This window comes from Rhinolophus sinicus, chromosome 4 (genome assembly GCF_057876585.1).
Source record: "Rhinolophus sinicus isolate RSI-liver-muscle chromosome 4, RSI-T2T, whole genome shotgun sequence".
In the NCBI taxonomy this organism is placed as follows: domain Eukaryota; kingdom Metazoa; phylum Chordata; class Mammalia; order Chiroptera; family Rhinolophidae; genus Rhinolophus; species Rhinolophus sinicus.
In genome coordinates, this window is record NC_142504.1 from 20,446,089 (window position 1) to 20,690,822 (window position 244,734).

Here is a 244,734-nt window from a genome sequence, read left to right on the forward strand (position 1 = left end):
CATAACTGATCTTGCACTTGGGCATGCATATTCAGAGGTCCAAGGGCATTGAATGTTTCTTGAACAGATCAAAGAAATGACCAGTTATGACATTCTCAAAACAACCCTGAGAGGAAGATGGGTGGCAAAGGCAATTATCTAATTTGCAGGTAGAGCAGTTGTGACACAGCAGGTTAAGTGACTCACCTGAGGGCATACAGTGCCGTCTTTGTTACTGTTGAAAACAGTAGTAACATCTACCAGACCAATAGCATTGGCTGTGTTTCTTTGATATCCCACCTATGTGCTCCTTTTAGTTTCAGAATGAAAATCTTTATGAAATGGCACCCACCCTTGTGCATATAAGATTCTAATACAAGGGAGGAGACCAGAGTAATAACTTTAGAAATGTTGAAGATAAAGACGTGTGAGCCTTACTTCTCCAAAAAAATCACACAGCTTCTAAGTCAAATTAGTGAGTCTGAAATATGAAAGGAATATCCCTTGCACATAGAAAGTGGAAGTGTGATCTTTCAGTTCCATTCCTTGTAAGTAAGAGAGCATTGTGTTAATCTCAGCTGGGGAGAACAGATATGTTTAAAGAGAACTTTAATTCTTTAACTAAGCTACTAGCACATTTTACAACTTAAAAGCAATTCCCACTTATATCTTATCTATAACTATCTTTTTCTTTCCTGGAATTTTGTTTTGCTTTATTATCTCTAAACATAGTTATTAGTCTGAAGAGCCCTGAAGTCTAGATTATTTCTTCTTGGCATCACTATATGATTTACTATTTACTCAATGTTTGACAATTCTGACTATGATATCACTTAACATTTGTGTTTTTAATATCCTCTTAGGACATCATATCATAATTTACCTTGAATTTTAAAATTCATTGTAAAGTTTGGGCCGAGATCCCAACTCTGCTTTTGAATGGAAAGTAACTTCTGTATTTTATTCCAGTAAGAAAAGCTAATAGAAGGAATATATATATATTCATATATATATGTATATTCATCTATATATATATAAATTGCTGAATATACATATGATGATATATATAAATTGATTATATATATATATATACATCTATATATAGACACATATATATATAAATTGATGTGGTACATATACACAATGGAATACTACTCTGCCATAAGAAAAGATGAAATACTGCCATTTTCGACAACATAGATGGATTTTGAGATTATTATGCTAAGTGAAATAAGTCAGACAGAAAAAGTCGAGAACCATATGACTTCACTTATTTGTGGGATATAAAACTGAAAGCAACAAAAGAACAAGACAAACAAATAAAGGGATATGTACACATTTTTAATAGAGAATATGTCATAATAAATGAGTCTATAGTTTTTATGTGAGAACAATTATATGTTTGAAATGAAACAATTTATTCAATTAAATTTTTTTGTTTTGTTTTTCTTTCCTTTTTTATATTCAGTTTGAGTTTTTTAAGTGTAACCTATCTTTCATAGCAAGGGATTATTATAAAAAGCCAAAAAAAAGTTCTACAACAATATCATACATCCTGAAACTGTCATTAGTCCATCTTACTGGTAGTTATATATAAAAAGAAAAAATTTCTGGGTCCGCGTCTTCCTATTTTTCTAAGCTTAGAAATTCTGATATAAGATATATAATTTAGAATGTTGAGAAAATGCTGTTCCATATATAACATTGAGTTTACCATATCAGGGGTGGAAATCTCAAAGTGATATGCCCATTTTCTTTATCTGTACATACCATCTAGGTTCTCAGCTTAGTTTTGATCTGCTCCAGAAGAAATATGCATAAACAAACAGGAATAATGTTGAAAACAGTAAAAAACTTGATTATTTTACTTTGCTTGAGACTGAGAGTCTAGAATCTGTACTGCATTTTGCCATTGTTGGTCCTTCTCTTCCATGAAATTTCCATTGCTTTGTGCTCTGTCTACCAATGAGGCCACGTTTGAGAAAGACGGTGAAGGTTTAACAACATGAAACAATGAAAAATGCTTAAAAAGTTTAGCTGCTTTACTAGATAATCTAAGCATGGTTTTGCTCTTCTTTTTCTTATGTAATCAAACCCTTAATGTTGTCTTTTTCATTGGCATATGTATCTTTGTTTTGAGATTATGAGGTCTTCTTGCATTATTCTTTTTGCCTTAAATGAATGAAGTCCCTTTTCTGATGAGTAGTTGGATTAGTTTAGGGCATAAATGAAAAAAGAAGAACAAGTCCAGTCTAAGTTCCACTGCTTATTACCTGTGTTATTTTCCAATTAACTGAATTTATCTGGGCATCAGGTTCTCTAAAATTGGGGAGCGTGGTACATTGTGTCACAAACAATATCATTCTGTCATTGTATGATTTAATATCTCTGATAGTGCTTCAATCAAGTACAATTTTAAATTACCATTGTAAATTAACTTGTCAAGAAATTTTCTGTCAGATGCGAAATTTTAAACCTATAAGATCAATTAAAATGTTGTGTTTTCTAAAACTATAACTTAAAAATTGTGAGGTGAAGCTTTATTTAAAAATATAAAAATGCTTTCTGAACTTCCAATTATTATAATTAAAAAATAAAAACTTGAGATCTGCTAATACAAAAGCAGCGATAAATCAGTAACATATCATTGTGTTTAAAAGTCATTTGCTAATAATTTTACTTCGCTATTTTCTTGTTAAAAAAAAGTATTTATTATTAATCCCATAAAGTGAAGATTGACTCTAAAGTCATTCAAAAAATATCTTTACTAGTCAATATTAATCCTATTTAGCAGCTCATAGCTATGTTATATGCCTACGATAATGAGTATGTGTTTACCTAACAATTAACATGCTTATTATTGCTAATGAAAATGATAGATACAAAAATGCATATTGGCTACAAGACGTCTTTAAAATATTAGTTCACAATTCTTCATCAAAATTTCCTTTGTCACATATGACATCAAAGTGAGGGTTTAAAATTTGGGATTCATGCTCTGAAGTATTTCTGTTTCTTGTTTTGTTTTGTGGTCACTAACCACAGAGAAATTTGTCTTTTTTACATACGCTGGAAATAATTTACTGCTTTTAGAAATATTAAACCACACACACAAAAAAAACCCCCAATGTTAAAGAAACATTATGGGTCTTCTGAAGCACTCAAAAAGCCCGGAAATTGAGAGTTAATGCAGAAGCTCTGATCTGGCTCTATGTCCAAGGGACGTCAGGACCTCTGAAGAATGACAGGTAGTACTCAGTTCACATATATGTCAAAATTTAAAACAAAAAAGTTTTGGCAGGATGATGTGGTAGAAGACACACATGGTTAGTACAATTTATCTGAGACACTATGTTCACATTTACTTAATATAAAATTATATTATTCATAAACACCAATTCTTGTCTAACCTTAATACAGACACAAAAGTCACAAATTCAAAAGACTTCTAAAATGACAATGTAGATTTTGATCTGTGGTGTAGATATGTTTAATGGTATGAGCTTGACAAAAATTATATTCTCACATGAGTGTTTAGAAGTACTGTTCACTTGTATAATCTTTGCTTATGGTGTATGGGAGAAGCCATGCTTTCAAACCCATCTATTTTACTGATCTCCAGAGGCCAGCGATTCAGGTCTCAGGAAATAAAGTCTCCTTTATGTCCACAATTCAGAAGGCAAAAGTTCAATGATTGTGGAAAATATATTTTTAAGTGTTGTTTTTCAAACATTATTTTACAAATAATTACATAGAAACTGAAATTCATTAATCAATGAAGAGATCAGATTTATGTTGATGAAACATTTAATCTGGTTTGTTGTTATATTGCATTGAATTTATTCTTCAAAAAATTATACTTGCTTGTGTTTCCATTTTAATATTTATTATTTAGTGCACAAAACACATTTTGAATTTTAATAAGAACATCTATATTAAAAGTGGTTTTACTTTAAAAGAAATTATTAAATACATAATTATCACAATTAAGCTTGATTTATAGCAAAATATCTCATTGGATTATGTACAATGCTTTAAATTTTTAATATCTGAAAATATAGAATGACTGACAGTTCTTGAATTATAGATATACTTTTAATGGTATTCTTCAAAGTGCATTGTCACATAACAGTAACAGCATACTTTTAAAAGTATTTCTGTTGAGCTGGAGTTTTTTCAAAAGAATTAAACAATGATAATTAATTAATTAATTAATTAACACATTGCTTCATTTATAGCTATATTATTTGCTTTCTTTGTAAATGATCAAGAAAGGTGGTAAAAACCAAATGTATCAGTTATTTAGTGTAAGCACATTTGGAATCATAAAAATAAGATGAATTTACATGAATTAGAAAGTATAGATGGCTTCCAATTTTAATTAAGAAAAATAATTTTTGTTTTTTCACATAAACATTACCTGCTCAAATATAATTTTTCATTTTAGAGCTGTATCTGTTTTAAAAGCAAATTGACTATAAGAGTGAGACATAACGGATGATATAGTTAAGAAATACTCTTTCTCAATATACAACTCAATTTATTGAAAACTGATCATTTGCCAGCCTATACTAGAAATTTCAGAAAATACTGGTAAAATAACAAACATTTAATGAGAAATATTTCACAACCTATTAAGCTAGGAGTTAAATTATTTTTATACGTTGTAAAAGATTAATTGTTGCATTCTAAAAATACTCTCCACATTGATTGAATCTTTATGTATTAATTTAGATCTAAAATCTCATTTTCTATACTTGAATATAGAAATATTTAAAATACATTGCTGAATAAAGATTATAGAATGAAGTATTTCCAGATTTCAGAGTACAATTATAATTTTTCACATATTACAAATCATAGATTTGGTTGGGTTGCAGTTCGTGTGTAAATAAATAAATTATTCAGTCTGCTTTTGAACATAATTTACCCCATAAACACAGGAAACATGTTACCAGGGAGAAAAATACACGAACAAAAGTTGTCATAATGCACTTCCAAAAATTAAACTTTATAAGCTTAAAAATCAGAGCTTTACAAATAAAAGGCATTTTGCCTTTCTATTCTGGTCTTAAAGGAGGACATTTGACACATTTACATGGCAAACTTAGTCAATGTTTGGAAATGCTTTCTAGTGGCCAAAAGCTGTGTATTTCCTTCTGTTGACCTGATTTTTTTCTTCCAATAAAGTTAATTAATAGAAGATGCATCCAACAGGATCATTGCAGATGTGCACATACTGCAGTGCTAATTGCTCTTATTTTTTTACAATCCAGTCCCGCACATGCTTTAATTTATATTTGCCTGAGTTAGCTTTTTAGTGAATTAGCGGCAGTCTGCCACACACTGAATAGTAATGTGCTTGCATCACTCGATTATCTCAGATGCATTATTGTCTACAATCCATGCTCCTAATTTCCTTACCACCCACACCCATCTCTTTCCTCTGTTTGGAAGGCTGATTTGTGTTAAGAAGGGACCACCAAGCTATTAACTCTAGGACATAACTAGCATTGTTCCCAGAGAACGGGAATTATGATCATATCACATTTTAACTCTTCCACCAGCATTATCCTTGTTTCTCCAATGCTTTCAAGAGGCAATAACTCCAAATGCCTCGCATGGAAATGATAAACTGCCTGTTGTGCCTTTTCTTTGAAGGAGTTCTCCTGCAGAGTATCATATTTAAATAAATTGCCATTGAGTTTAGCAAGCAGTACAATCATGCCCATTGAGGTGGAGTCTTTTGATCATATTTTGTAATGCAATCAAGGATCATATGAGGATTCTGGAAGAGGCCAGCCTTTGCTGTGTGCTAAATAGGCGACAGGAGACAGAAAACATTAATTGCCCTGAATCCCACTGGCATAACAAAGCACACCTGTGTCCCAGATAGTACAGGCCCTAAGGCAGTGGTTACATGTACCATCAGAGTAACTCTTTGCCCTTGGTTGATCAGTAATTTCAATCAAACTACCAGATTAAAGAAATTGTTGATATATTCAAATTGTCAAAAAGGTCAAATGTGTGACACAAGCACAGCATTTATGTATTTTTGTGTAATGGAACTCACTAGATGGGAACAGGATACCTGGGTTCTAGGTCCAACTAGTTGATTTAGTTGACAGCTCTGCCACTAGTCACCTCGTCTCTCCTACCTCTCAGAAATCAGTAAGATTAGACCAATAATTGCCTACTTACTGAAACAGTTGTCTTGAGGGTTAAATGAGAGCACGGTTAAGAAGAACTTTAGAAATATAAAGCTTTTTGCAAATGTACTATTCTGATGACTATATGGATATGTGTGGCATGGACCGTATACGGATAGTGTACCATTCTCATTACCTCTTTGCAAATATCTTTACAATATTAATCTTTCTGGCAAAAAGGACTTGGGGGATCTTTCATCTACCAAAAATATAGGGTCACTCATAAGGAATTGCTAACCAACAGATTAACTGAGGAAACTTGGGAACACTGTTGAACTTCAGTTAATAGATTTAAAAAGAGGCAGCAGATGTGGAAGTGGGGGCTTGTAAGGAATTTCCTGCTCTGCTGGCCCAGCATTCCACTTTCTGTTACACTCTGAGAAATCAATAAGAAAGAACTAGCCGATACCATCCCAAATGATTTCCTGCTGACAGATATTGTTTGGTAACCTGTTAGCCTCTCTGCCCTTTTTTTTTTTTTTTTTTTTTTTTTTACAGTACAGGAGAGAGAAATGACAGAGAGGAATGAAAATTTGAGAAGTAATTAATAAACATACATTTTTTTCAATCTCCACTAACATAGTTTCGCAATTTAAATTTCTCTCTCTCCCCCAGGAATAGGATATGTTTTTTTTATATTTCATGCAGTGAGATATCAAAAATTCAACTGGAAATATCTTTTATTTTTTTCAAAATATTTCTTCACTTTCATAAAGAAAAAAATGTAGAGGTCTACTCCTAGTCTGATAACCTTATCTTTCTGTTAAAAGGGAAAAACAACCAAAGGGACTAGAGCAGGAAAGCACATCTTTGGTCCTAGAGGGTGAAGACTGAGGCTTTTCATAAATGTTAAACAATATTTGTTCTGCATCCTTATTAAGAGCTGTAGTCAAATAACCTGAAAAATAAATGACTGAGAAGCAAATGGGCTAAATGGCTTTCGTATTACTTTGGACCCTGTATTAGTTAGCTAGGGCTGCCATAACGAAGACTCACAGATTGGGCTTAAACAACAAAAATGTATTTTCTCACAATTCTGGAGGCTAGAAGTACAAGATCCAGGTGTGGCAGAATTGTTTTTTTCTGAGGACTCTCTCCTTGGCTTGTAGAAGGCTGTCTTCTCCCTATGGCTTCACATGGTCTCTCTTCTGTGTTTCTATGTCTTACCCTTCCTTCCTTCCTTCCTTCCTTCCTTCCTTCCTTCCTTCCTTCCTTCCTTCCTCCCTTCCTTCCTTCCTTCCCTTTGCTTTATTTCTTAATTGAGGTATGATTAACTTACAACATTATATTAGTTTCAGGTTTGCAACATAATGCTTCAATATTTGTATACATCGGAAAATGATCACCACATTAAGTCCAGTAATATCTGTCACCTTACATAGTTACAGACATTTTTTTCTTGTGATGAGAACTTTTAAGATTTACTCTCAACAACTCTCAAATATGCAATATGGTGCTATTAACTATAGTTACCATGCTGTACACCTCTCCATGATTTACTTATTTTAGAACTGGAAGTTTGTACCGTTTGACCCTCTTCACCTATTTCTCCTACTGCTCCACCCCTCACCTTTGGCAACCATCAATCTTTTCTGTATCTATGAAATTGTGTTTTTGTTTTGTTTTTGTTTTGCTTCATTTTTAAAATTAGGTTCCACATATAAGAGAGATCATATGGTATTTGTCTTCCTCTGTCTGACATATTTAATTTAGCATAATGCCTTCAAGGCCCATCCACGTTGTTTCAAGTGTCAAGATTTCCTTCTTTTTATGGCTGAATAGTATTCTATTATATATGTACACATCACATTTTCTTTATCCATTCATCCATGGATGGACACCTAGGTTATTTCTAATTTCCTCTTCTTATAAGGACACCGGTTATATTGGATTAAGTACCACCCGAATGACTTCATTTAATCTTACCTCTTTAATAACCTTATCTCCAGATAAAGTCACATTCTAAGGTACTGGGGGTTACAACTTCAACATATTGGAAGAACACAATTCAGCCTGTCACAGACTCCTTTTTCTGTCTGAAATACCTTGAGCAATCTAATCTCTTCCCTCAATTCCTACTTACATTGCCAAAAACTTTAAATGTATTCAATTTGCAATCCTGACAATTATAGGTGATATTCCTAGGAGATATATTGACAAGACTTTTGGATTAAAAAAAAATTAGTTGGAGTAATTAGGCAAAAAAACTGAATTAAAATCAGAAGTGGCCACCTAGGATATGATGAAAAAAATGTTTAAATCTAAAAAACTATATTTTTTCATTTATATAAGAGGAGAGCTACTTCAAATGTCTGTTCTTTCTTGTTTAATCCACACAAATAATCCACAGCCCCACCTATAACCTTGCCTGATATCTCCCCATAGCCTTTGTTTCTTACCCTAACCTCATAGCCCGGACCCTCTCATCCCCATCCTGTTGCATAAATGCAAATTGCATAGGAACAGAGCCTTGTCTGTTTTGTCACCTGTGTAATCCCAGTGTTAGCTGTACAATGAAACATAAGTAAATATTTCATGAATTAGTAGCAAGGTTGCTGTTAGACATTACGAACTAGGAATTTGGAGCTCTAAATTACTCTCTATTGCATCTTGTACCTTTTACATTACAGGAACAACAAAAAAGTCTGTGTCTTCTGTAAGTCCAAAGCATGTCTTTATAAAAGACTTCAAAAACTCTGGTTGCAATCCTGGTCATATCAAGGAATGTCTTGATTAGCAGACATACCTGTGAGCCAATCAGTTCATCAGATAAATAATCAGTTGTTTATAATATACATTAACATACATATTAGGCATATATACATTATCTCTAATGCTTGAAGGACCTCACAATGTAGGATTATATGCAGTGTAATATATATAGAATCCCCATTTTACAAATAAGGTAATAATGGATGGAATCAGCCATTAATGGATATAGCCAGGATTTCAATTTAAGTCTGTCAGGTTCAAAGCCCCATGACCTCACCCCTACCCAACTTTGTCTCTAGTCAAAACAGCCACTCTAATGGGCTGGGGACACATAGCTAATTACAACCTGATAATCTTTTTAAACATCCTGCTTTTTTTGAAAGGTAAAAAAACTGAAAATGCTACTTTCCTTTTCAGTAAAGGCAAACAAAATATTGGCTTGTTATTGTAAATACAGCATGTATAGTTAAAAGCTGGGGTGGTATTTTCTGAAAAGAAAGAAAAATCACCCATCTTTTCTCAACTGGTTTTTCTCATAACTTGACTTCAACTAACCTTATTAATCAGGACAATGAAGGGAAAAAAAATCACAAGGCCCATGAGTCAGCCTATTTCAGATTCTCAGTGTCAGCATATGGCCTCAAAGCCCAAATGCAGTATTTTCACACAATGCATCTTTGACTATTTATTACAGGGAGGTAGGAGAAGAGGAAAACAGTCTGTTTTGTTATCCATCCAGGAACGCTGCTAAGTGTCTTTATCCCCAAAGGCAACGTGGCAATTTTGGGCTTGATGCCCACATTGTTAAAGCTGCGTTTGTTCTCAAGTCTCTAGAAGGCTTTTTTTTTCTTTTTCTTTTTAACGTTTTAAATATTACTGTTTCTTCATGTCCCCTTCCCATCCTCTAGTGGAATTGTTTAAATCATATGATTGATCTAATTTTAGGCAGAAACTCTGCTCTGGCTCTTCAGCAGGGAGACTTGTTTTCTTTTAACTTTGAGGTACTTTATAGGACCCGTTCGTCATTTTTATATGATTTCTATCAATCTGCCATTCCAGAGTCTCATGTGTTTCCTTAAATGCTTTATAAACTAAATATTGTGTATATGACTGAAAGCCTTTCTTCCCAGTCAGAAGCATAAGTTCTAAAATTAAGCTAACCTTCTCTTCCCTCCATATTTAATTGTAGTTATTGGATTTTAATACAGGATAGAAAAATACATTTGGCATCCATGTATATACTCATTACATATAGGAGGCTTTCAGTAAATGGTTGGTGAATTGAACGAACATGTGGCCATATGTCTTGATCACTTGCCCCAGATAACCCTTTCAATTTCCCTATATTGGTGAAGCCCTTGGCCTCCAAAGTTTATTCCTTTGGTTCAGATCTTCCCTGAGCAATATGATGTTTTACAAAGCGCTCAATCTCTCTCCACTCAGTTTCCATGTTTGTTAAGTGGGCGTAAGGATACGTGTCTCAAGAGTGTGTGCAAGTAAAGTAGGATTTTCTATGTAAAAGGATTTAGACCGGTGTCTCTCACATCAATTGCTTAATAACTATTCAATCTTGCTATTGTGATTACCGTGACAGAAGACATGAAAACATCACTCTTAGCTTTGGAGCAAAGGAAAAAAAGCTATTTCTCTGAACTTTTCTCCTCACAGTACTCTGCTGGTCGGAAGTGGAGTGTCCTCCGCTTTCTAACACTGACATGGCGGCAGCACAGGTAACAGTACAGCCTTGCTGCCCCAAATCTGAATTTATCAGCCTTGCCCACACGTTAAATCCTTTCCCAGCCACACTCACAAATGCAAAAGTGTGTGGAAGAGTGTGGGTGTGTAGCAAGGGCAGGAGGCTGGACCACCACTTCTAAATAGCATTAGGTCATGGGGTTGAACGTTTTCCCCTCCTCCTCTTCCCTTGGTAAACGTGATTTACTTACAGTGACTCAGGAACAGTTGAGGTACGGATGGCTATTCCCCGGTAATGGGAAGGGTTGTAAAACTGTTTCTGACTAAAGAATAATGGGAAGGTTTCTTCTACTGGGTCAGAGGAGGAGCTAGGCTGGGTAACCTGCCTGACTTCTAGGACTAAGCATTATCCTACAAGTATTTTATGTAATTGAATATTTTCAAAGATAAAACAAAAACAAAGAAAAGAAAAGAAAAAAAAAACACCTTCCTGACTATGCCAAGTTTTAAGGCAACCATAATAAAAACCCCTCTTTTCTTGGTTACTGACCACACAGTCACTAACAAGTTAGTTTCTAGATTGATTTAAGAGGGAAACACATTGGCATGTTTTTGCAAAGAGTGCTGGAATTCTTGTGCGGGGTGCACACATAGGGCATTAGAAAAATAGAAGCATATGAACTATATCTTGCACATCACTCTTTGCAAACCATCCTACTTCTTTTGACAATACTCCTGCTGCTTATCCACATTCAAAGATGATCAGCAATAAGAAAAACCTAGGTAAGCATAGCAAACTTTTCAGGGTGAGGGCATTTAGCAACTCTTTGCATGTCTTGAGGGTAACATCCTGCTTGGTACTCCGAGAAGTGGCTGGAGGCTCACAGAGCACACGCGCCATGGAGATATTCCATGGAACAAGTTCAGTACTGTCAGTCTTGCGGCTCTGAGGCAGCCAGTGACTCTTAGATACCCCGAGTCAGTGTCTCTGCTTCACTTCTCTTCTACAATTAAACATCAGATTTGTAACTGTATCACCTTTTTTCTCTTCCCCACTGAGCACCCAAATCACCGTCCCTTCTCCACAGTACATTTTACTTTCGTTATTCTCCCACAGACATAAATCATATAAGGGGCCTAACAGGAGGTCACCAAGTGACACTAAATCAGCAGAAGCACAGCCCTTCTCACCCCCCACCAATGCTCCAGCCACAGGAAAGAGAACTAGTGCAAAGCATGTTTGGGGTGCTTTGTATCACTTTACATATGGCTACAAACTCCAGGCATTTGAACTTGCTATCTTGCTCATCAGTGTCACATGTAATCTGCTTCATCATTGAAATCAGAGGAAATAATATGTTCCGCATTTTTACAAAATGTCGGACTCCCCTGCAATTCCTAAGATCTGATTTTGGAACTGGAAATGAACCTTTCCAGAACTAAGTTAAAACTAATGTCGTCAAGCACAACATCATGGTTCAGAGGGAAAAAAGAAAAACATCCACCCGAGGTTCACCAAATAAAAGGTTTATCAGTCCCCTTAGTCATCAAATGTCTCCTTAGAAACCATGTTGATGAATTACATGTAAATGAATCATAAACGGTGGTATTATTAACACAAAGCTTCAAAGGGAAAAATATTTGGCCATATGTTCTTTTGAATTTTCTGAATATTATTCAATTCTACAACTGATATGTTGAAAAGTAGATGTTTTTTACAGTTCACATACCACACAGTTCACCCCCTTTAAAGTGGACAAGTCAATGATTTTTAGTATATTCACTAACATATATAAAGTCCACCACAGTCAGTTTTAGAACATTTTCATTACTTAAAAAAGAAAAAAATCATTTAACTATCACCGCCCTATATCCCTATACCACTAGCCATAAGCATCCATCAATCTACTTTCTGTTTCTATAGATTTTCCTATTCTGGAGATATCATTTAAATAGAATCATGTAACAAGCAGTCTTTTGTGACTGGCTACTTTCATTTAACATAATATTTTCAGGATTCATCACTGTTGTAGCATTTATTAGTATTTCACTCATTTTTACGGCCAAGTAATATCCCATTGTATGGATATGCCACATTGTGTTTACTCATTCATCAGCTGATGGAAATTTGGGTTCTTTCCACTTTTTAGCTATTATAAAAAATACTGCTATAAACATTCATGTACAAGTCTTCTTTGTTCTTGGAAATATATCTAGGTGTGGGGCTGTTGAGTCATCTAATAATTCTATGTTTAACCATTTGAAGAACTGCCAGTGTTTTCCAACGTGGCCTCACCATTTTATATTCCTAGCAGCAGTGCATGAGAGTTCCAATTTTTCCATATTTGCAATTGCTAACATTTTTTTGTTACCTGACTTTTTGATTCTAGCCATTCTTATGGGTATAAAGTGGTATCTCATTGTGCTTTTGATTTGCATTTCCCTGATGGCTAATGATGTCAAGCAACTTTTCATGTGCTTACTAGCCATTTATAGTATATCTTCTTTGGAGGGCTATGTATTCATATCCTTTGCCCATTTTTAAATGGCATTATATGTCTTTCTGTTATTGAGTTGCATGAGTTATTTCTATGTTGTGGATACAAGTCACTTGTATTGATTTACAGATAATTTCTCCCATTCTGGGAGTTAACTTTTTCTTTCTTGGTAGTGTCCTGAAGCATAAAAATTTTAAATTTTGCTGACTCCAATGTATCTATTTTTTCTTTTGCTGTTCATGCTTTCAATGTCATATCTTAGAATTCCACTGCCAAATCCCATGGTATGTAGATTTATCCCTGTTTTCTTCTAAGAGTTTTATAGTTTTAGCTCCTACATTTAGGTCTTTGATCCATTTTGAGTTAATTTTTGTAAGAGAACTAGTGCAAAAGCATGTTTTGGGTGCTTTGTATCACTGAGAGGTAAGGGCCTCACTTCATTTTGAAAGTGGCTATCAATTTGTCCCAGGACCATCTATGGAAACAAACATTATTTTCCCATTGAATGGTCTTGGAACACGTGTTGAAAATCCATTGACATGTGGGTTTATTTCTGGACTCTCAAATCTACTCATTTGACCTATATGTCTATCCTTATGCCAGCACCAGACTTTGTAATGTTACTTTATAATTGTTTTTAAATACAGAAATGTGAATCCTCCCACTTTGATCTTTTTTAAAAGATTGCTTTTCTATCCTTGAATTTCTATATAAATTTTAGAATCAGCTTGTCAGTTTCTACAAAGAAATTAGCTGGGATGCTAATATGAACACACTGAATCTATACATCAATTTGGGGAGTGTTCTTACCTTAACAATATTAAGTCTTCCAATCCATGAACATTTTTTTTTCACTTCTGTAGATATTTTAAATTTCTTTCAATAATGTTTAATAATGTTCTTTTGTTAAATTTAATCCTGAACATTTTATTACTTTTGATGCTACTGTAAATTTAATTTTTCTTAATTTTATTTTCAGATTGCTTATCGCTATGGAAATACCACTGATTTTTGTATATTGATCCTACAACCATGCTGAATTCATTTATTAGTTTTATTAGTTTGTTTGTTTGTTGTTTTATTAAAGTCCTTAGAATTTTCTATAGTCAAGATCTGGATGCTTTTATGTCTTTATAGAATCTAATTGCCCTGGATTCTCCAGTATAATTTTGAGTTAAAAGTAGTGAGACTGGAAATCCTTACCTTATTCCTAATTTTAGGGTGGAAAGCATTCTGTCTTTCACCATTAAACATTATGTTGGCTGTGAATTTTCCATAGATGCCCTTTATCAGGTTGAGAAGATTTCATTCAATTCCTAGTTTGCTGAGTGTGTTTATCATGAAAGGGTGTTGGATTTTGTCAAATGGTTTTTCTGAGTTTATTGAGATAATAGTTTGGTTTTTGTTTTTTTATCCATTCAATATGGTTAATTATATTAATTGATTTCCGGATACCAAACCAACCTTGCATTTCTGGGATAAATCCCTCTTTGTCATGGTGCACTCATATAATTCTTTTTATAAGTTACTAGATGGCTAGTATTTTGCTGAGGACTTGTATCTATACTCATATCTATACTTTTATGAGTATTGTATCTATACTCATAAAAGACATTGGTCTGTAGATTTCTTGTGATTGTCTGGTTTTGGTATCAGGATAATACTGGCCTCATAATGAATTGGGAAGTGTTCCCTCCTCTTCCATTGTTTGGAAGAGTTTGTGGGGGGAAAAATGATATTAATTCTTCTTTAGATGCTTGGTAGAATTCAACAGTAAAGCCACACATTTTAGCCTGGACATTTCACTGTGGACACGTTTTTGATTACCAATTCAGTCTCTTTACTTGTTATAATTCTATTCAGATTGTGTATTCAATTCTATTCAGATTGTGAGTCAATTTTGGTAGTTTGGATCTTTCTAGGAATTTGTCCATTTCATCTATGTTAGTTAATATATTAGCATACAATTGTTCATAATATTCCTTTCTAATTATTTTCTTTTTATCAGTAGTGATGTCCCCTCTTTCTCTTCTGATTCTATCAATTTGCATATTCAAATGTTTTCTTAGTCACTATAGCTAAAGATTTGTCAATTTTGTTAATCTTTTCAAAGAACGAGCTTTTGATTTCATTGATTTTTCCACTCAAATCTTATTATTCCCTTGCTTCTGCTTACTTTAGGTTTAGTTCATTCTTCTTTCTCCAGTGTCTTAAAGTGGAAGGTTAAATTGTTAATTTATCCTCCTTGTTTTTTAAATATAGGAATTTATAGGCATACATTTTCCTGTAGGCATTGATTTAGATGTTTCCAATAAGTTTTGGTACGTATTTCTTCAATTGTTTTTACCTTAAAGTGTTTTTTAACGTCCCTTTTGATTTCTTTTCTTTGACCTATTGGTTAATTAAGGGTGTGTTGTTTACTTTTCACCTATTTGTGAGTTTTCTAAATTTCTCTCCATAATTGACTTCGATTTTCTTTCCACTGTGATCAGAGACTATTCTTTATATTAATTCTAACCTTTCAAATTTATTGAGGTTTGTTCTGTGGCCTACCCTGAAGAATGTTCCATATAAACTTAAGAAGAATGAATATTCTGCTGTTGTTAGGTGGAGTGTTGTACAGATATTTGTTAGGTATAATTGGTTTCAAGTTTTGTTAAAGTCTTCTATTTCCTTGTTCTGCCTAGTTATTCTATCCATTATTGAAAGTGGGGTATTGAAGACTATTATTGTTGAATTTTCTATTTCTCCCTTCATTTCTGTTAGGTTTTACTCCATGTATTTTGGTACACTCTCATTAGGTGCATACATGTTTATAATTGTTTTATCTTACTGGTGGTTTCACCATCTTAGAATTATAAGATATCTCGCTTTATCTCTACTAACATTTTTTATTTAAGGTCTATTTTGCTTGATATTATTATAGCCACTCCAGCTTTCTTATGGTTACTGTTTACATGTTATATCTCTTCCCATCCTTTAACTTTCACTCTATTTGTATCTTTGCACGTAGTATGTGTTTCATGTATACAGTATGTAGCTGGGTTGGGAATTTTTAAAAATCCTATCTGACAATTTCTGTATTTTGGTTTGGTTGTTTAATTAATTCCTATTTAATGTCATTATTGATATTCTTGGATTTACATCTGCCAATTTACCTTTTGTTTCTATATGTCATGTATCTTTTGTTCTTCCATTGTTCCTTCACTGCTTTTTTTTCTAAAGTAGCAGAGTTATGAAGGCTGAGGCAACTGGAAATACAAACTACCAGAGAGGAGGTAGCTAAATAGAAAGGGAACATAGGAGTCTGCATAGGGGTGTCTGCATAGGGGTGACTGATTACTACACTTTGTGTGTATATGATGGAATTTCATGAAGTAAAGGGAAGATAAGGTAGCAGAAAACACCCAATCAGAAGAGCAAAAAGAAAAAAGAATACAAAGAAAATGAAGGTAGTTTAAGGGGCCTTAGGGACAATATCAAGCATACCAACATTTGCATCATAAAGGTACCAGAAGGAGAAAGAGGGAGCAAGGAATTGAAAACCTATTTACATTAAGAATGATGAAAACTTTCCTAACCTGGCAAAGGAAATAGACACACAAGCCGTGGAAGTGCATAGAGTCCCAAAGATGAACCCAATCAGGCTGACACTAAGACATCACAATTAAAATGCCAAGGGTTACAGACGAAGAGAGAATTTTAAAAGCAAGAAGAAAAAAGCAGTTAGTTACCTAGAAGGGAGCTCATTTCTCAACAGTAACTTGCAGGCATGAACGGATTGGTATGAAATATTCAAAGTGATGAAAAGTAAGGACCTACAACTAAGATTACTCTACTCAGGAAAGCTATCATTTAGAATGGAAGGACAGATAAAGAGGCTTCCCCGATAAGCAAATGCTAAAGGAGTTCATCACCACCAAACCAGTATTACAAGAAATGTTAAAGGGACTTTTTTCTTTTTCTTAAGAAATAGAAGAAGAAGAGAAAATCAAAGCTATTAATACTATAATGGTAAGAAACTCACTTTGTATTGAAAGACACACAGACTGAAAGTATAGGGATGGTCAAGGTATTTAATGAAAATGGAAAAAATTAGCTGGGCTAGCAATATTTATACCAGACAAAACAGACTTTAAAACAAAGACTAACAAGAGACAAAGGACCCACTAATCCCACTTCTGGGTATCCATCCAAAGAAACTCAAAACACTACTTTGAAGGGACATGTGCATCCATATGTTCATTTTCATTCTAGCATTATTTACAATAGCCCAAATATGGGGGCAGCCTGGTTGTGCATCAATGGATGAATGGATAAAAAAAGAGGTGGTCCATAGGTACAATGGAATAGTACTCAGCCATAAAAAGAATAAAATCTTGCCATCTACAACAACATGGATGGACCGAGAGGGTATTGTGCTGAGTGGAATATGTCAGACAGAGAGACAAATCCTGTATGATTTCACTTATATGTTGAATCTAATGTGCAAATAAATGAAAAAAACAAAACAGAAACAAACTCACAGATACAGGCAGCATTTTGATGGTTGTCAGAAGGGAGGGATTTGGGGGGATGGGTAAAAAAGGGAAGGGATTAAGAAGTACAAGTTGGTGGTTCCAAAATTGTCATGGGGATATAAAGTATAGCATAAGAAACATGGTCAATAACATTGTGATGGCTGTGTATGTGTAATACATTTATTAGGGTGATCACTTCAATAGTTACATGGATGTCTAATCACTGTGTTGTACACCCGAAACTAATAAAATGTTACATGTCAACTGTAATTGAAAAATAAAAACTCATTAAAAAATAACATACACGTACAGTGCCTTAATAGTAAAGCTAAACTAGATGTAGAGTAAAAGATACTTTAGATCTGCCATATTATAACCTAAACTAAGCTTTGAAATAATCAAGCTGATCTGAAAGTAACAAGTGCTAAAGAAAAGAAACTTCAACACTCTAAAGGAGCACAACAAAATTCACTCAACAACATAATATTTACAATGGGAGGAGGAAATAGAAGCATAAAGGTGTAAAGCTTTTACTTTTTACATCATGTGGTTTAATATTATTTGATGATAGGCTACAATATGTTAAAGGTGCATATTGTAAACTCTTGAGCAACCATTAAAAAAGAATAAAAAGAATAAAATGGCATCAAATTTAAGCAAAAAAATAAATAAAAGATGTATAACTATTGAGCTAAATATAGATTATTTTGAAAATTAGAAGTTATTCATAAAGTAATTCATAAATATTAGCTTCTCCCCCCCTTTTTTCTTTCTTTCTTTTTTCTCTCTCTTTTTTTTTTTTTTACAAAAATGCAGGGAGCTAATTTCATGAAGAGTTGCTGGAAATGTAAATTATTACATTCTTTTTGAGACCACTACCTATAAATCCCTTTGAAATGTGCATAAATTTGTCTAACAAACCCATCTCTGGGAATGCATACTGCACAATTAATTACGTGTATGTACAATTAATTCTCTCCAAGAATATATAATACATAATTACATTAGAAAACAAGGAAATAACACAAATACCCAAATTTCCAGTCATAAGAAAATGTTATGGTATAATCATACATTATTTCCTTTCCATGAGACTATATAACAACATGCAATAATGAACACTTTATATTAAGTGTAGAAGAAAGTCATATTGATGATTAATGAATAATCAACAAAAAGAATTCTATACATAAAAGCAATAAAAATATAAAATGCTAGAATAATCTATATAAGAAATTTTAGAATTCAAAGGGAGTTGTCTATGTAGAAAGAAGATAGAGCTATATCTAGATGAAAAGTTTTAGCTCTGTCACTTGCTAGCTATATGATCATCAACAATTCACTTAACTTTTTGGAGCCTCCGTTTTCCTAATATTAAAATAGGGATAAATACATGAGGATCCATGTTAATTTTACAGATTTTTGTGAATACATTAATTGACAGGATATTTAGATAATGAATAAATGGTGGTTATTATTATTCAAATTACTTTTAAGAGACTTAAGTGAATAGATTAACAAGTCACATTCTGGGATGACAAAACTAAGTGTTATAAAGATGCACAACCTTTTAAAAATTTAGAAAGTGTCAGCACCTAAGATGAGTCTCAGGGTAACAGGACATAGCCAGATGAAGATTAGGGCAACTGATAAAGAGAAGACAACAGGAGTAGGCATTAAAGCAAGGAACAATGTTCCATGGGGAAAACAATGAAGGCTGTTTTCACAAGATAGATTGTGAGAAGCAAGTGGGGCATTTAAGTTTAAACCATTCTCTCATTTTGAAAGACTTGAAATAGGCAACCTGGGGCAGGAATACCTATGAAGGGTAATTATAGTCATATTATCTAAATGCTAGAAACAGGGCAGAGATAGTTGAGGAGAGAAGTTTGTAGATTGGAGAAATATCTAGATGACCCAATCAATAGGTCTTATCATTAACTGCATGGAGCATGAGAAAGCCATCATCATAGCTTTTTAAGTTAGAATAATAACTGACTGAATAGCTAGTCACCCTAAACAAGATATAAGAAAACAGTGTTGGGGGACGGCGTGTTTGCTGCTTTGTTTTCTGGATGAAGGAGTGAAGTTCAGTATGGGGCATATTAAGGGTAAAATACATAGGGACCTCAAGTGCAGACAGCCAGCAAATAACTGGATGAAGTTAGTATTTAATGGAAGACTCTGAAGATGAAAATTTTGAAGTTATTACTACACATATAGTAATCTGAAAGGTGAAAATGAAGTAGATAATGAAGAAAGTAGCAAGTCAAGGATGAAATAGTGGTAACATCAACATTTTAAGGGGAAGAAAAAGAAAAAGAAAGCCCATGAAGATGACCGAGAAGGCATGCTTAGAAAGATATAAAAAGAAACAGTAACGGGTAGACCAGAAGCTAAGAGAATCGTATCTCCACAAGAAAGTGGACTAGAAGCTAAGAGACCAGAAGCTAGGAGACCAGAAGCTAAGAGAATCGTATCTCCACAAGAGAGTGATCAGCAGTGTCCAAAAGCAGAATGAATAGTTCAGTAAGATAAAAACCACTAAATGTCCAGGGGATTTGGCAACTAGATGGTATCTGTTGATCTTACTGAGAGCAGCATCAATAGAGCTGTGAGCATAGAATCAGATTGCAGTAGGTTTAGGAATGAGTGGGAAGAGATTTGTATGCTTGTCAGACTCTAGGGAAGGATCCCGTAAAGGAGAGCATAGGTGAGATAAGGTATGACTCATGGAGCAGTTGGTGAAAGATTCAAAGGTACAGAGGGGAGGAACTCTAATAATAACAGCAAGAGGGACAGCTCAGTTTTCAAAGGATAACATTTTTTTTTTTTTTTTTTTTTTTTTACCATTTCAAGGATAACGTTCTTTAAGGGAAGGGAACACACCATGTTCAATCATATCTCCCCAAAGCAAGCAAAATTCCTGGAACATACTCATAGTATGTACTCAAGATTCTGTGAGATGCATTAAATACATGAATGAATTCAGGAGTCTCCCTTTCTAATACACTAAACACATTCACAAAACAATGGACTATAAAATACTAAAAATAAGCATAAAAATAAACAATTTAATTTAAAAAGTGGGCCGAAAAAGAAATATTCTGTAGCAGCACATATGTCCACCCTTGAGGATTATTCCTTTAGAGATTCTTTCACAATCAATGAACTTAATGCACAAATGCATGGGATTTAGTGATGTCCCATGCTAATGTCTGTTCAATCTTTGCCATCCAAATATAAAGTATATTTACCAGGGTACTAAACAATTGAATATGAAACCAGTAATTGTTACCTACTGTAAAAGGCAGGTTTCATGTGTCTATCTCATCCTCTCATGCACTGCCGTGAGATCGTACCATCCTATCTAGGTTCTAACCCCCAACCACATCCTGGTCTAGACCTGACACAAAGGCAGCCAAGTTACTGTTTGGCAGACAATGTATACTTCGAACAGTGAGTGATATGAGCTAGACTCTTTCTCAGTTAACTTGAAAAGTTACAAATTGTTGCCATCCAATGGTGAGCACTGAACCTGAAAAAGAACATTCTGGGCTATATTCTGGGCTGGGGTGGCGATTATTTAAGGAGACATACAGGCCAATAAATAAACGTGAAAGCCAATTGAAAAAATATTTTTTAAGAAGTTTCACATAAATCCATTCATAACATTAATAGGATATGTGGTAAAATACTCTTAATATTCATTTGGAAAAATAAACATTAGAAAAGCCTAAGAAATTTTTGTAAAAAATAGGGCAAAAAGATGGGCATTAAAATATATTTTAAAGCTAGAATTATTAAAGCAATGTGGTTTTTGGTAAAGATCAGTGGAATGGGAAATTATAATGAAAACATTTTTATCTACTCATATTGGTCTAGATCTAGATATGGATACAATAATTTAACATACTATAAAGGTAAAATTAAAAACCTATAATGGATTATTCAAAAATATAATATCAGGAAAATGAATAGATATTTGAAAAAATTACTTTGTAACCTCATACTATAATCAAAAAACACATTTGAAATTAAGAAAGTAATTAAATGCTAAAAAAAGGGAATATGAATATCTATTGGATCTCTAAAGACTTTCATTGCTGAAATGAACAAAAGTGTTCACAAAAAAAATAGCAAACATAAGTACATAAAAGAGTCCATGTCTGAAATACAGAAATGTTAAGTGAAATCAGGAGAGAAAAACTGAGAAATATCTTCAAAAAATATGCCATAGGCTTGAGAGTCTTATAACATTTTCGTCTTTCTTAAAGATTAACCAGATTTAGTGACTTTATAAGAACAAATAATTTAATGAACAATTAATAAGATATAGCCATAGAAAGAAGGTGATTTAGGCAAGATGAAGGAAATCTAAACCTATTCTTGACTTGAATGGCAGAACTTCTAAGTAGAGAATCACATATATAGATTGTTATAAGATTTTTACTCTGTGTATATAATTACTTTTAAATGGATATAAATTGAGAAGAAAAGGAAATCAATGTCATAAGCAATGAGTTGTTGATAAAATGAACACAACTGGTACTGGATAAAATTCAATTACACTTGAAATCAAAGAAACGCAAATTTTGAAAAGTTCCAATAGGTGTGTTTCAAATTAGCAAAGCTCTTCTGATTGCAAAATAGTATTGAAGGACATATCAATGATGTTCACTCTTTCCCTTTTGGCCAATAATGATAGTTACTAGACTTTTTTTTTTTGAGGAAATGTATAAAAGAATTTATGTATAAAGATATTTGGAATAATGGAAAGAGAAATGACTCTGGGTGGTGAACACACAATGTGACATATAGATGATGTAATACAGAATTGTACATCTGAAACCTATGTACTTTCCTAACAATTGTCACCCCAATAAACTTTAATTTAGAAAAAGATATTTGGAATAGAATTAATTATAATATCAAGAATAGACTTATCATTAATATCCTATGTTAGAATAAATAAATTTTGGCACCTCTCATATGTTGGAATTTTAGAAATAATTTTTAGAAATAATTTTTAATTATATTGAAAGTAGTTATATAATAAGTGAAAAAAGCAACATGCAAAATTGGTAGTATATGTAATTTTTTTTAAATTGAGGTATAATTAACATATAATATTTTATTAGTTTCAGGTGCACAATATAATGATTCAATATTTGTATACAGAGTGAAATTATCACCACAATAATTCCAGTTACCATCCATCTTAGTATATGTAATCTTAAGTATGAATTTTAAAAGTATTCATAGAAAAAAATACTAAAATATGGGTATGGTTATGGGTATGATTTTTCACAATTTTTTGTTTTTCCAACTGTATTACATTGCATTCCAATACAAGTTATTTTTATAGCACTACAAATTATACTATATATAATATTCTTTTGCTATGACCACCAAATTTTGAGTTGTTATAGCATAAAAATATTTTAGATGATTTGTATAAATTGCTTTGTTTGAGATTTGTAAAAGGATGAATTTCATTAATATTAAATACCTAGTTAGATGAAGATTTCCAATAATTTTTCATGTTACTTTTTAAAAATTTGGTTTGTGCTTAATATTAAAACCCAAATTCCTGTTTGACTCTTCCTCCTACACTGAAGAACACTAACTCCTACAATGTGGAGGAGACCAACTATCTGGGATTATCATCTCAAGATGACAGAATTTACTGTTTAAAATGTTTTTTTAATAAAATATTTTATTGGGTGGATACTGTTTAAAAGTTAACACGTTGCCAACTGTCAATTTTTTACATTTTCTTCATTTCTTGTTTTTTTTTTGTTGTTTGTTTTATCATTGTGTAGTCCCTTTGGACAGCAGTTTCTGTTTAGCTTTTATGTTGTAACATGGATTTGAAGTATATTGGGAGAGTTCTCTAAAATGTCCTTAGCAGGAGTGATTTTAAAAACTATTAAATGTTCTCACTGATGAAAACATTCAGAGTAACTATTAAAAAGGACTTAAAACATTAAAATCTTATAACATCATCTTTAGATATTATTATAAAAGATAGGCAAAGAAAAATAATTTTAAAAAATGAATAGTAGGGAGTTTGAAAGATAGAATGTTAGTTCCAGATGGTGGGTCCTGTTTCCTTTGAGGCACTTCTGTGCCAGAAATCCATAAATGTTATTATCATTCATACATAAACACTTTCTTTGATTAATTATTAATTTCCAATCTTTTTCATATTCACTATGGACAGTAGATGTTTATGATATGCATGTCAATTCACATTCTAGTTAAGGACCCCTATTTATATTCCTCAATATTTTCCTCTATCTAGGTTTCTTCCCCATTCCTATGTTCAGTTGGATTTTAGTTCCACATTGCATGTATTTACCCAAACAGGAAATGTCCCTTATGAAAAATACTACCATAATCTTCTTCCTATGGAACAGGAAAGTTTCCAGTGAAAGAGTCAAAGATGCAAAACTAGAAATTGGAAGCAAGAAACAAGTAATAACTGGTATTTATTTAGCTTTTACCACTCACTTGTCACTGTTAACTGTTATATGTATCCATTTATTTAATCTTCAAATTAATTCCATGAAATAGAAAGTTGAGGAAACTGGTGATCACAATGGTTATGAAACTTCTTCAAGGTCATATGGCCAATAAATGGAGTATCTGGGCCTGGAACCCTACTCTGCCTGGCTTCAGAGCCCACACACTTAATCACTAAACTATGTTAAGAGACTGGGAAGTAAGCTGAAAGCCTAGAAACTATGCAGTGATTTGCTCTTCTTTTTGTCAGAGAGGTTGGACCTATCACAAAACAGAAGTATTAGTTCATTCATATCCTGACCCATAAATGGAATCCTTATAGTGAGGTCTTAGAACACACCCAGTTCCCATGCTGAAGAGGAAGTATTTATCATGTAGAAGACACCTGTAATTAGTGTGTTTCACTGGCTGTTGAATAGTGGAATTAAGTGTGTTGATCATAAATAACATGTGCAACAAAATCATGGTAAGGACATGTAAAGGTGTACAAGTTATATCAGTCAATGTGCTTGGTAGAATGAGATGGTAGAAAAATTATGGCCTGTGGAGTATAAATCACAGCTATTCTTTATGCACATTGTGACCCTCCAAAGTCCTTAGTTTTTCCTTGCAACATGGCTTCAAAGTGCCTATTGGGAGAGTTTTTATGAAGATTAGTGACACTAATTTGAAAGTACCCAGCTTAACATTTGATACATAATAAATTTTGCCTGGGCTTGGAGGTACCTGGGAGAGGCTAAGCTGTGAACTGATGCCAGCTGTATTATTATTGTTTATATTATGAATAATAGGTACTATTTAGAATGAAGAGTTCTATTTAGTTTGGAGTTCTAATATTAAGAAAAGAGGTTGTGCATTATATAAGGCAAAGAGGTACAAATGCAGATGCTGATCTAAGCATAAAAATTGAAGATACATAACTAAAAATTAAAAGTCAATGTTCATAGCATGGAGGGATGTGCTGATAATGTGTATGTGAAAAATCAGAGCATTAATTTTATCATTCATTAAACAGACAGTTATCCAGACCTGGGCTACTCTAGGTGGTGAAGATAGACTAAGCCTCTTTACAATAGGGTCTGCAGGTCAGAGTGATATTTGAAGAAAGTAATATGACACATACCCAAATAAAGCCATTTGTAATTAATTGACTTATTCCAATTGCAAATTGACAGGCAAGACTAGCTTGAGAAAAATAAAAGGCTTACTTTGGGCTTAAAAAAACAATAAAGTAAAATGTGATATTCATGAATATGTTTAAAATTTAAACTTAATTTATTAAACTCTGACTTAATTTTTTTGAAAATAAGATAATCATTAAAAGAATAAAGCCAATTGATTTGCAAAGTGGGTTATTTATGACTGAAGATTTTGACATGGAAACATACTGTATTATGCAATCCAATAGTTAAGGTTACACTAGTTGTTATAATAGATGATCTCCTAATTTCAGTGATTTAACACAGTAAAAATTTATATTTTGTATACAAAAGTCCAATATAAGTGCTTACGTGGGCTAATTAAGAGATGTAGTCTCTTTGCCTAACTACATTTTCAGCCACATAGCTTCCAAAGTCATTGCATAATGTATAAGACCATGGGAGGTTTATATCTGCAGCCCTGCAAGTAGTGGACCTCCTTTTCAACCACATTCCAGTGGTTAGAACTTACTACAGAGGGACTTTAGTGTAGGTCAGTAGGATTGAAATTGTCGTGCTTGTATTGGCTGCCTAACTTTAAATTATTTGTTACTGATATTTGATAAGATTTTGTTCTGTATGTATGATAAGGAATTTGTTCTGTATGTAATCAAATATGGCACTAAGTACATAAACAACTTTCTTGATGAAGGAAGCAGTTTGTTGATTTACTTTCTGGTACAAACTTTTAGTGGTAGACCAGCACATTGAGTAGTATTAGATTAGTTGTGTGCCCAGAAGAAAGAGGAAACAGATTTGGTGACCAATTAGACAGTTTCTACTACATCCAACTATATAGTTCAGATAGACATATATGTAGGAGTGATGACTGAGTCTGGGTTTTAAATATCTATTAAGGGTTTTTAAATATTACAATATGTTAAAAGAAAAGTAATTTGCAAGAAATTAGTCTCTATATGCATGGACTTACTTGCTGATGGACTCACTTGGTCTGAGCTTCAACACTGGCTAAGCAACTCAATAGCTGCCACGGATATCCAGGGAGGCACTGAATTGTCTACCTTCAGGGTGATGACTGGAGGTGCAGCTTCTCCCAGGCAGATGTGCTGGCAGAAGTCATTGTTCCTTTCTGAGCCCTCTCACCACCAGTGTGTGGACAGAGATAGGTGTCATATCTGAGTTTCCATCAAGACTTGGCCCCACCCTGGTGATTCCCTGTGACCCCACCCCACGCAACATTCAGGCCCTCCCAAGCCACTTCAGTGGCTTTTCCGTATAAATGGCCTGTCTTGGCTCAGGCTGCAGGCTTTGCTAAAAATTTCTCAAACCTTCAAAACCCCAAACAAGCAGCATCTAGCTATGGCAAGCCCTGTACCTTTTGCTAAATAGTGCAAAGCTGGCCTTAGTTCACAGTTTAGCTTCTCCCAGGCACCTCCAAGGCCACTACATCTGCAGAGCACTTTGTAGCTCATCCAAGTGTCCCCAGGAAGAGCACAGACAGCAGCTGATTTTGGCCTGCACCAGAGCCACTCCCAAGAGGCCCCAGAAGCAGCACACCCAGTGGCCAGCTTCAGGCCACATCAGAGTACATTCCAACCATCTCTACAAACAACACACCCAAATGGCAGATACAGCAGGCACTAGAGCCCCACTAAAGTGAATCCTGCTCTGTAGGGTCAGCCCCAGCATAACAGTTCCTCCACTGTAGTCCTGGCCCATCCTCACAACTAATTAACCTGAGGGTCAAGCTCTCTCACTGATGTGCAAACAGCAAACAAGTCTCAACTACAACAGGAGGGCACACAAAATCCACACAAGGGACAGAACTGGAGCACCCAGCTCAGGTGACCAACAAGAGTGTCACTGGGCCCCACAAGACACCTACTACATAAGCTACTCTACCAAGACCAGGAGACATAACATTTCTATATAATACATACAAACAAAAACATGGAGGCAGCCAAAATGAGAAGACAAAACAAACAAACAAACAAACAAAACCATGTCCCAAATGAAACAAAAGAACAAAGCTCCAGAAAAAGAACTACACAAAATGGGGACAAGCAATCTACCAGATGCAGAGTTCCAAACACTGGTTATACAGATGCTCAGTGACCTCAGTGAAAACTTCAACAAAGAGACAGTAAACTTAAAAAAAGTACCACTCAGAAACGAAGAATACAATAACCGAAAGGAAGAATATATTAGAGGGAATCAACAGTAGATTATGTGAAGCAGAGGATTGAATTAGTGATTTAAAAGATAAGGTAGCAAAAAACACTTCATCAGAACAGCAAAATGAAACAAGAATCCAAAAAATGAGTATAGTTTAAGGGGCTTCTGGGACAACATCAAGCACACCAACATTTGCATCATACGGGTACAAGAAGGAGAAGAGAGAGAGAGTAAGGGATTGGATATATACATAAAGAAATAATGACAGAAAGCCAAAGGTTATAGACAAAGAGAGAATCTTAAAAGCAGCAAGAGAAAAGAAGTTAGTTACCTACAAGGGAGCACCCATAAGGCTGTCAACTGATTTCTCAACAGAAACTTTGAAGGCCAGAGGGATTGGCATGAGATATTCAAATTTATGAAAAGTAAGGACCTACAACCAAGATTGCTCTACCCAGAAAAACTATCATTTAGAATAAAAAACTAGATAAAGATCTTCCCAGAGAAGAAAAAGCTAAAGGAGCTCATCACCACCAAACTAGGTTTATAAGGAATGTTAAAGGGACTTTTAGAAGAAGTAGAAGGAGAAGGAGAGGAAGAAGAAAAAGATAAAACATATGAATAATATAATGGCAATAAATACATATGTATAAACAATTAGTTTACATGTAAATGGATTAAGTGCTCCAATCAAAAAGGATAGATTGGCTGAATGAATAAGAAAAGAAGACCCTTATATATGCTGCCTACAAGAGGCCCACTTCAGATCAAAAGACACACAGACTGAAGGTAAAGAGATGGAAAAAGATATCTCCTGAAAATGAAAAGAAAAAAGAAGGAAAAAATCTAGGGTAGCAATACTTACACCAGACAAAACAGACTTTGAAACACAGGCTATTACAAGAGAGAAAGAAGGACTCAGCAATTCTGCTTCTGGGTATTTATCTGAAGAAATCCAAAACACTAACTTGAACAGACATATGCATCCATGTGTTCATTGCAGCATTATTTACAGTAGCCAAGATGTGGAAGCAACCTATATGTCCCTCAGTAGATGAATGGATAAAGAAGTAGTAAATACTGGGGGTGCCAAAAAAATGTATACAAGTGGACACTTTGGTCAGTGTTGCTCAAGTAGTATTTCACTGTAATCAGAAGTGTTTTCATGCTAATGGTAACCACTTTGAGCTCCTCCTTCTTGTAATTGCAAAAGTCAAAAGTGACTTGTAGTCATCTTCTGTTATCAGTATATATTGAGTATTAAAATTTTAATAGTTTTTTCCTTTCTTAAAATGTGTATACTTTTTTTTTTTGGCGCCCTCTGTATTGAGTATTACAATTTTAATACAGTTTTACTTTCTTAAAATGTGTATACACATTGTTGGCACCCTCTGTATATACAATGGAATATTACACAACCATAAAAAGAATGAAATCTTGCCATCTACAACAACATGAATGGGCGGAAAGGGTATTATGCTAACTGAAAGAAGTTAGACAAAGATAAATACCACATGATTTCACTTATATGTGGAATCTAAAAAACAACAGTAAATTAACAAACAAAGCAGAAACAAACTCATGGATACAGAAAACATTTTGATGGTTGCCAGCTGGGAGAGAGATTTGGGGCATCAGTATAAAAAGGGAAGCAATTAAGAAATACAAATTGGTAGTTACAAAATTGTCATGGGGTTGGAAAGAATACACAGGGAATTTATATATATATATATATATATATATATATATATATATATATATATATATATATATTATGTATGGTGTCAGATAGGTGCTAGATTTATCAGGGTGATCACTTTGTAAGTTATATAAATGTCTAACAACTATGTTGTACACCTGAAACTAATATAATATTGTATGTAAAGTGTAATTGAAAAAAAAATTAGAAAAAGAAATTAGTTTCTTTAATGCTCTTTGAAAATATAAAGCATTAGGAAATTAAGAATGATTTAAGATAAACAAGAATATAGATTAGCTGTAATCACTTGCAGTGTAAAATTTTAGAATAAAATCTTATTGCCACTTTAACATGTAGTTGTTATGTTATACACATTCATATAACTTATGTTAAGGGAATTAACTGAAGAAGCGACAATTTTGACACTCTTCTATTATACAAAAAGCATTACAGATTTGGAAAGAGGAGTTTTGCATTCTTGACTGAGTTGTGTCGTTAACCAACTGTGTGTTAGTGATCATCACTGAGAAAGTGTTATTGACTTGATCAGCACTGTCAAATAGGGTTTAATTCTTGTGTTAATCCAACACAGCTGTCCGGAAGTGCCGTGTTAAGAATTCTGAAGCACAATTTAGGCCCATTGGTCAAGAGTACTGTGATCAATAATAGATATCTACTAAAGGAAAAGGAAAAGAAATAGTTATCTTTGCATTAAATATTTGCTGTATCTCAACTACATAACGTAGCAAGTTCTTTATATTTCTAAAATAAGGGTACTTTTAAAGGTTTGAAACATAACATACACAAAAGGAGGATATGAGATAGGGTATGGATAAGCAAACAGCAAAAACAAGTAAAAGGGAGACATTTAGAGAGTGACTTCATTTGTTTGAAGAAAATTTTCAAAACATAATTATGTTCATGTTTAATGTTAGCACAAAGCACATTACAAATTTAAATGTCTTCTGGATTAGTCACCATTTTTAATTATCCACACCCTTTTCTTTCTTTTAATGTGGAAAACCAAGTGTTTTCTGGATTGCATATTGTACCAGTATTGTGACCTATTAACTGGAGTATGGAAAGGGACTAGCATAATAATATTTGAAAAATTGTACTGCCACATCAGAAACAAGGGTGCATGCAATACATTTAGGGGGGAAAAGTGACTTACACTATATAAGAAAAAGCAAAAGTTGCTGCAGATGGAATTAATGAAATAGGATTTAGGCTGTACATGCAGATGGTATTTAACATTCCTCTTTAAACCATCTCATATGAAAAAGCCAGTGTGTTTTGGTTAATCTAGCTTTGACACACCCAGTAAATGACACACCCACCCATAACTATGACAGAATTTTAACAACTGAAGAGGCAAATCTAGATTCCAGAACATTTACATTAGTCAAAGTTATTCAGGTGATCAAGGATGAAATGACTCTCTTGGTCTCCCTGGGGAAAAAAAAATTAAGGTGTTATTATTCTTTACATTCACAAAAACTGCAGATTCAAGAGTCAGAAAAACCAGATTCTAATGTTAGCTCTGCCACCATATGGGCATATCATTTTACCACTCAAGATTTTGGTTTCTTCATCTGTAAAATATGTGACTCAAACATGGTTTCTGATACTCATGCTGTTCCATGCTTTAATCATAGAACTCCAAGGACTTCCTGGTTTGTAATTTATAGGTAGAAACCACGAGAATCACATGAAGGCAGAACGCGAGAGCTCAATATTAATATTATAGTTTTTTGGGATGTCAATAAATTTATATGATATACTCAGATATTAAGCCAAATCCCAGAGCTACCCTTTTACTCCTTCAAATGGAATCTGTTTATTCCTCAACATCTTCTGAGCTCATTCCACCCTTAGATTCACCTTTATTGTCAGTGTCTATTGAAGCTTTACCTGGATTAATAGAAGACCTCTTATTTCCTTTGCTTTAGGCCTCACTCCTCTTTTCTACCCTCCACTATCAGTGCTTGTTCTTACTCTACTTTATCCAATTCTCTACTCTACTTTAGCCAATAAAATGGCTGCTTTGCTTTTCCCTTGAAACAACACTAAGCTAAAAGGTTCAAACTCAGCCACATCTGTCCCCTGAAATATTGGGGTTAGAAAATAACTATGACAGAATTTTAATAACTCAAGAGGCTACTATCTCATTAATGATCTGCACTGATTTACAGCCTTTATTGTTTTCTAAAATTCCCCAATGGAAAGTTAAACTCTCTGTATGGCCTTTCTAGTATAGCAAGAATCTCACACTCTAAGAAATTATTGAGCACCTCAAAGAGTTTTTTGATTATTTGGGTTATATGTATTTATTAGAAATGAAAACAGAACAAGTTTTCCTAAAGAATAAGTATATTTTCTAAGACTAAGAAATGTAGTGAAAAAAGTGACATGGTGTTATACTTTTGCAATTATCTTGAAATCTGGTTTTAAAAAAGACAGCTAGGATGGGCTTTCATCCCATCCTATGAAATGGTGGAGTAGGTAAACATTGTGTTCAAATCCTCCCAGAACACACAAGTGGTGGTTAAAAATTGGGATGGCTATTTTGGCTGTGGAGGCCCCCCTGAGGAGTGAGAAGGCACAACTTCATACCAGGCTCCCAGCAAGGGGTTCCAGGGATGCTAAGAGAAGTTCTCACAATTTCTGGCTGTAAAAACCAGCAGAGATTGTGGCTGAGTGAGACAAGGGTGGCTGGATCCCAGGCTCTCTTCCTAAAAGGTCCACACACAGACTTACTCACTGACAGAATCACTCTAAACTCCAGCTCTGGGGCAGAAGCTCAAAAGGTGCCAGGGATATACAAGGAGGAATTGAATTGTCTTGTTTTAGGGTGAGCCAGGGATATATGGGGAGGAACTGAATTGTCTGGCTGCAGGGTGAGGGCTGGAGGGGCAGCTTCATCCTTGACAAAAGTGCTTGCAGAAGCCCCTGTTCCTTTTTTGAGCCCTCCCCTGACCCAATCTGCAGATGCAGGCAGCCGCCATATCTGAGTCTCTGTCAACCTGGCTAACACTCTTGGACCCACCCTGGTGATTCCCTGAGGCCTTGCCCCACCCAACTTAGGGGCCTACCCTAGCTTCTTCCAGTGGCTTTTCTATACAAACTGGAGCTGTCTTGGCTCATGCTGAAGACTTTTCTAAAATCTATCAAAGTTTCATAAACTGCAAACAAGTAGCATGTAGCCTTGGCATGCCACATACCTCTTGCTAAGCAATGCAAAGCTCAGCACTAATGGCAGCCAGCCTCGGTTTGCAGCTTGGCATCTCCCAGGCACCTGCAAGCCCAACATAAGTGGCAAACATCTGCAGATCACACTGTAGCTCATAGCAAGTGGCACCGGGCTTGTACCAGAACCCTCCCAAGAGGGCCCTGAACCAGCACATGCAGTGCTGAGCTTCAGACCAAACCAGAGCACCACTGAACCACCTCCACAAATTACACCCCCAAATGTCAGATTTGGCATGCACCAGAGTCCTGCTGAAGTGAATGCTGCTCCATAGGGTCAGCCCCTTCACAACAGCTCTTCCACTGTAGTCATAGCCAATCCTCACAACCAGCAGTTTGAGGGTCAATCCCTCCCAGTGACATGCAAACAGCAACCAAATCTCAACTACAACAGGAGGGCACACACTACCCACATGAGGGACACACCTGGAACACCCAGCTCAGGTGACCAGAGAGACTGCACCACTGGGACCCACAGGACATCTACTACATAAAACCACTTTACTAAGACCAGGAGACAAAGCAGCCTTACTATACATAGAAACAAACACAGGGAAGGAGCCAAAATGGGTAGACAAAGAAACATGTCCCAAACAAACAAACAAACAAACAAAACAACCCTCTAGAAAAAGAACTAAACAAAAAGGAGACAAACAATGTACCAGATGCAGTTAAAAATACTGGTTATACAGATGCTCAATCATCTCAGTGAGAACTTCAACAAATAGACAGAAAACATAAAAATCGAGATTAAAAACATAAAAAGAGCCAGTCAGAAATGAAGAATACAGCAACTGAAATGACGAATACATCAGAGAGAATCAACAGTAGAGGACTGAGCAGAGGACTGAATCAATGATTTGGATCATAAGGTAACACCCAATCAGGACAGCAAAAAGAACAAAAAAAATGAGGATAGTTTAAGGGACCTCTGGGACAATATCAAGTGTACCAACATTTGCATCACAGGGGTACCAGGAGGAGAAGAGAGAGAGCAAGGAATTGAAAACTTATTTAAAGAAACAATAATGGAAAACTTCCTTAACCTGGCAAAGGAAATAGATATACAAGCCATGAAAGTGCAGAGTCCCAAACAAGATGAACCCAAAGAGGCCCACACCAAGACACATCATATTAAAATGACAAATGTTAAATGACAAATGACAGAGAGAATATTAAAAGCAGCAAGAGAAAAGCAGTTAGTTACCTACAAGGGAGCTCCCATAAGACTGTCAGTTCATTTCTCAACAGAAACTTTGCAGGCTAGAGGGATTGTCACAAAATATTCAAAGCGATGAAAAGTTAGGCTCTACAACCAAGATTACTCTACCCAGAAAAGCTATTATTTAGAATGGAAGGAAAGATAAAGAGCTTCTCATACAAGAAAAATCTAATGAAATCCATCACCACCAAACCAGTATTATAAGGAATGTTAGAGGGACTTCTTTAAGATGAAAAAAAACCCAAAAGATCAAAAATACAAATAATATAATTGCAATAATATAATTGCAATATGTCTATCAACAATTACTTTTAATGTAAATGGATTCAATGCTGCAATCAAAAGGAATAAGGTGGCTGAATGGATAAGAAAATAAGAGCTTTACATATGCTGCCTATCAGAGACTAACTTCAGATAAAAAAGCCACACACAGACTGAAAAAAGACTATAAAAAGAATGAAATCTTGCCATCTGCAACAACATGGATGGACTGAGAGGGTATTATGCTAAGTGAAAGAAGTCAGATAGAGAAAGACAAATACCATATGATTTCACTTATATGTGGAATCTAGAAAACATAATAAATCAACAAACAAAACAAACAAACTCATAGATACAGAGAACATTTTGATGGTTGCCAGCTGGGAGGGATTTAGGGGATAGATGAAAAAGGGGAAGAGAAATAGGTAGTTACAAAATAGTAATGGGAATGTAAAATACAGCATAAGAAAAAAGTCAATAATATTGTAATAATTATGTATGGCATCAAATGAGTACTAGATTTATCATGGTGATCACTTTATAAGTTGTATAAATGTCTATCCACTATGTTGCACAACTGAAACTAATACAGTATTGTATGTCAATTGTAATTGAAAAAATAAGTAATTATTTTAAAAAATTTAACAAAAGAAAGGACAACTAGAGTCTGCTTTTCTATTCAAGATTGCAATGTTGTTGTTGTTGTTGTTTAACAGGACTTTATTGGGAAATAGTGTGTACTTCCAGGACTTTTTTCCGAGTCAAGTTGTTGTCCTTTCAATCTTAGTTGTGGAGAGTACCATTCAGCTTCAAGTTGTTGTCCTTTCAGTCTTAGTTATGGAGGGCGCAACTCAGCTCCAGGTCCAGTAGCCATTGCTAGCTGCAGGGGGCACAGCCCAGCATCCCTTGCAGGAGAGGAACCAGCAACCTTGTGGTTGAGAGCCCTCGCTCCAACCAACTGAGCCATGGGGGAGCTCAGCAGCAGCTCAGCTCAAGGTGCCGTGTTCAATCTTAGTTGCAGGGGGCACTGCCCACCATCCCTTGTGGGACTCGAGGAATCGAACTGGCAACCTTGCGGTTGATAGCCCACTGGCCCATGTGTTAATTGAACCGGCAGCCTTCGGAGTTAGGAGCATAAAGTTCCAACCGCCTGAGCCATTGGGCCAGCCCTGCAATGTTGTTTTGATTGACACATATTGCAAGGATATATAGTTGGGCAATGAAGAAGTATTTCTTTTCATTTTAGATAACTGTCAACACCAAAATTCAACAATGGTAGTTTCTTAAAGATTAGTGTCAATGTGGAGTTTGAAACCACATCAATGCACTTTTCCTTCTCTGTTACATTAAAATACATTGGTATCTTGTACTTCAACTAGATGTTTTACCAATGTATGCTTTTGTAACAGTATGCATTGATAATTCACAAAATATTGGTTTATCAAGATATACACAACTTCCAAGTGCTGGCACATTTTTTAACACAATATAAAAAACCCACATTCATTAATACAGCATCATCAAGGTCATCTAAAAAGTCAACTTTAGGAAGCTGTCGAACTCACGATGGTTAATACAAGTTTTCCAAAGTTTGAAATTTTTGTTGAAAGATTAAATTTTATCATTAGCAACAAAGATTTTTAGTTGTTTTGAAGTGACAGGCTCATTTTGGTAATTTTGGAGAAAATGTTTGAGAAATACCAACGTATGAAGAACCAGTTTGGTCGTCATTCTTTCAAGTAAAAAATGACCCCAATTTGACTTTCTTATTTCCTCTCTTGCCCCATAAGCTCATCAGCAAGAAAGAGTGTTTTTGTTCTTACACCTATTTTCTTACACAAAGGTTGCCACAGAACACATGCTAAATATGTTTTTTTAATAAATATTGCACAGTTTTGTGATAGTATTGATATACCAGATAGTCAATTGTCCTTTTGCCTAATGCTAAAGTACCCAAGTTAGAAAGTCACCTACCCTCTATTTTAATTTATCTAAATGGATATAGGTGCTTCTGTTTCATACACACACACACACACACACACACACACACACACACACACATACACACACGGTATTGTTTTAGGCAACATTTATTTAAAGGAGTCAAATTGCTCAGATAAAAAATTGTTTTCCTATAAGAATCTATTTGCTTAAGTTCTAAATATTCCTCAACTTTGCTAAGAGACTGAAACTCAATTATCTCAACCATTAGAAAGAAAGCTTTCTTAGGTAATGTGATAGAGGTGCTAAATATTGCTACAATGGCAATAATATTGCAATAAATAAACATACAATTAACATGTTATACACCTTAAATTTACATAATGTTATGTGTCAAATATATTCAATTAGAAAAAATAAAGCTAGGAAAGACCTAGAGGGAACTAATTAGAAATTCCAGTGCTTTCTATATAAACGTTTGCTATCTTGGATAAAGAGATTTAACATTATAATATCACTCTAATGATGACTTATATTAAAAGCTTTCCATTTTATAAACAAACAGAAAAAAAAAACAATCCAAGAATGACTCTGAGATTTATATTCATATAATTACTAAAATTATTGGGATGATCACATTGTAAGGTATAAAAATGTCAAATCACTATATTGTATACCTGAAACTAATACAAGTAATATTATATTGTACAGTAACCATACTTAAATTAAAAAAAAAAATAATGTTCAGTATTACAGAAAACTCTGCTTTTTATTTTCATCCCACAACTCCAGAAAAACCTTGGGGTTTATTTTATATTTTTTAATTTAAAATATCAGAAGAAATGATCACTTGGATAATGAGAAACTAACTAAAGTAGTCCATTACTTATGAATTAGGATAATAAATATAATAATTGGAGTCAATTTATGTCATTTCTTCAGTTTTTTTTTTTTTACAGAAAATTATATTGACAATTTCAAAAATTTTGTAGACATTATACTAAGAATTATTATTATTGGCTTTATTCTAAATATGTCTGTACAGGTAGAACAAAATGTAGAACTAAGCACTTTACAGGGAAATTTGATCAACGCAGACAGGCAAACTGATTTTTCTTTTTCCTAAACAGAAGATTTGGAGGCTCAATTTGGAAAACCACCTCCACTTTTTTTTTTTTTAAACTTAATCCTGGAATATGGAAAAATCATGAATGTCTACTAATAGCTATTGCTTTGGGATAATGGAGTGTAGAATGATTTGTGTGTGTGTGTGCGTGTGTGTGTGCGTGCGTGCGTGCGTGCATGCGTGCGTGCGTGTGTGTGTGTGTGTGTGTGTATTCTCTGGAAGCCAACATAAAAATCTCCATTAGCCTGAAAGAACCTCAGGTATCATTTCTTGTGTCCACAAAGCTAGGCTGGGAGAAAGATTGCTGGCCTCAGTAAACCTAAAAATATGCTCTAGGTTAGGATTGTGCCTTCAGATCTTAGGTAAATAATATTTTTGACTCTACCCTATCTTTCTTAGAAAATACACTTGTAGTGGTGGTAGCAGTATAATTCTCAACCTAATTGTCATCTTCTTTTAATTTCACTTTCACCTATTAGAACTGAGTTGATTGTGGGAAAATGTGAACTGTTTCTACAAAGAAATGAATCATCAAATAGACTTGGTATCGATAACAGAAAGAGTATACTGTTTTCCCCTAAAATAAGACCTAGCTGGACAATCAGCTCTAATGCATCTTTTGAAGCAAAAATTAATATAAGACCCGGTGTTATGTTATGTTATGTTATGTTATGTTATGTTATGTTATGTTATGTTATGTTATGTTATGTTATGTTATGTTATGTTATGTTATGTTATGTTATGTTATGTTAAAGACCAGCTTTTATATTATAGTAAAATAAGTCCAGGTGTTATATTAATTTTTGCTCTAAAAGACGCATTAGAGCTGATTGTCCGGCTAGGTCTTGTTTTCGGGGAAACACGGTAGGAATAGCATTCAAGCTTGTTATTCCTCTTTATGCATCATGGGTGGATTAATGATAACACCATATTAACCCTCGTTAAAACCCAAAGAACTCCTAGTTACAAAGAAGAATCGAATAGATTAAGGTTTATAATTCACTTGGACTTTCATTTGTTATGTAATCTAAAGTAAGTTCCCTAAACTCTTTGAGCTTCAGGCTCTCCATTTTTAAAATGAGTCATAATATCTTGTGAACATCAAAGGAGATATCATATGTTTAAATACACAGGATAGTCCCTGACACAGCACAGCACAGAACTTAGATAATTTTTCCTTATATTTTCCTTATTTTTCCTTACATTTTCCGAGATAATCCAAGTAAAAATTGTCTTAATGAAACCAAATAGCCATTATTAATTGGAATTTCAGGATAGCAATGGGGCTAAGATACTAAGAAGTACCCCAGTATCACAGGAATTGAGAGTTGAGAAAAGTAAAACTATAACTTCTGAGTATGTAGGACATTTCCTGTTTTAATGGAAAAGCAACACCCTTCAATGGTTTGGTTACTTTCTGATGTAGCAGAATTACTCTCCTAATTAAGTGGCAGTTACTGCCATTATACATCATTATGTTTAAATGGAGTATCTGGAAGATGTCTCAATTAGACAGTCCTCCATTAAGTGTGTCCTATAGGTTAATAGAAATCACTTCCTCTACCTTGGATAGTGCTGTTTGGGAAAAATACCTAAAGCCCAATCATTAAAAGGTCAAAATTATGCTTCTCAGTTAACACTCCATAAAGTGGAACTGGGAGAATTTGCCATGACCGCTGTGGTTTTTTTTTTCAGTCTGGCTGCAATTCAATCAAGACGACTACATTCTGAGATACAGTATGATGTATACTTTGAGACAAAATAATGCAGAGAAATCAACAATACTCTTTAAAAGAGGTAAAATCTAGCAGTTGTTAGCATAATTCATCATATTATTTTTCAGGTTTCATACAATTCATAAATAATATGATTTTTAAAAAATTAAACAAGATGGAGCAAAAAGAGCAAATACTGAAGTCACGAATTCTGGAGGCCAGAAAGAACTCACAGGAGAGTGGTGAGTTCAAAAAGAATCCCATGATGTACAGTACAAAGCATTTTGCACTGTGGCATTAAAACTCAAGACACTGGAAAATATTTTTTTGGCCATGGAGCAGAAGATACTGAACACTACTTAACTGCTACTACTGCCACTAAAATCTGCAGATTCTGGCAACTCTTGTCACTGGAAACCTGGGATTTGGTATACAAAATTTATAGATTACAAATCTATAGACTAACAATTTTAGATGCTGACTTATACTGCACACTATTGATAGTCTGGGAAGAAGCCACAGAAGGTAAACATATCTTGCTGTTTTTGAGCTATACTGCATTTAGCCTTCCAGTTCTTTGGCTAAATGGATCAAAAAGTCTGAAAAACAAAGATTGATGAAAAAGGCTTTAGAAGATGAATTCTCCCTCCTGCCCCCTGCCCCAGAAATGACTGAGTTTCTTCATAACATATTTTCATAACAAGAAAATATAAGGGCAGAACATTTCCAAAGAACATTACCGATGAATTTTTTTGTTCAAACATTCTTGAAAATTATAAGATATTTGCATTTTTAAATATCAGCTTACAGCCAGGAATGGAAAATAGTGCGAAAGTTAAAAAAAAAAAAGTTACTTGTTCATTATGGACTCACAAACCATAGGTTTTATATTATTAAAAGGAATGTACTCACATTACATGGGACAATAGCATTCTTAACTATCCTCCTATTTACCTCTCAGGAGTTCAGTCTGCCCTTTGGTCTTGTTTATATGCATCCTTAATATGTTTATGATAAACCTTCATATATTATTTATAATTTTCTTCACTCAAAAAGCAGATGCAATTTTTCAGAGTTGGGAATGTGAGAAAAACATTTGTTTCTTCATTTCGCAAATTCAACCTTTTCCAATTCTCCAAATGATGGTGATTCTTTACTAGCATTTTCTTTTTTTTGTCAGAATATACACATATGCACACTTGATAAGGAGACCCTAAATCAAGAATAATACTGCAAGGCCTTTCCATAAGATAGGACCAGTATACTGAGAAATTGGGTATTCCAATTTCTAGATCAGGCTGAATCTTGGCAATCAAGGTAAAGCACTATAGTTTGGCTTAATAGGAAGCTTCAGAGATGTGAAAAATTGAACCAAAACCTATGTCCGCATCTTCTTGGCATGACATTCTAAAATGCATGCTCAGTGGTACCATCCATAGAGCCTAAGATGGTGTCAAGAATGAAGTTGGAACACTGTGGTGGACAAGGAAATGTGCCACCCAGACCTCATTTCATGGGGGGATGCATTACTCTGTCTGTCAGCAGGCAGCCTTCAGCTATCAGCCCTTTCAGGGTTTTCCTCATTTACAGAGGACTATATGGGCCACAGAAACACTTTTCCTGAAGTAGCCAACAGCTGATGACCCGTCAAGGTATGAATATAAAAGCTTGACCATTTCAGGTGGATGCTAGGTAACTCTGAAGGGCCATTCTAAATCCATATCTCCTTGTGGGTTTGGCTAAGCTTTCTGTAGAGTCTGCATCCTAATCTGACTTCCCCTCTGGCCTTTTCTGCTGCCTCCCTCTCCCTTCCACAGGTATTATTAATCCCCCTAGACATGATCTCAGCTGTTTCCAGAGGCTCTGTTTCCATAACCTATAACAAACACAATAGAAACCTGTTGTATTTCTGGGTTTCCATATCTCTATTTGCTCCTTTTCTTTGATTGTTTGTTTTGTGTTTAATGGCTTCTGTTAGATCTGACTTTCATTCTTAGGAACTGTTTTTTCTGAAGATATCTGTCCTTCTCTTTGAATTATGTAGCAAATGCTGTGTTCTAAGGCCAGACATTTCTTTGTTCCACAGTGTTATTATCAGAACTGCACTCAATAGGATCTGTGCATATTGGCACTTATGAAAAAATTATCCACAAAGTTACTTGACTCATTTTTTTAAAGAGATGGACTTACCTGCACTTTAAGGGCCAAATTTTTATGTATCAAAACTTGTAGAATTCCAGGAGAGATTCAAGATGGCAGAGTAGATAAACACTGTTGCTGTGTCCTTCCATGAACACATTAAAATGAAAACTAAATTACAGAATAAGCAACCTGGAGAACCATTTGAAGTCTTGCTCAACAGAAATCTGATAACTAAAAATTTAAGGAAGAAGCCCCATCTAGATTTGTAGGAAGGGCAGAGATGTGGAACAGGCTCCACACCTGCGTGTGGTGAATGAGAATCAGGAGGGATAGCTCAGCTGCATTGGTTCCCTCTGGAGGAGTGAGGGAACTCAGCCCCCCACACCAAGCTCCCCAGCCTGGAATACTGGCCCTGAGGAGACCCTACAACATCTGGTTGTGAAAAACAGTGCAGATTCTGACCATTCAGGTGGGACAGAAAGCTGCAGGAAATGCAGACGTCTTCTTAAACAGACTGCGCACAGTCTCACTCACTTGTAGGCACTTACCTTGGGCTCCAGCAGAGGGATGGTGACTTGGGGGGGGCCTTGAAGACATACGGGGGAGCAGACTGAGGTGTGTGGCTTCAGTGGAAGAACTGGAGGACAGTTGGCATTTTTTCTGTGAGGGATCCTCCTCCCATGCAGCTGATAGGTGGGCGCCATCTTGCTTGTGTTGAGCCCGCCCCCACATGGCCAAATCTGAATCTGATTGGCCTGGTGCCCCGCTGCTTTTCTTGCATGTCGTCAGAGGCACTTTCTCGCAAACAGCCAGCCCTACCAGCATTGCATTCTTTCTTGGAAAACTATCAGAGTCTGACAGGCCCCAGGTGGGCAACAACTTGCTTTGTGTGCTCTTAGACTTTTGCTGAGTTGCTCCAGGCTCCGCACTGACACCAAACCAGAATTTACATTAACCTGATGACCACAATTCTTTTCACTATAGTGAATCCCTGAGACCCAGCCTCACCCAACATGCATATGGCACGAGATGTTATCAGTGGCTGAATCTTAAGGTAGACAGCAGGTGGCAGCAGGCCTCTGGGTGTCCTGGCTTTTTGTGGAGTTACCCCAGGCCTGGTACGGATGGCAGATGTCCTCAGTTTGCAGTGTGTTCTCTCCCAAGTGCCTCCAGGTTCAGCACAGGCAGCAAACAGCTGATCACTCTGTAGCTTCAACCAGGTAGCCCCTGGCTGGTCACAGTCAGTGGCTGACCTGGGCCTGCACTGGAGCTCTTCCCAAGAGGCCCCAGACCCAACATACTTGGAAGTTGGCTTCAGACCATAGCAGAGCAGCACCCAATTAGCCCCACAAGCGGCACACACAAAGGGCAGTCTCAACAGGCACCAGAACCTGCTTGGGTAAACCCCACTCAGTGGCCTGCACTGGAGCTCTTCCCAAGAGGCCCCAGACCCAACATACTTGGAAGTTGGCTTCAGACCATAGCAGAGCAGCACCCAATTAGCCCCACAAGCGGCACACACAAAGGGCAGTCTCAACAGGCACCAGAACCTGCTTGGGTAAACCCCACTCAGTGGGGTAAGCCTCCTGTACAGCAGTCCATAAGCTGTGGCCAAACTCCACAGCCAGTCAGCCTAAGGGTCAATCCCACCCACTGACATGCCAAGAGCAATTGAGGGACACACAACCCACATAAGGGACACTCTTGGAGCACCTGGCTCAGGTGACTAGGGAGACTGTGCCACTGTGCCCCATAAAACACCTACTACATAAGGTCACCTGACCAAGACTGAGAGACATAGCAAATCTCCCTAATACACCGAAACAAATACAGAGAGGCAGCCAAAATGAGGAAACAAAGAAATGTGTTGCACATGAAAGAACGGGAGAAAAATCCAGAAAAACAACTAAATGAAATGGAGACAAGCAACCTACCAGAGAGAGTTCAAAACTCTCATTATAAGGATGCTCAAGGAACTTAGTGAGAAATTCAACAAAGAGACTGCAGGCATAAAAATGGACACAGAAGCCATAAAAAAGAACCAGTCAGAAGTGAAGTACACAATGACTGAAATGAAGAATGCACTAAAAGGAAACATCAGCAGACTAGATGAACCAGAGGATCGAATCAGTGATTTGGAAGACAAGGTAGCAGAAAACACCCAATCAGAAATAGCAAAAAGAAAAAAAAAATCCAAAAAATGAGGATAGTTTAGGAGACCTCTTTGACAACATCAAGCGTAACAACATTCACATCATAGGGGTACCAGAAGGAGAAGAGAGAAAGCAAAGGATTGAGAATCTGTTTGAAGTAATAATGACTGAAATTTTTTTTAACTTGGTGAAGGAAATAAATACACAAGTCCAGGCAGCACAGAGCGTCCCTAACAGGATGAACCCAAACAGGCCTACACCTAGACACATTACAATTAAAATAGGAAAGGTTAAAGACATGTCTTAAATTCTTTTTTGAACTGAAGGTCAATCAACTTAAAATTACTAAAATAGATGCTATTTTTTAAACACTGTTAGAGTAAGTGGGTGTTACCTCTAACTAAACATCATTTTATTCCAGTGTTAATCTATAGTTTTAAATCCTAGTTTTCACATATTTAGGATGAGCAAAAAGAATATTATTCAGAAAAAAATGCTGCTCAATACAAAGAGATATTGAATTCATATTTGACATACTTTCTTTACATGGTTTCTAGGACACTATAGTTCCTTAACTTTTGTCCACTTTGTTACTCTTTTTCAGTTTCCCCTTTTGATCCCCTCTGTTCTCTCCAACTGGAAAGTACTGGGTGAAATGCTCCACAACTCAGTGCTTGGTTCTCATCTATCTATACTCCCTGGTGTTTGCCTCCCAACGCATGGCTTTAAATAGCATCCATATTTTATTGATCCCAAATTGTGTATCCCTAAACCCGACCTCTCTCCCAAAGTCCAGGTTTATGTTTCAAGCGGTCTACTTGATATCTCTGCTTGTTAGTCTAATAGACATCTCAAATGCGAGCTGTTAAAACACTGAAATCTTGATCTTTGCCTTGGAACTTCCTCTACCCATGGCCTCCATCAAATTCCAAGGCAATCCCATCTTTTTAGGTCTCAGCTCCCAAATTTGGAGTCATCTTTGACTCTTCTCTTTCTCACCATACATCCAATCCACTAGTCAAGTCAGTTAGTTTTGCCTTCATAAGCTAGCAACACCACCTGTATTAATGGCTCAGCTGCCAAACTGGTCTCCCTGTTTCCAAATTTGTTCTCTTTAAATCTGAACAAAGCAGCCACAGTGATCCTTTGAAAATGTGCTCATTTCACTTCTACTCAGCATTCTGCAAAGGATTCCTCCACTCAAGGTGAAAATCAGTCTTTGCAACGGTCTACAAGACCCTACAGATTCTGATCCCTTCCCCTCATCACTTCTTTCCTGTTCTCCAACATACAGACCAACTTGCTGATACTCAAATCCTGCAGGAACTGCCTTACTCTAGCTGCTCCCTCGGAAGTCTATTTCCCAGATGTATGCTTGGCTAACACCTTCAATTTCTTTAAGTCTGTTCAAAATTTGTTCTATCGTCAGCTTTTACCTGTCCATGAAAGGCAATTATTAAATATTAAAGAATTTTGCAAGCCATTTCTCAAACCTTTGGTAGCTTGAAATTGAATGTAATGGGAGTATTTACACATACCCTGATCACCATATTTAAAATTGCAATTTTCATACTCTCCCTCCTTAACTCCTAATTCCCCTTAACCTGATCTACTTTTTCTTTTTCTCATAACATGTGCCACCTAATAGTTTACCGTTTAATTAATTAATTACCTTTATTATTTGTTGACTATTTCCGCAAACTAGAATATGAGGTTTATTAGAGCAAGGGTCTTGGATTAGTTTCAGATATATCCCAAGATACAACATCTCACACATAGTGGGACCTAAATTATGTTGATTGAATGAGTAAAAAAAAGGCAAGGAGCTTTATCTTACTGTAAGACAGGAATAAGTAAAAATTATAAGTAATTCAATGTTTTTACATCAATAACTTTAACTTGAATAAATGGCAACGTGAGGACAATGACTTTTTTAATTGCTCGAAAGCAGTTAGCGGTCCCAGCTTTGATCATTTCAAAATTGTATAGATCACTAGAGGTGAAAATCAGTAAATTATTCCTTATTTGTATATTTTTGCACTGCTGAGGTTTTTCATAAGCAAAGATTGGACTAAGTATTATGTTAACTGCAGACAATTTCACTTGGAGGCAACTGAATGGAAAACGTATGTGTGCACACACACATATCTGAAAACCTTATATTCCATGTTGACAAGACTTTCTCTGAAATTATGTATCTAGTTGCTTTCCTGTCTGAAGCATGCACTTTCAGTTTGCCTAAATATTTACACTTAATGAAGGATTTAATAATAGACTTCTGACTCTGGGTCTTCCAAGGCAATTTAGCTTTCAAACGACTCCAGCACGTTGACCTGATAAAGAATATTTGAAAATATAAATAGACGGCAAAAAAAAACACACCAAGTAAATAATGCACTTATGCAATTGTTTTTTGATCAGATATCCTGGAGATATCATATGCTAGTGGAAGGGATTTATCTTTGCAGTGCGCTTTTAAATGTTCCTTTATTTGTCTCTCATGTACTCTCTAGCCAAGGTATAGTTTAAAGTCATTTTCATACTGTAATTTGAGGGATGCCAGAACATTAAATTATACACATTTAAGTAATTACATGTCTCTAGCTACAAATGATAAAATAAACATATCAAGTTCACGCACTTTGCTTGTGTTGACACAAAGGTGTCTTCTCTAAGGTTTGAAAAACAAATACCATTTTGGAAACATTAAGCATTATATTCATATTTTTTATTTTTGGAAATAATAGTTTATATAATCTAGAAGTTTTATACAAAAGTATATGAAACCAAATGGGAAGAATCTCCTTTAAAAAGACAAATCTCTATAAATGTAACTTACCCTTATTTCCAGGCACTTTAAAATTCAATTAAATACCTAAAATGCCTTTCAAGAATCTTGAATATGTTTCTCAGAAATTGTTTTACTTTCGTAACTTTTCTAAACGTAGAGAAGCTCCCCCAACTTTTTTTTTTTTTTTGGCTTATTGGAATGTTTGTGGGGAAATATTAACAATGCCAATTAATAAAGTAAAACATGGAGTAGAAAGGGGTTCATGCAAATATGATTGCAGATCAGAAATGAAACTAAAAATGTTTTGTGTTGAAGATGCTAAAACTGTGAAGTCTCCCATAAATCTAACATTAACAACTTATAATCAGTAAGGGCCCTCTTTTCAATAAGTCTCATGCTTACAGAATTCTACCACCCTAAGTTCTTTTTCAGATTACTCAGAGTCATTTCTGCCAACATTACTATGGACTCTTTTCAAAATTCTAGGTATTTATTGTTCTAATGTGTATCATAAAATCTTAAATCAACCTGCTAGCCTAAAGTCTATGATATTTCATGACTTTAACAAATACCCCAGGGTTGCTGTAAGTCATTACCGCAGGCCCTCTTTCCTTTGAATGCCGAGGCCCTGGGTCTAGCTCTGGACTCTAGCTGGATGAGAAAGAGCTTGCTGGTACCCAGTGGTAGGAATATATTACTTGGATAGAATACACCCTAACATTTCATATTATTTGGGATTGTTTTTATTTCACAAAATTTCCACTGCTCATTGTCGTAAAGTATCAGTCACTCATACTCACTCAAGATAGAGATAATGTTTAAATTTTCTTCCTCAACGTCTTTCCTACCCCCAGCTTCTACACAGGCAAAGTATTTCCAACATTTCCTCTTTGGTTTTCTTTTGTGATTTTCTGAACTAAATATATTCTTTGGAGGCAAATTAAATCGTTTCCATTTTTAAATGAAAATATAGATCACTTGTTTCTGGTAACCTGCCCTGAGGCTGCCAATTTCGGGGAAGTATGGCTTTGTTGGTCCTGGGAATTAAGACGTATAGTGGCACCAAATAACCTATACATATTAGTGGCATTTTTAAAATAGAGATAAGGCAGTGGGGTTATGAGTATGTGTGATTTCCACTCTGGGGGGCTTTCTGTTTCAGGAAAATCCGGGCCAATTGACCTTTTGCCAGTTATGTAAGGAGTCCCATGTGGAATCTGTGTTAGCTGGCATCATATTAATATTTTTTCCAGCTATATTTTAATACCTTTTGCAGTTGGCTTCCAAGGCAGCTGCCCGGTTTGACTACCCCTTAGTATGATTCAGCTCACAACAATTGTAGTTATCAAATTAACATTCTGGACAGCACTTCCTTTTAATGGCAAGAAAACCCCACTGTGGCAACTGCCAAGGGCAGAAGCTCTTCATAGAGAAGTCCCCAGCCAATAAGCCATGGTGTTATATCTACCATGTATTGATCTGCTTCACAACTTCGAACCTTGGAAAGCAAGACTACTTCTTCTCAGTGTGGGCAGCTTCAAATGAAATCATTCAGTAGACCATAGATTTTCTCCCTATGTGAAGAGATGCTATAAGGAATTCTTTTTTCTACTAAAAATTCTTGACTCAGTGCAGATGAACGAGAAGGAAAGTGATTCCATTTTCTACTAGAAGAAAGATTATTAATCACAGCGAAGGGTAATATATAGCTCCTTTTTAAAAAGATTTTTCTTTGGTAATGGTATAAAACAGTTTATTCTTAGCTCTTTCTGCTTTCTTTTCTAAAGCATGTTCTGCTCTCCTGGTACTTTTCCTTCAAGCGTTTGTAGGTATTTCTATCTTCTAAGTTCTGCTTATACACACTACCCTGTGGACAGATGAGGTTAAATTTAACGCAGGGTTTTCTCTAAGGGTATGTGTATTGTTCCTTATACAGTTAATGGCTTTCCTCATGTTCCATATGTGTCTGCTATATGATTGGGAGGAAGATAATTTGGGGCTGAGGGCTGAATGGCATTAACGGTGTTTAGGAATTACTTTGACACAGAGTCCTATTCAGGGTGTATCAGCCTTCCCCAGTAGATTCTCACAGTAGCCTCCAATGTGGAAATTGGGTCCAGGGAAATACGGAGGCAAAACAAAATGGTGTAAAATATGGCGATATATTTGAGAATAGAAAACAAATCTTCTTGGTTCTTCCTACCAGATATGCCAATAGCTTGGATAAGGATTGTTGTGTGGGTCCCAGACTACTGATGGTGATGCTATCGGCTAGGAATGCCTGAGGCACTTCCTCAGCTCCTGTTACTTGTAGTAAGTCCCCATAGATACTTTCCCCACTGGGGCTAATGTTGCGGCTGGGTTGGCCCTTGTGGTTCTTATTATGATTGCAGGCTGCACTTCAGCAAAAACCATCAGAACGTTCAGGGAACTTTGAGGAACAAGTTTTATTACTCACATGTCCTGGAGGGCACATGGTGTACCCAAGCGCCATGCAGCAAGGTCATGGGTAGAGTGTGAAAACCTGAGGCTCTGTCTTGATTAGGGTCTGATGCAGGGGTGTCTAAGGTTTTGCAAATTCTCTCTTTATTGGCTAATTTAAATCATAAGAGCAGGAATTAGGGCACAGGAAGGGATAAGCAGCATCATTCAAATGATCTAGATTACCCAAGGCTTTCAGAACTAGAGATTTTCATGGCTGGGAATGGCCTAATTCCTTCTCTGGTTGTTCAGTTAATACTTGTGTCATACAGCTGGTGATGGGCTTATTCAAAATGCGTGTCTTTTGAAATGGATGCCTAAGCTATCAAAAGCTTAATGTAAGGCATTTACACTACAAGAATATTTATTTATCTTCACTGCATTATGTATAAACTTTGTAATGTTTGTATGTCTTTGAAATGTTTATAGACATTTTGTGTAAAATAATGGTGCAATAAACAATAATATTAAAAGTATTTCGTGAATATTGGAAATAAAATATTTGCTCTATTACCCTCATAAGTCTTAGTCCAGCATCTTATATTTGGATATTAAATTCACTTGGAAGAGTGAAGTCCAAAGTTGAATGAGAATTATATTAATGAGCTATTTGCTGCCAATGTTCTTTCCAATCTGCCCACCCACAGTTTCTCACTCACTTTAAGAGTTCTCCAAACCCAAACTTTTTCCAAAAGTTTCAGAAAAAATTTTGAATATTTTTTATTGTGGTAAAATATATGCAATATAAAATTTACCACGTTAACAATTTTTAAGTATTCAGTTCTGTGGCATGAAGTATATTCACATTGTTATGCAACCATCACCAACATCCATCTTCAGAATTTTTATCTTCTTCAACTGAAACTCTATACCTATTAAACACTAACTTCCCCTCCGTCCAGCCCATGGCAACTACCATTCTACTTTCCGTCTCTAAGAATTTGACTACTCTAGGAAATTCATATGGGATCATACACAACGTTTGTCTTTTTGTGACTGGCTTATTTTAGTTAGCATCTGAGCATGTCTTCAAAGTTCACCCATATTGTATCATGTGTCAAAATTTCATTTTTTTAAAAGGCTGAATTATAGTCCATTGTATGTCTGTACAACATTTTGCTATTTACATAGCATTTACATCATATTAGGTAGTATAAGTAATCTAGAGATGATTTAAAGTGTATGGGAGGATGTGCATAGGTTATATTCAAATACTACATCATTTCATATAATGGATTTTAACCATTCTTGGATTTTGCTATCTGGGGGGGCGGGGGTGGTGGTGGTGGAGGTGTGTGTCCTGGAACCAATTCCCCACAAATATCAAGGAACACTGCATATGCTAGTAATTCTGTTTTTTGTTTTTTTTTCCCCCCCGGAGAACCCTGAATAATGCAAGTATGATGTTGGCTGTGGGTTTTCATATATGGCCTTTAGTAGGTTGAAGTAATTTCCTTCTAGTCTTAGTTTATTAAAATTTTGTCAGGAAGTTTAGCAGTTGAGTTTTGCCAACTGCTTTTTGCTGTATTAATGGAGGTAATTATGTGTATTTTTCTCTTCATTCTGTTAATGTGGTGTGATACACTGATTAAGTATTTGTATGTTGAGCCATCCTTGTATTCTAGGAATAAATCCCATTTGGTCATGGTGTAAAATAATTTTAATGTTCTGTTGAACTCTGTTCGCTAATATTTTGTTGAAGATTTTTACATTAATATTCAGAGGAAATGTTTGTCTTTAGTTTTCTTTTAGTGTGTTTGTCTGGCTTTGATATTATGGGTAATGCTAGTAATGCTAGCCTCATAGAATGCATTAGGAAGGGCTCTCTCCCATTCATTTTTTAAAGAAGATCTAGAGAAGGATAGGTGTTCTTTAAATATTTGATAGGATTCATCAATGTAGCCATTTGTTCCTGGGTAGAAAACCTTTTTGTTAAAAAAGTTTTGATTTTTCACTCTCCTTACTAGTTACAGGTCTATTCAGATTTTCTATTTCTTCATGTTCAGTCTGAGTACATTGTGTGTTTTAGTACCTTGTCCACTATATCTAGGTTATCCAATTTGTTGGAGTATAATTGTTCACAATATTCTATTATAATTCTTTTTATTTCCATAAAATCTGCAGTAACATGCCCTCTTCCATTTTTTATTTTAGTGATAGGGGCCTTCTCTCTCTCGTTCTCTTTTCAGTCTATCTAGACATTTATCAATTTTGTTGATTTTTTTCCAACAACCAATTCTTGGTTATGTTGATTTTTCTTAATTGTTTTTACATTCTCTATTTTATTTATCTCTGCTCTTCATTATTTTCTTCCTTCTGCTAGCTTTGGATTTAGTTTGTTCTTCCTTTATTAGTTTGTTTTTTAAGGTGTAAGTTAGCTTGTTATTCGGGTATTGATGATATTTTGTTACAGCAGTCTAAGCAGATTGAGACAGGCCACTTCCTCTGACCTTGGTGCAGAAGGCTGTGCAAGGACACGGAGAAGTTGGTGCAAAGGTGAGTAAAAGCTGCAGGAAATTTCCTACCATTTTGAATGTGGCTTTTTCTTGAATGGACATTTGCTTGGTTGCTGTAGATCTTTAGCTGGTTTCCAGAGCTCCTATGGAGTTATTGTAATCAGTCTGTGGTTGTTTATTTGATAATTCTTTAGGGAAATGTGGGCCTGGAAGTTCATTGTCCACCATCTTGCTGACATCAACTTTCCTCCCCTTAATTTGTAATGTTTGAGAAGTAAGGGATAATGTACAATATATCCTAGTATGATACATTAGTAGTCAGTGTGAGTATATTTCTTTACCTAGAAGTTTTGAAAGTTGATCAGTCATATTTAGTTAATATATGTAATTAATATTTTAATATCATAAATTTATAAACATGCTTAATTTCTAGTAATACTTAGAATTTGATTTCATAGTTCACTATGTTCACTGTCACATATCCTGAAGAGTACATGATAAATAGCCAAGTTTCATGCCTAAGTATGTATGTGCATATAAAGAAGGTGCCAAGAAAATGTATACACATTTTAAGAAAGGAAAAAAAAAACTGTATTAAAATTGTAATACTCAATATATACCGATAATAACAAAAGATGGATACAAGTCATGTGTATACATTTTTTTTTTTTTGGAACCCCCGGTATATACATACAGAAACATTCCTGAGCAGTTATAAAATATGGTTTTGTAACAAGCACTGTGTTTTTTCATATATAGCAAATGCATTATTTCCTTGTGCCGAAAATGCAAATTTGCTAATTGCATCCAGGAACTCATCAAATCTGTTAGATGAATTATGTAATTCAATTTGGCAAAATTTTTGCTCACAGCACAAATAGTTTTCTTTGGTTTTCTTGGATTGTGTTCTAAGAAGGAGGTAGCTGGAAAAAAGTGAAAAATTACAGGATATGATTCATAAAAATCCCACATCTTTTTTTTTTCATGTGTGCTTGTACATTCTTTTTTGAGGAAAAATGTTTTTGTCCCACAGCAATGATTTCTCTTCCTTCTCAATAAGTACTTTTTAGTTGGAAAGATACCCATGCACAATATGTCCAAGGTATTCAAAAAAGGGTAGACAAAAATGAGAGGAAGATGTGTGTCATTTAGCATCTAGAACATGTAGCATATTTATTAAATCCGTTTTTCACCAGAAAGGAATGTGAAGCCTGAACTTTAACATGGCCACAGTATGTACTAGACAGCAAAGAAATGAAACCTCAACTATGTATGTTCCTGCCAAACATTAGTCCAATCTCTTTTGCTCTCTGACATGTGTCGGGTATCTATTTCCCTGTCATGTTTTGAGAGAGAGGAAAATGATGTCCATGTAACTCTTTCCTCACTTCTAAGGTTCAGACAAGTGACACTCACTACAATTCCTTCCTCTTTTCATTCGCCACCAACAGTGAGATTAAGCACACACATCCAAAGAAAGGACTACCAGAACTGCATGGTCAGAGGTAGTTTTCAGAGGGTACAAGAAACACCAAATAATTAGTAGTCAAATCTCTGAAGATGGCCAATGTGGTCCTAACTTTCTTTTCTCTCTCAAAGCAGCCTGCAAAACTCTTTCATCATTTGAGTTTGTGAAAAAAATTCTTATGGCAGTAGCTACCCATTACCCAGAGTGAGGAACTCTCTTAAGCAATGGAACAACCAGCAGTTTCAGAAACTAAAGTGTCAATTTCATAATATGAAGAATTCACACAATATCAAAGCTAAAGGGAATCATAGAGATTATCTGTCCAATGCTCTCTTTTCATAGAAAGAGCCTGAGACCATTTCCAATGCTGTCAATGTGAAGTGTTGCAGTTTAAATGCTATGAAGATCAAGAAATGCTGGATGAAATTTTCTTTTAAATGTATAAATTCACCAAAGCTTGGAAAGCCTCTTGGTACCAGGAAGGAGGGAGGCAGATGGCAGAACTGATGCTGCCATTGGCTTGGGATGGGGTTGTAGAGAGTTGCCAGTATAAGTAACCCAAGGGCTTTTGTTTTAATACCTATGCAGAGACAGGGATGAACACTTAGGACTTCTTGACGTAGAGAATTGGAACTGAGAAACCCACCCTGTGCACACATGTTCACAATTCATCTAGGACCCTTGAAAGGCTTCCCCCAATTGGTAGGGTAGACTTAAAGAAACCTATGTAACTTTACTAACAATTGTCACCCCAATAAACTTTAATTAAAAAATACACACACACACACACACACACACACACACACACACACACATAAAATCTCCGCTGACAAGAGAATGACAACAAGGAAGCTGGTAGTTTTTCTGTGGACACTGGGTGGGGAAAAAAGTTTCTCCTAAGAACTGGCAAGGTTGCAAACAGATTTGTGATTTAAATTCATATTAGACAAATGAGAAAAGAACCTATTAGCAGCAAAATGAGCATAAAAATCGTCTTATGTAGTAAAACACCTGGGATTCCTGCCAAAAGAAAATACAAAACTGCTCAAGAGGGATATGTCCTCAATCCAGACAACATGGAATTCCCACAGATAAAAGCCTACTGAAAATAAATTCACAAAAAAAGTTCGGAAGAGTAAATAAACTAATACAAGCAGTGCTTGAGTACTTGAGATCATACAGAACACTGATAGACACTATAATTTAAATACATAGAAAATGATTAAAATCTAAAACAAGAAGTTTAAGCAATAAGAAAATAAGACACCAGAATAATGGAATATTGGAAAAGAAATGAGTACATCTTTTAAAAATGAATAATATGGTCTTTGAAAGTTAAAATTCGTAGGCTAAAAATGAATAAAATCAGACCTAAAAGATTTGAGGAAATTATGCAGAGGGCAGCATAAAGAGACAGTGTGATAGAAAATGTAAAAAGCAAGTTTATGCACAAAATTATAGAGTGAGGTCTATCAACACATGTCTAGTAAGAGTTGTATCTTACTAGAAAAGAAGGGAAGAGAAGATTGGTGGGGCTATTATTAACCATAAATAAGTTAACAGAAGAAATAATTTTTCAGATTTAGGAAACACATCAAGTGGCTTGCAGGAGAAACATAAAGATCACAGCTGCTCACAAAGAAGATCATAAAAGATCTAAAGAGAAAAAAACAAACATTGCTTTCAAAGGAACATAATTAAGCAATTACAGATGTTTGGCAGTGAAAGTGGAGGTAAGATGAAATAAAATGATGTTATCATAGTGCTGAGAAAGAATAATTGACAACATAGAGTTCAATACCCAGCCAACGTATCACTTAGGGGTGAAGCCAAAAAACATCAATACATTTCAGACAGAGAAAGTGGGAGAAAGTTAATCACTCCTAGCCTGAAAGAAGAAAGAAATGGGGTACATGCATAATTATTGAGCAAAGAAATTGGCAAACAAGATGCATATTAATTATTGACTTATTATTACAAATGGGAAAACAATAATCACCAATACATAGCAATAACTGTTATAAATAAATGTTTTAAAAATATAGTGAAACTAAATACTAAATACAATTATGAGTTAAAAGATTAAATAGGGTATATAAGAATCAATGCAATTTAAGGCGCTTATATTCTGCAAGGGGAAAGTAGAGATGTGTGATTAAAGTAATTGACCTTAAGTGGACATTTTACTAATATAAGTTACCACAAAAGTAATAGAAATATGATGTATAATTTTCCTAAAATAACAGAAGTAGAATGTTTAACTTCCAAAGCATTAAAAAGAGAAAATAAAGAATTTAAGTCCATGAGAAGATAATGATTTTTAACCCAATGTCACAAGTTAGTTCATTGTAGAAATGGGACTGGAAACCAAAACAAGTCTGTATTTCCAATTCTACATTATGTTCCCTGGGAATACATTAACCAAACTCAAATCTTCTTAGAGTAAACACAATTCATATACGTGGATGCTTTTAAAACTGTTTCTTAAAGCTCTGAACACCTCACTTGGCTCGACCTCAACAGAAAGGACAATGATTTTAAAACAAAGATTGTAGTATGGGACTCCATATACTTTTCCATTCACTTTCCATTGAGCTTTAAAGGAGTAGTGACAAGAACAGACTATTTTATAGCATCTACCAATCCTTTTACATTCACTAATTGCAAAGCAGTGTTTTTGGCTATGTGGGCTTGCTAGGTTGAATGTAATAGTCTCGTGGGAGAGATGGACATATATGTAACTAAAAAAAAATTAGAATACATTTAGTTAAATATGGCATGAATTTTAAACTTGGGAAATTAAAACTTCAAAATGGAAGAATAGTTTTAATGGCATGGAGACCCCCTATCAATACATTCTGCCTGATGAGGATGTTATGGTTTATCAGGGTATAAAGTCTGATGAAAGAACTGACCATACTGTTTATCCAGATCAGTGCTTTGAAAGTAAAAAAGGATGGAAATTATGTTTCATTAAAGGGAAAATGAAATAAAGCAGAAGTGGTTGTCGAAGAACTTGATTATCTGGGACTTGATGCACAGGAAATTATAATTAACTGATTTAAAAAAAATGACAGAAATGTAAATGACAGCAATTTAGAAAGCAATTTCTAAGGGGATTTTTAGGATCTCTAGAAATTTTACCTCCTATCTTTATAATTCTCAACATTATACTTTTAATTGAATGCTGACATTAAGGAGGGTAGGTATTAGGGATGAAATGAACTTTAACACACACCCTAAATCATATCTACTCTCTTGATAGATCTTTGCACAAATCTTCCTGTGAATATAATTATATGTAACTTAGACAACAAATATTTCTTGAATGTATTCTATGTCTGTCTCTGTTATAATTCTATGGAGAAAGAAGACACACTTTTTAAAACCTAAATCTATTCTGTGGTAATATTTCTTTTGCAGCTATAATATTTAAGAGGGCGCTTTAATAAAATTTTCATTTCTTTTATATAGTTATATTGCCAAATTTCTTGCTTAGCTTCATGCTATTATGAGAACAATACTGAATACATGTGTCTTGTAGTAGGCATTCAGTGAGTGTTGATTATATTGAATAAAATAGTTTACATAGCAGTAAAGAAGATTTCTTTCCCCCCTGGCATTTAGGCTTCAATTTCCTCCCCTATTAAATCACTCCCCTCACAGGGGTGTTTTGATTTTTAAATGTGAGTAAAGGGTACGTGTTTAATAACTTAATATTTTTTTATTTTCAGAATACAACAAATAAAATAAAACAAACGTTTGGCAAAGGAGAAAAATAGTGCACTAAAAATATACATTTTGAAAAGAAACAACCTCATTTAACAGATATAAAGTCTTCACATCCAATTAAGAACAAATCTTCATAAATCTATAACTTGTTATGAAAAAAACTTTTATTACATCCATTTACTTTATCACATCTTAAGTTTTTAAGTCTTATTCTTTTGGAAAAAATATTTTGGATGCAAAAGCAAAACATATATATAGGACTACACAAGATTTTAAAGGTACTACATAAGCTTTCAATAAAAGTTAATGGTGCCTTTTGTAGATACAGTAAGACTTTAAAGTTGACTTGATCTAAGGTCAATGCAATCCTTCTTTTATTTTATTTATTATACCTCGAGATTTTTAAAGATTAAAAAAGGAATTTATTCACCCCTTTCCTTGAATCTTGTTTCTCTATTCTTAAGACATTTGAAAGACCAGCTATCAGATTTCGGAAGTACTTATTAGGATAGGTGGGGAATGATCCATTTATGGTAAACTGGGAAAAACATAAGAATTGATATTGATATTAAAAAATTAAGGCGTAGTTACAATATTTAGAAGTACTTTGAGTTAAATAATTCCAAAAGTGTTAAGTAGTGAAAAAAAAATTTCTTAGATTTCTATTTTTAACTGCAAACTACTTTTTAAAAATAACAGTAACACACCCATTCTTATTTTTTACTTATACTCCACTCTTTCAATTGCTTTCTTTTCACCACAGAAACTTAAAAGAAACAAAGAACCATGAAGTAACATTTGCCATTTGACAAATCTGATTAAACTAAGGGTGTTTACTATTGAAACCGACTCCACCCACCCACTCCATCTGAAGTTTACTTTCTGTTAGACAAAATATTACTATCTTTTCCCAGAAGAAACGCAAACCATTGTCCATTGGAAACAGTTATGTTTTAGAATGTTAAACATTGCAGGGGTTATAAAATATAAAAATAAGTATTGGTCTTGGAATAGGTTTCAAGAGTTGTGGAATATGTATTCCAAAGACATCTTAGGGTTCTTGGCTACGTTAAAGAAACATGTTGAAATGGGAAAAAAATAAGTTTTGTAACTTGTACTTACTGTACAAACCTAGCCACAATGACCAGACCCATTTAAAATGATAATTTACTAAAATTATAAGATTAGCAGAGATTGAGCATACAGTCTATACTGAAGGTTAGTCAGTTTTATAACTCAATGCCTTTAGTATACCATCTTTGACATATCATGTATGCCATTTGGAAAGAGGACAGACTTAAGAGCTAGATAGACACAGAGAAGGATTTAATTCTATTTCTTACTACCTGTAACAATGGGTAAGTAAACGAGTTCCTTTTCCATGCTCTCATCTGTAAATGGGGTAATAATATATGATGTAGGTTCATGTGATTAATAACCTAATTCTGGTACAGTGTTCAGTATTGTAACGGGCACCTGGTTGGTGTTTAATCAGTGTTAGCTATTACTATTCTTTATCCTGACCAGCAAATTGCATTCAAATAGCAACTTCATTTTAATTTACTACTTTTTCTTCTTTTGTGAATTATCTCATCATTATAAAGGGGATTTACCTGCAAGTAGCCCTTTAATATTTTGAAAGTGGAACAGCATATATCACAGTAATTTATTATTAGTAATATTTTATTTACTCAACAAGTATTTGTCAAATATCTACTATTCAGAGTCTAATGGTAAGAGCGAAAGAAGTACAAAAATCAGAACACTTTTATTTCAAATAGCTTTTATTCACACTAGGACTAGAGGAAAATCTAATTCAGTAGAAAACACAAGACAAAACATAAGACATCCCCTTTGAAGGAGAGTCATGATATTAACGACATCAACAATAATTGGCAACACACCATTGAATTTTCCATTCAATATTTTCAAATACAAAAAAGGAATCAGAAAGAAGGTGAACACTGCATGAGTATGTTCAACAATGGTATTGTTAGTGGGTATTAATCCTTTATTAGACAATTATTTCTCACATCTGGGAAAACATCACTGGCAGCACAATTTTCAGAAGAGAAGTTTGGCAACATGTATTTTTCTCAGCAGCACTGGATGACAGATTTTGGTGAATGCTAGCCAAAAAATTAAGGGCAAAACCACTGGTGCACAGAGGACAACAAACTGATCTTATTACAGAAACAAATATCAGACCACGATAGGAAAGATATTTAAATTTTACACTAAGCCAGAAACTCCAGATTACTGGCATACACATCAACAAGCCTGGTCAAGAGTGTTTAATCACAAGACTAATAAATATTGGATTTGTGCCTGCCCTGCCCACCTTATTTGAAAATATCAGGATATTGCTTTCAAATGACAGAAACTGCCTAGGCTGTGATCTACTAAATTATACTCATTTTTACCAGCATGGTTGCTATGCCCTTGCAACCACTGAAAGGGCAATTTCTTGTAATGCAGCTGCTGTGGGCATAGACAGTGACATTGCTTACCCAGAAAGAGTTTGAGAATCTTACAATTTAGAAAGAGCATATGGAGATTTTTCTCTAAAAATAATGTTTGCATACCCAAGGAATTGCCATTCCTCCTCAGATGTTAGAATTCTTAATTCCTAAATTTTTTCATCACTCCATTTCTACTCAATTTTAAGTTAATAAAAGCAATAGCTAGAAATTGCTGCAAAATTTCTATCAATTGTCATAAAATGCCAACCTCAAGAAAAGGCACCATGACGAAGCCTGAAGGACATGACCACAATGTCCCACAAAACATTTCACCCTCCTTATTTTATTTGATGTTGCAACGTTGGCCTCTAATGTGCCTAAGGCCCAAACAGAAAAATAAAAGGACTGCAATTTTCTTTGAATAGTCTGGAAATATGTTTCCAAATGATATTTATTTGAAATTTCTCTTGTGCCATTTTTTTCTTCAGTTTGGAGTTTATGCCCGTAGGTTTGACTCATAAAGACATAATCCAAAGGGCTGGTAAAGTATGTGTACAATCTTCTCTATGTGATAACTAGCACAACACACAATTGTGTAGTAGCAAGAATGCACAATTAGGTAGTAGCAAGAATGATGAAAAACTATGTTTGAGACAAAAAGAAAAAATTCTGTGTTAATAAAACAAAGTTCTGGGTCCAAAATTGTAAACCAGAACACAATAACTTGATCTATCAAGATAAGAATAGTAAAAAAAGTCAGTTTTTCTTAAAAAAAGAAGAGATAGAAAGGAAGATAAAAAGTATCTACTAAAGTGTTTCTATAAAATGACATGAAAGGAAGTATACCTAGTAGTGTCTCAGAAAATAAGTTTTCAAGGTGTTTCTCCTTAGGAAATATAGAGATTTAAGAAATTATTCTGATAGATTAGGTATTTGGTATTGGCAGTTTGGTACTGGCAGTTGGACAGGGGAAGGAGAGCAGGGTGGAAAGGAGATTATTGGTTAGCATGATCGGCACTATAAAGTCAATTCACCATAAATTTGCTGAATGTTTCAGGCTGTGAATTAAGATGGTTTGAGAAATTGTTACAACCCTGTTCCTTTATCATTGAGATCAAGTCCAAACAGCACCAGATCAATAGTCTAAGGTTCAGTCGTCTGACCCATCTATTTCCAGCATATTAATAACTGACAAAGTTGTTGCATAAACCGTAATATAAAACTAGCCAGGCATATCATAGAAAAAATGGACGACAGTTGATTTGGAGAAACCAAGCTCTAGAATCCTGTGTGAGTATACCACGTTCATCAACAAAAATTATACTCTGGCCCCTTGACAATCATGCTGTGCTTCATGAAACATTTGATGGAGGAGAAGAAAGCTGTTAGGAGGCAAGGGGATGGTTTTCAATGTAAATATGACCAGAAAAAGAAGCCCCACAAAGGCACTTCCATATTTTAGTAATGGTGTTGATGAAAGTGACGTAATAGTACTCATAATACCTCATTCAAAAGGCAGTAAATAGTACAAAATACTGCTGGAGCCCCAAATATAATTGTGTCCTTTGGGAACATAAGATATATCTGATGATGAACATGAACATGTTCATGGTCAGTTTTGAAGACAACAATAAAATGCCTTCACTTCTTAGCACAGATCATCTGGTTTTCATTTCTTTTGGAGGTGAAAATGCGCTCTTTATGGAATAGTTCAACAGGTATGTTTTTCCCTACTTTTTTTTTTCCTGATTTTCTCAGCAAGTCAAGTGATTTCATTTCTGAAGCAGGAAAAGAATGTTAAGATAGATGCTGTAGAAATGACAATGTCAAACTCTGACAGGGTGATTATTTCAAGCTCAGAATGAATCACTTTTAAGACAGAAACCTTTGGCTTGTTTGCTTAGTGGCTATTAGACATTTAATAGTTTCATTGAGACAAATTGAGAGTAAAGTTTCAAAAGATAAATAGTAAGAAATATTTAAATAAATTGTCCTAAATATAATGCTGGGATAGAAAATAAGTAGAAAAGTGCTGATTGAAGAGAAATTGTCTCCCAGGAGACTCTCCACATGGTCATTCTATTTTACTTCCATATGGAGTCTGTAAAGAAACCCAGTAAATCTACAAAGCTTTATGAATGACCTTCAGAAATAGAACAGTGCTGAATTGTTAGGAGAGACCAGCCCCATAGTTTCTGAAATCATTGTGTGAGATGTCCTGCTTTCAAATCCACTATGTTGTTAGAGAGAGGTGTGTGAGTTTTGCAAAGGGTTGTAGTCAAAACTGAAGGTAAGATTTCAGTTCCTAAGACTGGTAGTGGAAATGTGATTGTTAGTAGTTTTTCTTATCTCTGTTTTCTCTAAAAGCTGACTTCTGTCTCCACTATTGATGTTGTAAATTTGTTAAAATATTTTAAAATATTTTATCTCATAATGTTCTTTGCATTTACTAAGCAATGATTAAATAGCCTTTATTACCATTTGAGGTCACTTTTACTTATTATCTAATAAAACTTTTTCAATTTAATATACGACCCCAGCTTGTACTATATAATTGAGAAAATTAATTTTCTTACATTTTCGTTTTGTACCTATCATCAAATCTTATTCAGTTGAACTCCTAGCATTGTTTACTAGTTGATTTCTCAAAAACATTATATTTATTCATCATGTCTGAGTTATTATGAGATTGTGAGAAAGCCTTTGTGATTATCCTTCAACATATGGATCAGAAAGACATATTATTGAAAAAGCTTAGGAAATAATTCTTCTAATAGCCCCTTAATGGGAACTGTTGTGAGAAATAAAAATTAAAGGTGTAAGTCAAGAAAATTATACCAAGTGAAACCACCCTTTCAATAAGTGCTGGCTATTTGAAAAGAAGTGTTGATATTCTCCAAAAGCCTCCATTCTGTCCCTGAGGGCTATACAATAGGTTGTAAAGGTATAATCAAAAAGCACTGGCTTTCTGTTCTTACAACTACATTCAGCTGTGATTAATCCTCCCCATAGTTTATCTGCCTCTTCATGTATTCCAAGGACTCTAACTAAAACCAATTGGTACAGTATCACATGGAAGGATGTGCGATTACTCATTAATATGTCATGTTTGAAATCAGAATACCATGGAGGCAACCTAGTGATTTGGCTTTATCAGATTGATGCCTGTGCATAAGTATGTGGCAAAATTACTGTAGGAAACATCAGTAAATTAGTATGTTTGCACTATACTGTTTCATTTGCTTATTCAACATCTAAAAATATCTGGGAGGACTGAGCGTAATAATAGAGATTTGTAATTATCAAGTTGCTTTTAAATAATCACAATTATATTTCCAAACAAAATGATATAACTTTCCTTTTTAAAAAAGGGAGTCTTTTTTATTTTATTTTTTAAGCCTTTGGCTTCATTATTTGGTTTTCTATAAATAAATCTCAGGAATTACAGTAAAATAGCAAGAGCTACCAAATATGACTGAAATGAAGTTTTCTGAAAATATCATGATTTTTTCACCAAAAAAAATCATTACTATTGTGAATTGAGATTGACCTTACCCTTATGCAATGAAAGTAATTTTTTACCTTATACTGAGTTACATTCCATTTCAGATTTCCTATTTCAAAGGGCATCTCAAATTTCTAACATGTTAAACCAAGTATTGAGCCATTTTTGTATATGTAATAAAAGTCTTTAAAATTAAAATGGTAATCCTAAAAAAACTAAATGCATGAAAAATATGGTCTGACTGTATAACAAAAGAGAGTTATATAATTCTACTTGAGTGAAATCTTTCATCTTTGATTTACAGGTTAGAGTCCTCTTTAACTAAAACCATATTGTTCCATATCTTTCATATCATGGCCTTCCCTAAAACCTTGTTTTAATTAAGGTTTCTTTCAGATTTCTGAATAAAAGCATGACAATCTTCACTTATGGCTTTAATATATCCTTTGAGTTAGGAAAATATATAAAAAGAAACATCAACTCTTTTGAAAGCATTGTCAGATATTAAATACTGTGAGGTATTCTACATCAATGTCTTTATGTGTCCGAGTTGTACCTTAAAATAGAATTTGGGAAGGTAGGGGAATAACCTACTTATATTTACTAAGTTGCTTTTAATCTCAGAAATAAATAAGTGTCCATTACTTTTAGCCTTTGACACTAAGGCAACATGGGTAAAGGTTAAATTTGGGGTTTTTTTTTGGTGTTTTTTTTTACATGAAGGCACAACATTTCAAGGTTAACTCAACTCAAGGTGATATCAAATACGCAATGCCTTCATTAACACATTTCAAAGATCTAGAAAATTCAGTAACATTGCTTAAGCCACATTCACCTCAGTAATTCCATAGCTAAAAGAACACATTAGACCAAGCAACTGTGTTAACCTGGAAAGTAAAAAAAAAAAAATAAAGTAAATACTCAAAGGTCCTGAGTAATTGGGGAGATAATAGGTAATCTTTAGCTTTTCTATAGGAAGGAAGGATGAAACGTAAGAAGAAAGGAAATTACGGAGGGCAGAAAAAGAAAAGTGAGAGAGTACGTTCTTGATAGATTTGGAACAAATTAAGACCATCTTTGAAAAGTTTTCAAAGACACTGGAAATCCTCCATGGAACATATGGTCAGAGCTACTGTCACCAGAACAAGGGATGTGTGAGGGAGGAGGGAGACCTCATCCTCAAATACAACTGCAAATCTCCAGTGTGTGAGAACACAGAGGGTTGTTAGGCAAATAGGGTACGTTTTCTAAAAAAAAAGTGACATAAAATATTGCACCAGTATATACAGTGTTTGAGATTCCTTTGGCATTTGGACTTTGAGATACCGTGGTTTATTCCACTGAAAAAGCCTCAACCTAGTTCCTCCATCTTGAACTCTTAACTAGCAAGAGTTGAACCATGTGTTAAAACAAAGGCCAAAAAAACAAACAAAACAGAACAAAACAAATCCCTGCGAGCTGTCGGGAATTGCTATCCGTTCATAGCTGAAAGCAAATTCTGTAAACAATTTAAGACTGTTTGACAAAAAATTACCCAATAAAAAACTGATCAGAATGTCAGGAATGAGTCTTTCTTATGTTTTGCCCAAAATATCACTGGCTGTCAGAGCATTTGTAATTAACAGTATCTAATGCTGTATTGGATGTTTCTAGTTCATACTTTGGGCCTGGGAGTGGGTCACGAAGTATATTAAAAGCACGCTGGAAGTAGTTTCTTCCAATCGTGGTTTACTGTAACTTTAGAATCACAGCGGTTAGGTTTAAGGAATCTTTAATGCCCTTTCAAGTCCATCCAAAGAACAAGTGAAGCTGCTGTTCAGAATTTTGTGCCCAGTGTTTATATTCCATCGAATCTGTGCCACCCAGGCAGCAGACAAGACATGTCTGAGGGTGCTGGGGTGGGGGTGGGGGTATACACAATGATGTCACACACAGGAAATATGGGGGGAGGGGGACTTGGCACTTCACAAGGCTGGCTCCTCTTCCATAGGCTCACCAGCAGTTCTGTAAAAATAAACAGGCAATCAGAATACGGAATAAGAGTACACAATGACATTGTAGATTTTCATGCATAATCAAAGCTGATTTTTCAGCTCTCTCTGATGTTTATTTGTATTATTCAGTTATCCATAAATAGAGTTTCTTTCCTAGGAAGTATAAACAAATGTCAAGTGGAAAAACATTTTAGATCCAAGCAATCATTGGAAATGTTCCTGTTTATATTAAAACATGTCAGAATTTTTATAACTCTAGATTCCAAAATGTACATGTTTTGTGTCTAGCACAGTCCAATAATTTATTGCAAAAATTAACTACAATATTTTATTTTAGGAGCAATTGCAGTGATTTCCTATGGAATCAGTTTGTTAACTAGAGCAAAGGACCCAGTTAGCTTCTGGAGGAAACTCACCAGGGCTCTGGTTTTTGCTTCTGTTCTTTCATAACTGGATTGGCTGCCTGCCGGAGGCATTTCAAATCAAATTCTGAATTTGATTAGCAAATCGCTGCTAGAGACCCAACATTTTTACAAGAAATGCACTATGGTAGTGTGTAAATAGTTTTTATTCGCCATCATCTGTGGGGGTGTTCTGCTCAGGCAAACCCAAAACTAATTGCTTGAAAATTTATACTTGCGATTTAACCTTAATTTAGTAACACTCTGAGGGTATTTTAAGGCAAACTTTTAGAATGACTTTTTAATTTAGCTAAAAGGACAAATTGAAGCAGGAATCCACATACACAAGGTAGCTGGATCGTCAAGGGAACAGTACTGTAATTTTAGATGCTGGGAGAACTGCATTTCAGTCTGAGCTCTCTGATTTGCTAATGTTGCAAGTGTTAATGTTGTAACTACACTTCTGTGAAGCTGTGGTTTCAGGTTTAAGACCATGAGAAAAAAGATGTTCCTTATAGAACTAGTGCAGGTTAAAAATAATAAAGGAGGTAAAGTTGACTTGTAAACAACAAACACTATGAGACATCAATTATTTAATACTTTGGGTCTGTGGCTCCTTCATCTAACATACGCAAAAAAATTGCGTTGAATAGCATACAGATACAGTTACGACTAGGCTACCATTAAGAAACACCATAAATGGATGGTGGTTTTCTCTGGGTGGTGGAATAATAGGTAGATGGTTTTCATTTTCTTTTTCATATTGTTTATATACTTGCCAGTATTCAATAATGAATTAATTTCATATTAAAAAAATGCTGTTTCAAACACAACTGTTTATGAAGACAAATGAACTATTTTTCGATGTTATTTTACAGATTTAAAAGGAAAAAGCCAATATTTATATGTATTTATAAAGTAGCTGCTATTTTAACTTAGCACTTAAAAGATAAATTTAAAATATTGAAATAAAGATTTTTATCCATGGAATAGTAATAAAAAAGATTTTAATGCATCCTCTAAAGAAGGAAAAATATTAGATATGCATTATTCAACATTACAAAAAAGAGAGTTCCAAATGAGTCCATGTGAAACACTAAAAGAAAATCATTTCTTAGGAAGTTACGGTCTGTCCAAGACTATACTGCATAAGGAGGTTGTGAGAAAGTGTTTTATAAGATAAAAGCTATTTAAATGATTAACAGTCTATTAAAATCCTTCCAAACTGAAATTATCAGCATTACAAGAAAAATTTTAAACTAAGAAAAACATTTAAGTAACTAAACTAATTTATACATAAGCATACAAACTTATTTACATCTGAGAATATAATGTATAGCATTCTCAATTGAGGGACTCTAATGGAGACTGATTTTTCCTATTGCTTTTTGCCCCTAACTTGATTGAGACATGATTGACATATAACATTGTGGAAGTTTAAGCTGTACAATGTGATAAACTGATACACATATATACTGCAAAGTACCACAATAACACATCCTTCACTTCACCCAATTACCATTATTTTGTTGTTATGATGAGAACCATGTTGAAACTTCTTTTTTTTATGGCTCTACAATATCCCATTGCACATATATCCTGCATTTTCTTTATCCATTCATCAGGCAATGGGCACTTCGTTGTTTCCCTGTCTTAACTATTGTGAATAATGCTGCAATGAACATGAGCGTGCAGATATCTCTTTAAGATAGTGATTTTGTTTCCTTTAGATCAATATCCAGAAGTGGGATTACTGAATCACATGGTAGTTCTACATTTAATTTCTTGAGGACCCTCCATACTGCTTTCCACAGGGCCATACCAATATTTATGTTACCATTGACAGTGCACAGGAGTTCCCTTTTCTCCATTTATTCACTAATACTTGTTATCTTTTTTTTCATGACAGCCATTTTAACAGACGTAAAGAGAGATCTCGTTGTAATTTTGATTTGCATTTTTTGATGATTAGTTATATTGAGCACCTTTTAATGTAGCTATTGGCTATTTGTTTGTCTTCTACAGAAAAAATATTCAATCATTTGTCCATTTTTAAATTGGATTATTATTATTCTTATATAATTATTATTTGCTATTGAATTGTGTGAGTTCCATATATATTATGGATATTAGCCCCTTATCAGATATCTGGTTTGCAATTATTTTCTATTTCATATGTTGCCTTTTCCTTTTGTTGATTGAAGTTTTGTTTGATGTAGTCACATTTGTTTATTTTTATTGCTTTTTGTTGTTGTTGTTGTTGTTGTCATATCCAAAAAATCATTGCAAAGACCAATGTCAATGAGCTTTTTTCCCATGTTCTCTTCTAAGGGTTTCACCGTTTCAGATCTTACATTTAAGTCCTTCATCCATTTTGGGTTAAATGTTTTGTGACTGGTGTAAGATAGGGGTCCAATTTCATTCTTTTACATGTGAATATGCAGTTTTTCCAAAACCATTTATTGAAGAGGTTATTGTTTCCCTGTTGAGTATTCTGGGATCCCTTGTCAAATATTAGTTGACCACATATGTGAGGGTTTATTGCTGGGTTCTCAATTCCAATCCATTGGTATATATGTCTGCCTTTATGCCAGTAGCATACTGCTTTGATTACTTTAGCTTTGTAATATAGTTTGAACTCAGGATGTGTGATGCCTCTAGCTATGTTCTTTATCAAGATTGTATTGGTTGTTTAGGATCTTCTGTAGTTGAATATGAATTTTAGGGTGTTTTTTCTATTTCTACAAAAAATGTAATTGGAATTTTGAAAAGAATTGCATTGAATCTATAGATGACTTTGGGTAATATGGAGGTTTTAATATTAACTCTTCTAATCCATGAACATGGAATACCTTTCCATTTATTTGTGTCTAATTTATTTCATCAGAGTCTTTATTGTTTTTAGTGCATACATTTTATTTTGTATACTGAAACTTTATTGAATTTGTTTATTTTGGTGGAGTCTTTGGCATTTTTTATATCTAAGATCATGTTATCAGCAATGAAACACTCTTATTTCTCATCTTAAAGGAAAAGTTTTCAACCTTTTACTGTTGAAAATAATGTTAGTTGTGGGTCTGTCATATATGGCCTTTATTATGTTGAGGTACATTCCCTCTATACTCAATTTGCTGAGTTTTTATTATCAAAGATATTGATTTTTGTCAATTGCTTTTTCTGCACTTACTGAGAGGATCATATGATTTTTATCTTTCATTCTATTAATGTGGTGTATCATATTGTGTTGAGTTGCATATTTGAGCCATCCTCACATACAACTTAATCATGGTGTATAATCCTTTTAATGTCCTGTTGAAATTGATTTGTTAGTATTATTTTGAGGATTTTTGCATCTATGTTTGTCAGGGATATTGGCCTATAGATTTTTTGGAGTATCCTTATCTGGCTTTGGTATTAGGGTAATGTTGCCTGCATAAGTTGAGTTGGGAGTGTTTCCTCCTCTTTATTTTTTGGATAAGTTTGAGAAGGATCAGTGTTAATTCTTCCTGAAATTTTTGGAAGAATTCACCAGTGAAACTACCTGGGACTGGGCTTTTCTTTTTTGCAAGGTTTTTGATTACAGATTCAATTTCCTTACTTGTAATTGGCTTGTTCAGATTTTCTGTTTCTTCATAATTCAGTCTTGATAGGTTGTATGCTTCTACAAATTTATGATTTCTTGAAGATTGTCCAATTTGTTGGTATATAATTGTTCATAGTAGTCTCTTATGACACTTTGTATTTGTGCTATATCAGTTGTAATGTCGCCTCTTTCATTTATAATTTTATTTATTTGAGTTCTCTCTCTTTTCTTGGTAAGTCTACTTAAAGATTTAGCATTTTTTTAAATCTTAAAAAAACAACTGTTAGTTTCACTGATCTTTTCCTTTGTTTTTCTATTCTCTATTTCATTTATTTCTGCTCTGATTTTTGTTAACCTTTGTTCTGCTAATTTTAGGCTTAGTTTGTTCTTTTTCTAGTCCTTAAGGTGTAACGTTAGGTTGTTTATTTGGGATCTTTCTTCTTCTTCTCTTCCTCCTCCATTTCCTCCTCCTCTTCCTCCTCCTCTTCTTCTTCTTCTTTTTTAATGTAGGCATTAATTGCTGTAAATTTGCCCCTTAGCACTGCTTTTGTTGCATCCCTTAAGTTTTGTTATGTTGTGTTTTCATTTTCATTTGTTTCAAGAAAAATTTTTATTTTATTTTGATTTAGTCCTTGATCCATTAGTTGTTCAGGAGTATGTTGTTTAATTTCCACATATTTGTGAAATTTCTAGTTTTCCTACTGTTATGGATTTCTAGTTTCATACCATTGTGCTCAGAAAGGATACTTGCTACTACTTCAGTCTTTTAAAATTTGCTAAGGATTGTTTTGTGATCTAACACATGAACTATTCTGGAAAATGTTTCATGTGCACTGGAAAAGAATGTACACTTTCCTGTTGTTGGATGGAATGTTCTGGGTATGTCTGTGAGGTATATTTGGTCTAAAGTATAGACTATGTCCAATGTTTCCATATTGATTTTCTGTCTGGATAATCTATCAATTGTAGAAAGTGGGGTACTGAAGTCCCCTACTATTACTGTATTGCTATCTATTACTCCCTTTAGATCTGCTCGTATTTGTTCTGGTGTTGGGTGCATATATATTTAAAATTGTTGTATCCTCTTGCCAAATTGACTTCTTTATCACTATATAATGACCTTATTTGTGTCTTGTTAGTTTTAGACTTATAGACTATTTTTTTCTGATATCAGTGTAGCTACTCTATTTTGGTTTTTATTTGCTTGGAATATCTTTATCCCTTCACTTTGAGGCTATATGTGTCCTAGAAACTAAAGTGAATTTTTTGTAGGCAGTATATAGTTGGGTCTTTTTTATTTTTTATTTTAATCCATTCAGCCACTTCATGCCTTTTGATTGGCATGTATAATCCATTTACATTTAAAATAATTATTGATGATAGTTAAGGACTTATTATTGCCATCTCGTTAATTGTTTTCTGTTTTGAAACAATTTTGTTTTTGAAACAATTGTTTTCTGTTTTGAAAACTGATAATTTTCCATAGTGGTATATTTTGATTACCTTCTCTTTGTATTGTGTGTATCTACTATAGGTTTTTGTTTTGTGGTTACCCTGAGGTTTTCTTCAAGCAGCTTACAGATGTAAAAGACAATTTTAACCAGACAACAATGTAATTTTAATTGCACACAAAACTCTACCCTTTTACTCCACCCTACCTTTTATGTTTGTATTGTCACAGTTTACCTCTTTTTACATTGTTCATCCATTAACAACTTATTGTGGCTATTTCTATACTTTTGTCCTTTAATCTTTATACTAGAGTTAAGTAACACATCACCATATTACAATAGTAGAGTATTCTGAATCTGACTATACTTACCTTTACCAGTGTGTTATACATTTCCATATATTTTCATGAAATTATTATCCTTTCTTTTCAGCTTAAAGAACTTTCAGCATTTCTTGTAAGGCAGATCTTATGGTGCTGAACTACATCAGCTTTTGTTTGTTTGGGATTTTTTTTTTTTTTTTTAAACGCAATTACTTTTTTTTTTTTTTTTTTAAGATTTTATTGGGGAAGGGGAACAGAACTACATTGGGGAACAGTGTGTACTTCCAGGCCTTTTTTCCAAGTCAAGTTGTTGTCCTTTCAATCTTAGTGGTGGAGGGTGCCGTTCAGCTTCAAGTAGTTTTCCATTCAGTCTTAGTTGTGGAGGGCACAGCTTAGCTCCAGGTCCAGTTGCTGTTGCTAGTTGCAGGGGGAGCAGGCCACCATCCCTTGCGGAAGTCAAACCGACAACCTTGAGGTTGAGAGGACGCGCTCCAACCAACTGAGCCATTCGGGGGCTCAGTGGCAGCTCAGCTCAAGTTGCTGTGTTCAATCTTAGTTGAAGGGGGCGGAGCCCACCATCCCTTGCAGGACTTGAGGAAACTGAACTGGTAACCTTGTGGTTGAGAGCCCACTGGCCCATGTGGAAATCGAACTGGCAGTCTTCGGAGTTAGGAGCACAGAGCTCCAACAGCCTGAGCCACCTGGCTGGCCCCTTGGAAAGTTTTTATCTCACTTTCACTTCTGTAGGACAACTTTGCTAGATAAAGTATTGGGGTTGGCAGTTTTTCCTTCAGCACTTTTGCTATATCGTCCCACTCTCTCTTGGCCTGCAAGATTTCTGCTGAGAAATCCACTAATTACCTTATGTAGGCTCCCTTGTGTGAGATAATTTTTCTCGTGCTACTTTTAAAATCCTGTCTTTGTCTTGGATTGTAGACAGTTTTATTGTAAGGTATCTTGGAGAAGGATCATTTTGAATTGAAATTTTCGGCTGACCTATTAGCTTCATGAACTTGGATGTCTAAATCTCTCCTCAGGTTTGGGACGTTCTCAGCCATTACTACTTTAAATAAACTTTCTACCCCTTTCTTCTACTTTTCTCCTCATGGGACCAATAATTCATAAGTTATCTTAATGGTGTCCTTAAAGTCTAATAGGCTTTCTTCATTCCTTTTCATTCTTTTTCCTTTTAATCATTTGACTGGATAATTTCAAATGATTTGTCTTTGAGTTCACTGATTCTTTCTTCTGTTAGGTTCAATCTGATGTTGAGCTCTACAAAGAATTATTTAGTGCAGTTATTGTATTCTTCAGCTCCAAAATTTGTTTGGTTCTTTTCAATGTTTTCTATCTCTTTGTTGAACTTCTCATTATGTTCTTGTATTGTTTTCCTAATTTTTGTTCAAATGTTTATCTGTGTTCTCTTATAACTCTTTGAGCATCTTTAAAATGATTATTTCCTAATCTTTTACAGGCAATTCATGCATCTCTATTTCTCTGGAGTCAGTTACTGGAAGTTTATTGTGTTCTTTCGTGGTGTTAGGTTTCCCTGATTCTTCACAATCCCTGTTGCTCTGGGTCTGGGGCAGGACGACATGAGCAGGGTGTCTGCAGTACAACTCCACCACTTGCAAAAATGGAGCCTCTTCTGTTGAAACATGGGAACTTACAGGTAAAATATAAAGCTTTCCATCAGATGCTTCTCTTTCCTTTCTTCCCTTCAAAATCATTGTATATTAACCACTTTCTTAAATAGTCCATTTACTGCTCCCCACATTTTGCTAAATCAAATACGTATACACATAACCAGCCAATTCTTTCTGTGTCTTGAAACATTTAAGTAGTATTAGTAGTACAACATGTTGGAAAATATCCTGAATTTCAAGACAGATGTCCTATGTTTAAGTCTCAGCTCTGCCACTTACAAAAATTTAACTTTGAGCAAATCACCATCTCTAGGTTATTATTAAAATTTTTCTCTTTAAAATTAAAATGATAATCCCTGACCTGCCCTCAGGGTTGTGAGAATCGAATGAGTTAATTTAAGAGAACATGCTTTATATATTGTAAAGCATTAAACAATTACAGAAAAATTATATTATTTATTTCTGCCATTGTAATTATTTACAATATCTCCCTTCTCATATCCATAGCTGTCAGGGGAGGTGGTGCTAATTTTACTTAATCCTTGACCCTAAGTAATTATTCTATATGTGTAAAATTTTTTTAAAAGATGACATTTAAAAAAATCATCTTCATGAAACACTTAGAAAGTGAACTGGCTTAGGATGACCGTTTAATCATTGTTTTTGGTGAAAGGGTGAGAAGCAATGCTTTGGAAATGTGGGGGTACTCCATTCCAATCATCTATGGACATACCACATTTACCTTGATTAACAAAAACACAGTTGTGGAAAGGGATGGGGGAAGGGAAGAGACGAATCTTTATCTCACTGAATTTAATTCCATTTGCAATTAGGTGAGGTAGAGAGACACAGTAAGGTAAAAATAAAACCTCCAAAGATAAATTTTAGTACCATAGTTTAGCTAATTGAAAGATATAAACTTCTACTATAGCAAGCCAAATTCACAGTGAACATTGATAGTTATCTTCAGGGACAAACATTTCATATATTAAGGGAACGATTAGTGCAGTCCAGTAATCATAGGTTATAATAATTTACACACAAAGAAATCATTAGAGAAATGCAAATAAAAATCACAATGAGATACCATTCTGATAGTCAGAATGTCTATCATCAATAAATCAACAGACAACAAGTGTTTGCAAGGATGTGGAGAAAAGGGAACCCTTGTGCACCGTTGGTAGGATTGCAGATTGGTGCAGCCACTATAGAAAACAGTATGGACTTACTCAAAAAATTGAAATGGAACTACCTTCTGACCCAGGAATTCCACTCCTGGGTATCTATCCAAAGAAATCCAAAACACTAATTCAAAAAAATTGCAGCACTATTCACAATAGCTAAGATATGGAAACAATCGAAATGCCCATCAATAGATGACTGGATAAAGAAACTGTGGTACATTCATACAATGGAGCATTACTCGGCTATAAAAAAGAATGAAATCTTACCATTTGCAACAACATGGATGGACCTAGAGAATATTATGCCAAGTGAAACAAGTCAGACTGAGAAAGACAAATACCATATGATCTCACTTATATGTGGAAACTAAAGAACAGAATAAACAAGCAAACAAAACAGAAACAAACTTATACATATAGGGGAAAAAAACTGATGGTTGCTAGATGGGATGGGGTAGGGATAGGGGAGAAGGTCAAGGAATTAGAAAGTGCAAGTTAGTAGTCACGGGGATATGAAATACAGTATGGCAATACAATCAATAATGTAAAGATTATGTAGGGTGCCAGATGAGCACTTCATAGACTGTGTAAAGCCTGACCAATGGACTATACACCTGAAGCTGAAGTAGAATAACATTGAACGTCAGCTATAATTAAATACATATTAATTACATATAAAATTATATATAATTAAATATATACATAGTTAAATATATATACTTAGATATATACATATATGTTCATACGTACACACAAACACACACACATACACACAGAGGGTGCCAAAAATGTATACACATTTTAAGAAAGGAAATACTGTATTAAAATTATGCTGATGGTAACCACTTTGAGCACCTCTTGTAATTGCAGAAGTCAAACGTGATTTGTATTCATCTTTTGTTATCAGTATACTCATATATTGAGTATTACAATATTAATACAGTTTTCCTTTCTTAAAATGTGTACACATTTTTTTAGCACCCTCTGTATATATATATTCACGGGATGTGGAGTACAGCATAGGGAAGATAGTTAATGGTATCGTAACAGCTGTATACGACGTCAGAGGGGTAGTAGACCTGAGGAGGTTATCACTTTGTGAGGGATGTAAATGTCTATTATGTTGCTTTGTACACCTGAAACAAACAAAACAAAACAAAAGCAGAAAAGAAAGAATTTAACTTAAGATAGCATACAATTCTTGTATTTTCCCCTTAAACAGGTATTTGATATCCTATGATTTTTAAAACAGTATTTGTTAATGAATGTTAATAATGTTATTTATAAAACACATTTTCTCTTATTTTAGTAATTTAATTTAATCCCTCTATCTTACTTCCTCTTTTTTCTCCAAGGCAAGCAATCCAATGCTTGCTTTGTACATGATTTTGTTCATAGGGCATTCTTTAAAGCTATATATTTTTGTGGGCATATATTTTTATTTTACATAAACTTGATTTTTATATAGACAGGTATCATTGGTCTTGCTTAATTTTCTCACTCAGTACTGTACTTAGGAGATCTACCCACGTAGTTACGTTCATCTAGTCTGTAGCGTCTAAGTACTAAATAGCATCTCCATTGTGTACATTCACCACATTTTAACTATTCATTCTCCCAATAATTGACCTTGGTTTGACTCCTCCTGTCTATCCACCATGAATAAAGCTGCAGTGAACTTCCTTCCTCGTACATGTACTCTAATGACCCTAGATGAGAATGTCTTCAGCATACATTCTCAGGAGCAGTATTACTATGTCATATGTTTTGTGTATACTAAGAGGTATAAACTGCTTTCCAGCATGGCTTCCATACTTTACCTTCCCACAGCTGTGAGGCATGCAGAGTCCCACATCTTACCAATGCTGGTGCTTCCAGTTTACTGATTTTGATTGAAGAAATAATTCCTGAGCATGTGTTAGGCACTCTGGCTCTGTTGTGGGCACTAGAACTACATGGGAAATGTAAAAAATATAATGGGGACCTGCTCTGATTTTGGTATTATTGGTCGGTGAACATACTCCAAGAAGAGGAAGACATATTTGATCTGAGATCTAAAGGATAAGGGGAAGAGAATGAGGAAGCCAGCATAGGGGTCAGTGGGAGGATAAGAAAGACAAGTATTCCAAACAGAGGGAAGGGTATGTGCCAAGAAGGCCTGATGTGGACATGAATAGCGTTCTTTGGAGAATATTTGAGACCACAATGAGATACCATTACATATCCAACAGAAAGTCTAAATTATAAAGACTGATTATACAAAGTGTTGGTAAGGCTATGAAGCAGTTATAATTGTCACTCCTTGATGGTGGGAATGAAAAATGGCACAGCCATTTTGGAACACAGTTTGGAAGTTTCTTACAAAGTAAAATATATGGCTCCCTTACAACTCGGCAATTCCACTCCTAGGTATGTATCAGAGAAAACTGAGTGCTTGTGTTCACAAAATAAAAACTTGAACAAAATTTTTATAGAGACTTAGGTTCTTCAGAAAATTAAAAATATAACAACCACATGATCCAGCAATTCTACTTCTGGGTATGTATCCAAAAGAATTGAAAACAGAATCTTGAAGAGGTAATACACACTCATATTTATTAAAGAATTCAGCCATTAAAAAAAGATGGAAGTCTTGTCATATGCTGCACCATGGAAAACCTGAGGACATTATGCTAAATAAACCAAGTCACAGAAAGGCACATACTGCATGATTCCACTTGCATGAGGTATCAAAAGGAGTCAAACTCTTAGAAATAGAAAGTAGAATGGTGGTTGCCAGGATCTGGTAAAAGGGGGAAAAGGATGCTATTATTTGAGTACAAATAGCATTATGGTGAGAAGCTGAAAGTAATATAATGTTACATGTCAATTATGTCTCAACTGAAAGAATCAGAAAAAAAAATTAATAGCCCCAAATGGGAAACTAGTCAAATGTCCATCCACAGTGGCATGGATAAAGAAATCAGGGTGTGTTAGTATACTGGAATAATGTGCAGTAATAAAAATAAAGAAATATTTCCTGATTGGATGGATCTCAAGAACATTATGCTTAGTGGAATAAAAGCCAGTACATACTACATGATTCCCTTTAGATTAAATTCAAGAACTGGCAAAACTAATCCACATAGTTAAAACTAAAGAAAATGTTTACTTCTGGAGGGAGTGACATTGACAAAGAAGAGGGACAAGTAATCTTCCTGGGTGATGACACTGTTTTGGATCCTATTATGGGTTGTATGCATATATAAGTAAGGAATAGGTAAAATACTTTGATTTGTGCGTATTATTATATATAAGGTATACATCAGTTTTTTTTTTTTGTTTGTTTGTTTGTTTTTAAAGAAACAAGGTTTTGTTGGAACACAGATCACAAAACAAAGAGGAAAGCTGTCAGAGATAAGGCACAAAATGAAGGTGAGTGTCTGATCATGTAGACCTTACAGGTCCTCTTAAGGATGATGGTCTTCATGCTAATGGAAATGGAAAGGCACTGAAGGGTTTCAAGCAGAGTCATTGCAGGATTTGCTCTCCAGTTGTTTTTCATTTTGTTTCGAAGAGCTTCCTGATTGGTGTGTAGAAAACAGATCAGAAAGGAGTCAAGAGTAGTTTTGGGAACTAATGAGGAATGTACTGTAAGAGTTGGGATGAAAGATGAAAGTACTGTGGACTGAGTGTTGGCAGTAGAAGTTAAAAAAAAGAGATGGTTTGCTCAAGTTATTGTCTCTATCTTGAATGCCTTTCTTCTTATCTACTAGGTAAAAATCCTATGTATTCTTCCTGGCTCAGTTGTCCCAGCTTTGTAATTTGTTCCCCAGTTCATGGCCTATGGTGGGTTTTCTTTTATTCTGCAGCTCAATCTAGCAAATGACTTGTCACTTATTGTACTTGGTTGTTCATGTCTAATCTTGTGGTAGGAAGAATATGGCCCCACAGATATCTACGAGTACATCCTAATTGCTGGAAGATGTGAATATGTTGCCTTGCATGGCAAAACTGACTTTGTAGATGTGATTAATATTAAGGACTTTGAGATGGAGAAATTATCCTGGTGGGTCTAATCTAATCATATGTATCTTTAAACATAGAGGATCTTTCTGGGCATTTAAGCCATCTTTCCCAGCTTTTTTCTTAAATCAGGGAGAGATAGGATGACTGAAGAAAAGTTAGAGAGTTGGAAAGTTGTTGGCTTTGAAGATACAGGAAGGGAGTCATGAGCCAAGAAATGTAGGCAGCCTCTAGAATCTAGAAAAGTCAAGGAAACAGATTCTCTCCTAGAGCTTTAAGAAGGGAACCAGGCCCTGCCAACCTCTTGATTTTAGCCCAAGAGATCTGTGTCAGCTTTCTGACCTTTTTGTCATTTAAAGCCACTAAGTTTGTAGTAATTTTTTAAAGATAGCAATTGAAAACCAATACAATCCTCAAGTATGGGAATGTTTTGAGGACTGCAGGGCGGCTTTGTGACCCTGGCTCCCATATTTGTCTGACACATAGAAAATAATCAGAATGTGTTTTAAAAAAAATGCATGAACCGGATGTTCTCCCTCCTCGTCCTGCAGGTTGGAGGATAATCCTGTGATCTGTCAGCATCGCTCCCGTATTTTTCTCCCCCCATAAAAACAATTCCTTTCCCTATTTAAACAGACGCCATCTCTCCCTCCCTCCTTTATTTTGTTTCCTCAGTCAGTCCATCTTTGTGATATGGGTTCTATGGATTCTGGTTAGTCAACATCTCTGAAAATGGACATTGTCAATTAGTACTATGAAAGAAAATAAATGTAAAATTCACATTTTGAAAACTCTTATAAAATATAAAAACACTAATTCCCTCAGAAATCATAATAAATAGAGACAAGAGGAGCTCAGGTATCATTACAAAATGTTATGTTGCCCTTTTAACAATGTTTTGTCTCCTGTCTTTAGATTCATTCATTCATTTGATAAGTATTTACTTATTACCTACAATGTATTGGGCATTCTGAAAGTTCTTAAGTCAGCCAACCACAGATTAGTTAATTTATTGCTTAATGATTATTTGTCAAACTCTTGTTTTTAATGACTATACTATTTATTTAACATATGACAAGTTAAATATATAGATGCCCAGGTACAGCTTCTGTATCCTAATATTACAGATCACTGGGTGATGATCAATGTACCAATGGAGGGGAAAACAGAGAAAATTGAGGAAGAAGAAAATTATAGAAAATAATATTAAAAACCAATCTTTACTGAGTGCTTACTATGTGTCAGTTGTTAAGTTCTTAAGATATATTTATGTGATTTCATCCTCGAAACTCTATGAAAATTTCTCTTCATTTTAAAGACAAGGAAAATAAAGTGCAGAGAGATAGGTAACTTGTCCCTGATCACACAATTATTAAGAGGGAGATGGGACTTGGACTTGGCCAGCTGATTCTGGAGACACACTCTCCTCTTCCTCTGTAGTGGTAAGAACATAGGAGAGAAGGATTGGAGACTAAGATGAGCTGGTAGGACACTCCAGGTATCATGCATCTCGTTATACTTATGGTTCTATTTAAGAACACATTTCTCTTTCCAAATTAAACACTTCTTTATAAAGAATTCTGAACGGACCTCTGAAATACATACTTGGGCACTGGAGAGCACTATCCCTATATACTAAGTCAGACTTCACATATGTCCCAAGGTCACATGTTTGGCACTGAAAAGAGATAAAAGAGATAAAAAGATGGTCCCTGGAAAAGGAGGAAAAAGAAGACAAGGGACAGACTGTTCTCTTCACCAGGAGTTTCCAAATTTCAGCCTACTTTACAACTAAGGTTTTGTTGACACTGGATGGAAATTAAGAATAAAATTGGAATGTTTGCCTGGTTAGACAAACAAGTGCTCAAAATAATTGTATCACAGAGAAAAATCAGAAGTCTGCATAATTTGTGCAATATTTTAGATTCTAGAAGTCTTGGAGACACAATCTTAAAGCATGGCAAACAGTTGATTTTCTAAGTACATTAGACATGACTAGATATTTAATAGTCTGTATTTCTATACAAGTCTTCACATACAGGAAATGGGGTTGTCAATATTGTTGGTACTACAGATAGGTCATTCAAAGCCAAAGTAGATGATACTTGGGATTTTCCATCTTCTTGTTACACATTTTTTTCATATTCATGAATACGATAGCTATCCAAAACCCAAAATAGTCAGAATCATATATCTTCTAATGCTTCTATATTATATAATGACTTGAAATCATTTCATTCATGAGAAAAGTTGCCTAAAGTTGAAGATGAAATGATTAAATAAACAACCATATCAGATTGTATTAAAAAAAATAACATGATTCACACTATAATCAATAGATCAAATTCACATTTGAAACCTAACTTTCAGTTTTTGTTTTGATTAAAAAAAAGAGAAACAGGAATTCTAGAGTGTAAATGTGTTCTCAATAATTTAACTCTATCATCCTGCAGTCTTGACAGAGAGACCTTTTTCTTGATTTTCAGCAGATCCTGAACTAGTTTCCAAGAATAAACCTGAATACTGCATTGACCTTTTCAAAGTAGAAGCATTTGAAACACATATCTGACCAATGCAAATTATAATCTTTTAAAGTACAGTCACCTGGCAAAATAGACAAAGCCTAAGATCACAATTCTCTCTTAAAAACAATATGTTATATGTCACCAGGCCTATCTGCTTAACTTAGCCCCACTTAGTTTTTTAAACTTTTTTGCTGACCCACCAATCATTTTTTTTCCTTGTTCAAGTCCTTTGCCACCTGAAAATTATGATTTGAAAAACTGTATTTCAGTTAATCATCCCCAAAATGAATCCCCACATATCAGCTTTATTCTAATAATTTATTTTTCATGGTCTATCAATGAATTATAAAAATGAAATGACTGCACTGTGTTGTCATCTCTCCCTCTCCCCCCACATCCCCCCAAAAATGAACAAAAAATACTTACAATGGTTCTTAGCCAGGAGCATTTTATCCCTTATTCACTAGTGGTAAATGAGTCAGATATGAGTTGGCCAGGAAAAGAGCTGCTTTACCCAAAATCTTAGTACAAAATGAGTCATCTCACTCCAAACACCAATATATCCTCCAAAATAACTGGCAAGAATTTCCTATAAAAAGAATCTTGCCTTCACCCTTTTCCATCCATTTAGCTCTCTGATTTTTCTAATTTTTCAATTTCCTGTGCACTTATAATACTGCATTCATAACAAAGGCCCAAGAACATTTCCACCTTTTCATCTCATTCTGAAAGTCCTCTTGCCTGTATTGAGTAGGGGGACAATTCTGATAGTATTCCCCTGAAAAGAATAAATGCTCTGTGGCTTTCAAGGTTTCTCTCTGTCTAATTCTCTCAGATGAAATTCATGCATGGTTCAATAGAAATGCAAAAGCCAGTTCTAGAATAGTTTTTCTTTTCCTCTGCTGAAAAAGTGAGTTCAAAGCCATAGAAAATATTTCAAGCAAAACCATTTTTCTTCCCACAAGAAAAATCAATCAAAATAGATACAATCTGTTTAAAACTGATAAACAAACATGAATTGAAGCCACAAGCTTCAACTGTTTCCCTCTATGTCAAAACATTCCCATTCCCCTACTCTCTCTGCCATCAGATGAAGCTTAAAAATCACTTGAACTGAAGCCAAGATTAGATCCCTGCAGAGCAGCAGGAGGGAAGCACACTATCTACCTGAGGACAAACAAGCACACTCGCTCTTGCCAAAGGGCTGAGATTTTTATATTATTTGGGGCTCATCACAGGATTTATTCTTCTTAATTTATTCTAAGCTCTGCGATTTAATGGGCAAAATTACTTATAATTCATTTCACTCAGGTTGGAATTTCGCTTACTGCTTCCTTTCTCTATATTAAACGAATTCTCAAGAATAGCTATTCTCCTTTTATATCCAACACTAACAGATGCTAGTTTCCTCAGTTTTATAGCCCTCAAATGACGGACAACTAACTGTATTTGGCCTTTGCAATAATTGCAACGTCTTTGGATGATGAACTTGGTTCAGTTCTTAGCTGGGAACAACAGGGGGTTAGCTCATGCTATCAGAGACATAAAATAAGTTTTCCCTTATGTTCCAGACCCCCATATGAAGATGCCTTCTAATACAATATCGTACAACTTTTTTTTTCCTACTGGTAATTTGTTATTTAAGTGGTTATGGTAAGAAAAAATAATTTCATATAAGTGAAATTTCCTATTCAACTTATCTCCTGCTCTTGACCAAAACAAGATGTTAAATCCATTAAATTTTGAATACTCAGTAAAAGCGAGAAAGCAAAAACTCTTCAAATTTATGCATTCTTGGGAAAATTGCCAATCTATGCACTAGTAGCAGGGTCTGTGTAATTAATGGTGATATTATTGACAGAGGGAATCCGATTTCATTCTCAGAAGCAATTTTAAAATGCAAGCTGGCAGAGTTTTAGCAAAGCCTCACCTGATTTGTGTTTAAATTGAGGAAATGTGACTTTGAAGTCAGCTGAAGAAAGCACCGATGTTAATGTACGAGTATGTACATTCTGGTGGCTTTGGTCACAGTAGACTTAAAAGACATTCTGCATGTAGCATTGTCTGCAGGATAGGACGATGAACACCGAAATGCATAAACCGACAGATATTTTTTAAAAGAATAAGGAAACCCAATCTTAGGTTAATCTTAGTATTTTTTTTTTCCTGAAAGCTATATTCATATGAAGACTAATTGAAATCAACCCCTTCAGATCAAAATGTAAAAATAAAAATCAGACTCAAGTCTACACATTCCATAATATACATTCCTGTCTTCTTTGGGGGCAACTTCCATCTTTATCTAGTCATTGTACCTCTAGGACAGTCATCGAAGGAGCTTGTATGTATTTAGGCTATTCAACTGACTTAGCAGTACATCCAGCTTCTGCTCTCCTTTTTTTCCCTTTGTTATACCAGTAATTTCAAAGTGATGAGAGAAAGAAAAAGAACAGGTGGAAAAATATAAATAAAAATAGAAGAAGAAGCCCACAGCAGCTGTTTCCATAATAATTTGCACTGAATTAGCCAACAAGGAGTGATTTTTCTCATCATCTATCTCATCCCCTCCATTTCTGTGTGAACTGCAACCACATGCTCCAGCTCTGTGTTTCCCATGAAGACTGAAACCAATGAATGAATTCTTGATAGTTGACAGCATGTGCTGTGACATCTGTGGCTCTGGAGAAGACAGGTGGCACAGGTGGACAAGACAGATGAAGGGAAGGCTGGAGAGAGGTTCATGAGCATTGACGATGAGTCTAGATGTCACTGACCTTAATGATTCCCCCATGTTGGGTTCCTACCTGCTGTCTTCTCGAGTGAAGGGCTGTTCCACATCCACCGTCAGCGACGCCAGGGCAGAAACAGTCTCTGTCTCCTCTTGCAACTGAGCCCCAGCCAGAGCACAGCCCCTTGGCACGGCCACTCTCCTTACTGACTTCCAATACTTGCCTAGAAAAAAAATGCATCATACTTTATAGGGATTTTAGTCAGAGCAGTATTAATCGGAATATTCATATGGGTCCAACTCAGAGGAGTTGTTAAGTTGAAATTCTCCATGTTATACATAGTTATAATTTGTTTTTTTAACTGTTATGAATAGTTTTTTCAATCTAAGAATGCCAAGTTGGGAACTACTCATATTCCCAACTCGCAGTCTCTCCCTTCTCAGAAGGTAATGAAGTGAAGAGTAATCTATGGTCTAATGAACTCACTATCAGATTGACAGCTGTCTGTGCAACTAAGTTAAGCAAACTCTGGGCATCATACCCACCCTGGGCAATCCTCAAGAGACTGGGAGGTAGATGTCTCATGGAGAAATTGAATGAAATAGTAATGTTAAAAATTGCTACTTGAGCCATTAATTTTTTTTTTTTTTTTTTTTTTTTTTTTTTTTTTTTTGAATGAGGTTGGAATATTAAAGAAAAAGAAAAAGCCCAGAAATGCCAGCATGACCTGAGTGGCAACTTTGCCAGAACAATCAGGTTTGTTAGTCCTGGATGTTCTTTCTTTCTTAACCCCAGGGTGTGTACTAGAACAATAATTGATTTAAAACTTTAATATATGCACTGGCTGATGTTGGAACTCTTCCATATGTCATAGGGATGTTTCTTTATTTGAGACAGGGAAAGAGAATGAGAGGAAAATAGGAGGTCATGTCATGAGAACTTGCCAGTGGGATAAATACGAAAGAGCAGAGCTAAAGACCTTCTTGCAGCCCCCCAGCTATTTTTTGTGTGCAGTGTTCTGTAGCCCCAAACAAAGCAGGAGAACCTCCCTCTGTGCTGACAGGACCACCAGGTTAGAACTATCTCTGCAGCCTGACCAATTAGGTGGGAAATGGCATGCATTGTTTGCTTACTTCCAAAAACAACAAACAAACAAAAACCAAACAACAACAAAAAGCAGTAGATTGTAAAGGCAAATGGATGAGTACTGAATGGGGAAGGAGGATAACTGGGTTGCAAACCCAGCCTTGCCACTGACCGACCGCCTCATGGTCGCAAGACTCTCCTCCAGCACTTATTACTGCTTCTCAAAACAGAGGGCTGATCTCAAATCCCTTCCAGCTCTAACTAACATTTCATGACTGGCCTTTCCTTATCTTACTGCTTCACAAAGGAATGAATGTCTCAGAGGAGGAGACCCAGTCTCCCCACCCACTCCCATGCCAACAGAACCTTCTGACATAGTTGTCTCCTACTATTTTACTTTCTGTGATCACCTATTCTGACCAATGTCCTGAGAATCATAAAGCTTTAGTTTGGACCAAATAATAGCAATTTTAACTGTGAATGAACCCACAAACTAACATTTTTTCGAAAGCTAAGGCTGTGCCAGATAGTGAAGACAAAGAAATTCATGGCCTGGTTGAGACAGCCCTTTCAGTTAACAAACAATGACAATTCTGTGTAGAAAAGGTCCCTGTGTTCCTGAGAGGAAATAAGTAGCACATCTACTTATGATGATGGGAAAGTGAGAGAAGATTTGCCAGAAAAAAGTAACTCTTGATCGAGTATTTGAAAGACCACCAGAAGTTAGTCAAGCTGAAATAGAGGGAGGTGGTAATAAGGAGGTATCTCTGGAAAAGGAAAGAGTGTATATAAATGTGCAGAAACTCAAGTTTCTATACTTTACTGGGGTACAAAGTCCACTGCTAAGCATAGCTGGTACATAGGAAAAGTATGGATGCGATGAAAGACTGCTGTCACACGCATGGGCTAATTAACCCATAATCTTAAATAACCTGAATGGTCTTGGACTTCAACTTGCGGGGGATGAAGGCCATTTTATGCAGAAGAGAGAGAATCAGGTTTAAGTTTTTCAAGGATCCCTCTGGAGAGATCGTGGACCATGGATTGGAAGGTGATGAGAGTGGTAGCAGAAAAACCAATTGCACATCTTCGCAAAAGTCCAGGGAGAAATGATGATGTCTACACTAAAAGGAAATGACAGAATAGAAATGAGGAGATGGACTAAGGAGAGGTTTAGGAGGTAGGCAATGGAAACGTATCTTGGCTTATTCTTTAGTGTCCCCTACCTCTCTCTCAACTTTGAAAGATGACCCTGAATTGACAGCTCCATACAAGACCCTAAGTTTTCTAGATCACAGTGTCATTATAATCTTACCCAAGTTGGAAATGCTGTGTTTCATCTTTAAGAGCATTCAGTTGTAATGAGTTTCACGGGATATTATTAAATATTATTTTAGTTCATGATACTCACAAGCTGGTGATGCTGGATGACATGCTATCCTTTTTCTCTAGAGTGACTAATATGGGGCCTTTCACAAATAAACGATAGGTAGCTCGTGGTTTATGGGATAAAATATGTTATAAACACTATAGGAGCTCATTATTGAGCTCTGAATATGTGCCAAGGACTGTGTTAGGTGTGTTCACATTGAGAATTTATAATTTCATTTAATCCTCATGACTATGTAGGCAATATTAGGCAATTGTTTTGAAGGTTACATGGCTGGTAGGCAGAGAGAAAAGCTGAAATCTTCACCTAGGAATGCCTGACTCCAAAATGTAGCCTTTTCTGTATTCTGTAATCCTCCTCTACCCTCCTCCTAATACACATAAAAATACAAAAATAGACTCAATATATGAAAATCCCAATTAAAAAAAATATGCACATTGCAACAGATTTATATATATTATTCACAAAGGAATCATCTTTGGTAATAACAAGTTACCCTTATTCCTTAGATGCACTACGCTATTCATCCGCCTTTTATTGGCTTAATGGCATGGGTTTATTGCACCAAGTGAGACAACCACATTGAGACTAAATTTTTCTACTCTTCATTTCTCACTGCCTTATACTATTGCAAGCACCTGGTTACCAGGTATACGTCACTGACAAAGCTGTCATAAAATTGGAGACAAGTGCTCACTGAAGAGTACGAATAGAAGTCCTCAAAAATGGAGCACTGAACTAAAAGTCAAGATTTCCAGATTGGAGATTCCACACTAGACATAGATAAATTATTTGGATCACTCTGGGGCATAATTTCCACATTTATAAAATGATAGTTGTGGGCTTGATGATAAACGAAAAGTCTCTTCCTGCTCTAATTCTCAATGATTGTGATTCTTTTGATCTCACATTACATATCACTCTTGGATATTAGAGTAAATTTATTATGACAGAAAATGTTACTTTTCTGTGAGCCTATGAACCCTTGAAGAGGTCAGCAAACACTTACTTTTAGATAATATGGCACATCTAGAATAACCAGGGGCTTTAATTTTGAAGCACTGTACTTTTTCTTCAAGAAGAGAGCTCTTGGTCATAGACAAAATAAACATCTTGACTCCTAAGACACAATCAGTACAGAATGTATGAATCATTAATAACTCTTTAAGCAGAATGACTGACAATGATCCTTCAAAGTTTAGTCTTTATGTATGTGAGTAGTAAGAAAGATTTTAAATAGCTGAGACCTTTTTGAATAAAATTTAATGCGTATAAAATATCCTGCTAAGAAAAAATGTTAGAAGTTTGGCTTTTATCCAGATGCATGAGGTTCCTGACTCAAAAATAACCCAAAACATTAAATTCAATATGGCCTCTGGCAAAGCCTATAAAAACAAGGGAAATATTCTACATGAATAATGCATTTATAGACCACTATCTCTATTTGTAAAGGAGAATAATTAAAGTGGGTACAGACTGTGAAATATGCAGCCAATTCAAATCCCACAATTTATGGGTTATATTTTCACATGATGGGTAGAGTTTTTTCCTTTCATAAACATGTGCAAGAAAATCATATCTGTTGGTATGGGAATAATACCCCCAATTAGCACATAAGAGAAATGAACCAAGGTTTATTACTAGTTTTCAGGAGCTGTTATTCATAAAGTAAAATATTAGTAACCAGCCACTACTGGGTTGCTCTCCTAAGGAAAAAAACTAGCAAAAGAGTTTTCTATTAAAACTGGATACACACACCTCCCTTTTTGATCATATCCTCTATCCTTATTCATTTTTCTCATTTTTCAGCACTTTTTTATTGGACTATTTAGCCTTTATTATTCTGCATTTTTGTTTTGTCTGGTAAAGATAAAGCAAAGAAGGAATTTTAAAATAAAGGTGAAAACTAGATAATGGAATGCAGACAGTCAAGAGTTAGAGGTGGGTACCATAGATGGAATGTCACTGGGTCAGATAGGAGCCAGGAAAGGGCATCTTGCAGGTACTGTGTAATCAGACTTCAGTATAAACCAGATTGTTTTGGTAATGAGTAATTTGGAAAAAGGAGTTGTTGACATATGAAGGTTTATGTTAGAAATAATCCTCCTACCAAAGTTTTCCCAACCAAAGCCCTTTGACACTTTGAAAACCTCCTGACACTTTGAAAATCTCCCCCTTTCATCATCATTTTGGGATCTGTGGAGTCATTTCTCAGATGTGTTCTTCTCATTTGAATGATATCACCTGTTGGCATTGCACACATGTTCTCATATGAAAAGAAGCTGGTACTGACCTAAGCCTGTTACTAGTCCCTTCAAACTTAGAGATTATTAATATCTGGGACTTACAAAGGGCCTGAGTTCATGAATTTTCCAGCGCTTAGAGTTTCTTAATACTTTTTAAAGATACATTTTTATAGATATATGGAGAACTTAGTATCCAAAGCATTACATATATGCAAAAATAAAGATGTATTGAAAATAGGTGTATAAATAGAGTGACCAGGTCATTTTTCATCCAAGTTGGGACAATTTTGATGTTAAAATGGGGCTAAAAATAAAAATTGGATGCTATGGAAATCTTCATTTATTGGTCAACGAGTTATTTTTATCAATGGATCTAAAAAGTAGTGCTGTTCAAAAATTATTTTTACAACTAAAATTCATTCTAAAAGATAAAAATAGCATAATTCATGTAAAAGCACAATAACCAACTTCTTTATATTGATTATCTTAACATTAGAAAAAGGACACAAGCAGCATTATGATTGTTGGTCAATATTCACATATGTTAATCAGTTTTGTGACCATCTCACTGATAGAATATTATTGGTATTTTTTTATGAAGAATGTATTTTTTTACTTCAAAGTAGTCTAAATATTTTAGACTTTTTTATAAAATTGCCTGAAGTGTTCTTCACAGTGGAATTTAATGGTAAATAAATTTGAAATTGTGGCATCTTTAATTTACTTTTCTGAAGAGACTATATTATTTTTGGTTGGCAAATACTGTCTCTAAAATACAGTACTATCTGGTAAGCTCAGAACAATTTCTGCTAAGTGTGAAATATTTTCACTTAGCTGTTAAAATATTGAAATGAGTAACTATTTCATACAAAATATTTTCATAACTACTGTCTTTTTCCTCCTTGAGTACCTTTCTTTAGCAAACAGTTTATATAAGCCAAATTTATCAAAAAAGTTTTCTCCATTTATGAATCTTTAAAATTTTATTTAATGAATTTAGATGCTGCAAAGTTATATGACTTCTCAATTTCATTCCATTCCAGAACAGAATATAAATTTATCTAGTTAAGAATAGTTTTATCGATGATTCCATCAACAAATAGACATCTTTGAAAGTCCAACTACATAATTGTCAAAATCAAATCTTGTGCACAGTTTGAGTGTTTATTCTTCTATTCATTTATTCTCTTGCTTTCATGGGGATCAATTTAAATGTTTTCCCTTTTGAAAACACTATTTACTGTAATTGTAATTCTTGAAAAGCTTTAAAATCTGGTAGTTTTGCTCATTTCATGATTATTTCTTATGGCTTCATTGAGGTATAGTTAAGCGTCAATAAAATTTACCAATTTTATAATTTGGGCAACGTACAGAGGGATAGTGGATGGGGGGAGGGGGGTTCACACAGGGTGAGGGATATAAATGATAAACATCTAAGTTTTACTTTGTCTTGTGCACCTGAAACTAATAAACTAATTAAAAAAAAAATTACCAATTTTAAGGGCAGGTCAAGATGCATGTTGAACAAATGTGTGCAGCCATGTCACCACTACAGCAGTCAAAATATAGACTATTTTCTTCTCATAAAAAGTTCCTTTTGTCCTTGTGGAGTCAGTATCTTAGGCTTCTTCTTGGCCCCTGAGAATCATTGAAATTCTGCCACTGCACTTTTGTTTTTTCTAGAATTTCACAGAAATGGCACCACATACTATAAACTTAATATCTGGCTTCTTTCACTTAACATAATACTTTGAGATTCAATATATTTGTTATCTTTTTCTTATCATCTTTATCTTTGTTTCTTTGTGTTAATATGGTTACTCCCCCACCCCCCGGCTTATTTTAAGATTTCATTATGATGTTCTTCACTGTGATTTTATTCATGTATATTCTGCTTGAGATTGATTGAGTTTCTTGGATCTGTAGATTTGTAGTTTTCCATCAAATTTATAAAACCCTTTTCCCATTACTTTTGATATTTCCCCAACTGCCACCTATTCTGGGACTCCAATTACAGGTATGTTATACTGGTTGATGTTGTCCGGTATATCACTGACATACTATTTTTTCAGGCCTTTTCTCTCTGTTCTTCACTTTGTATAGTTTCTAGTATTTCTTCAACTTCACTATTTAAAAATTTTTTGCATTATGTGTATAATCTGCCATTAATACTTCCAGGGTGCAAACTTTCATTTCAAATATTGTATTTTTTATCTCTAAAATTCCCATTTCCACGGTTTTTGTGTTTATCTTTTCTCTTCGCATTATGTTGGCATTTTTCCTCTTCACAATAGAAGTAACTACTGGACATTCTTGCCTGCAAATTCCATCATACCTTGCATTTCTGAGTCAGCCGCTGCTAATTGTCTTAATATTCTAGGTCGTATTTTCCTATTCCATTGCATGCCTGGTAATTTTCATCTAGATTCTTGACATTGTTAATTTGAACATTTTTGGTTGTTTTATCTTGCTGTGTTCTTTGCAAGTGTTGGACTTTGTTTTGTCATGTGGTTACATTACTTGCAATCACTTGCAATTGCTTGCTTGCTTATTTGTATTCTTCGTTAGAGTGGCTCCAGAGCAGGCTTGTGCTATCAGGCTAATTTAGCCCTACAACTAAGATGAAACTATTTTGATGTCTCTGCTTGATATTTTGTGTATCATAAAGTCTTTCTACTTTGGCTAGTGGGAATATAGACTATTTCCTGTGTGAGCTCCTTGAGTTGCTTAACCTTCTGTTTTCCATTGGCTTGTTTGCCAGCCTTGTGGCATTTCATTCCATGCATGTAAAGATAAGTAAGACAAAGGTTTAAGGAAACTGCTGTAGAGACACATGGAGCTCTTTCACCGTATAGCAACTTCATCTCAAATACTCTGCCTCACAATTTCTAGTCATTTCCGTCTCCCCAAAATCTGATCACTTCTGTATCTTCAACTCAGAAAAACCACTGGACTCTATTTGGATTCTCCCTCCCTATGCTGCAGCCTGGAAATTGCCTCTCATTAGTAAGTTTGGGCAAGTGTAGGACTCATTTTGTTTATTTTTCTTTCCTTGTTTGTTTTCCACTGTGATCACAGCCCTTCACTGACTATTGTCCAATGTCCAAAAACAATGTTCCATATATGTGTTTCTCTGCTTCTCTTTTGTTTCTGATCAAAGAGTAGTTCCTATAGTATGTAGTTACTCCACATGTTGGGTCAGAAGTCCATTACTGAAAATTCTGATTAATGATTTTAACTGATTAGAAAAAATGTAATTGAAATTCAGAAAAGTCATTTATAAAATAGCTTGATATTACTTTAGGTGGTAATGGGCAGCAAAAAGAGAAATTTTGTACTGCCATTCTGAAGTGTTTTATTTTCTTTGCCAGCAATAGCAGCTGTATTTCAAAAACATTGCATTTAATTTAACTCTATTTTACCCTAACTGTGTTTACATCAAGGTATTTACAGTTCTGAGAACAACAGCTTAAATTTTCATTTGTAGAGGATCAAGCCTATTGCTTTTTTAAGGGATTTAAAAATAAAATTTAATTACGTTAACTACTTTTTATTAAGTTTTAAAATTTATAAAATTTTAAGAATTTTGTATGCTCTATAACTAATGCCGAACACTTTCCTATTCTTTCAGCTTAAGCTATGCTCCACCAAAGTTTAAATTTGCATATTAATAGAAAAACAAATGATCTTGTCAGTGTTAGATTTTCACTGTAATTTATAACAGTAGCCACAATAATGCCCTATGTTTCATTTTTGGCAGATTTATTTCCAAAAGCTTTACTTTGATGCTATTAATTGAATGAAAAATATGAAAACCATTATTAGAATTAAGGTATTTTTCTGTTTGAAGTATCTGAGGACACTGGATTCTTCTGGTGGAGTCAACAAATAACAACTATCACCTCACTTTGGAGCTTGAAAAATAACACTTGAAAGTGAAAGTTAATTTAAAAAAATTAGAAGCATAGTCATTTTACCTAAATAAAAAGTCATGCTTCACAGAGTGATACCTAAATGCACTTCCTGCAACTGCACTTGTTAAATGATCCCCTTTGGCCTTAATTTCTATTTTTGTTTTGTTTTAAATAATTACTAAATTTTAAAGTAGATACTGACACTGATTCAGCAGCACGTATCTTCAGGGTTCACGTCACTCATGACATTACTACGTCCCCATAATGAATGATAAGTTGACAAACACTTTGTGCAAGTTATACGTTAATTACCAACTTACTTGAGAAATAACAATTGAGCACTAAATTTTTTAACATGCACATTTGTTTCTGAGCACATTTCAGCCAATAGTGTTGATGGCAAATTTAAAATAGGTAATTAACCATAAAATAAATAGTTGTGTAGTTGTAATGTACAATAATTGACAAAACTTCTGTAGGAAAAAATTCAGAGTATAAACGCTGCATGCAGGATTGCTCCCCCTAGTTCTTGAACATATTTAACCCAGACCTAACCTCTGATTCTCCACGTTCCCCACACCACCACCTTCTGGCAGCTTGGTGGCATCATGCACGTCACAGCTGTGTCTACAGCACACCTGTCCGGTGCACCAGGTGGCAGCAATGTTGAATACTTCTTCCTCCACTTCTCAGGCCAGAAATTTAGGTGTCCTTTACAATCGGTATCTTGGGTGATGTCTGTTATTTCAACATTCCATCCAGATACACTTGTTTCAGATTTTTCATTTTTCAGAAACCAAATTGGTCCCACACTCTATCTTCGTAAATAAAGTTTTATTGAAACACAACAATGCTCATGATACATTGGCTAGGGCTGCTTCCTTGCTACAACAGAAAGTTAAGCACTTGAAACACAACACTATATGTAGTTACTATCTAACATTGTATATAAAACTTTGTTGACCTCTGTTTTAAAGCAAGAAGGTATACAGACTAATATGCCTTATCTAGCAATAGATCAGTCTGGTAGCACTTTAGAGAATAAATTGAAGAAAGCAAGAATGGATGTGGGAGATACTCTGTACTGAAACGGTCCAGGAGAAAGATGATGGAAGCCTGACTTGAGACAGTGATCATGAGGACAGAAATAAGTGGATGGATGAATGAAATGTTTCAAGAGTACAAAAACCAGGGCAGGATAATGGGTTGGATGTAGGCAGCAATGAAAGAGTAACATGAAGAATAATTCCTACATTCTTGTCTAGCAAAACTGGAAGGATGGGGTTCCGTCTACTAGGATCAAGAAACTCTGAAGAGGCTGAGGTTTGGGGCAAAAAAAAATAACAATGTCTTTGGACATGTGACTAGATGTGCCTTTGTGATAACAAACGAAAGAGGCTGAGCTAGAGTTTAATAAACATCTGGGACTCAGATCTGAGGTTGGAGTGAAAGATATAAGTTTTGGGAGTTATTCTTGTAATATGGTCATGGAGATACGCTCTGGGACAAAAACAACAACAAGTAAAATGATGAGAAATAGTTATTGAGTGCCTATGCTATGCCTGTGACCATGTGTTTAACAGGTAATTTCATAAAATTTCAGACCTACCTTGTGAGATAGATTCTTTCATTTTCCTTATTTTATAGATGAGAAAATTGAAGAAAAGAAGGTTGAAATAACTTATCCATATTGTACACTGAGAAAAAGAATCTGTAGTGTGAAAAGGATTTAGGCAAGAGGATGAAGGGCTCACTACACAGAGACTCTGCATTTAGTGTCGCAGCTAGAAGAGATGGGTGGGTGGGGAGGAGGCTCTAATAGTTCATTTGTTGGCTAGCTAAAATATGGATCAAAACATGGCCTGCAGTGAGTGAGTTAGAAATCTCAGACCTGTTGTGATTTAGTGAAGATGAAGGGATTCAATGATTTAGGAATACTGGCATGTTAGAGTGGATTTGTCATTTAAGACTTACCCACCCTGGGAGCATCCAGAAAACACACACTTCACCATGACTGAGAAATAACTCTGTGAAGGGACCCCTGGAATTCTTGAAGAGCTCTGTGATCGCTCATTTCTGTAGACTATAACTTACAGTGGGATCTGTGGCTACTGAATTGGGGAACCGAAATGCAAGGAGAGTCATTGGATCCCAGGGTGGCAGGGCCCAAGTGGCAGCATTCAACTGCCAAAGGCAAGGTGAGTGTGGTCTACAGCAGAACTGAAGCAGCTGGTCTGACAGAACGGTGGAATGGCCTTTAGCAGACTCCGTTTCAGTGAAAGCTGGGTGGCAATATCATGCAGGACTGGGGAAGGACCTCCAGGAGGATGCATATGCTCTAGGTCAGCATCCAGCACAGGGCGCTGTTTCTCCCATATCCAGGAGTCCTGTGTCCAGGAGTGAAAGAGGGCAAATGGGAATGGCACCTCTTACACCTTGTGATCCACTGGCAACCTTTCTGCTTACTGTTCCTGTGACCTTATGCTTTGTTAGCCTAAAGGTATTAGTTCCAAAGGGAGGAAAGCATCCACCAGGAGACACAACGATTGCACTGACCTGGAAGTTAAGCCTGTCGCCACTTCACACTCTTCATGCCTCTGACTCAAAAGGCAAAGAAAGGAGTTAATGTGCTGACTGGGGTGATGATTCTGACCACCAAGGGGAAGCTGGATTGCTTCTCCACAAGGGAGGTAAGGAAGAGGGAAGAGTGTGCATGGAACACAGGTGATTCCTGAGGATACTTCCTAGTACTACCATGCCCTGTGATTAAGGTCAATGGAAAACTACAACAACCCACTCTAGGCAGCATTACTACTAATATGGCCCACACCCTTCAGGAATGAAGGGTTGAGTCATTCTACCAGGTGAAAAAGCCATGACCAGCTGAGGTGCTTGCTGAAGGCAAAGGGGATACAGAATGGATAGTGGGAAGAAGCTAGTTATAAACACCAAGGGTGATGCATGACTAATTACCGTATAACAAGGGCTGCAATGGTGCTGAGTATTTCCTCCTTTTTGTTATGCATGTTATTGGTATGCAAATATATTTGTTTTCCTCCATCCCTTACTCCCTTATCATGTAATGTAAGACACTGGCTTTACATCATAGTATTTAAGTATTGTTAATTTAATGTCATAGTATTCAAGTCATGTTAATTTTGTATCATAGTATTTAAGTTATGGGATATTGAGAATAAATGTCATTCAAAGCTTTACTTCCTCTCTTGGGGAAGGGCTTCGTGGTTTTTAGTTGTCCTCACAATAGTTGTAACATGTTAGGCAGAGCTCTCACCTTATTAGTGTCTTCAATTGGAAATTAAGTATGGTTTAAGGAAACGTGTATGGTGTTAAGTAGATAAAAGGTGGACTTGTGATAGTTAATTTTATGTGTCAACTTCACTGGGCCACAGAGTGCCCGGATATTTGGTTAAACATTATTCTGAGTGTGTCTGTGAGGGTGTTTCTGGATGAGATTAACACTTGAATCAGTAGACTGAATAAAGCAGACGGCCTTCCCTAAGTAGTGGGTCTCATCCAATCAGTTGAAGGCCTGGAAAGAATAAAAGGCTGAATAAGGTAGAATTCTCTATCTCTGGCTGACCAAGAGAGCTGGACCTATGGTCTCAGACTGAAAATTATACCACTGGTTCTCCTGGTTCTCAGGTCTTTGGACTTGAACTACCAATATACCATCTACTTTTCTGAGTCTCCAGCTTGCTTACCGAACATCTTGGAACTCTCAGTCTCCATAAGTGCACAAGCTATTGCCTTATAGTGTGTGTGTGTGTGTGTGGTTTCTCTGGAGAATCCAGAGTAATACAGGCAGGGAAAAATCAAGGTGAACTTGAAACATCTTGTGGTACCAGAAAGTAAGAAAGTGCTCACAAAAAGACATAGGAGTCAGCCTTAAAGAGACTGAATGTCCAGCGCTGGAACAATTTGGGCAACAAAATAAATGACAATACTGGATTATAACCCACTGATAGAAATATATAATGATTACATTAATGAATGGAAGAGAAAGGACATCTCGTTATTACAGATCATTTCCAAGTAATAAATATAGAAGAGTAAGGAAAATACAGAATCTGCATTGGAACACCAGAGTAATGCTTTTTGCAGGCAAGATCCCCCAATGGCTGTTAAAATTAGTGAGTAAAAGTTTGAGGAGAAACAGGATATTTGCATAATCTCAAAGTATCTTCCCAACATATTTATTAGTTCCAAAGGGAAATAGTGTAACATTATACTAGAGAATTCCTTAATTGGGTGATCAAGGTTAGCGTCACCAAAAACAAGAAAGACATGCTGACATTGCATACCACAGCTCTGACGCACTAAGAAGGGTACTGCATCACTGCTGTAGTAATTTTGTAAAAGATGTATATCCTCAATCCAATCATTAAAATCAGAAAACCCAAGCTGAGAAACATTCTTCAAAATAACTAAGCAGTGCTTTTCAAAAGTGTCAAGGTCATAAAAGGCACAGAAAGACAGTGAGAAACTGTCATAGATGGGAGAAGACAGAGACATGACAACTAAATGCAAAGTGTCAGTTATGTACTGAATTCTGGAACAGCATTAGAAAATTAGTGAATATGCAGGTGGAATCTAAAGTCTACAACTTCGTTAACAGTACTGTATGACTGTTAATTTCTTAGTTTCTATCCTTGTTCTATGGTTATACAAGATGTCAATATTAGGGGCAGTGGGGTGAAGGTTATAGCAGAACTCTATTATAAACATTATTATACAGAGGGTGACAAAAAAAAATGTATACACATTTTAAGAAAGGAAAAAACTGTATTAAAATTGTAATACTCAGGGGCCGGCCTGGTGGCTCAGGTGGTTGGAGCTCTGTGCTCCTAATTCCGAAGGCTGTCGGTTCCATTCCCACATGGGCCAGTGGGCTCTCAATCACAAGGTTGCCAGTTGGATTCCTCGAGTCCCACAATGAATGGTGGGCAGCGCCCCCTGCAACTAAAATTGAGCACGGCACCTTGAACTGAGCTGCCACTGAGCTCCCTGGTGGCTCAGTTGGTTGGTGCATGTCCTCTCAACCACAAGGTTGCTGGTTTGACTCCCACAAGGGATGGTGGGCTGTGCCCCTGCAACTAGCAACGGCAACTGGACCGGGAGCTGGGCTGCGCCCTCCATAACTAAGACTGAAAGGACAACAACTTGACTTGGAAAAAAGTCCTGGAAGTACACACTGTTCCCCAATAAACTCCTGTTCCCCTTCCCCAATAAAATCTTTAAAAAAAATACAACAGGAGAAATCAGCCCACATTAAAAAAAAAATTGTAACACTCAATATATACTGATAACAAAAAATGAGTACAAGTCGTGTATACATTTTTTTTGGCAACCTTAGTATTTGCAATTTTTCTCTAAATCCAAACTTATTTCAAAATAAAAGTTTAGTAAAATTGCTTTTTTGATCTGACAGTAGAATGACACTGGTAACCATAGCGAGATCACAACCAGGTGAGAGGGCTTCCGATGGGGTTTTGGAGGTGAGAAAATGGAGATAATAGATAGAAACATCTTTCAAGAATGTGTTCTTGAAGGGTTGAAGAGCAATAGGATGGCACACTGGAGAAGGAATGAAGTTGCTGGCGCTTGTTTTTGAGATGGGAGCTAGTTTGAGGGCATTTTACTGTTGATGGGACTTAACAGTTCAAGGAAAGCAGTTTGGTAGCTATACTTCAAGTAAGGTTTGTTGCTGGGGTTAAGTGGGGAGGTGAGCTGGATGGAGGTTTGAGGAGAGTGAAGTTTGAAAGAGAAGTTTGAGAGGCAGAGTAAATTTGACCTAAGAAACACAGTAGGATTATAATGGGCCCATTGAAGTTTGGTGATCATAAATTTATAGGAGGTCAAACTGCTACGATTCATGACAACTTTGAGCAGACCTGTTGATTTAGGTCCAGTGTTGGAGAAAGTTCTTTGTAGAATCTATTCAGGGTTGCGATTTTACTATATTGGTGAAGTAGATGGGCAAGACCTTTCAGGCAGATGGAAAGAAAGGTAGAGGATAAATGAATTTTGTGTTATTGTTTTTAAGCTGGACGTAGAAAAAAGTGAAGAAAGGAAAGGGATAATGAATTAGGAGAAATGATAATTAAGATAAATGAAGTAAAATAAAGAGTCTTAGATGTGTGGGTTAACAATTCTATGGCATATGGGTGTGATGTATCCCTCTCTGGCAGAGCTATGCCTGCCTGCCAGCACTGGCTTAGCATTTGTTTTTTTCAGGTCTGCTAAGACAGTAACAGATGGTCATCTGCTCTCCAGGTTCCTATTATTTCCTTTCTCATTCTTTACCCCTATGAGTGTATGTCTTAAAAACGAAACAAAACAAACCCTCTTTATTATGATTTTCTTAGAGTTTCATGGACGAGTGAAAGGAAATGGGTATTTTTAATCTATTATCATTACTTGAAAATAATGCCCTTCCTCCATTTTAACCCCACGAGTAAAGCTTATTATTTCCTCGTTTCTCCTTTCTGTTGACTTTCCCTAGTGGCTTATGTCCTTGTGCATTTGACCTTATTCGACTATTTAGGTATGTATGTATTTATTTATTTGAGCTCATATTTTGTGGAGCTTGATCTCTGTACATACTGAAGGTCTAAACTAGGGATACTTCCTCCCTAAAGGAATGGCATTTGTTTCCTTCAGAATCTGGGAGTGGACCAATTTATTCATCGTTAGTACCCATTAATATCCCCAACTTTGATGCAGACCTTGGGCTTTCTTGTGCACTTATAGCACTGATATCACTATTTGCCCCAGGGAAACTCTGATTTTTTTGTTACTTACTGCTTACTGCCCCATTAAATTTCGGCTATGTTTTTTTTTTTCTTCTTCTTCTTCCTCTTCCCTTACATTCTAGCAATCTCAGTAATGTATTAACATAGCTAGTTTTGATGTATGCAGAATTGATTATGTTTTAGGAGAAGTCTATTTTAGTATCTATCCTGGGATAGTTGGAAATAGGAAGCCTGGAGGAACGATGGTCCTATTTGTGAAATGAAGTAGAACAGGAAGGTCATATGCTTTAACAGAAAGAAACTGAGCTTTGACAACACAGCCAGACCAGGGTTCAAATCTTGGTTTTACTGCTTACTAGTTGAAAGACCTGCAACCAATGACCTAAACTTGTTAAGCCTCAATTTATTCATGAACAAGATGAGGAAACTAATTATGCATTGCAGAGTTGTCTGAAGATTCTGCAGTCCTCTTACAACTCTGCAATGCATAATTAGTTACGTACCCAGCAAATAATCTTGCCCCAAACTTGACCTTCTAGCATGCCCTATCTCAGTGAATGCTATCTTGTGGGGTGTGTGTGTATGTGTATGTGTATGTGTATGTGTGTGTGTGTGTCTGTGTGTGTGTGTCTGTGTGTCTGTGTGTCTGACTCATATGGGTGCTAAAAGCTTAGTATATAATCACAAAGGATTTCTTGAGTTTTCCGTCCTAGAAACACACACAGTTGTATTTATTCTCTTGGTTTGATTAGTTTTGCCTTAATAGAAATGTGAGTGAAAGAAAACTCGTAATTACAGATGCAGTTGCAACATATATATATATATATATATATATATATATATATATATAAAATAATCCAGACAAGTTAAGTCTCTTAGCAGATGGCAGATTTCCCTTTTTATTGTGGTACATTCGCGTATTAGGGCTCCACCAAACAATAATCAGAGTTTCAACATTTCAAGAGAATGGCTAATTAGAAGTTCAAAATCAACTTTCGAAAAGCCATGTGTACAAGTTTGACCTGGCTCTGATACAAGAAGGGTTGGCGGGGTTAATAGTGGGAAAATGTCTAACACTGCTTTTCTTCAATGAAGGCCCAGGGCTGCAACGTCAAGGCCTCTGTCTAAAGCCAAAGAATCTATGACAAATAGCAGCTCACACCTGACAACAGTCAGGGTTTTAAACTCAACAGGGCAGGGAGTTGAAATTCTGCCAATCCTTACATTTTTGTGTGATTAGATGTATTTTGCAAGTTTACAAGGGGCTCCAAAGTGGATTCATAGCTCCATGGCTCCTTGTAATTTGGCACTGCCCTTCTAGAAATGACTGCGGCTAAACCTCAATTAACCAGAACCTCCCAATCTCCAAATCTTCAGTTAAATTGATATTTTTAAATAAACCTTTGACTTTTGGAAGAAATGGGAAAAAGTGTATACAATAATTGCAAAGGGAATGGATTTATTTGTGAGATATTATAGCAGAGTGGCTAAGACCACAGACTCTGGAAGTACACTCCTTGATTTATGATCTTGCTTTTGTCCACCTATTAGCTGTGTGACGTTGGGGGAAGTTAATTAACCGAGATGTGCCTCGGCTTACTTGGCTGTAAAATAGGAATGAAAATAGTATCCACCTTACAGGGTTGCTGAGAAGATTAAATGAGTTAATTTTATAAATAAGAGTGCTTAGAACAGTGCCTAGCACATTGAAAGCATTCAGTAATTGTTATTTTATTATTTGCTAACAGCTTACAGGGTTTGCACAGTGTAAATAATTTCATCCAATGTCCCTCCATCACTTCATTGCAGTGAAAAACTGATGTTTCGGATGATGCCTCCTTCCCCCGCAACCTTCAAGCCTTTCAGTCAGGGAAGTTTCTTTTTCTTAAATCTAATATTCGCCACCTTCTCTTTCAAACCTTTTCTTCCTCCGCTGTTCTCTATCACAGCAGATGACACCACCATCTACTCAGTCCTCCAAGCCTGAAACCTAGACATCATTAATGATTTCCATGCTAATTAATTACCATACCATGCCAATTCTCCATCTGAATGAAACTGGCCGCATTGGACAATAAGCCCTACTCAATCTTCTGTCCTTACTGCAGGCATAGAGATCTTCTCAAATGCCTGTTTAATTAATCATGTTCTTCCCTGCTTGAAATAAAATCTCAAATCTCTATGAGTTGAAAGTCCCTTTCCTACATTGTGGGTTATCTCTTGCTCTTCTCCCCTGGATTTCAATAGAATGGAGATGGAGGAGAGAGGAAAAGAGAAAGTAGAGAAAAGAAAATCAAAATGCAATAGGAAGGGACAAAAAGAGAGGATAAACAGTGTGGTTTAGCATTTGGGTGTGGAGTCAAGAAGCCGGTAAAGCATGTGAGATGATTTATGTAGCACATGTTGCAATTTAGGGGAACAGCCCATTGAACTGTGTGCATAGCCCCATGAGGTCAAAATATTGGACAATTTCCCCACAAGAGATGTATGCAAATTCCTTTCATTTTAGAAACAATCTGGATTTTCTCCTGGATTGTCTGATATAAATGCCCCTTCTCCTTGGGAAGAGGGTAGGTAGAGAGTATTATGGTCATGGGAGGAGATGGCTGAGCATGGCATTTCACATACAAGAAGTCAATGGTTTTCACCTTTAGAGCAAGTCTTGTCTTACTTTAATAGCTTTTTTCCATTCATTACCATCCATATCTTCTCATCACCAAGAGAACTGCACAGTACCTACTCTGGTTATCCACTCTAATATAACATAAACAGTGTTTGTACTTTATTTTACCAACTAGTTATCTTTCATTGGAAATAGAGTAGAAATGAAATCAACAAAATGAACATTTCTTTGATCTTTCCTAGGATCAGTTGTTATGTCTAAGGATGGTTTCCAGAACAGTAAATATGATCATATTATAATAACAAGAGGCAGAAGAGAAGGAGGAGAAAAAAGAGGAGGAGGGAAGGAGAGGAAGAAGTGGAGAAAGAGGAAGACGAGGAGGAGGAGGAGGAAGTCATTTCTTTAATAACACACATGCAAAACATAAATGAAGCACAGTTCGGACAAAGAGTGGGTGTCAATTATCCTTGCCTTGATCTCCCAGAGAGAATCTGATCTCATTTTCATTTCTCTAGAATGTGTGAAGGGGTGTGCTCTGCACACTGTAGGTGCCTGAATCACGTGGATAACTGACTACCTAGTAGTCAATTACATAATCACGTGGTACATCCTACTACAATGAGAACATCCTATCGCTTTTCGTACTGACCTTAAAAGTTGGATAAATTTATAGCACCCTGAATTCACTTCTCGTTGCCCTAAATAATACTCTGTGTGTGTGTGCTTAAAAAAAAAAGGAGAGAATATTAGCATAATGATAAATTTCATATGCAGGAGACATCTATGTCATTTCTTTATTTATCTAGAATAAGTCTGACATGAATGTACATTGATATTGCAAATACTGTTCCTTTCCCATTCTGGCCCATGTCACCATTTTCTTATGGTTGGCATGATAAGGGATTCTAAGAAGACCCCAATCTACTAAACAGGGAAGAATTCCTAGAGTGAGAAAAAGATGAAAGTTTTCCCCACTTTCATGGGGAAAATTTCTACTTTTATTTTATAATTCTGTTTCTTATTTGCCATTTTGTTGCCACAGTAGCACCAACTGAGAAAAGTACTATGGTGATATGCCATGTTATTCCTCTGGAAAATCCTCAGAAAAGTTAAGTGGCTTGCTCATTATTACATGGTTGATGAGTGGAGGAGAGGATTATACTGGAATTCATGTAATTTTTAAGTGCTGTACACTAGTACTCTACACTATCAGCTGAAAACTACTGGAGGGGTGTAGCAAAATGTTAAAAGAAACCTCAAATCTTTGTGTATGTATGTATTTTCTTGATCCACAAAACAAAAGATACTATTATTATCACTATCATGCAGGAGGTCTCTAAAATTTGTTGACACTTAAAAGGAGCACTCTTCTTGCTAAAAAACTTAAAGAAAGGAAACCATGACTCTATACTTGTGGTTTTCATATTTTGGGGTTTCTCAGATCAATATCAGCATCATTCATTACATAATATGTTTTTAGGACTTAAAATTATAGTATTCAAACTGAATAAATTCAGTTTTATGAACAACTCCTTTCATGGTTCTCCCCATCCATAATCAGTGAAAATGTCATTTCTCATGGGCCAGCACTGGTGTGAAAAAATGGCTTTCGGGAACCCTGCTTCTCACTATGCCATGAAAAAGAAAGAGTTCAATGGACTCTCCAAATTGTTAGGATGGGTCTTAGGAAAGGAAACATATGTATGAGGGTCCTTTGTCCTTTGGGCTGACCCTTCGCTGGCATCACTTGTTAGTGATTATAGCCAGCCAAGCAACTGTTAGATTTAGCTCTGAGAACTGCCACCAGCAAGCTTAGCCATGGAAATACTAGCTCACAAATAATTCATGTTCTTCCTAACTTAGAAAGGATTCATCTTTGTGGGTTGTGATGGAAAGAGAAGAAATGGGCTCTCGTATATTTTGCCTGCCTTTCATTTCTTATTCTTCATGGGCTAGCCAAAGGGTATTACAATTATCTTAGGTTAAAAAAAAATCAGTTTGGGCTTTAAAACAACAACAACAACAACAAATGTGGCAAACATTGACAGACTGGCTGATTCGTTCACTCAACAAATATTTGCAGAGCACTTACTATGTGCCAGACACTAAACAAAGGATATGACAATTATAAACTAACAATCTCTGCCATGAAAACACACAGGAACTGCATCTAATCTAGACTAGAGATGAAGGGCGATTCAAAGGTGGCTTCCCAAAAGAGATAACCTCTGAGCTACATCTTGAAAACTCAATAGGGATGAGGCAGAGGACTTTGGCATCTCAGGGATGGTTGATCTTTGCATACACCCACCATCCTGAGACGAAACCAGACCCTGACCTGCCAGAAGAAATATTTGCCCCGCTGTTGCCTGGTAAGACCTTTTCTTCGCAGCTAAATGAGTAACACAAACAAGCACAAGACAACAGGGATGATCCTGCCTCAAAATACATGTGGCCCGGCAAAGGGCCAATGCTAATCGCAGCCTCCAGCACCTGCACACCCTCAGCTGGGGGGCTCAGGTCTCAAAGAGAAATTCACATTCGGCCTGTCAGCACCTTGCTGCCTGCCTTGGGACAAGGCTATCTAGGAACTTGCCTGAATGTTTCCCACATGCTCCAAGGCCTGCTTCTCAACATTTACATAAGTTTTCTGATACTGTAGTCCCAACCTGTAGCACAAAAGAATCCTTCAGAACCTGGGCTAGGAGCTGGGCTGAAATTCAAACACCTCCTAAAGTTAAAACGAGGCACCTGTGTGACGTTCTGAGACACATGTGAAGAGGAGGTCTCCTGTTCAACAAAGGCTACCTTCAGGCCGACTCTGTAAACAGGCAACCGGTACAGTCCCACAGGCTCCAAGCTCACATGGTCCCTCACTCTTGGATCAAGGCTTTGCTGTCACCTTTGTGAAATTATTAATATTTTTTTAATAAGGAAGTATTAACACATTTTCATTTGGCACTGGGATCCACAAGTTATTCAGCCAGTTCTGACTACTTTCCCCACCAAAGGGGAAATGGGGAGCCCAGTCGAGGCCCTGGAATCCTATAGAACTTGAAATGGAAGAGTGGGTTGTAAAACAGAGAAAAATAAGAGGAGGCGTGCAGTTTTACATTTGTAAAGAAATCTCACATTGTTTGCTAAGCCAGGAGCCCATAATTTTGATTTCCTGAGCCACTGTGAAGTTTGCAACTCTGAAATACCCACTTTCTTTTATTGCTCTATGGACCTTACACAGCCCTTTTTTTGTTTCTTTAGTCTGGACGCGCGGCCCCAAAGAGACACAGTTCAACAGAACCACATAAAAATGTACCCCACAGTGGTCAAAGCCACAGCCCCGAACCACTTTCTGTGTGCTGATTTTTACCCCATGTCCCAAATGGTGAGAGATCACTGTCATCTTGTGTTTGTCTTTCACTTTACAACCTCAACCTACCCTTCAGTTCCTCCTCAGCCACAGTTTAAGTTCTTGTGGTGGTGCTACTATCACTATTTCTCGGTAAATACTTTTTTTTTGCATCACCAGCACCTTGATTTCCATCAGAATTGGCTGCATTGTTCGTGGAGCCCAGTGCAAAATGAAAATGTGGGCCCCTTGTTCAAAACGTAGTAAGAATTATAAGGCAGCAACAGTAAGAGCAGTAAGCCATACACAGAACCCTTGTAAGTGTCGGGCTTACGCGACTGCACAGATTGGCCAGCCAATGATTCTCAGTGTGCTGAACTGGGGATGCACCCATTCCTAAACCAATCACTGCTAAGTGCTTAATCTGTTTGGTCACTGTTAACCACTGACTGGTTCAGCCTTAGACTAAGAACAGCTCCCCTGGAACTGGGCATAAGTTCATCTTCCCCTGAGGTGCATGGTATTTGGTGGTAAGGACTCCAGAGTAAAACCAGGCTTCTTTTGGGTTGAAGTGAGGAAGGCATGGTTGCTGAGCTGCCAACCTCAGCACCCACTATACCATGTATCTGGGACTCAGGAGGAGCAGCTCTTCTTCAGAAGCTCCTTTTGATGCCAGCTTTGGCTTCTGACAGCCTTGAAGAATGACTCAAATCCTCCTTACTCAAATCTGACTACTCTCAATTCCCAGGCTCTTCAAACCCCTTCCCTGCTGCCCACCCTTCCTGCAGTGCATGCAGGGGTGAGAAGGGATGCTCCTGTCCTCCTGAGGACCATCATCTAATTAAGCAACCACAACTAACAGACTGTAAAATACACAAAAACTTAAATAACTGAAACATTTTAAATAAAAATACCACTAATTAAAATCCACACGTCAGTGCTGAGACTTTATGGCAGTATTCAATGAACAAGCACTGGGTGGAACCCTCAATGGGAATGTAGGAGGAAATGGATTTTTCAGTGGAAGCGGTCAGTTGTGGGTGGTAGGAAATGCATTTTGGAGCAGAAGACAAAAATTCACAAGCCAGAGTGGCAGAATTCTCATACAGCAAGTTTTGATAGTAGAGTGAATTCTTTGCAAGGGTCAAACAGGTTTGTTTGGCCTGAGCAGATGGCACAAGTCACTCTAAAATGTCAGTGGCAAAAGGAAAAAAAAAATCATGCAGTAGAAAGTCATCACTAGGAAATCAAACCCAATACAAAAGGCAATAATACAGTTTCTAAAGATATCCACAAACTATGATTTTTTCACACCTATGAGAAAATAAAGTCCTTTGCTTCTGTTATTCCCTTCGAAACATTCACTCTTTCTTCATCTGGTCAACATCCTGGTCAGTCCTTAAGATCAAGCTCGCTGAGGCCCTATCACTGCCAGGAAGTCTTTCTTGCACCTTCCTCCCTCTCCAGTACCTCTCATCCCAGCTGAAAGAGGCTCACCAAAGAGACTGCTCCTTCTTCATGATCTCAGGGTACCTGGTGACCCCGTATTGGAACGATCCGTTGCAGTGTCTCTCACTGGGCTATAAATTCCTTGATGCCAGAAACTCTGCCTTATTCCTTTCCATAACCTCTGTGCCTTGATATTTGATCAAGCTGTTAGATATCAGCATGTAATAAGTACTCAGGAATGCTTACTGAAAGTGATCTTATCTGATTATACAGAGGAACAATAACTTTTCATAATCTGTGTGTATAACGGTAAAAGAATGCTCAGAATGAAAGAATAACATGTATAAAAACTAGGTATTTTTATACTATTTGATAGATGACCTGCAGGGGGCATTAGATTGGATGTGGATGAATATGAGAAGGTTGTCAAAGATCACTTCAAGATTCCTTTCCTTGAGATCTGCAATAACATACAATAGACTCTTAATCTACCCTCAGTGATAATGAGACAAATCAGTAGCGTGACAGGATTTTGTACTAAGCCCATGAAATCTTCTCCAGCCTTCCCTTCTTCATGTCTGTCAGTTCCTTTATTTTAGCCTTAACTCAAAGGCTTTCGGCTCCAGTACTTGAATGTTTCTTTTTTTTACTGAAAATCTTTGAAATTCATAGTTTATTCCAGTTATGATATATAGTCAATAAATATTCATTGGGTACCTATGGCCCTCAATCCATGAGTGAAATGCAAGTGGGAAATTACTTTCAGTTTCTATATGGCATGATTTGTAAACAGTCACAGTGGCTGATGAATGGATAATCTAGAACCCCAATGATACTCAGCTCTCCAAACTACTCCTGAGCAAGCAAAGACAAGGACTCCTCAGAAAGAGCTGGAAGCTGTCTTCTCAGTAGTGTTGACAAAATGCTTCTATAGGACAGCAGCAAAGCCAAGGGTTTTCGTGATCCTCCTTCACACTTCATTTTGCCATTTGGTTTTCCCCGTCATGCTAATTTTTGTGTTGATTTCTGTGTGTGTGTGTGTGTGTGTGTGTGTGTCATAATCTAAAAAGAGTAACTCTTGACAAGTAACAGTAATGTGAAGGGAATTGCATAGTAAAGAAGTTGCTGACTTTCCCTGCTTTATTTAGTTGGATTTGCTTATAGTCAGGATTTCTCACTAATTTTTCTTCTCCTGCCAGACTGAAAACCAGTAAATGATTGCTGAATTCCAACATCATTAGGAGAGAACTTACCTTAGTTAAGACTGGGCAATATAATCACAATTTCTACATTAATGTCAATGTTCCGAGTAAATGCTTAGTGGTAATAATGGGGAAAAAAATCCAAGTACTTGGAAAATATAAGAAAAGCAAGATTCTAAATCTACAGTCTGAGTTATCAGTGTAAGATTGCCATGTTATGAGCAAGGCAATAGCACATTTAGGTATGAATATATAATACGTTCAAGTTATAGCAAGTTTAAATATGTTTCTCGTATTTGAGGAACTCAAATATGTTGCTCATATGCTCAAATTCTCAATATAAATTTAATTGCCTATATCCGGTTAGAAGTGAAAAAAAAAAACTTTTAAAACATACTTTGAATTTCAATGATCTTCTGTAAAGAAATAACGGCATTCATATTCGGGCTTTGGTGGAGAATATCTTCTGCAAGTGGCTCCAGCTGCAAGAATAGCAGACAACAGGATGAGCAGAATATTATGACTTTACAATAAGACTGACAGCAGCAAAGCAAATTGAGACAACCTAAAAAACAAAACAAGCTTGCTCCTAGAACTAGTTAATATTCTGCTGCTATCGGTTCTAAAAGTGTAACCAGTTTTATTTTCTGTGTTGCACCATGTAATTGAATTCCAAAGGGCTTTTCAATTGGTCACAAGACTAATCTATGAAGTCCCTGAAGCAGGTGCATGTCTGTGTATTATTCATTAAAAATCTGAGTTATTTGTGTAATTTTTGTAGGTTCCTCACACACCAAATTCCATCATGTCTGTACACGCAGCTGGACCCTGCAAAGGAAATCTCAGGAAAGTTGCAGTAGACAGAATGTGGGCAGTCTATCATCCATAGCTTTGCAGTGGTTTTACATCTAACCACCTTATACTTTTGGGCACTTCACAATAGAAAACCTAGACACAGCTGCTCTTATTCAATTGCTATTGAATAAGTGGTAGAGTAAATGTTCAAATAAAACCAAAGGTGAAGTAAAGTAACTGTACATTTTCACTTCTACTGTGTCCATAACTCTGCTGATGTCCCAGTGGAAGCACAGGACAAATTCCTGTCTTGCAAAGCTATCATGATCTCCTGGAATTACACTAATTTTTCATGGAGAAGCTCAGCAAACATTGCTTTGCAAGAAATGAAGAAGAGCTTTAAATAATTTATGGAAAGTTTTGGCAGAACGAAATCTGATGATGCATCCCTGGGAATACCTTGGTGATGTTGCTTGGTGTGGAGCAGCAGGAGCTGAATAGCCAGAACACTTGCAAACAGAATAGCCATCCAGTTATTGTGACCCAGGAAGCAAGGAAAGCAATAGTAACAAAGGAACTAAGAAAAAAAGAGTTTTCTTAGAAAATGTAAAGTTGGTAGTCTCAAATATAAACTGATGGTCAAACTATCATATGGCATGAATGGGAACCGATGTCACTAGACATTGTACCAAAGCATAAACGCATCTATGTCTCTTGGTCTGTAGGAAAAAAAAAACACTAAAAACCTCAGGGATTCCAAGTTTCCACAGCATATGTAAGTGAATCTTCCCTCCAGGGTCTTTCTGAATTGATTATTCTGTACTTCAATCATGGACTCTAAGACAATAGCACCTTTCTTCCAGATGCCATAGGATAACAGACTAGCTGAGGAATATTTATACACGGGTAAATTCACTAAATATAACTTTCCAGAGTGTTTTTCTTAGCTGCCAGAAAAAGGAAAAAAAAAAAGAAAAAAACCTTTAAAACATCAAAAGGTTTATTTGCAATACAGCTTGGTGAAAGAAAATAAAACAACACAGTGTTGGTGAAAGGCTCTGCGATCTTAAATTCTAAAATCTTGTTAAAATCATTTTTAAAAAATCTGGTATTTCAGGTAGTGTCTTCAAGAATATATTATCCTGGTAACACTCCCTTCACTCAGAGTAACTACTGAATCATAAACGGAAGGTTACTTGGAATACTCTTACTCAAGAATTAGACAGGGTTGAGCTACCTTGCATATAAATAATCTTTCCTTTCACTTCTGTCTCAGAGCTTAGAGAATATTTTTAATAGAAACCAGAATTTAGTAATAAAATGTTTTGAGACATCACTCTATGTTCAAATATTTAAGAACAAAAGCACAAGGTGCTATCAGCATACTTAGTTCTTCAAAAAGCTTTCCGGTGACTTTAGGGTAAAAATGCTGACAAATTGAAAGGTGCTGGCTACAGAGATTATTAATGTAAAAACCTCACTTCTGGAACTCTCTTGCATGAAAGTTTCTGGGCTATTTGTGAGACTTGGTTACGTAGAAAGTAAATGCGATTCAGGGTGTTGAGGGTAAAAATACAAACAACCCTAAACCTCCAATTTGGAATCATCAGTTAGATTCGATAAAGTTGTGTCTACTTACAAAAGCAACCTAGAGAATTAAGGCAATTACATTGATAATTTAAGCCTCCCAAGCCATTTCCTTGCATGTTTTAGGTGAATGTCATTTAGAGGATTTAACCTTCAGTAAATTGCCCCAATTTGTTTCATTTTGAGGGTATACACAGAGCTGAATTCAGAAAATTCTCAATGTAAGTTCTTTAGTTTTTTCTCGGGTAGCACTGCACAGAAGGCAATGGGTAATACTCTCAGTTGGCAAGAAGGCAAGCAGAATTTAGAGTCTGTTTTCATAAAATTAAAACCTTGTATAGAGGGACCACAGAATTGAGTTGTCTTTTCTAGAGTTTGTTGATTTAATCATTCACAATTATAACCACTAAAAAAATCTGATCGAAACATCTATTTAATAAATATTTATGAGTATTGGTCATTATTAGTATTCTAGTAACTAACTGTAATGAAATAATATTAAACAGTCACTTTTTATTAATGCGAAGCAAAAATGAGAATATTCAGTAAAGCTGGTTATGCATTTAGTTTGGCCAATAAGATGTAGCAAAAACATTGATTACTGAGGCTAATCAATGTTAGTAAGAGTTATTAAAACATACATAAGGAAGTAGTTTTTGCAAACCAGAGAACTTTTGCATGCAAAAATTATAGTAAGATAAAGCATATGCAAATGTAGGAAATATCACATACCCATCATGCCATCTTTGCTGAGCAATTCTATCAAGTAATAATAATCAAGGAATTATAAGATACACTAGATAATTTTAACACAACTTCTTGACACACAAAGCGCTCACTCAGCTTTATTTTATCCAAAGTTTAATTGCCAACTATTACTTACAGCAATTCTTTATACAAATTTTCAGTCTCAGTGTCAGAGAAATTTATTTTTCTATGTCTTTTATAGAAAGTTGCAATACTGTATTGATACAATTCAGATGTTTATTAAGTTGCACATACTGTGTAATTTCAAGTATTACAGCTACTTTAAAACACCTAAAAATTGTGGCCATTATCATGTTGTGAATAGGTAATTTTCAGATTCTTTACAATCAGATCAGTTAAATCATCAAAAATCATTTTAGTTGGCTAAGATGCATTTATGGAAATGGGCAGGGGATATTTTTGGAGAAGCTCTTGTGTAAGAGTTTTAAAACATACTCTGTACTTATGAGATGTGAAAATCAACTCCATTATTTTCATGATTCAGACAGGACAAAAAAGAAGCTAAACAGAGACTTTGCAAATATAACCGGTACATGAGGATAGATTTACACATCAATCAAGCAAAGGATCTACTAACTACTCTTTAGCTTTTATATTTCCCAAATATGCCAAGTATTTTCACACTTCTACACTTGTATTTATTCTGTTCCCTCTGATTTCTATTTTCTCCAACCTTCTTTGAATTGGTGATACCTTACTAAATTGTTCAAGGACCAGCACAAATATTGCCTGCTCTGTGAAATCTTTCCCAAATTTCTGATAGAGCAAATTGCTTCCACCTGTGTTTCCTTTCCACACAAATACTCTTGTTTACTCTGCTAAACACATTATATTGTAGTCAGCTGTATCTGCCATTCTGTACTTTGTTGTGAGCTATTTAAAGGCAAAGATAGAGCCTGGTATACAATAGGCATTTTTAAAAACAGTTGAATGAATGAATGAATGGAGGGGAGCAAGGATTAATTAAGAAAACATGGAGAGAGAGACCCTACACTCTGTAGCTAACACACCGAGGTAGACTAGGTTCTTCCTCTTGAGTGCCTGATATAATCAGGACATGATTTGAGGGTGAAAGACTAGGAAAGACAACAGTGATAATTCATTTTTAAATGAATATACTGTAATTGAGTTTTAATTGATGTTTTAATTGATTTGTAAGTTTGATTTTTAAATTGACCATCTTGTTACACTTATCAATTCCAATAATGTATATGCAAATAATTTTGCATAGATTTTCTACATACACAATTACATGATCTGTGACTAATAAGAGATTATGTAATTCTCCAATTTTTATATGTTAAATTTCTTTTTGTTACTCTATTGCACCATTTGGACAATCAGTGCAATGTTGAAATGAAGTAGTAAGAGTGAGCATCTCTGTCTTGTTTTTGATGTCAAAGAAAAGTCCTCCTATTTCACCTTGAAATCTGATATATACTATATACAATTGTTTGTAGATAAGCTTTACTAACTTAATACATTTTCCTTTTGTTCCCAGTTTTTCAAAAATAGTTCATAATTGGGTGTTTATCAACTGGTGTTTAAACATCTATTGAAATTGTTATATTTCTTCTTGATTCTATTAATGTGGTGAATTATAATGACTTATTTTGCACTTTAATATGTTATATCCTGGCCTGAACCCAGTTTTGTGATGTGTTTTTAAGATATTGATGAACTGCTAATATTTTATTTCAGATTTTATCTACTACACTTATGTGCAAGATTTCCTATAATATTCCTTTCTTATAATGTTCCTTTTAGTTTTGATATCAATATAATACTGGTCTCAAAAATAATCAGTTGTGAACTGTTCTCTCCACGCCTCTTTAAAACAGTATGAGACTGGTACATTTTATTCGTTAAATTATTGTTAGAATTCCCTGATGAAGCTATATGGGGGTCTGATATTTTCTCTTGGTAAATTTGGTATTAAAGATTCAATTTTGTTTATAATTATAGTACCATTCAACTTTTCTGTCTTCTTGATTCAGTTTTTGTAAGGTTGTATTTTTGTAAGAATTTTTCCATCTCAAATAAAATTTCAAAAATTTTAATGTTAAGTTTCTTTTTTTAATATTCTCTTCTAATCCCTTTAATACATTAAAATCTGTAGTAAAGGCCTCATTTTCATTCTGAGTGCTGGTAATGCATGGCTTTTCTTTGTCGATCAGTCTTGCTATAGTTCCATTAATTTTGTTGGTTATTTGAATACCTAAATTTGAGTTTTTAAAATCTTATATATTATATGTTTGTTTTTTATTTCATTATTTCCTCTCTATATTTCCTTTGCTTACTTCACGCTTAATTTGTTGCTATAGTTTTCTAATATCTTGATATGTATGCTTCTATCTTTAATATTAATCTTTCTTCTATCCTAATATATACATTGAAAGCTTTATATTTTTTTCTCTGAATTCAGCTTTATACATATCCAAGTCTTGATATTTCATATTTTCATAATCATTCAGCTTAAAATGTTTTCTAATTTTCATTGTGATTTCTTTGACACATTAGTATATTTTGAAATCTCCAAAATATATGAGATTTTTTAATTACCTTTTTTTATTTCAAATTATACAACTATGTTTGTTGACTATGGGTACAATGTTGTAGAGCAAATCTCTAGAGCTTATTCATCTTGTTTGATGGAAACTTTATGCCCTTAAATTAGTTAACTCCCCATACTCCCTCAGCCTGACAACCACCATTCCACTCTTTGATGGTATGTATTTGATTATTTTAGATACCTCATATAAGAGGAATCATGCAGTATTTCTCTTTCTGCAACTGAATTATTTTACTTAGTATAATGTCTTCTAGGTTCACCTATGTTGTCACATATTGCAGAATTTCCATCTTTTTTAACACTGAATAGGATTCCATTGTATGTATAAACCACATTTTCTTACCCATTTGTTGGCTAACTGGACATTTAGCTTGTTTCCATATCTTGGCTATGGTGAGTAGAAGAATCATAGCAGTGTTACAATCTCTTCGGGATCCTGATTTCGATTCTTTTGGATAAATCTCAAAAGTGGAATTTCTGGATCAATATGGTAGTCCCATATTTACATTTTTGAAAGCCCTCTATTCTGTTTTACACAGTAGTTTCACCATTTTACATTACATTGATAGTGTGCAAGGGTTCCAGTTTCTCCACATTCTTACTCATACTCAGGGTTTTTTATTTTTATTTTTTTTTATAATAGTCATCCGGACATCCTGACAGATGTGAGGTAATATCTCATTGTGGTTTTGATATGCATTGCCCTGAAGATTAGTGTTGTTAAGCATTTTTTCATATCCTTGTTGGCCATTCATTCTCTTTGGAAATACGCCTATTCAAGGCTTTAGCCCATTTAAAAAATCAGGTTATTAAGTTTTTGTTTATTTGTTTTACTACTGAGCTGTAAGAGTTTCTCATATATTTTGGAAATGGACACGTTATCACATCTAACTATTTTCTTGGATTCCATAGATTGCATTTTCACTCTGTTGATTGTTTACTTTGCTGTATAGAAGCTATTGAGTTTGAGGTATTCCTACTTGTTTGTTCTTGGTTTTGTTGTTAGAGCTTCTGGTGTCATAGCTATAAAATCACTGTCAAGACCAATGTCATGAAACTTCTCCCTGTTTTCTTCTAGGGATTTTACAATTTTAGGTCTTACATTTAAGTCTTTAATCCATTTTGAGTTTATTTTTGTGTATGGTATATGATAAGAGTCCAGTTTAATTCTTTAATAAGTGGATATCCACTTTTCCCAACACCATTTGTTCAAGAGACTTTCTCCATTATATAGTCTTGGTACCCTAGTTGAAGATCAGTTGACCATTCTCATATGTGTGAATTTATTTCTGTGCCTTCTATTCTATTCTATTGGTCTATATGTCTGTATTTATTGGCAGTACCATGCTTGTTTGATTACTGTAGCTTTGTAATGTATTTTGAAATCAGGAAGTGTGACGAGTCCAGCTTTGTTCTTCTTTCTCAAGATTGATTTATTTGTGGTCTTTCGTGGTTCCATATAAGTTTTGGAATTGTTTTTTTCTATTTCTAAAACAAAATGCCATTGGGATTTTGACAGAGATTGCATTGCAATCTGTTGATCACTTTGGATAGTATAGTCATTTTAACAAATATTAAGTCTTTTGATCTATGAATATGATATGTCTTTTCATTTGTTTATGTTATATATTGTATTGATTCTAGTTTAATTTCACTGTGGTAAGAGATAGTAATACTCTATGAATTGAATTAGTTGAAATTAATTGAATCATTCTTTATGCCCCCAAAATGGTCTATTTTTGAAAACATTACAAGTGTCCTTGAAAATAAAAATATTATGCTACTATTGGGTATTTTCTATTATACATTTCAATGAAGGAAAGTTTATTAAGGTGTTAAATCTCCTAGATATTTCCCTTTTTATCATCTTCTTTCCTGTAAGTTACTGAGAGGAGTATTAAGATTTGTCACAATAATTATGGTTCAGCCTATTTTTCCATTTGTTTCTTTCAAGTTTTACTTGACTTGTTTTGAAGCTATGTTATTAGATACACAATACTTGAATTGTTTTATCTTCTCAGATGTGTGGAAGATTTACTATGAAGTATTTCTATCTCTGTTCCTTTTCTCATCTTAAAGTCCACGTTATCTGATACTAACATAGAGTTATGAGCTTTCTTTCAGTTAGGTTTTGTAGTTTAATTTTTCTTCATCATTGTGTTCAAATTTTCTTTATCATTAAAATACAGAAACTGTCCCTTAAGAAAATTATTTATTACAACGTGATAATCTCTGCTTTTAGTAGTGGATCAAATCCAATTATATGTGTTTTGTGTAACTGCACAAGCTGATTCTAAAATTTTATATGAGAATACAGATGGGACAAATGTAGCCAAGACTGCCATGAAGAAAAATGAACTGGAAGATTTGTCCTATCAGATCCCAAAATTTCTTACAAAGCTACACCAGTGAAGATGTCACAAAGATAGACAAATAGATGTATAGAGTAGAATTTCTATGTCTATATGGACAAAGATACCATTGCTATGCCATGAGAAATGGACAGGTCTTTTCAATAAATGGTACAGGCTGAAATATATATTTACATTAAAATAAAAAACAAAAAAACTTGACTTTTATCTTAAGCCATATATAATACATATTCAACTGATAAAGCCATGCATCACCATGTTGAAGTCAAAAATAAAGGTTTAAGGAAAAAACAAGAAGAATATTTTCATGACTTTGGTATACAGAAAAAATACTTAAACAGAATATGAAAAGAACTAATCAGAAAGGAAACTATTTATAAATTGTACTACATTTAAAAATTATTTTTGCTTATGAAAGGACACAATTAAAAGACAGACAAGATGTTTCAACACATGAAACCAAAAAGAAGATCTATAAAGATCTGCTCAAATCAGTAAGAAAAATGACAATCTGAAAGTAGACAAAAGACTTGAATAGGTTCTTCAAAATATGGTATGTATACAAATAATCAGTAAATAGATGAAAGATATATTAATTCACCAGTACTGTGGCAAGTCAAAACAATGATGATATACTATTACACATTGCACAGAATGTCTAAAATTTTAAAAGACTAACAATACCAATGTTAGAAGGATACGGGAACAATGAAAATAGTATATGCTGCTGGTAGGAATATGAATTGTGACAACCACTATGGAAAACAGTTTGGTATTATTCACAAAGATTAAACACATGCATATACCAAGACCCAGCAATACCACTTTTAGATATATACTAAACAGAAACATATGCACAAATGTACCAAGAATCGTATATAAAATGTCCATCACTGCATTGTACATAATGGCCCCCCTACTCTGGAAAAATTTCCTACAATCATCAAAACTAGAATAGATTGATAAACCGTGACATTTTCCTACAAATTCTTTTTATGGAATAGAATACTATAATAATAATGAAGATGAATGAACTATATATAGCTAGCTAGCTACAACAACATGGATGAATCTCACAAACATAATGTTGAGCAAAAGAAGTCAGACACAAAGATATATATTGCATAACTTCATGAATATAAAGTTCAAAAACAGGTAAATTAAAATCTTTTCTTAGAAACCAGAAATTTGTTTGCTTTCAGAAATGAGAAAGGAGTACTGATGGGAAAGAGGATATGGAGTTTATTGAGGTGCCGACATTATTCTATTTCTTGATCTGGTTGATGGTTGTACATTTGCTCTATTCGTGATATTTCAATGAGCTGTCCATTCATGTCTTATGCAGTTTTCTGCAAGAATATTGTATTTTACAATTAAAAATAATTTAAAAAGAGAATATATTTTCTGACATAAGGGAATAGTGAAACTAAGTCTGGTTCTTGAGTCCATGTTCTTTCCACTATATTATGGTGCCTCTAAGAACAAAGTGAGATTACAAATTTGCAGCAAGAACAATAAATTATATTCTTAGATACAGGGCACAAATTCACTTACAAAGAGAACTGAAAGTCCCCCTATAACATGCAAAGCAACTCAGAGAAAATGCAGAAAGGGTTCAGTTTCAAGATCAAAGACATTGTGTAACTATGAAAGAATATGATGATCAAGACCAAGGGGATAAGGGATGCAGATTGTAATATAGACCTGACCCACCCTGCTGATTGACTATTATCAAATCCCTAGTGAGTAGGGATTGGTGGTTAAAACTCAACTCTCATTTAAATAATTGTCTTAGAGATGTCTGCAATTAGTTGTATATGTTTAATTTGATTGCTTAAGTAAATCTGGTTATAATTTTATCCATATTGTGATTCATGAGTCATTCTTAAAATAACCCCTTTTATTCATTTGAAGTCACTAAAATCCTTGACTATATATATATATATATATATATATATATATATATATACTGAAAAAAAAAAGTAAATCAGGGTGGATTCTATTGATAATGAAGTTATTGCACTGACAGACTACTAAGTTTATTCAGAGTGAGTCTGTCTGCATCCTGTGTACATGCAGATGATGAAGAGTTTTATCACACAGCAGTAAAGAAACATCTCTAGCCAAGAGGAGTGATATAAACCTAACAAGTTTTATGAGAGTATCAGGAAGACCAAGAGGCAAAGGGTACAGTCACGGCCATCGAGCTCACATGAAGTACTGAACAAATTCCTTGCATAAAATAAGAGGGACAAGTGGACTATTACAGATTCTGTGATTACTATTGTGGTTATTGTTCTATTAGTTGAGTTTTACCCAAAGCTACCACACCTTGGAGAAATGTAAGTTACACAATGTATCAGCCATTGAATGAAAGAAGGAAGACTATAAGGAAATGCCTCTATTCACTATCATATCCAAATAGTATCCCATAATTTCCATGACACAACTATGGAAAGTTTGTATGTAATGCATATTTAAACACCTATGGCAATAATTAGTTAAATAATTAAAAACAAATTTAAAGGTAAAAATTATGGTATAATAGACTATAATGGGCATATGGTCTATTAGAAAGAAGACAATAAATGCAATTAGTTGGGTAATTCAGACTATTGATATTTATGTTTAAGCATTGAGGTTAAGATTGTAGACATGCAACATAACGAGAAAACATTTTGAGCAAGGGAAATACTATATATTGAAAGGTGCATGTTAAATTGAAGTTTCATAACACTGAAGGAAAGTTTGCTCAGTGCAGTTTCCTTGCATAATGTCCATATTTTAGACATCAGTTGTTATAAAGAAGACTTAATTAATCTTACATGCCAAAAATCTTGTTGTTTCCTTGTCCCTGTTTTTGCAAATAAGTTTAAATTTGATAGTTGTTCTTGGTAAGTCCTCATGTTTCATTTTCTTTGATCCTTGGTTTTTTTACCCTCACTTGCTTTTTTTTTTCCTCTTCTTTTATCTGCTAATTTGCATGTTTTAAACTGTTTTTTCCTTAGTTTTTTTGTTTAGTAAAGAGATTTTTAATATACTGTTTTCCAAATGTTGATTTTTCTGCTAAGAAGACCTGTTTCACATCATGTAGCGGTGGTATGCTGGTAAATGTTTTACAGCTGGCTGTCTAAGAAATAGCTGTAATTTGTAGTATTTGCTGATTTCTGTGGTGTAAATATTCTCACCACGGCCTATTTCAAGCTACCAATGTGATGTCACCGAACTCAGATTTGAGTAGAGACACACACAATGAGCTCTCACAAACTATTAAGGTCCAAGCCCAGCATACCACTGATAGAGTATTATTGTGTTTATTAATAATCTGGGGAAAACTGTTCCTAATGATTATTTCCTTAATAAACTTTTGTTTTCTTGTGTGGGATTCTGCTGTCTCCAAAAATTGTACACTAGTTTGTTTATAATACCCCGAAGCACGGTACTCAATTGTTGAATACTTCTATATTTTCCATGGAAATTCTAATTCCTCATGATATTCCATTCCATGAATCCAGCCTAATTATTTACTTTTATTCCATTAAAGCAGCCTCTCTTCTACCAAAAACAAAACAAACAAATCCAAAAAAGAGCCATTAGTGAATTCTAAGACGTCTCAAAGTCTTTATCTATGCATTTCCACTATAAGAGATTAAATCCTGTCCTTTGACTTTAGCTTCTCAAAATATCATTTTTATTCAAGACCAATGTTAAATGTTACTTCTTCTATTAAAATGTTCCTCCATCCAGGTATAGCTAAAAAAAAGGGTCTTACATTTCCAATTTATTTTTTAATTTTTACTTGTATCAGAAATTTTGGGCACAAAGTAGATGCCCGATAAAAGTACCAAAAGAATGTATATATAAATGAATGTCTTGGCATGTTTCTTCATCATTGAAAATAAATGTTTTCTTTCTGTTATTGGTAATCATACCGCTATCAAATGTCCAGATTCCTGGCCATATTCTTTTTAACACCTTCTGAAAAGCCTAAACACAAACAGTACAGAAGATTTGCATAATGGAGTTTTTAATTATCCAGGTAACTTCTACTTCATTTAGCATTTGCTAAAACAGATAAACAAACAAAAAATCCACAATCAGTTTGGCTCTGCTTCTCATAAACCTTGTTCAATATAAGAAATGCAACACCATAGGCCATATCTACATGGGAAATAGCTTCAAATAATATTTTCCAAATATTTTACTCTTTAGATTATCCTTACATTCTCTTTCAGAGTGTGGATAGGTTTCAAAGTCTAAGAGAAGATCATGGAAAAATATTATTCTGGATTATCATACGTTTTCCCTGTATCCAGTTTTTCCTTCCTTTACTCATGAATTGCAAGCTCCAAAATAGGAGCTTGTAAGCTTTCCCAGATTCACACCAATTCCCCAATGGAGTCGGCCATACATAATCTAAAGGATGAAAAAGATGGCAAAACTACTTCCCCATTCAAAATCTAATGAAAACAAACCCCTGATGAGCAACTTGGACAACAACATCTCAAGAGTTCACCTCAGGGGTGGTTGTCAACACTTACTAGAGTCAATTCAAGAGACTTTTTCAGCAGCTTTAGAGCAAAAAGTCATCTTGGAAAGATTATCAACATCCACAATCACTAAGTTTAGCCACTGTTGCTGAAATCCAAGTCAAATGAAAGCAGCTGAGCCTACTCAACAGGAGACAACCCTTATTACAAAGAAAAGTAGAAAGGGGAGGGGGGCCCAACCAGAAAGGGGCAGGAAGGAAGGGAGGGAGGGAAGGAGGAAAGGGAGAAAGAGAAGAAAGGAGGGAAGGACGGAGGGAGGGAGGGAGGGAAAAAGGGAGGGAGGGAGGGAGGGAGGGAGGGAGGGAAGGAGGGAGGGAGGAAGGAAGGAAGGAAGGAAGGAAGGAAGGAAGGAAGGAAGGAAGGAAGGAAGGAAGGAAGGAAGGAAGGAAGGACCTAGAAGCTAAACTTTTAAAAGAATGGGGAGATCAAGAAAATACATGCTATAGACTCAAATATATGCTGACCCTTCAGTACCAGAAGTTGTAGCATCATCTCAACAGCTTCCATATCTATGGAATTTTTTTTCTCTAACAAGCTTAAAACTGTCATTTAGTCTGTTTTAACAAGTGGTCTTTTAATGGCTATGTTCTCAACTCACCACCCAAGGCTCTTAATACTGTCTGTCCTCTCGTTTTAGCTTCCTAAAGTTTTTCAGTGTTTTTATTTTAGATTGCATAGGCATGCCCACTGCTTAAGCTTTTCTCACCTTTTGGGAATTTTTTTTTTCACAGGAAGCAACCCAGGGTGTTGCTAATTGGCTTTGCAAAAACAGTAAGCAAATCTGGCCTCATAGCAACTATGACATTGGCAGCCAGCACAAATGCAGATTACCAAAATCAGTTTCTTTGAGAACCTTACAGATGTTCCTATAACTACTTCTAAAAAAGATGTGACTATTCACTTAAGTATCTCTGATGCCATTCCAAGGAACCTAATGATTCTTCTCATTTGGATAGCCACTTTATTTTTCTGTACACTCTAAGCTGGTGTTTCTAAGTGCTTCACTGAATAAGTTCAAAAATATTCATCATACACTAATTGGACTGATAAATCTAAGTTCTAAACTTTGCCAAGAAAAAGAAAAATATGGACTTGTGATATGTCTTCAAAATCAGTTGCCTCTAGGAATTTCCTGTACCATGCTCAAATTAGTTTTAATCCAATAGTATATTATTTTGACTGATCCTGTGCACATTTCTTAAAAGAATAGTTAAGAGATGTTTTGCTAACTAGATCACTTTCATAAAAAAAAAATATTTAAAAAGGAAAAAAAATGCCTATTTTGGGTATAACACTCAGATAAATTAATTTCATAAAAATCAAGTCTTTTTGGTACCCATCTATGTATCTACACTGAGATATGGAGCCAAGAGTTCCTGCTGATTTTATAATTCCTTTGGGTTATGTAATACATATTATTCTGCTGATAATCAGCCATATGAAGCAGCATTTTGCTGTATTGACATGGCTTAGCCAAGAACAACAAGGAAAAGAAATAGCATTAAAAAAACTGGCAAAATGTTTATGAATTCTAATCCTCTGCACATGAATAAATACATCTGACAAAGTGCAGAGTCCCTCAAAAAGGCCCTTCTTGACCTTCCTAATTTGAGTTCAATTGCATGTTCAGTGTTGAGGAGCCAAAGTAGGTTCTGCCAATGTTTTAAGCTCAACCTTTACTACATTTTGTTATTTGTAAAAGTGAAATCCCAGATAATAAGTTATAATTGCCCTATTAATCACTTGAAAAGGGAGTTTGAAGGAAAATTAGGATTTGAAATTGCACAACTGGTATCTGAAAGACGTCCTTTCTTATTTTCTTAACTAGAGCTTACCACGTAAAACCACTATGAAAACTGTACGTATGCACTTTTTAAAATGGTGAGGTACATGCGATATGCCTTATATATTACTTTTCTAAAGGAATGAAATTTAAAACTTCAACGTAGTCATGCTGTTAGTCATGATGACCTTTGAACCGCAGGAAAAAAATACAGAAAACCAGGCCTTGGATTATAAATTATATTGTCATTGAAGTGAGAAGAACTCTTTGTTCCTTAAATTGTTTCAAATATTATATTTTCATTTCCTTTTTTCAAATAAATTATAATGTACAATACACATATATTTCTATTCCATTTTTTATTTTTAAAAATCCTTATTCCTCTTAGCTTTGTTACTCTGTATACTAATAGATCTGACACACCAAAATTTACCTTTTAAAGTTCAATATACCAAAATCCATCTGTTACCCTTAAAGTAGCTTGTGGGCAATCTATATTCTTGTTTATATCCATAACCCCAAGAAATCTCAATGGAAAAAAATATTGAAAGGTACAGATGCTTTAAATCTCTCTTTCTTTAGTTCACGATGAACACATTTTAGATTGGGCTTATATAATTGAAGATGGCCAATGGAAAGGGGCAAAATGGTATTTAGGTTGTTATAATAATTTAATCAAATTTACTATAAGATGTCTAGATAATAAAAGTTATGAAATAGTTAATATAGCCAAAAATAATTATTTCAATTATTCCTTACTGGAATTTTTAGCATCTACATACCCATATGGGCATGTTTAAGATTGGCCAATGATACTTGTATCCCTTTCTTTATCTCAAGCTTGGTCTTTCTAAAAATGTAGAGAAAAGGTATATGTCTCAAACTTTAAATTAGGTGACATCCTTCTAATGTCACTAAATGTTCTATGTAAACAGTCTATGTGATCTCTAGGATTAGCTCACATAATAAAATGACCACAGACATCCCAGGCAAAAGGGTATACAGGGAAGACATTACAAAAAAAATAAAAAATAAAATAAGACAATAAATAAATTATAGGCTGATATCCCTGATGAAAATGGATGTAAAAATCCTCAACAAAATATTAGCAAGCTGAATTCAGCAACACATTAAAAGATCACATACCACGATCAAGTGGGATTTATTTCTGGGATGCAAGGTTGGTTCAATATCCACAAATCAATTAACATGATACACCATGTAAACAAAATAAAAGATAAAAATCATATGATCATATCAATAGATGCAGAAAAAACATTTGACAAAATATAGCATCAATTTATGATAAAAACTCTCAGCAGAGTGGGAATAGAGGGAACATGCTTCAATATAATAAAGGTCATATATAACAAACCCACACCTAACATCATACTCAACTGTGAAAAGCTAAAAACGTTTTCCTTACGATTAGGAGCAAGACAAGGATGTCTACTACTTCTATTCACATAGTTTTGGAAATCCTATCACAGCCATCAGATAAGAAAAAGCAATAAAAGGCATCCAAATTAGAAAGAAAGAAGTAAAATTGTCATTATTTGCAGATGACACTATACTATATATAGAGAACCCAAAAGGTTCCATCAAAAAACTATTAGAACTGATAAATGAACTCAGTAAAGTAGCAGGATATAAACATTAATATTCAGAAATAAGTTGCATTTTTATACACCAATAATGAACTATCAGAAAGAGAAATTAAGAAAACAATGCCATTTACAGTTGCATAAAAAACACACCTAGGAATAAATTTAATTAAGGAGGTAAAAGACCTGTACTCAGAAAGTTATAAGACACTGAAGAAAGAAATTGAAGACGACACAAATAAATGGAAACGTACCATGTTCATGGGGAGGAAGAATTAACATCGCTAAAATGCCCATAAAATGACAAAAGCAATCTAGAGATTCAATGCAATCACTATCAAATTACCAATGGCATTTTTCACAGAACTAGAACAAATAATCTTAAAATTTATGTAGAACCACAAAAGACCCCAAACAGCCAAAGCAATCTTGAGAAAGGAGAACAAAGAAGGAAGTATCACACTACTTGACATCAAACTACACTACAAGGCCACAGTAATCAAAACAGCATGGTATTGGCATAAAAATACTCATAGATCAATGGAACAAAACAGAGAATCCAGAAATAAACCCCTGTCTATATGGTCATTTAATCAATGACAAAGGAAGCCAGAATATACAATGGGGTAAAAAAAGTGTATTCAATAATTGGTGTTGAGAAAACTAGACAAATACATGCAAAAAAAAAAAGAAAAAAAAATGAAGCTGGACTGACCACCTTCTTGCACCATATACAAGAATAAACTCAAAATGGATTAAAGACTTAAATGTAAGACCTGAAACCGTAAAACACCTAGAAGAAAACATAGGCAGTAATCTCTCTGACACTGCTCTTAATAATATTTTTTTCTGTTATATCTCCTCTGCCAAAGGAGATAGGAAAACAACACAAAAATAAACAAATGGGACTACATCAAACTAAAATGTTTTTGCACAGCAAAGGGAACCATCAACTAAACAAAATGACAATCTACTGAATGGGAGAAGATATTTGCCAATGATACTTCCAATAAAGGGTTAATATCCTAAATTTACAAAGAACTCATACAACTCAACACCAAAAAAATAAACAATCCAATGAAAAATTGGGCAGATGTCCTGTATAGACATTTCTTCGAAGAGGACATACCGATAGCCAACAGAAATATGAAAATGTGCTCAACATCACCAATCATCAGAGAAATGCAAATTAAAACCACAATGAGATATCCACCTGTCACAATGGCCATCATCAATAAATCAAAAAACAAGTGTTGGTGAGGATGTAAAGAAAAGGGAATCCTTATGCACTGTTAGTGGGATTGCAAAGTGGCGTAGCTACTATAGAAAACAGTTTGGAGGGTCCTCAAAAAAATTAAAAATAGAAATACCCTATGATCCAGCAACTCCACTTCTGGGTATTTATCCAAAGAAAGCCAAAACACTATTTTGCAAATTATATATATATATATATATATATATATATATATATATATATATATATATATATATATGCCTATGTTCACCACAGCACTATTTACAATAGTCAAGATATGGAAGCAACCTAAGTGCCTATCAATAGATGACTGGATAAAGAAGAAGTGATACATATATACAATGGAATATTACTCCGCCATAAAAAATGAAATCTTGTCATTTGCGACAACATGGATGTACCTAGAGGGTATTATGCTAAGTGAAATAAGTCAGACAGAGAAAGACAAATATATGATATCACTTATATGTTGAATCTAAAGAAAAGAATAAATGAACAAACAAAACAGAAACAGACTCATAGATACAGAGAAAACACTGATGGTTGCCAGATGAGAGGGGAATGGGGGGAGGCTGCATGAAAAAGGAGAAGGGATTAAGAAGTACAAACTAGTAGCTTCAAAACAGTCATAGGGATGTAAAGTACAGCATAGGGAATATAGTCAATAATATAGTAGTAACTATATATAGTGCCAGGTGGGTACTAGACTAATCAGGGGATCACTTTGTAAATGTCTAGCCACTATGCTGTACACCTGAAATTAATATAAAATAATACTGAATGTCAACTGTAATGGAAAAAAAATTAGAAAAAAAAAAGGCAAATAAAAGGCATAAGGGGAAAGGAAGGTAGTAGAAAACACATCCATTTTGCTTTTTAGTAAACTCAGATAAATTAAGAATACCACAAAACTTCACACGACTAATTTGAATCTGTTCTGAAACACAGAAAAAGAAAGCAATCACAGGAAAAAGTACTCCATCTTCATTGGAAGTCCTCACTTGGAAGAATACAGTGGGCAAAATGCAGATATTATAAGAGCACTGTGCTCAAAGAGAGCCAGTGAAATCCATAATTTCCTTTCGCATAGTTGGAAAAGTATTTGGCTTTTGCAACTGGGTAACATTTCTTTCTGGGCAGGTCAATCATCCATGGAGCCATAATCTACAACCTACTGTTAGATTTTCTGCACATTTGGCATAAGCCTTAATAATGCAAATATTAAAACCAGACGGCTTCCTTAAAATGTGTCTATATTTAAAGTCAAATAAGTAATTTGAGAATATAGATAAATATGTAAAATGTTACCTGGTAGGCAAATAGAACAGCCCAACATCAACTGATAAGGTAGAAGTAACATTTAATTTTGCACTCCTTAATTGCCACAAAAAAACCCAACATTCCATTTGACATTGGTTTGTAGGAATTTCAGAAAGACTCTAATAGTTAGAAAATCTTAGACACCTTGAATTTGTGTGATCTGAAATAGCAGTCCACTAATAATAACACTAATCATTAGATAGTTACATCCTTTGGGTTATTGGGCTGTCAAAAACTATACAATAAAGACTTGAGTAGTGCTCAAGTTTTCTCTCTCATATTTTCCTTCAAATTAAAAATGTGCATATTTACGTCAATAATTATAGCACAATAATCATGTTGAAGCACCATATGTCTTAAGATAATGATGACAATAAAACTTATATGTTCAGGGTGTGGGAGAAAAGATAACTTGTTTCCCCCCATAAATACTACAGGCACAAGCATGAGTTACTGTTAAAATATATCATGAATGATAGATTTAAAAAATTATTTGGTACATGTTTATTTCATAAGTAAGTCATATTTCAAGTTCATGAAAAAGACAAATATATAAAATAGTCATAACACTTCTATACATTCACTATACAAATAAATGAATTGATAGCTTTAATGAATACATACAAATTTTGAATTATTTGTATAACTGCAATTAATTGGTCCAAAAGTTTGCTCTGATCTGAAGTGAATCTCATGGTAATTTGATGTGAAGTATACAGAGTATTCAGAAAAATATGTATGTGATAAAAAGAAGAAAGAATGATCTTCGGCGATGTAGATACAGGTTAAAATCTTAGATCTAATGTGTTCTGGCTGCTTGATTTTGAACGGATTTCTTAATCCTCTTTGAGACTCATTATCACTTTCTGTAAGATGGAAATAATACCTATCTCTTAGCCTAGAGATTTCATAAATGGAAAACAGAAAAAAGAGTTTATGCCAATATTTTTATGCCTCTGGCCCAAGATGATGACATAGGAGGTTTCTGGATTTACCTCCTTCCATGGATGTACTGAATGTACAGCTACACCTGGAGCAATTCTCTCTGAGAGAAATCCAGACACTCGCGGAGTGACTCCTACACACTGAGCCAATGAGAAAATTTCCACATCAAAATGGGTAGGAAAGGTTGAGACACACTTTCGCCATAAACCCCACCCCAGGCACAATTGAGAGGGAACCCCCAACTTTCACTAAGGAGGGAACGGTGTGGACCACACATCTAGTATCCTATCTTTTAACTTTCCCACCTAAGGAATGAGCTCCCAAATTAGCTAGCTCTGAGAGCCAACAGGGCTTGAATTCATGAGTCTCAGGGGACAAAGAAGCAGTTCTTAACAAGTGTGCAAGTACTTGCCATGGCTACACACGAGGGCTCAGTGCAGAAGAAGCAAGCAAAATTGCCCATCCCCCAGTCTTTCCCTGGAAGGGGTTTGGCTACAGACTTTACAAGCTGCTGCCTGAGGAGTATGGCTTCTACTTAGCATACATCAAGGTTGATTGTGATTTTCACCAGAGACTGAAAGAGCTTGAGGGCACTTCTGTCTTCGCTCTCTGGTTCACTCTAACAGTAAAACCAAGTGTCCCTGGAAGGTGCTTATTGACATATCTAGCACCCCAACTTTTATGGCTGCTATGCATAAGACGGGTCTTCCAATCACCCAGCTCTGATAGCCAGCAGGGCATGCGTTCATGAGTCCCACAGGACTACAGCAAACAAAGAAGTTTTTAAACAGGCACAGAAGCACCCCTCACCCGATAGGCTATACACCCAGGCACAGTGTTGAAGGAACAGACAAATATTCCCATCTCACAGTTTCTTCATAGAAGGACCTGACTGTACTTTCCCAGCTACTACCTGAGGGTGCAGCTTCTGGTCAGCCTACATGTAGGTGCTGACTGTAATCCTTGCCTTAGGGATACTGACAGGTCTTGGCACATACTCAACTACTAGGAACCACTAACATCAAAGACTGTAGCTTGGACAATCACAAAGGTTCGAAAGGTAAACAGGAGCTGGAGCAGGGCTGATTGATGAAGTTAATCTACATGAAACCAATCTGTCAAGATTGGGAGAGGTGGCTGTTTTATCTAATGTGTAGAAACCAAGAGAGTCAAAGAAAATGAATGTATTCCAAGCAAAAGAAAAATCCTCAGAAACTGATCTTAATGAAATGGAGAAAAATGACTTACCCCATACAGTATTCAAAGTATCGATCATAAGGATGGTCACTGAGGTCAGGAGAGCAATGCATGAACAGATAATTTAACAAGAGATAGAAAATATTACCAAGCAGATATCTTAGAGCTGAAGAATACAATAACTAAACTGAAAAATTCAATAGAGTAGTTCAGCAATAATCTAGAGCAAATGGAAGAAAGGATCAGTGTTGCTGAAGATGGGGGCAGTAAAACTCATTCAGTTGGAGTAACAACAACAACAAATATGCGCGCACACACACATACACGGTGACAAAAATGTATACACATTTTAAGAAAGGAAAAAACCTATTAAAATTGTAATACTCAATATATGTCAATAAGAAAAGATGAATGAAAGTGATGTTTGACTTTTGCAACTACAAGAGGTGCTCAAAGTGGTTACCATCAGTGCCCCGACACTTCTGATTATGGCGAACTACTGCCTGAGCAACGTTGACCAAACTGTCCACCTGTATACTTTTTTTGGCACTCCCGGTATTTTGTGTGTGTGTGTGTGTGTGTGTGTGTGTGTGTGTGTGTGTGTATGTGTATGTGTATGAAAAACAGTCAACATAACTTAAAGGGTTTATGGGACACCATCAAGCCGATCAAAATGCACATTATAGGGAGTCCTAGAAGGAGAAGAGAGAAAGGGCCAGAAAACTTATTTGGAGAAATAATGGCTAAAAAATACCCCAATCTCAGGAAAGAAACAGACATCCAAATCCAAGAAACCCAAAAGGTACCAAATAAGATGGATTTAAAGAGACTCACACCAAGGCATATTATAATTAAACTGGCAAAGATAAAGACAAAGAATCTTAAAAGTGGAAAAAAAAAAAAAAAAAAAAAAAAAAAAAAAAAAAAGCAACGTGCTACAAAGAAGAGAAACTCATTAAGATTATGAGTGAATTTTTTCATCAGAAACTTTACAGACCACAAGGGAGTGGGATGATATATTCAAAGTGCAGAGGGAAAAAAACTGCTGGCCAAGAATAACTAGTAAATTGGTCCTTTAGAAGGAGAGCTTTGTAGACAAACAAAAGCTGAAGAATTCATTACCACTAGATTGGCCTTTCAAGAAATGTTAGAGGGAGTTTTTCAAGCTGAAATGAAAGGATGCTAACTAGTAACATGAAAACTTATGAAGACATAAAACTCACTGGTAAAGATAAATATATAATTAAATTTAGAATACTCTAATATTGTAGTGGTAGTGGGTAAATAACATAACTCTAGTGTAAAGATTCAAAGATAAAAAAGTACTTAAAATAACTATAACCATAATAATTTGTTAATGTGTACCCAATATAAAAAGATTTAACTTGTGAAATCAAAAACATTAATTGAGGGAGAGAAGTATAAAAATGTAGACCTTTTATAGGCATTAGAATTTAAGATGTTATCAGCTTAAAATACACTATTATAACTAAAAAAAATGTGATGACTACAAAACAAAAACCTATAGTAGATAAGCAAAAGATAAAGAGAAGAGAATCAAACATACCACTATAGAAAATCATCAATTTACCAAAGAAGACAGCAAGAGAGGAAATAAGGAACTACTACACAGCCAGAAAACAACAAGATGACAATAGTAAACTCATACATTTCAATAACTACTTTAAGTGTAAATGGACTAAATTTTGCAATCAAAAGATATAGAGTGGCTGAATGGATTAAAAAACTAAAGTTTAACTATATGCTGCCTGCAAGAGAATCCCTTTAGTGTTAACAACACACAGACTGAAAGTGAAGGGATGTAAAAGATATTCCATGGCAATGGAAACCAGAAGAAATCAGAGGTAGTATACCTTATGAGAAAAAAATGGGACTTTAATCCAAAAATTATAATAAGAGACAAAGAAGGTCATTATAAATGATCAAGTGGTCAATTCATCAAGAGGATGTAACAACTGTAAATGTGTCCAACATAGGAGCACCTAAGTTTATAAAGCAAATATTAACAGATCTAATGAGAGAAATAGACAAATTTACAATAATGGTAGGGGGCTTTAATACCCCATTTTCAACAATTTATAGATCATCCAGACAGATAATCAATAGGAAACATTGGACGTTAACTACACATTAAATCATCATGATCTAACAGAGATATACAGAGCATTCTATCCAACAGCAACAGAATATACATTCTTCTCTTTCAAACATGGAACATTCTCCAGGACAGATCATATATTAGGTCACAAAACAAGTCTTAGCAAATTCAGAAAGACTGAAATCATATCAGGTATTTTTTCCAACCACAATGGCATGAAACTAGAAATCAATTACAAGAAGAAAACGGAAAAGTTTACAAATATGTGTTAATTTAACAACATGCTCCTGAACAGCGAATGGATCAAAGAAGAAATCAAAACAGAAATCCAAAAATATCTTGAGATAAATGAAAATGGAAACACAACATCCTAAAATTTATGGGATGCAACAAAAGCAGTTCTAAGAGGAAATTTTATAGTGATAAATGCTACATTAAGAAACAAAACTCATAGATGCAGAAAACAAATCGATAGCTGTCTGATGGGAGGGGTGTGGAGGGATGGGTGAAAAAGGTAAAATGGATTAAGAAGTACAAATCACAGGGATGTAAAGTAAAGCAAGGGAATATAGTCAATAATATTTTAATAACTATATATGGTGTCAGATGGGTATTAAACTTATCAGAGTGATCACTTTGCAAGCTATATAAATCTAATCATTATGTTGTACACCTGACTAATATAATACCATATATGAACACTAATTGGAAAATAAATTATTTTGAACAGGAGATCTCATGTAAAAACCTAACTTTACACCTCACGAAAAAGAAAGAAGAGTAAATTAGAAAAAGAAAAGTAAACTAAGCCCAAGGTAATAGAAGGAAGAAAATAAAGATCAGAGTAGAAATAAATGAAATAGAAATAAAAAGACAATTAAAAATTGATGGACCTAAGAGGTGGTTTTATGATAACATAAACAAAATTGACAAACTTTTAACTAGACCAAGAAAAAAAGGAGAAGCCTCAATTAATAAAATCAGAAGTGAAAGAAGACATGACAACTGATAACATTGAAATGCAAAGGATCATAAAAAAGTACTGTGAGCAAATATATGCTAACAAATTAGATAACCTAGAAGAAATGGATAAATTCCTAGGAACATAATATCTTCCAAGACTGAATCATGAAGAAATAGAAAACCTGATCAAACCAATTACTAGTAAGGATATTGAATCAGTAATCAAAAACCTCCCAGCAAAGAAAAGTCCAAAATCAGATGGTTTCACTGGTGAATTCTACCAAATAGTAAAGAGCTAACACGATCCTTCTCAAACTCATCCAAAAATTTGAAGAGGAGGGAACATGTCCAAACTCATTTTAGGAAATCAGCATTTAACTGATATGAAAGCTCGTAAAGCACACTACAAGTAAAGAAATTACAGGTTGATATTCCCAATGAACAGAAATGCAAAAATCTTTAACAAAATATTAGCAAACTAATTTCAAGAGCACATTTAAAGGATCATACATCATCATCAAGTGAGGTTTATTTTAGGGATGCAAGATGGTTAACTGCATGCAAACCAATCAATGTGATACACCACATTTAAAAATGGAGATAAAAATACATGATCCTCTCAATAGAGGCAGACAAAGTGCTTGGCAAAATTCAGCATCGTTTCATTATAGTAACTCTCAACAAATTTGGTAGAGGAGGAATGTACCTCAACATAATAAATACCCTTTCACCACAGATGACATTACCCAATGTTGAAAAGCTGAAAGTTTTTCTTCTAAGATCAGAAACAAGACAAGGGTGCCCACTCTTGATACTTTTATTCAACATAGTACTATGAGTACTATCTTGAGCAATTAGGCAAGAAAAAGAAATAAGATGCATCCAAATTAGAAAGTAAGATGTAAAACTGTCACTATTTGCCGATGACATGATATGTACAGAAAACCCTAAAGACTCCATAAAAAACAAATTCAGTAAAGTTTCAGGATACACTATCAAAATCAAAAAGATCTGTTGTGGTTCTATACACTAACAATGAACTATCTGAAAAAGAAATAAAGAAAACAATGCCATTTATAATGGCATCAAAAACAATAAAATACTTAGGGATAAATTAATCTAAGAAAGTGAAAGATCTATACACCAAAAAGAAGATACAAGTAAATGGAAAATATCCCATGTTTATGTCTCAGAAGAGTTAATATTATTGAAACATCCATATTACCCAAAGCAGTCCACAGATTCAATGCAATCCCTATCAAAAGGCATGTTTCACAGGAAAAGAAAAAAAAAATCCTAAAACTCATATGAAATCACAAAAGACCCCCAAATAGCCAAAGCAATCTTGAGAAAGAATAATAATGCTGGAGTCATCACAATTCTAATTTCAAACTATACTACAATTAATCAATACAGTGTGACATGCACATTAAAAACAGACATGCAAATTAATGGAATAGAAGAGAGAACCCAAAAATAAGCCCATGCATATATGGTCAATTAATCTTCAACAAAGGAACCATGAACATACAATGGGGAAAAACAATATCTTCAATACATGGTGTTGGTAAAACTAGTTAGCCATATACAAAAGAATGAAATTGGATCCCTGTCTTACATCATACAGAAAATAAATTCAAAACTGATTAAAGGCATAAATGTAAAACTTGAAATTATAAGTCTTTTAGAAGAAAGCATAAGGGGTAAGTGTACGCTCCTTGGCATTGGTTTTGGCAATTTTTTGTTTTTTTGTTTTTTTTGTTTGATACCAAAAGCAAAGCTAACAAAACCAAAAATAAATAAGAGGGACTACATCGAACTAAAAAGCTTCTGTACAGCAAAGGTAATCATCAACAAAATGAAAGGCAACCTATGGAATGGGAGAAAATATTTGCCAACCACGTATCTAATCAGGGATTAATATCTAAAATATACAAAGAACTCATATAAGTCAATAGCCAATAAATAGACAATAAACAAACCAGTTAAAAATGGGCAAGAGATCTGAATCCAAAATCTGAATAGATGGTTTTTTTCCCCCCAAAGACATGTAAATTGCTAACAATACATGAAAAGGTGCTTAATATTAATAATTGTCAGAGAAATGCAAATTAAAACCACAATCAGAAATTCCCTCACATATTGTTAGGATGAGTGTTGTCAAAAAGAAAAGAGATAAATGCTGTAAGAATGTGGAGAAAAGGGGACTGTTGTGTGTACTGTTGGTGGAAAGGTAAACTGATACAGCTATTATGGAAAACAGTAGGAGTTTCTTAAAAAAATTAAAAATAGAACTACCATATGATCAAGACATCTCACTTCTGGGTATATATCCAAAGGAAACAAAATTACTATCTTGAAGAGCTATGGGTCCTCCCACATTTATTGCAGCATCATTCACAATAGTCAAGGTATGGAAACAACTTAAGTGTCCATTGACAGATGAATGGATAGAGAAATGTGATATATCTATAATCTATATACAGGCATATAGATATAGGCATATTATTCAGCCTTAAATAAAAGAAGGAAATCATGTCATTTGCAACAACATGGATGACTTGAAGAGCATTATATTAAGTGAGAAAAGCCAGACAGAGAAAGAAAAAATACTGTATGGTGTTACTTATGTGAAAACAAAAACAAAAACAAAAAAGGAAGAGTCGAACTCATAGGAACAAAGAACAGAATGGTGGTGACCAGGGGTGGGGTGGTAGTGGTGGTGGTGGGTGGAGATAGGGAGAGTTGGTAAAAAGATTGTAAACTTTTAGTTATAAGATGAATAAAGTGTGAGGAGCTAATATATAACATGGTGACTATAGTTGAAAATACTGTATTGTAGAATTGACATTTGCTAAGAGAGTAGAACTTAAGTGTTCTCCCCCACAAACCCTGCAAAAATAAAGTAACTACGTGAGGTGATGTGTTAAATTAACTTAATGGTGGGAATCAAATCATCACATTGTACACTTTAAATATATTACAATATTATTTGTCAATTATACCTCAGTAAAGCTAAAAATATTTTTGAAAGCTGTTTTATCCCCCCTGAACTAACATAATCCTACAGAAAATCTCAGGAGAAATTTTCTTTGAGTTATTTCTTTTTCAGTGGTTCCATGCTCATTAGTTGGGTCAGTATACAAAGCATTTCTCCTCCTAAGGGTTATCTTATTTATTGAGTTTGGCCAATAACTTGATTGAGGGGAGTGCTATGTGGATTCAACAGTTACAGCATATAACATGAGAACATGTAACTTCTCTTACCTACGGCTTATCTTCTTTCTTCAAATTATAATAGTAATTCATTATTGTTCAGCTTCAGGTGTATATATATGTATGTATATGTATATATTTGTATGTATATGGTAACAGGAAGCAGAGTACAGCATTAGGAATAGAGACAGTGGAAATGTGATGGCTCTATGCGATATCAGAGGGATAGTGGATGGGGGGAGGGGGGGTCACACAGTGTGAGGGATATAAATGATAAACGCCTAAGTTTTGCTTTGTCTTGTGCACCTGAAACTAATAAAATTAAAAAAAATTATAATAGTAACACTGTGCTTTCTGAATACATGGGATTTAAAAAAAAAAATCTTAAAAATATTGATGCATACATTCCTGGTCTTTTACCCTGACTCTTTTATACTTTTAGTTTTCTTTTTTCTTTCTTTCTTTCTTTTTTTTTTTTTTTTTTACCTGATTTCCTAGAAGGGCATTTACACAAGCTTCTGATGCATCGCAGATGGCTGTGAGATCATGTCCTCCTTCTAGCGCCAACACCACATGTCCATCAGCCAATGTCATCAATTGCTTCGTCAAATGACCAAAGCCTACCATAATACAAACAGAACATTTCAAAGTATTAATTCAAAAGAGAATGAGTAGAACCCAATATTAATTAGGCATTTATTTATTCTGTGTATGTCCGGTCTCAGAACTTTCTGTGTGCTAACTCATTTAACACAGCAACTTGGTAAGTTTGGTCCTATTATTACCTCTATTTACAAATGAGGAAACCACAAATCAAGATCCCACAGCTAAGAAGTATCACAACCATGATTTGCACCGGTCATTCTGGCTCTCACTATGGCACAGCACTATCTCTTACAACACATTCTATAGGTACCCGCATGAAAAAAAATGAATTAGTATTCGGTCAATGTTAATAAGGTAAACAATTTCATTTGCTTGACATTTGTTTCCTGTTTCCATCATTTGCCTTTTTTATAAAAGGAAGTTTTATATGTATCATCTTGAATTACTATCATATTAGATTTTTATAGACTTTCTTTTATTATGAAATAATAAAAGATGAATGGAAAACATAATATTTATATTTTATAAAGTACAATGATATGACAAACATCTGTTCACTCACCTTCTCATTTAAGGAAAATCTCATTAGCAATACTTTTGAAGACCCTTTGTGCCTTTCTCTAATAACATCCCTCCTCTTTTCTATGGCATATTAGGATCCTGAGTTTGTGTTTATAATTTCTTTGCTTCCCTTTGTTTTATTTGCTTGTTTTTGAACTTTATAAAAAAGGTTTTGTACTTTTGAAACTTGCTCTTTTCACACAACATTTTGTTAGCTCATCTCTGTTGATGCATATAAATGTAATTCTTTGCTGTCTAGCTGGCCATTTTATGAGTGTGGAAGAATTTACTTACCCATTCTCCTGCTGAAAGATATTTGAATTTTCTATTATTACAAAATCCCAGTGTTTTATTATACAAACAACGCCTCCCTGAACATTCTTATATAAATAAGTCTCTGCGTGCAAGAGTGGAGTCATATTGTTGTCACTTAAAATCTGCTAAGTAATACCATATTATTTCCAAAGCGCTATAACCAATCCTCACTCTGTGAATCAGCATATATAAGAATTCTAGTTTAGTCATATCTTTGACAAAATTTGGTATAATTTGCCAAGTGGGTAAGTGAATGATGACAGGTTACTGTGTTATAATTCAGTATAAGGAGGGACCTTTCTATTTCTACTTTGAATAAGAGATTTTATTATAAATAAAAGTTGAATTTAATTATTTCTCTACACCAAATAAGATTGTTTCCTATAATTTTGCAGCCTTGTGAGTTACATTAAGTAGTATTTCTAATATTAAGACATTGTTGAAATTTTCGACTAAAATAAGCTTGCTCGTGATGTATTACCATTTTTATACATAGCTGGGTTTGTTTTGCTAATGCTTTGTTTAGTTTTCTTTTCCACATATGTTCACGAATGGGGTTCATCTGTAATTTTCCACTCTTGTATAGATCATAGTGATTTTTGATGTGATTGCGATCATGTTTTTCATGATCTGAACCTAGGATGCTGGATAGAAATCTTCTGTAAAACCATTTGAGTCTTGTATTCTCTTTGAGGAAGATTTTTAACTGTTGGAAGAATTTCTTTATGAATTATAGGACAACTCATGCTTTCTATGTCTTCCTGTTATATATTTCTGTTGTATGTTTGTAACATGTTATATGTTTCTCTTATGTAAGTATTTAAATTTACTGAAATAAAGTTACTATCTCCATTATCTTATTTTGGAACTCTAATTAAATGTACATGGTCATTGTCACCATATCCTTCATTGATTTAAAAATTAAATGTTTATTCTCTGAAATTTCTTAAAGCATATAAAAAAAACTACTTACTCTCTTAAGTTTTCTTTTATATTTTGTTTCTTTCTTTCCTGCATGATGTGTACTTTTGATTCAGATTTATCTTTTGACTTTCTCTCTCCAGATGTGTTTAATCTGCTGTTTAACACTTACATTGACATTTTCATTTCAGTGATTATATTGTTCAAGCTTAGATGTTCTGTTTGGTTATATTTTATATCTTCCTAATCATTTTTGTAGTTTCTTACTCTTTGCTTATGTTTTTATTTATTTTGATTTCTTTAGGCATAATTAGTTTACATTCTGTATATGCTTTTCGAAGTCTTTGTGGACTAATTTTACTATTTGTTGTTTCTTCTGATTCATCCTCATGATATCTTCATTCTCTTGTGTTTCTTGAATTTTTTTGTGCTCATATTCAATGGAACTTTATATGCGAAAAGTCTGTAAAATCTGAGTTGCATATGATACGAGGTCTGACAATTACATTTGCGAACTTGCTGCTTACATTGGCAGCACTGTATGAACAGCTCAGTAAGGTTTCATAATCTTGGTTTATCAGTGTCTCACAGTTGTGTTTGTGTCAACGTGTGGCGGTGTCTTGCTGAGTGGTGTTCATTATTGTTGTTGCGTGTTTTTGTGTGCTGTTGCGAGAATGTCTGAGCTTGAATTAGAGCAACGAACAAACATTACATTTCTTGTTAAACTTGGCAAGACTGGAAGTGAAATCAGGGATATGTTAGTCCAAGTTTATAAAGATAACCATGCATGAAGAAAAAGCAGCGTATAAATGGATTAAACGTTTTTCTGAGGGAGAGAACACGTCACTGATGAAGAGAGGTCAGGACGGCCAGTAACAAGGAGAACTGACAAAAACATTGCAAAATTTCGTCAAATTTTTTGTCAAAATTGTTGGCTGACTATAAGAAGCATAGCAGACCAAGTAAACATCCATAGAGAAACAGGAAAACCTTAACTGAAAACCTTGGAATGAGAAAGGTGTGTGCAAAAATGGTCCCAAAGGAGCTCACTGGTGAATAAAAGCAAAAAGAGTTGAAGTTTGCCAAGACCTCTTGGAGAGGCAAGATGATGTTTTGGGTCACATTATCACTGGTGATGAAACATGGGTGTACCAATCTGACCCTGAAACAAAGCATCAAAATGCATAATGGAAGTCAGCCAATTCTCCACAACCAAAAAATTTCCATCAGTCAAAATCAAGAGTCAAAATGATGTTGCTAACCTTTTTTGATATCAGATGGATTACTCATTATGAATTTGTACCAACTGGAAAAACAGTTAACCAAGTTTACTATTTGGAAGTGCTCAAAAGGTCACGTGACAAAGTTAGACGAAAATGACCTGAATTCTTCGCCAATGATTCATGGCTCTTGCATCACGACAGTGCACCAGCTCACATGGCACGTCTGTGAGGGAGTTTTTAGCCAGTAAAAAAGTACCTGTATTGGGACACCCTCCCTACTCACTTGATATGGGCCCCAATGACTTCTTTCTTTACTGGAAAATAAAGGAAATATTGAAAGGAAGACATTTAGATGACGTTCAGGACATCAAGGGTAATACGATGACAGCTCTGATGGCCTTCCAGAAAAAGTTCCAAAATTGCTTTGCAGGGTGAACTAGGCACTGGTATCAGTGCATAGTTTCCCCAAGGGGAGTACTTTGAAGGTGACCGTAGTGATATTCAGCAATGAGGTATGTAGCACTTTTTCTAGGAAGAATTCACCAACTTACTTGTCAGACCTCATATTTATCTTTGAAACCTGGGATGAGTGTGATTCTATTTGCTTCTGCTGAATGCCTGGGATACTACTGACAAGGATCAATGTTCAATTCTTAGATTGCAGCGCTATTTTTTTTAATTGTACAGAGATTAGAAATGTGGACCCTGACACTTGATTACAAATTCTTATGGAAAAGAAATTCAGTTTTATTTTTCCTTCTCTTTCTATTTCCTTTGAAAGTCCCTCTATTGATAGCCACAGCTAAGATACATTTGTTTTTTTTCAGCAGTACTCCTATTCATCCTATTTGTCCTTGTCTTTAGATTTGGCCCTTTGTCCTTCCTTTCTTTAATCTGGTCTCTAATCCAAATCCTTCCCTTTATAAGCCCAACTATTAACTCCCTTTCCAGTATACAGTGTTTGTTGATGTTCATACTCTAGCCACCTGAAGACTTTAGGATAGTCCAATGTAGCCAACAGTTCTATTTGCACACCTTCTTTCATCTTCTTTGGAAGTCATCTGCACTCGAGAAAGTAGTTTGTATATTTTCATGTAGGAGTATTTCAGGATATGTAGTCTCACATATTGCCAAAATGTAAATGTCTCTCATTCAACATTTAAAAAAAAAAAAAAAATAACATTTCTTCCAACCTGCCCAACTTCAGGGACAATTATATAAATAAATAAATAAATAAATAAATAAATAAATAAATAAATAAATAAATAATAAAACCATGTGTTCAATATGGCACTTTATTTTTATATACACTTTAAGAAATTTCAGAGAATAAACATTAATTTCTAAATCAATTACATTTTTAAACAATTACTAATTTATTTTTTTAGAACAGTTTTGGGTTTACAGAGAAAATAAGCAGAAGTACCGAGAGTTCCCATAGACCATCCCACCCCTTCAATGTCATTAACATCTTATTAACAATGTTATTAATGTCTTGCATTAGTGTGGTACATTTGTTAAAACTGATGAGCCAATACTGATACATTATTGTTAACAAAAGTCGATGATTAGAATTCACTCTTTGTATTGTATGGTTCTATAGGTTATAACAAATGCATAATGTCATGCATCCACCATTATAGTGTCATACAGAACAGTCCCACTGCCCTAAAAATCCCTTGTTCTACACCTAGTCACTCCTCCTCTCCAACCCCCAATCTCTGCAAACCGATGATCTTTTTTGTCTCTATAGTTCTGTCACTCAGTTTTTCAATATTCACATTAATTAAAATTTTTAGCTTCTTGTATTATCTAAAGTACCAAAAACAGCAACTTATTTTCCCTTTCTTATATAAGACTTACAATATTTAGAATATTTCTACATCCATGAAAACTTGAAAGAATAACCTTACATATGGAAGTACAATTCTGCAAGCCTACCTCAGCTCTTTTCAAGCATGACCTCTGTTCCTCTCTTAAGTTTTGTGGTCTTTTGTTTGAAAAAAAAAAAAAAAAAGAACATTCTCAGAATACAGCTGGTAGAACTAAATGAAAGTTTATAAAACTACCAAACAGTGAGACCTCCCCAAACCAAATTAAGTTGCTTCCATTTTGGAACAATTAAATAGTATCTTAATCCTTGGAATGAATTGCGATATCCACCCAATAAACCAGAATTTCAGTTCTGGTCTGGCACTGGAGGTAAGCCACGGACAAGACGAGTTAATTTCCCTACTACCTTTAAATGCTTCAGTGTTGATTCTATGCTCTTAGCTACTATTTTGATGGAAGTCAAAAAAGGTCTCTTTATAATTATCCTATGTTTCTAAATACTTGGCAAAAAAAATTCTAAAAGGGATTTTAAAATTATGTGAAAACTGTTTCCAAGCACTGCAGTATTTCTCACTTCCTATGCACCTTATATTGATACCGATAAGAATCTTTTCCACAGGCCACCTAGGAATGAGGATGACCACACTAAACTATATTTTCTTACCTAATTATTATAAAAAGAATGGGAGGCTTTCATAAAATGTGTAATGCAATATTCTGAAACCTAAAGCTTAGAAATGTTCTTCGCTTAAGTCAAGGTTAATAGCATATAGTAATTAGTTCCACTCCAGAAGATAAAAGAGCAAAAAATAATCATAATACTCATAGGCAAATATTCCTGACAATCATATTGCTAAATATTCCTGCCAATAATATTGCTAAATATTCTGGACAACTTAACCTATAACCTAAACCAGGTTACAGTGATAACTTTAAAATACATAATAATAAATCAAGCCAATGCACTGTATCTTTCACACTGAATGGTCCTCACAATTGAGAATTCAAATGATCTAAAGTCACTACTGAGCAGATCAAATCACGGGGATTAAAAAAAGGGAGAAAGTCACAATCTGATTTATTTCACTCTTTCCTCTGGGAATAAAAAAAAAGTCTCATAAAATACCAAATTTAGATAGGATAGTAAAAAGTGGAAGGAAAGAATGGAATGAAGCTAATCTTTGATCTCTATCCAAATTCCTCTCTCTTCTACCTACAGGGTTTATTTCCATTCACATGTTACCCATGTGATCTCTGGAGGCACAGATTGCGGCAGCTGCACTCTGAGCTATGCGTGCACAAAACACTCAAGGGAAGTAAAGAAAGGAAATTTCTGCAAGCCTTCTACCATTTCTTGCAACCAAAGTAAGGAATTAAAGAATAATTTTTTAGTTCTAGTAACCTGAGTTCTACTGTGTCCATTACTGCTGCACATGTATATGGACGAGGGATTAGAAAAGCCAAGTGTGGCTACCAATTTCAAGGTATTATCTTCAGGATAGATGAGATAAAAGTTTCAGCAGTGTGTGTGTGTGTGTGTGTGTGTGTGTGTGTGTGTGTGTGTATGTGTGTGTGTGTGTGCGTGCGTGTGTGTGTGTGTGTGTGTGTTTATTTGATTAGATGTTATGTAACGTATCTTTAAAGGCATAATTGCAAATTTCATTGAATAGATTTTACTCCTAGCTTCACAAAAGCTCATCCTACTTGGACCAACAAACTTAACCTGCACAGTTTAAAAACTGTAACAGAGGTCATAGCTTGCAATGTTTCCTCCAGAAGGTTTAAATAGCCTTGGTGTGAGGGCTGATGGAAAGGTAGTGATCAAGTGAGAACACATGTCTGGAAACGTGGTACCTCTTGGGCCCATGCAATCACCAGATATGGGGATGGAACTCGGTTCTTAGGTCTACATACACCGTTAGTCTGTGGATTTTTTTGGGGGAGAGGGGTATGGAGCTTAGGGAAGAGCCTGAATGCCTGGGGTAACAAGATGGGCAGGCTCAGGATAGTGACGGGAATCGGCACATGTTCAGTGAAAACCAGCCTCAGCACTTGTCCCTCCTACCTGCACTGACTATGACAGAATTCTCTAAGAAATATTTCTTCAAAATGAGATTTGACACCTTAAACTCTTTTAAGGAAATCTTCTAGAATGAGGCATTAACCAAGTGCTACCACCACAACTATGACTACTGCTGCTACACACTACACACTAAAGAATCCTATCTGTAGCCCATTTAAAAAAAAAAAAAAAGCATCAATAATCTAATGTAATGTAATCAACATTAAATTAAAAGCACGAGAAAGAAGCTAAACTGTAACAAATCATTTCTATAGATGACCAAACACAGCTGAACTGGTAACTACCAAGACTGAGAAACCATTAAGAACTGGAAGGGCATTTTCAGTTAGAAATCCTCTGCTCAGTTCTGTGGATTCACTAGAAGCAAATTTGATACCAGTGAGACTCTTTTTCACAGGTTACTTAGGAATGAGGCTGATCACACTAGACTCCACCTTCTTACCTGATTATTGTAAAAAGAATGGTAAGCTTTCAGAAAATGTGTAATGCAAAGCTCTGATCCCTAAAGCTTAGAAATGTTCCTGGCTTCAATGTTGTTGCTTTGAAAACAATATTAAATAAGTTGCAAATAGGGGAGCAGTTTAAATTAACAGTTCCAATTTGATTTCCTCATGTTCTATGAGGGTTTGTTTCTGCCTAAAAACTCATATTGTGTCAGCATTTTTACAAGTTCAGAAAGATTGTTTGAAATGACAATTTTTGCTCTAAGAAGACTCGAAGAGTAAACTGTAGCCATGTATTTAATAACTAACACATAGGACATAACAGGATTTATTCTTAGAAATGGCACGTCTCAAACACTTCTCCATGTTTCCCAAATAGTTCCCAGAAAAGAGCGGTAATGACAGGAAACAACCCTAACGAGCTTTATTTTAATTTCCATTTAAAAACAAGTATTTTAAAAACCACAATTAGCACATGTTCATTGTAGCAAACTGGGAAAATAGGAGGAAAAAAATACAACATATAATAAACCTATGTTGCTATATATTATATATATTGTCTATTAATAAATAATACATAATTATATATATAAAATAATAAATCTGTAGTCCTACCAACCGATAGCCAATTGCACTTTTGTAGTATTTTATGCATAGTGTTATGTAATTTAAAAACAAAACAGGATTAAAGAAAAAGAACCCAATAGAAAAATGGATAAAGGGTAGTAACAAGAAATTAATAGAAATACAAATGGTCAATAAACATATCACAAGATTCTTGGTTAAAAAAATAAATAAAAAATAAAACAGGATCATATTGTGATTTTTAAAAATTTACATTTATAAGTATCAATCTAGTGTACATTTTTCATATCCTCTACAATATCATTATAAATGTATTAATATACCAAGTAATTCCCTATTTGTAGATATTTAAGTGGCTACTAAGTCTTCAGTTTTATATATAAGATTGCAAATAATATGCTCTTGTGTCATTGAAGAGGCCACTCCATAATAACACTTATCTGATTCTAGGGTTATTATGTATTATTTTAGGATGGAAAGAGGCCTGCTGTTTATATTGCTGTTTTTATTTTATTTTGTTTTATTCTTTACCAGAGTAAGAGATAGAACATAAATAAATAGTAAAGCACATAAAGGGAAAACGGGAATGAAGTACAGTCAAAACTTTATGAACTTCATTCGTTTAGAACTTATGTGTGTTCAGCAATGCCTATTGTGGATAACTGAAACATTCTTATAGAAGCTCAAAGAAATGAGAACTACTCCACCAAAGTCTGTTTCTATTTTGAAATTGCAAATAGTGTACTGGAACTCTGTATGGAGGATTTTGCTGTAGGCTGAAGGACTTCTCTTCAAACTACCATTGAATGCCCATCACTATTTTGCCATCCTATAATAGATCAGACTCTAGAATTGGCAGCCAACTCCCAAAGAAAGGTACCTGGGTCATGATTCGTTTGGTTAATAAAGAAAGAGTGACACAAAGTGATTGATTGGACAAGTTATTTTACTTCTCCTTATAAAACTCCTAACTTTGCTTATATCAGTCTCCCATTCACCACTTTCGTTTTTCCATTAATATTTTCTGTGTCTGTTGAGGAAAGCTTCAAGTAGAAAAAAGCAAGGACAGAGGCAAATCTCCACCCCCACGCTGCCATTCAGCAGAGGCAGGGGAGTGAAAGTCAGCATTAGTTAACAGTCTCTTTTGAAATACTGACATCTAATGTTATTGATTTATATCATTTTTGTAACTCTTTCTGGTATGGCTAAAAAGCCTCAATAACAGTTTATGCATCTTTTAACAGGTTAGTTTCATTTGGGCCTGAAATGTTTGTGAAGATTTCATTGCAGATTCAATATAGTAGGGATCAAAGGAGTTACACACTTTGGTACCATTTTAATTTGAAGCTTTATTTTGCACATCCACTGGCCTATTTTCTATAGTTATGTCCAGAAAGGTTCACCGAAGAATGCACATACTGTGAAGTATGATTACAAAAATTGTAACCATTATCCTCCCTAAACCCTTTCGTCATTAAGTTACCATGTTGTTCTTGAGGAAAATGCAGTCAAACTCAAGTTGAGAGAGAAGTTTGGGTAGCATGTGGCAGTCTCATGTATTGGGAGGCTCTCTAGCAGGACTTCAAAGCAGAAATCTGATTGTTGCAGATGGGAAGAATGCTTTCCACAGAAATACCTTTTTAAGACTCATGGTGCTGTAATTCATATGGTAGGCACTTGTGATTCATTCCTGATGATGTTGGGATCATTTAACTCACAAAACCATTGTCGCTACAATAAAATCCTTTCATCTGTATCCAAAAAAGTTTATTTCATGCAAATGAAAATTTTTCATTAAAGTATCACCTTAATAATGGGCAAAGATATATATTTTCTGGTCATGTTTAAAATGTAAATTTATGAACATATTCTGAAGATTCATTTCATGTTATGATCTTTTATTTATTTGACGTCCCAGGACTCTTTCCAAGTTCATCGAAGCCGGAAATCAATTTTAGAAGAAATATGGAGATTATTATCATTAAATCTTTCAGTTGGTTTATTCCAAGCAGCCCTATAATACTGCATATGTTTCAAAGAAGGCACTTTCAACCAGAGTAAAAATGTTTTTACTGTTGTAGTCAGTGATACTCCAGGAGGTAAGTTTATATTCTCAGTACCTTTTGGAAACAAATGAATAGTTGGTTTATATCCCAAACAAAGTCTGAGACAACAGAATGCTCCAATACCATTATTTCTGAAAAATGAAATTGAAAACATTTATTTTCGGGAATTTCGGAGGGTAACATGGAAAGAAAATTTGACTGGTATTCTGACCATCATCCATCCATTCATCCATAATCTGGTACAAATCAACAATTACTTACTAAATACCTACTACCTGCCACAGTTTTATATATAAATCGGATACTTCAAACAGATACGTAAACCCCAGCTTTCTCACATGTAAATATTTATTCTATGTATTGATTCTACCTTATAAATCAGAAATCAATATCTAATGATAAAAAGCCACCTCAAAAAAAAAAAGATAAACACAGCACACTGAACGGAGTTCTTATTTTTTTAATAAGATATTTTAATCATAGAATTTTAGATCTAGCAATGAACTTCAATACATATATTCTAATCTTTGCATTTTAGGATGAGGAAACTAAGACCCAGACTGGTGAATTGTGAGAGCAAACTCTTAACAGAATTGGAGTGCAGACCCAAAGTTGTCAGTGAGTGGATTTCCCACCAATTAGCCAACTTATAGATATTAATATTGCCCATATTTTTCAGATGTATTTTTCAGTTAAAAAGGAAATTTAGAAAGAGTTCCTAGACCCCAAATGGCTTTTTATGCATCCTTGCTTTGGTGTGTTAAGTGTAAATAAACCAGAAACATGTGACTTAAATTTCCCTTAAAATATACAAATATAAAACCAGTAAGGAAAAAGAAATCCCTTTTGGATATTATAGGATCATTGCTTCCCACCCCTCAAAAAATTCATTTTTGCCAAACCCCAACTGTAATTTGATTTGCCAATCACTAGTTTTTACTGCTGTTCTTAATAATGCATCAAACACATGGGCTCTATTCTCCCATCAATACTCATGCATAATTGGCCAAGTGTGATGGAACCAGAGCAGGACACACTCATGCTAAGCAATGATGATCCCATTATAGTAGTTTGCACTACTCAAATTCAGCCAATATTTAGTGGGCACATACTCTAATAATAGGGAAATACAAGGATGAATAAGATACGCTTCCTGCTTCCAATGAACTAAAATATAAGGGACACATACACAGATGAATATAATTTAACATAAAAATAATTGTTACAAAATAAACACATTTTTATAAAGCTTCTATAAAGCTTAATTGAAGGACGTTTATTTGATTCCATTTCAACTAGAGAGTATGGTAGGTAGAATTCTTGGAATTACTCCTGCCCTTGTGTAACCCCCGCCCCTTCGAATGTGGGTGGAGCCTGTGAATATTATATACTCCTGTGATAACAGCAAAAGGATTTTTAAGTTGACTGCAAGTAAAACCAAATGAGATTTGGGGCAGTATTTGAGGGGACATAATCTAATCACAGGAGCCTTTTAAAAGCAAGGCGCTTTCTTGAGCTGGTCATATAGAAAGCAGTTAGAGAGAATTGAAGCATAAGCACTTGATGCACCACTGATGGTTTGAAAAGGAATGTTCTGACCTGAGAAGGAATGTTGGTGGTTTCTAGCCAGCAAGGAAAAGGGGATATTTGGCCTAAAACAGCAAAGTACACAATTTTGGCCAGCAACCTGAATGAACTCAGAAGAGTCTTCCTCAGAACCTCCAGAATAAGGATCCGGCCTGGCTGATATTTTTGCTATCCGCCTTGCGAGACCTGAAGCAGAAAACCCACTTGAGTCTGCAGAGACTCATGACCTACAGAACCATGAGGTAATAAATGGGTAATGTTTGAAGTTACAAGGTTTCACAGGTCTCTGAGTATACTACAGGCCTATCATAATTCCACTTTATGAGGTAAATTGAGATGTCAGGAAAGTGGAGGAACAATAGGAACTACAACAATTAGTGACTCTAAAATATTTGTCCTGTGCCAGGTCCTGGGCTTTATATAGATGTTTCATTTAATCCTCACACCAACTTCATGAGGTAGCTATAGGGAACATGTACCTTTCTATAGAGGAGCAAACAAAGAGGTTGAGTAACTTTCTCAAGGTCACACAACTAGAAATTAGTAATGGGAGGACTCAACTCAGGCTTTCTGACTTTAGAGCCTGAAGTCTTAACCAGTGCCCATACTGTCTGTTTAAAATAAACGTAAAGAGCCCCACATAATTTTGTTTTTTAAATCCCCACACATAAAATATGTTTATTTTTCATTTAGAATGAGATGATGTAACCAATTCATGTCATCATGAGCCCAAAGAGTTCACCTGTTCTCACTACTCCCCACCCATTTCCCCCACTAAGTGCCACGTGCCTACAGGCAGAGGAATAATGCCCCACTCAACAAACTGTCTGCTGGGTCTAGGGGAGGTGGGTTGTTGGAAGAAAATAAGGGTGCGATGAGCTTTCAGTTGTCATGAGATTCTTCAGAGTCAGTGCTGCTGTCCATTCTATTAGCCTGAACCGAAGCCAAAATCTGTGGGTCACTTTGTCTAAATGAACATGAGACCACTCCTGGATGAACTTGAGTGTATGTAGATTAGGTGCCCTTTCTCAAGCAGAGATTTCTAGAACTGTGAACTTTTCTAAAGAACCAAGGGCTCCATTAAAGATGCATGATCATTGGTCATATCACGTTGGACCCAGCAAGGCTTTGCTAACTAACACATCTTGTGCTCAAGGAGTTCTAAGAGGTCTTACGTGGCTGAAAGAGTGTACATGTTAGAAGACCATGGGCCTGGCGATGGGCAGCCATGCTAGCAAAAATCTCTAAGCTCACTCACATAGCACAGTGCACTCAACACACCAGCCACCGAACTTGTCATTGGCTTCTCACACGTTTCAGGATTAAATTCAAAGCCTTCAAGATATGGTGTGCCTCTCCAGTCCCATATTCTGCCATGCCCCCACACGTACTCTTCCCTTGACTTAGACTTAACTATTTATATACAGAGGGCGCCAAAAAACAAAATGGATACACATTTTAAGAAAGGAAAATAACTGTATTAAAATTGTAATACTCAATACCGACAATGAAAGATGAATACAAGTCACGTTTGACTTCTACAATTACAAGAGGTGCTCAAAGTGGTTACCATCAGCATCCAGACACTTCTGATTACGGTGAACTACTGCTTGAGCAATGTTGACCATCTCTTAAAATGCGTATACATTTTTTGGCACCCCGGTAGTTTGATGAACACTGCAATCAAATACTGCCCACGATTCCGAGCTTGTGCTGATGAAATGTCCTATCCACATGCAGCTCCCTTCTACTCATTCTCTAAATTCAGCATAAGCAACATCCTGAACCCCTGTACCATGTGTCAGGTTGGTACAAAAGTGACTGCGGTTTAAAAAGTTAAAAATAATCGCAAAAACCACAATCACTTTTGCACCAACCTATAGAATTGTTTCTGTGTGTCCTCTTCACATCTATTTCTCTCTTTCTCTAGTTCTTAATTTGTGCGTTCCCTCTACGAGGCTATAAACTGTTACGGAAGAGGGACCACATCTCGCCTGACTTTGTATATCCACTGCCAAGTATAATGATGGTCATTTTCAATATGTTAATGAAATGACTGATGTATACATAGTTGAAAAACTTGAAGCTGATTTTATAGATCTGGCTGAATGTGTGATAACAACTGAAGTTTATAAGGAACTTACTGAAGGGTAGGCTCTGTGCTAAACACTTTGTTACTTATTTAATGCACGTGCACTTGTGCATGCACACACACTTACTTTAGAGATTAGAAAAACAAACACAGAGAGGTTCAGTACATTGTCCAAGGTAAAACAGCAGAAGGTCAGATTTAAATCCTCTGATTTTGGAGTCCATGCTCTTAAACCACAATATTCAATGTTTTTGATTTAGGACCTATAGTGATATTGGAGAGCAATTTTTGGAGAAAGTTAAAAAAAAGCCAGGTCCTGAAAAAATGTTATGCTCTTATGATATACCTACTATAGAATATCTATTTTCCTTAAGAATGTTTTTATTTATTTTATTAAATTTATTAAGGTGACATTGGTTAATAAAACTATATAGATTTCAAGTGTACAATTTGATAATAAATCATCTGTATAATTGCATTGTGTGTTCACCACCCAAAGTCAAATCTTCTGTCACCATGTATCTGACCCCTTTACCCTTTTCTATCTCCCCCCCACTTTCTCTTTGGTAACCACCATACTATTGTCTGTGTCTATGAGTTTTTAATTGTCTTATTCATTTGCTGCTTTCAGTTTCATATAAGTGAAATCATCTCACTTTTCCATCTCACTTATTTTGTTTGGCATTATAATCTCAAGATCCATCCATGTTGTTGCAAATGGCACTATTTCATCTTTTCTTATGGCTGAATAATATTCCATTGTGTATATGTACCACATCTTCTTTATCTAATCATCTATCGAAGGACACTTTGGTTGTTTCAATATCTTGGCCACCATGAATAATGCTGCAATGAACATAGGGTACATATATCTTTATGAATAAATGTTTTCAAATTTTGAGGGGTAGATACCCAGGACAGCGACTGCTGGATCATATGGTATTCTATTCTTAATTTTTTGTGGATCTTCCATACCGTTTTCCGTAGTGGCTGTACCAATTTACATTCCCACCAGCAGTGTATGAGGGTTCCTTTTTCTCCACAACCTCTAGAACACGTGTTATTATTTGTCTTGTTGATGATAGCCATTCTAGCAGGTATAAGGTAGTATCTCATTGTGATTTTGATTTGCATTTCCCTGATAGCTAGAGATATTGAGCATCTTTTCATGTATCTATTGGCCATTTGTATTTCTTCTTGGGAGAAGTTCAGATCCTCTGCACATTTTTTAGCTGGATTGTTTTTTGTTGTTGAGTTGTATAAGTTCCTTATATACTTTGGATATTAGCCCCTTATCAGAGATGTTGTTTGCAAACATCTTCTCCCATTCTGTTGGTTGCCTCTTTGTTTTGTGATGGTTTCTTTTGCTGCACAGAAGCTTTTTAGTTTGCTATAGTTCAATTCATTTATTTTTGCTTTTACTCCTCTTGCCTTTGAAGTCAAATTCATAGAATCCTCTCTAAGACCAAGGTCCATAAGTTTAGTACCTATGTTTTCTTCTGTGTATTTTATTGTTTCAGGTCTTATATTTAGGTCTTTTATCCATTTTGAGTCTATTTTGTGTATGGTAACAAATAGCAGCATAGTTTCATTCTTCTGCGTGTGGCTTTTCCAATTTTCCCCTCACCATTTATTGAAGAGGCTTTCTTTTCTCCATTGTATGTTTATTGAAAAAAAAAAAAAAAGAATTCTGTGGCCAGTGTAAGTAGAAAATCTTTTTCAAAGATTGGCGAGGGAGGAAGAAGTGTCTGGGGAAGAAATTCAGGTCCAAAAAGACACAAAGTCCAAAGAGAAAAGTCCTTCTTTTCACAGACTGTTTCTTACTCAGTTCTATAAAATTTATAAGAAATGTCATTAATTTAGTTTTTCAAGAAAATAATTGTGGTTGATCAATTCAAGAGATACTTGTTGAGCAGCTACTATGTGACAGGAACTGTGCTCGCCAAGGAGGGTAGAGTTTAGAGCAAAGCAGAGACAGTCCCTACCCTTATATGACTTATAAGCTATTGTTAGTGAGAGCTAACATCACCAGGCACCAACCTATAGGCTTGAAATGCATTATCTAATTTAATCATCACACAACTGCCAAAGGTGGGAGACTGAGTTATAAAGAAATTGCCTTGCCCAAGCCACACAGGCAATGGCAAAACTGTACTAAGAGATCAGTGGGTTGACTCCAGCACTTGTCCTTGCATCCACCTGGCTGTACATAAATCCAAGTAATGCTGAAGCTCTAGTTCAGCGTATTAGTGCTGTCATCACAGCACCAATTGTGTCTGAACAATAATCAAACGTTAAGAACTGTAACTCATTCCTCTTACTCAAGCTTTAACTTACACTCATAAAAACTGATTTTCAGAAACAGAAACAGCCACTTCGGTTTCTCTGATATTGTCAGTAGGAATGAAATATATTCTCTCCACCCCACTCCAAATAAAAAACCCTCCTAATTCCTTTTCAAACGAACCCTTGGAAATGTTTGCATTTCAACTTCGGTATCGCATTAATTCACAACAACACTCCCCAAGTTAAGCTCAAATACTGAGAGTCACGGCTACACCTGTACTATAGTGACGGTTTTCAAAGTTTTTCTACTAATTAGTCCTACTTGTCCTTGTAGTTACTTTATGACCAGTTGCTTTTTAAAATCTGGTATTTTCAACTATCAGACACATAGTATCCAAAGTTATTTAGTCTTTACAAAAAAAATAACAAAAAGCCCCACTACTGAGTCTCAATGTATACTTTCCTTACAAACAGATGCCTGTAAACAAGACAGATGATAGTTTATTTTCAAAGGACTGGATACGAGGTCAGACAATTAAGTTTGAGAAGTCATCCTAGAAAAAGTGCTACATACCTTATTGCTGGATATCACTATGGTCACTTGGGAAGCTATGCACCAACGCCAGCGCCTAGTCCACCTTTCAAAGCAACTTCGGAACTCTTTTTCTGGAATGGCCATCAGAGCTGTCATTGTATTACCCTTGATGTCCTGAATGTCATCAATATGTCTTCCTTTCAATATTTCTTTTACCTTCCAGTAAAGAAATAAGTCATCGGGGGCCAGATCAGGTGAGTAGGGAGGGTGTTCCAATACAGTTATTTGTTTTCTGGCTAAAATCTCCCTCACAGACAGTGCCGTGTGAGCTGGTGCATTGTTGTGATGCAAGAGCTATGAATTGTTGGCAAAAAGTTCAGGTCGTCTAACTTTCTCATGCAGCCTTTTCAGCACTTCCAAATTGTAAACTTGGTTAACTGCTTGTCCAGTTGACACAAATTCATAATGAATAATCCCTCTGATATCAAAAAAGGTTAGCAACATCGTTGCAATAAGTTCTCGAACTTAATTGTCAGACATTGTATGTATCAGCTAAATTTTAAAGTTTTGTTAAATGGGAGAAAAGCAAATCAGTCTTTTCTAAGGAAAAGGAGGACACATGTCTCATTGCAAAAACATTCCTTGGAATTTCATTTCCCAAATGACCGAGGTTTTTAATTTCATGACAAAATACCTGATTTTAAAAGATAAGTATCTACCTTCTGGGAAAAACTGATGATTTCTTATTTTTCCTGCCATAAAAGGAGGTTCAGGAACCCTCCAAATTACAGGTTGCAAGCAACCATTTAATTTATATTAAATTAGACAGCAATTGTATGTTAAATAAATATGAAATTGCTCTGAATGTATTTGCTAAAGATTAAGTATTTTGTAATACTTGGCTTCATATTACACATTTGTTCTTGCTGATTTTTAAAAATAAATCACCATTTAATTCAAATACTTAAAGAACATTTACAAAGGAAAGCATTTAGCAAAACCCATGAGAAACTAATAAGCTTAATAGGTAGCTTTTATAGTAACTCCCTCACATATCCATCAGACACTTGAATATGACTATCATTCTTTGGGGGAAAAATTAAATAGTTCAGAGTACATTTCATTGTGCTTTTCATCCTGCATTTTTCCCTGCTTTCCCAAGTTGGAAATATGTGACCTGAAAAAGAAGCCTTCCCTTGATCATGCTAGAGGTTTTGCATCTTAAGACAATTTCTTTGTGAATGAGGCCCAATATCCAACTTATGTCATATAAAATACTATAAAATCTTCAACATGGCAAAGCCAGTATTTCAGGGAGGGGTAAAGGTGGTGGCATTTTAGGTCAAACACTTGCAGGCACTTAAGGCATCTGATAGACGACAGGACTGTGGAACTGAATGTTGAGAGAGTGAAGTAAGCAGAGGCCAGATTCAGGATGGGTAGATCAAAGATAGAGAGGAGTTGCCAGGACATTTGGGTCTAGCTGGGTACGTATCTGAATAAATGGAGGAGCATAATCTGCTGGTAATTCTAAAATCATTAGAACTGGGAGGTCATGGACATCTTTCAACAGGAGTCTGTAATGAGATTAGGCAACCAATTTTCAAACTAAAGATGATCACAGATGCACTTGTCTGGGAGTCCAGCTGAAATACACTTGGGGTATGCAGCTGTTGAGTCTATTGCTTCTCCTTTAGAGCGTCAGTTCAGATTTAACAAAAACAGTTACAGTATCAGAATCTGGATGTTAATGGACAGACCTATAGCTGAAAAATGTGGGAATGTTATTAAGGTGTGACCATCAGCAGCATTTTTCTTATCCTAGTCACAAGTGTCACAGCTTCAGGAAAAAAAAAAAAGCAACTGGGTGCCAAGAATTATCTAACTAATAATAAATGACAAAAGAAATTCAAAGTGACTATTAATGGAATATGGCTTTTATCATAACCATTGTGTCTCAAAAGAGTCATATAACTCATAACTACTTTCAAACTCAAATTCATTAGAGAGAAATTACTTCTCTTATGAGATGCCCAGATGTTTTCTGCCAGCTATTTAAATCCTCCCGACATCTGTTGATTCTTATTACTTAAAGAATGTTAATTTCCAGAAAAATAATTATCCAGTCTGTCTAGTGACATAACCAGTGTGACACCACTGATTCTGAATTTGGAAAACACTGGATAATGTTAAATCAACAATTACAATGGAGATTGACAACTAAAGTCTAGTTCAAGTTCTATGACCTGCTGGATAAAGCCAATTCCCATATCTAGGTTTTCATTTCTCTATGGGTCAAGTAAAAGGGTTGCACTAGTATTACTTAAAGTGAGATTAACCTCTGGTTAATCAAAATCATATGGGTGTTTATTAAATGCAGATTCTTCAGCTTCATTAACAACCAAGTTAGAGTCCAAATCTCCGGGGTGAGACCCAGATTCTTCGTTTAAAATAAGTCCCTCACTTGAGGTTTGAGAGACATCTGACTACAAAATCTTGAAGGCTCCTTTCAGCTCTGCCACTTAGGTAGATCCTTTGATAGCTTCTATAACTTCATAGTAGTCAACAATTTAAGCCTACCCCAAACCAAGCAAAATGGACCCAGTTTTATTTTGTTTATTGACAAGACAAATAACAGCGTGCATTATTACTCTAGGTTTGGGATTCCATGAAATTGCAGAGGAGGTAATATTTCAAACAGCCCTCTCAGCCTTTCTCTGTCATGGATTCCATCCCAGCTCCTTTTCAAGTGTCCTCTTCCTGTTCCCTCTGGTACTCATGCAATATACTACTTTTAAGAAGGGCTCTCATACAGAAAATCTATGTCAGTGACTTATCTTTATCGGGATGCTTTAGATATGGAGGCTCATCTCAATATTTAAACGCTAATACTTGTACAATTCATAAAAAAAACTGCCCAAACCTTTGTAATAATTAACTGTTCATTAATTCTGGAATGATAAGAGCATTTTTCCTCTATTAGGAAGATTTCTCAAGTGGAACCACGTCCTAGTTCTCCCAAAATACAGTCTTAAAGGAAACTATTTACTCACATTTAAGACAAAACCTTGTTACCATCATGTTGGTTATTCTAGTGATGAATTATAAAGAGTAAAGTGACAACATGAAGAAAACTTTCCACTAATGATACATAAATAAAGTTACAATGATAATAGGGCAGTATTTTGGCAACAATAATTTGCAAAATGATACACAAATGCCCTTCTGATTTTATATTTTTAAAGACAATAAAATATTCCCTAAGCACACTGAATTTTCTTTATGACTAGGCCTTTAAATTGATCTTCGCTTATTAGTTATTAATTCAAGTATTATTGAGGAAAGTGTTGTATGTTGCACTTGCCTTTTTCTTACTTACTGCTTCAAAGTGCAAGACTTGATTTGAATCAAGGATCTGAGACATGTAGTATTTTACACAAAAAAGACTTGGCTTATGTTCAACCAACCAGAAAACTCTAGATTTGAGAGGCTGTGATTCTCAAAGGAAAAAAACTTTTCAGGACCCTGAGATTAAAACAGTTTATTATTAATAATAGAAGAAAAACTCTGGTGAAAATCCCAACTGCAGTCATTGAACGTACAAGGAAAAGTAGATTCTTAGTATATGTCACCATTTCAATTGGTTGATTCAGTCAGATATTGGATCTACTAAAGTTTTGTTTTTGGCTGATACAATTGAGATAGTGGAATTTTTAAGGATATATCAAACTGTCTGTGTGTGAATACATGACTTAAAAATATACTAGCCTTTGAGTGGAGGAGACAGACAATAAACAAGGAAAGGTACTAAAGCATGGTTATTTTGGTGGCTTAACTTAGGGACAATTTTTAATTATCACCTGAAAAAAGCCTGGGATTCTTATGTCTATTGTTAGCATAAAAAAGTGGAGAAAAATTATATAACTATCTCATTTAAATACATTAACCTATAAAATATCTCTTAAATGTTACTTTCTGTATCATTAACATTTTTTTTCCTCTCCTCTGCTTTAAGAAACACTCTCAACTGGCCTTGTGCCATCACATTCTCAGGTTTTCCTCCTTCCTCTCCTCCTCTTCCATGTCTAGTTGCTGGCTCCTCTCCCTCCTTTCCCCTGAGAAGTAAGGATTCTCCCAAGGTTCTGCCCTCGGTACTCTACTCTCCCTCTGCAAACACTGTCCACCAGTGGATCTTTTCACTGGCACAGTCACATCCATTATCACTAAGTTAGAGACTGAATCCTCCATCTTTCCTCACCCTCCTTTTCTAGAACTAATTCTCAATCACAAATTTCCAGTCAGACATTTCTTTTTGCACACCCACACTTGACTCTAATGGAACATGTCTAAACATTACCCATTATCCATCTTCCGCAGCTTCTCCTTCTCAAATCCTCTTAACAGCTACCAATGATAAAGCTCAAAGCACTTGGCTTGGCAATCCAGGCCGCACATGCCATCCTGTTATGCTGATATTCCTACATAGACTCTCCTTCTGGATAGCGCATTGGACAAGAAGCGCAGATTTGGGAGGTGGAATTCCATTTCTCTCTCGGTCACCCGTGTCATCTGAGGCATGTTCTTTAATTTCTCTAAGTCTCCATTTCTTCTTTTGTGAATTGGGGTTGTGGTGAATACATGGAAGGATGCACATATCTCCTTAGGCATAATGTGAGGATACAGGAAAGCCAACAAATGGTTGCTGAGGAACAAATGGGATACATTTGCGTGTGTTCTTTCCATCGGCTTTTCCTCCTCCTCTCAGCCATGTCTGATTCATCATTCAAGAGCCAGCTCTGCTGCCCTGTCACTACATTTAGAGAAATTTCCCTGATCACCACACGTTTTGCCTGCAGAATTCATTTTTATCAGATACTGTTTTTTTCTCTCTCTCATGTAAGTCTTCACTATTTTCAACTGAACTGTGAGATTCTGAAAGAGTGGTTCGACATCCCAATTTTCTACATGTCAGTCCGTAAACCAAATCAGGAGTATTTACTGAGTAAATAAAATGCCAGTTCCTCATATTCACGTCCAAAGTGACATTCAGACGGAGCAGTGCCTATGCTTGAATCTGAGTTCTTTGTCACCACTGACTGCAAACATTGTGACACTTGAGTCAGGGAGATCACAGCTTTGGCACTGGTTCTCTTTTCTCTTCCCTCGGGGTTATAGAAGGATTTCATGTTTGCACACTTTTAAAGCATTTCAACTCATCTTTACTGACTGTTTTCTCTACAACACACATGCTCACAAAATTTGTAAGATAATAGGAAAACTGAAGTGCATTGTCTCCTTCATTTGGGCACTATATACTCTCAAAATATAACTTAACAGGAACAAAATGCGGAGTCTACCCGAGCAATGCTCAGGAAAGCCTCTCAGGGTCCGGAAATAAACATTCTGAGATACTCTGCAGGCCAGATGTGCAGACTATGAGATGGCATGTGGGAGAGGAGAGAAAGAACCCAAGCCCATGAAATCTAGCATATTCCCAGCGTGGCCTACTTGCTTTGTGAAGATGTGGTGGGGAAGGCTTTTGCTCTTGGCTGCTGTTGGCCCACACTTTCTGGATGATTGTTAATTTCAGTTAAAAGAGGAAGGCAGGGGTAGGTTTGAGAGTAATGGCTCTGATAGGCAGGTAGAAAGCAGTGCCTAAACCCAAAGCGTTATGTGCCTGTTGTCTCTGAAGTCCAGCAGTTCTATATCTACTTCATTAGCCACATGATACAATTCACCAAAATTCTACATCTCTTTACTGTGTTATTTTGAGCAAACCACGTTGCCACTCTCAGATGCAGTGTCCTCATTTCCTCATTTGTAAAACTAAGAAATTGTTGATGATATGGAAAGTGTCTTTGCATCTGTGATTCTACTTCGGTGAAGTACGTACCTCTATCTCCACATAACAGCTCACCAGGTCAAACCCTATTCTCTTCAGCATTCCAAGAAATGCCTGCCAAATTTCTGGCTAGTGACTGACATTTCACATCCACGCTAGTGCACTTTCAAACACAAACCATCCCAAGCCTTTCTTTGTTCTTTCGCGATGTCTGTTTCTATCATCCCAAGAAAATGCAAGAACAGTCAAATGCAGGTGTTTGGGCATGGCCTAACAACTATGGTTCTTTGTCTTTCTTTCTTGCTTTCTTTTTCTTTCTTTCGTTTTCCTTTTTTTTTTTTTTTTGAGGGGAGAATCTGTTTTAATGTAAGAAAAAGTCACAAAGGCTGTTCCTGAAGCCTTGACATCCCCTCTGGTTGTCTGAATTCCCTCTGAAGTCCCTGGGAATGCCATACTCCATAGGTTCAGACCCATAATTGGTAAATGAGGAAATATCCAAGGGAACAAAATTTTAAAGTTAAGAAAAACAACAACAACAAAATCCTGTAATACAGAAAAAGTGATTTTGTTGTTGTTGTTGTTGAAAAAAATGGGAGTTTAAACAGCACATTTATTTCGTTTTAATTTCTGGGCTGTCAGACATCAGCTCTGAAGCGCTGATTCGGAACACATGCGAGGTCCCTTTGAAGTTCTGGCTGCCTTTTTTTTTTTTTTTAACAATGGCAGAAAGATATAAAGAAATTAAACTGCAACATAATCATGAAACAGAACTTCTGGACTCCTGATTTACAAATTGTCATTCTTTCATTTCTTCAGGGCTTCGTTTTCAAAGCTTCATTGTGGCACATACGTTTTTGCAATTTTTTTTTCCCTTTAAGCTTAATCTTCAGCTATCCTCCAAAATGAAGCATTCTACTTTTATTTAATCAACTAAAAAAAATAGTTTATTGTGGTTTTCGGAAGACAAGAAAGGAATTGGAAAATCCAGAGCAATATACTAAATGGAACCTTTTTGATAAAAGCCATAGCAATATAGGGTTTAGCTCTTAAAGTACCCAATTCTCTTGGCATAAAGACAAAAATGTACCTTAAATTTTCAGGCAGTCCAAAGAAAATGTCTACTTCATTTTCATGCTCTAATAACAAGATCCTTACCAAAGATTTCAAGGATCCTTAATAAAAACTGCATTTCAAATTTGGTCTGGTGGATGCCACATTTGAAAACACACACAGACAGACAGACACATGCACACAAACACATTCAAGTTGATTTAATGTTATCAGCTAGTGGTCATACGTACTTATTAGAACAAGGTACACAGGAATTATGTAACCCAACAGCCTGTTTAAAATCCACATACAAATATGAACTCACTTAAAGATTCTCAGTCCCTAAAAATCATTTTCTTCATTCTATATTTTCTTCCGTAACCTTTTACTGGCTTTATCATATAAAGTATTCTACTACTTACATTCTTTCAAAATACTGCTATACTTTATTCTACCTCTTTCCACTTTTATTTCTACTCCATGATTTCTTCTCTGTATATTATTAATGGCCAAAATTTCAAAAGTTATATTTTTCATCCAATGTGTTGACCTTCACTACATCCTCATCGACTGCAATACATTATCACCTTTTATATCAGGTTTCAATTCCATACAGCACAGTTAAGTGGGAAGATGAAAGAACTATCCTCCATCCGTGGTCAGCTCATACTGACTTGTGAGAACTGACTGCTAAATTTTCAGGAATTTTGTGAGCTAGGTGTAAGCACAGCCTTTATTAATATTAAATATATATAAACTTACAAATTAAAAATCATATTAAATACAAAGCTATTAAACATTCAAAGCCACACTTCCTAATTATTTTAGTATATTTGCTATTGTTTATGCTCCCATGGTTATTTACATCTATTATGTTGGTATAGTGGAAATACTGTATGATACTTTGCTTTTCCACATTTCTTCTCAACTTATCTTAATGCCATCACATTGGTAGCTGAAATTGGCCAGGTGGGAGGGAGTATTACACAACAGGCTTATTTATTTGTTTGTTTATTTTGGGGACTTAATTTTTAAATATTTACCTGCATACCACTAAACTGTCCTCCGTACCTGAATTCTTCCAAGAACTCATTTACAATCTATACCTAATTTATACCTGAAATACTTAAATCTCAGGGCTATCTAGGGCAACAATTTATAATAATCACTTAATATTTTATTTTGGATAATTCAAGTAAGAATTGAAAGCTGAAATTTATTTTTATCAATCTTTTTGGTGAGGGAAAGGATTGAAGGGGAGAATTAGAGTATGTGTCACGGTGTCTACACTATTTCTACTTGTCTATGGCCTGAAACTCCTCATTCTTTCTTAACTGCAGACAAGTCTTTAACTTTTCACTGCTATTCAATGTATTGACTGCCTTTATAAATCCCCAGCTTCTAGGGTTTTAACATCTCTTCTGCCTAGAATAAAATTACATTTTCACATCTACTGAATCACCTCTTAAAGTTTTAATAAAACCTTACATACTCTGTGATGTCAATAGTAATTAGGAAGGTTAGTATAAGATTCTTCTTATTTTCTGGCACAGGATCAGGTACATGTGGTCCAAATGCAACAGAAAGAAAATTGTACATATATCTTTTTTTAAAAAGGAGCGGGGGACTAAAGTATATATTGCTATGTCATTACCTTAGAATCTTGGACTGTAAGTATCTAGAAGGGCGGTACCAAGTATGTCAAGTAGCCTAATCCCTTAAGTATTAAATAATCATCAGATGGGTTGCCAACCTTCCTCCCATACCACTTTGACAACAGCCTCCATCTACAAATGAAAAACATTCCTGTGTCAAGTAGTTTAAATTCTGATATGAATGATTGTCTTGAATGCAAACAGATTTTTTTCAGACATACAAAATTAAGACCTCTTTCTCCAGAAGGGATATGGAAGAGATTTGAATAAGAACTGGAGAAAGTTTGACCATGGAAATTAGCCATGTGTTGAAAAAATTGGATTATTTATATACACTTGTATAGCCTTTGGTCTAGTTCTCAAAAATGCTAGATTCCCCTCAAGGCCAGAAGAGAAATAGAACATCTTTAAGCAGAGAAAATATTAATTTCTATGTGCTACAACTAAATAGAACTTTTTCACTGAAAGTTTCTCTTTAGGTAGTTTTCTAACACTTAAACTTAGTGTTATATGCAGTGAAAGGATGAGAATATTAATCTAAACATTTTACCTAAACTCTGCTGTGACATCATTTTTACGGAGCATGAGCATATCCTTGGTGAAACTAAAATACCTAAATCTCAGGCCTTCCTAAGTTCAAAATAAATTTGTTTTATCCTAAATTCCAGCAAGAGGATTACTCTAATTTTTATAAGAATCATTACAATTAATGTCACAAGTTTTTAATTCAATTTTAAAATCATACCAATATTCCTCAACCTCCACACTACTGACATTTGGATCAGATAATGCTTTATTATAGGAATCTCTCCAGTGCCTTGTAGGATGTCTAGCAATAACCTTGGACTCCCCACACTAGATGTTAGTAGCACCGCCCATTTGTGACAACTACAATGTCTCCAGACATGGCCAAATATCCCCTGGAGTACCAAATCACCTCCAGTTGAGAACCACTGAATTAGACTGATTTTCAGTGAAAATGTTAATTTTACATATAACACGTTCTTATGTTTCTTACCTATTGATAAAGAAGTAAACCCCATAATAAGAGTACTTGCTCCCACTTATCAAATACTTTTCTAGTTTTCAAAAAGTTCAAAAACACTATCTCATTTAATTCTCATAATGACCTAAGACTATAGGTATTTGTCCATTTTCTTGGACGGGAAAACTGAAAATAATGAAGGAAATAACTTCCCAAGGATCACTCAACTATTGTGCTGGTTCTAAATATACTTAATTCTAAAGTCATATCTGTGTATTCAATAAAAAAAAAAATAAGCACTAAGTAAAAGCAGTGTAATTGGTGTGGCTCTTGGTATTTATATTGTGCTAACTCTGAGAACATTAACCTTTTTCAACATATACATACATTGCGAAGTATTAAATGTTCTATGCAACATTTAAAAATGGGTTCCTTATAAAGTTCATTTCTTCTATATGTTGAGAGGCAGTATAAAAAATTGTCTTTCCTTTAGAATAAAATATGTTATCCTTGATAGTGTATTATATTGTAAAAATATCTAAAATAGACTATGTGTACATACTATGTATACATCGTAAAATATACTATGACTATGACCTATAGGTATAAATTTGGTCAGAACCAATTCTATGGAAGTCACCTTTAACCTTCACTTTCAAGGTTCTTTTGCACCTCGATGATGGTGACCCTACATTCAAGATAATCTACTACTTTCAAGATAATCACTAGTCTACCAATATGTCACTATACTACCAAGAGTAAGGTAAATTGTAAGAAAGCCTCATGCACTATGCATGTTGCCCTTTGGTGCATTTTGTTTTCTTTCCGGGATTATATGATTCCACTTCACTGGGCTACATGACACTGAGGATCACTGGTCCACCCTTCTCCTAACGATGGCTTCAAAAGTCTGTGGCCCTTCCCATAATGACATGGGACACAATGACATCATTTCTGGGTTCTACTTTGTTTTTCAAGGTTGTGCTTTAATCCACCTGTAGTCAAATTCTGCCTGTCAAATAATATGACATCACAAAATCTGTGGGAAATTCTTACACTAGCGTTATGACTCAACCGGGAATGATATGAGTGATGCAATCTTGATACGCATCATAGAATCTTATGATGTGCCCTCTCTTTGAAAACATTTTTAGATAAAACTTTATCACTTAAGAATTAAGTAATTTAAAATTCCCATTATACCTAACCTAGAGACAAACTTTTTAATAGAAAGTTAATCTGGGAATTGAATATTTTACTTGGAAAACATTTTTCAAATCAGAGTATTCTAGTGCTTTGTGTGAGAACCCCCTTCCTCCTCCTCTCCCTTAAACTCATTTTTTTCCCATTCAAACAAAATTATGAAGAAAAAAATATTCACCTTTGCATGTTCTAAATAGTACTCTATCGTATAGAATGGAATCTCCACCCTTGGGACCATTTGGTTTTAATTGGAGCTTGTTTTCATAGAACCTGCTTGTGATTTCTAGGTTTTTGGAGGAACATGGGGTTGGTTTCTTCTTTTCATGCAAGAATGCTCCTGATGTGAAGAGTATAGAGGGATCTTCCTTCGTTCTGTGTTCTCTCTTTCCCCAGGTTTACCCTCAAACTGTCCCATCTCTAGGAGAAAAGTTCTGGTATTCAAAAGTATTCAACTAATCCAAAGTTCACATTTTTCAGAGTTTAAAAACGATAAGGCATCCATGAAACTATAAATATCCCCATATTCCCACCATCTCAAGCCTGGACACTTCATAATCTTGGGGAGCTTCAAATATATCTTATCTAGCTTGTAAGGGACAAGGTAGACTTAGTGTATGTCCATCTCATCTAAGATGCTGTATTAAACTCCCAAGTGCCTGTAGGCCAGTAAGAGACATAAAGCAAGATCACAGATTACAAAAGTACAGAGATAGAGGGATGAGCAAGAGAAGAGATTCCAACAGCGAGTGTCATGAGTGGTCACAAGAGCGAGTACTTCCAGCTGGGAAGTCAGGAAGCTGGATCTTCGAGGAGGAGAGGATATTTATGCCAGAGCTGCAGGATCAGTACAATTTGGCCAGCAAAAGTGGGAGGAAGGGCTTCAAGGACAGAGAGTACACTGAGCAAGTTACACAGAAAGAAAAAGCAGAGGATTTGGGGTTGTTCCACGAAACATGAAGAGCTTTATGCAGAAGAGGGCAAACATCATAGTAAAGAGAGTTTGCTAACAGCACACGGAGTCTCTTGAAATGTCAGTTCTTCAAAAAACCTGTCCCCTCCTTGACCATCATGACTTGAAGTGATCTTCTAAAAGCTTAGAGCATGTATTTTAGTCACTCGTTTTCACACAAAAACCATAAATTCATACAATTTTAGCACTGGAATAAATCCAAATATAGATGATAAAAATGAGAGTCAATATAGTTTAGTTATCCTATTAATAGTTTAAATTTTCTTGCATATCTATATGGAAAACAATCTATTGACATGTTAATTTGCACCCCTTCTTTTTGAGAATATGGAAAGATTTTCACCCCCCTCCCCAAAACACACAAAAAACACACCCTCTCTTATTTTACAGAGAAATCCCAGGCCTTTGGGTTCTGAGTGCTAGGTTATTTGGTCTTCAGAGGCTACTTTGTGGTTCAGAGGAAAAGAGACACTGCCAGATAACAGAAGACAATCCAGACTTTTGTTTGGAAGTCCAGCCCTATTAAGACCACTTAATATAAACCATTACTGAGGGGGAGGGAAACAGAGAGTGGAGCTTGAGTTAAAGGGAGAGAAACTACCCTAGTCCCAGGTGTGGTTTCATGAGATAGAAGGGAGAATCCCAAATCTAAATTAGTTATCATGTCACTCTGTCATATCATCTTATTTTAATTTTCCTTTAACACTTAATGCTACTAATATTATTCATGTTTAATTGTTTATTTGCTAATTGTCTGGCTCCCACACCCTCGTCACTTCCAGAAAGTAAGCTGGATAAGGATGATGACGAATTTATCTTTCTCATTCTCACAAATACATCCCCAGCAACATTACTTAGGGTTCCAGCAGGAAACAGATGGTACCTCAAAGAATATGAAAAGAGAGTTTAATAAAGGGACTTGTGACTGAGATCGGAACAATACTTATAGCAGTGGGAAGTCATTGCAACCTTTAGTTCTGAGGGGCAAGGAGAAGAAGCGAGGTGACCAGTAGCTCTGGGGAAAAGGCCCACCGATAGAAGATGTGGTCTTGGGTAGGAGAATGTAGCCCTTGCCTAAGGCCAGATGTGAGGAGGAGGAGGAGGAGGAGGAGGAGGTGTTGGAGAATAAACACTCCAGTATCTTTCTTCCTGCTCTCTGAGCTCTGGCCAGGACCCACATTGGCCACACTCATCTAGAATCAAGGCAGTCTGGTGCTGCAGACCAGAGGTGGGTCTCCTAGGGCACACAGCAGGCTGGAGAGTTGTTAGAGAGGGGTAGAGAGAGAATAATGCTTGTGTTTAAAACTCCCTAAATGAAAGACTAGGATCTAGAAATGACAGGGAGGTTTACTTTCCCTTAACATTTTTTTCAGGAAGTGAAGTGAGTGTTGATGGACATTTTGACAGCAACAGAACACCATGAGCTTGTGAAATGGGGAGCCAAAGGGGAACCAAACATGCCCCTGCACCCTGGCTTGGCACAGAGTGAGGGAAAGCACTTGTCTTCAAATGGATTGCGAGAGCCTGGTGGACAACAGCAACTGTGACGGTCTGAAAGCTACAGCCTCCTCCAAGATGTTGTAACTATGCAACACTCCTCCACCCTCGCAAGTCTCAGCATGACTTTGGCAATCATCAGGGGTTTCCCCATTATCTGTTGAAGATATAGCCAATGGGAAGCTCAGAGCCAGATCAAATTTGATTTAGAAAAGTAAACTACTGCAGTATTTTATCAATACGAGGGTTTTAGAGCAAATGCATTCCTGCGACAGAAATCTTCTTCTTCCAAATACATGTTACAGTCCTGTATCTTCCAAATACAGTCCAGGAGGGCTAGGTTGGGCTGAATTTTGTTCCCCTTCCAAGTTCATAGGTTGAATGTAACCATATTTGGAGAGAAGCTCTTTAAAAAGGTGATTAAATTAAAATGATGCCATTAGGTGGGGCTTTAATCTAACATGGATGGTATTCTTCGAAGAGAGGACACATCTGCAAGCCACAGAGAGGCATCAGGCACAATCAAACCTGCCCACACCTTCATCTGGGACTTCCAGCTTCCACAACTAGAAGAACATACATGTCTGTTGTTTAAGCCTGTGCTATTTTGTTACGGCAGCCTGAGAAAACTAATATGAGGGCTGAGACCATCTCATATGTTAGTTATAGTTTATCACCACAGGGGCAGAGTGGTACCCTAACCACCAGGGCTATCCTGTGACTTCTGGGCCTTGTTAGCTATATTGGCTGGTTCTCCTTTTCTCATATATTGCAAGCGTGAAGAACAGTGTGTCTTTTATAATTATCTTCGACTTCCATTGTACGGATATGTGACATAGAAAAGAAACCTTCCTATTGAAGTAAATTTCTACTTCTGACTCAAGTAAAATAACCTTTATCTATTTGAAAGAAATAGGGAAAATTCTATTTTTCATCCAAGGCACTTGAAAGCTTGTACTTGTGCCAACTGTTGGGTGTTTTTGGAAAGATAGGAATTGTGCCTATTGTAATTATGAGTATTGCAGCTTCAGACATTCAGCAGAATCTCGTCGCCAGCATTATTCTGATTCTAGATCTTTTGCCAGTTGTGTAAAGGTCATACGGAGGTGAGCAGAATATGAGGTATCTGGCTCCAATTCCACTTGAACCATTAAAGTGACTCCAGATTTCTAAAATAGCGAGAGGGAACAGCACGCACAACTACAAAGATCCCAAACCAGTGTGAGCCAAATGGTACATTCTCGACTAATGGTGACTGACAAGAAAAGGGAGAGGAGACCGTCAGAACAGAATAGACGCTCTATTTTAGTATAAGATGTAGGAGGACAGATGAGAATAGTTGACAGAAAGATGACTGAAGACATGAGAGTAAATAGCTGGCAAGGAGGACAGGAAAACAACATTTTCTGCAAGGATATGAAAACTCACTCTTTTCATGATCAAATACTGGCAGTCAGTGAGATCATGTTAAAAGAGAATTAAGCAAGTTCAAAACAGAAACCCTATGGATGTCCTCAGAAAGTGGAAGAGAGGAAATTCCACTGAAGATATTTGAAAGAATGGCAGGAGGAAGAATATATAATAAAGAAGTCAAGAGAGATGAAAATGGATTAAAGCTTGGGAGGATTATCACCTATTAAGTAATTTTGGTCTAACACTTACCATCGCTTGGGCACCATGCAACTATTTTACCTGAACTATGAGTAAAGTGTAGCTGTTATGTCTGTTTTATAACTGAGGAAACTGAGGTTTAGGGAGGTTAATAACTGTCCTTAAGTCATGTAGCTTACAAAAGTCCAGGTCCAGACCAAAATGTAGGTTTGCCTTGCTCCACAGTTCTTGATGTAATTAACCACCAGGCTAAAATTTGCATCAGTTTTCAAAGCATGAACATGGCTAGATATAATTGTTAATTTCCCCCTGAACAACTTTGTATTGTGCTTTATTATTCAGAGTTCCCTTTCCTACAAGGCAGGGGATATCGCTGCACAATTTGTTTTGTTCAACCCTTAGCACTATAATACCATACGAAAATAAGTGTTCTTCCTATAGATAATTATACTTGTTAGAAAACCGTCCAAGAAATGAGATCAGTGAGAGTCCTGGATTCAGAAAGCTTATACATTTAGGGTAGAGAAATGTTTCACTTTTAAATAATGTGAAATTTCTTTCTCCTAACATTTTCTATTCCTCGCATACTAAAATTAAAAGTGTTCCTCTTTTGTTTATGTGCTAATTTGATTATTTAGCAAAATAATTATATTCTAGGAAATCCAACAAGATGTCTAACTGAGGTAAGTATATTTTTATTTATTTCAGCGATGCAATTTATGCAATCAAGTATGCTCCCCTGCCCTTGTCAATTGTTTCAGTCACTCACAGGCAATTCTATTAGGAATGAAATATTGTTAGAGGGGGTTCTCAGAAAGTGCTTTATCTTCATTATATTGAAAATTCTATTCCAAACGAACCTTTGGGGAAATCTTTTTTTACTGACATACTTTTCTTTCATAGTTTTGTTTCAAACACAGGGAGATTTTCCTGCCAAAGCCTCATTTTTCTCCTTCTTTTTGGCGAAAAGCTGTTTTCTGAAGACTGTTCACTTCCCCCCACCCCTCCATGGATCTCACCATGATGACTCTCCTAAGGACACATTAGAAGGCTTTGCCCTAATCCATATTTTACTAAAGAGCCCCAGGAGTGAGAAGGACCTTCACTAGGATTTGATTAAACAAATTCTTAAAGCCAATAAAACATTTCAAGTTGTAAGAGAAAGCAGCATTACTTCACATTCCCAAGGAGGGCAGACATTTCACTTTTCAGTCATCCTTAAGGAATACTGTTTGGAATGGAGTGTGTTCTCTTTGAGATTAGTTCAGAGGTTTTGGACTCTTAGAGGCAGTTGCCCATGAGGGTAGCTTTATTGAATAGCACTACACAGTTGTGACAAGCTATTTTTACACATTTCAGAGCCATTTTGGATGTAACTTTCCTCTGCCATTTTACAGGGTTATTGAAAGGGTAGAAGAAAATAAAGTAGATAAGACTAGACAAAGCTTGTGATTAAGTTGAATCTGAGGTAAAATAATGTGACTTACCTCTGGGAGAAATGAAAACGAAAGCTATTTGTTAAATATTGAAGATTAGAAATACATATAGGGCTGCGGATAAATAGATTAGATTAAACACATTAGACTGACATATGGAGCCTATTTTTAAGATTAAATAGGCTTAATTATGAAAACAATCCTATTGAGTGTTTAAGAAATAGTTAAAATAGTTCAAGTTGGTTAATGGTCATATTTATATATGTCAAAATACCCATAATAGCCAATGAGGAGAAGTCTAGCAACTAAGTGGTTAATTTGATCACTGTCCATAATCACAGAGATTCATTTATTTAAGGGGGAAAAAAAATCCCCTACAGGCATGGGATTCTCCCAGTTGACTGATAATAACAAACAGGCTCAGTAGAAACAAATGGTTGTGGAATCTCCACTATAGTATGTGTTCAATAGACATAGTTTAAATATCAAGTCTAGCTTTTTCCTAATGTCAGAAATGCAGACAAATAACAGGCCTTTGGAGAAGGAGGATTTTTTAACTTTGAGATATTTTAACTTTGATTTTGCCCCAGCAGAGAATCAAAACATCACAGGAGAAATATATTCTTTTCACACACACACACACACACACACACACACACACACACACACACACGTACACATGCACGTGTGCACAACACACACACACACACACACACACACTAATGAGCGTCTGATCTCTTGCAGTATGGGAGCCCTGGGAATAAAGTATTTTGTTGGGAATCTCTGTAGTATTTTATTAGACAATCATGATTAATGTCACAGAATGTAAGCCATCTTTGAAAAGAAGTCATAATGTGCCACAAAAATTCACTTGATTGTGCCAGTGGGAATATTTCCTAACATAGTCCCAAACTTCAAAAATAGTATAAAGCGTGCAAATGGAGTAAGGGGCAGGGCCCATCCATTTCTTCCCAAGTATATTTAATTTATTTAACAGAAAAATGTTGGGAAAATTGTGACTCTCATTAGCATGAGAAAGGAGCATCCAGTGGTATCTATTCCCTGAGTTGCTCACATGTTGTTTTTCCCAGGGCGAGGGAGGTATTTGAGTTTCTTATTGCTTCATGTCACCAGTCTGTAACCCAGATTGTAACTTTAAGATGTTATCTTCTGGCTGCTCAGATAAACAGCCCATTATGTTTTTATGGTGGGCAGTTCTGAATCCTCAGGGGATTAGAAGGTATTGGCCAGAGTTTGTGGTTCCCTGCTACACCATCAAGGGGTCCATGGGATCTTGTTCAGACTGTCTTTAAGCAAACACCTCTCTCATAATGGTGTCTCACGCTGCCTTCTTGGCCATGGACTTCAAAAGCCAATTGCAGGGAAGGCCAAGAAGGCAGTAACCCTTAATCTAATAGAACCGGCCTAGAAGGGACAGACAGGGCAAAGGTAAGGCGTCTCTGAGGTTGGCATTTGTGTGTTTAGCCACATGGGGTGAACAGGGGCCATCTGTTCTTGAATCTGCTAACTCATAGTTTTCACACCATCCCAGGATCAAGTACATTCCACGCTTACTGGTGTTAGCACTGTAGAGCTTTCCCAACCCTAGTAATACATATTTTAAATTTATGTACCTTAGCCTCTCTAAATAATGATAGTGTATGTAGGTTTGTAGGTGTGTAGGTGTGTGTGTGTGTGTGTGTGTGTGTGTGTGTGTGTGTGTTTGGGAATTTTAAGTTGTTCTTTGTAGACTAAAAGTAAGATTATCACAATTAAAATAAAACTAAAGTATGTATTCATAAAACTCATTCATCCTTCGGGCAGGGAAAAAAAAACACCAAAAACAACTCTGGAATGGTATGCTGTGCTGCTGGAATTCTTTGTTTTCTTTTGAGTGTATTATGTGACCATTTTTTTTTTTTTTTTAATTAGCGAAACTCCCTGCTTGAGACCCATATACAGAGGAATACCTCCTCTGTCATTTTTCAAATAGTTGTGTGTACTATCAACAGTTTCAAAGAATACTTCGTTTCAAAAAACACACAAAACATTCTCAATTTTTGAGATCTGGAAATAAGATATAGAAACTTGAAATTTTCTGATAATATTTTCAAACCCAATATAAAAACTTTTTGTATGCCAGGTCCTGGAGAGTGTGTAGCTTATTATGCATTAGATATGATTAATCTGGATATCTGCCTTTAACCACACTGTTTGGTAGATGACAATTATTATATTGAATAATTCAAAGCTGATACATTGACTTTAAATATTATTAACCTATTTTATTCATATTATTTTGTAAATTGGGTTGACCACCATGTCTTCTAAAAGAATAATTAAAGTACTATTAATTTTAATTGTGGGCTTAAACAATTAAAATTTGTATCTTCTAGAGGCTATAAAAATTTTTAAATGTGGTTTATTGAATCAATACAAAGTTAATCAAAACCTACTACTAATGGATAACTGTTCCCTTATCAATATGTTTAACATACACTAACCTAGCCTGTCAGATTCTTCATGAATCTCAGTAATAATAATACAACAAATCAAGTTTATGTTCAGCTGTAGAAAGAGTAATTAACTTTCAGAAAAAGCGATGATGCCCAGTACTAATGCCCAGCAGTGAGTTAACTCAATCATACTGATTGCAATTTACCACATAAGAGCTCAGTTCAAATCTAAACACCGCAAAAAAAGTGCCCTCTATTGATGGGACATTGAATTAGCATTTTGATTCTGAGAGAGAACAGTCTAAAACTCATCCAAAAGTTATGTTTTCAATTAGTGAAACCATAGCAAATATATCCTAAGATTAAAACATGATTTCTCACTAATAAGAGTTAGCTTAGTGGAGATTCCAAAACCTACGTCCATACTTTGGAAACATTCGCTATGCAGTAACTTTCTAAGTCAGCAATGTTCATACTTTTTTGGTAGTATAATCTTAACAAAATTTGAAAAACTAGATACTTTCTTGCATATTTTAAGGGGATGTCTAATATTTTTATCACTTAATATTTTTAAAGGATGTATTTTAAGCATATTGTGTAAGTGCTTTAAAAATATTTACTCAAAATAACAGACTTTTTGATCCAGCTTATTCAATTTATGGAAACTGTCCACCAGTCACTGTAATTGGCAATAACAGTCCTCTTTGTCTACCAATCAACTAAGTCAGATTTTTTTTTTTGCCAGGAAAAAGCATTAGTCCCCTTTTCATTCAAATTTTGTGAAAGTGAATTCCAGCATAGGTGTAATGATAATGGATGGGTGGATGGATGGATGGATAAATAGATCAGGTATGCATGTATGCATGCATGTATGTATATATGTATGTATGTGTGTATGAGTGTGTGTGTGCATGTATACCATATACACACATACATACATAAGTATATACATACACTCATATGTGGAGGCATACGGCCTTTTTGTAAGTTTGTAACCTAATAAAATGACACGCTGTCTCCCCCAGCATTGCTTACCAAAACTCACTGTGTCTTGTGGTCACAGGAAACTCAGAGATAATGCATTTTTAAAATCACTCTCCTTCACATACTCCAAACAATATCTACATGAGGCCACTCATTATTTTCATGCAAGTATGCTGTACTTCTAGGGTTTTTTTCATTTATGTGAAAGTTCTTTAGCTGTCTGTTCCATTTGGCCAAGTACCACTCAACATTTCATGCCAGACTTAAGTTACCTTGTCAGCACGGTCTTTCCTCAACCAGGTAAACTCATCTGCTTCCTCATCTGGGTTCTCATAAGTTATAGAAATTTTTATATGTATATTGCCATAGTTGTATACATGTATCTCTTAACAGACCATGAATATTTGTTGTATTTTGAAGACTTAATGAATGGTTTTAAATGAAACAAATGAGTCAACATATTCAACTGAGAACTAGTTCCACTGGAAAATGTCTAAAATAGTGCTTTGAAAGTACAGTAAACCAATACAGTAGCAGAGGCTCCAGAAGAGGTGACTTTTTTACATGTACAAAATACATTTTGCTATTGTCTATACAAACAAAAATTTACATGCTATTATCGTCCTTCTTTATTCTTGAAGAGATTGAAACATTCATAAGAGGTATTTTAAAAACCACAGTAGAAAGCAGCAATCTAGAACGACCACAAAAGGACACTGTCTTTTAATAGCATTAGATCCATGCCATTTTTCAGAGGTGGCAAAGGCCCTTAGCTGGAATGAGGGGACAATGTTATAAAAAACAACAACAATCAAAATTTAAAAGGACACATGGATGGGGAAAAAATAACATTTGTCTTATAATCACTACTAAAATCTAAGCATACCCATTTAACATATGTAACAAATTGCAAATAAAATTTTAAAATGGAAAATTATCAAAATTTTATATGTAGAATTATAGCCCACCATTCATTCTTTTTGGTTGCCGAATCAAGCAGCTTAACCAGATATTCTCCAGTAGAACATGGTCAAATTGAACATGAACTACAACCTTGATCATCTGATATTATGCAACGAAGGTAACAGAAGCACCTACCCAGCTTCCTTTAAGCAATTTGTGGTAATGTAGCACTGGACTTTAGCAGTGATGATTTTTAATCTATCTGCTCATATATATGTATATATACATTCTAAGAAAACAAAGATAAACATTTAAAGTCCTAGAGTTTTGACAAAACATGAATTCTCTCTCGTCTTTAAGTATTGTTTAGGTTTCAGAAATTATTTAATAAGTGATCATTTGAGGGGTTTTATTAATTTTTCCACAAATGGCAGCCAAGCTTCAATTATACATCTAATGTACAGGACTTGTATTTTCATACTCATATATCACCCTCTGTTATAAATTAGTACGTAGAAAAATATCACTAAGCCATTTCTAAAAACTTCAGTCAGACCAGATTTTGGTCAGCTAGCATTTTTTCCATGATTTAAAAATGTTAAGAAGGAAATGTTAGTGCAAATAAGCTTTGAGACATTCAAGGAAGTAACAGGTCATGATTTTATATTAGAAAAAAAAATTAGCATCTGTATTTTCTGGATTGAATGAACACAGGTTACTAAATCTTTTAGAATGCCGCTGAATGCAGAGGTAGTTTAAAATACCTTATATTACTTTGTTCATGTTTATGGTCTCGGGAATTGAGAATGAATTTTCGTCACTGGACAAGTTAGAGCTTAATAATTTATCTCCCTTCATTGTTCCTTAATAGACATCCTTTGTACTAAAAGTTTCAATAATAGAATTTGCACTTTTAAGGTGTTAGGTCAGAACTGGTACTTCTGAAGCAATGTTCTTTCTTTTCTAACAAGCCACATACAGGTCCTCAGGAGAGGAGTGGGACCCACTTTCACCATCATTAACAAAACGACTCTTTGTATAAAAGGAAAGAAGACCTTTATACCGAAAAATAAAATCTTGTGACACATTATGAAAATTATTTGGTCTGACGTTGGGTTTTATTATGTTTTGTGTTATTCTCGAGGAACAAAGAAGATCATGCTTAAGAATGAAAAAGAAAACATTTAAGGGGGTCTGGGCAGTTTTAACAGCATGAGTGAAATACAACACCAAACAGGATGTCTCTATTCCCTTTGAACTTGAGGCATCCCATGGACCCTAAGCTACCAATTCTCTGGTTAGTTATGTGGTGCCAGACATTCAGTGGCACTTAATGAAGATAAGTTTCTACCTTGTACTTTTAAAGGTACTGGTGAAGGAATCCTGCCAGACGAAATTGAGTGTTTTATCAAAGTCTTTTTAAAGTTGGAGAAAATGTACACATTTTTCTTAGGTCTTAAAATAAAGCAATTGTCCACTTTTTTTTTTTCATTGACTGCCAATAAATCTTCAAATCAGTAGGCAGAAATATTTCCACATTTATGTCTCAAGAATAAATGTAAATATTTGTTCATTTTGGGGAAACACAGATAAGACTAACAGAAAGTAAAATTTAAATTTAAGCATCAACTGATTGTATCTCATCAATTATTTCCTTCTTTCACAAATTACACTTAGAATGACCTACATGTTAGGAAAAGTATCTTCTTGAATTTTTCCCCTTTTGCATTAACAAAACATGGACCTGCTCTTTTCTTTCTTTTCTTTTCTTTTCTTTTCTTTTCTTTTCTTTTCTTTTCTTTTCTTTTCTTTTCTTTTCTTTTCTTTTCTTTTTTCTTTTTTCTTTTCTTCTCTTCTCTTCTCTTCTCTTCTCTTCTCTTCTCTTCTCTTCTCTTTTCTTTTCTTTCTTTCTTTCTTTTTTTTTTTAAGCTTTTTTAGCTTTAGTAGATGATTATACAAATGGATCAATTGTTTCTTTATGATTGTGGAGTCACGTATTCCAGAATCCACACCCAGGACACTGACATTCTTCTCTTTTGGAAATATAGAGGGTGGCAAAAATAATGTACACACATTTTAAGATAGAAAAACTGTATTAAAATTGTAAAACTCAATATAGACTGATAACAAAAGATGAATACAAGTCACATTTCACTTCTGCAAATTATAAGAGGTGCTCAAAATGGTTACCATCAGCATAATTTTAATACAGTTTTTTCTTTCTTAAAATGCGTATACATTTTTGGCACCCTCTGTATATTCATAAAGAAAGTGGCTAAGCATAATTAAATAATGCTGATTATTACTGGACTTGTATTTGAAGTCGTCATATAGGAAACTCTTGGAAATCGGGTGAAGCAAGAAGCTTAAGCTCCTGCTCGAATGCAAACTCCAACATTGCACTGTCCAGTTACACAAGAGAATAGACCAAAGAGATCGTCTGATGCTTTCTGAGGGGAATGGGCTACCCTATTATTTTTCTTTTTATTTTTACATTTAAGCGTCAACTGATTTGATCTTATCACAAATTTTCTCCTGTCATAAAGAAATAACATTGTAACTCGGACATAGTGTGCGCTGACCTAACAAAAATGTAAAGTCACTCCCTTTGTGCATTGATCTTTAGAATAAGATTTAGTGCCTCCCTCTCTTGATCATGCCTTGGTCCCTTCAACCAGCACCTTCCCATAATGTCAATTCCAAGCAGTCCCCTCTCGTATGTACTCCACTATTACTGCAACTGCAATCATTTTGGGATCTGCAATTCATTGATCCTAATTGTTTTTCATTTCTCTTATAGGCCTCATTTTCTCACTTCCCTCCTTTAACTAGTTTAAAATTCATAGTACATCAGATAATCTCTTCTTTGCCTCTTTCTCTCTAATTCGGTCCTGTTTCAACTCTATTGCTCAACGTGGCTGGTGAAAACGACACAGTTATGCTGAGCTGTCTCATTTTGAAGCGATGTCCATGAACCTTACGTGGGCCCTTAAAGTTGCTTCGTGCCATCTTCTCCTAACAGATCTCCCTTTCCCACTCTCCTAGCGAATCATGTCGCATCTTCTCTTTGGTTTGCAAACCTCCAAAATCTCCTCCCCATTCTCATTCTCAGCGATGACCTTGGTTCGTGTTTCACTGAGGAAGAAATCAATGAGAAGCACGCTTCATAAGTCTCCTACCCCTGCGCCCATACCTGCCAGCATCTGGACCACGGGCTCTGCTTTTCCTACTGTTCCTGTGGATCAACTGTCCACGTATCTCAGTCCAAACCTTCCGTTTGGGCACCGGGTCTCCTTCCCTTCTTAAATTCAAGGACATTTCTCCAGAAATTGATTCTCTTCTCTCTCCAACAGCAGTCATTTTTCCCTTTGTACTAGATGTGCTGTTATTTTACTAATACGTATATTTTTTACTACTCACTCTCTTCTCTCCACCTACTGCTCTACGTATCTGAGCCCCTTCAAAGCAACATTCCTCACAAGATACGTAGTTTGTACATACAGTCTTCAATTCCTCTCCTGCAATTCTCTCCTCTAATCGGGCTTTTAACCCATCGAATCCTTCATTGACAACGCCAGCAGTGGCCTCTGTGTTACTTAATTCAATGGCCAATTTTTATCTGACCCCATCAGCATTTGATACAGCTGCTTATGCACACTCCTCTTTGAATCACTTGCTGCGATTGGGGACACCACGCTCTCCTGGTGAAAATCAGGCACTGGTCATCGGCTCCGCCTCCTGACTCTGAGGTCACAATGTCAGAGTGGCCCAAGTCTCAGTCTTTAGATCTCTAGCCACATTTGTCCCCCAGGTGATCACATCTGAGCACATGGCTTTAAATACCATCTACATACTGATAACGACAGTTACAGCCTTAGTTCTAACTTCTATCCTGAACTAAAAACACATCTACCCCATTGCCTCCTGCACACCTATACTCAGATGTCTAAGAAACATTTCATATCTAAATGTGTCCAGAGATGAGCACCTGAGCATCGTCTCAAACCTGCTCCCACAACTTTCCCCATTGCAGCTAACCTCAGCTCCTCCCTGTCTGGTGTCTAGACCCGAGACCTTGGACTTCTCCTGTATCCTCCGCTCCCACCCCTCTTTTATTCCAGATATAGTCTGTCAGCAATTCTAACTCTCTTACCTTTACAATAAATCAGAATACAACCGCGCCTCACCACTTCTCCCTTCCTTTTCCCTTGATCACTCCATCTCAGTCACACTTGCCTCCTTGTTCCTTCCGCATGCCAAGAACCCGTCTCAGGGCCTTTGCCCTGTCCGTTCTCACACCCCAAAAGCACTTCCCTACGAGGGTCTCACAGTTTGCTCCCCCATCACTCTTGAGTCTTCATGCAAATGTCATTTCTGAGTGAGGCTGTCTCTGATCATCCTTTTCTAAAATTGCAAGTCTCACTTCTCCCAGAATAATCTGATTCTTTCCCTACTGTAATTTTACTCATAGCAATATTAACTCTTAATGCACTACATGTTTCCTTATTTTGTTTAGTCTTGAACCACTAGTAAATGCTCTCCAACAGAACTTTCTGCAATGATGCAAATGTTCCATATCAGTGGCGTCCGATGTGGCATTTGTCAACCATGCATGGTGATTGAGCACTTGAAATACATAGTTTAACTAATTTAAATTTAAACTACCACACGTAGTCAGTGCGTGCCCTTTACACAGCACAGCTTGAATACAGCAGTTGCATGAGAACAGGGACTTTGACTTTTTCAAACTGATGAAACCCCAGGACCTACTACATCATTATGCACGTAGTAGGTACCCAATGTATATCTGTTGAGTGAATTAAGCTCTTTGTTGTCTTTCTGGTTTCATTTTCCTGGTAAATGTTGACTCAGGCCATTGTATTTGGTTGATAAATAGAGCAAAAGGTTACATGTTAGCTCCCACTCACCCTATTGCCTTTTGTGCAAAGCAGATAGTCACAACTACAGACAGTCACCCTGAGTGAGTGACTTGGTTTTGCTGGTAATTACCGGTTGTTTAGAGCCTGCAGTTTTCTCTCTTTCTGATACCACTATCGTTATAAAAAAGAAGGGTAACAACATGGTGGGAGAGCCCTAGATATGGTGGTATTTGTCTCTTTTTACTATCACTACCTTAATGAGAAAAGTACTTAGCCCCGGCGACCCATTTAGCCTTCAATCCTTTTGCCTACTTGAAATCCTGTGTAAGCTCTTAATACCCAGCTTCAGAAGAAAGGCCCAGTATGAGAAGCATTATTTAAAAAAAAACAAAAAAAAAAACATTGGGCAAAAACATAAGCTCCTCAAACTCCACAGTAATTATCCTTAGAATATAAATCTTATCTCTCTACCAAGAAAGAAGTTGCATCAGTCTTACATGAAGAAGAGTTAATAGCATTGTATGTCTCAAACAAAATCAAATATGCTTTCCCAAGCTCACTGAATTTGTTTCTGTGTCATCAATCTCCTTTTCCTGCTCTGCATTGCCCTTTTACTTGTCTTTTAATAAAGCATTATGAGAGAACAGGTACACAAGGGACCAGGTTCACCTCTTTCTGTCTTCACAGGGCAGGGCCCACTTCCATCATGGCGCAGAGCTTTATGCTCACAATGCACAAAATAACCTTCTGGGAAAGAAGGAAAAAGAGTGGAAATAACAGAAAGGGAGAGACGCAGCTATTTCAGACAATGGAGTAACCTTACTAAACCCAGGTTCCAATAGTAATGCAAGTCTTAAATGTGTCCTGATCCTTGCCTCTCTTGGTTTTCAAGGTCAATTTCTGATATACCCATAGGCAGAAAAATACATTTTTACCAGCTCTGAAGCTAGACCACCTGTAGATTTCAGCTGTAGCTCTTTCTTAAATGGGGCCATTTCTTATCATTTTTATGTTCTCGTTTCTCCATCTGTAAAATGGGGACCATACCAATATTACTTTATCTTAGAGTGTTGTTATAAATATTAAAACTGTAAATGTAATGTGCTTACTATAGATTATAAGCACTTACTAAATGCTTGTAGCTCTTGCTATTTTAGATAGAGACTTTTAAACCACTCTAGCAGTTGGTCCAAATACTTCATTTTACAGACGAGGACTGGAGACATCAATTTGTAAACAGATATTTAGCGTGTGAAGCAGGATTGGAACAAACGTCTCCTTCCTCCTAGTTAGTGTACTTTCCAATACACCACTCTAATACTCAACATGTCCCCCCTTATTCCTTTCCATTCTTTTCTCTATTCCTTTGTGGAAGTGAAAGGAATAATCACATCTAGGAGACCTGGAGGGGGAAACTGTGGCTTTGGTTTCAAGTACGAAGTTACTTAACATTCTGCTCTTCAAGTTTTTTCTTCTGCGATGTGGGAGTCATCAAACATATCAGCCGGAAGTGTTCTCCTCCCAGCCACCAGAGGGAACAGATGCATTCCTGCCAAGTTGTTATAACACCAACGCCTGTCCTGTGTGAACGGTGGCTCTGGGGCTGCCCCTAGATAGATAGCTGAGGCCAGTGTAGGAGTTTTTGGTTTCTAGATGATAAAACTTCTAAACCTTTGGGTGATTTATTCTATTGGGAGCAAGAGTCGATTACAATGGACTTTCCTCTTGCCAAATACCTGAGCCCCACCTCTGGAGACAGTTGTGCAATGAGCTACATCCTGCAGCAGGCACACTGGAAAGAAGCCGGACTCTCCCACAACTGTGGGCTATTACTTTGGCCTGGCACTTACTAGTTATTAAGTCTGGTACTCAGTGATTTACTCTTAAAGTGCCTGCAGTGGTGTCTTTTCCTAATTGCTGATCTCATTTTGCACCCTAGTGCCAAATAGTCCCCCTGAGACGACTGAGTAAAACAACAGGAAAAGTTCCAATAACTATCATGATCCTTAATAAAATGCAGCTCTTAAAGTAGACAACCTTCCTGGAACCACCCCAAGCAGCCTGACACCCCTGTTTTCTTTAGGCATTTCATGTGCCTGTCAGTTCCTGAAATTAGCTACATTTAATAAATGATTCCCTCTGCTGGCTACTTGGACTATAAAGCAAGTTAGGAACTCTGATGTGTGCTTTATTTAGATAATTACCCTAAAACAGGAAGGAAATATTGTGCATAAGGATAGTGCTGTGGGAAGAAATCTTTGACTAGAAATAACATCTGAGAAAACTGTTTATACTAGATCCAAAAAACTGCAAATAAGTGAACAGAGCTGGCAACTCTTTTGAATTTGAGATAAGCGATTCTAAATGAGATGACTAAATTTTATACAGTGCACAAATGTGTTGTGCACCTCAGAAGAAGGCAGGGTTCTTTGGAAAAGACAATAACTCTGGGGAGAAACAGAAGGCAGCAGGAAAAGAGGAAGACCAAATACAAGATGTATTGAGTCTGTAAAAGAAGCCATCGGCTTGAGTCTGCAGGAGCTGGGGACACTGTGCACATCATTCACTCACAGGGTCCCCAGGAGTTGGAGCTGACTCAATGGCATGTAACACACACACACAAATATGTGCTAAGAAACCCAGATCAGACAGACTTGCCAAAAGATCCTATACTGTTAAAGTAAGGGTCAGCCAAGTAGATTAAATCCTGAGTACATTACCTTGGCCTAATTGCCTGGTCTCTCTGGTCTTACCTTTGTTTTTTCATCAATAGCTTCACCTATCCTTTTATCTTTCTAATTTCTGTCTTATTTTAAATTTTGTATTATAGTACTATCAGACTCATTCCCATAAATTGTTCAAAAATAAACATTATCTCATATTTTATACTACAGTAAATTTCCTTACTTTAGAGTTTCTAAAAAAATGTGCTTTTGAAAAGGCAATCAGTAACAATGGATGTGTTATAACCCCAATCACCAATAGAAATGTTCCCTCAGGTTTATTTTTTGTGTTTTTATCTTAAGCAACATGAGCAGTCTTTTTTTTTTCGTATATGAAAAACTTTTGGATGTTTATGGAAATGCTCACTAAGTGAACAATTTTGCTATTTGTCCCAAATATCATTAGATATACTATTATGTGATTAGCCTGCATATGAGCTTGGCTAGCTACACAGACTCCCTGTTAAGTAGAAGTCTAGGAGATTCAGTCCAGCGACATAAGTGATTTCCTGAAATCTATGGATTCCTGCATTTTGTTAACAGTGCGTATTATTACAGTTTTCATCTGTAAATTACTTTGCAGCATTTAAAAGCCAGATAGCTATGTTATTATCGAGACACAGATCTAGAGGTGTTCAACTCCAACAAGGGTAACATGTTACGCCTACATTAAGCTTGTTATAATCCAGAGCACTTTTGAGGCACATGGAAAATTTAAGGCTATCTAATATCAGCTAACATTTGTTGAGTGCTTACCAAATGTCACTCTTTACGTTGAAAAATGGGCTGTATTATTTAATCTTCACAAACCTATGAAACAGACAGTCCTATGTGCATTTGAGGAAATTGAGTGCCACTACGGTAAAGTAAGTTACCCAAGGTCACACACACACACAAAGTGGCAGAGCCAAACGCTGATCCTAGAAAATTACATTCCACAGCCTGCTTTTTGGAACTACTACCTAATATTGCCTGGCCGGCTGGATATTGTTTTTCTTTTCTTTTCTTTTTTTTTTCCATAGCAACAAACATAATACAACATAGATACTTATGAAAGTATCTTGAACATACACCCATGCACCAAACTGTTCAAATAAAAGGAAAACTAGATTGACATTATAGAACTTAAATACATTCTAAATTAGCTCACTTGACTTTTTTTTTTTTTAAAGAGAATAATCATTCAATAAATGAAATTCAATAAATATCTTTCTGAGCCTGTACAATGAGTGAGATGATGTTTTAGCTCCTGGGGATGTCATGTTAACTCCAACAGCCCCAAATAGCTCAGTTTTAGCAAAGAGAAATTAGGATAAGGGATGGAGGCTGACTGAGGGTGGGAGGTGGGCACAGTGGTCAAGGAAGCTCTCTTTGGGAAGGTGATCTCTAGGCTGAGATGACAGCCGGAGAACACTGTCGGAGAACAGAAGGATATTCCTTCTGTCGGGCAGAGAGTGCCAGACAGAAGGAATATCCTGTGCGAAGACCCAGACGGGGGTATGGCCTGTAGACAGATTTGCAAGGCAATAGAATAATGAACAAAGGGGAGGACCAAGGAGGATAAGGGTGAAGTGGAGAGAGGAGAGACGTCGTGTGTGGTAAGGACAATCGTATTGTAGTTTCAAGAAGAGAATATTAAGCATAGGGGTGATCTGCTATAGACAGTTATTTGGTAAAACAATTTCTGAAATACGTAGTTTCCCCAATTTACAGACAAATTCTACCAAGTCAGAGAAAAGAGGAAAACAGCAGGGAATAAAGATCCTATCTATAGATGACGTTGTTATATATGACTACACATAAGTCATTCCTGCAAAAATTGTGGACATTAGAAAAATATGCAGTAATCAAAGCAGAGATTTACAAACTGCACTTTCATAACCCTAGGCATTTGTTTCACTTCCTTCATTAAAATAAATATTCTTTTATGCAGGTGTCTCATTTAGATTGAAAAATTCCACACTAAAAATTTGAAGAAATGATAGGAGGAGATAAATAGAGTTTACAGTCTGGTTAGATCCATACAATTTCTTATGCAACAGGCTGGTATTGACACTCGGTGACAGGATGAGGTGGGACATGGGATGAGGAAATTTCGCTACGATAAGTACTACATTTCAAAAAAAAATCGGAAGAAAATTATAGATCTGTGTCTTGTCACTTTTCAGATTGTTTGACTGAAAATGCCTCACATTCTGAGATCAAGAGAAAGCTCATTTCTACAGAGTTCTTTCTACCGAGGGATCCGGTACAGTTCAATGTACTCTATCAAGTGACAGTAAGGTTACTTGGCTGAAGAGAGAACAGAAAGTTCTTGGAGGTGACTCTTAGTCTGGAACTAACTGAGAAATATTGGTAAAAAAAAAAAAGCGAATTATCTATAACTCCCTGGAATCATAACACCTGGTGGTAAGACAATCACTGCAATTCCTGGTAACTTATCTTTGACCATGAACCCCAGCATCATCTGGGGCAAACCAGGAGGTTCTGTTGAGAAGGAGGGAGGGAGGGGAAGAGATATGTGAGATTCAAACCATCTCCCTATAAAAACAGCAACAAAAACGACCTCACAGACACAGGGAACAGATTAGTGGTTGCTAGAGGCAAGGGTAGGTGTAGGTGAAATGGGTAAAGGTGTTCAAAGGTACAAACTTCCAGTTATAACATAAGTCCTGGGCATGTAGTGTACACTATGGTGACTATAGTTAATAATACTGTATTGCACGTTTGAAAGTTGCTGAGAGAGTTGATCTTAAAAGTTCTCATTATAAGAAATACCATTTGTAACTACGTATGGTGAAGCCTGATAACTACTTACTGTGGTAATCAGTTCACAATATATACAAATATTGAATCGTTAGGTTGTACATCTGAAACTAATATGTTATATACCTCAACTACATCGCAACAAAAATATTTCAGATGTTTAAAAATATCTTTATTTCAATATGCTAAACATTTCAAAATAACCAAATATTTTAGCATGTTTGTCATATAAGATTGCAAAAGTATTTTGACATGTGAATTCTGAGCCCAGTTTATGAGTATGAAAGCAATAGCATCCCTCACTTTAATGGGTAAAATATCATTGACAGCTTATTGTATCTAGAGTTTCACATATTGAAAAATGTTTTTCAAGCCCATTACTGCGTTTGATTCTCACAATAGCCCTCTATTTAGCCAAAAAAGATATATTTATATTATTTCTTTTTAAGAAGAACATTAAGACACAGAAAAGTGAGTTAACAACCAATTAGACCCCAACTGCAGATCAACTCACTTCAAATCCTGTGTATTTTTTCTCTGAAACTAGCCCAGTTGTTCTCAAAGTTTGGTCCCTAAACAGGGAGTATAGCATCACCTGGGAACTTGGAAATGGAAATGACAGGCCCCACTCCAGATCTAAGGAGTCAGAAATTCTGGGAGCATGGCCCAGTAAGCCTAACAAGACTTTAGGTAAGGCTGATGCCTGTTTGGAAACCACTGTATCAGACCCTAATGATTCTCCAGCCATGACAGTAGGAAAACTTCCTGGAAGTGGCAAGTACACACTCATTCTCCAGAATTTCCTTGATAACTTCATCAGTCACACATATGCTAGTAGATGAATCTCAGTCATAGAGCTGCGGCCCATATGCTTACGCTACCGGTTAAATTATTTCACCATTTCTTCTTTGTATTGATTTGATTGGTAATGTGAATTGGAAATCAATTATGTTAGCTAGAGGGATCCATCACAATAAAGGGTCAGAACCTATGGTGATGGATATTTCAGGCCAAGTAAGGATAATTTTTGGCTGAACTAAAAGCAAAGTTACATTAAGAGAATCCACTATTTTAAAATTTCCCCTTGATAGTGTTTTCTTTTGTCTGTTTTATATTGTTATTTTAATTTTTACTTTCTTGGTATTCTATCAAATCATTGGAAGCCTGGAGAGGAAATGTAAAATGCATATCTAAGCTATCTCTGTAGTTATGGCCTTTGGGATTTTTAAAACAGTATTTCCAAAAGTAAAATGCTATATTTTACTGAATCTAAGATGTCATCAAAATAATTGTGACCATTTTTAAAAAATATACCACTATGAAAATAAAAAGAACACTGCTAATCGAACAATGAAATGCCATGAAATGTAAGAGGCATCCCAATTCAGACTTGTTAAAATATGGAAAAGTACATCTTAATATCAATGAAATGCAGGACACATTTTACTGTACAGTTGCAGCTGGCATCGTCCCTCAAGGCAAACTCTGCTTATGTGTTTTCTGTTCAAAAGCAATGCTGATCTGGCCCCAGTTATGGTCCAGTTATAGTAATTTTGCTCTTCAAAGTTAAGTAGTAGTCATCCTAGCCTAGGGATTCTTTCATGACATCAGTAACTAAGCACGGCAGATGGAAAATATTCTTCTACAATTTGGTATCTGAGTTGTCATGTGGTGTAAGGAAACAGGCAATTGAGCAAGAAAATGAAGGCAGGGGAACAGTAAAACATGGAGCACGCATTGAATAAATCTTGGCTATCATTTCAAAATAAAACTCACTCTCAAATCTAAGCTTTGATTTTTTTTTTATATACTGACACTCTTCTTTCTTAATTAGCTGTGTTGCCTCTTTATGTTGGCTCTTACATAAGGAAACTATGTTTCATAAGTCATTTATGAATATAAATGTCCTGCAAATCCACTTTCTCGTCTTTGCAGGGGGCTGCGCACCTGATGATGAGAGCAACAAAGAGACTGGTGTGTGTGAATTTTGAGCAAAAGACTCAGTATCTGTCTGGTTCTTCTGCAGAATGTTCCATGAAAATAGCAAATGGGATCTGCAAACGGGTAAGTGCCCATATATTTGAAAAGCTCTGCTTACTGTTTTTGACTTAGAGAATTTTATTCAGATGAGAAATGCATTGTTGGGGAAATTTCCTTATTTTCTGCATTTTCACAATTCAGGATACACTTCTACAGTAACAAAAAATTCTACTTGTTTATTTGGGATATTTGTAATAACCTGTTGAGCCAAATGGAAACTCTGTTAAGCTGGAAGTTAAAAGACGTGAGAACAAGTTGTGGTTTTGTTACTGTTCAGCTCTGTGATTTTTGATCAAGTCATTTAATTTTTCTATCACTTTTTAAAATTTGGGAATTGTAAATGACTGCTAACTCCTCTTTAGTGATTTTAGGGTAATAAGGCTATCCAAGAAAATAATAATAAAAACATACAGAAAAAGGGTGCTTTGTATGTATTATCTCATTTAATCATAAAAACAAAATGAGTTGATGCTGAAAAGTACTGAGTATAATGCCTAGCACAAAGTAAACACTCAATGATTGCCAGCAGGTATTATTATTATATCATCAATTACAACAACTCTGTCAGGATGAAATTAATGTTCCCTTCCCAGTCAAGAAAACAATCTTCAAGAGGTTGAGTGGCATTCCTGTGGTCACTCTAAGGGCCCATGCCAGGCTTGTGACTTGTCTAATAGATGACCAGCCTGTGCTTTCATCTTCAGGGCTTTAGTGTTCTCAGGGTCACTGACAGGACAGCCAATCAAATTGGCTTTGAGTAGAAAATCATTTTTTTCAATTTCACTTTAATTTGCAAATAGTGCTCGAAAACACCTTAAAATAATTTTTTATCTGTCACATGCCTTCTATCTCATTTTTCCCTTAAAGTTTGGATTAGACTTGAAGAATATTAGTACACAACAAAATCCTTTGCCAATTTGAACTAGAAAGGAAGGGGTGTGATATATGAAGTATAAAATGGTAAAGAGAAGAGGAAAGATTAGTTGCGTGGGTGGACGTGTTTGTGAGAGACAAGGGATATGGACTGTGGTGTGAGGAATCGTTAAGGAAGGTAGAAGGCATTCTTTCCTTCTTTAGCAGCCTCCCTCCATGTTTTTAAGCGCTATATCACTGAAAAAGAAACAGAAGTCTAACCTGACTACGATAGTCAATGTAAGGTAATACCAGGCAAGACAAACTTATGAAAAGATGTTCACTTCAATATTGATTATAATAGTGAAAACCTGGAAACAACTGAAAAGTACATTAATAGGAGGACAGAACAAATACAAACAATCAAAAACTCATACACACAGACAACAATCTAGTGGATACCAAAGGGTAAGGGGAGGAGTTAGAAGAGGGTAAAGAAGGTCAAATATATGGTGGTAGAAGAAGAACTGATTCTGGGTGGTGAACACACAATGTGATATATAGATGATGTAATACAGAAATGTACGCCTGAAACCAATGTAATTTTACTAACCATTGTCACCCTAAAAAATTTAACTTAAAAAAGATTAAAAAATATATATATATATGTATATATATATGTATATTATATATATAATAGTATAGATCTGTAATGGGCTAATATATAGAAATTAAAAGAACATGTAAATGTTTGTGAGTATATATCAAAACAAAGATATTAAAAGCAAAACAAGCAAGTTCCATAAACTATAGGTACAGAATAATTTAATACCTTTTGCTCTATATGGTAAATTTAAAACCACACTCACTGGAATAATGTTGTGGGGTGTGTGTGTGTATGTACTGGAAAAAAACACAAACTAAGAGGGGAAGAGGAATAGGACTTAGGGGCAGTGATTAAAGGGGAATCCACATTCATCTGCAGTTTTTATTCCTTTTATAAACAGAAGGCTTGGAGCAAATATAATACAAATATTTAACTGTTGTCAATTCTAAATGGTGGAAATAATGAAGTTTGTTATATACTTCTTTGTATTGTTCTTCATATTTTAAATCATCCAAAAATTTTTTAAACATTTAATGGGTGCATGGTTTTAAACAAAATTTCTGAATTCCCAGATTGCACTAGTTTATTCTCTCTAAAAGGACGACATATCAATAAACAAATCCTTGATGCGAAAGCTTAGCAATTGTTTACAATGTCTGTGTGACTTCCAGTGATAAGACATGAAGATCAGCTTGCACTGTAAGACATATCTGAAGTTTGTTTTACAGATAAGAAATCTTTGGAAAAACTGAAGATTCAGTTTTTGTTTTTTTAGTGTTTGCTTCAAAGATCAACAACATATAACAGAATGACTATGCCAGGCAAAATGTGAGAAGCAAATTAGCAAATAGACACAGACGAAAAAACTCTATCTCAAAGTAAAGACTGAGTGTGTGTGTGTGTGTGTGTGCGCGTGCGCGTGCACACATATATGTGTATGCTTGAAGTGAAGCCTAAGCACCTCTTCTCAGAATGCTTTAAATGCATAAAGTACACAGATAACACAGGAAATTACTATATTGAAAAGAGCTACCAAAATACAGGGGAAAGCCATGGGATAACACATGTAATTCTGTATTAATGCATCAAATAACTAACTGAGCAGCAGGTCTGGTACACACCATCATTTCAAAGTAATGAAGAGAGTAAATGATCATAGGAAATATCTAAAGTAAAATGATACGAAAATAGCTATCATTTCCATTGGTGACAAGGTCACCTGTTTTACTCATATTACTATGGTTTGTTGCCTTCATTTATAATGAGAGGAAATACATGCCTAAATGAATACACCTAATAAGGGAGCAACATTACTAAAAATAATAATGTAACTTTTTCCATTCAAGCTCATGAGCCCCATGAATTCTATCCATGTACTCCTGGGATGTCTGTGAACCCAAATTGAAGAACTTCTGAGATAGAAATATGCCCAGCATTTATTCATCTACCTCCACTTCCAAACTGCTTCTTAAATCTGCTGCAAGTTGGAAAATTAACAAGGTAATCAACTACGCTAGTTATATATAAAGAATTAAATATAACCTCATTTGGGCAAGAAGCTGGGTCTATACATTTATAAACGCACTTCCTACATCTATTTTTGCATTTCAGAAGTTTTTCTGTTTGTTTCCTGATTCTTAACTGTGCTTCAGATGGTTCAACTGCTAAAAGCATCACTGGATAACTTACTCTGCATCAGCATATTAATAATGACAAGTACAAGCGCACATCAATATACCAAGGTAAACTGCACAGCTTTTAGGCAGATAGGGCCTCAGGTATCCTCATTACAAAGTAAGAATGCTTTATTTTCTTTTAAAAGCATTGTCATTTATTCCAATTGCTCTGAGACTTATTACAATGATGGAATGCAAATGGATATGGAAATGTAAGATGTAGGCATTTCACTTACCAACCTGATTTTTAATTGAATGGATATACACTAACTACTAGAATTCTGCATAGCATCCTACGACTTCTAGACATTTCCTTCCATTTTGTTCAAATAAGTGTCTAAAAATATCTTCCAACAAGTTGCAACCATGTGTTATATATTTTGTGTTCAAATACACCATATAAATGCCCAGACTTTTGTTGACTGTTTCGATGTTGAAATGATATCAACAACAAACTTCAAAACTACTAACTCATAATTCTAAATCATTTTTTCCTTATGCTGTAGGTATAATTATTATCCCTCTACTCTCCCAATTCTTTTTGCTGATTAAGAAACTAACTTGATTACAAAATTAGTGAGAAACAAAGTTGAGATTTAAACATAGATCTCTGACACCAAAACTCTTCTGTACTTTCCTTTAATTTTTTTATATGCTTATTTCCAGGTGATTATTTAAAGGATTCACTCTACCACTATCCTGCTTTTCTGAGCAGGGATGAAATGAGTTATCTCACCATCTAGATTCTAGTAGGTGTCAATAGTTGGGACTCAATGCTTTTGCCCAAGGCCCAGGGTTACAAGGTAACCATGACTGCTCCCATTTAATATGTACATTCTTTTCAATACTATTTATATTAAAGGGAAATATTGAACAAGTGACCATTGTCAGAAACACAGGTTTGTGTTCATTAAAATATTAAAGGAGCTATGAATATGTGGTCTAAGACCTGGAAAGAAGTGGCAGTGATGGGGAAAGCAATAACTAAAAATCATGAAATCATAATTCATGTAGCATCAAATATATTGGAAGAAAGCATCTGACTTACTTAAAAGAGTTCATTTTAGCTTTACCAATGAAAGAAAAAACAAAAACCTGTTAATTAGACCGGTCCAACTTCTGAGGACACAACACAGAAGTATGCTAAGAGAGGTTAATCTGATGGCAGCTGCATGGTGCACACTTCGAATAATCAATCCTGCATGAGTTTCCCAATTTCCACCCTAATCTATAAGAACTGAAGCAGTTCAAGTTTAAGGTTGATCCTTCAGGAAGTGGCATTTAGTAGGTGTCTTCCAGATACTCCTTTTCTCCACACCTATTTACTGTGGCCTGAAATTCTATTATGAGAAAGCAGTGCATTGATTCCACTATTACAAATTAATAATAAAAGACGCAACTGCCGAACAGAACTATCACTTTAGCTGCAATACTTTTAAAAAAAGTATCATCAGGTAATAAATGAAACACGCAAGTGAATGTGATCAAGTTTGTTATAGGTTTTGAAAATGGAGAAAAAATCAGAGACACTGGACAGTTGTGGACATTTTAAGGTAGCGGCAGCGGTAGAATCATCCATGAGGGAAGAACAAGAAAAATAGGAGTAGACTTCACCAAAATGCATTTAGTGCTGGCTCAGTCTCTCTTCAACTCTGTGTACAAATAAAACGTGTACGCAGAGGATATTTTGAGCAGCACACCCTCATATACACACGGGGAATGGTGTAGACCAACATAGCCTCATTGGTTTAACAAAGTTTATTTCTTGGCACTTATTTATTGACTGGTTTAGCACTTAACTTCTTAGAAACTTATTTTTGGAGGACTGACTAATCAAGGAATGTTTGTACTTCCCTAGGAATAACTCACAGCTAAGTATGAATTCCTTTATACAGGTATCTGCCCCCACAACAGTGCTCTTTCCCTGCCAGACACAGTCACAGGGGGAAAGAAGGAAGGAGACGATCACTAAAAAGGATAAAGGATAAGATGGTAATTAAGGAGAAGACAGTAAGATTCTAAGATAATGTTATTTGATATTTCACCCAACTATTAGCCATCCTTTACTTGTCAAAATATCACTTGTGCGTTTGCTGAGCGAAATGGTTTCTATCTCAAGTAAAACTACTCCATGTTTATTAAAGGAATATACTTATTTTTATCAGACGTGGCTACCACCTTACAATAACTTTTGAAATTTTTCAAAGAAAAGGAAAATTTTAATGCACGTGCTAAAAGCAATTTACACATATGAATTCACTGCCTGAAGCCAATGAAAGTAGATAATATATAAATGTGTTGAAGAAAAAAGTATTTTTTGTTGTAAGGTGAATTTGAACTAAAGAACCTTTATTATTTTTGATGACGACACTGTAAAGGCTGGGGGTGCTGCAAAATGGTGGATTGATTTTATTCAATTTTATTGTTTGAGCATGGCACTTAGTTGTCACACCAATCTTGCAAAACTGTAACCTGAAGGCAATTAGATCTAAATGAGAGTATTTTAAAAGATAAACTGATAACTTCAAGGTAAAGTTTGAGGTAGGGTTTAGGGCAGGATATAAAGATATTTATTCCTTTCAGTTTGGGCCTAAATCCTGGTGGCTAATTGAAAGAACAGAACAGATTTTAAATAATTTAAATAATTTATTTAAAAATTTATCACAAACAAATCTGAATATTTTTGTTGTAGTCTCACAGCAAAGAACAATTAATATGTAAAGAAATGAGAGAAGAAAGAAAAAAAATAGTACTAGCCAAGAATCAACTTTAATTTTAAATCACCTTTGTGTGTGTGTGTGTGTGTGTGTGTGTGTGTGTGTGTGTGTGTGTATTTATTATGTCCGTCACAGACTCCACCTATAGGGGCTTTCACTGGCCCAGGACCCAGTTACCATGTCCGTACCACCCTGTGTGTACTTCTTCTACTGTGCTTGTCACTTTGTAAGTGGAATTCTGTTTGTATGACAGTTTTCCTCCCCAGATTTTAGGCTCCTGGGAGACAGCCCCTGTCTTGTTTATTGTGGCAATAAATAGTTCTTGATGAATAAATAAGTCTTCTCTAAAGTTTGCACAACTAAACACTGGTCAAGCCTTCACTTTCCAGCCCTTCTCATTTACTTCATATTGTGTGAGAATTTCAAAGGCATTGCCTTCAGGTGCGGTCTCTCCCCCAGGTAAAACTCCTGTTCCCTCCTTTTGAAATACCTCTATATTTGTACTGAGACTTTTGTCACTGTGTCAACGAATTCTTCAAAAAAAAAAAAAATCAGGTAGCTAATTAGATATTTAAAAACAAATGAAACCACTAGTTGTTTTGACTTTACCCTTTCTTTTCTGAAGTATCAAACAAAATTATTTTAAGATTCATTCAATGTGCTAAGACAACAAAATTTTAGCATCTCTGACATGATGGTAATCCTCAAAACCACTCTCTACAATCTTTGAAAATTCTACTTGGGGTAGGGGTGAGTTTTGCCAGAATGGGAAAACATTAGGAGAGGAATTTGTGTCTGTAATTTCCACCTCCTTTCTACGTTAGGTTTCAGCCCATTGCTAGCCTCATTTCGGGACTCCCCTCAAATGCAGGATGACTTTTGGCAGGGGACAGAGAAGGATCCATATTAATTGTCTGCCCAGAAATTTCAGACCAAAGCAATATAAATGCATCTGCCAGGTGGTTAGAAAGAGAACAAAGAGACCCACGGGTGAGCGATTTGGGGAATAACTATACAGCTATCCAGTAATCCTAACCACTACCCAGTTAATGTGGCAGCATCTCTAGAAAATGTACCTAGAAAACTCAGGTCTGCATGAGTTGATTTATACAGTTGCCCTGATGTGAGGCTCTGTTGTTTTTCATTTAACTATCATGGGATTAGTCAGTGTCTGTCACAGATTGTGCTTGTAAAATTAAGGGTCTTAGACACCAAAATGGCCTCTTTACTATGCATCCAAGTTCTCTATTCTCATGCATTTTATGAAACGTTTTTCTCTTTAGTGGAAAAAATCCAGTAAAAGTCTTACGCAATTTTATCTAACTACAAATTCAGGATAAGCACTTTGGTTTTAACCCCAATGAGTTCAGATGGTAAAATAAATTAGTTCTCTCATCTGTAAAATATGTGAACTGTTTTAGATAGCCTCTACTACAATCTCTTTGGGTTCTAAGATTTCCTCTCATCATTGTATATCTTTGCCTTATTAACTGCAAGTACTCAAGGAAAGGCCAGTTATTAAATCACTTAAATTTTATATCTGTCTGTTTTTCTTGGTAAACAAATCACCTAGTAGAAAAGACATACAAGGGAAGAAATAGATAAGGAGGGGTAGGAGGGTGGAAAGATTATAGACAAACTTATCCTGGCATAGAAAACAATGAAGAATATCCCCAAAATGGATAAACACAACATAATAAAGGTCTTGGTGCATACTACTAAAGCTAACAAGAGGTAGAAACCACGTTTCTCATGTCTACGACCAAAAGAAACCATGCTGCTATTACTTGCTATTCTACCTTCCAAGACATTTGCCATTTGAACTTGACTTGGCAAAAAAATGAACAAACAAACAAGTAAACACGAAGATTAATTCCTTCCAGCTAATTCTGAGAAGTGGACTTGTTGTCCCCTTGGCAGGGAGAAAGATCCAAATATAGAAATGCTTCCTCCCTGAGGGAGATACTTGGATTTCATAGCAAGGTACACCTTTTCTAGATTTCCATCTTTGTTCCATGTATCTTCTACTGTTTGGGTTTACCTCAATTTGCAAGCAGTTTTTTTTCCCTTTCTTTATTTAGACTAAACTATTCACCAGTGTTGACTCAAATGAGGTTTATCGCTAGTGGAAAGACTGACTTCCATTTGAATGGCATTCTATGAAGAAAGAAAAAGGGTCAGAAAGATATTTGATATGACCAAACACCTTTCTGTTCAATTTTACCAAAATTGTGAATTATTATGTTTTGTCTGTGTTTGTGGAGTTGTTTCTTCCAATATGTTTTCAATAGACAACAAGACACTAAGAACCCTGGGTAAATAAGAGATGTTAAAAATAGCTACTACCTAACAATGTTACTGGAACAATTAGAGTGCAGAAAACTCTCTTACATGAGATGCCAAATAAAAACAAAGGTTGGCATGATGCTGGTTCTTTGGTTCTTTTCAAATTAATAAAACACACTTGATCCAAATTCATGTTGTTTAAAACTATTTGGGTTGTTTTTGATTTGTTTGTTTTCAAATCCTCTCCCTCCCACCCACTAAAACACACAATAGTGCATCTTATTCTTTGTGCAATTTTTTTTCCTTCTTCTTTTTATAGCTATCCAGAGCGCCAACAAACAGTTGTATGTGTGGATATACAGATGCCTAGTTTTCAAACTCAGAGAATGCGGAAATTCTTCTTAAAGAAAGCCTCTTTCCATGAGATTGCATTAGGTCACATCATTCAAATGCAATATAACACAAAATCCATTTGTTCATTTGGTGTCTAGTTGCTAAGGAACAGAGCCGAGAAGTTAATCTTTGCAACACAACGGAAAATCCCAAGCGTAGTCCAGAGGTACGTACAGAGCCTATGCACATGGTGAACCCCACTTTGCATTCAAATCAAAGAGCATAGCATGACTGGAAAACAGCTATTTTTACTGCATGTATCACGGAATAAAACCAGTGACTTGTATTCTCCTTGTAAAAAGCCCAGTAGCTTTTCTAGACTCATGACCTTTCAACGTCATTCAACGTATTTTAAATAGAAGCCCTATCACGTCTGCCTTTAAAGAGCAAAACGGGAGTGCTGAAAAACATAAAGGTTCTGAAATGTCCCAACGAGTCCACCAAAGGGGACAAATGAACTTCGTTTTACTTAAAGGCCAATTTCTACGACGAGCTGAATCTGACAGAGCAGGAAACACCATCCGAATCATTTTCAAAAGTCTCACCTAAGTTGACTAGACCCAAGTGAAAGGTGCTATTTTAAAGACCTAAAAGATGTCATTATTGTCATAGCATTTCAGAAAGCCCTGAAGGGTGTACTTACAGTTTGCTGTCACTTTGTATCCCCCCAGAGGAGGGGCATGGCCTTCTAACGCGTCAAATCCAGCGGAAACTAGGACCACGTCTGGATCAAACTCTTGGGCCACAGGCGTCACCACAGTCCTGCACAGTAAAAAAGGCAACCGGTTACACAGGGGAACGGCAAATACCATTAAAAATTGTGCAGGGAAAACCACTTGGCACAACCTCAAGAACTTCTCAAGAATAAAGAGAAGGGGAAAAGAAAACACTATTTATATGGATCAAAAACTTATCATTTCCTTAATACTGAATCACTATTATTTTAGCGTCCCAATTCAGGCTTTTTTTCTTTCTTTTGTTTTTTTTCCTCTCTCCAAATTAGAAAAGAAAAATGCTTTGCAGGTACATTCTTAAGCCCATCATTTTACATGCACATCTGTGGCTGTTTTATCCCACTGCCTATAAAAAAACTGCTTCTTCCAAGGGAGTGACTAATGTTTTACAGAGGAAAATTGAAGCTTTAGTGAAAACCCTGCTTGCTCTAGTTAGTGAGAACTTGGTGTAAATTTGAACCAGAAATTTCTTTTGGGAAAAAGTTGCTTTTCCAACATAAAAAACACACACACATTTTTAAATATTTGTTGTGGTAGGGGGTGATTCTTACAAAGGAAAAACATGAATTTCTTTTAATAGACTCCAGACTATAATGTTAAGTGAGTCCAAGGTCAGCGCCACCAGGAATGTGGCAGTCTCATCCATGACAGCAACCCCTGCTGGCCCCACTCAGACACTTCAGCACTTACCTCTTCAGCCTTCTCAGGCCTCCCTAATCCCTTTCTCCTCCAGGCTGGATTTGAGAGAGAGTGACTCACAGATGCTACTGGGCTTTATAAAATTAACATGTTTGTTGAATGTAGGCTTCAAGACCAGTGTGCCATCATTAAAATTCAAATTTTCAAAGACAATTGAATGAAATAGCAAAACTACACAATACAGGAAATTTAAAAAGTAGTAAGGTCTCTATTGTATGCTTGGAAGAAAGAATTAAACCAAATATTAAAATAGTTATTCTTGAGTAGTGTGACACAATTGAGTTTTTAAAATTGTTTTATATTTGAAAATTTCCCACAATATTAGTTTTATAGTTAAAATTTTTTTGCATGTAAACAACAAGTTGATGTGACAAAATAAAAACTACTCATTGGAAACTTACCTAAAGAGAGACATAAATAAAGGAAATGTTTTTCATAACTCTACTACTGTCATAAAAGTATGAAAGTTGTATCCTTCAAACTCATAAATGTACATGAAAGTGATTTCCAAGGAAGTCCTTCCAACAATTGGAAAGCCACTTACATCTGAATTGGCCCGTCAGTGAAACTAAATGAAAACCTGATTTTGTTTCCAATGTACAATTTCATTATTTTGTTTTTCAATAAAATTAAAAATCTTCTAATACAGCTACATTATCAGGAGCAGTCTTGACAATTCTTTTCCTTTCTAATAATACCAACCCCTACATTACAAATTTCATTAAAGTGTCACATATTATCAATTAACTACTTTTCATATGAGTGAAATAGCCATGTGATGTATGATGTTGGGATACTAGATACCGGAATAAGTTGTCTCAAAAGAATCAGAGAGGTTTATCAAGATACTCTATCTATTTAGTTTGATTAATCCTATGCATTCCCTTAGAAAAAATATGTAGGCAGATGGTTGAACAAGGTTGTATATCCAATCATGGTAATCAATTTTCCATTTCTTTTCCCTCTTTGTGGAAGGTTTCTCCCTCTCTCTTTTTCTCCCCAATCAATCTATGCTCAGAAGACTGATGAAAGGGTAAACATCCTCCAAGGTACAGCTCACTATCTCTATAAAGGCTTCTCCTTACCTATGGATAGTAAATATATGTGTGTATATTTTTGAAGGACAAAGATAGGAGATAAGGATTGCCAATATAATTTTAATGAAAAACAGACATTATCTACAGAGGGGATAGCTAAAACATACAAGTCAGTGTCTACAGAGACAATGCCACAGAAAGCAAGCTGACATTTCTCTCTCTTTCTGGAGAAACAAACTGACTAAAACCAAATACCTAGAGAGAAAGACACTTGTGAATCACCCAGACCAACGGTCAAGTTTTCCCCTCAGTCTTCCTATAGTAAATGCACCAGTCAAAAAGCCACACTCTGGCATACAGGTCTCCCACTTATCTTTTCAGTGCCTGTTTCTCAAACATGATGGACTGTTTGAAGAAAGCTTCTAGTGTGAAAGACAACAAAACCAACATACAAACAAATAAAAGAAAGGGAACTCAGAAAACCTGAGAAAAGGCAGTGAAGAGACTATAATTATAAAAATTAGGATTATGCTCAAAGATGTAAAATAATATACTTGGTCCTCTGTATCTACAGATTCTGTATCTGTGGATTCAACAGATTGAAAATATTTTTTTTAAATGTTATGTTATTGCTGCCATATACTGTGTAGTTAGGCCTACAATGGTTATATGGTACTGAACATGTACAGAATTTTTTCCTTGTCATTATTCCACAAAGAATACAGTATAACAACTATTTACATTGCATTTACATTGTATTAGGTATTATAAATAATCTAGACATGATTCAAAGTATACGGGATGATATACATAGGTTATATGCAAATACTATGACATTTTATATAAGGGACTTGAGCGTCCATGGATTTTTGTATCTACAGTGGTCTTGGAACCAATCCCCAACATGTACCAAGGGAAGACTACACATCTATGAAATGAAAAGAGGGTGTTATTAAAATAAAGAAGAAACAGCAAGCAACATTATTATAGACTCTTTAGAAGATAAAGTTGACAGATTCTCTCAGAAAGTACAACACAAAACAGAGACATGGAAAAATGTCAGGAATAGATCAGAAAGTTAAAGGACCCATTTAGGAGATCAACATACGAAATAAGTCTAAAGGAAATTAAAACAAAAATTTAGAATCTAATATCCATCTAAAGTGCAAATAAAAACGGAGAACAGAATAATAGTTTCAGGCATTCAAAATGTCAAAAAACAATTTGGGTTAGTATCTCCTACTAATATTTTCACAGGCAGGTAATAGATGATATAATTCATTAAAATGAAGGTATCAACTAAGAAAGAGAATGAGACACAAACCATTCCTCCCATGAAAACAGTACTATAAATGTCCATTTTGGACAACATTTAAAAAATGTACTCTAACTTTCTAACAAAATACTAGAAATTTGGTCTGCAATTGGAAATTCGATATGGAATGGAGCTGGTTTTCATTCCAATGAAATTATTGTCTTAATAAAGACATCTTAAGCACTTACAGGGGAAATATATCTGCTTATGCCACGTTATCTCCAGATATACAGATTGCATTAGTTTATGTTTGAAGCAAATACCACATTTGCTATGTAGGTCATTCCTGAATCCAAAAATATATGGGTTTCACAAAGGCTTCCAAAATCTTCCATCTTGCAGGGCTAATTCTATACACAGTGGTACCTCGGTTTTTGAACATAATCCGTTCCGGAAGATCGTTCGATTTCTGAAACGTTCGAAAACTGAGGCACGGTTTCCCCATAGAAAGTAATGCAAAATGGATTAACCCAGTCCAGACCTTTAAAATCAACCCCTAAAACTGCAAACTTAGTATGAATTTTACTATCTAATGATACCATAGATCCACAAAATTTATGGCGTCTGTAAACCGAAATGTTCATCAACGGAGACGTTCAAAAACCGAGGTATCACTGCATTTGAATGCACTCCAAAAAATTAGAAAAAAGATGGAAAATTGGAAAAAAATACATATCACTTGATAAACTCCTTTCACCTAAAGATATACATGGTTACAACTGTCTGAATGGTATTTATTTGTTCAATAAATTAGTGATGCCTGGTTATAAGAGTTGTATGATGCTATGCTACAATATATGTTGTGTACGGAAGAATACGGCAACCAATGTTTAGCAGTGGTGATATTGGTAAGGTTCATTCATTCATTTCAGCAAATATACACTGAGTGCCTACTATGCTGCAAACACTGTTTTGACTTAAAGATGTGCTAAATTTTGAACTGAATCTCATTTATTTTCCTATTGTTGACAAACTCTCGTGCTCAGTACTCTGATAAACCGATGAAACTAAGACTCCACAGATCTCCTTAGGATGGCGATTATTTTAGCAATGTACATGAAAGTGTTTGCACTGTTGTAATGATGTCAGTCTAGATTGATTTTTATTCAAAAAATCTATTTTGTCTGAAAAAATGAAAAACACATTTGAGAGTATTAAACAATGGAATTTTTCTTAAATAGAAGAAATCATCAAAGGCATTCATTTAAATTTTATTTGAAGAATTGGGTTTTCTGGCTAAAGACAGCAAACAAAACATGTGCTTGCCCCTCATCTTTCCTAATATCCCACTGAAAGGAAAGTATAGGAATATAACTATGAACTCATAGTCTTAAATATAGATCAGGTAAACAGACACAGAAACAACTTTAGATGTGCGTATGCATAGGTTAGTATGTATTTCCTAAAAGCAATGACAGCTCAATACCAAAGAGCACAATTAGTGTCCAGATCTTATTTTCTAAAATCAATCTCTAATAAGAAGATCCAGGAATCCTTGAGAAGTGGTCGATTCCAGGACTACATCAGGGAAAATACAAGGTATTTCTGGAACATCTTGTGGTGACAGAAAACAATGAAATGCTCAAAAAGGGATGGGGACATGTCAGTAGGGAATAGGAACCCAATATGAAAGAGTTCCCAATGCCCAAAGCTAGAACAATTTGAGGAACAAAATAAATACTGACAGTACAAGATTATAATCCGAAGAGCCAAATAAGTATCCATGAGTCCACGCAGAGAATAGAAAGTAACAGAATAAACAGACAAAAGAAGAAATAGCGCTGTCTTACAAAAAATTTCAGCTAATAATGATAGAAGAATGGGAGGAAATTGAAAAATCACCATTTGAACAAGACAGATATAACTTATGCAGGCAAGAGCCATGGAGGGATGCTGAAATTAGTGGTCAAACGTTTGACAACAAACATGACATTTACATAATCCTCAAGTATTTTCTCTAAGATATTATAAAGGAAAAAATGGAAATATTACAATGAAGACACCTGCAGGTACCACCTTAATGAAGTGATCAGGTTAACATCTCTAGCGATAATACATATCAATAGCCATACTCGCTGGTAATGATACACTGCGAAATGGAGATCAGTTCTACAGTATTCTTGCTAAAAATATATAATCTCAAATCTGATGAGGAAACACCAGACGAACCTAAATTGAGGGACAGTTGATAAAATAACTGACCCCTACACTTTGAAAGTCATGTCCAGGAAAGACTAAGGAATTACTACAGGTTGGAGGAGACTGAGTGGATATGACAGCTACATACAGTGTGAGATTCTAGATGAGATCCTGGAACAGGAAAAGGCATTAGTGGGAAACTGCAGTCCCACATAAAATCCGTAGTTTAGCTAACAATATTAAACAAATATTAATTTCTTAATTTTGATAACTGTGCTATGGTTAAGTTTTTAACATTAGGGGAAGCTGGGTGTAGGGCATATAGGAACTCTGTGCTGTTCTTACAAGTTTTCTGTAAATCTAATAGTATTCCAAAATAAAATGTTATCAAGTTATCAGAATATAAAAGAAAAATAAATGTAGAACAATAAAAGAGGATCAGAGAGTTGTCAACAAGCAGTGATTTTTTTTAAAAAAAATAAATTTGCAGGAGGGAAAATTGTTTAAGAGGGAAATTGACCGGGTACATACTGAAAAAATGAAACCAAAAAGAAAGCTACTACCTGGAAATGCTCTGATGGGACCACAGAAATTAAAAAAAATGTTACTTGGTTAAGAAGGCAAAGACTACATCCCAGCACGTTATTTACCTTTCCTTCATGCCAGGAACCAGTGTACAATGCCGGGCAGAGCATTCAGATAACTATCTCGTAAGAAAAGGATGTGTCTGGAGAAAGCCAAGGCTTCTACTGTGGGTATTGTTGCCCCCAAATACAGTCTTCCTTATTTTGTCATCTAGGGAGATTCAGAGAACATGAGCCATCTTCTGGAATGCTCACCCCAAAGTGGGATTTGGGGTCCACACACTCTATCCCACACTCGCTGACACAGAGCTCCTGACTGACCCATTTACACAAACACAGGGAAAATCAACACCAGTTATTACTTTCATAAACAGGAATGGCAAAGCAGGAATTTCCTAGCATTACAAGGAGACCCAGTAGGATGAAGAAAAAGAAAAGATCAAAATAAAAATAAATTTAAACAGCTCTCTGGACAAAACAGAGATACTTCAGGCAACAGAAAGAGTAATCTCAAAGAACTTCAAGAAAATATTTCATTTTTAAAACACAGACATGCTGTTATGAAAAAGAACAAAGAACAAGGGAAACACTTAAATATAAAAATTACAATTGCATAAAATAATAGACTGAAGAAATAAAATGGAAGTAGTCCTTCATAAAAGGAAGCAAAGAGATAAAATATATAAGTGGGAAAATATGGGACATAAAGGATCAATGCAGAAGTCCTATATTTGAATAACTGGGTACTGAGATTGCTGAGAAAGGGGGAAATTTTTCAACTAATAACAGAAGATAATTTTTAGGAACTGAAAAATGATTCAAGTCTATAGATTTGATTAGTCCAACCAGTGTAAAGGTCTATGTATAAAAACATACACACACTTAGCATTATTCTCATGATATTTCAAATCCCCAGAGATCCTTCAAAAAGAGAAAAAGGCTCTATATCTCTGAGTCTATTTCTGTTTTGTTTGTTCGTTTATTCTGTTCTTTAGATTCCACATGTAAGTGAGATCATATGGTATTTGCCTTTGCTAGAGGAGAGGGGGTGGGGAAGGTAAAAGTATTAGAAAGTATAAATTTGTAGCCACAGTATAGCCACAGGGATATGAAATACAGTTTGGAGAATATAATCAATAATGTTGTAAAGATTTTGTAGGGGGTCAGATGGGCACTTGTCTTATAAGGGAGACCAATTCATGGACGGTGTAAATATCTGACCACTGTGCTATACACCTGAAGCTGAAGCTGAATAATATTGAATGTCAACTATAAATATATATACATATATATGTGTATATATAAATATAAATATAAACATAAACATAAACATAGTCACAGGATGTGGAGTACAGCATAGGGAATAGAGTCAATGGAATTGTAATAGCTATATATGATATCAGCAGGGTGGTAGATTGGGGGAGGGGAGTTATCACTTTGTGAGGGGTGTAAACGTCTATTACATTGCTTTGTACACCTGAAACTAATAAAAGAAAAAAGAAAAAAGGCATACTAAAAGGAGACGGAAAATGAGGTTGACATCATAGCCCTGGTCAGCAACACTGAACGTCTTTACATGGTGAGGGAAAATTATTTTTAAACTTTAATTACATACCAGCCATTACATACTAGTATTCAAGTATGTTACTTAAATAAAAATACTTTTAAGACATTTAAGAACTCAGAAATTTAATTCCAAAGCACCCTTTCCGAATCATTAGTTGAGAACGTACTTCTGCAAAGCAAGGAAGGAAGCCAAAGAGATAGAGAGGCATAGGACCAAAGTAGTGGAGATAGCATAGCAAGATGATTTGTAAATGTATTTATTTGCTAGAAGACAAATGATTGAAGCAATAATAATGGCATGTATGCCTTTTCGTCTTCACCTGACCACTGGAGATTCTCTTCTAGAAGAGTTATCCTCTTCCTATTCCCTGCAGGTCCTCTCCCCAGGTGAGACTCATGCTGGAAAAAGCACATTGAGCTTTTAAAATAAAAGGAGGCAAAAACACTACTACTAGTAGTAATGAAAGGAGATATAGGTCATGTGACCAGACACTAGATGGAATAAGGAGAAAAGAATCCCATTCTAGATTTCTCTCTAACAAATGTGATTCTGAACCTCCTCAATTAGAATCCGATCTCTGAATGGATTTCATCTCTAGTCGATGGCTGAAGAATTGGTTGCACTGAGACTGAGTCACGTGCTGTGCTCTAGCTGACTCACACTGGTGATTTCCCATGGTGCACCTGCATGTGTGCCGAGTGAACAGGCCGTTCCCACTTATGTCATGCTCAGTGCAGGGGAGCACTGCTCTGATGCTAAGGAAAACAAAGGGCTGGGTTCCTCAGCCTTTGACTCACATTTTAAAGCATTTCACAGCATTATAACCCATGGAGTTACACAGTAACATTTCTGTTTTCATTCAGACATCAGTTATTTAGAGCCCTTAACATGTGAGAGGCACTGGGATTATGCCAGAATTCAAAGATATGAATATGTGGTAGCTCTGTTTGCAAGGAGTCCATAACTTAGAAGGAAACACAGGTGGAAAACGTGTCTTTGAAGCACAGCATGATACAAATTCAGGCACTAACAATGCACCAAGAGCCAGAGGGGAGTGGGCAGCCACGAGGGAGAAGACAGTACGGAGAAAACCCACCAGAAGCGGGAACATGAAAAAGTGACCTTGGACACTGGTGTGAGAGGTTGCCAGGAAGAAAACACAGAGAGGGCTGTTCAGGCAGATGGCTGGCAAAGGCAAAGGCATGACGCTCTTAGGGCCCGGAGACTGGTGATGAGTTTGACATGACTGGAGCACATGCGGCGGCAATAGCAGAGAGGGCCTGTAGATGCCAAGCCCTGGGTGTTTGAAACAGAACCGGGAGAGCCAGGTGTTGAGGAAGCCAGGGGTTGGGGATAGTGGTGGCAAGTGTTTCAAGAACTGGAGAACAAACTGTAGTATAAATGCTTCACAAAGGTCATCCTATTCACTTTCTTCACTCAACAGATCTCTACCAGCCACATGTGATATGATATGGCAGACGCTGATGTGACCAGCGTTAATAGCAAACTAAGTCCTTGATCTCTTGCCTTCATTGAGTTAATATTCCCATAGAGAAGAAAGACGTTGTATACATAAACAGGCAAGTATGTAGTAAGGATTAAGGTGAAAAATAAACCGGGTCATGGGAAGTGGTACCCATTTAGACATGGGTACACAGAGCAGGCTACTCTGAGGTGATGACAGTGGAACAGAACACTGACTGGATGAAGTGAGGGGGTAAAGCAAGTGAATTCTGGGGAAGGGCACCTGCCTGTGGGAACAGTAACTGCACAGGACCTGATGTGGGAGGGTCTTGCATGTATTCGAGGCAGCACAAGGAGACCATTGTGGCTGACACAAAGTGAGTAAAGGAAAGATGTTTGGGAATGAGGCCAGAAAGGTGGTATAAAGCCAGTCTGTTAGGCCATTGAAAGGCCTTCGGATTTTATTCTGAATAAGAAGAGAAGCTGGAAGTTTTGAGTAGGGCAGTAGGATGATCTGACATGTATCATTTCTGTCCTCATCAATTAAGCTATGTATTTAAACATGTCCCTTTAGAATTAGGAGGTCTTTTTGACCTCTGATACAGCAGATTCTGATCCCCTGTATAATATATAATGGCATGTTATAATCAGGCAAATATGGATTATAGGCGAAAAGCCAAGCCTCCAGTTTTCTTTATACTTTAATTGCAGGTCATTGCTTTAAAGCATCAGATGATAAAATTACACATTTTCAAATGGTACAAGGACTTCTGTTCTTTTTAGATTTCTCTAGCAGAAACCCAAGTGCACATAACAACACACACACTTTTTCACCCATCTGCCTATGTCTGTGCATGAAGTGCGGAGAAGGAAGCTTCCAGGAAAAGGTTTTCATGACAGTTCATGCTTGGATGCGCTGTGAAGGCAGCACATTAAATGGCCGCTGCCAAACAGGTTCCGGGAGCGGCTGTGGCGGCTGGAGCTCCAGGATGTCCCCAGGGCCTCATGCACCACGGTCCCAGTGCCCTCCCAGGAAGCACCAAAGGGCGGGATATACCCTGCGCATCTGTGGAAGATGGCCAGCACTGGGAACTCAAAGAGACAAATATAACTGGTTCTCCATCAGCAACTCCAGTTGGACCTGAGGCCTGCTCTTCCTCCTCAACCTTCACGCCACATATACTCACACACCCAACACACCCTCACACCCAATACACACACACACACACACACACACACACACACACACACACACGTCTTTTCTCCTTCAACCTCCTCCTTGTTCTTTATTGCCTCAATTTTCCATCTTTAACAGCTCCCTCTTTCTCTCCTTCTGTCCCACACCCATGTCCAATCCATCAGGAAATCCTGTTCTCTACACATTTAAACTATATCCAGAAACTTGCCATGTCTCAACACCTCCTTTGTCATCACCCTGGCCTGTGCCAACATTTCTTACCTGGATTACAGCCACAGCTTCCTCAGAGGTACCCCTCATACCTCTTTTACTTCCCCTCTTCTGCACTATATTCTCAACACAACAGCTAGGTGGGTATGTTTAATCAGGTCCCCATCATTTTTCTCAAGGTAAAAGCAAAGATTTTTTAAATGACCCACAAGTGTCTGTGTAATGCATCTCCCTGGTCCCATCCCTTACCACTCTCTTACGGCCAGGACTCAATTCATAAATATGCCAGATGCACTCTGGTCATCGGTATTTTACACTGGCTATCCCCTCTGCCTGGAGTGCTCGTTCTAACTCCCTTGCCACACTCAGCTCTTTGCTCTTATTATAATCTCAGTAAGACCTTTCCCTGAAATCCCTTCCCAGAAGTACCCCCACCTCTGTCACTCCTCTTTTATTCTTTTTCCCCCCATAACACTTACTTACTACCTTTCAAGGTCACACATGATCACTTATTTATTATGTTCGTTGTTTATTTTATTGTCCAATTCTCCCCACTAGATAGATGCAAGCTCTCCAAGGGAAGAAACTGCTGGCCTATTTGTTCACAGATGTATCCCAGGGACCTAGAAGTGTGTCTCCCACATGGTGAATACGCAATAAACAGTTGTTGAACAGAATGCCGAACGATAACCTCTCTGGTTTTTCATGTTTTCAGCTCAGGTTTTCTTGGTTCCTCCCTCTTCTTCAGCCTATGCACATTTCACAAATATATTTTAAATGCCTCTTTTAGTAAAAGGTCACTCACATTTCCATTGTCACTTCATTGTATATGAGCTTTTGGTTTGAGTGCCATTGTCAGATAATCCTACTTTTTTTCTTGGTCAGGTGATGATAAAATTCTCCAAGTATAAAAACAGAATAGGGCTGATTGTTACAAGAATATGTAATATTCATCTAATTCATTTTAAACCTAGACTTATACTGAGAAAAAAAGAAAAAAATGGAGTTAAACAGTCCTCACAGCTCCAGAACATGTGGCATATACATGTAAATGAGGTGGCTTCTGTTTCTTTATATGCTGTGTTTTCTATTTTCCTCTCCTCTATCTACATACCTTTTTTTTTGTCTCCATACTTCTGCTCAATATGAATTGCCTCTGGTCTTGATCTATTTGTTCGTTGATTTAGGCATGTTTCTCAGGGTCTACTCCTTTTGTATTTGTGGAAATCAAGCATTACAATAGGAAGTCTGCCAGTGCAGAAGACATTCTTCTTCTAACCATCTTACTTTGATGAGCATTAAAACACTGTATAAATGAGGGGGGAAGTGGGGTTTCTCAAAAGCCTTCAAAACAGGGGACTAAATTCTGCACGCTTTTCACTGGGTGCCATCTCAAAATTGAATGCTCTGGCCTCACTGTACAACTGTAGAAAGATCAATGGACTTCAACTCAAGACATCTGGTTTCTATCTTGGCTCTGCTCCTAACTGTGTGACCTTAATATGTGGTCGTTTCTCAGCTCTTCGTTTCCTCAACTATAAAACGGGTGGTGGGGAGATTCATCTAGATGGTCTCTAAAGTCATATGCAGTTCTCACAAAATATGATTTTTTTAATTATGTTTCAGAGCTCCTACATCAAAGGGGGGCATTTATTTCCCCTTTTTATGCTCTTTTTCTTGCATTTGATCTTAAAAACCATTGTTTGGGTTGGAGGTGGGGGAATTAGGTGAAGGTATTCAAAAGGTACAAGCTTCCAGTTATAAGACAAAAAAGTTCTGGGGATCTACTGTACAACATGATGACTATAGTGAACAATATTGTATATTTGAAATTTGCTAAGACAGTAAATCTTAGAAGTTCTCAATATAAGGACAAAAAAATTGTAACTCTGCAAGGTGATTGATCTTAACTATTAACTAATCTTACCATGGTAATCATTTTGCAATATATGCTTATATCAAACCATGATGTCCACCTTAAACTTATACAATATTATATATCCATTACATCTCAATACAACTGGTGGAAAACAAAAAACAAAACATTGTCTGAAGCTCAACAGCATTTCTGATCAAAATCTTTGTTACATACTCACTGATTTGACCTTATCCTTTCAGGTTAATTCTGAAGTATGTCTTTCCTTTCATGACGGTGGACTCCAGAGTCAAGAGCAAATCATTTCACTCCAAGAACAAAGTATTTATGAGCTATATTACTACAGCAGAATAATCATAGAAAGAGATTAGAGCTCTAAATATGACATTTAGTGAGTTTATATTATTATTTTGCTACATTAAGATGCTAATTATAATATTCTGTATTTTTAAAAGGATGAATCGTTGATGAAGGAAACTGTACAAACAGTACACTTTAAAAGTTGGCATAACAATAGATTTAAGATCTCACTGTATTACTACATTTAAACATATGTATGTGTGCATATATCATAACACCACAGAATATATCCCAACTAGGAATATATATTCTAGCTAAAAAGATATATATATATATATATATATATATATATATATATATATATATATATATATATCTGTATATATATAGTATCTATATCTATATCTACACATACACATATATTCCTAGTCCATAAAGTTCATTCTTTTAATTAGAGTTTTAAATATGACATTTAGTAAGTTCATTTGGCTTTAGTACATTAAAATGCCATTGCTAATTTCAGAACTCTGTTACTAAAAAAGAATGAATACTTGAAGGGACTAAGGGAATTTCCTTGCCTAAGATGTGTCATACGGCCAGTAACAATTCTGACTAATTCACAGATATTACTCAATGTGTCTGTGAACTGAGAGCTGGGAAAAAAAAAAACTTTCTCAACAGTAACTCTTCCTGACTTTTAGGACGCTGTCCGTGAGTGTCATATTATATTTATATTATTTATATTTGGTGTTCCTCTGAATATGGAATGATGTTGCTTTCTAGGCAAAACCCTAAAGCATAGCAAGCTGAGCAAAATGATAAGCTTACTAGTCTATCAAAATGGATAAAGTGAATCCTATATAATTACCATGCACAAACACAGTGGTAACAGAATTAACAGATTTGTTTTTGGTGAACTCTACTTTGAAATTTGGTCTAGAAAAATTAACAAACCAGAATTAGGAAACTCTGAGAAATGCTTTGTTTAGACTTTTTAGAAGTCGTGTAAGAGTTAATATTAAGATTTTATTGAAATGAACACTCTTTTGCTTTGAAATACAGAATGAAATGTATATATGCTTATATATGTCCCTTCCAAATCATTATTATATGAAAGTATATAAATACATGTATTTTAATATGCCAGAAATGTGACTAATTTTGTAACGGTGGTTTTCAAAAAAGTATTGTATTATGATTCCAAATGTGGGTCCAGTAACTTACAGATGGTCTTATGTCTTTAGTTTCATAAGTATTGCTAAATCAATTCTTCCACATTTGTAAAGAGCTAGGGCTGGAAAGGAATGAGAGCTCTGCTACTAACCAGATAACAATGGACTGAGTCACAGGTAACCAGTGCTGAGCCCAAACAGGAAGGACTAAGATCTCCAGGATATTGCCCTGGAACCACTCAGTCCTTCTTGCACCCCTTCCAAACTGCCTGCAGCTACCCAAAGAGAATACATTTTTCTTTATGGTTACAGTGGGCACTTATGGAGATGCTAATTGCACAGCAGACTTTAAACTCTTAACTTATACCGACCTTATTACTCATCTCTTCCTTCCATCCTCCCTCCCTTCTCTCCCCCTTCTTCTCTCCCTTCCTTTTTTTCTTTAATTATTTTTGAATTTTTTCTTTTTTTTAGACGTATTTATTCTTAAAGGACTTGAAAATAATTTAAGAAGACTTTGGAAAAATTGTATACAAATCAGATCACGAAATTTTCAACTTTATGTCCTTAGGTGAAGACCAACTGTATAACCAAGGAAGAAAGTATATTCAAAGAACAATGTGACCCACATATTCAGGAAGAGAGGCAGAACAAGCCCCTGAAACATGTATCTTTCCAAATCTTTGTTTACTTTCATTTCTATAGCAACCTTGTGATTGTAGAACATTGCCATAATGAGTAGAAAATAGAACACCAATGACAGTAAAATGTTCTTATAACTCAAATAGCAGAGAACTGTTTAGAGAATTCAGAAAGGCTGACTTGTTTTAATGGGCTCATAGCAGAAAAATGTCTACCTAAGTCAATAGTAAATTTCTCCTCCAGAGGGACAATGAGATACTCATGACATGTGCATTTTGGAAACTTAATTATGTGCCCATTTCTTGTTATTACTTTCTTTATCCAAAAAAATCCCTAAAGAGATTTTCCTACCATCAAATCAGTCATAGGGATTTCTCTGCTTTCGGTGGGGTGCAATGTGGAGCTTAGTACACATATTGCATTTCCCATCACCCTACGAGTATAGAATATTCTTTCTGTAAAGTTTCAAATGGGCCTCTCTTTAGTCTTTGCTCAAGTGACTGCATTCCATAAAATATTACTGCATAAAGCCAAAGACCCTGGTTAGAAATTAAACTTAGTATTCCAATAAAATCCAATCTAAAATACATATATATATATATATATATATATATATATTCTACACACACACACACACACACACACACACACACACACACACTCATTTTAAAGGAACGTTAGCCTTTATATTTCTTCTCAAAAGAAGAGAAGCTGGAGCTTTGTAGGCATAAAAAGAAGGAGAAAGAAAGGTCAAACTTTACTGTAAGTAAATGTTCTGTGGTTTATAGAATTCACAAAACAAATTACAGCATGACATCCTTTTCAAGGAACTGTTTGTATCTTCGGAAAAAGTGTGTATTATTTTTGGTGAACTCTACCTTTTGATGTGGCCTTTTTGAGGAAGGCAGCATCATCAAGATTTTTTTTCTTTTAATTACGTAAAAATATGAGATGAACAAGACAAAAGGCAAGCTCATTTAGTAATTTTAATCCCTGAGACATAGCCAGAAAGAGAAGGAACGAAGAACTTGAGCTGAATGGAGCACTGAAGTGCAGTCTAGCTCTTCAATTGGGAGACCACTCCAAAATCAAGGAGTTTTAATTTTATTTTTATCGAAAATGACAGGAGAGTAGGATTAATCCCAAAGGTAAACAAACAATTCATTTATGTTGAAGCCAATCTAACTCTTTTCTTTTAGCAACAACACTAAAATTATCAGCTATTGTTGATGATGTACCATATGCCAAGCATGGAATCAGAGTTTATACATTATTTCAATGCTGTAATGCCTACAACATACCTAAAATTATGTATTTTGACCCCCAATTTTAAAGATAGTTAAACTGAAACTCAGTTAAGTTAAAGAAATTTTTGTCAAGTTGATTCAGCAAAAACTGGCATGAATTTGAATTCAAACCCAGATTTGTCTCAATCCAAAGACCTTGTTCTCACAAACCTAACAATTTCACTGTCTTTTAACTGCATTATTGGATGACAAATTAATGTTTCTAAATACCATGTTTCAATGAGGGAATAAAGGCATATTATATGTATCAAATTAATCATTGCAATGATTTCTGTGAGTTAGAAAGCAAGCAGGTATGCTATGCCCTACTTTTACGGGAGATGGTAGAAATGAGACAGGTATGAACATTTATTCAGCAGTAACTTATTTCCAGGCACAATTCCAACCACAGTGTTCATTCCACCAACAAACATGGGTTTTCCATGGTGGCCTGATAAGAGTAATTGCTATTTACTGTTTAATTAGTTATAACAGAAATATAACATAGCAGCAATGTGTCAGTTAGACTATGGATTGTCAGTTGAATTACTATGAAAACAATTTCTAAGTACACTCAAACATTCCAGATAAGAAATGGAAAAAAAGATGCTGATCATCCATTTTCCCAAATGTCTGGCTCCATATACACAAATGACTACCTATCTGACTATTTTCATATTTTAAAAATTGGATGTTATGGTGGCACATGGATACTGTTACAGTCAAAGAGTGACATGCTACATGAACTACTGAACACCTGAAAGAAACAGAGATTCAAAGGAGAAAAAGTTTGATGACGAATCTTCTTTTATGAATGCATACTAGTCATACAACCAAATATCCTCTATAGGCATCTATATAGCAGTTCTACACCCTCATATCAAAAAGATTTAAGTTGCTTTGAAAAACCTTTTCAAGTAGCGGATTTTCTACAAAATATTTTCAAATTGGTTTGGTACATCACATTCCCATTTGAAAACAAAGCTGAAGTTGACATTCACAAGATTGTCTTATTCATAGATTTGTTCATTCATTCATTTATCCACCAAGTATTCAATGAGCATCTACACTGTATCTCTTTGCCAAGTCCTGGGTTTTATATTATTAAGATGGGTTCCTATACTTAAGGAACTCACGTGGCATGTGTGAAATAGATCTCTAAACAAATCTCTCCCAGTTCAAAGTGGTAAGTTCTCTAATACAGATATAGATATTTTCCCTCCCATTTCAAATGACAAGTATACTAAAAATATAGATATTCATGTAGACACAGAAAAGGACGTTGCTAATTGTCCCTAGGGAATAGAGGAATGGCTTTGCAGATAAAATATTAGATTTGGCTGCGTAAACAGTGGTTCAGGGGACTTCAAAATTCTCAAAATACAAACAACAGCAAAAAAAAATTCACTTTGGAAACCAATACACACACACACACACACACTAAACACACTCAAACTAAAACATAAGTTTTATAAAACAATACTTATACCCTTACCTTTTCTATTATATTCCACTCTTTGCCATTCCAAGAGCCAGTCTTTATGCACTAAATTGATTTTATAACATTTTAATGAAGGGCAACTCACAGTTTAAAAAAAAAAAAAAAACTACTAGTTTAACGGAAGAGAAGCAATTATCCATTTGAAGACAAACAATAATTCCAGACACAGGGAACCTCATGTGCCAGTCATGGAATTATCCAAACCATAACATGGAGAGAAAATGGTAAAAATTTCAATGGCGTTGAATCATGGCAGGCATGAGAGTGAAGAGTTGAAAGATGGAATGAATAGGAGAATCAAAGAGAGAAAGGGAAAGATAAGGCTAGAGGTAGGAGAAGAAGGTAGGACCAGACTGTGAATAACCAGACTGTTACTTACTTCTAAGGAATACAGGCTTTATGGTGTGACCACAGTGATCCAGCAGAGATCATTCAGGTGAAAAACAATATTCTATCTTTGTTTTAGGGTAAGATAGTTATATGGAGAAAAGCCCAAATGAGACAGAGGATAGGGAAAATAATAAGAGACCTCAGCCAAGGGAGAGTCAGTGGGGATGGATAGCAAGGAGTAATTTGAAGAGCTACTCCTAAGAAGGAATTCAAGGTAAAAAAACAAAAAAAAACACAAAAAACTGTCCTTATAGCACATAATCCTAGTAGAACTAGAACAAAATAGGAAGGTGAAAATAAAATACAAAATAAACAAAACTGCTCTCATTTCCAAATTTTAAAGCAACTATTTCTAAGGATTTATGCGTTCAATTGAATATTCTTAAAAATTCAAGCAGTTCTTTAAAATTACTATTAAAAATTGGCATGTAATGAATATGAATAGTTATTAAATAGTTGACAAAATATCCACCTTATTAGTATTCAGAGAAACATAAATTACAAAAAAAAATCATTTTCTGCTTATCAATTGGCAAAGGCTTTTTTTAACACTAATATTTTATATTGGTAAATGGTAATTGAAATTGGTACTCACATATGTTACTGGGTGGTTTATATATATTTTGGAAATCAACTGGGCAATTTGTATTAAGAAAGTTAAAAAATGATCACATCTCTTGACTGATAATTCACCTTCGAAAAGTTTTCCCTTTAGGAAACAACCAGATTTAAATTATTTAAAATAATGAGAATTTTTTAAAAAGCCTAAATGTACACCATTGGAGAACTGATTAAATAATGTCATGCAGCCATTAGGAATTGTTTTAATTTGACCAAAATAACACAAAGATTTATATTCATAATTTGAGTTTATGTTTTAAATAATAATTAGTGACAGGAGGAAATACTTATAATGTTAATTTTAAAATGCAGAAGTTAAAATACTGTGAAAGGTAAAGAAAATATGCAAAATTATTATAGGTTACACCTAGATCATGGAATTCTAAGTGATATTTTTATTATTTACACTTTTATTTTCCATATTTTCTATTATGAGCAAGTATTACTTTTGTAATGAGATACAGTATAAAAGCATGCCAGTATTATTTATAGATTAAAAATTACAATTACCTTACATAACGTGTACTAACAAGCAGAGATTTTAAAAAATGAAGATGATAAAATACTACGTTGTCCCAGAATTTGGGGAATAAATGTGACTATATAAGAGAAAGTACTATTTTAAAAGTATACATTCCTATGAAAATGTTATGTATATTTTTTCTGCTGTTACATTTTCTAGCAAAGACATTCGATTGGGATTATCAAAACGGTGTCTGGACAACAAAGAAGCTCTCTAATCAGCATTTGCAACTAGAAGCAACACTCAAAATACAGATGGCCCCCACCGTAACATGGTTCCACTTGTGATTTTTGGCTTTACCATAGTGAGAAAGCGATATGCAGTCAGTAGAAACAACACTTCAAATTTTGAATTTTGATCTTTTCCTGGACTAGCGATGTGCCTACAGTACGATACCCTCTCATGATGCTGGGCAGTGGCAGCAAGATAGCTTTGTCCAAACGTAGGCTAACATAAGTATGGTTAAGGTAGTCTAGGCCAAGCTGTGATGCTCGGTAGACTAAGTGTATTAAACACATTTTTGACTTATGGTATTTTCAACTTTTATCAGGACGTAACCCCATCGTATGTTGAAGCGCATCTAAACTAGAAATCTTACAAAAATCCCAATTTGTTTCCAAGGGGAACACAATTTAAGATTTACTCAAAAACATAATTATATTATTAATTAAATAGCAGAAATTTTAAATTGTCATATTCATTCTAAAATCATTACACTGTCTTTTGTTAGAAGGATTACAGGTAACAATTTTTTTATATATCCATTTTCCAACTTATGTTTAACATATTATATTATACTCTTCCTACCAGCCCCAAATTATGAATATAAGCTCTTCTATTTTTTAGGTCAAGTTCTAGACATACAAGAAATTTGAGACAGAACCTTGGGCACTGCCTTTTGGGGAGTAGAAGGAAGATGTCATGTAAGAAAAAGTAAGAGAAGGAACCCTTAAAATTACAAGAAGAGATTCAGGAGACCACAGTGCTATAAAAATCAGAAGTGGTACAAATTTCAAAAGAGAATATCAAGTTACCATGAGGTTGAGAAATATGATAATAGACTTAAAAAAAATCACTGGCACACTGAATGTGATGAACAGGCAATCGCAAAGAATAATTTTAATAAAAAGAATGGATGACGATGATATCTGAAAAACAGACATAATGAGTTATTTTTATTACAAAAAGATTTGGGCCTACAACAATTCTGCAACAGCCCATGATAAATGTATATTACATATGTATCAGTCTTCATCCCCATGAGTTCTAAAAAAAAACAAACCAGAATCCCTTCTCTAGCCATTGTGAGGTAGGGCTATGAGCTGGAAGATATCCTAGAAAAGAGAAATCTTTGGAGACAGCACTTTTAGGCAGTTTTTTTTTGAGGCCTTAGCCCATAACATTGCTCTCTATCACCTTATTTCCACGAAAATCTGCATTTTGTGTGATGGAGAATTGTGATTCCTTAACGTGATGCGTAACTCTCAGAATATATTACACTGCATAATATACAGGCATAGCTTTCAGAACTGCATTTGTGATGATTTTCACTAAAAGTTGGACATCAAGGGGCAGCCGGATGGTTCAGTTGGTTAGAGTGCGAGCTCTGAGCAGTGGGAGCGGGGTTGCCGCTTCGATTCCCACATGGGCCAGTGAGCTGCTCCCTCCACAACTAGATTGAAGACAATGAGCTGCCACTGAGCTCCGGGTGGGTGGCTGGATGGCTCAGATGGTTAGCGCGTGTGCTCTTTAACAACAAGGTTGCCGGTTCAATTCCCATTTTGCAGATGTGAAAACTTGGGGCACAGATGGCTTAACTGACTTGCCCAGAGTTACTCAGGCAGTAAGTGGAGGTTTGAAACTAGGCAGTCTGCTTCCTGAGCTCAGGCCCTCAATAATTTAGGTAATTAGGCAACCTGCTTGATAATGAATAATGTGGCAAACTAGAAAACTGGTTCCCCGAAAAGAAATAGAGCTGTGCCTGAATTGAGGTTACACTTGATAATACTGTCGACATTAACTAAACAATGTTGATAGAAAAACGATTAAATCACTGTGGTATTTCCAAAGGAAAATGCACATGAAATTTTGTTTCCTGACACTTATCTCACAAACTTATAAATTGAAAGTAATGGAAGATGCTAATGCATTTGTAGAAAATAGACTTCTTTTTGCCCACTCCAAGCTCAGTAGAAGACAAGAGAGGTTGTATCTACGTAGTTTCTAAAATCAATCATGTTGACATCCACTGGAGGCCATTTTTGTGAAGCAGCTATGACTGGTGAGGAGACTACACTGTGGTCAATTCTGTCTGCTCATGGGCATGAGCAAAACAGCAACATGCATTCTGGTTGTTAGGGTTAGTTTAGGGAATGAATTTTGATTTTTGGGGTTAGATTCAAAATCTAACCAGTTACTACTCTTGCTTTCTTGGGGGCTGTAAGCCTTTCGCCTGAACCTATGATGCAATGTATCTCAGGACCCAAGTAATATAAGAGCACCTTCTTTCCAAAACATGCATTTTAAAAGAACAGCAGGATTCAGCTTCCCTAACCCACAGCCCCACTACAAAGATACAACAGATGTTGGTCTGTGTGCAAAGCAAACATCAGCCCTGCTAATGTGGTCTGTGCTAAATTCTTCATAATTAGACATGTATTCCAGTGCAGAGTCAAGGTCATTAGAGCGAAAGGCTGTAATGCTTACAATTATTTTGCCCCTCATGTTTCTCTGCATGAAGTCAAGGAAGACGGCGGTGCACAGGAGTAAAAGGAGGAATGTTTCCATTACTGCAAAGGTCTCCTGGTACAACAGAGGTTGGGAAACAGAGTCTGCAGTAGAATCAGCTACCGTTTGGTGAAACAGCTTGACCTGGATTTGGCTAAGGATCCCCTTCCCCTGTTTGCTTCCCCCCTGTGCCTTCTGACCTATGCAAGGGAAGCGGTAACTGACAGCATGGCAAGCGAAGAAGTAAGGGGCTAGCAACCACAGCCTAATTAAATTGAACATATTAAGAAGTGGCAAAACCACAGGCAGCTGAAAAGGAGTGCTGAAGTTCAGCAAAGTCACCATTTATAAACACAGTGGGTGTGATGAACTACGCACAGCAACTGCAAAGGACAAGCGGGAAAGGTGCGTTCATGGTGAAGTCTTACAGCGCAACCATCTCTAGCAATGAGAGGAAGGAAGAGACTAGAACTGTTGACAATGGGCCAGGTTGGAAAAAAAAAATACTGTAACTGTTTTCTCTAAACAGACAAAATGTGCATTTATGTCAGGTTCACAGAGAACAGCCACGGATCAATCAGTTAAACTTTCAAACCAGATCTTTGGGGGATGCATATTTAGAAAAATTCGTTGTATGTAATCTGGTGTTAAGGGCCCTGGGCTTGAAGTCAGACAATCAGTGTTCAAAACCTGGCTCAGCCATTCACTGGCCGTGTGATACAGGCAAGGCCTTTGTTTTTCTGGTTTCAGACTCTGCCCTTGGAGAGAAGGGTGGGGTGGGATTAAAGAATCCCTTCTAGCCTATTCCATCTATATCTGAAATTTGACACCAATCACTTAAGCAACCAGTTGTTTCAGTTTCCCCACTATTTTAAACTTCTGTGATATTCAAAATATTTAACAATCAAACAGAAGACTTGACCAATTTGTACAGACTGACCACACTGCTTTCTTTGGGGGTTTAAGTGCAATGACAAAATACACAGATGATAAAAGCTATAATGTCAATGACCATGATAAAGCCCCATTTTTATAAATGATAGGAATTGAAAATAATGACATTTATTATCTTTGCTGTTTCCTTGCTGCAGTGGCTCCTTACCCCCACCTATTTTTAAAAATTTCCCGATTTGATTATTTACTCCTCTATTAGACTTCTTATATTCTCCTCCATTAATTTTTTTTCTTTTAGCATCTCATACTCAAGCCTTTGTACCCTGTTCTCACTTCTCTTTGTCTATTTCCTTTTATTCATTCTCACATAATCATTTCTATACTTTGCTTCCCCACATATTGACCCTTCTTCTGATCCCCTTTTTTTCTGTCTAACAGATAATGTTCTTGAAGTATTATAGACTTATTTTCTATGTTATAAAGTACAATAACAACCTCGGTACTCATTAAAGGGACATCATCACAATTACAATCAACACCATAAGCCCCACAAGAATATCATTTTCTTAAAATCTATATCCAAGATCTCAAAACTGAAAATATAAATTCTCAGTTGCTAGTATATGACAGTGTAAAGATGTATCAACCAGCAGATAGAGCTAATCACTTCTTAGGAATGTGTTATAAAATCCCCTTTCATTTTGTTTCCTTGCCTTGCATATTAGCAGGTAGCTGCCACTGACACGCTTGCCAAACTCCCATAGCTCCATAGCATTAGGCAAATTTCTGATAGATATCTCATGAAATCTACCCATGACAATGGACAAAAAAGATTTTTTAAAATACAAATTTTGTTCAGTTTTACTTTCTCCATCTTGACTTTAGTCTTCCAAAAATAGATTACTGTTTGCTTGTACCACTGGAATTAACACTAGGTTAATATGTTCCTAGCAAGTGAACTGTTTCCTTGGCTAATTCTGGGTTTTCTGAATTGTCACAATCAGCTAGATAAATTACAATTCAATCAACAGTTAAGATAACCAGACAGGTTCTTTATCTAATATTTTTTTCAGTTAGCTAACTTCTGAGAAAAATTCCAATCAACTGATTTAAAAAAAAAATCTATTCATTTGACTAATTTAATTTCCATGGAATTGAATTACATAATCCTGTTGTCTGGAGATAGGCAAATGCACACTAATAAAATAAGAGCTGAAAAGAGTCTTTCTGCTTCTTTGTAAGTTCTGTTAAAATGACTAGTTCTATAATAAGTAAAAATAAACACTAGAACCTAAACTCTTAAATTAAAACATTTTCAAAGAGATACTTCACAGGTAAAGAGGAGAGGACACATACTTAATTTCCAATGTAGTACAGAAACCTAGTATGAGATTTGTAAAGAGGCTCTGAATACATTTTGTGAATCATTTTGGGATCCCATTTTCAGAAGCCAGACCAAAAAGAATATTCTAAATCACAGAATAAATTCCCTTAGCATTGATGCTCATTATCTGATCTTAATGGCTGGTTAGAAATTTCAGAATTGGTAAGGAACTCCAAAACTCATTTTTTTCCCCCTAATGGACTTAACCCTACCCCGGGTCACCTACAAATTTATTCTGGAATGTATTGAAGTCTTCCATTTGTTTTAATAAATATAATCATACAAAAGTCCTGGACATATTTATTTAATATTTTTTAAAGGAGACTAGGATGTCAAGGGTATTTTCTCTGTTTCATTTCATTAACATAAATCACTCTGGTTAAGATGAAACACCCTACACGTGAACTGCATTAAAGCAACTCTACCCTCAGGAGGGAAGTCAGAGCCAGGCCAGCTCAGGGCCTCGCCTCAGTCCAGATTTTGAACATGTTCACCAACAGGTTCACACCAAAATCAGTATAAAAGTGTGTGCTCCCTATGCAAGCACTGGTTGCTTTCCCCAACTCCACTCTGATTTGTTTTGTTTGAATTGACTTCATCATTTTCTCCTGATGGATTCTTTCTTTTCTTTTTTTAATCTACCTTAATATACACTGGAAAGAGAGAGAAAAAAAAATCCTTGACGTTGATCTCCTTGGCATGTGCCTTAGGATGAAAAAGGTATCCCCAGTTAAATTTTTATGGCAAAACCATTCTCTGTCAGTGTAATTTCTCTAAGAAATCCTCTACCCTTGTATTAGGTTGGTGCAAAAGTAATTGTGGTTTTTGCAGTTAACTTTTTAAACCGCAATTACTTTTGCACCAACCTAATACAATTCCTCTGCTTCCCATCGCTAGCTAGCACACCACTAACTTTACTGAAGGCTCATTACGTGATACGTTGTACATTATTTCATTCCAGATAATGGCAATATAAGGCATTAGGGTTCTATGAACCAAGGCATATTTACCAGAAGGCTAGTGTAGCTTAATTTTCAGTCCCTCACTAGCATGGACCTTTTCCAAGGCCCTGTACCTATTTTTAAATTTTTCTCTGTATGTTTTTCTCTCAAAGAGAGTCTCTGTAATTGTACAAGATCGAGACCCATAAACCAGGGTCTGGCCCTGGGTAGGAATGATAGCACGCCTGCGTTGTGTGACATCATCCTCCCCTGGAAGCCCGTGGAAGGGGGCGGGTACTTATAAGGCTTGGATTAGCATCCCTTTCCTTTATCTGTGTTCACCTATTGCCTAGTCAGTATTTCATACGTTGTTCACTCTCTAATTGTCTCCTAGTAATTTCCATTCCCAATCAGCACGGTCAACTTGTCCAGGGAGGCTGCTGGATACTTCCGCGTTTTCCTCCAGGCACTTGCTCTGAACGGTGTCCCGTGTCTGTAGTAGGTCAGTTCCTTGTCAGGCAGCCTTATACACATTTGTACTCATGAAAGATGCCTCAAGCACCAAATCTTGAATTGAGACACTGATCAGGCAGCCAGAACTGAGCTGTGCCATTTCTGTACCCCTCAGCAGCCATGTCAGGAGAGCTTTATCAGGGGACAAGTTTCCAATAAACCTCAGTTTCTATGGTATTTCCCCCACAGGCATAACTGCCTGCCAGAAGGGAAGAAGGATCTGCTGAGTAGCTGGTCCTGTATTATAAAAGGGGAAGAAAGTCTAATGAATCTAAGCATTCAGGAAACTAACTTTGAACTGATGTTTTTGTAAAAGAAAATAGAAAACTGTTTGCTTTCATAAATGTATTTTTAAAGACATAACTAATTACAGACATTCGATGGTAACGCAATTTTAACAAGTTGATTGGACGATGTAATATAAATCAATATGCCAATTAACATTTCAGAAAAAATGACATTGTATGAATCCAGGTCTTAACCTTTCACATACACCCTTTGAGAATTAAAGACGCAGTTTCATGGGAAGGCAAATACAGGACGATAATTACTAGGAGATAATAGTAAAGCAAAGCACCAGAGAAACGGTGACAGCCACTGCACCCTAGAGCCTCCTGCTGGAATTCTGTGGAGAGCAGAGGTGAGCTACTGCTGGGCAACCTGAAGCACGGCAACCAGGGGAACTAGTTTTCTTCTGAGTGTTACTTCCAAATACGTTCATGCTTGTCTTGGGATTGCACTCAGTTTCCCCTTTTTAATTACTGGTGAGGGAACACCCAAGCTTCCGTTCTAGCCTTCACACCAATTTCCTGTATGATCTTCCTAAGTACCTTCCAATCTATAAGGATGTTTGAGGAAAAGTGAAATATTTCAATAGATGCAGAGCTTTTGAGCTTTGGTAAGAAAGACACTTCACTATGTTGGGCCCATGAAAAATCTACTGATGATTCATGGAAAAAAGCATTCTGTAGGTGTATTCCAGGGAAGAATTCTTCCTTCACTTGTCATTTTGGGAAGAAAATTGTCACACTTCTGCATCTCCCAAAACAGGAAATAGGAGTCTGTACACAGGGAACACTGCGCTTTCCAGCCACACCATGATTTCCAAGCATATCCCGTCCTTGGCACATTGCAATGAGGGCCAATTTAATTTAGCAAAGGAAGGTTGCATTTTTTGTGTGTTATTCAAGAATAGTTTCTTTTTTTGGAAACTATTAAATATCACAAAGGCTCATGTGTCATAATGACGTCCGAATGCTTTGACACAAATAATATGTTTTTTGCTTATTCATGTGCTTATATTAGGCTTTTTTTTCCCCTTTCACTTACATAGTTCAACTTACATGGATATCTTAAAGACACTGGTTGAGTGCTTATACATTCACTAAAACAAAAGAGCATTTTAAGCAAAAGACTAAGGACTTTGCTAATTTATTGCTTTGATAGCTATAATAGCTTTTGAATAAATATGTGATAACCACAGCTGTGGTTCAATAAAGTTCGGAACATCTGTACATCTAGAAATATTATCTTTGGAAACAAAATGACATTGGCACACCATGACACCATAGGGTGCATTCCCAAAACCACTTTCTTTTTTAACCATGAAAAGTAATATACTTTAACATTTACTGTCCTTTTTCAGGGTGTGGTTTCTTATCATGAAGGGTATTCGTTTAATCGAAACTCTCCCCTTTGACATAAAGACAAATTAAGTTCTCTTTCTTTCCCTCAGCAAAACACAGTCATGAATAATGAATGAGGTCTTAAAACTGTAAGTCCATAAATGGATTTACTCATAAAACCAATTATATGTTCACACTGCAATTAGTTGCTAATTGTAAGAGTTAAAACAAACAAACAAACAAAAACTACAACAAATCGATGTCTTTAATGTGCGATGTCTGATCTAAAATAAGTTTGGGATATATATGCACATATTTCAACTGAAACAAAATATACACAGCGACTGTAAAATATCACCAATTTGCTATAATTTTGAATGGCAGTAACTTTACCCTAAGAAAATTCACTGGATGATTTCATAGTGATATCAAAGGAAACTGACCCTCTTTTCCCTTTTCCCTCTCTTGCTGATTCTCTTTCTCTTTCTTTCTTTGTCTTTATGATGCTGAGTTCCTAAGAACCATCCAGATACAACCAGTGGGGAAGGGAGAAGACAATCTCTAGAGTATGGGTCACCCAAGTGCTTAGTTTATCTGATAATAAAATATTATATGATTATACAATAATGTTATACAATTAGATTGATTGTGAGGATCTTAAGGGTAGATAAGTTTGCAATACTTTCATATTATCATATATATTTAATTAATGATGAACTGTCTAAAATACCCACTAAGTTTTCAAACTCTGTTCTGTGGAATGCTAGTTTCCATGATATTTATAAATATTTTTGGGAAAAAGGAATTGGGGGAGTGGGAAATTCTATGTTCAAGTAATTTGAGGAAACACAATAATGTAAGATTTCCTTGTTACTGGAATTCTTAATATCTTTAATAAGCTTTTACAAATTATTTCATCTTCAAGAGGAGATTTGATTCACCACAGGATATTTTTTATTGCCGAGAAACAGCTATTAATATCCTCTGTATCTAGTGTTCAGTTTGTAGAGTTCAGAGGTAGTTTGGAAAATACTTTGGTCTCTCAAATTGAGAGCCATTATTGGGGTTGTTTGGTTTCCTGAAGATCTTCGTGGTGGCTTGGTCTGCTCAGATGGCCATAACAAAATATTATAGACTGAGGAGCTAAACCAACAGAAAATTATTTTCTCACAGTTCTGGAGCCTGGAAGTTTCAGATCAGGGCGCCAACATGGTTGGGTTCTGGTGAGGGCTGTCTTTCCGGATTGTGGACAGCTACCATCTTGTGTTGTGCTTTCAGAGCTTTCTCTCAGTGCATGGGGGGGGGGGGGGGGGGAGAGAGAGAGAGAGAGAGAGAGAGAGAGAGAGAGAGAGAGAGAGAGACCGAGCGAGCGAGCGAGCGAGAGCTCTTTGGCATCTCTTCTTACAAGGACAGCAATCCCATCAGATCAGGGCTCCAGGCTCATAACCTCATCTAACCCTAATTAATCCCCACAGGCCTCATCTCCAAATACTGTCACATCTTGGGTGAGGGCATCAGCAAAAGAATTATGGGGAAACGCATTCAGTCCATAACAGTGCCTAATAAAAACTAAAAATGTTTTTTTGAATTGGCTGACTATTCTAAGAATCTTCTTGCTTCTGGTGTGAGCTGACATCATGTTCCTCATTGGCAAAAGTCTGTCAGGGCCTCCTTAATTCCTCTTAGCAGAGGCTACAGAATGGAGGCTCAGTTTTGTGTTCCAAATGCAGATATTCCTGGGTTCTTCCGTATGGTTCCTTAGGCCTGGACACAACCTTATGAAGAGCTAGTGTCCACTGCCGCCAGTGAAAAAACATACTCAGTAAGTAGTGCTGGATGAATGGTGCCCAGAATCAGGCATGAAATTAGAACGCATTAATGTCAAGTTTACTTAAATAATGAAAAAATAATTAACTTTTTATTTCAAAGAAAGCCAAGGCAGATGGTATCACTCATGACTTTCCTACCTAAAAGGTGATAAATAGGGCAGGAAATAGGTCTGGACTCCAAGTTCCTTGGCTTTCACAGCATGACCAGGTCTCCTCATCTGAGAGGGTTAAGGGCTGAATAATTATCAATTCATTAAGACGCATAATCCATCTTACCAACTGGACCAAAAGAAGGGAGCAGCAAACTTCAGGGGGATGACTTCCTTGGTGACATTACAGCACTAAGAAGGAGACTTCCTCATTTTTGCTTCTTGGCTTCGGACCGAATTGGGAGCACTTTTGTGTAACCTCTTTGTGAGAATTTCTAGAAGCTGGGATTTAATTTTGTGGAGTCTCCTGAGGGGTCTTTATTCCTCAGGGTGTCAGGACAACTTGAACACCACAGGAGGGTTCCTCACTTATTTCCACTTCAAAGGGGCATTAATAATAATCCTCCTTATTACGGAATCCAACCAGAGCTTTCTGGTGTGATGATTAATTGGGAGGTGTTGTATTTTTTCTCCCCCCAATATATCAGGTGCAATCATTTCAGCCCCTAAAAATAAATGTTCTCTCCGCAAAAAACAGGCACAAACAAAAATGTTTTGAAAAGTAATCACTTGTTTAAAAAAATGGAAATTGGGCTTCTGTGTTGTAAGGAATGTATGTGCAGAACAGTGAAATTCAACACTGGTAAATGATCTGACTACCTCAAAGTGAAGGTTTTGCCTTCCTACAATGGCCTTTAACCCTGCCCTTTCCTCCAATCTGAGAAGAGCTGATGTTGATGGAACATATAATGGCCCCTTTCCTGTGTAGTAAAGTCAGCAATAAAGCTTAGTAATTAAGGGTACCAGGGAGGCCCAGCCCAGCAGGCTAGTGGTGTGGCGAACACTTTTAGAACTTCAAACAATATCAAAGTCACTGAGAAACGGGCCTAGCTCAGTTCTGGTTTGAATTAAGCCTCACTTCCACACGCACTTTTCAAATCCAAGCTCAAACAAGAAAGCCAAGGCCTTCTGGATTTCATTAGAGCCAATTATCTTATCTGTTTCATCTCAGGCCTGACCCTAAGGCTGGCAAACAGCTATTCAGTGCATTTGTGTGGTTGTTTGAGAAAGCTTCCAGTCAGCCAATGGCCCGAGGACCTGCTAATTAAAACACCGTTGCCCCCCTGCCTCTAGTGATTAAATATTTTCAAGCTTTGGTAAATAATTTTTCCATTCTTTGCCCCAAGCCTCAAAGGTCCAATATATGCAGTAATTTATTTAGTTTGTCAGAGAATACTGTTGGAAATAGGGTCATAATGGAGCCTTTGGAAACTTTTATACGTCTTCATACTTCTGAAAGTGACAGTTTATAAACCAGCCAAATGTGTATACTGTTTCTGATGTAATTATAGCCTAATGGCCTTTCTCCTTTTGAAGTGATATAGTATATAACAGGCTTACATTTTGTCAATAATCATATTTCCTCCAATGTCAATGATATCTAGCATCGGAATTTAATGAGATCATTTAAGTCCTAGAAATTGTATCAAGGTATATTGCCTTCAAGTTTTTTTCTTTTTTTCTTTTTTTGCCTGAGGGTGGGTCACAGTCGCTGAGACTAGCTTGGGAAGAAGACTAATCAAATTCTTGCTTGCTCTTTGTGGCAAGGACCTGCTAGAGAACACTTTGAATGGTTTCCGGAGCCAACTTTTGAGAAATCAGTGAGTGGGATGATGATGCCACTTCAGAAGAAAAAATATTCAGGGAGAAGTAGAGCATTTAGAATTAAAGTTATTGAATTAAAAACTTTTCCCAGACCTAATTTATATTCGGAGTGATCTGACAATCTCAGAAGCGTACTTGTCTGGCAATTGGACTGTAGACAGGGAGAGGCCAGTAAGAGCCACTAAAGCATACATAGGTTTGGTAGACAATCTGGGAAAGCCCACCATGGCCCTCCCAACACATGGTCCTCCCAGCTCCCTCCACCCCTGAGTCCTCGCGCTTGATACTGCCACACGTGTCAAAGTGCATACAACTCCAGACTAGCTCCTCCTGGACCAAAACATAGATGAGTGAACATACACAGCACACAGATACCTCTCTTCCTTCCTGCCCTGGGCACAGCCATACAGACTCAAGTTCTTCCAGCCAATCCTGTCATGTTTTATTGGAGGAAAATAAAAATCCAGGGTTTTGTTCGTTGTTGTTGTTGTTGTTGTTGCTCTTTTTGAAGTATTACAAGAAAAAATGTCAGCAGGCTCATTAGCTGCATCCAGTGTTCACTAACACACCTATGAAAGAGAACTATGGGACTGAATAGCCCTGCTTCTGTTGTTCTTAAAATGACACTTTGGTCTTATCCTAAATAATAGGCTTTTAATAAAAACATCCACCAAAGGCAAACAATTAAACAATACATAAAGCACCAGGGGGCAACCTCGTGGTTCAGTTACAGTCTGGAGCCATTCCAAAGGAGAACATGTGGATATTTTACAAGGAACAATACACTTTTCCAAAGTTATTATAAAACAACAAAATTTTAAATTGGGCCTCATAAGCCCTTCAAACTTGGTACATGATTGCACACTCACCTCTGACAATGGGATGGTGTCTACATTCTAACTTCTCAAAAACATGTTTAGAGAACTGTATCAAATACTATATATACACATAAATATATATATATATATATATATATATATATATATATATATATGTTATATATATATTTATTTACGTTGACAAAATGTTAATATGTTATCTTTTAAAAATTGACACTAATAAACTAACAGGTAACAGTGATCCTTCTTTGATATTAATTCTTCTTTTGGATTCCACATATCATTTGATTTTTATCAATTTTCATGTCCTCAAAAAACGAAACTAATATACTACTTTGTGGAATATATTAACAAATTCTCGAAAGAACTCAGTTCTCTGAATAATTTAGAATTTAGTCAGATGATTTTTAACTAAATCAGTAAAATATGACACACACCATATATGACTATTTCTGTCCCTGCATTTTTCACCTGCTGCGACATTTGGTGTAATTATATTTATTGGAGAGAAAGGCATAATGGCTAATTTCTACAATAATATTTTCAATTTGGAAATCCTGGAATATAAAAGGGAATTAACAGTATCAGAAACTTGTACAAGGGAGAGGGACTTGGGGACACAAAGCAAAGTCAGAGGCTCAGTGTGGCAACAGTAATATCTAAGAAACATTTCTGAAACCGAAAGCACAGAGAATCCAGTGACCAAGCATGCTTTGGACTACCAAACTTTGAAATCTATGCCTGCTCCATTCTTGCTTTGGATTGCATATAAACTCCTTTTCATTTCTTTGCCTTTGACTATTGTTTGAATAAAAATGCTCATTTGTTTCTGAAATTCAGTCCGTTTCAGAAACTCTAATATTGCTTTAATTTTAAGAAGAACCAATCAAAAATACACATCCTAGGTGAGCCCATATTTTGTTTCAGTTGCAATAATATGCACCTTCCTTTAATAGGTAGCATAACATGTAGATGCTATTTTCTTGACGGCCTTTTCCACAATTGCTCTGGGACGCAAAATATTCCCAAGTTGAGATGTAGGGTGGATTTAAATTTCTGCTGAGATTCAAAGGCGACTAAATCATCTACCTCCCCTCTTCTTCTTCCCATTTTTTAAATTGTGAAATACGAACCACAATGGTGAAAAAGTTATTTTCCTAAGCCTTTTCCATCAGAAGTTACACAGTTCATAAGCCCGCTGCCCTCCGTATGGCTTTACAGCAGCAATGCTGCTCTTAGGAGTAGAAGACGTGTAGACAACCAATATTCAGGCCCGTGGTGCCCACAAGAAAGACGGACAGGTTCAGACCAGATACAAGGACAAGTCCTCACCCTTCTAGAAGAGTGCCAGCGGAGTTTAAATATCTGCATAAATAGGAGCAGATGTTGATACAATTTTCCTCTATATGACATCAAATCATTGGGATGAAACATGGAAAATTGACTTCTGTCATCCAGATGTTTGATGCCATGCAAAGACTTGGACTAGTCTCTGAAAGTCCTGCCTACCACAAAGTGGTGTAAACATAAGCCCTGCACCTCGGAAGTAATAACTGACCAGACTTTCTGTGGTACCGAAGTTTCCCAAAGATGGTTCCTCTATCTGGAAAAGTTAATAAGTAAATTATTATTAGTAAACATTATATTTTATCTAGTTCTCAAGAGGGACACAAATTTATGTTTATATAGTCTATGAAAACAAAAATTATATCTTTTTGTTACATTACTTGTCATCTCCATAAATTTAGTTATAGTAAACTTAAGATGTGAAATCATGGAAGTGGAGGGGAAATTCTGTTTCAAGAAAACACATCCAAGACCCAAAGGCACTGAAATTTGGTTAATAAATAGCTATTCAATGAGACAGAGGATAAGTGATTTTTATTGGGCTGTGTCTTACCAGTAAATGAAGCATAATCTTAAAATCCTACTAAAACTGTGAAAAAAGTGTGACTCCATAGTTTCTCAATTATATTTATCTTCCATTCTGGCTGTGTCATATCATAATTAACTGCACAACAATTCCATTTATTACTGGATGAGATGATTTAAGTTGATGAACTGATCTGAGTTGCTTGACAGTCCAAAAGATCTGCTATTTCTGGCCTAAAAAGCTTCATGATAACATGTAGTGGAAAGCTTTCACTTCCTGATATCTGTGAGTATTACACATATGTTGGGAGGATTTTGTGCAAAGCAAAGGTTTTACAATCCATTGTTCCATCTTGAAAATAAAAACAAATCACTGCTAGTCACGCACATTGCTTTCTTTTTTAGAGCGAACTGCTAGGAAAAAACAGTTAATTGAACATAGCTACTCTTTTAATTAGTCCTTAGTATTTGGAAAACTATATAATTGCTACACAAATTCCTGGAAATTTTTGGCTTTAAAACTGTTCTCAGTCAGAAGGGAAAAATGTTGTCTCAAATTTTTTATAGTTGATCTGACCTTTTAAAATAATAGTAAAAACAATGTTGTAGCATTTGAACTATTTTAAATAGTTCTTCTTCACTGCAGATAATATAATTCACCTTTCAGAACTTCAAGGGCTTCAAGACCCTTTCTGGGCTTTTTACCTGAGCTCCATACTGTCTAATAATATCATATCTCTTTGATGCTCAGCTTAAAAATGAAGTTTGCAAGTTTCCCAAGGAAGACAGGTGTGCATAAGATCAATTTACTCCTAGGGTCAAAGAGCAGAATTCTAAGGGTATCTAGAGACACACACCTATAGAAATTGTAATTTTTTTTGATGAAAATTGGTACAATATGTTGCACAGATGAAAGAGAAAAAAATGTTCTTAAAGTATACTTTTTGCTGAAACTAAAGAGCAGATAGAGCTGACAGCTTTCTAAAATTCATTCCTATGGATCTTTTTCTTCTGACCAGTTCTGATAAAACTTCTTAAAACATTTCTACATGCTGAATATAAAGAATAGAATCTGGACAATGAATAAAATCGTAGATCCCACCAGCATTAAATTTGTATGTATTGCTCTTCATTGAAATAAAATATCAATAGATGAAAATCATTACTGCTTTGTTCCCAAGATTGATTGACAAGTTCGAATTTGAAGCCCATATCTTCTTTATTAGCCAAGTCTTTCAGAAAGGGAAAATGTGGGCCTGATTTGTGAGCTATGATAAATGGTCTGGGAAAGATGGTAGTAGGGCCAATTTGATATGTACAGTATTTCATATTGGCAAATTGTTTCAAGAAATTCTGTCCTTTCCCAAACTGTCTTCGGCATCTCTGGGAAAATACATACTATCATGAGCATAATATATTTGGTTGTCACTAACAATTGAGAGTCCATTTCAAAGTGGGAAGCATCAACCACAGCTCTTATAGACAAAATAAGACCCCAAATCATTTTGCAGTATTGAGTATGATTTTCAGATGACAACAAATCATTCTTTATTTCAAAACTGGATCTAAAAGTGCATTTATCACTCTATGTTCGATTAAAATTTAATTTGGTATTTCTCAAGTTCAATTACATGCACATTCCAAAAAATCTAAATGTATACATAAGAAGAAAATACTTCTTTTAACAAAGAAGAAAAATATTTCCCATTGTAAATAGTCTAACTTATCAGATGGAAGAAAAATTAGAGGGGTTTCATCTGTTAGGCTCTCTTAGCATGTCAGATGAGGGAAAGACACAAAAAGAAGTGGTTTCGAGTTATTATATGATACAAGGGTAGTGAAAGTCTACAAGTTATTTTCAATTTTAAAACAGTGTTACCAATTTAAATGTCCAAGCTGAATGTTGGATGGACTCAAACATATTTGCAAAGAATTTCTCACTATATTACTGTTTTGTCACCTCTACTCTTGAAAGAGGGACTGTATGTCTTGGGGCCAAAGGAGTACTGTCTACACACTCATAAGAGTTGCCACCGAATCCCTGATCACTATTTACCAGCTGTGTGACATCGGTAAACCTAATGAAATGCAAAAGGGGCTTGGTGTTCTCATCTGGACACTAGGAGCACTTAGCTCAACAACTTGTAAAGATGAAAAGAAATGAGCCACTAGCAAATATTAAGGCCTCAATGAAGGTTACATACTTCTCTGTTGTTATTATCATTATATTATGTTGTTGTTTTTACAATGGCATTCGTTCCCATTCACTTAGAATGAAATTACAGGAAAATGACTAAAAAATTAGAATAATAACCATAAAAATGAAGTTAGTTGTCATTATCAATAAAAGAGAATATAAAAATTTACTATGGTCCCATCTTATTTCTCAGACAGAATTTAGCATCCTCATTTTCAGTCTATGCATATGACCAAACATTTAGAAGTCAGTGCTCTAAAATTAATTAGAATAACGATGATGGTTGATAAAATCACAAGGAGAGAAAAAAAATATTGCACTTATTTATGTGCTCTGCGCCAAATTATCTACTGTCATTCTATGGTAAACCAAACCACTCTACAAAACTCCAGTCTGACCATTATTGACTAGTTGTGGGAAGAACACATGCTCGATGAACATGACAATAGGGCTCTATTCTTTGCTCTTAAGTTAAATGCATTTTATTTTATTTTATTTGTTTGTTTGTTTGTTTGCCACAAGCAAGGGAGAAAGCATAGAAAGCCATGGCTCCTATTTTTAAAGATGCCACATCTAGAACAGAATTGACAGTTTGACTGATGACCTGAGAATAGGTATACTATCTAGTCAAGTTTCCAGTCAGTTTTATATTTATGGATTTTAAATTTGCTTATATCATTGAAGGAAACAGGTCTGAACCGAAGACAGGAGAGAGATATAGACAGTTTGGACTCTTTGTATGTGCTCAATTCTTTCAACTGCTTTGACTATGTAACATATAATTAAACATTCTAGTTGGTTATATGGTCAACATATTTTAGCAAAGGCTACCCTTGTAAGCATAAGACATTTTGGCTACAATAGAAACACTTCATAAGTCAATGAAAAGGAAAAAAAAAAGGAAACTTACAATAAAAATAACAAAAAAAATTGGCTAGATATTTAATTTCTAGATTAGATAACTCATTCAAATCAGTAGTTGCATACTGACAACCTCAGGGATACAGAACCATTCTGGGTCAGAGTTTTCCCCTGAGGAGAACATCCCTGAAGAGCTTATATGTATATAGGTCCTTTGTCTTTTGGAAATCCTCATCATAAACAAATTAATTATGGCAGCTACAGACTATATGTAACATACCAGCTTGCAGAGATGTGACTTTTTAAATGACAACTTGTTTGCATCAAAGGAACCCAGATGAACAACTCTATGCCACTCTCTTAGCTACTCCTCAGTGTGTGCCAAATGAGTCACTTATTGTTTCATCAAAACCTTCTCAATATACAGGGTTTGTGCTTCTTATTTGATATTAAAAAGTTATACAAGGATTGTTATTCATTCACTCATTTATTTATTCAATAAAATAGGCATAATTTCAAGGGCTACTAGTATATTACTTCTACACTGGAAACTGCTACCTATTTTGTTAAACACTTGGAGATGTTTTCCTCTCTAGAATTAGAAGCATGACATACATAGTCTCCTGCCCACTATACACAAACTATTTAAATGTTCTTATATAAATCATGATTTTAACATTTGCAGGACTCTTAAAGAGTTAATCTTTAGAAAAAGTCATGTATCCAGTGCCCATCTAGGGACCATGGATACGAGAGAACTATTGAAACAATATTTTGAAGTGATTGGAATAGAGACTGCTTAGCAGGCATTCAGCAAAATTATTTGTTGAAGGAAGAGAAGATGTCTGACATTGGTATAAGCAAATGAATGGGTGTTTGGAGTTCTTTGAAACAATACTCCTTGAGCGGCTGAGAGATAGGCTTTATGCAGCTCCCTCAGACTTTTGCTAGGCTCACTTAATACCAACAGTTTCCAATGCTTCTCTTGTAGGCATCATCATTCCTTCTCTGTTCTCCGACTCACTCATTTATTCACTGACTCATTCAGCCAATATTATTGAATAGCTCTTCTTTGCCATGTTGTGTACTAGGCATTTGTGACTTAGGTCAGGGAGAGAAGGTCTTATGTTTTAGCGAAAGTTCGCTATGCCTTATTACTCCTTTGTCTTTTGAGTCTTGAAGAGTAGAATAAAGTAGCAGTGTGGTATGAAAAAAGGAGCAAAGATTTTAGAGCCATAAACTGAACTCATATCATGGCCCTTCCAATTTAGCAGTTCTATGGTTCATACAAACCACTTAAGATTTAGCCATAATTTCTATAAAATTTCTAATCTAGGACTTGGCATGTAAGACCTCAATAAAAATAGCCATAATTATTTTGTAAAACGGTAACCTTGAAAATATATTTTAGTTGAACATGAGAGATATTTGACATTACTGAATATTTTAAAAACTCTTGTGAAAAATCTTAAGTATATCCTTCCATTATTTCAGGGATGATTGATAACTGCATGGAAGAAATAACTGGTTACCTGAACTAATTTAAATATTCCATTATATATTTTTAAATTAGCTTTAAAGCTTATAACAAACATGAAAATGGTTGGCCTGCCTGAAATTTTCTTTTTGCCATAGATAGAATAGAAACCACAAGGGCAATACATGCGACAAATTTTGGCTGGTAAAATAAGCAACCATCTTATATCCCACTATAAATGTAGCTTCACAGAGAGAGGTTTTCCCTCCAAAGATACTTATTACAGCCCAGAAACAGTTAAAAATTAAGAAAAAAGGAAAGGCACCGTTTACTTTCCCCCCACATCCATTTCCTATATCTACATGCAGATGCCAGAAAGACCTTCAGTTTCAATATGGGGAAACAAAGTTTGTGTAATAAGGATATACTTATAAAATACTACATCAAAAATTATTTGGGAGTCTATCTCATTAAAGCCCCAAATTAGAAAGGAATTTGTATTTTAAGATGGGCAGTACTTTGCAAAAGACTTTATGAAGTATTATCATATTCCTGACACATAATCCCACCCTCATGACATTGAGCCAACAGAGCAAGACCATTTCATGACTCCATGCTTTTCAGTCTATTCTCTCTGCCTGGAATGAATTTCCCCTACTCGAAATTCCTTTATTCCTTGAAAACTCCCACTCATCCTTGAAAGCACATGTCGAACAATACTTGATGGAAGCCTTTCCCGAAACCCTTCAAGGAGAGTTTATCATTTTACCCTATGTCTAAGAACATCTTTTCACTAGAACAGTAAGTATCACTTCTATTATGTTCCCTGACAGCAAGTCAGTTCTGAATTCCAAGTGCTCATCACTGAGCCCAGCATGTAATATGTGTTCAATCAATGTTTTTTTTTTTTTGAATGACTAAATGAAAGACTTACTTTCTTGATGCCTCCATAACAAGTTCACAGGTATTTCTAGTCATGCACATTGAATGACAAGCAGACATGGTGTAGTTCAAAATTAATAGAATCATTATGGCTTAAATCTGGTTCTTAAATAACCATGAACATTAAAAGCTACAGTTTTTCATTTCCTCAGCCTCGCTAAATAATGGTGCTTCTCCTCTGGTTAAGCTTAGAGACGCGACTGTACTGGGAAGTTTAGAAAAGTTTGCCAACACAAAGTGTCCCACATTCCAGGCAAGGAGAAGGTGCCATTCTTGAGGACATTCAGTCACTTTCAGGAGCACTTGATTTACTTACCATTTCAATTAAAAACCAGTAATGTACACTTAATATCTGTTTTCACGTTACTTAATAAAATTGTTGTGTTCAAAAAGGTTCTTTAAAAAAAAATCTCATATACCATTCACTTTGACATGTGAAGAACAATAGATAAAAATATACAAATTATCCTGCCCTGCTGTGAATGCATGATCAATTTTTATATAAAGCTATAGCACCACAAATAGTATGATAATAAAAAAACTAAGAATTCTGTATTGCAGATCAATGGATATAATTATATGCTATATAGTAATGTTAAGAACTTAATGTGTGTATAATGCAAGTTACTAGGTTAACTTGGTAAACAAATTCATATATGATAAAATATTAAACTCTATTATCCCATTAGAATTCCTTTAAGACAGTAATGATATTTTTTAAGTTGCAAATATAGGCAAACAGAATTCCTAACACTGAAACGTCTATAGTTTCTTAATATGATTTTTTGGTTTTCCTGCTGATTAACACAAAATATCTTCTTGGACAACCCAAGTCTTAAAGTAAATAAACTTATTTCAGCTATTTTTCTATAAATAGTATAGATATATGAGTGTATATATTTTTCCCTAAGTACAAATCTGGAACATGGGTAGAATTTCCCTTAGTATCTCTAATACCAAACCAAATATATTTATTTTGTATTTTCTTGAAAACAGTGATTTTCTATCATTTTTCCTGTTTTCAAATGAGAAGTGACCCTCAAATGAGAAATGAAATATGCATGATACACAGGAGAGCAGAAACCCACCAAAACTGCATTTATTGAAAAACTGCCTTATTATTTCCTTAAGTTTTAAATACATCAACAGGATTTTCCCCTTGGGAATTCATAAATAGTAAATTTCAAAACAATTATTAATGCTTCCAAAATTTCTTATCATGTAGTTGTTTGCTTTTGCTTTCTACTAAACAAAATATCCCAAAAGTCATATATTACCAATAGGTTAATATATCCTAAAATCTTGCAAGTGAAGCACATATTGACATAATCTGATATTTCTCCTTAAAACAGAGACCTTTCCAAGGACTAATTTTTTTTTTAATTCCATAGAATAATGTCTTTGTATAAAAAATATACATATCCAAAAAGAAAGCTTTTAACTTGTATTTCTTGCTTAAATTAATTCAAAAAGTTCTTTGCTTAGAAAAAATATATAGCAGAATGCAATATGTATACACAAATATACATTTTAATTACTTCCTACATTTTGTAGAGAAACTGAAAACCACCAATTAATTAGTTGAAGTTTTAATGTGAGAGGAAAACTACACATATTATGAGGGAAGAAGTCATTTGCTCTACCATGAAATGAGATTGCCAAGGCCAATGTTCCAAAAGTGGGCCAGCTCCTCAGACCTAAGAATGCTAAGCGGTGCTATGTGTAAAAGAGATTCTTTAGTCCAATGAAGATTGGGAAATGTCTGTTCAAGTTAAATAGGTACTGAAGGACTTCTCAGAGCATTTAAAATGCTTATGTCCACTCTCAATCATGTTATAATGGCAGACTTTTCCAGAACTACTTAATAAGATCTTTCTGTTTTCTTCTTTTGGCTTTTCTGCTGGGAGGGGAGAGCATGCCTGGGCCATTGGCCAATATAGCTGTATAACTACTACTAGGTTTTTTTTTTTTAAAGTATTTTTTTAATTAGTTATTTTTTGTTTTTAAATTACAGTTGACATACAATATTATATTATTTTCAGGTATACAATATAGTGACTTTATATAACTTATGAAGTGATAAGTCTAGTACCCATCTGACACCATACATAGCTATTACAATGTTATAGACTATATCCCCATTGCATCAAAAAGAATAAAATACCTAGGAATAAATTTAACCAAGGAGGTATAAGACCTGTACTCTTGGAAAACTATAAGACATTGAAGAAAAAAAAACGAAGAAGATACAAATAAATGGAAACATATACCATGCTCATTAATAAGAAGAATCAACATCGTTAAAACGTCCATATTACTCAAAGCAAACTATCAAAATACCAATGGCATTTTTCACAGAACTAGAATAAATAATCCTCAAGTTTATATGGAACCACAAAAGACTCTGAATAGCCATAGAAATCTTGAGAAAGAAGAACAAAGTTATAGGTATCAGGCTACCTGATATCAAACTATACTACAAGGTTATAGTATTCAAAACAGCATGGTACTGGCATAAAATCAGACACCTAGATCAGTGGAACAGAATAGAGAGCCCAGAAATAAACCCACATCCATGTGGTCAATTAATCTATAACAATGGAGGCAAGAATATATGATGGGTTAAAGATAGTCTCTTCAATAAATGCTGCTGGAAAAACTGGACAGACACATGCAAAAGCAATGAAATTGGATCACTTTCTTGCATCACATACAAGAATAACCTCAAAATGGATTAAAGACTTAAATGTAAGACCTGAAACCATAAAACTCCTAGAAGAAAGCACAGGCAGTAAACTTTCTGACTCTCTTGTCCAAGGAGACATATCCAAAAAATAGTAATGTATTTTTGGGATATGTTTCCTTGGACAAGAGAAACAACAGAAAAAATAAACACACAAGACTGCACGAAACGAAAGCGTTTTCGCACAGCGAAGGAAACCATCAACAAAGCAAAACTGCAAACCTGCTGAATGGGAGAAGATATTCACCAACGATACAACTAGATCTTGATGTACCTTTTTTCTTACATATATTCCTTACTGGCTTTGTAGCAATATTTAGGTCTCCCAAACCAAACATTTATGGAGCTTTGAGGGATGGCTCCTTTAGCCACTTTCCCTTAGTTAGAAATTTAGATTTCTCTTTTACATTTGGCACAGTTTCCATGGACATTTCTAATTTGCTACTTTCACAGAAAGAAGTACCAACCTGAATGCTTCAAGGTACTCGGTATCTCCCATGGGGGGATCAAGGCCACCTGTCCAGGCAATATTTATATTGTATCCTTCTCCAAGGCCTGCTCCAACCTACAAAGAGAAAAACCACACCACAGCGGGTAGAAGAGGGCACAAGGAAGAAAGCAAGAAGAGAGGAAAACAAACACATGTGAGCTCTTGAAATAAACATCAAACAACATGTCAAATCAGCCCACCCTTGCTTGACAACCAGTGCTCTGGGTTATGCACTTGTTCTGCAATGGTTTTTGCTCTCGTGGGACAATTCAGTAATCTCGTGTAATTTAAAACACCAGCAAAGGACAAGAAAATTACGGGTAATCATGCAATGCAATTACCTGAAAGATACAAATAAAAGTGGGGCTCTAAAGAAATAAACCGAACCTCATTTGGGGCTCCACTGCCAGGGAAAAAGTTCCCTTCATCATAGCGATGGAGGGAAATATACAGGATGCTGGGGTCAGCATAAAAGGCCTGCTGTGTACCGTTTCCATGGTGAACATCCTACGGGGAGGAAAAAAAGAACAGATGACACATACAGTCATGTCGAACTCTGTGGAGACAAGTTTTCCGACTTTGAGTTCCCTGTCTCTCTATCCTACCCTCCTTCTCATTTTCTGTCTTCTCACTATGTCCTGTCTCTCTCCCCTTCAGCTTGCTTCCACACCACCCCCTTTACTTCCTGAACTTTCAGGCAAATTACCCTTTAATGCACTCATTTTTTAAACCAGCTTCTAAAAATCAGGAAACCACAGCGAACATGCCCTGGAGACTCCAGATGAGCAGTCATTGAGAAAGCCCAGTCCTTTGGTACAATTAGATATTTATACACCGGCCCTTTGTACTCTTTGCTTCAGTGATGGAATCTCGCATCCTGTTTTATGGAGGAATTTTATGACTTATTAACTGCCAACAGTTCATAACCCCTCAGGCTTAATTAACTAGCCTCATTGGCCTCTGAAGAAAGACTAATGTTTAAACTACAAAATAGTATTTTGCAGAAGGATCTATGGCTTACAGAGCATTTTCACAATTCTTGACAGAACACTAAACATACGTGTATGCATTGATTTGCCAAGTCCCACCATTAAGGTCAAAGGCTCTGCAACCAGCTGAGTAAATTGGCTTTCTTGAAGCGTTCAGTTCAGTTAGCAATCCCTCAGCAGTTAGAATCACTTCAAAAGAGATGCCAGATGCAAAAAGGACTTCATACTTTATTTTGGTAAAATCATGATGGCAAGTCAAAGACACAGGAGCATGAGCTCATTAGCTATTAAATCATTTGGTCTAAAGCACAAAGATGGCATGGAGCTTTATGCAATCTTGTCCAATCTGCCTAATTTTAATATTATATCATGGCTGTCTTCCCAGCCTCCTTCCTCCTCTTTTTTCTTTCCTCACACCAGTCCCTCTTCAAAAAAAAGCCTGTGTCATTTCAATGAATAAAAAAATATATATATTCTTAGGACATTTGTAAAAACAATTGTTTTTTCTAATTTTTTTATGATATAGACATACACTGGAATTGATAAAAGAAATGGGAACAATAAAACTAACAGCATTTTCAAAATGTCTTCACTGAAAGACCTCAAATATTAAGAATTTCAATTGATATACTTCCTAATATCTTCTGAGCAAAAATAAAACACATGACTCTTAAAAGTGAACAACCTACATATTTGTATTCAATATAATATTACTGCTACATGTGTAACATATATGGTTTTTGGTTCTGTTAAAAAAAAAGTTTTGATCACTTATAACTATAACAACAATATAAATTGTACTTTATATCAGTAAGAAAACACTATTTTCAAAAATGATTCCTGCAATTCTTGCATCAGGCACTATATTAAATACCTGCCATGTTTATTTAACAATTTTATGATGTATATGGCATTATCCCTAATTTAAAAATAAGTAAACTGAGACTCAGAGAGTTTCAGTAATTTACTTAAGACTATAGAGAGAATAAGTTGCAAGACTGTGTCTTGAATCCACTCCTTATTTCAAAGGCTAAACTCATAACCATTATCCTGTTAACTTACATTCATCATCTCTTTGATCCTCTTAGCAAACAAACCGGTGAAGTGAGATTTGTGGTCATTATTGCTCCTTATTGAATTTTATATAACTTGTCTCCACTTCAACTTCCAGCCCAGAACTCCCTCACTGAACACCACCAAAACCTCCCTTGGATGGGTTCTAAAAGCCTGAGCTTGCTATCCACAGTGCAGATATACACTAATCCTCTCCCCCTTTTATATAGTGCATACATCCCAAATCAATTAAGGAATCATAAAATATCGGGGAAGATCTGCATCATTCTAGAAAATTGTTCTGGCTCAAGGCATACTTATCAGGACAAAAAAAAATAGTGTACTGGAAATATATCAATTCCTGGATATCTGAATGCTTAAAGGAAAGGAAGGAGCAGATAGCAAAACTATTTTCCTTTATGTGAACAAAAATGAAATAGTTCAAGCCACAACATATTTTGAGATTGCTACTGGATACCTAGAGGATGGACAAACAAAAAAAGACTTTCAAAAACAACAGTGAAGGAATGTTTGCGTTTCTACTACACGATAGGATTTTTAGTCAGCGTTGTAATAAGAAAAATTTTGTTCTGGGTGTAAATGCATCTATACTTTGATAACAAAAAAATAACTGCCTTGATTACTTTTGTTTCTTTAGTGACGTTGTAAAAGTTTATTTAAGAATGTCAGATAGAAGATGACAATTTGTTTTAGATATAAAACTATTTGCTCTTGAAAAATGTGTTGGGTGCTTATTACTGCATACATTTCTGAATAGGAAATAGGGCGTTGCCCACAGCATAAGGTTTCAACAGGCATTTTTCATTTAAATACACAAATCCATTCTAAAAATACTTAGATAATTACTGATTCCATATTCATATTCACAAAGTACTTAGAGATAAAAGTAAGAACAAATATGCCCTTTGTTTTGGGCAACAACTTATAATATAACCTTGAGAATGTGTGCGTGTGTGTGTGTATACATTATAAATATTTTTTTTTAGCTTTCTCTGCTGCAAAATATTCATACAAAGTACTTAATGCTCAGATATGATCTGAGGATTTTTTTCTCTACAGTAATAAAATATACTAGACTGATGTAAGAAAATCATGGGTGATTATGAGAAATTACTATAATAATGAAATTAACTGAATCATTAAATACCTCAAAATAGACCTTGTATATAAGATTTGCTGTGAAATGCTGAAAAATCATTTCATTATTTTATTGTTCAAAAATAAACTGTGAAAATTTATTCTACATAAGGATTTAGAACCAGTATGTTTTCATTACAATGTTAAAATAGCTTTGAATAACTCATATATTCTACCAGCTAATGTTATCACTTATAATTATTTAGTATAGGCACTTGTGACAATTTTTTGGTCAAGTTTGGGGCTTGATCAAAATGGAAATGCCCAAAATCTGACATTTCAAGTGACTTTTCTTTTACGAATACAGCCTAAAACATACTATTTCAACTGAAAGTCACATTAAATAAAAGCTACCTGAGTTACGCAGGCAACTCATACTTCTAGAATAGAACCATGCCCTGATCTAATAACCAGTCTCTTGCAAGGTGAAAAGCAAATGCACCTGCTCCCTCTCCTCATCAATCTCTGTCTTTGGAATCTTCCCCAGAAGGAGAACTGGAATGAATAAGCTCCACAGATCAAGTAGAATCGTTCGTGCCTAAAATACTCAACGCCTCTGAATTTGGCTGTGTCCCCCAAACGGAGGTGAATTAGAGCTCTGGCTCTCTATTTACTGGGCATATAAAAATGATGAAACTAGCTGCTGGACAACGGAATCACTTTGTCTTCGGCTGGCCCAAGAATTTGTGGAGCTAGTTCACACCGATTAGCTGAAATTAGTGACTTTGGATAGGAAGGAATAAACTTCTTTTGCTACTGAAGAACCTTCACTTCTTCTCCTCTGCTAACTTGCAGAATAGACCTGTCAGCCAGGGAGAACGGATGTCTCAGCGCCACGTGGCACTTTAAAACTTCCTTCTCGGCAGCTGGAAGAAACAGGGGAATTTCCTCAAAGTATCCCTGCAGCTGCAGAATTTGGACGACTTGAAAGTAAGAATATGCGGATGGTGGTGATCTCAGAGGCAGCCCCTTGGACAGAACTTCATATATTTTGAGAATCTGAAACAGAAACTTCTCCTCTACTACAGCCTGCTGGGAAATCGCTATCCTTTATGATTGGATAATGGAGCAAATTCATAATCAAAGGCCAGTAAGCTTACAGGACACTCCTTGCAGCTACCGAGCGACTTATTTTATAAATCATAGAGGATTATCTCCAGCATTCTTTTATTCTTTATATTAATGTAGAAAAACAAAACTTTACAGATAAATCCTCTGAGGGGCAAAGTATCCACCTATCACAAGCCAGGCATTTTAGCTTTCAAGTGTATTATACAATTCATAACTTTAGAGTTTGGATATCACAAAAATGTTTTCAAAGGGACTCAACGATTATTGATTATCGTCATAGAACCATAAAATGGTGGCAGAGAAGATTCCTTAGAAAGGAATACTAAAATATTCTTAAGGATGGGATGAACAGTTTACTAATCTATTTCCTGCATAATTTTGACAAATTCAAAGAGCTAGAAAAAAATCTCCTACAGTACTTGGTCTTCATCTGCTATCCTTTCTTCAAGTTTTTCGCTTATCTTTTTGGCAGAATGTACAGTACTAGAAGCATATTAATTTTTTTTAAAAAAATTTACTCTTACAAATATGCAAACCAGTAATTATTAATTGTTTATACGGTCCTTTTGTACATACATGGGAAAATAGGTACTGATGTCCTCATTTTTGTTAAGTTTTAAGACCTTCCTGCTGTAGTATATCTAGGCCTTCAACACATAACTTTAATGGTGAACTATGACCTACACTGAAACTTAAGCATGTTTGGAAAATACATGGAAAGTTGGGTTTCAATATTCTCAGCACCCAAATGCTTGCAGGAAGGCTACAGTAGAGTACGTGGAAAACATCCATTCCTACGAAGCACTAGAAATGTTTATCAGTCTTTCGTTCCTTTTATCTTCATTTTAACTTTACTAAGTGTTTCTTCACATGGCTTGCTTTGTGTTCTCTCAACCCTTTGGTGTGCCTGCTTAACTGAATTGGAGAGCTGGATGGTGAGGCCACGACTTCTCAATAAGATTTAATTATGAGTGCAGATATGAACAAGATTTAGACTATTAAGCCTTGCACTTCAAAAAAAACTTTTAACATATTTTGCCTTTAAATCTTTTATCACCTGCAAAAATTAATTAAGTGCAGATGTAGCAGGTTCGCTTTGGATGCCAGGGTTCATTTCCTGTCTATGCTTTGTCAGACAACCTATTACACCTCCTCGTGAACTGGAGGCAAACCGAAAACGGGGCTCATAAATCACCAGTCAGCTCTCTTTCACCCTTTCCTGGGTTGGTCCTTTTGTATGGGGCAGATCTCCAGCTCATTATTCATGAATATACTATAGACAACATGCCAAGTGTCATCTGCATTTAAACAAACCATTTGTTAAACAAATTATAACTCTATTGTGTAAGAATGCATCATGTTAAAAAGCAAGACTAATCTAATACCTCTGACTTTTAATCACTCAGAGTCCCTGCCGGGAGCCATCCCAAACTGGCATACATGATCTGAGATCTTTTCAGAAAGAGTGACATGCTGACTTGTTTTAATAATACCACTGTTGCACAACAAGCAACATGATTGCTAACCAGGGGAAGTGGCCAATTGGTTACCAAAGCAACAGCATTCTTTCCAGCACATCTGACTGTTTAAAGTCTATATTCTGTAGGGAAAAGTAAATTCAGGTTCTGTTGGGTTATTTTAACTGTGGAAGTATCAATTCATTTAAGGATCATAAAAGTTGCCCTGATCTGCGCCTTCTTCTCATTAAATTGCAGTTAACACCATGAAAGTGAAACGTGAATGTTTATGGTTTCAGAACTGCAATCCTGAGTTTAATGAGTTTCCACATTCAAAGGAAACGCACCCTTCAGTTGTTTGCAAGTGCTAAAAGCAAGACAACCTAACAGAGAAATACAAATTCACTCCCTTTTATCTAGAGTCACTGAAAATGCAGCTCTGGCCAGGAATACATACCAGATCTACAATCAATATCTTGCTTATATTTAGTTGGTCTCTCAAGTATTTGGCGGTAATTGCAACTGAATTAAAAAAGCAGAACCCCCTGCGGAATAGAGAAGAACAGAGAAATAAGAGAGCAAATCAGCCAGGAAAACCATTATAAATAATGTTCAGAGCATTTTTTAAAATGCTATATGATCTCTGAAGCCATAAATCTGCTTCTGGGAGTACCTCGCAAGATTTTTCAGCCCATCTGCTAACAATTAGAGGCTTCAGAGACATGCACAGGGCAGGTGACTGCCAGGAACTGTGGCGCTTGGAGATGGGCAACAGTCCCTGGTACTTACATGGCTGTGGATTCTTCCGCGTGATGGCCTGGGGGCCTCACAACAGCAAATCCATTCTGTAAGAACAAGACATGTTTTCAACGATCAGATATGGGAGGACAGCTCGGATCTCTGTGTGCTACAGAGCATCAGGCACACACAAAACGTCTGAGGTCTACAGAGGCTTCAGATTTGCTTTCTTGCCCTCATTACCGTTTCATTGAATGAACAGAAACAATATAAATGATCACATTTGCTCAGATTGTGCCTCAAACAGAAGGCTCCCACAGAGCTGGGGAAGAACAGGGATTTGGGAGTTGTACCTAGCTGGCAAGTGTGCACGTCAGCTGTTTTACTAACATGATTCATTTTCAAGAACAACTTCTTACTTTATGACACCAGCATCCTACAGAGGGAGAAAAAATTCAGTCCTGGTGCAGGTTCGGGTCAAAGTTCGGAAAGACCAGGGAAGATCCAAAGTGAAAATTCTTTAGCTGGATTCCCTGAATGGTTATTTCCACTCCAATGTCAGAAAAATGATAAATTTACACTCACACACTCACATACACAGAAAAGAAACCCAGAAAGGTGAAAAAGAGAACAATGGAAAGCCCATATTTCTTCCAGTCTATAAATTTTGCTTGGATGACTGCCAAGACTTGCAACTTTATTGGATTCTCTAAGTCAATTTCTAGCCCACGTTCTGGAATTTTATAAAGAATTCCAGGGCTGAGTAGCAATCAGATCTATCCATGATCAAGGAATGCCTTAACCTCCAGATTAGTTGGAATGCATCACGGAAAGCTGAAGTAACTCCAGCATGAAGGAAGGGAACTATAAATCCTTGGAAAGCCAGCATGTTCAGAAAAGTTGGGTTGCTTGATGTTAAAAACAAGCATTTATCAGATAGATGGTTCACACCACCTTTCACTTAGCTATGATGCAAGTAACATGCTCAAAAGACAGTGTTTCTTTAATATACAATCCCAAAACTTTTGAAATAGCTTTAATATACCCCCGGGATATTTTTTTTCCAAATCTTACTACAAGTGTGATAATATTCCCTAGGTCTTTAAATATATATAACTAGTTTTTCAGAATGTTATAATAATTAACACACAAAGTTAATTTGTTATATATTTTGATGAGAATATGCCTAATGATAAACTCAGAAGCAAATTAGAAGTCAAATAACACAATCTCAATTACAAATCTACTTTCTCTCTGGTGATAAAAAGTTTGATGTGAAAGAAACTATTAGAACCACACAAGATAACAGAGACTGAAAATTTAAGATTGTAGAGTGAGGTTATAGAGTCTACAGGACTTCTGAGAATCAAGAATTTAGTCAAGATTCTGATAGGTGCAATATATTTTTATTGGGAAAACAACAGTTAGGGTGAAAATAACAGCAAATATAAGGCAATATCATTAGCATGTAACAACTTTTATAATTAGATTAACAATAATAATATTTTTCAATTCAATTTAAAATACTATGTTTTATGGATAAAGGGCACAGCTAGACAAAACAAAGAAAACATCCAGTGATCAATAACTACAAGAAAAAATATTCAACTTAATAAGTAATGAAATAAAAGCAGATGAAAAACCCAACCAATTGGAATTTTAAAAAATACTCTATGCTGATAATGGAGTTGTATTTTATACATTCATAAATCCTGCTTATATGAAGATAATTTATTATAACTTTTCTGGAAAATAATCCAACACTATATATCTAGAGCCTTTAAAAACACTTATGTACTCTTTGAATTAGTAACCTACTTAGAGGATTTTTGTCCTAAAGGTGTTATTAATATTAAATGTGTAGACAAGTATTTATGTAAAAGATGTTTTATTTATAATAGGAAAAATGAGAATTATCTAAGTTAGCTGATAAAGGAGAATGTTTATATGTACATCTATACCATGGAATATTAGACAGTCATTAAAATTTTGTTACTATAAATAGTGGAACAGAAAAACTTATCAATATAAGAAGTATTAGTGTTAAAATAATATATACAGTATGGTGTATCTGAGTGATGGCATTATGTGGGTTGTTTTTAGTTTATAATGTCATATCTTTTCCAAATGGTTTTGTAACAAACATTATTTCATAGTGAAAAAATATAAAACAAAGAGAAAGTTGAGAAGTAGATTTTAATGTGTCTTAGAGAAAGAGTTGTGTTCACAAAGGCAGAAAAATGATTTAAAGGGTATTTCTGCACAGGAGGAAAAAGCATGAACAATAGTTCAAAAGAAAGGATTTTAGAAAATATTATGTACAAGAAATCAATCTAAATAGAGATCACATGAAGGAACAAAATGGAAATGAAATCACATAGGTAATTAGCTAGATTACAGAGGACAAAAAGCCACGTAGAATTTTTGAATCCCATTGTCCTTTTCTCTCTTACAGCCCAATTTCAAAGGGTCAGACTTTCATATAATCTTCCACAATAACTTCCACTATTCTGCTAAACTGCTTGATTAGGGGTGAAGATTATCTTCTTGCCAATAACAAACCTTTTCTCAGTCAATATGATCCACCCAAACATTCTACTGTGTTTTCAGAAATGGCAAACTCCCCTACATTTTCCATGCATTTTCTGAACACCTCTCCCCACTCCTTTCCTTAGTTGAAACCTGCCAAGGCTGCTTCTCCCATAATCTGCTCCACTGGAAGCTGCTTCCTCTCTCTTACAAGCATGCCTACAGCAGAAGATAAAGCTGGTATTCTTGGTTCTCACTACTGCTTTAAGAGCATAAAGCGCACTGCACCCACACCCCACAATACTCTCTTGTAAAAATGATTGGATCACCCAGAAAGAGAGGATACAGAACACAATAGGATGACAGACTGAGTCCTGTGTCAATCCCCTCTCTTTCCCTCCCATGACACTAGAAAAGGTGTTAGTCTTTCTCATAGCTGCCTTACCAGCTGCACTTAGGATCCCATCCCCTCCTATTTTCCCACTATCATTGATGTTTTTCTCACTAACATATTAAATTCATATTAAAATTCCCAATTATATACATTTCATTAAGATTTAAATAGGTGCAAATTTCTGCCATCTTGAAAATAAAATTATACATTAACCAACATACTACAAATATATACATGTATACAAATGTATACATATACTGTAGTGCCAAAAATGTATACGCATGACTTGTATTCATCTTTTGTTATCGGTATATATTGAGTATTACAATTTCAATGGTTTTTTCCTTTCTTAAAATGTGTATACATGTTTTTGGCACCCTCTGTATATGTATATATTTGTCTACATCTCCATCCTTAATCCCATTGATCTCTCCAACTACCACACTTCTTTTCTTCCACTTTAGCAACCACAATTCTTGAAAGGGGGTCTATCTTGCTTTCTCATTTCTCCTTTTCCTCACCGTTGCCTCTAATGTACCTTCCGCCTCCACTGATCCACTAAAAAAGCTTTTACTAAAGTCACCATGGCCTCCATGTCACTACATTCAATGACATTTTTAAGGTATTGGCCTATTTGGCTCCTCATTAGCTTTCAACACTATTGGCTGTACCTTCCTTTTAAAAACACACTCTTCTCTTGGCCTCCGTGACTTCATATTCTCCTGGTTTCCTTTCCTCTCTTTCCACTTCCTAATCAGTTTCAATTGAAGTCTCACTCCTCAGCCTGTTCAGTAAATACTGAAGTTACTCAAGGCCCAGTCTTAGACTTCTCCTTTTCTCTTTCCATACTTACTTCCTAGGCAAGGCCACCACTCTTACTAAAGCTTGTACCACCCATCAGGTACGACCCATCGTGAGATACCTCATAGATTTCTATTTCCAAAATGAACCTTCCTCCCAGCACCAGACCAAAATATAAGCCAATCTACTCAATATCTTCTCTTGGATATTGCGAGGTCACTTCAAATTCAATATATCCAAGATCAAACTCTTGAACTTCTCCCAGCCTTCTCTAACTTACCAATAATACCATGATTCATCCAGTGGCTCAAGTCTGGGACCAGTTATCCTGAGTTATCTTTAATGGCTCCATCTCCTTAGCCTTCCTCCATCTCGGAAATGACCAATTCCTGTTGATTTTGCTTCCAAGTATCACTCAAATCTATGTACTTATATCTATATCCACTCCTTCAATATTTTGCCTTCTGAATGTCTGCTTTTCTCTCCATATCTCCTCCAGTAATTATACTTAGTGATTTCAATATGATATTCCACATAGACACCCCATTCAATATCCTGATTTCTCAGTTCTCTGACTCATCTTCAATAAATTTATCTTTTATTTAGTCATACTCTTAGACCTTGCCATTAACAGTAAAACTCTCCTCCATAATCTTACTGTCAAACATTCTACTC

The 244,734-nt window shown here is 35.6% G+C and overlaps 1 protein-coding gene across 1 annotated transcript; it reads right to left on the reverse strand.

Moving 5' to 3' along the window:
• Nucleotides 1-57,885: 57,885 nt before the first annotated feature.
• Nucleotides 57,886-236,089, reverse strand: LOC148758334 (histone deacetylase 9-like). Its single transcript, XM_088797712.1, has 8 exons — nucleotides 235,921-236,089; nucleotides 234,257-234,376; nucleotides 233,847-233,944; nucleotides 192,107-192,225; nucleotides 133,282-133,415; nucleotides 106,147-106,231; nucleotides 81,796-81,943; nucleotides 57,886-63,883 (listed from the first exon to the last, which is right to left on the reverse strand). Exons 1-8 carry the CDS (start codon nucleotides 235,927-235,929, stop codon nucleotides 63,844-63,846), a joined length of 753 nt encoding a protein of 250 aa, XP_088653838.1. The 5' UTR covers nucleotides 235,930-236,089; the 3' UTR covers nucleotides 57,886-63,843.
• Nucleotides 236,090-244,734: the final 8,645 nt, after the last annotated feature.

Bases quoted from the DNA above. Each gene is read 5' to 3' on its own strand.
- LOC148758334 (XM_088797712.1), bottom strand. The intron at 192,226-233,846 runs GTTGGTACTTCT...TTTACTGTGCAG, and splicing joins GAGTACCTTGAAGCATTCAG to GACTGTGGTGACGCCTGTGG. The intron at 106,232-133,281 runs GTAAAAAAAAAA...CTATTCTTGCAG, and splicing joins ATGCCCTTCTAGGAAATCAG to CTGGAGCCACTTGCAGAAGA.